The sequence below is a fragment of the Heterocephalus glaber genome, unplaced genomic scaffold (assembly GCF_053883595.1).
Source record: "Heterocephalus glaber isolate CG9 unplaced genomic scaffold, H.glaber_assembly_v1.0 deba00001610, whole genome shotgun sequence".
Classification (NCBI taxonomy): Eukaryota; Metazoa; Chordata; class Mammalia; order Rodentia; family Bathyergidae; genus Heterocephalus; species Heterocephalus glaber.
The window spans coordinates 13,366,785-13,652,322 of record NW_028258381.1 but is presented as its reverse complement, the minus strand read 5'-3'; the positions used below and the strand labels follow the sequence as shown (position 1 = coordinate 13,652,322).

The window sequence follows — 285,538 nt, the reverse complement described above, 5'->3', positions numbered from 1 at the left end:
GGCCCACCTGGCTGGACCTTGCTGGACCAATACCTACCATGAATGACACTGCCTAATAGCCCATGTCTTGGTCACCATGGGTTCACATATTTTGCCAGGTTTGTTGCTGTTGTTCCAGGCAAGAGTCAACCCCACTCCTCATGACTTGATCTTGGCCCCAAGTAGAATTGCATAAATGCTCACTACCATTCAAACTTTAATTTTTAGAAAAATTTTAAACATACATTTAACATACTTTGTCTAGTGATCTTTGTGAGAACATTATTTCTTAAAAGTGTGATTGATTTTATCCATGGTGTCAAACAGTGGCCAAAAGTTCTATATAAAATACTATAATATATGGGCTGGGGATTTAGCTCAGGGGTTCCGCCACTTGCCTCACAAGCACAAGGACCCAAGTTCGATCCCCGGTACCAAAAATAAATAAATAAATAAAATAAAATACTATGATATATATGTATGTATATGCACCCTGTATGATTGTTAGTCTATTTGATATATATGATCTATTAGGTACAGTCTTGAATGTGTATAATATATACTAAGTACAACTTATACTATATTAAATATAAATATGTTTGTGAAATGATATGACAGAAGATATAAACATAAAACATAACAAAGATATTGAAAAACAAAATAAGAGAGAAAGCAAACAATGGTCACTAAGAGACAGGCAGACATTTAAGGAAAGATTGGTAATAGTGTGAGAAACAATATCTTATTTGGATAAAAGGCATCGCTCCTGGGCCTAGTGGTCTGGACAGCGTGATACGGGTGTGCACCAAGCGTGAACAGATGGCCCAGACAGACAGAAACACTGCTAACTTCAGAGATTTCAGAGAGATCAGCATGCGACACACTCGAAACTGAGCCACGTGTCTGGAGTGAGAAGATCTGGGCACCTGGCGACTGTCACCAAGCACCATCAGGAAGGCTCCGAGATCAAGACCCTGGCAAACAGAAACAAGGCTGCCACTATTCAGCATAATGAGAGTAATGAGTCCAAGCCAAGTGTGACTCACTGTACATGTCCTTGGTTCCCTAAATCAAGGTTCTTTAGCAAGAAGAGAGGGGCTGTTGGGAAGGCAGTGACCTGTGTGCCACCAAAGCCAAGTCCTCCGTGTCCCTGCAGCACAGTGGAGGAGACAGAGGAGTTCGCCTGCCCTCTCCAAACTTCCCCTGTGTAAGAGGACACAGAAACGTGCAGTATCCATCTTTTGAGCATTCTTATTTCAGTTTTCCTCACGTTGCACCTGCACACCCTCCACAGTCTTTGAGTCTGAGTGTCACATGGTCAACCTGGCAGGTAGCTTCCCTCAGTGGGCTTGAGTCTGGCTCGTTTTCCCCCTGAGAACCAACAGTCCTGCAGCACTGAGCTTGTTTTAAAAGCTTCTTCTTTTTGGAAGCTCCTTGACACCTTGCACGGTGACTCATCCAGTAATGTAAGCTAACTCAAGCTTGCTGGAGTTTATAGAGCACCAACTTTAAGTCTGCAAACTGAGTTTGAGCCTTGCTTATATTTTTCTCCTACAAATAAGCTGTCAAGTCTTTAGTTCCCTAACATACAAACTGAGACAATAATATTTTTCTTTCAGAATTACCTGATGCATTGGACAAATATATAAATGGGGTGATTGTTTTAAAAAATGTAAATGTTGACCTGACTTCAGTGCCTGTGTCCTATCCACAAAACAGTCTCTCATCGTATTTCTTAATTTTTATAATGGCTTGTTTTAGAACATACTCAAATTGGATGCTTTTTCAAGTATTTGTATTTTGCCCACCAGTGGAGGACAAAATAAAAAAAACTAGAATGATATTCATTGAAAAATCTGTCAAGAGGAATTTCAAAATTGGAATGTTAATATTTTCATTAAAATTCCCATCAAAGGAAAAAACTCCAATGATAAGATTACTGTTTAGGGCCAGGATTTAGCTCAGTGGTGCCACCGCTTGCCTCACAAGTGCAAGGACCTGAGTTCGATCCTTGGTACCAAAAAAAAAAAGATCAGTGTTTAAAAGTACCAAAAGATTATGCATGGGAGAAGAAAGCTTTTTTTAGGAAATAATACAGTGTCAAGTGGAATAAGTGAATGCAAGTTATCACAGTCTCTGGGTTTTTCTTAAATCTTCCTTTATATCAAATCGAGTGTTGTTTATTTCCTTGCAAATGCATCCAGTGATGTGACAAATAAAGAAAATTCGGAGGCTTTTATCCCCCTGGTATGTTTGGAGTCATTGCCAGTGGTAAATACCACTGTCACAGGAAATATCCATAAAAGAGCTAGGGAGATGAAGTTCTGACCAGGTTTCCATTACAAACAGTTGAAGCAAGAAAAGTGTTCCCATTATTCCATTTGTTTTCCATTAACTCTATGCTATCTGTCTTAATCATTCCCAGTTTTACAGCTCTAAGATAACAAGTAAGATTTACTCTGTGCATCCTAGCAGGGAAGCACACTGTTATTCCTTGTACGTATTTTGTTCTTACTGCTTTCTTGAAACTCTGGTTTAAAATTCACCAGAGTCTAGCATTAGAATTATGACTCCCATTTTACAGATGGCTAAACCAAAGACCTCAAATCTCACAGCCTTCCCTGGTACGAACCAGGTATTAAGAGAGGGGGCTCTGGGTCAGGCATGTTTCATGAATTATTCTCCCTCTCTATTCCAATACCCCTGTAGTGTACCAAAGCCTGAGTCTATTTCACCTTATACTGGATGATCCGTTGAATTATGTCCCTAACTAAAATTCATTTTAGTACATTTCAAACCACCGGGATCCCAGAACATTATTTTATTTGTAGATCGGGTCTTTAAAGAGGAAGTCAAGTTAAAAGGAGATCATTAGGATGAATCTTAATCTGTTCTGATTAGTGTCCTTGGAATATGAGGAAATGTATTTATGTTTTAGAATATATATTTTTATAAAATGAACTGTGACAAAGACATTTGTAGTGGAGAAAAGGCTGGCAAAAATGCTCACACACTCCTGCACTCGAGGTGAAAAATAATTACACTTGTGGCCTTTGCATCTGGCTCAGCTCCAGAACTTGGTATATTCACATCACTGTAAAATGAGGAAATCCAGATGCTTACACCTCGAGGGAAGAGCGAGGAGACGCAGGGGAAGATAGTGATCAAAGCCAAGGAGAAAGATCCCTGAAGGAGCCAGTCCCGCCACGCCCTGGCCATGGAATTCTGCCTCCCAGACCGTGAGCAATACTGTTTGTTGTGTAAGTCGCACAGGCTTTGGTGCTTCAGCAGCATCACTAGGGGACTAAGACACTGTCATGTCTTCCACCACACTGGCTACAGCCTGTGCACCTTTCCTGGAGCCAATGGTTGAAAGGTACTGCACAGCAGGGTGGGAGCGAGCCCGGAGCCTCTCCCCAGATGCCCAGCCACGAAGCCGACAGAGACCCACAGCTGAAGGTCTCCCCAGAGCAGCACATGCTCACCCACATTCTGTCACCTTGGCCAGTTCCTCCCTGGGTTTGGGAGTCCAGCCTGTGCATTCCTTCTTCACACAGTGTAGGTCCCTGAGGGTAAGAGGACCACACTTTCTTACTTCCATCCTTCAGCAGGCATTTGGTGCAGTGTGGCAGTGCGCAGACCCGGGACTGTCCTAAAGCCAACTCACACTCTCCGTGTGTCAGGCAGAAGGAATCCTTACAGTGATCTGCTTTGAGGTTGCAAAGTGGGGGCACCATGGCATGAACTGACACACTTCTTCAGCTACTGGCAGAGGTAAGTGCGGCCCTCAGAAAGCAACTTCAAGTTTCTTCTTAACTCCTAGTGTGTTTCTCTCAAACTTAGCATATTTCTTTGTAGTTGGATCTTGTTACCTTGGTCTTGTGAATTTGTTGGGCCATGTATTCATTTAGGGATGATAAGATTCTCTTTTCTTCCCCTTTGCCAGTCCTTGTGAGTTATTTTTAAACCTGGAATGCAATAATGGAAATTCCTTGGGAAATAACTCTTCAGAAACCTGGCTCTAATTATTTCTATTTAGAATTCTATTGACAACTCTAATCCCCGTGATTGTGCTTAAAAATGCACTGTATTAAAAAAGTACCCCCTTTCACATAACAGCAGTAAGGAACATTAGTTTTGTCATTCTCTGTAAGTTCCCTTTAGCATTCACATTATCCAGTGGGGTTCCCTGTTTTCCCCCCACAAGAACAGCTGAAAAATATCATGAAAAAGTGTTATTTAAGAAAGTGGTTTTGCAATTCCAGGAATTGCCAAATGTCCCAAATCAGCATATTAAATGGACTCAGACCGCAGTGCTGGGTCCCAGTATTTCTTCAGTACCCAGTCTACTGTGTTAGGTCAACAACGGTGCATTGGATTCAAGCAAGCAGGAAATGGAGGGAAAGGAAATGGTATTTCCAGTCAAAGGAGCAATGCGAGCATTGGAACAGGAGGCAAAGCTCCACATATGTTAGATAACTGAGCAGGAGGGCAGCTTGGGTACTGTAAAGAAGTGCTCTGAAAAGTGCCTCAGTTGGGCACAGTGGCACACACCTGCCATCCCAGCACTCTGGGAGGCTGAGGCAGAAGGATCTCAGGAGGTTCATGTCCCAGCCTGGGCAATGCAGCAACCTAACAAGACTCTGTCTCCAAATAAAAAAAATAGAACATGAGCCAGGGATATAGCTCAATACAAGCCCCCTGGGTTCAGCTGCCAGAGGTATCTTGCTGGAGTCTAGGTCATGTATTACAGGAAGTAGGGAGCCAGGAAAGTGACATAATCAATAGTTTGTGAAAGATCCTGGGGCAGTCGAGCTACTCATTTGAGGAGGTAGTGTGGCAAAGCACCGAAAAGAAAGCAAAGACTTTAGCAGTGATCAGCTGAAAACAGATAGTATTATAGATAGGGCAGTGGTAAGGAGCAAGGAAATAGATAAAACTAGACAGGTCAGGCTATAAGGAGTCAGAGTTGGTGAAGAGAGGGATCGGGAGGGGCGGCTGTGTGGAGGCTGAAAGGTGTTCTCAGCAGCTGCTGGCTCGGGCCGGGGAGACGAGTGGCTGAGGCTGTGACCGCAGAAGAAAGCAGGACGTATGCAGGGAGGGTTGAGAGCCTGTTCTGAGCTGTCCCCGTTATGTTGTCCCAAAGTTCCAACCTCAGATTTGGGCGACCTGTGTATTCGTCAGTTCTGAAGATGGAAGCTAATGTCTGGAGAGAGCTGAAGTAACCTGGAGAGGATGTGCAGTGTGGGCAGGGAGGAAGTCTGCAGCCTGAATCCACAGATAGTGTCACCTCTGGGCTGTGCAGAAGAAAGAAACAACAGGAGAGAAGGAGGAGCAGTGGTAACAACTGTGGAGTTTCACATGCCGAGCAAAAGAGTTTCATGAAGGAAAGTCAGAATGGGAAAATGACCCATGAAGGTGATTGCGAGAAAGAAGGAGTTGTGAAATCCTCAGGTCATTGGTTACCTTGGAGGGAGTGTTCACAACCACATGGATCTGTACAGAGTGCAGAGGTCAGAAATGGCACAGCCTGTGGCCCTGTTGGGTGGAAAAGGAAGTGAGTTCACTGAGGGCGTGTCTTGAAAGGGAATGATGGGACCTCATATCTCCTCTCTCTCTCTCTCTCTCTCTCTCTCTCTCTCTCTCCCTTTTTCCCTCTCCTACTCCTTCCCCCTTCCTTCCTGGCCACCATGAGATGAAGAGTCTTCCTCCACCTCAAGTTTCCACCATGATATGTGAGGTTACCTCAGGGCCAAAGCTACAGAGCCAAGTGACCATGAACTGAAGCACTGAAATTGTGAGCCAAAACAAATCTTTGTTCTTCATAAGCTGATTACCTTGGATATTTTGTCACAGTGATAGAAAACTAACTAACACTCTTCCAGAAGTTTAGTAAAAACTGAGATGACAGCAGGTTGGAAAGAAGTGCAGTCAATGTAGGAAGACAAAAAGCAAATACAGATATCACAAGGAGTGAGTGGTGGCATCCCACGATGGGCCCAAGCCAAACTTGGAGCACTTTCTTACTCTTTTGATAAATTCTCCCAGATTATTCTACCATTAAAGGTTTGTTATAATTCCAGGAGTTCTTCAGCCATCCAGTGGCATTTTCTTTTCCTTTTTTTCACTAAGGGATCTATCACACTTGGTCATGGTATGTGATCTTTTAATATGCTGATTTTTTTCACTCAGTAGAACTTACTATTTTTATTTTTTTAATGTATTGCTTTTTAAACTGACAGTATTGTCTATGTTTATGGGGTAGAATGACTTGTTTTAATATATGTTTAATCGGTGGCATTTTATATTTGCTAGTAACATTTTAGGACATTTAGGATTTGTTTATAGAAGTGATATTCTTCACGATGGTGTAGCTCATTCTGGTTCCTCTTGCTTGTCCTTTTGCTACCCCAAAAAAATACTCTGTGGAGAGTCACTTTTTGCTTACTCGGGACCCTGAGATTTTCCTCCAAGTTCTTCTGTGTACTGAGAGTCTGCAAACAAGTGTGACCAACTCCCAGAGAAGCCCCAGGTGTCTGCAGAAGGAGTGAGACTCCGGTCAGGCTACTGGTGACCAGCCAGATGGTACCACCATGTTAGCTCTTAGGATGAGGCCTCTGCCTGAATGATGAGGGGTCTTAGAGCTGTGGTCAAACTTTCTCCATAAACTTGAGCTGAGACCACAAACTATTAAGTGCAACATGTAGGTTAATAATTACTTAATGTTCAGTGCCGAGAAAGTACTCCTCGCAATGAGAGGCCTTGAAACGAGAACCATGATGTTCAGAGACTAAGCCACGTGCAAAGTCTCTGTGTATGTACAGTTTTGCTTGGCCGAGATCAACTCAGTATAAGATGAAGACTTTGTCTTTCTTACTTCTCTCAAGTCAAATTCCTGTTTTATGAAAGCAAGTAAGGGGAGCTACAGAAAAGATGAATGCCTTTTTGTTATTAAAAATGACTGGCTGGGGATTTAGCTCAGTGGTTTTGCCACCTGCTGCGCAAGTGCAAGGACTCGAGTTCAATCCCCAGTACCAAAAAAAAAAAAATTAAAGAATAGTTTAAAAAAAACAAAAAAGAATGACTGTTTCTTTCTATTTAGCTGTACTTGTATTTTATATCACATACATTTTTAAATTTTGAAATCACAGAATAGTGCTTGCTTCAGCAGCACATATGCTAAACTTGAAATCACAGAATAGATTACACCTAATGCAATATATACATCGAAATTACTCAAAATCCTACCACCAGATACGCACATTTTAAACACTGTGTACTTTATCTTGATACACAGGAAAACATATGTAAAGGCATAAAACATAAGATTTCCATAGAAATTATTTCATGGTTGCACAGAATTTCATTGTTCAGATGCTCCATACATTATTTTAGTAATTAACTACTGCTGGATATTGAGGTTGGATACGGTTTGTTACTATTTTCAGTAATATTGAGAATAATTTTACATGTACAAAAACATATTATCACCCAAAGGACTGGCAATATTTCAAATCAGATAGTAAGAATATTTGTATAAGGCACAACTCTTAAGCAGTAGTTTCAGTTTCAAAGTAGAAACATTTTTCAATGACTCAATATTCATTTTAAAAACTGAAAATAGGGCCAGGGATTTAGCTCAGTGGCACTGCCCCTGCCTCGAAACCACAAGGTCCTGAGTTTGATCCCCAGCACCAAAAAAATAGAGTGAAAAACTTATGACAACATTTTACATATTCCTTTTTATTCTGCTAATCTAATTTGGTGGTCTCCAGTTTACAGGCAATCTGGGGCTGTTCAGGAGGCCTTCGACTTGGGCTTCTTTCTTAGGGAACCATTGTCTCCCCTCTCACATTTTAAGTTCTATTTGCAAGGTGCAATATAACACAGAGGTTTGTCCAGAGGGAGTCCCTGCTCAGGTGCAATGGTTTGCTAGGATGGAAAGCAGTGACTGAAGGGCATCCACTGCCACAAGTCTTCCTTCCCAGAACAATTCACTCCCATGGGGCAGACAGATAAGAAAGAATTCAGGATGCATCTATGAATTATGTGCATGTTTTCCTTCTTTAGTAAAAGGACAGAATCCGTGAGCAGACCATGTTGACATCCCAGCAGGCTCCTAGAGCTGAGTATTTGCTTCCTGTGACCTTATGCTATCTGGCTAGAGTGATGACCTTGTGCTATTGAGAAAGGGAAGTGCCATCCTTGCCCTTTGCCAAGACAATGGAAGACAGAATGCAGTGAGGATGCCTAACCTAAGAAGAAGGGGACACCATTTCCTTATTCCTGTAAGAAGGAATAGAGGATTCTCTCAGGCTGGAAGAGAAGAGATATACAGACCAGAGCCAGGAAACAGTTGCTTATCAGACACACAAACAAATTAAATCCAAGTCAGTGCTAAGGCTTCAGGTCAGATCACAGAGAGGGATGTTAGAAGGAAAAGGTGCTGGGGTCCTGGCCCTGGATGTTGGGCACAGAGGAGATTTGTGGTACACGTAGCAGTCAGGCCCTCTCTCCAATCAGAAGTGCCCTGAGAGTCCCCCATGGTGGTGACATACACATCCAAGTATGATAAAGCTGGGATTATCCATGGCCTCTGCTCTTGCATGCCTGGTATTTTGGGCTGAGAAGGAGGTATGGAGGAGACATGAGCTGAGTCAGAGGAGTTCATGTCTATTTAATCAGCATTGATTTCAGGCTATGCAGCATGTATAGTCCTCCTTCTCTGCCCCTTTCTCTGTCTTATGTTTGTCACTCATTCAGAAAGAATTTAAATGGACCATAACTTCAAACTGACGGGTTGCAACCAGTGGAAAAACACGTTGCTATTGGAGCAGCATACAGGAGTGTGTAAGGGTTGCACAAGCTGACATGTAACAAACAGGCAAAGCACCCCAACAGCATACGACAGCAAGAATTTGACAGCAAGGTTCACTAGCACCTGAGCTGGGCCAGGGGCTCACTCCTAGGTCAGCTGTGGATTGACTGGAGCCCAGCTCTGTGGCTTTGTTTATCTGGAGTCCAAGAAAGCATGTAGAACAGAAGCTACTTTTACAATTAATCTAAAACCCCATGAAACATCCTGGGCAGATCTGCAGGAGGAAAGGCTATATGAGCCAACTTCACTTTACTGCTAAAAAATACTCGAGGCAACTGACTTATAGAGAGAAAATGTTCACTTCACTCACAGTATTGGAGTAACAGAGGCAGGGTGCCTGCATCAACTCAGCTCTGGTGGTGGTGGTGAGTGGATGCACATCATGGCAGCAGAGCATGTAGAAGGAAAATGGAGCCAGCAAGCAGAGAAAGGGAAAGAGAGACTAGGGTCCCACACTCCCCTTTGAGAAGACACCCAAAATGGCCAGAGGGGCCCCCATCTAGGTCTTACCTCCTAAGAGGTTCCAATAGCACCAGACTCAAAGCCAGACCTTCAACACATCAGCCTTGGGGTCATTCAACGGCCAGACTACAGAACACCAGTTGTCTACATTGAGGCCACTTTAGATGAGCAACACCCAGCCTGCCTCCAGGCATCCATGAGATCCACAATGGCAGAAAACCACCCTGCTGAGCCAACCCCAGATTAGCAAACTAGCAGACATATGAGTAATGTGTGGGTCACCAGTGCACACTCTAAGTGACTCAGTGAGGCCTAGGAATCTAAGTCTTCTCCCCAGTCGAATGTTCCCAACTTGAACAATGCTCTCCTCAGTAATATTTGTTGAACATGTTAAGCAATGAAAGATCAGTTGAACCAATATGAATCATTAAGATCAAATTCTAAAGCAGTGATCTGTTATTATAGTTTCCCCTAATCCCCACCAGGATGGGTACTGTATGGGGCAAAGACTTCACCTGCCTGCCGTCACCTTCTAATGAAGTAATGGTCATTCAGTCCATATTTGTGAGCATGTTTATGTTGCCATTTATCATGGGTAAAATTCTTTCAAAACACATTTTCTTTAATTTATTCAAAGTAGAGTCAGATTATATTTCTCCCTCATGGAGACTGGGGTGGAGAACCCAGGTGGTGGAAAGAATGCTCCTCAAGGCCTCCTAAATTCCCAGACCCACCTTCCCCATTGTATCAGAAAGGTTTGCCCCAAATGGACCCAGAATGTGGAGAAGGGGCCCAGGAAAGTCAGGTTCGCTGACAAAGCTGCCATCTCTTGATCCCCATTGTAATAAGAAAAACATGAATTTGATAGCTCAGCTATAAATGCTAATAGTAAAAATTATAGCCATTACTGCACCCTACAATGCATGATGGATTATTTGCTTACTAAAAACTGCTCCTTGAACCTATTCATTAAAAAAGGGAGATCCAGAAAGATGCTTGTTGAAGTACTCAGTGTTTTGACAGTTGTTATTTATTGAAAGTTCATAAATATTAAATAAGTAGCAAAAGTATTCTAGGGCCAGGTATTTAGCTCAGTGGTTTCACCACCTGCTGTGCAAGTGCAAGGAACCGAGTTTGATCCCTGGTACCAAAAAGAAAAAGTATTCTAGCATATGGGTCTTTTAAAAATTAATATTATATTTCCCTTACTATTCCCCAGAGACCAGTAATTTTTCATCAGTCTTACTCATTGGTAATGTAGAAAAAAATAAGAAAGAGTGAGATTTAGTTTTAGATGCCAGTTTTGCTAGCTTTTTGTTTTATGTATAGTAATAAAATTGTTTTCAACCCCCATGACAAAAATGTCCAAATTTCTTTCATTGCCAAACACACACACACATACACACACACACTTGGAAAATGGAAATAGCAAGTTTAAACATGTAAAGTGAAATGAGTCTGACAATGAACTACTTAATGGCACAGTATTATTCCTTGTAAGATACTCTGATGATTGATCTAGAGTTTCACAGCAACATGAGTCATTATGCAGCCATCCATTGCTCCAACAAGGACTGGATATCAGTCAGCTAACAGAGGGACCATAAGCCTTGGCTCACAGTTTGGCAGTTTTTGTGCATGACCAGTTGGTGGCACATCCTTGTGGGAGCAGGTAGCTCCGTGGCCGTGAACAAAGTAGAGAGGAAGTGGAAGGGTTGGGGTCCCATGGTCCCTCTGAAGGCACCCCTAGGCACCTAAAGACCCTCTAGTAAGCCCACCTCGGAGTTTCCACCACCTCCCAACAGGGTGGCGTACTGGGCCCTTAGGGGACATTTAAGATTTACACCATAGCAGTGCATTTCAGAAGCATAGTTTTCAAATAATTAAAGTCGACAGCTGAGACAAAGCAATGGAACAGCTATAGCAGAACAGTAAGAGTTTGACAACGGCAGCATTTAAAGGGCACCAATACCCCAGGCCAGGCTCACTCTCCTCTGCCCTCTGCTCCATGAGTCCCGAGGCCACACAGACACCGCCTGGGCCAGAGTTCTTGGGCCTGAGATGAGAGAACAACGGACCCTCACACCCGGCTCCAAGTAGTTCTACTTCCTCCAGGGGAGCTCATTTGGAAAATGATCAATGATATTAAACTAGGAGCATAATCTCAGGTTGTCTAGTTAATTGTCTTTTTTTTTTTTGGTACTGGGGATTGAACTCAAGAACTTGAGCTTGCGAGGCAGGCAACTGAACCACTGAGCTAATTGTCTTTATTTTTTAACTGACCAGAAAATTAACCATTTCAAAATAAAAATGACATGGCTCAGAATTTACAGTGAATCCAGGTGCCCCAAGGTGAAAACAATGTTTCTCAAACTCACTTTCCTATACACACTCTTTCTTCAATTTTATAAGTTCTAACTATAATTCTGCTCAATATTTTTTTTAATTTCATGTTCTGAGAGTAAAAAGGAGGGAAATATATACAAGCTTAATAGAGTTAGAAGGCATAAATTTGAAATAATAGCATAATACTGATTTTTCTGTCCCCTGGTCCCATCCTTTATATGTGAGCACCTAGTAATAAACACATGGGATATTTGGACACAGAAATCACACAGCAGCTATTAAAGTAATTGAGAATATTCCAAATGCTACATATCCCCACTCTCATCCCAGCAGCAGTAAAGTTCTTGGAACTGTACAATTTTGATCTGTTTCCTAATAGCTCGTCGGAAACAAGATGAAATACAGCAGTTAAGGGATGCTGATTTGTCTGGGGACTGAAAGAATTCTCCCCTCAGGAACTGAGAAGCTCTAACTCCAATTCTGTAAAATGGTTAATTAAAAATAAAACTCACAAGACAGAAGTGTAAAAGTAACAGCTCTCCTCCTCAGAACACTTCCCACCTGAGTCCCTACGTCGTCCTGCAAGGTCTAAGCATAGTTCCTATGCTGTGTCTGCTGCTGGAAAGCCAGGCACACTCTACAAAAAGGTTGAGACCCCAGGTCCAACTACACGGGCACTACATGGCGATCACTCTATTCCAGTTCCACCCCAGGACTGTCCTAAGCACCTCCACAGCCATGACTCCTGGGGACACTGCGGGCCCGGGGTCACAGGGACTCAGGCTGAAGGCAGATGGATACCCCCTGCTCTGGAAGCTTTGCTTGTTTGCTTAGCCTCTCTCATGTGAGGAAGAATAGGCACACTAACCTATGGGAGGCCCTTGGCCAGGTGAGACAGGACAAAGCTTCAGTGTGTATTATTTTTATCATCCCTACAGGGAGAGCCAGAAAGTACCTGGGCCATTCTAGGTCCATAGGAAGCAAATCCCTTATTATTTTAGCCATTTTCCTGCCCATGGCTTGTCCCCCATCTTCACCACCCTGGTTGAGTGATTTCTCAAGTCTCAACTTTACCCCATCATTTTAATAAGAGTGTAAACATGTCTCAGGACTTTCTGTGGCCCCCCCTTTCTGGGACCTTTCTGTCTCCACCTCAGCTATGAAAATGATGAATTATTAAAAATTTTCAAAAACATCATTGATTTCTCCATGCATGATTACACTGGGCCTTCTATATCCTTTGTTTGCAGAGTTGCATGGTATGCCAGGCATTTTTATACCTTAGTCATTAGAACTGCTGCCACCTACTTGAATTTGGCTTTGTCCTATTAATAGAAGCATATTTTGGTCCTGATGTTTCCTCATAACCTCTTTTGGTTGTGAGGAAGTTAGAAGGTGACATATTTTTGTCTCCAGGGAGAGTTTTGATAGGAGCACACAGAACACCAAAAAGGGAGTTCCTGGAGTTTACATCTCAACACACGTGGTCAGCCCTTGTGTCTACGGGCCCCGAATCTAAGGATTCAAACAACCACAGATCAAAAACTGTGTCTGCACTGAATATACAGACATTTTTTCTTCTCATTATTACCTCAGAAATCTAGTATAACAACCATTTCCCCAGGATTTGCACTGTATTAGGAATTATAAGTCATTTAGGCATGATTTAAAGTACAGAGCAGGACATGTGTGGATATTCACAAAGACTATGAGGGTTTAAGTAGGGATGTCAACATCTGTGCGATTTGGTATCCACCAAGTGTCTTAAAACACATCCTTAAGGATCCCCAGGAATACCTAGGTGTGACAGAAACTAACTTATCCAAATTATGAGAGGCAGGAAGGACGAAAGAAGCCCAGGAAGCTTGAATCTCTGACCTGGGGGCCAAGCATTTTGTGAGTTCCAGGGAAGCTGTGGTGTGAGAAAGAGAATCCAGCACTGGAACAGCCTGAGACTTCAGAGAACTGCTGACAGCTAGAGTCAGTTGCGGAAAAGTGACAGTTTCCTGTCTGCTTCCAAATAGCATGAAAACATAAAGACATTTAGCCAGATGCAGAAGTTCAAAACTGGAGAACAGAAAAGGGTCAGGGACATGGATAGACATAATTGTGACTCTATGTGCCAATGTCTAAAGAACAGGCAGTATTAAGGATGCCCGAGTGAATTTCAGGGAAAATAACCACTGCTAAATCACACAACCTTAGACCTGAGGCATCCTCTGGCAACAGGCAGACAGGGTGGGGTACAGAGAGAACCTAAATTGTCAAGCGGTGCGTTCCATAATTTAAGGGACTCAAAATTGTGTTCAGGTATCCAAAAATAATGTTACCTTTCATTTTGCACACCCAAATTTGGGGGTTGAAATTCAGATATGCCACATAAACAGATGTTTCCTTAAATGCTAGGATAACAAACAAGCAGTCATTTCTACATACAATCATTTCATCATTTGGGTTCACAAGTTTGAAAAACCTGGGAGCACAGTTAGGGTAGGATGCGCGGGAGGATGCCAGCTTGTGGCCATCTGACCTGATGGTTTTCTGGCTCCTTGTCGTTTTCCACCTAACATCACCATCAGAATTGGTCTTTTCTGACTAGTCTGCCTTTGTCAGACCTAACGTGCTAAGAATGCATCTTGACCTAACAGCAGACTCCAGCCTTCATAACTGTCTTTGGGTCATCCAGTGTCTCTTGTTGGGCTTTCAACAACAAAATTACAAAGTGTGATAAAGGCAAGGAGGAACACGTTTGAAGAGATAAAGGAAGCATTAGAACTAGGCCCAAGAAGCCACAGCTTTGGGAATTATCAGACAGGAAATTTAAAATAACTATGATTAATAAATAGGGTAAGACCTTGGATGGAAAAAGTAGACAATGTGGAATGGGTGACTAATGGAAGGAGAAAGAAAATATAAGAAAGTATTAAAGTGCTTCAAATTAAGAGCATTATGATAAATTAAAAATGATTATAAATTAAAATGATGCACTCATGAGAAGACTGGACTTAACCAAAAACCTATGAGTTTAAGAACAGCTCAAAAGAAACATCCTGAGCTGAAAGGCAAAGAGAAAACTGGATTGGCTAGAAAAAGATAAGACATTCAAGAATAAAGGTATAAAACATGCATAGTGGAAAGGAAAATGAATAGGAAAAAGAGAATGAATCAGAAAAAACTTTCAAGTAATAATGGCTGAGGATTTTCTGAAATTAACAACAGAGACCAAACCCATAGATCAAGGAAGATCAGACAATGATGAGCAGAAACAGTATTCAAAAAAATCTAAATCTCATTGTGTCATATTTAAACTGCTGAACACCAAAGACTAAAAGAAAAATTCTGAAATCAGGGTGGTAGGAGGTGACATCTTACCTGTAGAGGAAAAAATAAGAATCTGGTAGACTTCTTTGCAGAAACTATGCAAACAATATGCAAATGAAATGAAATACTTAAAATGTTGTAAGGAAAACATCAAGCTATAGAATTCTAGGTGGGAGAAATTACAATTCAAAAAGGAAAAAGGAGTAAAGGCTTTCTCAGACAAGCAAAAACCAAAGGAATTCATTGCTAGCAGATCCTCCATGCAAGGAATGTTTTAGAAAGTTATTCGGGCAGAAAGATAATGAAACACAAACTCACATAAAGGAAGGAAGTGCATTATAGGAGAAAACAAAGCAATTTGGTTTCCTTAACCTAAACTGATGAAAAGATAACTGTTTGCAGGCTGAGGATGTAGCTCAGTGGCAGAGCACCTGCTCAGCATACACAAGTCCCTGGGTATAATCCCCAAGATGACAAAAAATAAAAATGAAGAAAACTGCTTGTTTAAAGTAGTAAGGGTAGCAATGTACATGGTGATTATACCATACAGAAAAACGAAATCCACCACAACAATGTCATAAGGGTGAGGGGGCATGGGAATCACAAATTCTTTTCAGTAAGTACCTGCCATGCATGAGAAACGTTTCAGGGTTATTCAAAGGATGACTTAGATTAGTCTAAAATGCATATTGCCTAAGGAGTTTGTTTTAATTTTCTTTTAATTTCTTCACTGATCTATTGGCTGCTTCAGAGTATGTTGTTTAATTTTCATGTATTTGCAAATTTTCCAAAGTTTTTCTTGTAATTGATTTCTAGTTTTATTTCATTGAGGACAGAAAAGATATTTGATATGATCTTAATTTTTTAATGCTTTCAGGCTTGTTTTGTGTCTTGCCATTTTATCTATCCTTGAGAATGGTTCATGTGCAGCTGAGAAAATATGTACCCTGCAGCTGTTGGATGAGAAGTTCTACAAATGTCTGGTAAGCAGTTTATACTCAACATTTCTTTGCTGATTTTCTCTCTGGATGATCTGTCCTTTTCAGAAAGTTGGATGTTGTTCTATTACCATCTGTTATCACTTCTATTCAGCATAGTACTAGAATTCTGAGCCCAAGCAATTAGGCAAGAGAAAAAAATAAAGGCATCTTCTCTCTCTGGTTACCTTTGCTGGCTTGGGCACACTATGTTGTTTCTCCACTGTGATCCTTGTTTGCCATCCCAGCCTCTGAGCCAGCAGATTATGGACTGAAACCTCTATAAACTGTAAGCCAAATAAACTTTTCCCCTCAAAAAATAAAAAAGGCATCTAAATTGGAGAGAACTAAATCAAATGGTGCCTGTTTACAGACAACATAATCTTACATATAGAAAACCCTAATGACTCCACCAAGAAACTATTCAAACTAACAAATGAATTCAGTAAAGTTACAGGATATGAAATCAACATACAAAAATCAATATTTCTATGCACTAATAGAGAACCTGAAAAGGAACAGTGCCATTCACTGCCACCACAAGAACAGAGTACTTAGAAGTAAATTTAATGAAGAAAAGATCTTTACAATAAAAACTATAAAACTTTGATAAAAGAATTTGAAGTGAATACAAATAAATGGAAAGACATCCCATAATCATGAACTAGAAGAATTAATATTGTCAAAATGTCCATACTGTCCCAAAAGATCAAAGATTCAATACTATCCCCACCAAAACATCAATGGTATTCTTTTACAGAATAGAAAAGTAATCCTAACACTCATATATAATCAGAAAGAGACCTCAAGTCATAAAAGAAATCTTAGGAGCAACCACAAAGTTAAAAACATCACAATATCAAACTTGAAAGTACGCTGCAAAGCTCTCATAACCAAAACAGCATGGAACTGGCACAAAAATAAAGTCATGGCCCAAGGCAGCCAAACAGCGAAATAAGTCCATACACTTACAGTAAAATGATCTTTATGAAAGTTCCTAAAATACACATTAGAGAAGAGGCAGTCTCTTCAATAAATGGTGCTGAGAAAAATGGATATCCACATCCAGAAGAATAAAATTAGACCTTCATTTCTCAATGTATATACAAGAGCAAACTCAGAATGGATCAACAACTTAAATATATAAGACCCAAAACTCTACAGCTGCTAAAAAATCACACAGAGAAAGCTGCATTCCAGCAGATTAAGCAAGGGTTTTTCTGGATAAGACTCCAAAAGCAAACATAGACCAATGGGACTAAGGAGCTTCTGTTGTCCAAAGAAAGCAATCAACAGAGTGCAGAGACACCCTGCAGGATGGGAGGTTAGGGTCCAGGGTGATGATGCAATGTGCTTCTCACTGTCTTACTTAGACTGCCAGTCTTTCACATCTGACGATCCAAAGTGCTGTGCTCCACTGCAGCCCCAGTGGCAATTCTCAATGCCAATAGTGGACAAGTGCGCTACCTGCCTTTGCCAGCTGTCCTTGCACCCATCCGCATCTCCCTGGTGGGTGGAGGGCTTTCCCTAGACACACACTCTGGCTAGGGTGACCATCAGACCCAGCTATGATCACTTTCAACTGGACATATCTCTGTTTGTCTCCTCCCCCTTCACCAAAGTGGGGACCTAAAAGGTACAAAATAATTTAATTGTCTTAATATGTTATGATCATGCCAATCTAAGTCATCTTGAAACACACGTGGACGATACCCATGGAAATGTAGCCTATATTTGATTATTTATAATAGAAAAATTAGGAATATTTAATGCATAAGAAAAAAGACAGCTTAAAATAGGATTGTGAGATAATAGGTGGATTGATGTCACATGTGAAGTTATCTTGGAGGGAAATGTTTGATAACCTAGAAAACCAATGGTGTGGAAAGTGCCTGTGTCCCCGAAATGCAATGGTGATGCCTGCATTGCCGCAGCCTTTTACCATATCCTCTGCTACAGCTCTTTCTAGGGCATCTTTAAAACTCGTCTTATGTTTGGAGCCCTCTCAGGCCTTCCAGGAAAACTTACACCCCTACCTCTGTGCACCCGAATCTCCACTCTGGGAAGCAACTTGCCAGCTCTCAAGAGCTGGGTTGGATGTTGATGCATCTGTGTCCCCCTGCAGCTGGGAGCTCCCCAGGGAGCTCCAAAAGCATCTTTGCACCCTGCAGGTGTTCAGTGTGGAGGGGGAGAAGGAGGGAAGAAAAAAGAAAGACAGAAGGAAGAGAACAGAGATGGAATTTAGGAGAAAAAGAGCTACATGTCCTTGTGGTCAGAAGAAATAGCACGAAATGGACTTTTAGCCTTCGAGTACTTGGATGAGACTGAGCCTGGCTAGAAGGAACAAAGAGCACGCAGATGTGGGACACTGTCTCCGTGTGAACCGTGTCTCACAGAACTGAGCCAAGCGCTCGCTGAGGCAGACGGAAGGTCTGCTGTGATGACTGGAAGCTGGAGGCAGCTCTGCCCTCCCATGGGGCAACAGGTCCCCCACCACCACCAGGCCCACATCCACTGGGCGGCACAGTCTGAGCCCTCTCCTGGTGTCTCTTCAGTCTTCCTCTCTGTAGGACCCAGTCACATGAGAATGGGGCCCACCCGGGGCCTTCACCCTGAGCTACATCCTCGGTGCTTTTTACTTTTTTATTTTGCAGCAGGGTCTCCCTACAGCACTAAGTTCCCTGGGCTGTGCTCAAGTTTGCAGTCCTCCTGCCTCAGCCTCCCAGAGTGCTGGGATTCCAGGAATGCACTGGCAGAGTCTTGGAGACCACTTCTCCTCCCTCTAAGAAGAATGCCTGGAGAGTTGAGAGAGGAGCAAGTCTGAGTGAGTCAGAGCACTGTATGTAAGAGCCTAAGGCTGGGGCAGCTGAAGGGAGAGAGGAGGAGGAGGAGAGGAGGGAAGGAGGAGGGGCGGCCACCACACCCAGATAGAAACTCTGAGAGAGTGTGGTGAGTGAGAATGCAAGAGAAAAGGACAGAAGGGTGTGGAGGAGAGAGGGGAGTGAGCCACAGGACCTGCAGAGCAGCCCCACCTCTGGCTTCTCCTGCACCCCCCAGGTCCCCACCCCCTCCTCGGATTTTCCAGGACAGCTGGATGCAAACTCACCATTATGCTGGCTCCCTCCCCACCTGGCCCACCGGGTCACAGCTGTCCTGGTGGTTTTTCCAAGAAAATGACAAGATGAATGGGGGAAGACGCCTCTCCCAGAGAACCACAGAGAAAGGCTTCCTGGAGTTGATTGTCTGTGCCCTGGAGTTATGCAAGGGGAAACTGGAGGCGCTAGAGCTCCGAGGGGACTGTGGACGGGACATTCTGCAGAAATGCAAGCGAGCCCGCATTGTTTGACAGCGTTTCCTGGTTGAGACCCAAGGCCTCTGCAGAGATTCCTGCACTACAGGGCTCATTTGGGTTTCCTTGGACAAAGCCTCTCTACAGGACAACGGGCCCCCACGGTGGCTTGGCTGTGAATTTTCTGGTCCCATGCCGCCACCTGCTGGTCAGAAGCTGCCAGCCCTGCTGTTTTCTATTTTGATTTATTTGGGGTTCTGAGTTCTAGGAGCTATGGGTTCTGATCACAGCTCCAGATGCTGTCCTGGCCTTGACTGACAAGGACACAGATGTGTAATGAATCAGTGGTGCCTTTTTGCTCCCCCTGTGAGGCCTTGCTGGATTGAGTCACCTCACGTGACAGACTAGGAAATGAAGGCACGGGGAGGCTAAACCACAGATGCAAGGTGCCCAGGGAATAAGCAGCCTGATTAGGACCAGGTCAGTGAATTATTCAGTCCCAAGCTGGTGGTGGTGGTAGGGGGTCACCCTACACTGGTCACAGGTCCTCAGCGGGAGAGCTCACAGGCTCTTAGCAGAGGAGACCTGAGACTTCCCGAAGCACCCCCTGCAGCGCCCCGGGGACATTCAAGATCCACAGAGCACGGGGGGCACAGGGTCCAGTGGCCAGAACACCCCTGCCGCTTAAAGACAGAAACTACTGCTCTCTGCATTAACTGCGCGCGAGACATGGCTGGGAGTGGGCAGAGCCACAAAGAGCTGAGCCTCGGTTTCCCCGTGTCTGATTTAAAGGGTCGCCCAGAGGGGCGGCTTCCAGTTCGGCTCAATCCGGCTTCCATGCTTGCCGGGGCCTGCCCAGCCCCTCCAGGCCCGTGGGAGGGCGGATGCAGGGAAACACGCGTGCACTTTCCCTGCCAGCCACTGCCACGCGTGACTGACGGGGGTCCCCGGAGGGCCCCATCCGCCCTCCCGCAGGCCTCCCTCTCCACGGAAGGTTAGGGCCACCTGCGGGAAGAGCACACAGTGTCCACGCTCACGTGGCCAGTCCCACAGGACGCTATTTATAGCTCCAGACACTGGCACTGCAGCGCTTCTCGCCTGCCAGGTACTTTCTGAACTCAGAACAGCTGCCTGCCTCTCCCCCTCCCCCTTCCCCTCCCCCTCCCCCTCCCCCTCCTGGCCTGGCAACATTCCATATTGGAAGGAGACGCCATCCAGGGAGAATGAGGGAGAAATGCTTCGGGGAAAGTATTTCACTGTTGCCAACAAAGTTCCGCTGCAGCATCTGCAAGGCCCTACAGGGAAGAAACAGCCCTTACATAAAGTACTCTGGGCGAGAACATGTCAGGCCCACTGTGCAGGTGTTGGGATGTGATCCAAAGAATAAAAACACTTCAGTGAGTCCTTCGCTTCATTTCCACTAAGGCATACATGGCATTTGTGTGCAAGACACACCAGTGGATGTGTGCTCAGATTTTCACACACTTCAGTGAACCCCACCCAGGGAGGGGACTGCAGCGCCAGGCACAGCATCAGAAATCATGCTTGTGTGCATGTTTAATGCCAGAGTGTGAACTTCAGGAGCTGCTCTTCTATCCATCCTACATCTCCAGTGCTTCGAAGCGTCATCAGCCATCAATATTTGCTGAATAAAGTGTGGCCTTGGTTTATCCTGGCCACAGTCCACCCTACCTTATCTGCATGCTCAGCTTCAACCAACTGCAGATGGAAAATATTTGGTAAAAAAAAAATTGCTTCCGTGCTAACCACTCATAGATTTTGTTCTTGTCATTACTCCCCCAAAACATGCAGTGTAACAACTACTTCCATGGCATTTGCTTTGCATTATGCGGTAAAAGTTATCTACAGATGATTTGAAGTGTAAGAGTGGAAGATGCAGGGAGAGGTGACCAGGACGCTAAGTTCCAGTTGGACAGGACCAAGGAGTTCCAAGTGACTTCTGAGGGTCCTGGGTCCGGTCCTCTAGGAGCACCCAGGGACAGCTGTACTGTTTATGCAGCTCCTATTGTGTGTGAGCTCTCGGACCTCATCAGGAGCTCCCGGACAGCTCTATGAGACGAGAACCTCCCAGCTGACGTCCATCCAGCTGGAACATTACCACTACCAGCTGCAAACTCAGCAGAGGTAACTGTAAAGAAGGTAACATGGGGTCAAGAAGCAAGGAGAGGGATGAACCTGGCCATCCAAAGAGGAGGTTACAGTTGCATGGCTCGAGCTGTGGTTTAGATCTAGGTGTCTCTCAAAGCCTGTGTGCTCAGAGGAGAGTTTTTGCAAAGTGACAGGATTATGGGGCATGAGAGCTGGCTTGCTGTTAGGAGGTGGGCCTGGCTGGAGGTGGTCACCAGAGTCATGACCTGGAAGGGTCTCTCTCCCTCCCCTGCTCCTCCCTTCTCTCTCTGATTCCTGGTCATCCTGCTGTGAGCAGCTCCCCTCCACCACACATTCCTATTTCTGCCTTAGAGCTGGCCACCCATGGACTAAATCCACTGAAACCGTGAGCCAAAATAAACCTCCCTTCCTGTAAGTAGTGGGTGCTGGGTATTTTGTGAGAGCAATGAGAAAGTAACTAAAGCAGCTTGGTCCTTTCCCATTCAGCCATCTGTGCCTTGAGAATCTGCCCCACTACTGAGGCTCCAGGTCTGTCCCAGGCCAGGGCCTGCACACCTCCAGCATTGGCCTGGATGGATTGCTAGGGTCAGAGGAGGGCCCTGCAGGAAAACAAGACAGGAGAGTCTTCCTGGGGGAAATCTCAGCCCCCATGCTTCCCAAATGGTCATGGAAAATTTCTGGAGAATAGGGCACTAAAGAGATGCCAGTCTAGAAGCCGGACTTGGAATGGACATAAACACAATTACAACAGCAGGAAGTTTGTGGCTGGGACCAGCCTGCAGCCAGGAGCTACTGCTCCCTGCCACCTCCTCCTCCTTCCACTGTACAGCATTTGCTCAATGTCTGCCCAGCAACCTTTCTAGGGGCCACTTAGTACCTAGGGAAACACACAGCAAAACTGCAGTCCAGTGCCATCTAACAGTCAAACCGGCAAGGCAGTCACAGCCTGAGAATTCTGGGAGTGGTGAGATGTGGGTAGGTGGAGAGGCCCTTTCTCCTCTGCCTGAAGGCTGCCTTGGTCCAACCATTTGGGAAACCAAGGAATTTGAGGTACCCATGGACAGAACTCCACATCCGGGGAGGAGAGCTAACCTAGAGCCATCTGCAGTGCCCTGAGTCTGCGTGCACAATGAGTAGGAAGCTCTGATCATCTCTGTGTGTTTCCAAGGTCAGAGTAACACTTTCCTTCTGCATATTTAAAGTGTGATTAGCTGGGAGGTAAAGCTCTGTGCCAAGCAGAGGTGATTGCAGTCTTAGAGACCAAGCTACGAACACGATTGTGTGTGCATTCTGCACTGACTTAGCATTTGTCCACCAAGCCAGAGGGGCTGCGTCCTATTCTTGTAAAACTCACTCCCCACAGGAAAGCCAAAAAATGATATTTGGCTTGTGACTTCTTCTCACTTGTGTGCCCAGAAAAAGGGAGAAAGGCTTTTGCAACTGATCTTTCTGCTGAACAGGTGTGGCAGGTCTCTAAATCCACATGTTAGCCACATAGAGTCCCGAGAGCTTCCTGGGAAGGATGGGAGAGGGCAGATGTCTCACATTGTGGGCTGGATTTCAGTCACTGAGCCTGGAGACCGCAGAGTTGGTGGCAGTGTCCTCCAAAGGGCTCAGGACCTTTCCGGGGTTGTCTGTGACATCCGGGGCTCCTGACAGAGGTCGGCTAGTGCCAACTGTGGGGACTGACACTCCGAGCAGTAAGAGGGCTTTGCGCTGAGCTGAGGGCAGAGGTGTGAGTCTGGCAGAGGCACAAGCCTGCCTGGAAGGCAGTAAAATCAGACATTGAAAACGAGCCCAGGTCCCCTCACAGGGTAGCACAGGGCAGCACAGGGCCCCTCTTGGGCCAGTCTCTGGTGCCAGGCAAGTCACACATGCCCCTTCCTCCTGCAGACAACTGAGATGGACGAGCACTAGGAAACATGAAGATGCTCCGCGACTGTCATTCCCCCAACCTGCAACCTTCTGCAACATGAACATGGAGCTGACAGACCAGAAACGATGCCCATACTTTAAGTTTGCACTCTTCCTGATGTACGAGGGTTTATTTTTCTCTTCCACTGCAGCATATGTGCCATGTTCCAGGCCTGGGGTTAGGGATTTTCCATGCGTTACTTCCTAAATCCACAAAACTTTGAAAAAGTGTGTTTATTGTCCTTGTTTCCAAGATGAGAAATATGAAGCTCCAAGTGTTGTAACTGTCTTCGCTGTTTACTGTTGCTACAACAGAGCGGGTGATTTATCGAGAATAGAGGTGCTTTTAACTCAGGGTTCTGAATTATTAAAGCACATTCCATTAGTACTTTTCATTAGTATTTTACACTTCATTAGTACATTTGAGAAAAATGTTACTATTTCTCAGACACACAGGTACTCCAAGGGCATTAAAGAGCTGGCACCTGTTGAGGGCCGTCCAGCCACACCCCAACATGGCAGAGGGCCTCTCTTCCTCTTCTGATAAGGCCACCAACACTGCCTCAGAGGTGCCACTGCACGACCTCATATAACCCTAATTATCCCCCAAAGCCCACCTCCAAACACAGCCCAGGGCACCAAGAATTTGGGTATCAAGCTTCCCACAGTGAACTTCCCCGGCAGTCACACACGGTCAGGGTACAGCATGGCTGGCATGGAGGGAATGAGCCCCTGTAAGAGCGGAGAACGACAAGAATACCACACCACCACTGCGACCACCACAGACGTGGGAGGACTGGAGTCACACAGTCACTGGGCCCACTGGTGGCTGCGGTCACTTGTTCATTTATTGTACAAACAGTTGTTGTCTTTTCCAGGAATGAAATAACAAAAGAGACACGGTGTCTGGCCCCAAGGAGCTCAGAGTAGAGAAAGGCGAGGAGCCTTGGGACATGAGGACAGTGTGACACCCCCGCCACAGGGACCACTGAGGCAAAACTTTGTCGTTAATTCCATAGAGAAGTTCTCCTATCGTAAGTTGCCTAATGCTGTGTTTCTTCATTTTCTTCTCATTTTAGGCCCTGATTTTGAGCACTGTTAGTAGGAGGGAACTCAAGCACTAGGTTCCAGTTTATCATTTGTAGGAGCTGATCTGCACCTTTGCAGTTGCAGAAGGAACTTCTGGGAGGGGAGAATTGCCAGGAAGCTCTCCCACAGGAATCCGAGTCACCTCAGGGATGGATGGGAGGGAGGGGGGCCACCTTTGCCCAGCAAATGTCTGGAGGAATTCAAATAAAATGAGAACTGTCTAGCTGTTGTGGTCTTCAAAGCTTTCACTAGCAGGTGACAGTCAAAAGTCCCCAAGTGACAAACAGGGGTCCTGAAAAAGTTACTCAGAATCCAAAGCTCTCCAAGAAGGTCTACAAGCTGCACCTCTCTAGTTTTACACACAAAAATGGACCAACAGGAGAGCTCTGACAGATTCCTCCAGAGTTCAGGCTCTTTGCTGTTTCAGTCAGGCTCTGAGCTCCCACGCCCATCAATTCTGAGCAGCCTAGAATTGTCTCCAGTTAAAGGTGAAAACCACCTCTCAGCTCTCCTGCATCATTTTCTAGAGACAATGAAGTGATAAAAGCACAATGGGTAAAAACAGATGCATCTCCATATTGGAAAGGAGGCCACCTGACTTTGCAGCTGGGGATTCCGACCCGCAGCCATTCACGTTGAGTGTTTAAATTTTATTAAGACCTCAGACAGTGAAGAGGAAGTCCTCTTGAAAGTTTCCCTCCTGTTTGAATTATCAGGGCACATTGCATTAGTATTAGACATTGAAAAATGTTATTTGTCAAACACACAGGTACTGCAAGCTGGTTGCACTGTGCTGTGATTTTACACTGCTGAGTCCATTCCCAGAAATCTGTGAAATTCACATTGTGAGGCTCCTGTGCCCCACCACAAGTCCCAGGTGTTGAACTCAGCATAAAATAAACCTTCAGGGGATAAATGACCTATGATGACAATGAGCAGAGGGATGCAAACTCAGTTTTGTGTAAATAATTTCTTTTAAATTCATGGGAGGAGGGGGTGTGGTGGCCCATGCCTGTAATCCTAGCACCCTGGGAGGCTGAGGCAGGAGGTTTGCAGCTCCAGCCTCGGCAACTTAGCAACTGACCAAAACCCTATCTAAAACATAATAATAAAATAAAATAAAATAGTATTGATCCCATGACCAGAGCTCCACCTCAGGACAGTATCTAAAACTAATCACCTACAAAGGTCCCCCATCTAATACCATCCCATTGAGGGTTAGAACCTAAACATATAAACTCTGGGGGGACACAAACATTCATGTTGTCATCAACACTATGTGCTACCTTAAGAAACTGTCGTAATTAGTGGCCTCCATAATAATTCTATCACCTGTCTATCCATTGACCTGTTAGACAAATCCAGAGCAACTCTATATGGTGAAACAGCATCAAAAAGAAAAATGGCATATCAGTCTATTTTGTAATACTGTAATGCAATACCTGAGGCTGGGTAATGTTTTAAAGACAAGAGGTTTGTTTGGACTCTGGAGATTCTGCAGTGAAGGGCCACACCTATGAATGCTCAGGCAGTGCATTGTGCCTCGTGGCAAGAGACAGGGAGCTCGCAGGTGAGTGTGTCTTTTGGTGTCCCTCTTCTTAGGAAGCCACCAGACTCCAATCATGGGCTCCACCCTAATGACCTTACCTAACCTAATTACTCCACCTCCAGGAACCATGGTTGGATGAAGTTTCTAACCTCAGACTACCTCACAGTTGGGGAATAAATCCCCACCTATGAGTGCTAGGAGACACTCTCAATTAATGTCAATTCCGAACCATCAAATAGACACAGTGCACTGGTCCTGGATGCTGGGAATGGAGCAAAGCTTTGAGCTCCTGTGTGCAGTCACCACTCCCACCAATGCAGATGATGCCTTGGGATTTATCTGTTTGGAGCCTTCTTCTCTCCGTGCAACAGCTTCCTCTGTTATGGACAGCAGCCCATTTTCTTTGACACACTAGACTGTTGTATGAGGCACAGTCGTGTCACTGAGACAATGTCCAGGAGGAGAGGTTTATTTGGGCTCACAGTTTCTAGTGGGTTTAGTCCATGGTATGATGGCAGGAACATCATGGTGGAAGGGCCTGGTGGAGGAAAGATGCTTGCCCCATGGTGGCCAGGAAGTAGATCAAGAAAAGGAAGGAGTCAAGGATAAAAATACACCCTTCTGCATCATGCCCTCTGACCAGGCCCCAGAACCTCCAAACAGCAAAATTAAGGGGGACATTTTAGATCTGAACTATAATAACTATGATGGATAGAATGTGTCTTTTCTACACTTTGGGGACACATGTGTTTCTCCTTGCTGTGTTCACTCAGCCTTTCCTTCAAAGCCACAGCATTAAACTCTAGAGCCCTAGTGTTGGGCAGAAGGCCAGGGACAGAGTGTGGCTCACGAGGCCTGCTTTCAGCTTCTACTCTGCCCAGCAGTGGGGTTCCTGGGCTCCGGAAGCTCACAGAGTCCAAACCAGAGAGCTGCATTAGGACAACCGGCTGAGGCCCAGGGAGTACTCCCAAAGAACACATGTGCCTGTGCCTGTCCTCACAGCAAACACCAGCCCTGGACAGCTGAGGGACGGAAGGTGGAAATTCAAAACAGCAAAGCCATCTCTAGTCATGAAATGAAAATCCTGAGGACTTTGGTTGTCAGAGCTGTGAATCAGCAACACAAAAGCCCATCCTCCGGCAAAGATCTGGATGCCATTCTGGAGGCACTGCCAGGCTCCTGGAAATGTCCCTGACCCAGAGCAGCTTTGCAGGCTGTCCTCTGACACTGCCTCTTCAGCCCCAGCTCTGCCAGCCTGCACCTCAGCCAGGGAGGGCTCTCAAGTCTCCTGACTCTGCCTCTCAGTGTCCCTGACTGTGGCTTCCTATTGCTTGGCTTTTCCACCAGACCAAACTGTTCCCCTTTCCATGAGAAGGCTCTGCTTTCCATTAAGTCCACCAGACTCTTCTTGAGAGGAGCATGACATATTTCCCATCCTGTTCAGCCAAATAAAAAGTGTGTGGGGACAAAACAAAACTGAAATATTGCGCTGTGTTAGCTACTTTTCTCTCATTGCTGAGACAAAATACCTGGCACCAAAATTAAAGGGGAAGCAGTTTATTTGGCTTACAGTTTGTAGAGGTTTTGGTCATAATTGGCTGGCTCCCAGGCTGAGATGGCAAACAAGCATCACAGAACAGAAACAACATGTCACACACAAGGCAGCAAAGGTAACAAGAGTTACCAGCATCTTTCTGCCCCTTTTAGCTTATCAGACTACTGGGACTAGGGTGGTGCCAAACTAATCCCTCACATGTAGTGGTTTAATAATCACACACCCTTAACCCCAGCATCACACATTCCAGATTAAACTACCTCTGGAAAAGAAAGTCCTACCTCCTAGGCATGAGGCCTTGGGGGGACATCTAAACACAAACCATAACACTCTGCCCCTGGTCCCCCAAAGACTCATGCAAATCCCTTTATGCAAAAAAGCATTTAGTCCATCTCTAAGAGTTGCCAAAGCCCTCATAGTTTCAGCATTGCTGAAAAATCCGAATCCAAAGTCTTCTCTGAGATTTAAAACAAACTCTTAGCTGTAGGCCACTGTACAAATGAAAATAAACTCAAACATTTCCAACATTCAATGGCACAAGATAGACATTACTATTCCAAAAGTACAAGTAGAAGGATACAAAAGAATGGGACCAAAGTAAGTCCAAAATCCAGTAGGGCAAACATTAAATCTCACAGTTCCATTTCCAGTATCCCCAGCAATCTGTGGGAAGTTGTGAACTCCAAAAGGCTTGGGTGGCTCTGCCCCTACACCACTTCTGGTGGTTGTAGCTCCTATGGCTTCTCTCTTGGGACAGCTCTGGTCCCTCCTTGCAGCTTTCCTCAGATGATCCATGCTCCTGGCTTCTCCAAAATTCTGGGGTCTCCAGTGAACCTTTGGCTTCACACTCACAGCTTCGCACATTGCCCTCTCAGGGACACACTGCCTGGCCTCCCAGGCCTTCTTCTGAAATCTGTGTGGAAGTCTTCCTGACCCTACAGCTCTTGCATTCTGCATGCACTTAAACCAGCACTGCATGGATGATGCCAAGGTCTGCTGCCAGCTGGAGTAGTAGCCAGGCTTCCTTCTCTCTTGGCTGTAGGTATCGAGTACCTGGACAGCTGAGCACTCTGAACCCAATCTCAAGGAACAAATTCTCTAGGCCACCATTTTGGAACAACTTCCCTAGGTCACCACCATTCTGGAACATAGTACTCTAGGGATTTCTTCTCAAAGCAAAATCTTTCGCCTTTACACCTCTAAAACTGCAAAGGGTGGGGTCCTGCTGCTTCCTTTGATGCCCTCAGGCCATCTTTTCATTCTCCTGTTCCTTCTCAACAATCAAGATCTCTGCTCTGTCTTTGCAGTCCACAGCTTTACTGGGGCTTCCTTTCTGGCCAAACTCAAAATGTTTTAAATCATTCTACTGGGCTTTTTGCTCTTGATTCTCAAGATATATCTGGCTAAAAGCCCCCAACAGTAGCCATGCCACCGCCTTAATATTCAACTGCTTTGAAATTTCTTCTGAAAGATTAATTCGTCTACTGCCCCTAATCTCAGTAGCAGGCAAAGTCTTTGGACACGAACAAAATGCAGACAAACTCTCTGCCAAACATGCATCATCTGGAGTCCAATAGCCAATGCATTCCTTCTTACCAGCAGAAACCTCCTGAGCCTGGCCTTTACCAGCCTTCTGGTCTTCTGAGCTCTGACCAGAATCTCCCATACAAAATAGCCTAAGGCATTCCAGCTCTCCTTCTGTAGGCAATGTCTCTGGATCTTTCCTAACTCTTCCACTTCCCACAAGCCAGTTCCAAAGGCTTTTGAGCCACATAGCCGGGTAATGTCACAGCAACGACCCCACTCCAGGAACCAAATTTCTGTGCAAACATGCACCTACTTGGAAAGCTGTATTGAACTACTTTCATATGGTCCATCTTGTGGCTTATCATTACCTACTTGTGCAGTGAGAAGTTCATCCATGCAAGACTCCTGGCAAGGCCAAGTTCAAGGTCATGTGCAGATACAAGGTGGCCTCCACCCACTCACATCCAACACCATCAGTGATCATGTCCCTGCTGGCTCCAGGACTGAACAGATTACATCACGTAACAGAATGGATGTCAATAAACAGAAAGGGGAAAATGAGAATTCTGAAATCATTTCTTCTGGTGTCCGTGTGGAAATACAGAATAAATATTTCAAGGAGCACAGCATAAAGAGATTAGCAGCACCTAATATTTCCAATCTACTCAGTCTTTCCAGATACTGTAGCTTGTCAAGTCCCCACTCTGCCTGGCATTTGCTGCAGGAATGAGATGATAGGTCTAGTTTCTTTTACATAGCATTGGTTTGGTTTGGTTTGGTTTTTTGATACAGGAGATCGAACTCAGGACCTTGTGCTTGTGAGGCAGGCACTGGAACCACTGGGCTAAACCCCCAGCCCTACGTAGCATTGTTTTAATAGGGAAGAAATCAACCTGGATCCTGGCCACACAGAGGAAAAGCATTCTCCAGTTTCTCCATCTTCCTCCTACTTCTTCTCTTCCTTCCTTTTCCCTCTCTCCCCCTTCCTCCTCAATCCTTCCTTCTTTCTCTACTTTTCTCTCTCATTTTACTTTTTATAGAGGTTGAACACAAAGTGCATAAAGCAAACTAATCTTAGTGCAGCTTGGTGCCTTTTCCATACACAAATGTGTATCCATCCATGCTAACCAAAATTTAGGACAGCACCTCAGAAATTTCCACATGACTCTTCCCAGTCACCAGACCTCCCTAACGAGGGGAACCAGTATTCTCCTACTTCACATCATCATTTAGTTTTTGTCTTCTATGGACTTCATATCAATTAAATCATGCAACCCATTCATTTTTCTGTTGGCTCATTTCAATCAACATAAAGACTGTAAGATCCTTCCCCCGTTATTACATGTATTAGTAATAAATAGCACCATTTATTGATTGACTTTGATAGATATTTGTATTGTTTCCAGTTTCAAGCTATCATAAATAATATATATAAGAATCTTTGTCCATAACTTTGGCAGACAATAGTAATTTTTGGATATGTACATTGTCATGAAATCTCCAATCCCTTCCAAGACAGCAAATTGGAAGCAATGTTGCCAAAACTCCCTTTCACTTCCCGTAGGGAGTGGCAGCGATTGATGTCACTGACAAACACTTGTATGGTGACACCTACCACACCCCACTGAACTCAGCCTGCAGCCAAGCCTGGAAGTCCTGTGCCTCTGGAGAATGGCTGTAGATTCTTGACCCAGCGGGGCTTCCAGTTGGAGCTGCTGTACCACAGCCACTAGAGCTCCCTGCTCTCTCGGTCCTCAGAGGTCGGGGTCTCCTTGACTTCCCACTGGACAGCGCACAGGCCCCTTCCGAGGTGACTCTTGCTGTCTGGAAGAAGAAGAAGAAGAAGCATGTGCTTAGGAAAGGACACTGAATGCTGGGGGACATGCCTGTCACATGTGGTGGTGAGGCTTGGACCCAGTGACCAACTGGGCTGGAGGTCCACATCTTTGGTCAGAAATGGAAAAGATAGGAGCCCGCAGTGTGGCTGTCCTGATGAGCTCCGTGACCCAAGAGATCTAAGGATCTTACCACACACCTGGGCAAAGTGGACCTCCACAGCCACCAGTCAGCTTGTGGATACAGTGGACGGACACAGCCGCCACGCAGCCTGCAGTGCCTGATGTTGCTAGCAGACTCCATGCAGCAGCACTGTGAACCTTCTCTCTCAGCACGGCCCAACACCCAACCTCACAGGCTCCGAAACAGGTTGCAGCCCTTTGGGGACGTCAAAATTTCATAAACTATATCTCTGACTGCCAATGAATTTATCTAACAGAAAGATTTACAGAATAATGGCAAATCACTGGAAATAAACCAACAAACTTTGAACTATCTGGAGGTCAAAGAAGAAGTCATACTGTAAAACATTTTCAACTCATAGTTATTATGAACACAATATTTTACAACATGAGTGGGTGGTAGGACTAAAGCAGTTTTAGTGAGAAGCTTATAACATTAAACGTGTTATATTAAAAAGAAGAATGGCTTCAGAACATTCATCTAAGCTTCTAACATTTTCTTTTGCTTTGTTTTGTTTTTGAGATAGGGTCTTGCTTTGTAGCCCAGGCTGACCTCAAATTCGTGGCAATCCTCCTGCCTCAGCCTGCTGAGCACTCAGATTACAGGCACACAGCACTACATCCAGCTAAACTTCTAAAGTAAGCCACTCAGAAAAGAACAAATTGAGTCCCAAACAAATAGGCAGGAGGAAATAATAAAGAGAATATCAGTAGTTACCAAAGTAGAAAATCGACATGCAAAAGAGGAAATGAAGGAACTAGAACTGGTAGAAGAAAGTAAATCAATAAACTGATAAGCTTCTAGCCAGATTGATTAGGAAAAAATAATAATAGAAGATGCAAATTACCAGAATAAGAAATTGAAAAGTGTGAACTTCACTATTGTACAGACACTAAAAAGGTAAAGAAATGTTATAAATGACTTTTGGCAAAATTCTGAGCAACTGAGATGAAATGAAAAATTTGCTTAAAAGATACAGCTACTAACTATCAACCTAGAAAAACAGATAAATTTAATAACCCTATACCTTTAAGAGAAATTAATATTGTAGTTGAAAGCTTTTATACACAAGAAACTCGAGATCTGCATGGCTTCCATACATGGTGAATTCCTCCAAATATTTAAGGAAAGAATAATGCCAATTTAGCACAAATCCTTCCAGATAAAAATAGAAAAGAAAATAGTTTCTCCTTCATTTTTGAAACCAGTATTATTCAGATAACAATGCCAATCAAATGTATTAAAAGGTTCTCTTTAAATTATAATTGATAGTCTTATTAATCAATTTGAGAAATATATAAAAAAGGATGATACTTCTTGACTGAACTGGGCTTGTCCCAGGAAAATTAGCCCAATGGAAGATCTGAAAATCAATTGCTGCAAAAAGCAGTGAAGCCATTTGACAAAATTCAACATCCATGTGAGCCAGAAACTCCAAGGCAATGGGGAATGGAAGAGAATTTCTTACACTGAGAAACCAGATTACCAGAAGTCTAGAGGCAGCCTCACAGCCAGGGCAACCTGGGGAGGTGGCCCTCACCTGTGGGCTCCCTTCGGGGTTCAGCCAACCAGGGATGGAAACAGCTGGGGAAAAAATTCTGTCCATGCTGAACGCACCCAAGCAGTGCCTTAGTTCACAAACTTGACTCATTCCACGATTCTGGGGAAGACGGCAGCCTTCCTGTTCATGCAGAGAAGAAGCCATGGTGGCGTTTGTCACTCGATACGGAGTTTGTGAACAGAAGCAAAATTCTGCCCAGCTGTTCAGGAACCCAGCTGTTCCTGAACAGAAGCACTGGTGAGCAGAGGTACTGCTGCATAGACTTCTTTCTTTCTGTTTTGCTAAGCAACACAGCATAGCAACTGTTTCCATCGCATTTGCATCACATTACATGTTACAAGTCAGCTAGACAGGAATTAAAGCACACAGGAGGAAGTGTGCAGGCTGGATGTGAATAACCTCATTCTAGGTAAAAGGCCAGAGGACCCCAAAGCTTCCCTTGGTGGTCCCAGCACTGGATGACTGTGTTTTCTCCTCACCATGGGGATTGACTCTGAGATTCCCTCTCCCACCACTTTTAAGTAACATTGCACAGAAAGACCTGGCCAGAAAAACCCAGGGGCAAAAGAGAGGAAGAAGGCAAGGGAGGGAGGGAAGAAAAAGAGAGAAAGTGAAAGAAGAGTGAGATATAATGTTTGCAATGAAAGAAATCATGACTGCACAGAAAATCCCAAAATATCTATAAGAAAAACTACCAGAACTGAAAATGAAGTTACCTAGTTCAGTCAAATAACATGCACAAATTATTTATATTTCTATATGCTAATAAAAAGTACTAAAATTTATAAAGCAGTATCATTTACAACAACATAAGTGAATCCTAAAAGGTAAATTGAATTAAATCTGCACAAGCCTGTATACTAAAAACTACAGACATTCGTGGCATTTTTTAAACCCGTAAATAAATTTGGAAATTAGAAGACTATATTGCTAACATACCAATTCTTCCAAATATATCTGTAAATTTACACAACCCCAAGGAATACGATAGAAGGAATATCTGGTTTTTATTGGTATATGTTTACTATATATACTAATTACAGTCATCCTAGGGAACTGGTACATATTTTAGAGATCACGAAAATGATTCCAAAATATGTAAGCAAATGCAATAAACAGAATAATCAAACAGTTTTTTAAACACAAAGTTGGGGGACTTATGCTTTCTGATTTAAACAATATATAAGTAGATTAATGAAGAAAGCGCGGCATTGGTCTGGGGTGAGATATCCAACTTGAGTGAACATCGGTGGAAACCCAAGGGTGGGGGTGGAGGGAAAGCTGGAGAAGACACTCAGAGTGCCAAGCTCCACTTATCCTGCAAGTGCCTTGGCCCTTCCCGCCTTCCCACCCTGCTTGTCACATGGTCTCGAGATAGCTATCAACAGGCACTTGCTTTGTCCATCACTTTCCTCCTCACATGCAAAAGGAAACCTCTCCCCGTGCCCCACAGAGTGTCCTTCCTTCCTTTCTTTTTGACCAGGCTGGCTTAAGACATGGCATTACCCTGAGCCTGCGCCATTTCCAAGGGAAGCCAGGAGGGAATTGAATAACATCCACACCTGAGGGAACTGGCTCAACTTCTGCAGATCAGGATTGCCCTGGAGGAGCCCATAGAGCTGCCAAGGAGGACAAAGAAGGAGTTCTTGCTGGATAGGCAGAGCACCGTGTCCAACAGCAATAGCAGGAAGGGAGTCACTGTTATGAAAAAAGGTACTAGGAAAGCAATTGCAAATGGCAGCTGTATGAGAAGCAGGCAGAGCTGGTGGGTAAGCTGGGGACTTCCAGAGAAAAAGAATAATAGTGTGTGTGTCTGTGTGTGTCTGTGTGTGTGTGTGTGTGTGTGTGTGTGTGTGTGTGTGAAAGAGAGGGTTTGTTCTGAGAAGCTGGTTTCCTCTTTTCCACCATGATATCTGTAGGGCAGGCCAGCAGACCAGACATTCTGGGAAGAGTTGCTGGTATGATTTTGAGTCCAAATTCTGCAGAGGAACATTCTGGAAACTCAGACAAGATTTCTCTGTTGCCACCTGGAGACAGAATCCCTTCTTCCTGTGGGTACCACAGCCTTTTCCACTAAGGCCTTCTACTGACTGGATGAGGATCACACGCACTATGGAGGGTCATCCCTTTTACTCAAGGTGAACTGATTGAAATGCTACTCTCTTGCCTTAGTCACTTTCTCGTTGCTGAGAAACAATTGACAATCACCAGTCAAAGAGAAGATGTTTATTTCAGCTCAAGTTTTCAATCCACGGTTGGCTGGCTCCATGACAGAAACAATATGGTGGAAGGGCCTGGGTGGAGGAAAGCTGCTCACATTATGGTGGCCAGGAAATAGAGAGAGAGGGAGGTGTTGGGGAGGGAGAGGAACCCTTCTGGGTTACACCCCAGTGACCCAACACTCTGACCAGAATGATCCCACCTCCTAACACCAAGTCAACCATAGCACTCTGTGTCCCAGTCACTTTCCAAAACCCTTGCCTCTGAGCACATGAGGCTTTGGGGAACATTCCAGATCTGAACCCCAACGTTCACAAATGTTTCAAACAACTGGGCATCAAATCCTTGTCAAAATTAACTCATACAGCCAGGTGTGGTGGGATCCTGTAATCCCAGCACTTGGGAGGCTGAGGCAGGAGGATTGTTCTGATTTAGGCCAGTCTAGGCCACATAATGAGTTCAAGGCTAGCCTGGACTACACAGTGAGATGGTGTCTCAAAGAAACAAACAAAAAAAATTAACTCATATAATTAACTATGGCTGTCAATAGCAGTAATATGGATAATGGCAAATATAATTCTGTTTGAGCATATAAGCATTTGTGAAAAATGGTGAGAATCAAAGCACTGGGCCAGTTTTTTGAATTTACAATCACCGTATCAATATTAGCTTCTGCTATTTGATCAGCTTTTATGATGAGTAAGGAAAACTTCAAGGATAAGAAGCAAGCTCGGTCAATCATGGTGGCCCACATCTGTAATCTCCACACTTGGGAGGCTGAGGCAAGAGGATCACAGTGAGTTTAAAGCCAGCCTGGACTACAGGCAAGACTTTCATTTAAAAAAAGAGAAAGAAGAATGAGAGAGAAAGGAAAGAAAGGGAAGTAAGTTAGTTCAACAGTCTTCCATTCCTGGTTGTCTCCTTTGAGGGTGATTGGAGGCAGTGTTGACTTGTGCCAACAACTGGCCATAGCTGGGGCCATCTACACGGGGTGAAGACAGCATCACTGATGAAACAGTCCTGAAGTTTCCACTCTCTAAATCCCAGGCATCCACTGGGCATTGTCTAAGTTATTTGGCCATATTTCATGACTGCCTTGTAAAGTAAGTAGTCTTATCCTCTCGATACAATCAAGAAAGCTGAGGCTGAAGGGAGGGTAAGAGCTCAGGGTTAGAGAATGGCTGAGTAAGCCCTTGACTGGCCCCACCCAGGCAGTGTCACGTGGAAGGCAGCGCGTCCTCAAGGAGACCCCAGGAGGACAGGGCTCTGAGAAAGACGCTGCCACTAGAGGGCAGGAGCGTCTCCAGCCAACAACCATTCATCTCTCTCCACTAGGACAGAATCAGAGAGACTAAAGCTCCCTGCTGATGTGAGTAGCAGCCAGTGTCCAACCCTACTCTAGAAGGCCAGAGGAAAAGGCCCTTACCCCCCTGGTCACGTCCTTCCAGAAACAATCACACATATGGCGAGTCCACCCTGAGAAGAAAATGCTGCCCGTCTCTCCCAGAGCTGGGCAATTGGAGAAGAGAGACACAGGAAGTAGCTCTGGTTTCCAAACTGCTTGTACTCCTCTGGAAATAAGCACTCCAGAGTCAAATATATTAGGTATATCAACCACTCACAATTGTATGAATGAGCCAGGACACCACCGTGGCATGTAATCTTTACAAGAGCACCATGAGGTTGCTGCTATTTTTCCATTCTGTGGGGTAAAGTACTGAGGTCCATGGAAGCTAGCTCATGCAAGGTTGTGCAACCAAGCTTGGTTTCCATCCACTAAGACTTAACTCCAACATCTAACTTGACTTCCTTAAGGGCAGGAAGCATATCTAAGAAGGGTGGCTACCATGACTATCATCATTCTGCAGCTTACCAAACATTTAGGGAAAGAAAATCTGGAAGCTCAACAGTCCTTGAATGCCTCGTGAGCCAGGCCCAGTGCTATCTGCATCTGCATTCCTAATGTGACAGTTCATCGTGATATGCCAATGTGGCTGGATTAACAGACACCTGGCAGACGAGGAAAGCACAGTTCTAGCTGTGTCTGTGGGTGGTTTCAGAGATGATGGGGATGTGGGCCAGCCACCTGAGCAGGTGGCCTCACACTGACTGTGGAAGGCACCAACCAATGGGCTTGCAGACTGGGTTGAAGGAAAGAGGAAGAACGAGGAAATCCGCTGCCATTTGGAAGCTCCATTCTGCTTGAGCAAGTACATCTTAGCTACAGCCATCACCTGTGAATGTAAGTACAGTTTCTCATCTTTCCAACACAGACCTCTCATACCAATGACTCTGCAGGGAGCTTCCAGGCCTTCAGTCTCAGGCTGGGGCTGCATCCTCGATCCTCTTGTTCGGTGGCTTCCAGCTTCTTGGACTGAGGAGCTCCTGGATCCTTCAGCTCTTCGCTGTGCAGGCAGTCACTATGGTCTCTCCTGCTGCTGATCCTGTAAGTTTACCTAGCAAATCCTCATAGGCAGGGCTCACTGCAGAGTAGAAAGGAGAACCACACTACCACCAGTCACCAAATTCTAAGTCCTATTACAAGCTGAACAAAGACATTGGGCAGAGGAGAAAAATCAGGATGAAGGTCACAGCACTGACAAGTAAAATGTTTAGGTAAAGGTGAGTGGTGGTGGAGAAATGTGGTGTTGCAAGTGACAAACAGAAAAGTAGTTTGAGAACGAAGTTCAAAATGCCTTGAATGTCTTATTGAGGAAGGTATTTAATAAAGAAGAGGTAGAAAATAAGGAAGGTGGATAGACTGTTTGATTAAGTAGCTAGTGCTGTTGGTCACATACAACTCTAACATTTCATCAAACTTGTATTAGTCAGGATAGGCTGGCTTGTGCTTGATAATAAATAAGCCCCAGTGTTTCTGTGGCTTAATAAACAAAAATTCACTCGTTGCCTCCATAAAAATGTAGGTGCATCTCAATGGCACTGACATGTAGCTGCTTCAGAGCAGCGGCTCTGATATCCAGGTGGCTTCCAAAGGGTAAATCTGTCTCCCTATCCCATGACTTCCACAGCTGTTAGGAGAGCTCTTCACCACCACAGGCCACTATGACCCCGTCACCCCTCCCACCACCTTGGGGAGTCTCTCGTGCCAGCAAAGAGTGCCTCAAGGGGTACCAGAGGCACAGCATCCCTAACCACAAGCACGAAGGTGTTAAATCTTCACTTGGCTCAGTCATTGCTGACACCAGTGTGCCTTGGTGTCACACACATCACTCACACTTCTTCCCGTATAATTTTAATTTGTGGTTTTGAATTTCAGAACCATTCCTGCTTTTCACATATTTTGCAACCTAACTTTTTGGGTTACAGAGTTGGCCTTTTTTTTAAGTGTTCACTTGGAAGAAAAGAGATATTTTTAAATAGTCATTATATTGATTTAGTAGCCACACTGTTAAATAAAGTTCTGGGAAAAAAATCTGGCCATGGAGTTGCCAATGGCAAATTCCAGCCTTCTAGAACACAGAGTGTTCGACTCCCAGCATCGTGGCCTCCACCTCCACCTGGCCTCCCAGGTGACCTGCAGAGGCCCTGCTGTCCTCCCTCTGCAGCCTCATTGCTGTCCTGTGCAGCCCGCCTGAGGCTCAGTCACTGAGTGTCCATGCTGCCTCTCCACTCTTCCTACACTTCCCAAGTTTGGAAGGCTCTGCCTTTCCCCCAGGATTCTACCCCAATCTCTTCTCTTGATCCCCAAAATGAATGCTCTTAGAGCCCCTTGTACCCACATCCCTCAACCATCTCAAGATCAGGGAGGGTAATTGATACTGACATCAGTCAAAGGGCAAGAACATGAAGTTCACATCCAATGATAAGGGCGGGGGATGTCCACCCGCCCATGCACTCCTCACTGCTATGATTCTGAAAGATCCAGGACTGACTAGGTCTTAAATCCGCAGGGGAACCCTAGACGCCAAGAGACCCAGGCACGGTCTTTATCTTGCGGTCTTGATGCATACTTTCCTCTTGTCCAGGAAACTCCAGTCTTGGCTCTGGGGACCTTCACCTGATTAGACAAGGCCCCCCCAGTAACAGAGGCCTGGCTGCTTCACACTCAGTCAACTGAGTGCAAGGGTTAATCACATCTACAAAACACCTCCACAGAAATTTCTAAATGGGGTTCCCTGGCCTGGCTGAACTGACAGAGAAAAGTGGCCATCACCGTTTATATGCTGACAGGGTGGTGCAAAAATGGCGTGGAAAGTGCTTGTCTGCTCAGGATGGCTTCCCAGGCCGAGCTCGGGGTAGGGGCTGGTGCCAGCCCGGGCCCCTCTCGGACAGGCTGTCCCAGCTGTGGCTGTCTTCCACTTGCTGGCTTCCAACTTGGCTTTTCTCTTGCAGTTTGTTTGTTTTCGTTTCCTAATCTTTGAGGATGTGTTTATTCTGTTTTAAGAACACTTGAGTCTTCGTGATTCTGCCATGTTCTGGTATGTTTTGCGGTCACGATTTATGCTCTTTGTAATTATTTTCCCTTTTGCCTTCTTATCCTTTTAGCATCCATCTTGCTAATCTTCGAGCTGATGCCTTTTCTTTTCCCACGTTTTCCCTATCTCTTCACATTTATTACCCCTCATTTATCATGTTTTATATTCACTTAGCTCCTTTTCAACTTCACAGGTATTTTTCTTCCTTCTGTCCTTTAAGTCTATTTCTTTCGTGATTTGTGTCTGGTCCAATTTTCTGTCTTATTAGCTTTCCTCACCTATCCCAGCTTTGGGGGAGATGTTTATAGATCTCATTATTTTTAATTTGTTATGTACATAGACCCATCTTGTATCATTTATTTCTGTGTTTTTATGTTGCTGTAGTTTGGATCTGAAATGTCCCCCAGTGCCCCAAGTGTTAAATAAAGACTTGGTCCCCAGCTTAGTGACACTGGGAAGTCATGGAACTTTTAAGAGATGCCTAGGAGTGATATTCTGGCCTCTTTCTCCCATGGTGTGTGACCCACCACAATCGCAGTGAGTCTGTCTGACCATGGACTGCAATCTCCCAAACTGTAAGCCCAAATTAACCTTCCTTTTTTATAAGTGGATCGTGTCAGTTACTTTGTTATACAACAGAAGGACGACTAACACAGAAAATTGTTATCTGTGGTAGGATCATTTTGATGTTAACTATTCCTGAGACAATGTGGAGAAACTTTTGGAATTGGTTCACAAGAGGAGTTTGGAAAAATCTAGGGAAAGCCTGGAATGCTAAAAAAAGCCTAGCAGGCTATAAATAAAACATAATATTCAATTGTAGTGAGGCCTCAGAAGACCAGAATGCTGGTAGGATGCAGACAGCAGAGAGGATCACAGCTACTGGGATGGGCTAGAGGCCACCCATCTCACACCGTGACAAGCAATCTGGGCGCATTTTGTCCCAGCCCTCAGGCTTTGTGGGAAACTGAGTTTAAAGCTGCCAGACTGGTTTTTCTGGGGAAGGAAATGAGAAGGTAGCACAGTACTCTAGCAGCAGCATGGTTACTGCTGGCTGTCTTTAGTCAAAGTTATAGCGAGAATCAAGAGCAAAGAGAAACACAGCAGGAACATTTGGACAACTTGTGGCTCCGTAAGAGAGTAAACGCAAGGACACAGTCAAAGAGAGTCAAAGACTGGCATCATTAGAAAGAAGCCAAGTACATTGCACAAGGACAGTAGGAAAGATGCCTGAAGGGAATCTCAGAAATCAGCATCACATGTGTCCTGGAGAATTTGCAAGGCAGAGTCTTGAGAAAGAGCCCAGGGTACCCTGCTCACCCAAGACTGACCAAGCTAGCAAAGTACTCAGAAGCCACTGTGTCTTAGTTCTATCAGCCCCAGGTCACACTGGCTGCAGACCCCAGCAACTCTACATGATGTTGGCTTCATGGGCACACAGAATGCAAGAGTTATAGGGTCTCTGGGGCAGCCTTCTGTTTGCAAAGGAGGTCCAGGAATGCCAAGCAATTTGTGGCAGGGTCTGAGTCCTTACAAGCAGCTCCTGATGGAGTGATGCGTACAGCTGGGAAAGTGAGGTTGAAGTTGCAGTGGACACCACAGGAAGGAAGAGATGCCAGGAAGCTGCAGGCACCAAGTAGAGCCAGCCCAAGAGGGTGGCCAGGTGGACTGGAACTGGCTGAGCATGGGAGAGCAGCTGTTCAGGGCTCTGGAGCTCACATCCAGCCACAGTGTGACCCGGATGCTGCAGGATTTATTGTCTGCCCTGCTGGGTTTCACTCTTGCTTAGAAGCATGTGTTCCATGCCCAAAATCCAGTGTGTAACTTGGTTTTTACAGGAGCTCACAGCCCAGTGTGCCTTGAGTCTCCAAGGAGACCTTGAACTTGGACATATGAGGAATGCTGGAACAGTTACGACTTTGGGGACACTTGGAAATAGACTGAACACATTTTTCATGGTGAGATGGATATGAGCCTGGGGAACAAGGGGCAGAAAGCTAGGGTTTGGATCAAAAATGTCCACAAAGGCGCATGTGCTAAATAAAGGCTTACTCCAAGCTTGACACTATTGGGAGTGATAGAAGTTTTAAGAGGTGGGCCCCAGTGTGGGGGCTTAGGTCACTGGACTCATGTTTTCTTGGGGTTGGGGGACCTGGGTTGCTTCTTCTTTCTCTCTGTCAGTCTGGCTGCCATGAGGTGAGCAGCTTTGCCCCGCTGTGCACTTACACATGATGCTGGCATCATGCTGGCATCATCTCACTACAAGTCCACCTGATCATGGACTGGCATTTCCCAAACTGTGAGCCAGAGTAAACCTCTCCTCTTTTTAAGTGTTTGAGTGCCTCTATTTTGTCACAGTAATGGAAAGCTAACTGACACATTCTCTTCTACCCAATTTTAAAAGCACTTTTGCTTTCATGATTTCCCCATCTTCTATTATTTTATTAATGTTCATTTTTACTATTTATTTTCATTACGTCTATCTTTCTCCTTCCCCGGAAAGGAGGACTGAAGTTTGTAGACAAGCTAGGGGAAGGATTTGGGCACCTGTGCTAACAGCAGGAGCGACATTCCAATTTTGAACCCACATTGTCTCCTTACATCACAGAGATACAGCATCATGGAGGCCGGGGTCTCCTGGGAAGGCCTTTGCCCACCATTACTGCTCCACCCTCCTGGCCTCCTGCAGGGAAATCTTTGACATTCCCTCAGTGAGAACAGGACATAGCACCATGCAGGTGTCTGACTCCTGGCACCATGCTGCTTCTCACACAGGTGTCTCTGGTCTGAAGTCCCGCCCCAGAAAGGCGAGTATCCAGCACCCACCCTCAGTGCTCACAGGGCAGAAGCGGCTCAGTCCCCACCGTGGAGGTGACAGAGGCCCCGAGCACCTTCCTCCACAGCTTCCCAGCTAAGCACTGCACCATGTGACCTTGCCCAGCAGGGTCAGGGTGGAGGGGCCACGACCTGAAGCCACAAAGGCCCTGGAACCCACCACAGACCCCGGGCAGCTGAGGCCTGCAGACTATTACTGCTTTCTGAGCAGACCCTGCAGCAATGGGCAGTGATGTGGGACGTCCTCGCAGCTCTCAGCCCCATCCCAAGATCAGATCTGGATTGGGTGCCTAAGGAGGAGCTGAATGATACCAAAAATGAGGCAGTAATGTACGATTTGATTACGAGGGAAGAGAAAAGACAAGATACCCAGCAGGCGACTTCTCCCACTCCACTTTGACCTTAACAAACAGTGACAAGGTGAGAATTATTGTCCAAACACGCCTCTCCCCATCCTCTTTCAAAGTGGATTGCGAGAATAATGCATGATCTTCTATCACTGTGTGCTGTGACCAAGCACCACAGACCTGGGAGCTTAAACAACAGAATGTGTCTCTCATAGTCCTGGAGGCAGGAGGTCAGGGACCAAGGTTGGGCAGGCTTGGTTTGGCCTCGCTCTGGCTTCTGGACTGTGTCTCCCCTGGGTCCTCACATAAGTTGTCCCTCTGAACGCCTGTATGTCTGTATCCTAACTTCCTCCTTGTTTTTCTTTTCTTCTTTTTTCTTTTTTTCTTCAGTACTGGGGATGGAACCCAGGGCCTTTGCACAGAGCTATATTTTTAAAATTTTTTTTGGTTCTAGGGATCGAACTCGGGACCTTACGCTTTCCAGGCAGGCACCGGAACCACTGAGCTAAATCCCCGACCTGCGCTACATATTTTTGAGACAAGTTCTCACTAAGTTGCAAAGTTGCCCAGGCCAGGTTTAATCTTGAGCTCCTCCTGCCTCAGCCTCCCAGAGTGCTCTGATTGTAGGTTCACAATTCTTCTTAGAAAGACATAGTGCTATGGGGTTAGGATCCACCCTAAGCAACCACATTAGCCTAATTCCCATTGAAGGGTACCTTTTCTAAATGCAGTCGCTTCCTGAGAGCCGGGGTTGGAGCTCCCATGTCTGCATTCTGGGAGGGACACAACTCAGCCTCCCCAGTGCCAAGAGCAGAGTCATGGTTTTCCCTGTCCGCCAGCTCAGCCTGATCCAGTTCCACAAACGCTTCAGAACCTCTGTGGGGTGGGCGCCCACAGGTCAGGGAGAAGCTCTTAAAATCCCACCCACCACCTCCAGCTGAGGGTTTCTTGGGCCTCTGTCGCCCCCTAGTTCCAAACTGCTGGGCCCTCCAGATCCCGCCCCAGCCCTCCTTGTTTCCTCTGAGATTATCTCTCAGAAGTGTTTGTTTCAGTTTTCGTGTTTGCTTTAGTCTTCTGTTAGAAATCTCCAAACTAAGAAGCTAAAAACCTAAATGACCAAGCCACTAGCCCTAGCCCCACTGAACCCTGACCTGAAAAATTGTTAGTCAAGGGGAGCTTCTCCATTTGCATTTCTCCTCTGTGGATATGAATGGAAATAAAAGAAAACGACACTGTCCTTTCTCCCAAAGGAAGGCATCACTTTTGGATCAGAAAAAGCACCCCCCAAAAGACCCTTTGAGATGCATTCAGCTAAACCCACAGCTTTTTTATGGACCAACTCAACAGCAAGCCAACTGTGATCCTGAGATGTTGTTGCAAGGGTGCCTGGAAATTTTATTTCTCCCAAAGAGCAAGAAGCAAGGGTGGTGTTGTCCGGGCGGCACCTCACCCTGGAGCTTGTTTGCAGGGCCCCGCAGAGCCGGGCCCAGAGAGGGAGGCATCTGCCATCACCACTGCCACTTCGTGTGCTGACCAGAGATGAGGTGACCACAGGTGCTCAGAGGGACCAGGGCCAGTGAGAGTGAAGGGCAAGGCTCTGATGTGTGTGCGGTCACCAAGAATGCCGAGCACAATGACAGAGACCCCCGGCTGTGCAGGGGCTCCTTCTCGGGGGCATCCGGGGTAACCCAACGGCAGCAGAGCCCAGACCAGCCCAGTCAGTCGAGCTAAGTCTCACCCCAGCCTGGCAGCAGCGGCCTTCACCTCACTCCCTCCTGTGTGGCCAGGCTAGCTCCCCGGTCTGAGCCTCGGTTTCCCCAACCATAATGTGTTCACAACAACCCAAGCCTCATGCAGCCTCGGGGAGACAGGGGCTGGGATCACAGCCTGTGGGCTGCATCCCCCCCAGAATCTGGTGCTCAGTGTCTCTGCCAGCTCCAAAAGGGACAAGCTCTGGACTGGCTTTCTGCTGGGCTTGATCTCTAACTGGGCCAGCCTCCTCCTTCCTCCCCACTCTGTCCCTGTTTCTGCAGAGCTGCCAATGCTCTGGCATGCCCAGTGCCAGGCCCAACACCATGCCCCACCCCGTTGGCACACAGCTGCCCAAGGGAACATCGCCCCCACCCACACTTGGTGCCAGCTCTTCTGCCATAGGAAAGCTCCACGAAGCACCTCCTCTGGACTCCTCGGCTCACTGCTCTGCACCCTGACATCTGGGGCCACAGGCAGCTGTGACACTTCACAAGTATTTGCAGCAAGGGCACCGATTTCTAGGAACCTCAGTCCCGATTCCAGGAACCATGCCAATGCCACATTGCTGGGAGTTGCGTGCCTTGCCTGGACTCCCAGCCCACAGGTTTCTGCATGCTGTCCCTACTCACCCAAGCCCTTTCTAGCATTTGACAAATTATTTTTAGGAAGAGTCTCAGAGCTGGCTGTCTCTGGAAAAACACTCTCTAATGTTGGCTCTCTCTCCAGCATAAGCCTGAAGTTGGGGACAAAAACTGATCTGAGGTTCCCCCGCCTCACCTAATTTGGGGTCTCTCCTTAAGAAAGACAGATTGTCCAGGAATGGGAACCTGGGTCTGCATTGGCGGGGAATGGGGTCATTTTTATATAAAGGAAGGAGTGGTCACGTCTCACTTACAGGGTGTTATGGTTTAGATACAGATGTTCCCCCAAAGGCCCCATGTGTTCAGTTGTGGCTCCTTGGAAGGAGATTGGATCATGGGGGTCACTAGAGCTGACCTGTTTCTGGGAGGTGAGGCTGGCAGGAAGTGGTGGGTTACTGGGGGCATGACCCAGAAGGTTATATCCCCCTTCTCTCTCTGCTTCCTGGCCGCCATTATGTGAGCAGCTGTCCTCTGACAGACCCATCCACCTTGCCTTTTCTGTCCTTGAGTGTGCCCAACATGGACTGAATCTTCTGAAATGTGAGCCAAAATAAACCTCTCCTCCTTTAAGCAGTAGGTGCCTGGTGTTTTGTCCCAGTGACAAAAAAGTGATTACAATACTGTATTGCTTTCACATCTCACTTACAGGGCTTTCTTAGACTCACACTGCAATGACTCTTCCAGCCTCCCTTGTGAAGAGATCTAAATATGTACAACTACTGTGTATCAATAAAACTTTTAAAGCAAAATATTTTTTAAAAGCAAACCAGAGAGAAAACTCAGACTCTTTCTCTGTTCTGGTCTATTTTAATAGAACAGAATAGAGTAAGGGGCACAGAGTAAACCATGTGTGTGTATCTCAAACAAAATCTAATAGACTCTAATACCCAAAACACACATACACACATGGGTTAGATATAAACAGTCAAGAAAGGAAGAAATACGAAGATAACAAAAACCTGGGGGAAACTGTATCATAACTCTTCTCACATGGACACTGTGCTCTTCCTTCGCCGCTAAAGTTCCATGCAACTTCAAAGACTTTGTGAAAGTCTTCCTCCTCCTCCATGAAGATCTGGACTCCCAGAGCATTATGAACACTACTGCTTGGTCATGGTCAGCCTTTTAGCAAAGACTTGCTGAAGATGTACTGCCTGATGCTCTTTTAGGCACAAGGCTTGCACAGCAAATCAGAGAGAGACTCACCCTTTCATGGGACACACTTTTCATTAAAATAAGAGCATGCGTGTAGGTCTGGACGGAAGCCTTTGAGGACCTGGTCATTGTCTTCTGCCTGTGTTTCTAAACAGAAATATAAACTGAGATTCAGTTTGTTGCAGTATATTAATAACAGCAAAAAAATAGCAACAAACTAAATCACACAGCAGTGTCCCAAGACAATCCCCACTGAGCCACGTACCTCTTGCCATATTTGTACCTGCTTATGATGATCTCCCAAGTGGGTCTCAGCCAGGCCTGGGGAGCCAAGAGCGGGGTTGAAATGATTGGTGCAACTTCCAAGGCTAAGTCATGGAGGAAACCGGAGCTTATGCTTTAGTCTTAGAGAAGCTGGACTCCAGGAGAATCCAGCTCCCACATACGACAACTGATTATCCTGAGATCTCCACAAGGTAGGGGAGCCCAGGAGGACATGTGAAAGGCCAGAGGGCCAGTGTTCTGCAATGCATGTGTTTTTCTTTCCAAGAGGGCATGGGTTGGAAGCTTGGTCCACTGCAGCAGTGCTGAGCCATGGTGGGACTTTAAGAGGTGGGCCTGGTGGGACATCACAGGGACTTGGAAGAGATTATGGTCTTTCTCATGGGACCCTGAGTTAGCTCTCACAGAGAAAATTTTAAAAAGAAAACGGAGGTCCTCTTGCTCTGGCTTCCTGTCTGGCCCTGTGATGTCTTCCTCTCACGAGCCCTCCCACCATTACACTGCCATCCTCCATGAGGGCTTCCTGAACCTGAGCTGGTGGCAATTCTTGGCCCCTGATCCTCCAGAACTGGGAGTTAAATAAACTTCTTTCCTGCATAAAGCCTTGGCTATTTTGTTATGGTAACAAAAGACGAAGAAACCAAGAAGCAATGTTGCCTGGCCATCCTTCACAAGCCACTTCCACTGAGGCACCAGCCCAGGACCTTCGGAGGACGTAGCCCCTGCCACCATCTCATGTCCATACGAAAGATCTTGAGCAAGACCCCCCAGCTGAAGCAATCACCCACAAAATGCAGACATAACTTTTTCTATTGAGCTATTATATTTAGTGAGGCTTCTGATGTGACAATAGACAGTCAGAACAACATCCACACACCATGGAGCAGAGCATGCAGCCCTTCAAATAACAGTCCCAAGTTTTAAATGCTTAGAAAAGACGTTTAGAGCACTATTGAGCTAAGTAAGCAGAACACTGAATGGTGTTCAATGTGACCTCAACTATGCAATGAAAGAAGGAATGAAAAATGTTGAGCAGAGATTTTCCAGTATACTAACAGTGATTGTCTCAGGCTAGGGAAATTAGTAGTGATTTGTACTCTACTTATTTTATATTTTGTGTTTTTTAACTTTCTACAATTACAGGAGGGGAAACACACACAGAAAATAGCTTTGTTTCCAATGTGGAACACATGACCCACAAAATACTCCAGGCTTTGTGTCTTTCTGTGCTAAATAACACAGAAATGCCTGGTCTCTTTCTAAAAATAGTGACAGAGGAGAGCTCTGTCCCTTTCCCTGTCATAAGGGGCAGCACAGGGCTTGGTTGTACAGCTGTTCTGTCATTTTCTGAAAGCCACATCCCGTTTATTCCTTTTGTTCTGTACGAATCAGACTAGATTTTCCAACCCCAATCAGATAAGACTTCGGCTGAAGTTTAACTTCTGAATCTTTCCTCAAAGCATCTCCAGCTTCCTCTCCTCCTCACTCTTCCTTTAAGGGAATATAAGTCACATACTATAAAATTCACCCTCTTAAGTGCACAGTCTCATGATTTACTGCACTCACAAGATGTACAGCCACAGTCACTAGCTCCAGAACATTTTTATCACATCAAAACAAAGGTGTTCTCAGCAGTCACCCTCTGCCACGACCTCTCCCCTTCCCTTGCAAGCCACTGTGATTTTTCTCTGTATGGATTTGCCCAATCTGAATGTTCCATATAGATGAGATCACACAAGACAAAGCCTGCGCCTGGCTTCTTTCACTCTGCAGAGCACTTTCAAGGTTCATCTCTGTTGGAGCGTTTGTCAGTATTTCATTCCTTTCCATGATTTAGTAATATTCCACTTTATGGCTCTACTACTCTTTTATCCATTCATCAATGAATAAAAATTCAGGTTGTTTTCATGTTGGGCTGTGAAGAACAATACTGCTATGAGCATTTGTGTACAAGATTTTGCATGGATTTTTCAGTTCTTTTTCATCCACACCAAGTGTTATGGCCACATCTAGATGTCCCCCCCAAAGCCTCATGCAGTCATAGGTCAGACTTTTTCAGAGGTGACTGGGTCTAGAGTGTGTGATGCTGAGATTGATTCATGGTGCAGAGCTGGGATCAAGGGCACTGGGATTAAGGGTGTGAGTGCTGCTCACCCACACTAGCCTGGATAAGATATAAAGGACAGAAAAGACCTATGGTTGTCCCTTGTTGCTTTGCTGCCTTCTGCCTGCCGTGAACTGTTTCTCCTCTGCCATGCCACCCTGCCTTGGAGCCGGCCAATTATGGACTGAAACTTCTACAAGCTGTGAGCTAAATAAACTTTTCCTCTTTTTTTTTTTTTTTGTACCTGGGATCAAACTCGGGTCCTTGAGCTTGCAAGGCAGGCGGCAGAAACACCGAGCTAAATCCCTGGCCCTTAAACCGTTCCTCCTTTAACTTTGGGTGTTGGGTATTTTGTCTCAGCAACAAGAAAGGTAACTAAAACACCAAGAAGTGGAATTTCTGGGTCATATGGTAAAAAGATAGTTAATATTTTGAGGAGTGCAGGATTATTTCCCAAGGTTGCAACCCTTTTATATTCCTACTAACAAGGAATGACAGCCCCAATCTCTTCAATATTAGTTGAAATTCTCATCAACACTAGTAATTCTTTACAACACTAGCAATTGACTTTTTTTGTCATGCCCATCCTGAGACCAATGAGGTGTCATCTCATTGTAGGTCAGATTGACATTTCCTCAGTGACCAAAGATACTGAATCTTTCGTGTGCTAATTAGCATGTGTCTATTCAAACACTTCACCCCTGTCTAATTCAGCAGTTTTCTGTTTTTGCTGCTGCTACTGCTGAGTTGTAAGAATTATTTTTTTACAGTACTGGGGATTGAACCTGGAGTCCTCACACTGAGCTACACATCCACAGCCCTTTATTTTATGTTCTATTTTGTGACAGAGTCTTACTAAGTCACTAAGTTGCCCAGGCTGGGTTCAAACTTGTGATTCTCCTGCCTCAGCCTTCCAGCATGCTGGGATTATAGGTGTGTGCCACCATGCCCAGCTGAGTTTTAAGAATTCATTATATTCTGATTACTTGGCCCTTAGATGTATGCCTGCAAATATTTTCTCCCATTTTGTGCGTTGTCTTTTTACCTTCTTGATAGTATTCTTTGAAATTAAAAAGGATTTAATGTTGATGAATCCAATTAATCTTTTTTTTTTTTGGTTGTTGCTTGAATTTTGGTGTCCTATCTCAGAAACTATTTCCCAATCCAAAGAAGAGAACATAGGCATTTTTCTTCTAAGATTCTTCTAAGTTTTATAGCTTTGCTTCTTACTTTTACTTCTTAGATCCATTTTGAGTTGATTTTGTACATGAGGCAAAAGCTCAATTAGTTATTTGTATGTAATATCCAGTTCTTCCAGCAGCATTTGATACAAATACCATTTTTCTTCTCCACTAAATTATATTGCTGAAAATCAATATTTTTTTCTGGAATCTCAACCCCACCCCACTGGCCTACATGTTTCCTCTGTGGCAGTACTGTACTCATTTTTTTTTTTTTTTGGTACCAGGATCAAACTCAGGACCTTGCGCTTGCAAGGCAGGCAGCGGCACCACTGAGCTACATCCCTGGCCCAGTACCGATCTCTTGGTCACTGTGCCTTAGAAGTTTTAAAGTTGGAATGTGCGAGTTCTCCAACTTTATTCTTCCTTTTCAGGATTGTTTTGACTATTCTGAGTTCCTTGTATTTATAAATTTTAGGATCATATTGTCAATTTCTGAGGGGGAAAGGGGCCCCTGGGTTTTTGACAGGGATTTTGTAGATCAATTTGGGATGCTTCACAGCCTTAGCACTCCCAAGCCTTCCAATCCATGAACATAGGCTACCTTTCCACCACTGTGGTCTTCTTCAACATCTCTCTGTGATGCTTTGCGATGATCAGTGCATAAGTCTTCCACTTTTTTATTGTATTTATTAACATGCACTTTGTACCTTTCTTACATTAATTTTCAATCTTTCTTTTTCTTTCTTTTTTTCTTTTTTCTTTTTTCTTTTTTTTGATACTAGAGTTTGAAATTGGGGCCTTGTACTTTTGAGGCAGGCACCAGCACCATTGAACTAAATCCCTGGCTCCCCTTTTTTACATTATTACAAGTGGAATTTGCTTAATTCTAATTTTGGATTCTTCACTGATGCTCATAGAAATATAATATATTTTGTTTATTTATTTCCTATCCTACAGCCTTTATGAACTCCTTTATCACCTCTAAATAATTTTTGTCTTCAGATTTTCCCACATAGGAGATCATGTCATCTAAAACCCGGTCATTTTTCTTCTCCTTTTCCAACCTGGTTGCCTTTTGTTTCTCCCTATTTTCAAAACTGAGTTTCGTTTGGTGCTTTAGTCATTCCTGATTGAAACCTGAAGAGCACAATCCAAATCTGAAGACTGGGAGTAAAAGCCATGTTCCTCTCAGGCAAGCTGGATCAAATCACAACATCTTTGCTGAAAGCATAGACCCTGCATCAAGGTACACTCATCCCCACCCCAACCCCCCTTGTTCTCCAGCTGACTTCTTGCAAAGGACTGGGCTTCTAAGCTGGTCCTCAGCCCTGTCTGACCCCATCTTCCCTTCTGCCACCTCAGACCTCAGGTGGCATCTTCATCTTGCAGATCAGCAGATGCAGGGTCTCAGCCCCTGGGGGCAAAAGTACAGAGGCTGCAGATGCCACATTGTCTCTGCATCAGTTGAGGGGTCCCTCTATGGGTCAGATATCAAAGGCTCAGACTTGAACCCAATCATTCTGGTGCCATAAACACAACTCCTCCCCAGGCTACTTCCTCTCCCTTGGGGCTATCTTCTTGGGACAGGATGCCCAAACTTCTGAGGACCATCCCAGGATGAGAAAGAGAGAGAGGAGTTGAAGAGAAATTCCAAAGCTCAAAGACTATCTCAAGAAGAGTGCAGAGAAAAGGCAAAAAGATCCAAAAGTTATTGAATTTCTATTTAGAACACATGATTTGATTTTTCACACTTTAATCTCATGTGATGAAGACACAGGAAGTACAAAGTATATTCTTTTTATGGGCAAAGTAACTGAAGTTGATAGTTTTAAGTAACTTGCACATAGTCCTAGATCCAGATTTAAAATAAATTCTATGTCCATGTCCACCAGACACCAGCACCGAGGTTTCTCACTGAGCCCCAAGCAGCCACATATCCCAGATAAGTGACAGTAACAGATGTGCTTCCAGGTGTTAATTAGTAGGGTTTGGTGTGAGTTGTTCTGCACTTGGAACAATGAGGCATCCCTGGTAGGTCCCAAAGCTAGGCAAGGGGTCACTTCATGACTTCCCGTTACCAGGAATGGAGCCTATGCTCCCAGGAACTTGGGAAAGGGTGTGACCCAGAGCCGCTTATTGTGAGGACACTACCTGCAAACACAGCTAAGTCACTTCCCTGGGTTCTATCTCCCCATCTGCACAGCAAGCAAAGGAAGACCTGCTTGGCTGGTTTGTGGGGGGGATAACCCACATTCCCCAGGCCCCCGATCTGAGAAAATTTAACAGATCTATACCAGTATATGACCAACATGTGCTATGCCTGCCCCTGGTCCACAAGATAGCCACCTCCTCCAGCTACATATCTCTTGGCACCCAGGGTGGGTGCCCAGCATTGGTCTTCACACACTCATAAGCTACCCAGGACTCCTTCATGGAATCCCCAGCAGTGCCCAGAGCTCTGATGCTTCCTTTTGGGCACATCCCAGGCAGCCTCGGGCTCCCTCCTTTTGACCTTCCCCATCCCACCAGGCATTTCTGCCTCCCTAGGCCAGAAGACACAAGACCCAGCTGCTGCCCTCCCCACAACCCAGCTGCACCGCTGGTCTCAACCCAGGTCTTTCTCCTTGAAGGGGAGAAGATGCTGGGTCACCTATGGGTGACTGTGAGCTATGAGCACAGCACTTGTTTCTCCTCTCAGCCCTCCCATTGCTGGAATCCTGACAGGATCCTCAGGACCGGGATGGGGAACAAGGTCCAGTGGCTGACACCACGCTGAGCTCAGAAGCACCCGGCACCCAGGCCCATCCCCATGAGAGTGGCCCAGGCTGGGATGGAGGTAGCAGAGGAGCAGGGAACCAGCAGGGCCACAGGCCACCACCATTGCTCAACTGACACAGAATAAATAGCCCAACCTCAATTGTCCCCTTGCCCACTCCCCAGCAACAGATGCTGACATTCCTGGCAGGGATGCCAGGTGCCACCAGAGAGGCTATCTCCAGGGAAACACTGGGCAGGGCTTTTCCAGGACCTGAGGGAGGGTGACTCATTACCACTGGGGAGGGTGAGATATAAAACAGGGCCTCAAAAGTCAGCTGTCACCGGCTGGAACTGAGTCACCCGGAGCCCAAGCACCGGGGTGGGGGGGGGCTCCCTAGGGCCCTGGCGCCTGCTGGCCTTTGTCAGGGCAGAGCAGGTGGGAGTGTTGGATAAACCATAGCACAAAGGGTCTTTTTTTTCCTCCTTCGGTGCCCTGCACCACTGAGCCACATCCCCCGGCCCCTGGACATTGCTTTCTATTCCTTTTTCTTTTCCTTCCCTTTACTTTTTCACTTGAGTTTCTTTCCAGCATTCCAAAGGATGGGTTGGAAATAGGCCAAGTCAACTTAAAAACAACTTAACAAAGTTATAACAAATGCTGGGCTGGGGATTTACCTTAATGGTTCTGGCACCTGCCTCACAAGCACAAGGTCCCCAGTTTGATCCCCGGTACAAAAAAAAAAAAATTTAGGGTCTACAAAGTTATAACAAATGCATAGCAAAAGTTATCAGAAAAAAAGTTATAACCCAGTTATAACTAATAATATACAGTAGAAAAAGTAAACACATTACAGGAAAATATAATATAGGGGGAATGAGCCAAAGATTTTTTTAATACCTGAGACTGTGGAATAGTATTCAGCCTTAAAAAGAAATTCTGACCTGGGAGACAACATGAGGAACTTAGAGGACATCTCACTAATGAAATGAGCCCCTCTGGAGAGGACGAATGCCGTGTGACCCTGGGTCTGAGGTCCCTGGAGCACTCAAGACCAGAGGCACAGGAAGAGAGGGGTGGCCGGGGGCTGCAGAGGGGCTGCCCTCAGGGCTTCAGAGGGGCCGTTTGTGCTGTGCTAGGTGGCCATGAAGCACTGATCGTGGGACACCGAGCGGCTGCCCGCAATGCGAGTGAGCTCAGTGTCGCCGAGCTATACCGTCAAACAGGTAAAATGGGAAGTGCCTGTGTGTCACTACAGTTTTCAAAGCATCTTTGCAAAGACTGAGAAAAATAAATCATAACAAGGAAAAATAAGCACATTGCATATATAGCAAATGTTAATGATATTTTCTGGTTAGTGGACTTACAGGAAAGCTTTATATGTTTGTTTTCTATGAGTTTTTCACTTGTATGTATTACCTTGATTATGGAAATGATAACTTTATCAGAGAAACACTGCCCTTCATACTGCACAGGATGGTGGGAGGTGGGAATCGGCACACTCACCACATGGGTCACTGCTAGGTGCTAAGAGGCCTCCTCCACCTAGCAGCCCTCTTTGCCAACCTTCAGGCTGTCACTACCTGCAGCCCCACCTACTTCCTCCCCAAGCCCCTCCTACTTCCTCCCAAGCCCCACCTACTTCCTACCCAAGCCTCACTTTCTCCTCCTGTATCCCTCCTGTATCTCTCCCCTCCCACCCCTCCTGTGCTTTCTTCCGTCCTAGGTATGTTGTAGGCAAGACTCCTGTCCCACACAGGGAGCTTCAGGTGTTTTATCTCCTCCCCTCTTGGGTTTGAACCTGGGGCGAGGGTCACAGCCTCAGACTCTGCTCCCCCCACCTCGCCTCCTCCCTTCCCTCTTGTGCAGAGCATGGCCTCTTCCTAACTTCCTCTGCTGGCATCATGAGAGCAGCCTGGCTGTACCCTGGACAAGGACAGGCACAGTGACAGCCAGGTGCAGGCAACCTGACAGCACTCCCGGGAAGCAGCAGCACAGAGCCTCCTGGGCTTCCACCTTGGCCAGCTGCTGGCTGGCCAGGTTCTTCTCCCCCTCATTCTCCTCTGACTCAGCCTTGCAAACCGACAAGCAGAAGAGAAGAAAGACTCAGACACACAAGAATCACAAATAAGAATGCCATGCTTCCCCTCCAAGTGCCCTTGCTCAGCTTGCACCTGTGAGCGTGGGCTGGACCTAGGGATCCAACACTAATGGAGTGGGAAAGAGAAAGTGGAAAATTTGTGGGGAAAGGCACAAATGCACCTTAACCAAGGTCACCTGCCCAGATTGGTGCTGTATCAGGCACTCTTGACACAACGAGAGGAAAAGGACACCTCATGTCCAATATGTTCCTTCCAAACACCTTGACCTCACTAATCCTAACAAAATGTCAGACGAGCTCAGCTGGAGGGACACTGTAAAAAGCCCCTGACCAGTACTCAAAACTGTCACATGCTGGAGATGTGATGATGAAATATAAACCAGATCCTAGAAACAGAAAAAAGCAGTTCTGGTCTTTTAAAAAATGGTAGAATGAAATAAAGATTATAGGTAAGATTGTTTTTTATTTTTTTGAAAAGCATGGAAATTGGAAATGCAGGAGTAAAGCTATCTCCATTTGCAGATTTGCAGATGACAGAACTGCCTATGTAGAAGTCCTTCAAGAATTTACAAAACACACAAAATATCCTCCTCATGTGAATTTACACAGAAGCAGGATGCAAGGTAAGTATATAAAGCTTGTATGTTAATGATGTAGTTATATGTTCAACTTACAGTTTGTGAGGTTTCAGTCCATAGTAGCCTGGACCCAAGGCAGGACAGCATGGCAGAGGAGAAACAGTCCATGGCATGGTAGCAAGGAATCAAGGGAGGAGGAGGGCGATAGACCCTTCCAGGCCACACCTACAGTGACCCACCTCTTCCCACCAGGCTTCACCTCACAACATCACATACAGGAATAAACCCATCAGTGTACTAACTCATGTCAAGTCACCACCCAAAAGCCTGCCCTATGAACTCATGAGGCTTTAGTGCCACATCTAGATATAAGCCATAACAGAAGAGTTCACAAGACAGTTCAGAGGACAGTTTATAGTCCCATGGAGGAGATGACAACATTACCTGGGACATCACCATGGGCTTCCTAATTCAGAAGGTGGAGAGGGGAAGATTGAAGTTTTGGAGAGTCTGGCACATAAGAAAAAGGAATAGTAAAGAAAAAGACTTAGAAAAAAAAGATTCACATCATTAGATGTCTCCTTTTATTGTTTCATCTTCTGCCAATTTTTATTGCCTCAGACTTAGAATCTTTTCTCCCTGGGCTATGTGTCAGTGACTTATTTAAAGATATTTAAAAATAAATAAATAAATAAATAAATATTTAAAAAATAAAGATATCTAGATCTAGGGCCAGGGATTTAGCTCAGTGTTTCCGCCACCTGCCTCGCAAGGGTAATTTCCTGAGTTTGATCCCTGGTACAAAAAAATTTTTTTAAAAGATATCTAGATATAAATGTTCAAAGATATGTATTTCTTAAAGACAGATATACATATAGATATATAGATATATTTGTAAAGATTTATAACTAATGTAAAATGGTCAGGAAAAGCATCAAAATAATCAAGAAAGCCAGTGAACTCCATCTCAGGTGCTGTATCCAGATGCTGACCAGACTGGCTACTGGAAGGGACCAAGGTGACCTCTGGCACCTGTATTAAGAAGTATCTGTCTCTCTTCTTTGGGCACCACAGGCCTGGTGGCTCTCTTGAGGTTTCTCTTTGTCACATGAAAGCCACTTACATGTTTGCTGAGGTTGGTGAACTGCAGTCTCACTTCTCTAAATTCCCCACTTCTTACTGTGCACCCCATACTCCTACTTCCCTGAGAGTTTCTCACCAAGACCTGCTGGCAGAAGCAAACCAGAAGGCCATGACTGGAGCCTGCCCTCCTAGGTCATGTCGCTTCTGCACTCTCCTCCTCCCAGGCCAGAGACTCTGTCCTGGACTTGTCACTGTTACAGACCCTTCTCAGATCCATCAGTCCACACATCTAATCTCTGGGTGTTTAGCGATTAAACAAATGAGCTGTCGTTATGTAGAAGGAATTGGCAGATTTCAAATGCTGTAAGGATTTCATGGGAAATGTTTGCAGTCATCCTTGCAGCGTTGCTGCAAAGTGGAGCAGCTCTGTGTTATACCCAAGCATTACAGCTCAGTGTCTCAGCCAGGTGCCACAGCTATGAGGCACAGCTGAGCTTTACAGCTCAGTGTGGCAGCTCTGGGTCTCAGCTCTCACAATTTGAAGACTCCAGAATGCAGAGGTCACTCAAAGAGGTGGAGAAAAATCTTTATTACGGCAGCAGGCTCAGAGGAGTTTGTACTCTGAAATCTGAGTGTTCTACCAAAAATGAGAGCCTCCTTCCTTATATAGGGATCTACGGGGTAGGGGAGCATGCTCACTGAAGCAGAGGGGTGGAGTTACAGAACATTCCTGAAACACATGCTGTGTGACCATGCTCACTGAAGCAGAGGGGCAGTTACAGAAGTACAAGAAGAAGAAGAAACAAGGAGGAGGAAGAAGAGGAGGGAAAAAAGGAAGGAGTAGAGGAAGAAGAGCAGCCAGAGGAGGGAAGAGAAGAACACTAATGACTAATCCCATCACTCCATTATGAACTCATAACTTTAGTTGCTTCCTTCGAGTTTCCTCTCCAAATGCACCCAGGCTGGGCAGACAACCTCTGTTCACAACTTTCCATAAAGACAGAAATGATGACGTGTTTTGCTCCAGGTTTTGTCCCCAGTATCCAGCAGAGTATGTAGTGCTAGGTTATTAGTGAACATGTTGGATAAACAATGAATGAAGAAATGATTTGAGTTCCCAGCACCCCGCAGGTACAAGGCTACGGTATATAAGGATGGAGTACAGATTAGATAATACTGAAATTCTCTGACCTGTTAAACCTGACATGGGGGAAAACCCAGGAATCTTATTTAATGTTAAAGACAGCACTCTGAATTCAGAGCAGGGTCTTCCTGGAGTCCCTCTATGCATTGGGATGTGCTAAGGGATTGTATTCTTCAGTAGAAAAAGGGAATTTTCTCTCTTTCTTTCTTTTGTGCATGGTACTGGGATGTAGCACACTGAGTTACATCCCCAGCCCTTTTCTCAATTTTTTATTTTGTGAAAGGCTCACTAAGTCATTTAATTGCACACATTGAGTTTGAACTTGCAGTCCTCCTGCCTCAGCCTCTCAGAGTGCTGGGATTACAGGTATGCACCACCATGCCTGCCTGAAAAGACATTATAATAAGAGGTTTAGATAAAAAGATGGAGGGAAGGGGAGGGAAGAGAGGAAAAGGCATGAAAAAAGGAATTAAGATGTATTATATGCATATACCAATTCCCCACAAGGAATGTAAACATTATGTACTGCAAACATGTACTAGTAACAAATAAATAAGAAAAAGAATTCTTTTGAGCTAAGCATTGCTGCACTGTACCAATATTAATTCTGATATGAATAAAATTTCCCAAATTTCATGAAGCCAGCATGTCTCCTGCTTGCCTACGCATACACCACTGTCATTACTATTTAATATTGGGATAGGTTACAGAGCAGGGTCAGGGGATTAGCAGCAGGCTTACCCAGTGGCCACAACTTTAAGATGCAAAATGTCTAAAAATTGTATTCACATTGATGAGGCAGAAGATTGATCTGGTCTTGACTTATCCACAAACAAGCTTGGAAAGGATGTGCACAACATGTCACCTTTTGATCCAGCTCCAATCTTTTATAAATGTATTATTTTGTTCCTGTCTTGCATTTATACGGGTGTGTCAGAGTATCACATTTATTCTCTAGAGAATAAAGCCACACAGTGATGCAGTGATCAAATGTCAGGAAGAGCTCGGCCGTAAAGAGAGCTAGACATTACTAGAAGGCAGACTAACGAGTGATGATTAGGCTGCAGTAATGAAAATCCCTCTCCACCCTCTCTGTCCAGCCCACTCAAGAAGGTCAGAGGTCCTTCCAGCAGGATGCTGGGAAGTCAAGAAAAGCTCAGATTGGTCCTTTGACCTCTGTTCTCAGCTCAATGGATAAATCATTATCCACAAGTCCAAAGAACCAAGCAAGAGCTATCAGGGGAGTTGACAACTCCCCAGTTTTATTTTTCCACAAACCAAGTGATGGCTGTTATCTGAGGTGTTGAAATGCCATGAGCAGCCATGCTGGTGGGATATCCCTCTGGAATAGCCAGTGCCAGGGCTCTTGAGAAAGACTATTCTGATCTACACAAAGTCTGAAGTACGTGGGTGAATTAGATTGATTCTAGGTACAACATTCTTCTGTGGCCAGTCAGATATTCTTGCAGTTTCTCTCATCATGTGGACCACAGAATTCCCCACAGAAGTTTTTCTCATACCTTTGGATCTATTTATATCGAAGGCAATGACTAAAAACAAGAAGCAAATGTACTGATCACAAGAGCTCACCAGAAACAAACAAGGCTGTCAGGTGCCGTGAAGAAATGAAATGAAATATATATTTTTAGCTCTTATTATGTCCCAAATGAATGGTGCCTGCTGCTTTCACACACATCGTCTAATTTAACATTCATGGTGGCCCAGTGAGGTAAGGATGCCATTTCATCCCACAGGGCAGGAACCAGAGGCTCCAAGGACACCTGTTGGCTCAGAAGTCACTTCCCATATTCAGGTGCCTCTGGGCGGGTTTACGTCAAGTCACCTGCAGCTCACAGAGCAGTCTCCAATACAGAAGAACTAAGAATTTGTCACCAGAAATTTGTTCCAGAGAAATACTAAAGAAAGTTCTTCATGCTGAATGGGAATGATGGCAGAGGGAAAGGCCGGATTTAAGGAAGAAAAGCAGAAGTCAGAAATATCTGAGGAAATTTAAGACTATGTTTAGGTCAGGCTTGGTAGCACACATCTGTAATCCTAGCACTCTGAGAGGCTGAGACTGGAGAATTACAAGTTTGAACCCAGCCTGGGCAACTTAGTGACTTAGTGAAACCTTGTCTCAAAATTTAAAAGGGCTGAGGATATAGCTTAGTCCCAAGGTCCTGGGTTCACTCTCCAGTACTAAATAAATAAATAAATGAACAAATACATAAATGGCTATATTTCTTTTTATGTTCTTTTTACTTGATGATCATAGACTGCAAAAATTAGAACACTGTTATTTGACCACCACGTAACCTCGTGTGGAGAGGGTAAAGGAGCCTATATTATTATACAACTTGCAGATTTTACTCTAAGTGGTAAAATACTAAGCCTAAATTGATAGAAGTTAAACATATATTTTATCCATGGAGTAACCACTAGAAAAAAAAATAAAAGATGTAGCACAAAAGCCAACAGCTAAATTTAAAAGGCATATTAAATTTTTTTTGAAGTGATCTAAAAGAAGTCTGGAAAGGAGAAAATGGCCAACCATCACAATCAAATTCAGAGGAAAAACACAGAAAAGTACAATGATAAATATAAATCTCAGTGATTTCATTTACTGCTAGTTATGGAAGTGTGTCAATGAGAAGACAGAGATTACCTGGCCCAGTTCGGTGTTGTCTATAAGAAACTCACTTTATGGAAGGCAGCTGTGAGGTGATGGATATGTTAATTAGTGTGACCATGGTAATTATTTCGTGATGTACATGTACATCAAAAAATCACATTGAAGGGCCAGGGATGTAGCTCAGTGTCGCCGTGCCTGCCTCACAAGCGCAAGGTCCTGAGTTCGATCCCCGGTACTTGGGGGAAAAAAAATCACATTGAACACCTTCAGTATACACGTTTCTACTTCTTGATTATACCTGAATAAATCTGAAAGAAAAAAGAAATCCATTTTAAGTGTAATGATGTAAAATACACTATGCAGAAGTCTAGAACCTATCACCACAGATTAATCATGAGAAAAATATCAGACAAATTAAAATTAAGGGACAGTCTACAAAATTCCTTACTAGTAGTCCTCGAACTGTCAATGTCTCCCAAAAGGAAGACAGGACGTTGTCACAGACCACAGCCAGCTCTGGAGAAGTGAGCACCCGTAGCTTTGCGGAGCCTTCCACTCGATCACGAAGCAACGGAAAGGGACACCAGCAGTAAAACTGGTGGGATTTAAATAACTTGTCTGCAAAAGAAAAAAAAAAAGAGAGGGAAAAAAATAAAATAAATGACTTGTCTGATGATCTCAAATTATTCCAAAGTAAAATATTTGATTTAAAATACTGAATGCTGAACAGACTATATTTATATTAGGCAAGTCGATTACAGTCCAAGAAAAATTTCAAGGGATAAATTTGGAGATGGCGTAATGATAAAGGATGAATTCTCTAAAGAGATATAATAACCCTAAATGCAGATGTACCTCACAATAGGCTCAAATACATGAAGTGAAAAGTGATAGAACTGAAAAAAAGAAATAAACAGATCCACAATTAAACCTTGAGACTTCAACATTGTTTTCTTAGTTATCAGTGAAAACATGAGGGGGGAAAACAGCAAGGAATAAAAGATTTGAAAAACATTATCCATAAACTTGATTTAACTGACATTTATAGGACAATTTGCTTTGGAATAGCAGGATATTTTTTTCCAGGAGCCCTTGGAATATTCACTATTACAGAACTTATCCAGCCCTATAAAACAAACATTACCAAGTGTGATAGATTTGAATCATACAAATTGTGTTCCCTAACAAAACAAAATCAATCTAGAAATCAAAAACAAAGAGAACCTGAAAAAAAATCCCCAAATATTTAGAAATTAGACAACACACTTCCAAATAATGCAGTGGTCGAAACAGAAGTCTCCAAGGAAATTAGAAAGGGTTTTTAATTGAATTAAAATGAAAATACAACATATAAATAGTTGTTATATACTACAGAAATACTGCCTAGAAAGAAATTTGTAGTGGTAAATGCTTATATAGAAAAACAAGAATAGTATCAAAGATGTAATTTTAGCCTCTACCTTAAAAATCTAGAAAAGGAAAAATAAAAATAATACCAAATCAAACACAGGGAAGGAAATAAGAGCATGATTGTGAAATTAAAACCAATAAACATTAGGAAGCCAATTAAACTAAATAAAGCTGATTCTTTGAAAAGGTCAATAAAATTTAAGAAGACCAAAGAAGTAAAGGCACACATTATCAATATCATAAATGAAGGAGAAGATCACCTCGCCAGAAAAAGACTAATCATGGAATAGGAAGGTAAGTTCCTTGCCTATGTATTTATCAAATACATGTAGATAAAATGCAAGACACTGATTTCTTGAATAACATACACTACCAAAACCTACTCAATAAGAAATAACCTGAGTAATACATTTATTAAAGAAATTAATTCTTGTAAAATCTTTCCAAACATGTAACAATAGCCTAAGAAGTTTATAAAAAAAGTTTTTTTAACTGCTACTTTAAACTAGCTTACCAAGGTTACAGGATGCAAGATCAATATTAAAAAGTCAATTTATTTATATGCTAACAATAAGTAGTCTGAAAATGAAATTAATAATTGCAACCAGGGCCAGGAATTTGGCTCAGTGGTGCCACCACCTGCTTTGTTAAGTGCAAGGTCCTGAGTTCAATGCCCCATACCAAAAAACCCCAATAATAATAATAATAATAATAATAATAATAATTCCATCCAAAAGAATAATACACTTAGGAATAAATTTAACACTGTACATTGAAAACTACAAAATATTGTTAAAAGAAATGAAATACTTAAATTAATAGAAAGACATCCAATGTTCATGGAAGACTGAATATTAATAGATGACAGTACTCAATAACTTGATCTATAGATTTAATCTACTTCCCGTCAAACTCTAGAAGACTCTTCTATGGCAAGTGAAAAAGTGATCCAAATGTGTGCAGACATAACCAATGCTCCCCTTGGCCCCAGAAGTCGGTCTACTTATACAAGGGAAGGAGTGTGCTGTCCCTCCTGAAGATCGACCATTCAGAAACAATCTCAAACCTCCTCCAGGGAAGTGCACTCTCCTCTGGGGCACAGAGCAGGGTGCCTCTCAGAAACTGAGGAGAAGGACAGCCAGCAATGAGACAAGGCTTAAAGAATAAACGAGGTGACCATGCAGTGGAAGCTGCCATGTGAGGAAAGGATCACGTGTGGCCAGGCATCAGAAATGACAACACAAAGCACTGTGCATTGGGCTGTAAGGAATTCAGCCTGATTTGATCCCAGTCCAGAGAGAGATGGAGGAGTCCAGGAAGGCACCCAAGGGCAAATGTGGAGATCCCTTGTGTCAATCAGCTTTGCCATCATTAGGACACAATGCCTGACACCCACAATTTAAAGGAGAGGTTTAATTTGGCTCACAGTTTCGGGACATTCACTCCATGGCTGGCTGGCTCCAAGCAGAACCATCATGGCAGAAGGCCATGGGGGAACAAAGATACTTGGTTCGTGGTGGCCAGGAAGCAGAGCAGAGGAACAGCACCAGAGAAGTGCTCAGGGACCAGACATGGTACTCAGGGTCACACTTCCATGACCATGCAGACACCCAGAAGTGTGGTTCACCATCCCAAGCCCATCCACTGGACACCCCACCTTAGCCACACACACTCATGGCCTTGCCTAAAGTGGCACGAAGTCGCCAGGACTGTGAGCAGGGTGGCATCTGAGTTCTGGCTGCAGGTCCTCCCCACCCCGACACAGCTCCAGTCCTGTGGAGCTGGGACAGTGCTCTTTGTCCCGTGCACTGGGCGGTGGCCAGGAGAGGGGCTCCAGGCCCCAGACTCTAACCATCCACACTCACTTCCCTGGGACCCTCTCTCTGCACCATGCCTCCCCTTCTCTTCATGGAGGGTTTTCAATCTGGCAGACTTTTTATCCTTCTCTTCATTTATGATCCTGAGGCTCAGGATTTTTCTACACAACAAACCTGAGCCATGGAAGCCAAAGTGAGTTAGGAGTCTCCATGAGCCCAGGGAACAGGGATGGCCAGAGAGCAAGGCCTGGCCCTCCCAACCAGCACCCAGCCTGCAGCAGGTGACCCCAAGAGTGCCTGGTGTTCAAGGTCAGGGAGACACCGACCTGTCTGCCCACCAGAAGCCCCCACCTCCCACTTGCAGGCTCGCTCTCCACCCGCGCAGACCAGATCATGGTCCCCCATCCTTGGAGGGATAAGGAGGAGGAGAGGCAGAGAGCTGTGATGGTCAGGGCACAGCCAGGAAGACCCCTCGGTCAGCACTGTGCCTCTGTCCCTGTGCTTGTGCTATTTCAAGGGGCAACTTCATGACTTAGAGAGACCCTGTCTTAAAATAAAAAGTAGAAAAGGGGCTGGGCTGTAGCTCAGAATGAAGGCCCTGGGTTCAATCCCCAGTGAGAGACTGAGATTCCAAAGTACACCCTGAGATGGGGAGGTAGGGGTTCCTGGGCTTCCTTCTCTGCAGTTCTAGGATGCAGAACCCCTCGGGGTTGTTTCAGAGCTTGAAGAGATGATGTTGGGTAGACCAGATGGCCACAAATCTTCCTGTCTCTGAAGAATTCTGCAATTGGACACAGCTATATTTTTATATTTATTCATCAGTCACTTTTTAAAATAATCCTGATGCAGATGCACTTCTCCTATCCATCACCTCCAGATGTTTTCCTTTGTTTGGTTTCTAATAGATATTCTGAAAACGTTCCTGCAATTGACCTCTTTGTGTTGATTTTTGAAGGATCTTTATTTCAAAAGAAAAAGTAAAGACAGTCTAGGAAAATTGCATGTGTTCCAAACTAAGATGTTCTGTTATTTCCAAATTTCTTATTTGTAAATGTGGGTTTTTTCTTCTCTAAGCTTTTCCCAAGGGGCTATATTATTCCAGATCTCTCCAACATTTGGAATAGACTTGAGTTACACTCTTAACATTCTTCTTTAATTATGAGGTTGAAATAAACACTCGCAGCTGCCAGATCTGATTGTGGATGGGACAAAAGGACAGGGCCAACAGCAAGGGGAGGCACTTCCTTCCATGCCGCTCACCCTATGAAATAAAAATGACCGATGGTCCCCTTTGAAACAAGGACGGCCGTTTGGTGATTTCTTTGTTTACAAAAATAAAAAGAAGAAAGAAGGCAGGTGGGAGAAGCCGGGGGACAGGACAGAAGCCACAGGACGACACACTGGGCTGTGCAGCCTCCTTACAGAGCTGCAGGAACCGGGGTGTCAGGCGGGGCACTGCCCGCCACATACCCAGAAGCTCAGGTGTGGAGAGTGGCTGCTCTGTCACACTCTGCTGCATCTCTTCCTAGGTCACCACCCTCGCCCAGTCCCCAGGTGCCCCAGTGGACTTCCGGGCCCACCCACTCCCCAGCATCCTCCCAGCCCAGCTACTGCCCTGTAGCTGGAGCTCCTCTGCTGACTCAGTCTCCCTTTTGTCCCATGCACCACTCTGGCTGCCTTTGAGTCACCTGGTCCTCACCTCACCTGGACCCCCATCTCCCTGGCCCAGCAGGTTCCCACTGCTTGCTAACCACGAGGCCTGGAGTTCTGTCCCCAGAGCACACAGACAGAAGCCCCAACCCTCCTGGACCATGCAGCAGGCTGGACTTTGCAGATGAACGAAGGGCAGAGGAGATCCAGGCTGTGACCCCCGCGTCTGCCATGGGAGCCGCCAGCTGCAGGCTCTGCCAGGCAGCCCTCCCTGCTGGTGCCACAGCTGTCTCTCTTGCCGGCACCTCGGCCTCCCATTGTCACAAACAGGAGTCATTTGAAGTCACCTGTGCAGCACTGGGTCCTCGAGAATCCGTCACCCACAGGCAGGGGTGAGGAAGGGCACACAGCAGAGGCTGCCCTCGCCTCCCTCCTGGCCATTGCCGCCCGGGAGAAGACCAGACCCTCTTTCTCTCCAGGGTGAGCGCATCCCGAGAACCGGAGCAGGGTTGAGCTGGTAGGAAGGTCCCGGAATGAGCACCTGCCGCCACCTAGCAGGCAATCAACAAACCCGTCCTGACTGGAAGCTGGCACCACCGCCAGCCGCCCTAACAGACGACCAAAGAGCTGGGTGAGACTGTCCTGGACTGGGTTCCTGTGACCCAAATGCCAGCCAGGGCGGAGCAGACCCACCTTGAGCAGGAGCAGCTGTGGGGAGTTGACCTTCCTCTCGGGGCGACAGACAGAAACCTAGGAACCAAAGGAGCACAAGCAGGCGAGCGTCGTGGATCCGCACCAGGAAGAAAAGTGAAGCAGGCTGCGGCACTGCCGAAGGGCTTTTTGGTTTTCAGTAGTAAAGACTGAACCCAGGGCCTTTGCACTGTGATACATCCTCAGCCTTTTTAAGTTATTTATTTACTTTTTGAGATAGGGTCTCGCTAAGTTGCCCAGGCTGGGCTCTGACTTGGGATCCTCCTGCCTCAGCCTCTCAGAGTGCTGGGATTACTAGTGAGCATCACCACGCCTGGCTGTTAAATGCATTTGCTCCTCTGGTGCTTGCCATGTCCCTGGGAATCACACCGGGTGCTGGGAAACCGAGGCACAAGGGAACCAGCGTCTCTTTCAAGGACAGAAGCCGCAATTTCTGCCCCTGGTCCTGCTCGCCCCAGGGCTCCGGACACAGCCGCCCCCAGAGCCCCGTCTGAGGCCCCTCTCCACATTCACAAGCTGTGATGAGGCAGACCACATCCATGAGCTCAACTTTATTTTCCTTTTCCCTTTTCATCCTCCACAGTTGAAATGTTAATGGAGCAGCCTCAGAACTCTATTCTATGGCAACTTCCTGGTCGGAGGACTCATGAGATTGGGAGAAAACATCAGTTCCTGCGCAAGTGTTTCCTACAGGAAGGATGGATTGCTGCCAGAGAATCCTTCCTATCCTCCAAGACATTGGCTCTTTTTTTTTAACTGTTTCTTTGTGTAAAGGTACAGGACTAACTTCAAAAGACGTCTTGTGGGTGGACACAAGCCAGTTCTCAAAGTGGTCGGCGCATTTCTTTTGGCTTTCAAAATATTTTCAGATGAACATGTGCACTTCTTTATGAGCGCGGGCCCCTGACAGTCCCTGCAGCAGCCCCTTGCTCTGAGCTCTGCCACCTTCTGAGGGAGGGCACAGGAAATGAAGACGCATGGAAAGGACACAAGGAAACTCAACTTTTTGTTGTACTTCCTTAAAACCAGGACAGACCTCTGCTCAGCTCTGCACAAGATGTGCATTGTTTAGAAGAGGCTTATGGGCCCTAAGTGTATCTAATCCATCTCATTCCCCTGCAAGACTGAGGATACTAAGGCAAGAGTAACCTAAGCAGGCATGGTACCAGAACTCTGGGAGACTGAGGCAGGAGGATCCCAAGTTCCAACCCAGCCTGGGCAACTCCATGACTTAGCAAGATTCTGCCTTAGAATAAAAAATTTTAAAAGCCTGGGGATGTAGTTCAGCACAAAGATCTTGGGTTTCATCCCTGGTACCAAAAAAAGCAAGCCCTGCAGACCACACATGATGAGATCCCTTCACCCAAGCAGGCAAGGAACCGAGCAAGGGCAGACAGGTCATGGGACCAAGTCTCCCTCCAGCCTTAAGGATTCTTCTGGCCTGGGATCACCATCTCTCTCTTTATCCCCCTCTCTCCCTCTCTCCCCATTCATTTACTTCCAATCCCTCCAGCAGGATGCAGGTGAAGGAGGTGGATGCCAGGTTTCCTGTGGCGGTTTCTGCTGCTCTCGCTCCTGCGGGATGCAGCCTGCATGGTTGCTTCCAGAGGCAAAGGACCTCGATGACACTCACTGAGGAGAGGACCAGGGGGTGGCAGGTGCTACAAAGGTGTGGGCTGCGTGACGAGAATGCACTCAGTGAGCTTCAGGGAAAGAGTTGCTGCTGTGCGGCACCGCAGCATCCTGCCGGGTTCCCGGATGGGCTGTGGCCTTCCACCCCGGACATAGGCCCAGCTGTCCTTGCTCTCAGACCTCTAGCATGACCTGGACCTGGAGGGCCCGTCTCCTCATTTCCTTGCATTTTCTCTGTTTTTAATCAACCGCACTCATCTGGGTTCTCTGCCAGGGGCCCTGCTAGCATGTTCCCAGGCTGGGGTCCTCTTGGGCTCCTGATGCCCTAGACAAAGAACTGAGCAGGACCCCAAGGGTGGCCACAGGAACAGGGATCTGTCTGCAGAGCATGGAGTGTTGCTCCAGGGCGGGCGGCGGGAGAAGAGCTCATGGCTGGCCTCGGCCCTTCTGTGGGTGGCGGTGCTTTTGACCCTGTTGGCCCGGGAGGAACGTCAGGGTGCCCAGAGCCCGGGATCGAATCTGCACAATGCTACGGTGACTAAGGCTGGGGTCACTAAGGGCTGCAGAAGAGCATCAGACACTGGCCTGGGGACTTACTGTGCAGAAGCCACGTTACCTGGTTCTTTTCCCGGCGTGTGTAGGCTCTCACCATATGACCTGCTGTGACCACTGGGACACGAGAAGATGGGATGCCAGAGGCATTTATCAGGAGGTCCTAATGCTTCTGATGGGAACAAAATGTCCCATACCAGAGAGGCCCATTGTCCTCAATTTAGAATGAAGACACGTGGACTAAGCTGCTGTCCTGGCTGCTACAGGGGACAGGACACCTTGGCGAGACACACACCTCTATAGTGCAGTGGTGCTGGCTTCTGTTACAGCAGCCAATGACAGCTGACATTAGGACAGAACCCATCCAGCCCCAGGATCAGACTCTGCTTTCACAGGACAGGTTGACCTAGGGATCTCGGGGGACCATGCTGAGAAAGCCCTGAGCTGTTCCCTGGATTCCTCTTCTTGGCAGATGCAGCCTTTGGGATGGACTTCGCTGGCTGCATTAGCAATCAACACTTTCCAGAAACACGTCGTAAAAAACACAGATGAATCCCGTCCAGCCTTTTTCCTCAGTCCTTCCAACTCCATGTTTTGAGCAATGACAGAAAGTCCTACCATCTTAAAATGTGTGCTGACTCTAGAAACAGAGGGGCTTTTGAGAAATAGCTGATTCGTGAGGAAGAGGAGAGGGGCTAAGGGACAAGAAGAGCCCACCACTGAAGCTTCAGGATAAGGAAGAAGAAATCTCTTCTTGGAGAAGCACGAGCCAAGCCACCATGCTGAGCAGGGTGTGGTTCACAGGCCTGGTCCCTGGGCACAGGCAGAGAGTCCATCCTAACATGGGAAGACGCAGGTTCATCTATGCACCTCTTCCAGCCTCAGGGTCCCTCTGTGCTGAGTGAAACAGTAGAAAACATATGGATGAGTATGCAAGGGGGTTTATTAGGTGGACTTACAGCAACAGGAGTGGGGTATCCACCACATCGACCTGCACGCTGGAGAACCGGAGGGTCCAGTAGTTGCTCAGCCCAAGAAGATGGAAGCCACAGAGCAAGAGGGAATCAAAGATGCAGCATCAGTCTAAGGGTGAAGTTCTGGAAGCTCCCTGGAGGTCACTGGTGCGAGTCTGCACTGTAAGGTTGAACAAACTGCAGGCCACGGTGAAGACTGGACCACTCCCAAAATGGAAGCATTTCCTTCTTCTTTGCCTTTTTAGTCCATCCAGGCTGCAAGCCTATTGGTTGGTGTCACCCACATCTGGGGTGTGTCTCCCCCCCCCCCCCGCTCAGTTTGCTGGTCTGCATGTCAATCATCCAGAGACATGCCCAGACCTGTGCTGTACTAACCTGCTAGGTGCTTTCACCCCATTTGAGCCAGCCTGTCATGGTTAAGGGCCACACACAGCCTGTCCCACCGCCCCTCCCTGGAGGCAGGGCTCCTGTAGGGGCCCAGGGGTTGGATCCCCTGTGCGACCCATTGGGTGAAATATACGGCCCCCAAGGCTTTCTCCAGGCCAGCAACATTCAACCCACTTCTAACGGACAGTGACGAAAATAATGTCCTGTCCATACTCTGGGTCGGAGGTCACAGGTCTCCTCCCGCAGGCAAGGTCAGCACGGAGCATCAAAAGGGTGCCTTGTACACCTGTACCTGGTCCTTTCACCTGGGGTTCTTCCAGGGAGCTCTGTGATTCTCCGTGGAATAGCATTTAAAATATTTAAAATTTTATAAGTAGGTCGGGAATGGTGGTGCACACCACATTCCAAACCAACCTTGGCAACTTAGCAAAACCTGTCTCAAAATAAAAAATGAAAAAGGGCTGGGGATGTAGCTCAGTGCAGACTCTAGGTTCAATTCCCAGTAGTAAAAAAAGGCTTCATTGACAGTCACCCATTCATGCCTTGTTTTGTGGTTAAATATGCATAACATAAAACTAATGGTTTTAGCCATTTTTCAAGTATACAATCCAGTGGCATTTAGTGCGATTGTCACCTCTGTCTTTTCTAACCTCAGACCTACTAGGAAGTCACTATTTCTGCCTCTCTCCAGCTTCTTCCGGAAGCCACAGCTGCACTTGGTCTCTGGGGATCCCTGAGTCTGCCCATTTGCTCTTCGTGGGATCCTGATGTGGTCTCTGCATCCAGCTCCTTTCACTGGCATGTTTTCTAGCTTGTCTACACTGTTGTGTATCTGTGTTGTGTTCCTTTTAACAGCTGCATAATATTCCATGGTACTTGTCCACCCATCAGCCAATGGACACAGTGCTGCCCCCTTCTGGCTGCAGTGAGCAGTGCTGCTGTGGGCAGTGAGACGCAGGATTTTATTTAAATGCTTGTTTCCAGATGACTGGGATGTGCATATCTGAGAGGCATTGCCGCATCTGATAGTCACTCTGTGGCCCCCAGGGTCCCCCAGGTCTCTCCCCTAGCACCAGCCTCACGTATGTCCCATGGGCGTCGGCACAGGTTCCAACTTTAGCCTCTCTGGCTCTTGCTAGTCTCCATTTTGGGGAGATATTCGCTTTTTTTCTCTCTTTATTTGCAGACTAGAGATCCGACCTAGGCCTGCGCTATCCCTGAGCTACATCCCAACCCTTTTTCATTTTTATTTTGAGACAGTTAAGTTGCTAAGTTACCCTGGCAGGGCTCCAGTGTGGGACTGTCCTGTCTCAGCCTCCCAAGGGCCAGATTCCAGGCATGTAAAGACTAGTGGCACTGAGCACATTTTTGTACACACGTTGTCCATTCGCGCATCTGTTTCCAAGGAAGGAGGGTTCAAGCCCCACGTCTGCTTTTGGACCAGACAAAGTGGTTGTCTTTTCCCACTGAGGTGTAGGAGCCCCTTACCTGTTCTCCCCACCATGGTCTGGGACAGACAGAAACCTTCAGTTTTGATGAGGTTTCATTTAGTTTGCAGCCTGTGCTTTTGATGTTATCTCTAAGCAAACATTCAGTGGATTTTTAACAAAAATGTCAAATAATTCAATAGGAAAATAACATTCTTTTCCAAAAATACTAGGGGAAGTTCTGGATATCCATATTTTCAAAAGTGAAATGCCCGGGATTTAGCTCAGTGGTGCCACCGCCTGCCTCGCAATCCGAAGGTCCTGAGTTCCATCCCCGGTATGAAAAAAAAAAATGAACTTAGAGTTTTCTTTTTCATCAAACATAAAAATAATTCAAAATGGGTCATGTCATAGACTCAGCTGTAAAATGCAAAACTAAAAAACTTCTAGAAAAAAAAAAGGTTTTTTAGTCTTAGGTTAGTCAAAGATTTCCGAGGCGTAGAACCAAGTGCACACTCAAAACATAAAAATCAACCCAGGTGCGCTGGTGCATGCCTATAACTACAGGGCTCTGGGAGGCTGAGACATGGCAGTCACAAGTTCGATCCCAGCCTAGGCCACTTAGCAATTTAGCGAGACTGTTTCAAAATAAAAAATAAAAAAGGAATGGGGATGCAGCTCAGTGCAAAGGCCCTGGGTTCAATCCCCAGTGCTGCAAAGAAAAAAAAATAATAAAAGAACTGATTCCGATTCTTCTATGAAAAGTACGTTTCCAGCTCCCAAGCGAGGCGACCCCAGCAAGGAACCGGGGCCCCACGGCTGTCCCGCACGTCTCACGCACAATAGGGGCCGGGTCTTCGCGTCCCGCAACCGCGACCCGGAGTGGGCGGAAGCAGAAGCTGGCACGTGACTCACGCTGGGTCCCTCTCCGGCAGGTTCCTGAGCAGAGCCACCTCCTGCGAAGGACGCTGTCCGGGTCGCCCCCAGGTCAGCGAAGACCGGTGCCCCCCCAGCTCGGTGGCCTGCCTCAGGTGAGTACCTCCTGGTAGGGCAGAGAGGTGGCACCCTAGGCCTTCCTGCGCCCCCAGCCCTGGGCTGAGGACCTCTTTCTCACGCAGTCTCCAACCTGGGCAACAGGCCATGGGGCACAAGCCACGGTGAGCTGAGCCTTTGCACAGAGCAGTCCCATCCAGGTCACAGCGCATTAACTGCTGACCACGCTTCCCCTCTATGCATGTATTTAACACCCACCACTTCTCAAGAATTGCTTTTCCCCCTACTAACTGAGGACTGAGCCCAGGGCCTTCATCCCCAGCCCCCTCCAGTTCCTTTCTAATTTGAGACAGGGTCTTGCTAAGTTGCCCAGGATGGTCTCAATTCGAGAGCCTCCTGCCTCAGCCTCCCAGAGGGATGGCTCACAGGCGTGCGCTACTCGGGCAGACAGGAATTGCTTTTCTTACTTCCCCTCTGAAGCTGGGGAGCCCAGTCCCCCAGAACCCGCAGGCGGGTGCGGGAGATGAGTTTGGAGCCAGAGCAGACAGCGTGAAGGGCGCGCGCGCCCCCTGCCGCCCACGCGAGGCGCTGCAGCGGGGGCCTTTTCCCGGGAAGCGGGGGGGGGGGGGGGGGGCGTATTTTATTATTACATTTTGTTTTATGTATTTTACCTTACGTATTTTATTTTTTATTTCCTTTTATTTTCCACTGCTAAGGATTAAACCCAGGGCCTTCACACTGAGCTACATCCAGCCTTGTTTGTTTGTTTGTTTGTTTTATTTTCAGATAGGGTCTCACTGTCACCAAGCGGTCCAGGCTGCTCTCGAACTTGCCATCTTCCTGCCTCAGCCTCCCAGAGTGCTGGGATGACCGGCATGCACCACCACGCCCGGCTACAAGTAGCTTCAGGGTTGTGCCGGGCCAGGAGAGTGCAGGGTGCTCTCCCCCTGACGGGGTTCGAGACCGCCCAGTGGGGAGACCCGGGCCCCAGCACTCCGAGGTCACCTGCTCCCAACGCCGGAGAACGTCCCGGAGAGCCGGGGACCTGGCTCCCCCACGGGAGCGGTCGCCTGCCCCCTTCGGACACGGAGAATGGGAGGCGCCCTGTGCAGGCTCAGGGAGCTGTGGCCTCGGTTCCTTATTCCAGACTGGAGGGGGGATCGCACCCCGGCCCGGCCCGGCCTCTCTTCTGGGCCAGAGGCTCCCAGCGACCCCGCTTCCAGCCCCCCGAGGGCAGAGGCACAAGGGCTCCGGAGATCCAGAGGGTGGGGGAGGAGGAGGGGAGGAGGAAATTAAAAGAATGGGTTCGGGTTCGGCCCCCACCACAAGGAGTGTGATCATTGTGCAGACAGGTACTGATAGCGTTTATAGTTTTTACTGTTTTGGTGTCTTTGAAGCAGGTTCTCTCTATGTAGTTCAGGCTGGCCTTGAACTCACTATGGAGCCCGGGCTGGCCCAGATTCACAGCGATCCTCCTGCCTCAGCCTCCGAGTGCCGGAATTACAGGTTTATGTGCCACGCCCTGCAAAAATTTTTTGAAAAAGTCTTTTTTTTAATGCAAACACCATTGAAATGTCTTCCTTTCCTTCAACTGCTCCCCAGTAAGTTTTGACAACTGCACTTTGCCTAGGGCCGCCTCCTTTACCCCTCCAAGGACTGGGCCTCGGTGTCACACACTCTGTGTCCCTCGGGAGACGAAGCGGGAGAGGCGGAAGAGAGGATCCTCGAGGTGGGGGCAGGAGGGCCTCGCTTCGGGGGAGCCGGCGGGGCTTCCGGCCCCGCCCCCTGCATTCTGCGCAGAGCCCGCTCGCCTATTTTGTATTCATTCATTCACTCTTTTTATTTCCATTACCGATGATTGACCCCAGGCCCCTCACACGGAGCCACGTCTCCAGCCCTTCTGTGATTTCCACTCTGAGACAGGGTCTCACTAAATTGCTAAGCTGCCCAGGCTAGGCTCGAGCTTGGGATTCTCCTGCCTCAGCCTCCCAGAGTGCTGGGATGACGGGCGCGCCCCACCTCGGCGTCCGGCTGTGCATTCTTCCTACTTCTTACATTTGGCCCGGCAGACTAGTGTGTGTGTGGTGGGGAAAGTTCGTCCCTAGGCAGCTCGCGAGCGCTGGTCTGGGCCCGAGTCCCCCCAGCTGTGTCCCCAGCCGCCTGCCTGCAGGGCTGCTCGGCGCTGTCCCTCCCCAAGGCCTCTCCAGGCCCAGCTCAGCCCCTGCCACAGCCACTGGCGTCTCCGCTTGAAGCGCGTTTCCATGGCATCAGCACCTTCCTTGCCGCGCCACTGCCACCTTGTGTCCCCGCCCACAGGGGGCGCGTCTCCTGCGCGGGCTCCTGGGATCTGAGGAGACCGGAAACAGGAAGCTTCCTGTGGCGACTTCCGGGCCTCCCACGTGCTCCTCTGTCCGCCCTCGGGGGCTGCAGAGCCAAGCAGCTGTCCCTGTGAGGCGGAGCCAGCCGGTCCAGACCCTCCTGACTCACCCATCGCCCCTCCCAGGAGTCGCTGGCCGCCCGCTGTCCTGAGTGACCATGGTCACTGCTTGTGACCCAGGTCTCAGGTTTTCTGAGCTTGACACATGGAGCTTTTACAAATACAGTGCTGTCGAGGACCTCATGGGACTGCAGCCTGTCCTGCTACTCTTTTCTGAAAGATGAGCATGCAGAGAGATTACGAAGGAGCCCACGTAGGCACCATGCCTGGAATCCCAGGACCGAGGGAGGCTGAGGCAGGAAGATCCCAAGTTCATCTCAGAAGAAAAAAATAAAAATAAGCAAGGCTGGGGATGTAGCTCAGTGCAAAGGTTATGGGTTCAGTTCAGAGAGAGAGAGGTCAGTGGGTCACTTAAGGATCGTTTCGTTCTCAGACTTCCTCAGGCTCCTGTCCCACTCTGGTCCCGCCCCGCGCGGGGTTAGACACACGGCAGCAGGGCAGGGCGAGTGCGGACTGCATCCAGACGGGGCTCCGGGCCAGGGCCAGGCCGAGGCGTCCTGGTGGCACCCCTGAGCAACGTCCCGGTCCTGGGCTGAGCCGTGGCCGCTCCCCTGCTGCGTGGTCGGGGCCTGGGCACAAAATCACACAGAAGAGCGGGAAGCCGAGCCGCGGCTCCACTTCAGTCCGTGCTCTTCCCACCCTCCACCGTCTCTAAACCAGGCAAGGCCCAGGGTTCAAGCCCCAGTACTGGAAAGAGAAAAGGAAAGCTTGGGGATTGCAGACAGAAGAAGGGCATGCACGTAAGTGAGAAGCTCAGCGAGCTCCCACAGGCAGCTCAGCCTCCCGCCCTCCTGCCCAGACCACATCTGGGGGTACTGGGTTCCCCGACTCCTGTCCCTGAGATGATATTGTCACAAGGCTACTGCAGGCAGGTGGCTGTTTCAACCACTCTACCTGTGGCTGGCACAAAATACCCAATCCCTGCAGCTCCAGAGTGAGGACAGTAACTCTGGAGCACGTTCCAGTCCCTGGTGGTGGCTCTAAGGCAGGGGCCTGGCAGAGGACAGCTGCTCCCCTCACTGAGGCCCGAGAGGGACCACCTCTTCCGGTGAAAGGGAACTGGACTCCCAGCTCTCAGCTGTCAGGCTTTGCCTTCTGTGCCTCGCATGTTGCATGAGCACTCAGCACCTGCCAGACGCCCTCTTCCTTGAACAGTGGCGCTGATTCTGGTCACTCCCTTGTCCAAATGGACAGGAACATGACTTCTGCATTTTGATTCTTCCTGTGCCTCATTTCCCACCTGCCCAGGTCACTGAATCCGACGTTTCTGTAAACTGCAGGTGAGTGGGTCACGTTTTCCCCTCTGCCACTCTGTCTTTTGACAGGTGTAGTTTGACCATTTGCATTTTTTTTTTTTTTTTTTTTGGTACCGGAGATTGAACTCGGGTCCTTGCGCTTGCGCAGCAGGCGGCAAAACCACTGAGCTAAATCATAATTAGTGTGATATTAAGGCAAAGGTGTGCCATTTTATTGATGTTTTGGTGCGTCCCATTTGTGTTTTTCTATCACCTTGCTTTTCTGTGGGTCGCTAGAACCTTTTTTTAAAGATCCCATCTTGATTTATTTAGTGCAGCTGAGCTTACCTTTTATGCTGTAGCAGCCGGTCCAGCTATTACAATATGCAGTTTATCACATCTTCTGGTATCAATATTGTTTGCTTGTTTTAAAACAGGGTCTCACTATGCAGCCCTGGCTGGCCTTGAACTTGCAGGGATCCTCCTCCCTCGGCCTCCCAAGTACTAAGATTATAGGTGTGCACCACCATACCTGGCTTGGTGTCAATATTTGACAACTTGAGTTGATAACTGGTGCCCTCCCTGACACAACCCAGCACTGCCCCTGGTTGCCTCTGAGACTTTACCTTTAGTTTTCAGTTTATCTTTGTTATGATTTTTTTTTATTGTTTTTCCTGTCTGGAGTTTAAGCTTCTCGAATCTAAAGGTCTGTATCATTTGCCAAATTCGGGGAGTGCTTAGCCATTACTTCAACTGCTTTTTAGCAGCTCTCTCTTCCTCCCCTCCTGCTACTCCAATGACGAGACTGCTGTCTTTTGTTACTGTCCCGCAGGTCCCTGTGGTTGCTCATTTTTTAAAAGTTGATTTTTGGTACAGCGTGGTGTTGCACGCCTATAATCCCACCACTCTGGGAGGCCGAAGCAGGAAGACTGCCGTGTTTGAGCCTCGACTGAGAAAATCAGCCAGACCCTGTCTCAAAATAAAAAACAAAAAAGAGCTGGGCATGTAGTTCAGTGAGACAGCTCTGGGTTCAAGCGACAGGACCAAAAAAAAAAAAAAAGTTGATTTTTCTGTGTGGCTTCTTCCTGAATGTAACTTTTCAAAGTTCTCACGACAGTGATCTTTAAAAAAATAATTACATATATTCCCCAGTACTGGAGATTGAACCCAGGGCCCTCACACTACGCTACATCCCCAGTTCTTTTTTTTATTTTTTGAGACAGGGTTTCACTAAGTAGCTAAATTGCCCAGCGTGGCTTGAACTTTCGATCTTCCTGCCTCAGCCTCCCAGAGCACTATTGTGCCTGGCTCTTAAGTTTACCCTGAAAACAACGCGTGAACCGATGAGTGAACCCACTGACCTACGAGGACCCAGGCACACACACGACCTGTGTACACGCACACACAGGCGCACGCATGCCCCTGAGGACGCGGCGGACACAACACCTGCCTCCCGGAGCCTTACCAAGCTCGTCATTTTTATTATACTCTGAATAGAGATGATATTTAAAGGGCAGAGAAAATTGACTATACAGCGGCTTGGGCGCACATTCATTTACATACTGGATATATTCTTCACAACATCAAGGAGTAGCATGTTAGGAAGTAAGGCAGACACGGAGACGTCCGCGGTCGCGCACGCTGGGCGGAAGGAGGCTCAGCGTGGCTCTTCCGCGGTCACAGCCCACACTGCAGGAACGCGGCGCCTCGTGACCGGCAGGGCGGCGCTCACCGCTGCTCCCAGGACGCGTGCAGGCCCGGGGACCGGCATGCGAGGCATTGCATCGTACCAGCTCGGGCCACGGGGGGCTTCCGTGTTGCTGGTTGCTGATTCCCCACACCCTCACTTCTTTGACCTTCAGGGAGGATCCACAGGTCCATCCGCTTAGACAGCAGGCCTGCGGGGTCCCCAGCACCCCAGGCCCCGGCGCCCCTCCCGGGTGCCCGCTGCAGGTGAGCAGCCAGACACTGGCCGCTGGGGGCAGCAGCCAGGACATCAGGAGGATGCGGAGACCAGGGCAGGCGTTTGGCACAGAAACGAGGCACTTGTATCTGGTGCATAGGAGCTAGAAAGTGGGGTCCACAGCTTACACACACATGCACACACACCTGCACACACACACTCGTACACATGCACGCGCACGCGCGCGCGCACACACACACACACACACACACACACACATAACGTCCACCCCGGCCTGCCTGGTCCCAAGTTGCCCGTGGCAATGTTGTCTTCACTGCTCTTTTTAGGAGAGGCCCAGCCGCACTGCCCAAGGGTCTTCGAGGGGGACTACACTTCCGGGATCGGAGCCGGGGCCCCAGGCGGCTCACAAGGGGACAAGCGGCCACGCAGGGATGACACCAGGCAGATTCTCCCACTCCACTCCTTGTCCTCTGTCCTCACCCAGGCCTGAGCAGGGGCTGCTGCTTCCCACCCTCCTCGGGGGAAGACAACGGCCACTGGCTGGGTGGGGAAACCCTCCTTGGGCCACCCTGGTCCAAGGCCCCCTGCACTTTGGGGGCCCAGAGCCTGCAGGGCATCCCGCAGACCACCGCAGGGCCACTGCAGCATTCGACACTGGAACAGTATAGCTATGGCAAAGGTTATAAATAATTTGGCATATGTAAAATATAAATTACAGAGAAACGGCATTTTTTGCTCCCATCTTCTCCTTTTTCCTCTCAGGGTCCTCCTGGGTGCTGCCCCAGCCTGGCTTGTGGAATGTGAGTGGGAGCACGGAGCCATGGCACATGCAGAAGGGGCCTCTGACATCGCACCCTCCTCCATAACACAAAAAGGCTGCCACTGCCCCAGTTCTCACAGCCCACACCACTGTGCACATGTTCATGTCGTCACTGTTTCAGAGGGGCCTGACCCGCACAGACCTTTATCAGTCACGCCACCCCTTCTGTCCCGTCCGCGCTGCTGGGGGAGTGGCCAGTCCTGGTGCTGCAGGACAGGGCTGCTTCTGCCAAAGGAGGTGGCGGTTTCCTTAGTGCCCTCAGATGCCGGTCTGTGGAGACTGCTCTGTCCCCTCCCTGCACGTCCTGCCCTGGAGACCCTGGCCGAGGAGAAGCAATGCCCATGGCCCCACCGCTGCCCCGCCGGGCTCCCGGGCCTCAGATCCTCCTGGGGGAGCCAATCATGACCTTGGACACGAAGTTCACGATGGCGCTGGCAGGCTGCTCGGGGTCGTGCTCCGCGAACAGGTGGCACACGTTGTCGGTGGCGCTGCCCTGCTTCCGGGCCACAAACCCGAAGACTCTGTGGGGGAGAGGTCGGGTCAGAGCACCAGGCCCCAGAGGGCGAGGTCACAGCCGGGCTGTCCTGCGTCCCCCACACTCAGCTTGGCCCCACTGCCCCGGGCAGAGGAGGCCCTTGAGAGGCCAGGACCCCGGCACCGTCCAGGCCAACTCCTGAGAGGACGCCCCACACCCTCAGCCTAGCCTGGGTGGCCGGCTATGTCCAGGCAGGAAGCAGTGGAAAGGGACAGGGCATCCAGGCATGGTGGTACACATCTGTGATCCCAGCACTCGGGGGCTGAGGCAGGAGGGTCCAAAGTTTGAGTGCGGCCTGGGCAGCCTTTTGTTTATTTAAAGACATGATCTCACTGTGTAGTCCAGGCTGGCCTTGAACTCATGGGATCCTCCTGCCTCAGCCTCCCAAGTGCTGGGATTACAGCCATAGGCCACCACACCTGGCAACCTGGGCAACTTAGGAAGACTGTCTCAAAATTTTAAAAAATGGTCTGGGCTGGAGGACTGAGTAGGTAGGTCAGTGTGAAGGCCCTGGGTTCAATCCCCACTACCACAAAATCAATCAATCAATTTTACAGAACGTCTCATTATTTTTTTAAGAACCAAAGCCAGGGCCTTAACAGGCTTTTCTGAGTCCACAACTCGACACAGCGCCAGCCATTCTGCACCGCTCCAGCTCTGGCTGAGGACACTCTTCTCTTTCTTAGAAAAATGAAGGCCCTTTTGTTCCAGCTCAGCTGCTTCCACACCAAGGAGAAGGCACCAGCCAGTGACACCAAGTAACCCGACAGAGATGCGCATGTAAGCGGTCAGGGGGCAGCACTTGCACAGAGCCCAGTCCAGACGGGGCCTGGGAACCCGAAAGCCCTGCCCAGCTCCCGGGAGGGGCTGTGAGCTCTCCGGAGACCAGGACTCGGATGCTTCTCAAAAACAAGTGAGCAGTTCCCTGGCAGGCCAAGTCGCCAGTGTGGATTCTGCCGGGATCCCACTTTGGCCTAAGATTATGCACAGAGCTGGCGACTCACCTGCAGGAGGGGCCTTCTTTGATCCACCTTGGGAATTAAAGAGAAAAGAGTTAATTTTGTAAATTACAGTCCAGTGCAAATGCTCAAGGAAAGTGCAGATTTCTTACTTCCTGTCCTGAGGGTCCAAGGCACAGAAAATCACACTGCTCACGGGGTAATGCCTCCGGAAGAAGAGCCTGTGGACACGGGGAGAGCAGGGGTTACCAGAGCTGGAGGCTGGGTGCCCTGGGCTGGACCCGTCCCCCCGTGAAGCCTCATAGAATAAAAAGCTGCTGACCCCGTCCTTCAGAAAGCAGATACCAAGCGGACAGGACTGTCCTAGGAAATGAGCTCTCAGCCCCGGGAAGGTGGGATGGGCTCTAGGAGCCCTAAGGGGCCAGGCACGGTGATGCAGGCCAGTAAGCCCAGCACTCTGGGAGGCTGAGGCAGGAGGATCGCAAGTTTGGCCCCCGGCCTGGGAAACTTAAGAGAAGATTTTTGTCTCAAAATGAAAAGGGCTGGGGATGTAGCTAGCTCAGTGCAAAGGCCTTGGTACTCAATCCCCAGTACCGAAAAAGAAAAACAGAAGGCTCCCCAAGGGCCTGGCGGGTGGCGTGGAGGCCTCTGATGCCACAAGCTGCAGTCCCCGCGCCGGCCTGAGGAAGGCGCCGTGGGACCCACCGCCCACCACACTGGTGCTGGAGGATTCTGAGGATCACGGGACCCCAGGCGAGCCGCACACTCACTTCCTCTGATTGTCCGTCAGTGTGATGCCGTGGGCCGACACCTTGAAGTGGACCACAGTGGACAGGGGTGGGGGCTCCTGCAGCAGCGTCAGGCTCAGCGCCTTCTGCACCGCCTGGTGGCCGGTCAGTGACTCCATCTCCACGGAGTTGAGGTACCACACGTTGCAGGCTGAGGGCAGCAAGGATGCAGTCAGCCACCGTTGGACGCAGCTCTGCCTGCCCGCGCGCTCGTTTTCTTGCTTGTCTGAGACAGCATCTTGCTATGTAGCCCAGGCTGGCCTCAAACTTGCAGTGATCATCCTGCCTCAGCCTCCCGAGTGCTATTTGTAAAGTCTAAGATGTTCTGGGGGTCTGGAAACCTACTCTTCAGGGAGCTCGAGAGTAACCAGGCTGGGGAAGAAAGACAGGGACGAGGGAGGGCTGCATCCCTGAGTTAACCAGAAAAACCCCTGATCTGGGTCGGCGAGAGGCAGGATGAAATCCTGAACTCGCAATGGACACAGGGTTTCACCTGGTGTTCGGACTTCCTTCCACAAACTTCAGCTGACTTGACTTTTACTCTCATGAAAAGGAGCTTGATATTTCATCCTATAAGTACTGAAATAGAGCTGGGCGTGGTGGCGCACGCCTGCCATCCCAGCACTGGGGAGGCTGAGGCAGGAGGATCACTCTGTGTTTGGGGCCAGCCTGGGCCACATAGTTCAAGGCCAGCCTGAACTACACAACAAGACCCTGTTTCAGAAGACAGAACAGAACAGTCTGAAAAAGCTGCAAGTAACCTAGAGGCCCCACTTCTGAGGAGACTCAAGGGCAGCTCCCAGAACCACGCGGAGAAGCGACCTACAGCGGACGAAGTCGCGCCACATGCAGGTGACAGTGGGGGATGCTGGATGGAGAGAGTGTTCAGAGACAAGGGAAGGGTTAATTACATCTCCTTGGCGAAAGCCAAGCAACCGGCCAACGGCAATCAGGAAAATTACATAGTACACGGGAAACGGTTAGCAGGTAGTTGGTGTGCAGAGTGGGAGCCGTCCGCGCTACGATGAGAAGGGTAATAAAAAGCATGTGGGCCTCTGCCCAGGAGCAGGAGATGCTGGGCAAGAGCGAGACTCACAGGAGGTGACGGGCCCACCTCTGGCTCCCTCGGGCCGTCACGAAGCGGGAATGGGAGGGGAATCCCAAGGCCGGCTCCACCTGGGTGGGGTCCCAGGGCACCGAAGGCTGCTGCACCCAGCACGCACCTCTGCAGGGCCCACAAGGCTCCAAGACGAGGCCCAGCTCCCGGGCCCAGCAGGAAGCTGGTGCGTGGGGACCATCTCCCAGCACAGGACCTGCGGCTGCCCCTCTGGGCCTGGCCAGAACCTTCCGGTGCCACCCGCAGCTGCTCCGTGGGTGCTGAAGAGGGAGAGGGGCCCGTCCAGCCCAGGGCCACACCAGGAGACCAACTTCACACTCGGACAGCGTCTCAGGCCACAGACACTAGCCCTGCAGTGTCACTTCCGGGAACTCCTCCTCTGGCAACAAAGCACCCGGCACTCAGGGAAAAGAAATCAAATCCTCCAACCAGGGCTTGGTATTGGAAAATCAGAGGCAGGCCAGACAGACAGCCGTAAAGTCTTGAAACACACCAGGACCTCTATGAAGTCACAGAAAACCACAGCCTGCGGTGTGTTCGTAAAAACACAGGCAAACTCATTATGCAAAGTGTATAAAGGGAGCACAAGAGAATCACATGTGTGGCGGGACCCCAAGTCTTCGGGGAGGTGACGCCCCAATCTGGCTGGGGTCAGGAGCTGCCTTTGGCCAGGGACACCCCACCTCCATCTCCCCTTCCCAACGGGCAGCAGTGGTATAGGGTAATCCATCCATGAGAAACTCATTTTTCTTTTCTGTGTTTCCCTTTTTTAAATTTAAATAACATATGCACCTTTTATGGAGAAATCGTACTTAAAGAAGGGTAAGATTAAAAACACAACCGTGCTATTTATAAGAAACAGAGACCTCTGGGAAATCCGTTTTTCCCGGGATTACCCCACATTCCTCCACCAAGACCAGGAACGATTAAGAAGGGAGGCTTAAGCATAAGCAGAGATTGTTTTAGAGACTAGAACAAAATCACAAAGGCCTCTGTATCACACAAAAGGGATGAAGCTGCACACAATTAGAAGTTTATTCCCACCACTGTGAGCTTCCACCTCTGCTATCTTTGAGTCTCAGAATCCGCATCAGTGACCAAACTGCACACGACGATCGCCAAGGACCTCTGTCCAGGTGTCTGGGATTTGAGTGAAACTCAGTTTAGGAACCAAGACCCACTTTCGGTCGTTGGTGATCAGAACAGCTCTGCCGCCCGGACACCCGCAGTTTTGCTCCCATTTTACACAACCACAGCTCACAGCCCGGACAGGCACGGGGTGCCCACGTCCTCAGCTGGGACCGCCGTCCTGGGTTCCTGCTGAGGCTGGTGGCACTGCGTGGACAGAGGTCTTGCAGGTCGAAGCAGTTACCACGTACACCTCCTACCTGAGTGACGGGCAAAGGTCCTTACATAAGACCACACACGGGTAGGTTCTCAACAAAGTCTTAGTTCTGAGAAGCCTCATCTTTAAAAAATAAATAAATAAAACTTTTAAACTGGATGTGGTGGTACAATCCCAGCCCTCTGGAAGACAAGGCAGGAGGGTTGCAAGTTTGAGCCCAGCCTGGGCAACTTGGCAACTTAGTGAAAAGGGCTCAGGATGTAGCTCACTGCAGAGGCCCTGGGTTCAATCCCCAGTACTGAAAAAAAATTAATACTCACGCGCTATTTAAGAAGACAGAAAAGTGTCCCTGACAATGAAGCAGCAGAATAGAAGAGAGAAAGATTTAATCTTGAAAATCGAGGCCATCGCAGTACTTACGATTGACTACTTCACTTACTCACTTAGTAACTCCACATTTATTGGATGAATGCTAGGCAAGAAGGAGCTTAAGTAGAAATGTAAGCCGCTGCCTGTGATGAGTGATATTAAACCGAAACAGCAGCCGGCAGAGGGAGGTGGCTCTGGCGCTGGCCCGGGGAACTTCGTGGCAGAGCCGGGTCCCCAGGTTCAGGCACCTGGAGAGAACAGCAAGGCCTGGGTTGGCTCTGCCTCTCAGGAGCAGAGCAGCCACTTTGCAGGGTGCTAGGGAGGAGAGGGCCCCCCTCGGGTGCCTGGGAGGGAGGCAGTCCCGGGCCCTGGCAGGTACTCTGGGAGTGTCCCCAAGTCCTGCCCTGTAGTGTTCCGCCTGAATGATGCTGACACAGGAGGCCCACTTTCTAGCCAACAATGACAGGCTTTTAAAATCACACACACAGCTTCAAAGCTGGCTGTGACTCCCAGGCCACCTCCTTGGCCAGGTGTGTGTGTGAGCCGCTCCCCGGGAGCCTGGACACCTCCCTGAGCCGAGGAGCAGCCTGGAACCCAGCAATGGGCAGCGGCACGGGCATGCATACCACACACTCTGTCCTCTCACTTTAGCCACAGACGGCGACCCTTGGAGCAGAGACTAAGACAAGCCAACCCCCGAATACCCACCTGAAACCAAAGTGATTCTACTGCAGCAGGATGATGTAGGGAAAAACTGCGTAGAACAATACAAATTGTATAGGAGAAAGATCAAGAAAAAAGAAAACCTCTACATATTTCATTCGCCTTCGTGGTAGATTATAGCTATGAAGTACTTTATAGAACCAAAAGGGAGTATTTCTCATCCAAACTCCACCAGAACCAGAAATTCCCTCTCCGACATTTCTGACAGTAGAAATCTGCCTTGTATGAAAGACCTTCAATGGAAATAAATTGGGGTTTCAAAATCAGAAAGACCCAATGTCTGCTCCAGCCGTGTCCTGACCCAGTGTCTCCTGGACCCAGTCACCCAGTTTGTTCACAACTCTCTAAAACTGGGGCCGCTGGATCGCCACCGGCCTGGAAGAACTGATACTTGCAAGGTTGCTGGATACAATGTTAATACACAGAAAGCAATTGTTTTAACAAGGAGGACTTGAAAGTAAAACACAGTATCACTTACGTTAGCATCCCCCAAATGACTTAGGTGTAAGCATAACACACGGCATGTGTCTATGTGCGGAAAACCACAAACCTCAGATGAAAGATCTCAAAGAGCTAAGCAAAGGGAGGTGTAAGTGAAGTGTGTGGACAGGAAGAAGATGCAGTATTGTCTGGATGTCTGCTTTTCCCAGTCTCCTGTGCAGGCTCAGTGCAATCCTACTCAAAATCTGAGCAAGTTGTGTTTTGTTTTGAGACAAAGTTTTCACTGTACAGTCCCGGGTGTCCTTGAACTCACTATGCAGCCCAGGCTGGCCTCCAACTCAGCGATCCTCCTGCCTCAGCCTCTTGGAAGCTGGGATTACAGGTGTGCACCACCACCTATGGCTAAAATCTTAGCAAGTTATTTGACAGATGCTGACAAACTGATTCTAAACTGTACATGGAAAAGCAAAAGACCCAACACAAAACTGACAACAGCTGTAGAAGAGATACAACCACCTAACTTCAAGATTTACCATGAAGTTACAGTAACAAGACAGTGTGATACTTATGAAGAAAAAAACAAATATCAATGGAACAAAGTATAGCGCCCCAAAATCAACTCACATTAACAGAGTCAACTACTCCTTGATAAAGAACAAAAACAATCCACTGCAGAAAGTATAGTTTTTTCAATAAACTGCTAGAATAACTGGCAACTGGATCACCACTTGAAAAAAGAAAGAAAGAATAGAAGAGAAGAAAAGAACCTAAACCCAGACCTAATATCCTTCAGAAAAACTAACTGAAAATGGACCAGAGGATTACATGTAGAATGTAAAACTATAAAGTCCTTGAAGAAAACAAAAAGGAAAATCTGGATGAACTTGGGTCTGGTGATGACATTTTAGATGAGAAAATAAAGCTGGGTTTTATTAAAATTTAAAAATTCCTGCTCTTCCCAGAGACACCATCAAAGAATGAAAAGATAAGCTGCAGACCGGGAGTGAATTTTTGCAAAACACAAATCATTTAAAAGAATGTTTTCCCAAATATGCAATGAGAGTTTAAAAATCAATGATAAGAAAACTACTGGATAAAAAGATGGGACACAAGCCATCACACCTCACCAGGAAGACACCAGACGGCGCCGAAGTTGCCCTGGAAACGCCAGGGAAACCACAGAGGGAGCAGGGCACCCTGCTAGGGCGACCCCAGTCCTCAAGGGAGACAGCACCAGGTGCTGCAAGCTGGTGGGGTGGCAGCCGCTCCTGATAGGGCAGCCACTTGCAAAGAAGACGGTTTTGTGGCTTCTTACACAACTAAACCTACTCCTGCCTCCCAACACAGCCGTCATGCTCCCCCATGTCTACCCAGAGGACCTGGGACCTTCTGTCTGCAGAAAGCCTGCCTGCTGCCTGCGTGTGGCTCTTCATGGCAGCGTAACTCCCAGGAGTCAGGCTTGGGAGCAGCTGCGAAGTCCTTCTGTTGGTGCATGGATAAATCAATCCTGACCACCGAGTGCTGTCCTGTGCTGAAAAGAAACGAGCCAGCAAAACTGGAAAAGGAGTGGAGGACATGTCAGTGCGTATTACTCAGCCAAAGAAGCCCATGTGAAGGTGGGGCACAGCGTGTGACTGCCGTGAGACCTTCTGCAGCAGACAGAACTAGAGACAGAGTAAAAGGCACACAGTCACTGCCGGGGCTTGAACAGGGGAGGGCGGAGCGGAGCAGGGGAGCTACAGGGCTGGGAAAATGTTCTTCATGATGTGGTAATGGGGATACTGCCACACACGCTTCCCCCAAACCACAGAGGGTGGAACCATGCCTGGACCCTAACCCACACTATGCACTCTGGTTAGCCCCGTGTCAGGTGGCTCAGGAGCTGTACAAATGTCCTCACTGGGGGCCCGATGCATCCACATGGAAGTCTCCTGACCTCCCTCTCAGACTTGCTGTGCATCTGTCACCTCTAAAGCAGAGTCTTAATAAAACATTCCGCACCTTGGCCTAGTCTTAGGACCACGGGCTTGGGGGCCACTGTGGGTCCACATGCTGATTCATGTCGGGCAGTGACTGAGTCACATCTGCAGCTGGCGAGGCGGGTCACCCACATCCTGTTTCACTCACTTGCCCCCAAACGCAATGCAGGACTTGGCATTTATTCCACTGACTTTGGTCGTGTTCGAGTCAGGCCAGTATTTCCAGCCTGTGATGGATGCCCCGGTCCTGGCACTGGCAGCTGCACCCCACCCAACTCTGCATGCGTTCATAAAAGGCAGCTTCCTTCCCAGACCGAGCAAGAGAAGGAAGCTGGAGGAACGGAAGTGCAGGAGGACTTGGGGCACCAAGCACCTCCCTGTCCCAAGCCCGCAGTGAGGGACTAACCTGCACCCTGCTTCAGCAGCTCGGCGGCAGAGTTGGCAGCCGTCTGGGGAGAGGTTTCTGCTATTTCCTCCAGTGGATCTGCAGGAAGGGGTGAGAAAGCACGGGATGAATGCTTTTCCTGACAAGGCAGGCAGTTTGAGGACAGAATTCTCAGGAGGTGACTCGCGGCTGTCGTGCAGAGTTGAGAGCTTCTCTTGAGGACAACAACCAGCCCACTGGAACTGCCACACCCCAATGTCAGGGATGGCACAGCCCAGTGAATATCGTTCTGACCCCTGAGTTCATTCATATGAAAAATTCAAAGTGAAACGGTACATCCCAGCTGGTTGCATTTTTTTGAGACACCCTTCTAGGAAAAGCATCTCTGGATAATTGAGACTGCGCAAGAAAGCCGGGACTGAGGATCAGTTTGTTCTGATATTCTGCAGCTGTCACCTTTTAAACAGACTCAAACAAACATAACACTTGGGAAATGGTTCCTCCATCATCTCAATTCACCAGTATCGATATTTTGCCCATTTTATAGAGTCATAAAACTATAGGGAAACAGCCTTGACCACTGTGTATTTCTTAGCTGCAGGTCTTTGCTTTCCCTGGGCCACAGCAGGCAGATGCCAAGGAGCTTCTGGCTGCAGCCGGGCCTAGGCCCCTCTGCGACCGAGCAGAGCTCTTCAGCCTCCCTGTCTCTGTCCAGAGTGCACCCTGGAGAAGGAGCCCCTGTGTGAGCACCCGGCCCCGCCCAGCCTGTACCTTTCTCTGGAATGAGCAGCTTGCAGGGCAAGGCCAGGGGCGTAATGGAGTGCTGGCACACCAGGGCGGTCAGGCTCCCTGCAGGGACAGAAGCCAGTGAGCACCAACGGCCTGTGCCCCGCTGCGCCGCTGAAACGAATCGCTGCCAGGGCTGAGTCCTTCACCCTCAGCCCCTTGCATGGTCTGGGACATGGCCCAGAACCTCAAAGATGAGACAGGTTCTATAAGACAGCTAAGCAGGCTGCGTGGGGAGGCACACACCTGTCATCCCAGCACTCTGGGAGGCTGAGGCAGGAGGATTGTCAGTTTGAGCTCAGCATGGACAACATAGTGACGTAGCCACAGCTTGTCTCAAAATTAAAAAGACTGGGGCTGTAGCTCAGCGAGAAGGCTCTGGGCTCAATCCTCGGTAATGCAAAAGAAAAGGAGAAAAGACCACTAAGGGGTAGGTAAGTGGTAGGAACTGCAATGGACTACTAGCACGAACACGTCACTACCAAAGGGCAAAGAAGAAACCGAGCACATTTGCTGGACCTAAAACCGGGGGCTGAGATCAAGGCAACCCCAGTTTTCCCACCCACGCCACCCACCTGCAGGAACCTGACAGGCCAGGGTGGCGGTTACCCTGCACCTACTCTGCAGCCCCGGGCAGGGTAGGGTCTCCCTGGGGTGCAGCCTCGCAGACTCCCCCTGACGAGCAGGACAGCGCCCCACTGACAGCCACAGTGCCTGTCATGCGTTGCCTGTACCCAGCTTTGAAGAATCACCGCACAACTACTCTGGCCTAGAGACAAGACCTCACAGCAAGGAATCTTAGACCTGAAATGTGAGCCGACCACTGGGACAGCAAGGTCTCTGATCTCAGGACTGCTGCAGAGGGAATCTGGGGGCCCAGAATCAGGTCAGGAGGGGCCTGCCATGGACTCACCGAAATACGGTTCATTGGAGCACCCTTTCAACCGGACGCCCTTTGGGGTGCACTCGATGAGGAAGTGCCGGACGAGCTCATTGGACAGATCCCCTGGTGAAGTAAGGAGTAACAAAAAGGAAGAAAAACCAGCTTTTAAAAATGGGAGCAAACACCAGGCACGGTGGTATATGCCTGTAATCCCAGCATTCGGGAGGCTGAGGCAGGAGGATCATCACGAGTTCAAGGCCAGCCCGAGCTTCATAGAGTTCAAGGCCAGCCTGAACTACATAGTGAGACCCTGTCCCCAAAAACAAACAGAAGGCATAAAATGGCCTTCGGGCCATGTGTACAAAGTGTGCATGAAACATGAATGAGCCCCGAGTTTAGACTCGGGTCCCACCCCCAACAGATGTCATTGTTTACCTACAAAGAGTCCAAAATTTGAAAGAAAAAATCCAAAATCTGAAACATCTGCAGTCCCGAGCACCTTGAATGAAGGACACTCAGTCTGTAGTGGTTCCCAGATGATGTTTGTCAACAGGGACAAACGTGAATAAAATAGCAGCGTTGGCTACTGCCGAGGCGGAAGGCTCGCTGCACAGGAAACCGTCAGATCCCATGAGGCTGAGTCAGAGGAAGTGGGGGACACTTCCTTCCTTCCAGGAAGGTTCTGTGCCACCCATGGGCGGCGGCCAGGGGAGACCACCCGGCCGGGCTTTCTGGAGAGCAGTGCCTGTCACGGCAGTGGGTGTCTCAGGGTGGCCCCGAGCTGGTACGGTGACTCGCTCACTGTGAGTGAGTCACTACTCTGGCCAACTCTCCCCTCAAGACTTTTCCTTGGACCGTGAAACCCAGAGGCTGGGTGAAGACAGAGCGCCCGGATGTTATTTGCCCCTGGGACACGCCCAGTGTGGGACTTCCTGACATCTGCTGCTCTCGCACCCAAGCGGGGAGCAGAACGCGGAGCAGCTGCACCCATGCCAGCCCGGCCGCATCACCCTCCTATCTGCCGCTTGCCAGATGTTCTTGTCCTGAGACGTCCTCCCGCTGTAGTCTGTTTCCAGAGGAAGCTGGATGTCCTCACAACTCTGCATTCACTGCCGGGCTATGGGAAGGGGACTGGGTCCCGGGGCACGGTACTAATCAGTGGATTCATCCACGGATGAGTTCATGGCTGAATGTGCTGTTAGGAGGTGAGGCCTCATTATGGCGGGGTCTAGGTGTCCTCTCCAAGCCTCATGTGGTCACAGGAGGGGCTGTTTCAGAGGTGGCTGGGTCTAGAGTGTGTGACGCTGGGATTGATTCATAGTGTGATGCTAGGCTCAAGGGCACTAGGATGGAGGGTGTGAGTGCTGCCCACCCTAAGAAGTCTGGGTAAAATGCAAGGGGCAGGAAGATGCTGCTCAGGTCCCTTGTTGCTTTTGCTATCTTCTGCCCACCACAGACTATTTCTCCCCTTCAAGGGCCATCTGCCACACCACACTGCCTTGGAGCCAGTCAATTATGGACTGAAACCTCTACAAACTGTGAGCTGAATAAACCTTTCCTACTTTAACTTTGGGTGTCGGGTATTTTGTCTCAGCAACGAGAAAAGTAACTAAGACAGGCCTGGGTGGAGGTGGCTCCTGGGATGTAACCTGGAACGGTGTCTTTTTGTCCCAGCTCCTCTGCTCTTTCTGTTTCCCAGTTGCCACGGGGTGAGCAGCTCTCCTCCATCTGGCCCTTCTGCCTCAAGGTTTCTGCCTTGGAGCCAGCCAACCATGGACTGAACCCACTGGAAACGTGAGCCAAACGCACCTCTCCTCCCTTAAGTTGCAGGTGTCGGTATTTTGTTCCAGCAACAGGAAAGGGCTAAGACAGCTAGCTTTCGATCTGGAACTTGGGATGCTCTAGGAGCCCCCTTTCCAATCTCTCATGTTGCACAAACCTCTGCCTCCCTCCCTTGAGGAACTCTCTGTGCCCATGGGTCTAGGCTGTGCTGATGGAGACCCAGGTGCCCTCCCCAGCCCGCTCCATCTCTTCCTCTCACATCACTTCCTTTGCCAAGAGAAGACCATTGCATTGCCTGGGGACACCTCAGCCGTGCCTGGGGCTGGCCCTCTTGCCACCAAACCTTAGGACTCCAGGTCTACTTTCTCCAGGAAGCTTGAAGCAGAGGTTTCATCCTCTCCGGTAGACATGGGGCATTGAGATGCAAGCAAGGGTCTCGTATTTCTTTAAATACGGGGATTTCAAAATCTGCGCTTATTCTGATCTCTCCCCATCTGCTACTGTTTGGATCTAAAACATCCCCAAAGGCACCCTATGTGATGGTCAAGTCCTTAGCTTGGCGCTCTTGGGAGGTGATGAAACTTCAGGAGGTAAGGCCTAGTAGAGCATTTTGGTCAAGGTAGGTTCACCCTTGAAGGGAACAGTGGAACCCCAGCTCCTTTCTCTTCCTCTGTGCTTCACTTTGCAGCCACAAGGTGAACCCTTTGCTCTACCTACCCACCACGTTGTGCGGCTTGCCACTGGCCCCCAAGCAATGGAGCCAAGGTCCATGGACTGAACTCTTAGAAACCATGAGTTAAAATAAACCTTCTCTCTTCATAAGCTCATCATTTCTGCTCTTTGAGTTCAATCTCCAGTACCAAAAAAAACAAAAACAAAAAAGGAATAGTGTATGTAAAATGCCATTTCTGATGTAAGAAAAAGGGAAAATGCACATGTGTCTGCACTCGGGCACACAGTTAATGCAGACACATGAATGTGTGTTGTATATGGTTACTGAAAGGAGAGTGGGTAGCAAGGTGGGTGGGACTGAAAACAGAAGAAAGGTGGATCCCTGCTGGATCCCTTCTTTCATCTTTTTTACTTCTACACAGTAGAATAATGGCCTATGTGTGAAAGTGAAGTTTGATTCTGCCAACTTGATTGGCTTTGGCATCTGCCCAGAGAATAGTCAGAGCCAGCCTTGGGGCGTGTCTGGGTGTCTCACGTAGGTGTGACCATGGGGGTCTACATCTGTCCCTGGCTGCTTCCTCTCTGGTGCTGTCTCCCTGCGCTCCTTCCCAGCCATGCTCTTCTGCCATTATGGTCCTGCCTTGGAGCCAGCTGACCATGGACTGAATCTCCAAAAAAAGCGAGCCACATTAAACCTCCCCTCCTCTAAGGGACAGGTGTCAGGGACCATGTCTCAGCAACACAAAAGCTGACCGATGCACTATTCAAATTTCAGAAAATAAAATTCATAAATAATTAATGTTCTTTCTTGAACAAGATGAGCACTTAGAAAAATATTCCTGAGATAATAAATACCAAGAAGAAAACCCATGAGAACTGCCATAAGCACCTACCATCTTCTTTGCATCAACATAAACCCGCAGGCCCTCCACAGGCAAGCAGAAGGGACGGACTCCAGGGACCTCACCTTTCTTGTTCAGCTGCAGGACAGAAGGAGGAGGGGTGGCAACCTTCATGGCCAGGCCGTAGGCACCCCGGAAGGAGTGACTGTCCCGCACGATGAAGGACCCGGGCTCTTTGTCTTTCAGCATGGCGATGGCTGGAGGACAGGAGGAGAAAGGCGTGAGCTACTATTACTCATGACCTTGCCAGGAGTTAATTACGGTTCGTCCCAAACTCATGCTGAAATCCGAGATGGGATCAGGCACTTTGCACGGGAATTATTTTAAATCCAGGTCCCCCTTCCTGTGCTCAACTTCTGCTTCCCACCAGGACTGCAAGCAGCGGGGAACTCATCCTATCCTCATGCTCTTGGACCCTCCAGGACCTGGCATCAAATAAGCATCTGTTCTTTACATATCACACACCTCAGTATTAGGGTACCGAGGCAGAACACGGAGCGAGCCGCCCTCTTCTCCAGGCCCCTTTGCAAAAGGGGTGAGGCGGGGAGGCATGGCCAGAAAGAGGACAGGAGATTGCGGGTGCTCACTGTGCGCCGCTGGCACTGCCACCCGGGTGCCGACTGTTTTTCAAGGGGCACGGGGTGCTGAGGTAGCCATGGTCCCCCAGAGGGGTGGTAACCTCGGGGTCAGGGCTGATGGGAGGCCTGCAGGTCACTGGGGTGGAGCCAGAAGGAAGGGGCCTCTGGGTCCCAGACTGAGCTCCCTCAGCCCGTGCATCCCCACCTGGGGCCTAAAGCCCGGGCCAACCTCCTTTCGGACTTGAATCTCTGGAACCACGAGCCAAAATAAACCCTTCTTCTTTGAGGTAAATGGCTCCAGTATTTCATGACAGTGAGGAAAGTGGACAGGCACAGAGGGCAACTGCCCCCAGCCCCCGCTCCAGGCTCTGCCGCCCCGCAAGCGCGCCCTGCCGTCTCCTCACCCTGGCTGGTGGAATGGGCCCCTGGCCCCTGGGCCCCTGGTGCCTGCAGACACAGCAAGCAGCTTCCCACAAAGCCCAATTCAGGGAGATGCGAGCCCTCCCAGGCCATGGGATTTTAATTTCCTTTCCCTTCTCTCCCATTTAAAATGACAATGGTGTCATTGAGCCCCTGAAAGAAATGCACATTCTTGCAATTTCTGTTCTCCACATAACCAAATGGCAGAATTTCAACGAGGGAACGGGCAAGGGCACTGCCCGGCCACCCCCTATTCATCTCTGGGTGTTCTTGGGACATGAGGCAAGGACAGAGGCTGGCTCTCTCCCAAGGGTCACACGACTAAGCCAGCTTCCCGGGACCTGGGACACTCGCCCCTCTCCCGTTTTACACCACCAGCTCCGGCTCTCCCCACAGTGGCCTGGGGTCATTTCATTTCCTAGGGATCCTGACCCCGTTCCCTGTCCCTCCCACATCAACCCCACCCAGGAACGCCAAGGGGCTTCCAGGTCCACACTGCCAGAGTGAGACTTCCAGGGCAGGGGACGGACACAGGCTCCTGAGGGCATCACTGGGAAGGACGTCCACCCACGCACCGGTGACAGGGCACATTGCTGGGTGAGGCAGTGGGCGCATACCTGTGACCCTCTGGGAGACTGAGCCAGGAGGCTGGTGAGCCCTGCATGGCCCCTGTGAGACTCAGTCTCAGAGTAAAGACTAAAAAGGGCAGGGATCCAGCCCAGTGGCAAGGCCCTGGGTCCATCTCTAGTATGGGACGGGGCACAACAAAAGCTGCTTGAACATATGGGTGATTTCATGATGTTTAGTAAAAAGGAAAAACCACCCCAGTTGGGCCATGACACCTGCAGACAAGCATGACGTTGCCATGTTGCCCCTGTACATATGAACTATTATTACGTAGTAATTTTTTAAAGAGCAACAAAGAGAAATAGTAAAAACAAATGATTTAAAACTCCTAAACACCTGGCAGGGGGCCCAGTGGGTTGCACTCCCCAGCCGCCTGGAGGCCCCTGGTTCTGTCCACACCGCAGCCGGACACTGGGCGCCTGCCCTGGCACCGAACCTGGCAGCCAGCACGGCCTTGCTCCCTCACCCCCTCATCCTCGGTGGCCCAGGCCCCTGATCCTCCACGGCAGCCTCACTGGGGCTGCGGAGCCACTCGCACCCCAGAAAGCTCACCAGGTACCCCTACTTCTCACCCCCCACTCCAGGCTTTTCCTACAGGAACTAGAGGCCTGGTGTCTCCACGGCAGGCGTGGGGTGCACAGTGGCGTGGCCCGGTAATGTCCCCACCGCAGGTCCCCTCCTGCCCAGGCCCCGGGCCCGGAAGGGGACAGATGCCCCGGGACGCCCTCATCCTCCCACGTACCTTGGTCTCTCGAGATATCCGGCTTGTACCAGAACTTGGAAGTGTCCTGAACAAATTTGACGATCACTAGTTTGTCGTTTGGACTATCTGCAAAGCCAAACAGAGAGGCAGTGACTCTTACTGCAGGCTCTTGGTGCAATGTCCCTGCACCTCAAGATCCTATGCCAGGGACGAGGGGCCAGGACATAGGCACTGCCCTACGGGGAAGAGAGCCACATCTGCAATGATCGAGTGGGAGAAGAAAGCTCCTGTTCCATCCCACAAGACAGCAGGAGCCCCGATGGGGACTCTTCGGGGCGTATTTGAAACACATAAAAAAATGGGGCACGGTGTCACACTCCTGTAATCCCAGTACTCGGGAAGCTGAGGCAGGAGGAGCTACATAATGAGTTCGAGGCCAACCTGGGCTACATAGGGAGACTTTGTCTCAATAAATGAACAAACACATAAATCAATAAATAGGAAACAAACAGCAAGATCAGTGTTGTACTCTTTCTTATACACTTGAAATTTTTCATAATTAAATTCTAGGGCCGAGGATTTAGCTCAGTGGTTTCGACACCTGCTGCACAAGCACAAGGACCTGAGTTCGATCCCCGGTACCAAAAAAAAAAGTAAATTTTGGGTGAATTCATTTCAATTAGAAAAAGATTAACTTTCCAGGAGGGAGGTTCTAGGACTAAAAGGGAAAACGGAGCCACAGCAAACACCTGCGCCTTCCACCCCCGATGAAGGGAGCGGAGGAAAAACGAAGAAGGTGAGCAGCATCAGGGGACGCCTGGGTGGGATCCGGGCCTGAGCGGGCCGTGTGACAGCATGAACCCGGATCTCCCTCCCCAGGTGCGGCAGCGGGGCACCTACCTGGCAGGGGCGAGGCGGCCTCCGCAGGCCGGGAGAAGTCAGGCAGGACGCTGGGGAAGGGGATGCTGATGGTGCTGCCGCTGTGCGGGCTGGAGAAGCCGCTGGATGAGGGGGACACGGAGCCCAGGGACCGGTCCCCCTCCGAGGCCCGCTTCTTCTCTGGCAGTGGCGGCTGCCCGGGCAGGCTCGCCCCCTGGCCCTGCAGGCTGGGGCTGTGGCAGCCGCTGTGTCCAGGCACAACAGTGAGGAAGTTGTGGGACAGGAAGCCATTGCTGGCGGCAGCTGGTGCGGTCAGGGCCCCGCCGGGGGTCGGGGGCACTCCGTGGGCAGTGGGCAGCAGGGAGCCCGGATCCTCACCAGGCGCAAGGCCACCTCCCACTGGGGCCACGGTGCTGAAGCCCAGGAAGGCCTGGCTGCCCGGGGCGGACAGAGAGCCCGGCGGCCCTGCCAGGGTCAGCTCGTGGCCATGGAAAGAGGCCTGCAGGTCTGAGGCTGGAAAGCAGGGCGGCCCTGGGGCATCCTTGCCCAGGCCTGAGAACTCGCTAGCACCCAGGGGACTTCCAGAGGGCCGGCTGCTGCCCCACAGGGTCAGAGTGGACTTGGGGCTGCTCTCCAGCCACTGGCGCTCTGTGGAGGGCAGGCTGTTCACAAACAACAGAAAAGGAAGTGAGTAAATAAAAAGCCATCCTGTAATCCCAGCACTCAGGAGGCTGAGGCGGGAGGATCATCCTGAGTTCAAGGCCAGCCTGGGCTGGGTGCCCCTCGGACCCTCAGCCTCCCCCCGGCTTCCCACTTAGCACTGTGCTGCACCAGGGCTTCCCGAGTGGAGCTTCGTCTCTGCCCATCCTCCTACCTCTCTCGGCGCTGGCCTGGGCAGTGGCTGGACACCATGCAGGAAGCGGTGAACGCCTGTGGGAAGGTGGGCGTCTCAGCCACATCAGCCCGGAGCATCGCAGGTTTGGGTCCCAGAGGGCTCTCTGACATCCCCGAGGCGTGGCTGGGGACCTCGGAGCAGCTGTGTGGATCTGCAGTGGAGAGAAAGTGGGGCCTTGACCACCCAAGTCCCAGCCTCCCTCCTCTGCAGGTTCGCCAAGGAGCCGGGCTGATTTCTCCCTCGTCCTGCTGCCCTGGGCCTCTGGTGCCCACCTCAGGATGATGGAGGGTGCTGGGTGCCACCAGGTGCAGGAGCCCTGTTGGGGGTCCCTGTGAGCTCGCTCAGGCCCCATGCCCTTGCACTGCTGTGTGGAGAGACACACATGGGTCCCCGGGGCCAGTCCTGCCGGCCAGCACCACACAACAGTCTACAGCCTCCGCCCCACACGCTGTACCTTTCTGACACAAATCAAATATGGAATAAACAAAATTGGTGAGCTGCCAGGAGTCTCAGCAAGTGCGACCCCCAGGGGGCCAACCAAAACCAGAAAAACTCACTAGAGATACAAAATCGGAGTTAAGAGACAGACAGGAAAATAACTAATATTTGAGAAACAAAAGAGAAGAAAGAGTGATTCCCATTTGTATCTGTGACCAAAAGTCTTAAGAATAATCAAATGGGGGACCTAGAAGAGAAGACAGGAAAGCAGCATGCAGGCAGGGACTGTACCCCAAGATTAGACACAGGAGGGGTGCTGAGGACGGCAGAGGAGGGGAGCAGCCTGAACCCCGGGGCAGCAGGTGGGCTACAGAGGAGGCCCAGAAACTGCACCTCCCCAGAAACTCTGTATCAAAATCTCCCCAAATACACTAAAGAAATCAGAGCTGGGCATGGTGATACAGGCCTGTCCTCCCAGCACTGGGAGGCTGAGATACAAAGATCACAAATTCAAGCCAGCCTGGGCACCTCAGTGAGGCCTTGTCTCAAAATAAACAGCAAAAAGGGCTGGGGATTAGCTTAGTGTGAAGGGTTAGGGTTAATCTGTGGTGGCGCAATTTTAAAAAAAAGGCAAGAAATCAAGCCACAAGTCTAAAAAATCCATGATCCCTAAGCCAGAAAAATTAAAAGAAATCTACACATAAATACTTAGAAGTACAAAACTCGTAACAATCAAGGAAAAAGTCTTGAACACAGAGACCTGCCATTTGGCGATCAAAGACAGACACTGGTTTTGGTGTTCATTTCAGTGTTAGAGCTTTCACCACAGAAAAGTGGGGAAGGTGGGGTTCTGATGGCCCAAATGAGCTCTGCAGGCTCAAAGAGCGCCCCAAGGTCAGCCCTGGCCTTCAGTACTTGGATCCAGCACTGAGGTGGGCTCTAGGGGCTTCAGGCCATTACGTGATGAATGAGTGAGTGAATGAATGACTAGTAAACGAGAAGTGAATGAATGACCAAAGAACAAATGAGTGAATGAGCGAAAGAGCGAGCCAGTGAGTGAGTGAATCCGCAAAGGTATAGGGAGGAGAGAAGTTCCAGCTTGACAGGAAGCCCTGCCTGGCTCAGAGCAGAGGGTGGAAAGTGGCGAGGATTAAATCAGCTCCAGGACCCTACGTGAGCTCAGCACCTCCTCCCCCATCTGACCCTGCCCTTCAAGGTCACCGCTCAGCACAGGGGCGCCCCGCTGTCCCTGGCTCTGAGTGCCAGCCCCCACAAGGATCTGGGGACCCATGCCAAGATTCAGAAGCCCCAAACCCACCCGGTGGCGCCAGAGGCAGGAGGAAAGTAAACACCCACCCGCTGTCCCCGGGGCTGGCCCAGAAAAGGCGGGCACAGCATTTCCCATGAAAGTGGCTTTGTTCCTGGGCTGCTGGCGGCTGCTGAGGCTGCGCAGCGCCCTCCCTCACATGGGCCCTGGCCGCTGCAGGGGACAGGATTTAACCCTTTCTTGGGGCTCTAGCTTTCAGGGGCCTTCTGCACGGAGCCCAGTTCCCGGAGATGAAGGTCAGCCAAGGTGACAGTGGTACGACCAAGTCCGGGACGAAGACTGGGGCAGGATGGGGCGCTGGCACACTCGGCCTCAGCTGTGTAAGACGCTGGAACCTGCTGCGGTCTCCCTCCCCGAGGGCTGCAGGACCCCCAGGGCCCCTTGCGAATCTGCAGCACGGAGCAGAAGCACCCCGAAAATCTCACCCCGGGTACAGATGAGCAAAACACAGACCACAAACCCTTCAGCCAGAGCCAGGCTGGTTCCTAGAAATCAACCCAGGTTAACAGGGCATGGTGGCGCAGGCTCGTACTCTTAGCACTTGGGAGGCTGAGGCAGGAGGGTTGCTGCAAATGTGAGGCAGCCTGGGCTACGCAGTGAGTTCAAGGCCAGCCTGGACTATGCTGTTTCAAACACCAAAAGAGCAAGGTTTTCTTCCTGCTGGACAGAACCCAGGCCTCCTTGGGCCCCCTGGGCCAGTGCCCCCCAGGGAGCCACACCCCAGCCCTGAAGGTCACAGTGGCGTGGTGGGTGACACTGAGCTTGTCCTGGGGCCTCGAGCTCCTGGGCCTCACTCTGCACCCAGCAGCCCCAGACTGGGGGCGGGGACCACGGGGACGTGGAGGGGACGAGACCTCTGCCACGTGGTGGGGGTCGGGGCAGGTTAACTCTTGCCACCTCCGGCTGGGAAGGACAGCAAGGGTTCCCCTGAACACCGCCGCAGTGAGGACGAGGGTTTCTTATGCCCCTTGCTGGGGCCAGGCAGCCCTCGCCTGTACCTGTAGCACTGTGAGAGGCTGAGGCAGGAGGACTGCAAGTTCAAGCTCAGCCGGGGGAACTTAGCAACACAGTGAGACCCAGCTACTGAGGGCATCCACAGGCAGGCAGCGTCCCGCTGTCCCAGTCTCTGTCCCAGTCCGACCGACCGTGGGCCCTGGATAGAGGCCTCTCTCAGCACCCCCAGCCTCTTCCCCAACCTGGGCCGTTCCTGCTTAGGAACCCAGTCCCCAGTCCCCTGGGGGGTGTGGTGCCGCTGGCCACCACTGTCCCCAGCTGGGCCATCCCCGGGGAGCTCAAGAATGTTTGCCTCTCCTCTGCTTCCTCTTCCACCACCTCCCGCACCCAGGGCCGGGTGAGCGGGGCTCTGGCTCCTCTCCAAAGTGTCTATTTTTATACTTTCTCCAGGGCTGCGGTGGGAGGGTCCGTGGGAAGCTGCACACCCCTCACTTGCTGCTCCCGACACGACGAGGGCTTCACAGGAAGAAAGGACCCTTCGCTCCCAGCCAGCGACACCGGCTCGCTCTCCCGCAGGGCTTGCCCAGGACAAGGACAAGGACATCTGTCTGCTGTCTGTCTTCCTGCGCACTGTCTTCCACCTACCAGTCCTCTACTGTCTCTCCCCTACCGCTCATCTCCCCGGCCATCTCCCTGCCTCCGGGGCTACACCCAGGACTGGCCTGCAGCTAACAGGAACTCTTGAGAGCCCTAAAAGATGGAACACAGGAACCTCCCGCCCCTTTTCCGAGATGTTTCTGGGTGTGGAACCCGGGGCTGCTAGGGAGGCTGAGGGCGCCATCTCAGGGGCCTGATGCGGGCACACGGGCACCCCTGGGCCTCTGGTTCTTCACCCACGAAATCCCATCGCCTGACCAGAGATGAGGGAAAACTTAGGCTCCATTCAACCCAGAAATTTGTACTTTCTGGTTTTGCAAAACTCAAGGCTTTAAAAACAGCAAAATGTTGTACGAGAGCTTTGATGGTAAGGATTTTTGTTTTGTTTATTGACACAGGGTCTCACTATGTAGCTCAGGCTGGCCTCAAGCTCATGGCGATCCTCCTGCCTCAGCCTTCCGAGTGCTGGGATCACAGGCATGTGCTGCCACCCCCAGCTAGTAGTGGAATTTTTAAGAAAAGTACCCTGATCTTATAATTCTTATCTATGAATAGCAGGCCATTTAACCAACCTTCCACAGGCCGGGGACCCTTCAGGGGCACTCTCACCCCACGTGGATTCACCTCCTTCCAGAAACACCACGCCAGTCTCACTGTGAAGCGGTGACCCAGGACCCAGAAAATGCGGTTCAGACGGCTCACCGCAGCCCGGCCCCATTTTCTGCTCCTCTCTGTTCTCTTTTTTTTGGTACCGGGGATCGAACTCGGTACCTTGTGCTTGCTAGGAAGGCGGGGAGCCATTGAGCTACGACCCATTTATATTTAGAGGTTTGGATCCAAGCAAACCAAGAGGAAAGCTCATGCCCTGCTTCCTCCGTGCAGTGCGGAGAATTCCAATGGCGACAGAGAAAACAGCTTGCTTCTGTGCCTGCATTTCCAAGGCTGCTTTCACACTGGGGACGCCCTGGGCCTCTGCAGCCAACGAGGCCCCTGAGCAACTTCCGGGAACGGCCTACATCTGTGCTAGGGTCTGAGTCCTTGGGAGAACAGGCTTGTTGATTGCTGGCCTAAAAGTGACCCTGGGGCAGAGCCACGAAGGCCACAGTCAGAGGACAACACAGAGCTGAGAGACAGGGTAAAGGGGAGGGGAAGGAGAGATTCTCACAAAGCCAAATCGAAAGAGCATCCACACTCATTCAGGGCTGTCCACCACCCATCTGCAGAGCTTTCTCGCCCTGCAAAGCCAAAACCTGCCCCCAGGAAACGACCTTCCAGCCCCTGGCAGTTCACACTGTGCTTTGGGTCTCCGCAAATCCTGCCCTTCTCCTGGCACGGTGCCCCCAGGCCCGGCCACACAGCTGTGTGTGGCAGCTTCCTCCCTCCTGAGATTGAACCCTGTTCCTATGACAGGGACCTCCGAGGACACCAGGTGGCTTCCCCTGAGGACACCTGGGATCAGCTACACCTTCCAGTCTTCTTCCTTTGGCCTGTGTGAGTGGAACAGGAAGTGGCCTCCATGATGAAGACACTGCCCCTGGGTGTGGAACTGGCCCTGGCAGCCGGGCTTCGATGAGGGTGGGCAGAGGGACCCTGGGGAAAAGAAAGCAGCACAAATGCCTCGGGGACCCTGCCTGTGCTGAGCACAGACCCCCAAACCAGAAGGAGTGTTCTCCAGCATCCACCTCTGTCACTCCAGGGACCACGGGGCTGACGCTGGCGATGTAGCCCAGTCCCCTGAGCAGCTCTGTCCCCAGGCCAGAAGCCTCAGCGCCTTCTGTCTTGGGGCTGAATTCCAGAGAAGCTGCTTTCCTCCAGAAGCAGGACAGGCGACACAGGCTGACCCTGGCCACGCCCTCTAAGGAGAGGCCCTTGTAGCCCAGCCTAGCTCCTGCAGTGAGGCACCCTGAGGTTTGAATCTCCTGCCCTCAGCGTGCGGGCGCAGGAAGCGCCTGGCTCCTCAGAAGTCCCTGGCTGTGATGGGGAAGCCATAGGTGCTGTGCTGCGGGAGGGCTGAAGGTACTCGAGGAAGGCATCTCAGACCAGCTTCATGCCCCAAAACCCCGGGCACCTGGGGTCTGCACCTCCTCACGCCCAGCCCTCGGGTGCCTGGACCTGGGGCTCACAGGTCCTCTGCAGCTCCAGAAGCCTGCACGCAGCTTCCTAGAAAACACAGATGCCCCTTGGCCAGGTCCCCAGAGCACAGTGGCACCTCTGCTAGCTCCTCCCCACCACACTCCACTGCAGGGCAACCAAGGCCGCTTCAGCAGGGTCCTTGCTGAGCAGACCCAGACACACTCATCTTTCTTCGGGAAAGTTCCTAAGTGATCAGTGCCTCACTAATAATCACTACCTGCCTAGTACCGGAAAGATCACCTGCCCCCAGAACTACTCAAAAGACACATGCATCACTTGCTGCCCCTGGAGGGACACCCACACGCAGTCCGAGGGCCGGATCTGAACACGGTTCTTGGCTTTCCTCCCACTCTTCAGCAAAGCCTTCCTCCTGCCACTGAGTCCTAGTGCCCAAGTCTTGGGGTCTCAGCCAAGCGGGCTCCGACCCAGTCCACAGGGTGGGTGCTGACATGGTGTACTTCCTCCTCTGTGGGTCCTGGGGTGACGTCATGGTTGGGTTTCTCCCGAGGCCTCGATCCCCGTGTCCTCGTGTGGCCACCTTCTATGTGTGTGGTGTCCAAATTCCTCCTCTTATAGGGACACATCTAACCCAACCCCCTCTGTGAAGTCCCAGAGGAGCCTGGAACTTGGTCATTCCTGAGGCGCAGTTGGGGCACAGGTCTGGGGAGAGGTGGCCCAGTGGGTGGCAGAGCAATGACCAGACCACACCAGGGCGGCTGGGTAACTGTGACCCCGGGCAGAGGACTCGCCGAGCACGTGTGAGGCCCTGGGTCTCATCCAAGTTACACGGGGGACCCAGCACCCAGCAAATTCTCCAAAGCCGGGCACAAGGACCGAGAAAGAAGGCAGGCATTATGCCCAAGATGGACAGCGGCTTCCCAGGCCCCTGCCCAACATGTGGAGAGCAGTGACTCTCACCAGGCTGGGCAGACTTCAGGGGCCAGCGATGCCAGGAAGTCTGTGACCCGGGCCGGAGCCCCAGGAGGAGGGGAGCAGCTCCCCAGCCCCTCCCTCCCGTCCACTCCAGCCCCAGGCTTAGCGGCACTGGGGAGGCCCAGAGCCGGGCATCAGCTCCCCCAGCCTGGCAGCTGACGTGTTTGGCCTTCCCAGTCCTGTCTCCCGCCCCAGGGTCTCCAGCCCAGCCCCGAGCTGACTGCCACCGTCTCCACTTCGGCCCTTGACTTCCTGTGCCTCCCTGTCCTCGGCCCGGCGTTATTTCCCTTGCACATGGCGCCTGGCCAAGGCCGAACAGGTATCCCGACCCCCAGGATGCTGCTGCCTTGGGGCTCTGTGGTGCTGCCCACTACCCGAGATAGCAGGTCCAAACCTCCCCACTGTGAGCCCACCGGCACCTCTGGACCAGCAGCAGCCCAAGTGGTGGGCATTGGCTGGGCTCCCGGAGGGGCTCTAGCGTGCTAAGCTGCCACATGAATAAGGTTCCTCACTCAGCATCCTACGGCTCCGCCCAGGCCCCTCTAAAGGCGGGAGGGGGTGCGAGGCCGGGACAAGGCCTGCAGGACCCCGACGTCCAGCAGCTCCTGCTCCGTGTGACCCATCCCACAGGCGCTGAGCTCCAGAGATACCTGGGTGCTTTGAGGCAGCCCAGCCCCGGGTGATGAAAGCCAGCATAAACACCTCCTGGTCCACAGCCCCCAGCAGTCTGACCAGCAGTTCCGGGCAGCTAACCCCTGGGGACACCTCCAGCCCATCCACCTCTTTGACGATCACCATACATCTCAGATGGGAGATTTCGGCTGAAAGACAACCCAGGTGTCCCAGCCCAGCACCAGGGACATCGCGCAGCTACACTGGGGAGGAGGGCAGCAATCAGCAGTGAAACGGAAATTCAAAGGCCCTCTCCAGGAATGGAAAGGAGAAGGCGGAGGGAGAGGAGCTGGGTAGGGGAAGGGTCTGCTAAAGTCTAGCTGAGATCAGCACCAAAGGCAAGGCCGTGGCTCAGCATTCGAAGTAGTCAGTGAGCGTTTACTGGCAGGCGAGGGTCGAGCCAGAGGTACTGGGGGCCCCAGAGTCCAGGCAGCCCGCTGGAGGAGGAGGACCGGGCCCCTGCAGCCAGGGTCCTGAGGTCTGGGCTGACATTCTCAGCCTCACCACCAGGTCTCCTGGTACCGTCCCTCCCTTACAGGTCGCTAAGGTGTGGTTTGCCTGTCGGTACACGTGTCTCTCGCGGTTCAAACGACACTCAAAACCAAGAGGCCAGAGAGAGACCCAGTGGCAGTGACTTCCATACACGTGAAAATACTCTTCCGGAGGAAGAGAGGATAAGGGCCGTCAGAGAGGAGGGCAATGGGCCGAGTCACCGGCATACCAACAGGAACGGCTGAAGGAAACGCAGCAACAGGAAAGGGGAACACAGCAAGGGCACCAGGACGGCAAGCGTGCCTCTGTCCTCTGTCCAGGAGTCCCTCAGTCCCTTCTGACGGTTAAGGCAAAAGCCCACCACCGCCACAGGAACACGGTATAAACACACGGACCACTTCCATGAGCAGGGATTGCAATAAGGTGTCTGCACTTCATTCTGACCCCTGTGGATGGCGTAAGTTCCGTTCGAGCACCGTGGGCCTGGTGGTGCCGAGAGCAACCTCAGAGGAGCTTCTGGGGGTCCGCTCAGTGCCACCTGCGACATCCCGAGAGCTCACCGGCAGCTCCTGAGCCCCCTTGGTCCTCGGTGGCAGTGGCTGCTCAGGGCCTTTACCACATGTATTCTGACTCAATTTATCAAGCTCCACCCAGACACAAGAAAATGTTGTTTTTCTTGGAACTGAAAGAAATGGGTGGATGAAATGAGGGAAGTCTGGTACCTCAAAGACAGGGTCCTGCTATGCCCAGGCCTGGGCTTCCTGGTCAGGTATCTATCATGTCTAAATGCCTCTCATGGGTAAGCTTTGAAATAATTCCCTGTTAAGAAAAAGCAGCACCATTTCCGGCTCCCTTACTGCCACCACATTGCTGCCGACTGGACCTCCCCCAGCCCAAGTGACACCCAGGGCCGTGGGGCCGGCAGCCACATGTGAGCACCCGTTCCCCTGGCCCCATCTCAACCCCCGGCCCTGTGCCACTGCTGTTATGGTTACTAACATTTGACAATACTGGACAATGCACCCAGGGCCTCTGCACTGAGCTACCTACATCCCCAGCTCCGTTTGTTTCTGGTACCGGGGATCGAACTCGGGTCCTTGTGCTTGCACAGCAGGGGGCGAAACCACTGAGCTAAATCCCTGGGCCCCCAGCTCTATTTTTAAATTATTTCTTAAAATTTTGAGACAGGGTCTTGCTAAGTCACGAAGTTGGCCCACGTGGGTCTCGAAGTTGTCGTCCTCCTGCCTCAGCCTCCCAAAGGTTGTTTTTTAATACATGGAGGGGGAGAGGGATAAGAAGGGAGAGAAGAGGACAGCAGTGAACAAACTGTCCTCGCCGCGTCCAGGCTTCCCCAGGACTTGGAGTGATCGGCACTGCCAGACTCATGAACCTCAGCGAACACCAACAGCTTTCCAGTCACAGCCTCCTCAGAACAACCGAGGAACCCTGGTGCAATAACCCTATCTGTGGCCCTCCTCGCAGACAAGAGCTGCAAGGAGAAAGCACCCGCTTCTCTGGGCCAGGATGTGTTCGGCCACCTGCAGGTGCCGAGCGACTGAGCGATCTCCAAGTGCGAATTCTTGCTCCTCTCTGGACCTCGGGGGAGCAGAGTGAAAGGCACACATGGGTGACCGCAGCAGGCTGGGCAGGAACACGACTTCTGTCGAGGCAGAGGGAGCCAGGGTCTTTCATTTCCCTGCCAAGCAGCTGGCTCCTAAAGGATCGCTGCACACGTGGAGCTCATGCAGAGCGGCGCAGCTGTATGAAAATCGCATCACAGGAGCCGTCCCTGTCCCTGCCCCTGCGGGGAGTCTGCCCCTGTGAGGGACGCTCGCAGGACGTCCAGGCTGGGGAGAGGGCCGCCCCTGTGCCCTGCGACGGTCCCTGCCAGCACGGGAGTTGTGGGTTTTCTGCTCCTCTTGCCTGCCGTCTGGCACAGACGGGGCTGCGGCCACACGCAGGGGAGGAGGCCACGGGGTCCCCACCCTGCAACACTCAGAGCCCTGACACTCCGGCCGCAGCTCCGAGGCAGCCCTGCCAGCCGGGAGGGCAGGTGAGAAGCCGCTAACAGGACCCGCGCAGGTTGCTTGGCCACTCAGCAGCACGCCCCTCGGAGGCGCCCCACACAGGGGGACCATGGTCCTCTCACTTTACAGCCGCGTCCGCCCCCAGGCGGACTGAACTCAGCCTCCCTGGGAGCCAGGAAGGGCTCAGGCCTGGGAGCTGGCCCTGGCAGCGGGTGGGAGGGGAGGGGAGGGACGCCGATGGCAGGAAGAGTGTGTGCCGGCTCCGGAAAAGCCCCCATCTGTAGCCCAGGCTTGGTTCCGAACCGACAAAGTGGCCGTCCGGCAGGAGAAGCCCTCCGGGCTGGGCTGCGATCGCCTCCCAGAGCCGGACCGGGCCAGTCCCGTCCAGACGGACCTGGGCCCCAGCCCTCCCCTCCCCGACCCGGATCGGGTTGCAGCATATGGGGGCTGAGGCGGGGGAGCCCCGAGCCCCGCTTACCTGGGCGCGGGCGGCTCACGGAGGGCGCCGGCTGCTCTGTCCAGGGCCCCTCCGACGAGCTCAGTCCCGCCCCACCCTCCCCGGCGGGCTCTGGGTTCCGGCGGCCGCGTCCCCGGGGAGCCGGGAGGCGGGGCGGCCACCTCCAGAGAGGCCCATTCAGAGGGCGGCGGGAAGAATCCCGGGATTGTCGCTGCGGGCGGGCAGGCGGCCCAGTCGGCCCAGTCGGCCCAGCCTCACCCCTCCTCCCCGGCTCCGCCTTCCCTCGAAGCCCCGCGGCCCGCAGCCTCGGCCTCGGTAGGGCCCGGGTCCTTGTCACGGCGACAGCAGCAGGAAGGCGCCCGGGACGGGCCTCTGCGGGCCCCAGGCCGAGGGGGCGCGCGCCCCTCTCCTGCCCTCCGGCCCCTGGCCCGCAGCGCACCTATGCCCAGTCCCTGAAAGCTCCACCTCTAAGACCTCACGACCTCAGCCTGTGGGCTGCAGGCAGGGCCCCACCCTGCGTCCCTTTTTTCCTCCTCTGTCAGGCCAACCTTGGGTCACAAGCCAGCTGATGAGCTCCTACACATTCTGCAGAGCCCATTGCAAATGACCTCACTTTTTTTTACAGGGTTTGGGGTCCTCTCTCCCAGTCCAGTGAAACCAAGTGCTCCGTTCCTGAGGCCCGAGGTCTGACACAGGGGTCTCAAGCTCTGGCCTCGGGTACACGGTGCATCCTGAGGCGGCAGAGGGCGCACCCAGCCCGCTGCGTCTCATGGGTCCCGAAAGTCCACTCATTCTTCAAATCCTACACTACGTCAGCTCCAGGTTGCTCTCCCTGAAGAGCAGTCCCACACTCTCCCTGGGACACCTCCTTCCCCGCCCAGCAGTGGTCTCTGCCCACTTTATTTTATTTTATTTTCTATGATACAGAGGACGGGCCTTCCCACGGAGCTACATCTGCAGCCCCTTTTTAATTTTTTATTTTGAGACAAGGTGTCACTAAATCGCTAAATTGCCCAGGCTGAGATCAAACTTGGAGACCCTCCTGTCTCACCCTCCCAGAGTGCTGGGACATCAGGATGCAGGACCACACTGGCGGGCCACTGCCTCTAGGTTGTCACCAGGAGCTCTGCACGTGCACGCTGAGCCTCGACCTGCCCAGCCAGCCAGCCTGTGGGGCTCTCAGCAGCCTCCCCAGAAAAGACTCTCCCAGGCCCGGGCCATGTGTCCAAGGCATGGCCAGGAAGACCCCAGCCCTGCTCTGGTGCTGTGCTTCCTCCCGCTTGTTTATATGACTGTGGGGAGGGGTCCTGCGAAGGCCTCGGAAATGCCTGACCCCACAAGGAGCAGACCAGGGGACGGATGGGCTGGAGGGACCAGCCTTGTTGGGCAGCCTTGTTGGGTGGAGGGCCAGGGACCCAAGGCCCAGGAAGGGCGGCTGGGCCCACGGATGCCAGGCGGGCAGGGTGGAGCAAAGCCCAGGAAGGAGAGGGAGAAGGAGGGGGAGGAAAGGAGGAGAAAGAGGAGGGTGCCTTGGCAGGACATCTCAAAGTAAAGAAATAAAGGGCCGGGGCTCTGAGCTGCACACAGGCAGCCCAATACCCCCCTCGTCCAGCCAAGCAAAATGATCATTTATGCTGAGACAGGGGATTAAAACCAAGGTTAACAAAACCCCCAGTCCTCCAACACCGCTGCCTAGGGCCTCAGCCACACGGGGTCATGCACCCCGGAAAGACCAACTTCTCCCCAGAGCCACGTGAGATCCAGGGGCACCAGACTCAGGTGCCCGGATGCCGGGGCGGGTCCCAGAGCACCAGAAATGCTTGTTTCTTCTGAACACAGGGATTCTCACTCCGCCGCCTTTGCTTTGCTCTGAGCTGCCCACCTGCCCCTCGGCTACATACGCAGACCTACAAGTCCATGGCTCGAAGAGGTGTTCACACTGGGCATGTGCCTGAAATCCCACCGCTCTGGTGGGCTGAGGCAGGGAGGACCATGACCCCAGCATGGGCACCTCAGGAACTTAGCAAGACCTTGTCTCAAAATACAAATAGAGGGGATGGGGACGTGGCTTGGGGGGGTCGGGTCCAGTCCCCAGCACTGCTCAGGACACAGGAGCAGCCATCCCCAAACATAACCTGGAGTGTGGGCACGCACCACACACGCAGGAGGAGCTGTGGGTCCCTCACACACACGATGCCAGGTTCCACAAGGCACAGGGTGCCTCAGGGCATCGTGGACCCCCACAAGCACTGAGGGATGACTGTACCCCAAAAGTGACAGGATTGAGACAAAGACGGGTGCTTCTTTTCCCAGTCAGAGTGCTCAGGCCAGCGCCTCCCTCTCGGGAGGAGGCACCTATCCGGGGGCTCCGTGGGCGACACCCCAAGGCTCTGCCCTGGCAGGTCCCAGCCAGTGGGACACGCTGAGGGGCAAGCTGAACGTTTGGGTCCCTGGGTCTCTCGCTGGCCCAGGACACACTGCCCTTCTTTACAGCTCCTGCTCCCAAAGCCTGTGTCCTGCGCCTCCGGGCACAGGGCCAGCACTGCCACCTTCAGGGGCCACAGCAGCAGCCGGTGCCCCAGAGATGGTTCAGAGCTTCTGACAGCCCAAGCCTGGCTGGCAGCGCCGTGGGGCACAGGGGGACAGGGATGGCCTTGAGGGCCGGGCTTGGGGACACCCAGGCAGCAGTGAGAAGCCTCCCATGGGGACTCCTGACCAGAGTCCACATGGGCTCCACGCGCATCCCCAAGGCCACTCCGCCCAGAGGCTCCCTCCTACCTGGGCTCTGCCTGTCCGCACACAGGCAGTGGTGATGGCTTCCGGCTCCCCAGGCCACAGTGTGGGGGGCTCTAGACTGTGTGACACCCCAAGGCCAGGAGCACCATAGCCGCAGGCTGGGAAAGAGCAGCCTCAGATGCTAAAGGACCCGGGCTCCCCAAGCGCTGCCACCAGGAACAGCACTGAAGGCCAAATCCCGAGCCAGACCTGCGGCGTTGATAATGAGGCAGCCGAAACCCACCCACACGTCTCACCCTGCACCCCCAAGCCACGCACCCTGCGCGCTGCCTTCCTGCTGAAGTCTAAGGACATTGCGTGACGCGGGCAGGACAGCAGAGGGCACGGCCGTGCCTCCAAGCCCAGGGCCTCGCCCAGGGAACCTCAGAGATAAGAGCCCGCTCCTGCCTGCTGGCGGCTCCTCTGGCTGACTTCCGCTGACATTCCGGCAGGGCTCACTGACGGGCTGGGAGGGAGCTGGACACAGACTCCGACAGGCCCAGAGCAGGCCGGTCAGGACACCTCCGGTGCCTCAGCGAGGCCACTCAGGGTGAGGTCGCCACAGCAAGCCAGGGCCTGGTCTCTGAGCTTCCTTCCCCACAGCAAATCCGAGTTCGATCCCAGTGGGCTCCCAGGACACTGCAGCAGGCCAGCAGCCCCCTTGGACCTGCAGGGCCCCAGGCCCAACATCTGCTTCCCACCCCTCACAACAGTGCCCTTCCTCCACCCCACTCTCCAACCCGGGAATCTGCTGGTCCTCGTGCCTTACTTGGGACCACTGTTACTGGGGATTAAACCCCAGGCCTTTGCCCTGAGCTATGCCTCTCAGATGGAAGGAAAAAAAACAGGCAGGCAGGAGCCGAGGTAAATCCTAATTTTTACATTCTACTTTTTTGACAAACTGCGGCCTCAGGACACAAACTCAGGTCAAATCCCAAGGGCCTGGAAGACCTCAAGGCTGCAAATGTGCTCCTTCTGCGGGACCCATCCTCAGCCAGCGCTGGCCACGCACCCTGCAACACACGCTAGTTGCCCCCAACTCCTGGGGCAGCCACAGGCTCGCCAACTTCCACCACAGACCAGGATTTGCAAGGAAGAGGCACACAGAGGTTTCATAGGCAGAATTTAGAACTGTGTACTCAAAGAGACCAGGTGTGAGGGCCTGCAAAGGGAGGGAGTTGGATTTCCCCAGCCCCACTGTGAGGACCACCTCAGAGCCTACCTGGTGAGACCTCCAGCCCTTTGCAACCTATTTTTAAAATTTTGAGACAGGCTCTGGTTGAGTCACTAAGCCCAAGCTGGGCCTAAACTTTCGATCCTCCTGCCTCAGCCTCCCAGAGTGGTAGGACTGGTCCACATTCTTTGGCACAAACCAGAAGGCAAAGTGCATCAGGGGTGTGCACACACATGTATGTTCCTATGCACATGTACATGCATGTGCACCAGGCAGCTGCTATGCATGTTTCTCAGGATCAGTGAGCTCCTGCGCATCCAGACTCCACTAATGTCAAAGTTCACAGCAGCGCACGGTTTTATCCCACCACACACTTCCCTTTCTAAGTCCATGAAAATTCAGAAGAAAAAGGAGTCAGGTACCAGAAGGGAAGGGAAACACTTGTATAATCTGACAAGTGCTGAAGGATGCCAACTTTTGAAAACAAAAATAAAGCCTTGCTTCGAAATCATCTCTGTCTCCCTCTCTCCTTCCATCTCATGCACAAATCCCAGCACTTGGGAGGCTGAGGCAGGAGGATCACCACACATTCCAGACCAGCCTGGGCTACACAATGAGTTCAAAGCCAGCCTGAACTACATAGTGAGAGCTTTTCTCAAACCACAAAACCAGTCAAAAGTAGCACTACAAACCGTGACCCCACCTGGGGCCCTGATGCGACCTCAGTGTTCGCAATCCCATGACGCCCCATGAAATTGACCTGGGCCCTCCCGGGCCTTGGGGACCCCAGACCCAGAGAGGAGACATCAAGTGTGATGGGAACATGCCCTGCCCTGCCGAGACCCTGCACTCCTCCCCAGAGCAAAACGGAAGTCGCAGAACACAAAGGGCTTCTCCTGCAGTGTAGGAACACTCGCTGTCGGTCCCTCTGGTGAAGCGGAGCCGTCCGGCATTTCCTCACCGCCAGGAGCGAAGCTGTCACACCGACCTGGCCAAGATGCCCGGGAACACCTCACTCTAAACTGCTTCATTTTATATGATGTGAACTTTACCTCCACTCCAAAAAAAAAAAAAAAAGCAGCTATTTTGGAACAATTTGGAAGCTGAAGCAGCAGAAATGTTAGCCTTTTGTCATGAAACATTTTCTCACCTGTTTTTTTTTTTTTTTTTACTTATTTTGAAAACTTTAGATGTGAAACAAAAGAATTACGTATTTCTTAAACTTTGTGATTTCCTCGATCTTGCTTACGTGAAGGCAAAGGAGAGAAAATTATAAAAATTGAGATGAAATGACTCCTTGACTGAAGTCCTTAAAATGCTTTCACTTCTGAGAAAAGCATTCCCCTTGGGGCTGGCAGGGGGACTGGGGCTGTGAAGGGCTCTGTCCGAGCACGCACATCCCGGGTGCGGTGAAGTTTAAAGTATTCTTTGAATTATTACAGTAAGAGACGCATCACCAGGGATCCCCTCCCGCTTCCAGCACACGCATCTCCTCATCCTCGCCACTCCCTGCGGCAGCTCCGGGGCCCTTGCGCCTGAGGGTGTCCAGTTGCGCTGTCCTGGCTGCCTCGATGTCCTGAGTCGATTCAAATGTTTCCTTTCGTGTCATTTTAACTTCACGGAAGAGCCAGGAGCCACACAGCACCCCATCTGGAGAGTAAAGTGGTCAGGACACAGCATCGAGATGGCCACACGCGCTCTGAGGGGACGTCGCCCATCGTCGCTGTCCCTGGTGAGGCTTCCCGAGCCCAGCGGGCCCGAGCCAGGCCCCACGGTCCACCCCAGAGCCAAGCGGTGGAGCACGCCCAGCTGCAGTGGGGAGGCCTGAGTGGCACCCACACTCACCCCCAGCAGGTAGCCAGGCCCAGACAGGGGCACAGGTGTGCAACCACTGCTGCTCCTCATGCCTGATTAGGCCTTGGGAGGCTGAGGCAGGAGGGCCACCAGGAGCTCAAGGCCAGCCTGAACTACGCAGTGAGAAAAACAAGATTCTACTGTTCTGGGCGACAGGGAGGCTTGGGTCCAGAGGAGGGGACAGAGGCCACATCTGTCAGCACTGTGCTGTGAAAACTGTCACCCTGGAAGAGCTCCAGCTCCCCGGTGACTTCGCCTAGCTCACAGAGTCCCTCCCGCCCGGTAGGTGGCCCAGGTACTGCAGGGCTGGCATCTGTCCCCTTCCCCCTGAGTGTCTAGGATTCAAAACTGCTTCTCTCATCCACTGAGCTATTAATAAATCGGGAGGACGCTTCAGTTTGCTTTGTTTGCTCTGTCTGTTTATTTGAAGGCCGCATGTTTCCGGGACTGCAGGGTGCCAGGTGCCTGTGAAGGGGACCCTGGGCCCTAGAGCTCTGTGGTCCTCAGCTGGAGGACCCAGGGGCGCAGAAGCCTCAAGGTGTTGGCTGCTCTCAGGGTCACCTGTGCGGGACCCAGGCACCCAACCCCACATCAGCCAACGTCCTTGGAACTGTCTCCCTGCCGGACCTCAGCCCCAACCCAACTCCCACTTCTTCTGTCTCTGTGGAAACCACTCCAGTCCACACTGCTGTGCTGGCCACACGGCGCCTCTGCACACAGCAGACACAGGGATGGTGGGCACATATCTGAGCCGTCATCGGCCCGGCCCCACTCCAGGACCAGGGCAGCTCCTCGGACAACTTCCAGGCCACATTCTGGGTGGGAGAGCTCAGAACAAAGACTCCGCAGAGCCCCATGCAGCCAGCTCAGGAAGTCCCCGCGTCTCAGCGTGGCTGCTCTGGCGTGAGCAGTCACCTGGTCTTTTTGGAGCTTCTTTCCACACAAGCAAACCCATGTTTCCATCTCATGAGCTCCTGGAGACGCAGACCCACAGGGACCCGTGCTGTTGTCTGCTTTATACCTGTAGAAAGGCGGCTTCCTGCTCCTCCCTGTTCTCCATGGGACATTTGCTAATCCTCACTCCCAGGATTTTTAGGCACACTGTACATATTCTCACTGCACTTAAGTTTAAAAGATGCTCAAAGGGGTCATGCAACTTGTGCAGGCTTGCAGAGGACCCGGCGGCCTCACTCCAAACCCCCAACCCCCATGACACTAAAGGCCCCAGTGCTGTACCGGTCAATTTTCCTTCTGTTTCTGGTCAATTTTCCTTCTGTTTCCTTCCTGTTAGTATGACAGATTCAACAGACAGATTTTCAAATGTTGACCCAGCCTTGTGCCCTAGAATAAACTCCGCTGGGCCCTGCTGCAGGATCTCTCTTCATACTGTGGATCCCATTGCTTATATCTGAGAATGAGCTCCTTGTCTGTCCCCGAGGGATACCGGTCTGTTATTTTCTTCTTTCTTGGGTGCGAGGACAGAGCCCAGAGGCCAACGCGTGCTTGCAGTGTGCTGTTAGGCCCCGAGTTCTCTGTTTCCGGGCATCTGTGTCTGTTTTTGGTATCAGGGTGATGCTAACCTCCTAACATGAATTAAGACGTGCTCCTTTCCATTTCTGGAAGGGATTGTGTCACATTAATGTGAGTTCTTTAAATGTCTGGTGGAATTTTCCAGGGGAACCAGCTGGGCCTGGAGATCCGGGAAACTCGTTAATCGTGACACAGGGTCCCCAGACCCAAAGCCCCGGGCACCTCCATTCCCTGACCCCGAGCATTCTCACACTTGCTTCACACACATCCAGGACTTTTTAGCTGTACTTTCTGGAAGAGACGGGGAAGAGTAAGCCAAAGAAATATGGAAAAGAAAGGCTACTCTGCCCTCCAGGAAGCCAGACCCCTCTCCAGAGTGCCGCATGCCAGGGGGTTCATCTCCTGGCTCTTGGCAGTGCTGGGATGGCGCCCCTGTGGGGCATGCTAGGCCAGGTCTCCCTGTGAGCCACACTGCTGCATGAGGGGCTACACGGTGGCATTTCAATCAGGGACACGACTACCTGCGTCCGTGACGGTGGCCCCACAAGCTTATGCTGACCTCAGTCACTGGGCATGCACGCGACGAGGCTTGTACAGCACAACACCTAAGACACACTCCTCACACGAGATCCTGTCACCAGCCGACGTCAGACGGCTACGTCACGCACGTGTGGGTGTGCGAGCCCCTGGATAGCAAACACACTGAAGGGCACACGGGTGGCCATGCGGGTGTGAGGCACCAGGACACGGCAGGAATCCACACTACTCCACAAGGAAAGCTCAACAACCTCACAGAGAAGAGCGGCAACATTCCGTGCATTTTTTCTTATCTTAAATTTCAGCCCCACCCGCAGCTGCATTGCTAAACACTGGATAAAAGGAGAGGCACTGGCCCCCCCTCAAACAACAAAGGAAAGTTCAAGAGCAAGTGGGCAGCTCAGGCCCAAGCAGGACACGGAGCCAGTGTCCTGGGCCAACCGCTCCTGGCAGGGGCTGGATGGAGGTACAACTCAGAGGAAATCTCTGGAAATCCCAGGAAATGCACCTAACAGCCATGAACCGGGTCCCTCAGGCAGGTCCCCTCACTGGGACAGACAAGCAGCCGTGGAGGACTAAAAGCAGAGAGAAGGGCGATTTTGAAAACACATGCAGGGCTCTAGGCGACATCTTCTCTCCCGCCTGCCTGGGCTTGGCCTCGACCACGCGGCATGGGTAGGTGTCTGGGCCTCACCACGGTGTCACATGGACAAGAACCAAGCCCTGCGGGTAGGGGCAGCTAGTGCATGGGGCGGAGAACTCACTCTCTGCCAGGAGTTGCTCCGCCCTGCCCGCCTGGCACTGACGCCCCGGGGACAAAGCACCTGTGATGAGGCTCCAGGGGCGCAGGATGCCTGAAGCAACTCAAGGTCCCAGGACCCCACCCCTCCACTGCATTCACAGCCTCCATCCAGCGTCTTGCCGTAGACCCATCCTACCCGGGGACTCGAGATGCAGCCCGAAGGGAAATCTGTCTGCAGAAGAGCGCGGCTCCATGGGACTGGCAGACAGCAAGTGGAGACCGCACTGCCTCCTCCGAGCCACGCAGGGCCTTTCTTACCGTGTCCACCTCTGGGTGCACCAGCTGGGCTGCTCATCGGGGCCTCAGGCGGGCTGAACGCAGGGTAGTAGGGCGGGGTCTTCACTGGAAAAGAGCACAGCACGGCTGTCACTTTCCTCCTGGCAGTGGCAAGCTCACACGGCTAGTTGTGTGTGTCCACCTAGCCCCCAAATGGGATGAACCCTGGGCCCCCCACGGAGCTACATGCCCAGCCCTTTTTCATTTTTTAGTTTCAGCTAGGGTCTTGCTAAGTCACTAAGTTCCCTAGGAGGGGCCCCAGCTTGGGATCCTCCTGTCTCAGCCTCCCGGAGTGCTGGGATGACAGGTGTGCACCCCCACGCCTGGCTCAGCATGCCCCCGCGAAGTTAGACTTCTTTCTTACCGTACGGAGTCTCTGGAGAGACAGGAAAGGCTGGCGTCGAACACACTGGCTCCTTGTTATTGAGCACCCTGCCATCGATCCCGTGGAGGTCTGAGGGGTACGCGGGGATCACCCTCTGAAAAGCACGGGTGGATGGAAGGAGTCAGGGACTCCCCCACTCAGCTGCACCCCAGGATGCTCCAGGGAGCTGGGAGCCCATCTGGAAGTGGGGACCACCAGCCCCTGCTCTTCCAGCCAGGAACTGCAAAGAGCTTTACCGTCAACAGCCAAGGAAGGGAGAGGCCGCTGGGCCGGCTGTCAGCACCAGGCTAACAGGGTGGGGCTCAGGAGTGTGAAACCTGTGGTTTGCTCACAAATACGGAACATCACACGAGTCGCATGCACAGCACCCCAAACACCAGCAGCAGCTTTGTCTGTGAGCTACAGCCCCAAGGGACCCGACCTTCCCGTCTAGGCTCCAACTTCTCCCATTTGTGGAGAGGGGAGGGGAGGGGAAGTAAAAGGGACCAAGATGGGATGCGGGTGTACACACGCGCACCCGTGAGGACTGCGTACCAATAAGCAAAGAGGAAACAAAAATCCTAAGTTGACCTCTCGAGGCACGGAGCCTGCTAACCCCACTCCGCTGCGGGAAGCCGGGAGCCCAGTACACAGGAGCCCCGTCTGTGGCCTCCTCACCCCCAGGTCCCATGTGACCTGGCTGGAGGATGCTGCGTGTCCTCCCGGTCCCTCCCACTTCCGGGCCTGCTTGACCCCTGCCTCTCGCAGCCCCGGGGGCTCCACGCTGCACCCACCTCCTTGGTGTCCCCGGGAGAGGGGAAAGGTTCCCGGCTTGGGGCTGAATCCACGCTGGCCTTCGCCCAGGCACACTTGGAGAAGGGCAGCTGAGCCCCGGAGTCGTTGTCATACTGTCCCAGGCTCATCTTCCGGAGCCTTCCACCCAGGGGCTCGTCGCCAGAGGGGCCTGTGTGAGAGACAGGTGTGGGCTGCAGGGTGAGGAGACCCTGGATTAAAACCCCCGCTGTGAAGAGGATGTGGTGGTGAATGCCGGCAATTCCGCAACTCCGGGAGGCTGAGGTGGGCAGATCTCAAGTTAGAGCCCAGCTTGGGCAAGTAAGTGAGACCTCATCTCTAAATAAAAGATTTTAAAAGTGCTGGGTTCAAAGCCTAGTTACATATACACACCCCTAGTGTGAAATTCCTCCAAGGCAGGCTGCACCTCATCACTAGTGGGCTGTGCCCAGAGCCTGGGCAGAAGGTGGCCCACGTGGACAGCTTAAACCCTACCCAGGAGGACCGGGGGTCAGAACACAAGTCCAAGCGGAGGCGATGAACACTCAGTGTCCTGAACAGTGCAAGTGCTTATTCCTGAATCCGGCACCACGGTCCCTGCTCATGTTGGGGATCCTGGCTGGAGTCCATTACTTCTTAAAAAGCTCTTTTAACTGGGGAGCTGGGGAGGCCTGTAGCGAGCTATTAAATGCTTCAAATTGGGATGCACCCTAGAGGCTGAAGCAGGAGGATCTTGAGTTCCAGCCCAGCCAGGGCAGCTCAGCGACTTAGCAAGACCCTGACTCAAAATAAAAAACAGAAGAGGACTGGGGTGCAGTCCAGTTCGAAGAGCCTGGGTTCAATCCCAGGACCACAAAATAAAAGGACAAAAGGACGCTGTAGTCTGGAGACTCGAGCCCAACTCCCACCTCCCCTGCAGCGAGCTCTAAGTGAGGGTCACAGGGCCGTTGCTGCGGGGCCAGGTCTACAGTGACACAGCGCGACGTCCCAGGGCGGCAAGGTCTGACCACTGACCCGGCAGTGTGCGGCTCACTCTGAGGGACGGTGCTTACTGCTGAGGCCAGGCCGCCTGCAGGGACACAGCCTGGCCGTGGCGTCCTTCACCGAGGGCCCGCACGGGGCTGCAGCCCCAACCTGCTTCTCTCCTCCCCACCCAGACCCAAGCCGCTCTGCCAAAGGATTCCTGCGCCCCGGGAGGAGCTGGGTCTTGGGGGGCTCCAGTCTCAGTCTGCACAGCCAGGCCCTCCTGGGATCCAGGCCGGCGCCGAGGCCGGGCTTCCTGTTCTGGGATGGCTGCTTGGTGCCACTAGGCTGAGTGACATCCGTCCAGCTCCCTCCCATCCCAGGGCAGGGGTCAGGGTTCAGCACAAGGCCAGCATGTGGCCACCTGAGCCTGGGGCCACCCGCAGAAGGTTCTGCCGCCGCTCACTGAGCATGCTGTCTCGGCTGCAGCAAGGCTGACGCATCACAGCCAGGTTTGGGGGACTCCAGGCAGACGTCAAGTTCGAAACCCAGCAACACCCAAAGAGGAGCAGCTTCGGCCACCAAGGGTGAGAGGTTACAGGTCTACGGGTCTCCTCTGTCTGGGGAAGACGTCAAACTACAGGGGCAGGGAGCCCTGGGCCAACGTGCAGGTGTGCGATTTCACCTGGACACAGAACATCAGAAACTCCCGTGTGAGCCTGGACGGTGCTCCATCCCCACACTCGACGCTTGGCTCCATCCTTCCACATTTCCACTAATAATCCCATTTTCATTCTCCAACGCTAGAAGACCTCGAGAAAGGCTACACGTGGGCACAGCAAAGCGTCTACTGTATGGAGTGCTCTGCTTCCAACTCCCAATGCTTCCCTGATTGTGTACCAGCGTGCACTGCTGTTCACACTCACAGACCCTGCGTGTGACAACTGAGTTTGGAGTTCGCTGCGCAGGCACCGCACCTCTCCCGGAAGTGTGCAGTGGGGATCCGGGCAGGTCCATGGCTCCAAGGCACTGGCTCCCGGACCCGGAAACAGCTGGGACACAAAGCGCAGTCCCCGACCGACCAGGACATCCCACAACTCTGCCGCAGGGGTCACAGGGACACCCAGGGGATCCAAGCCGCAGCCTCCAGAAATGGCTCCTGTTCCTGAGGAGTACCCCTCCCCTGTGCCTGCTGCACACCTGCATCCAGCTCACTTCCCAGACAGGAAAAGACACCGGAGACCCCCCTGCCCCGGTGGTGACAATGTGCAGGAAGCGCAGCCTCTTCGGTGACTGCCACCTGCAGTCCCTTCCAGGGATGCCAATGGGGACGACCCTATGCCGGCTGTGCACAGGATGAGGCCACTGGGCTGCGGGCACCCTCAGCAATGCCACCAGTGCCACAGTGGGGAGGGCAGGGCAGGACATCCTCGGGCTCCTTGTCTGGGGACCCTGGGAGGGGACACTAGGCCCATGGAGACCTGGAGAACCAGTACCCAGGCCCAGACAGAGCTAAGAGCTCACGGGCAGGACCGAGGTCGGCATTGCGAGGGGAAGTGTGAGAGGGACTTGTTCGGGGACACGCTCCCTGAGCCAGAAACTGTCGGGCTCCTAACACACTGAAGTCCTGTTCTGGGAGCTGATCGGGCCATTTGGATGTTTTGAGCACAGGTGGACGCCGGCTCCCAGGCCCTGAGGTCTGGGGAGGCAGGAAGAGGAAGGAAGTGAGGTAGGAACAAGCACTGAGCAGCCCATGGCGACACTGTCACCAGATCCTTTCCACTGCAGTTAACACGGCCCACTCGCACTGTGAACTAAAGTCTGCATCACAGGGAAGGACAGACCATTGACTGCCCCTACATCCTGGGCAGACCCAAGTTCTGGTCCATCCGAACTGCCCAGGGAAACCTTCCAGCCTCCCCGAGCCGTGGGCTGGCCCCTAGGTGACTGGGACACAGCCACAGAATCACACCCGTGGCTCTGGAAGGAGCTGTCCACTGGGATCTCCAGTGGTTCCAGCAGCTGGGTCTCGCCCCGCCCCGCCGCTTCCCCAGAAGTCCAGACCTAGGGCAGGAGCCTCACGTAGGGTCAGCGTGGCATAAGTCCCCAGCGCTTCTGACTCCCAGGCCCCGCCACACTAATTCCCTCTGCCACCCTCTGAAGCAGCTCTGGAGTCCTCTTTTCTGAGAATCTTTACGAGACTTGATCAAAAGTATGGTGAACGCTGCCGCCACCTGCCATCCAGTGGAAAGCAGGCTTGTAAAAACATGACGCTGTGTCCTCATGACCTTATTCACCAGGTCTGCACTGTGAGGCTCCTGGCTCCTCCACAAAGTCAAAATGACCATGATAGGTGAATATTCTACATCGATTCAGAACATGAGGCAGCCAGGACAGCACAACTAACGGCACTGAGGAAAGAGGACTCCAGAGCTGCTGTGGAAAGTGGCAAGAGGGGAGGGGCATGCTCAGAGGGGTGAATGATAATGCGCCTCCCATGTGTCTCACTGTGTTTACTGACCACACCCTGCAAGTTCATGGTTAGATACTTAGGCCAACATGCCCGGAACAGCACTGTGTGTAAACGGGGCCTGTGGCCATGCCTGCATGACGAATACTGACCAGGCAGGGCAGCCAGTGCCAGCCCAGGCCCTGTCAGCATGCAGATGCGGCCGATGGAGTGGAATAAAATATTCTGACAGCATGAAGCCCTTGGGGTGCAGAGAAGCAGAGGCAGCTCTGCCATCCATGCAGCCAGTCACAGGCTGTCACCTGGGTGTCGGGGGTCCCATCTCCCCACCCAGAGGCTGTGGAACCCACCCATGTGCAGGCTGGAGAAGGCCAAGGAGTCCCGGGGAGAGGTGAGCAGTGGCCCCTCAGGGAATGGCACTTGGTGGGAACTGATGTCGCCCAGCCAACCCCCGAACCTCTCGTCACTTTGCAAGGGTATAACACTGCGCACCTGGTCCTGGGGCGGAGAGGGCGCCCTGCTGTCCTGGGCTGAACTCTCCTCAGGCGCACCCAGCAGAGCTACCCGGATCTTCCTGCGGGGGGATGGGGGCTGCACTGTCTCCTGTGCCTGCCCCTCCTTCCTCAGTATCCAGCATGCACCACACGCCAGGAGACAGGCGAGAGTCATGGTGCTGCCCCAGAGAGGTTTGCTGGTTGGTGGAAGAAGGGAGTGTATTGCGTTGAGGGTACTGATACGGGGTGCAGGGTCAGACGGGTGGGGCTCAGTCACAAGTCCTGGAGGGATGGAAGGTGGCTGGGGCAGCGCAAGTGCTCAGACCAGCAACTCCTATGGCATCGCCATGACCATCACCACCACCATCACCATATTGTATTGATCAGTTTCCCGTCACTGCAGCAAATACCTAAGACAGCCAACTTACAAAGAAAAGACATTTCTTTAGGCTCACGGTTTCAGAGGTTTCAGGCCCTGATCATCCTATTCCTCTGGTCCAGCAACCAAGCGCTCATCTTGGTGGCAGGGTGTAGCAGAGCAAAACATGCCCACCATGGCCACGGGGCAAAAGAGAGAGGAGGAAGAATGGACAGGGATCCCAACATGGGTACACCCATTAAATGACCTAAATGACACACCTACACTGACTGACTGATTTCCTCCTAGTCCCCACCTCTTAAAGGTTCTACTACCTTCCAATAGCACCTTCCTGGCAAGCAAGCCACATGGACTTTTGGCAAGGGGACACTTGGATGGAAACTACTGGAATCTTCACCACCATCATCTCAAGTATGCATCACCTTCCTGATTGTCACATCACCACCATCATAACCACCATCAGAGCATCAGCATCACCATGTCCCTCACCCTCACCACCACCATCATTGGAGTCATGAGAGCCATCCCCAACACCACCATAGCCAGGATCATCGCCATCTGCACCACGATCACATCCTCATGAAATCGCCCAGACCCCATCATCCAGCTCCATCGCCACCACCACTGCCATCAGCACCAGCAGCCCCTGCAGCACCAGTCTTATCACTTTGCGGCATGAAACATCCTCGGGAAAGGCTCAGCCTTTAACTTCCATCTCAGGCCCATGGTGAAATGCCGATGCCCGCAGAGCTGGAGAGACATCAACACCCTCAGCAGTCCTCAGGGGAAGACTGGGCAGCACAATTCCCGAGTCGCTACCACAGTGGGGCCTCTGTTGTATTCGGGACACTATTTGCAGAGACAGATTTGACTAACTTCAGAGTGCTGAGGCCATGCCTTCATCTACAGCCAGAATCAAGACAGCTGAGCAGCAGTCAGCTTCCAGGGCCGACAGAGAAGGCAGGCCAGGGGCTCGCAGAGAACACACCGCTCTGGGAACTGCACAAGACTCAGGTGGGCGTGGCTGGGCCCTGCTGTGCTGTCAAGGGGACTGGGACCTGGTGGGGCTCATGCAATGGTGATGTACTGATGTCCCAGGTCCTGGAGCTGACAGCCACATGTGCAGGACCCCAGCTCTGCAGCCCTCACCTCCACAGAGACAGACAGAACGGACATGGAGCTGGGAACCTGAAGAGTACAGGGTTTTTACGCCCCACCCTCTGAAGATGTACCAGGGTCTGGAAACCAGTTGGTTCGCCACCACACTTTTAAGGGCTTTCCTGCTAGTGTCTAGGGATTTTTGTTTGCAGTTGCTCATCAACCTAGCCTTTTCTAATTGAGACATAAACACAGGTACTGAAATGTCAATTTTAAAATCAAGAGGGTTCTAGCATTCTCTCTACCTGCCAGAGTAGAACACTCCCAGCCCAGCTGCAGGGGGTTACGGATGTAAAGCTTCTGATGATTTCTGGCGATACAAGGTGTCCCGGAGGGAGAGCTAATGGCTGGCTGAGCACAGCGTCTTCACAACCTGGCCTTCTTACACTAACGTAGTCCCAGCCTCAGGGCTCACCCCATCGTCCTGCTGGGTGTGTACCTAAAACAAGAGGCCCATCCCAGAAGATGGCACCAGCTGGAGAAGGACATGGCTCTGCCCCGTCCCCAACACCAATGTTCCTCTGCTATTGCTGCTCTGCAACAGGCTTCCTACAAGAAGGTCACTGTCAAACTTCAAGATCACAGAAGACTGACATCTAGCTTGCTTATACCTTACTTATCTGCTATCCCTGCAAGTCTAAAGGTAGGAAAAGAATTGACAAATGTCCCAAAGCACCTGTCGAACATAAACAGACTAATAAACACTTACAATTTCTACAACCTCTGACCAAATGTGCACTGGATTTTGCTAGCTGTTGTTGAAATATGAAAGCTCTTTACTTGCAAAATCATAATTATTTCATAATAAAACTAAAGGGGTCTAAGGTTAAAATCTTAGTTATCAAAGTGATGAGTTTATCAAGTAATTTTAAAATGGGAACGTGAGGGTGGAAAATATGAGGTGATGTCCTGACATCCCAGACTTCATAGCAGGAACGGGCCAGGGATGTAGCTCAGTGGTGCCCGCTCCTGCCTCACAAGCACAAGGCCCTGAGTTCAATCCCTGGTACAAAAAAAAAGAAAGATGCTTATAGCAGGAATAAGGAATCCTTGTCGACTGAATTCAGTCCACCAGAGAACACAGTAACCATCCAGGGCCATGGCACCAGGGAGATCTGGTCCCGAAGTCCCTTCTTTTCCCCAGGACACTCAGATGCTTGCAAACCCCTCTAATCTCAGGAGAGACTCCAATCCCAGAGAAGACACTGCTGACTTTAATTTTTCCAAGCAATTTCTTTTAAGAAGTTGTGCTGAGGTAAGCCAGGTCCAATAATGCACATAGTTTTCTTCCCATGTGAAGCCTTTTCTTAAACCCAGAATTTCCTGAATATAATGGATTAAATGAGTGAATAAATGTTTTAACCTGGACTGAGCGCTTGCTGACTGCCACTCTGCTGGTGGGCGTGCTTGGTACACGGCTGAATTGCAGTCTGAGAACCTACTCCAGGGAGACGCCACCAGCTGCCTCTGTCTCTCTCTCTCTCTCTCTCTCTCAGGTGTTTGATATACACAGCCTGCAGTGGTGGGGCATGGCACTTGGGAGGCAGGTTGGCTTGACTGACTTTAAGATCCACATGGGTTATCGTGGAGCACACTGCTGGTTGTGTCTGGGTGGGTTATGGAGCTGTAGCCTTGGGGTCTATATCTAGTCCCTCTCCCCTTCCTGTCTGGGCCTGTTCCCTGCTCTGCTATCTGCCTGCCATGAACTAAGCATCTTTGATCCTTTACACCCTTCCGCCATTATGTTCCTTCCTCAGAGCCAGCCGATCATGGACTGAATCCCCTGATACCGTGAGCCACATTAAACCCATTCAAGCTGTGGGTGTTGGTTGTTGTGTCCAACAATGCGAATGCTGCCTGACACATCAGGGAAGCTGAAATGACCTGCTGTTCACCCACTGATGACTCCAGTACTTGAAGGTGACTTGGCCAGTCAGCTCCACGCTCTCCATCATTAGTACCTGATACAGGGCTTCCTTTTCACAGATGGCACTAGCAGAAATTCACAGAAACTCAGTCCTTTGGCCCAGCTTGGTCCCTGAGACCCTCCGACTGCTGACTCCCCTCCTAGGCCCAGGTGACCCAGCTGTCCAGGACCTCCGGCCTTTGTGGCTGCTGGCCCCTTAAGCATATGAGTGACCTGATCCCAGCGTGGGATGAGAAGGTCCTGCTCCAGCCCTGTCTCCCTGCAGCCAACCGGCCCCTCCTGCTCCAGGGGTGGACACAGGCAGCCCCACACCTGGCCGATCACCCCTGCAGTGCCTGGTTGGCAGCCTTGGTTCTCAAACTTGAGATCCTGCTGCCTCAGCCTCCCAAACAGCTAGGATTACAAATGCTCACCACCCTCTCATTCACCACCCTCTCATCACAGATGAGCACCCCCTGAACACCGCTCACCTGGATTCCTGGAGGGGCTCCTGCTGGGGCTCTCCATGGGGCCGGGCAGCCTGCTGCTGGCCCGAAGGCCACCTCCCGTGCTGTCAGGACACGAGGAGACATTGGCCGGGCCTCCCAGGCAGTTCATGTGGGTGGGGAGGGGCTCGAAGGTGGGGTCCAGCTCCAGGATCAGCCTGTTGAGCTGCTCGATAGACTGGTCGATGTCCAGCGTGGGGGAGCCGGGGGCAGGGCCTGAACTGGGCTCCTCGCCGGCTCCATTCAGCACCTTCTGGTCTGAAAGCCTGGGCTGGAAGGCTCTGCCGGGGCAGGGCTGTTGGGCATCAGGTGCGTCTGCCCCATGGCCAATGCCCCGCTGCACGGCCACTCTGCTGCTGGCCCCTCGGGCGGGGGTGACCGGGAGCCGAGGCGGGGCCTGCACCAGGCCAGATCCGTCGGCCAGGTCATGGCTACCCAGCCTGGCGTCCCTGTCAGGCACAAAGCTGTACTGCTGGGCAGCCACCATCTGCTGCTGCTGCACCCAGCTCTGGGTTGGGTAGCCGCTCTGCCCGTAGGCTGGCATGGGCATGGGCGCCGATGGCTTCCTCAGCACCGGCTGCAGCTGCTTGTGCTCCCGGCCACCCGCAAACGTCCGCTCCCGCTCATAGAGGGCGTCCACACCAAGGCCCAGGCTGGGGGGCCCATCCTCCCCAACCGGGCAGCTGAAGGCGTCGGACAACAGAGAGTGCTGGCTGCTCTGGTGGCAGGCGAAGGGGCCCAGGTGGGCGGACGGCTGCCCCTCCAACGAGGACAGGGTGCCCAGGCTGTCCGTGCTGTGTGGGTCCAGGTGTGGCATCTCGTCGTCCAGGATGTCCGTCTCCCGGTCCTTCGGGGCAGCGTCGCCGTTCACATGCACTTGCGCAGGCACCACGTGGCGCGTCCCCCCAAACTTGCTGTGCACGTCCGTCATGTCCTTGAAGCCACCCCCTGCGTCCTCCAGGCCAAAGCCACTGAGCAGCTGGTCCAACTCGGCCTTCTCCTGCGGGCTCAAGCCCCTGGGCGGCCCCGGGGCCAGCCGCTCCTCAGTCTTATCTGTCCTGGCGGAGGCGGTAGAGTGGCCCGAGTCGCTGCTGACCGACAAGGTGTGGTCGCTGTGGTCCGGGCTGCCAGTGGCCGGCAGGGCCTGGGGGCTGCAGGGGTCAGGGGAGCTCTTCTTCCGCACCTTGGCATAGAGGCTGCCGTCTACCGGGCCTTGTGTGTGCAGCACTGCAGGGAGAGGAGACAGATATGGTGAGCAGGCGAGGAAAGGGAGGGCCACCCCTCACATGGGTGCCCGAACGCGCCACACACACACACACACACACACACACACACACACACACACACACACGGGCACTCGAGACACAGTTTACAGTAAACAGCCACAGCTGGGCATGGCAGTGCATGCCTGTGATCCCAGCACTGGGGAGGCTGAGGCAGGAGCATGGTGGTGAGTTCGAGGCCACCCTGGGCTCCAGAGTGAGTTGAAGGCCAGTCTGAACTACAAAGTGAGACCTTGGCTCAAAAAACCAAGCAGGAGACCAGGGATGTAGCTCAGTGGTGCCACTGCCTACCTCACAAGCCAAGGTCCTGAGTTTGATCCCAGTACCAAAAAAAAAAAAAAAACCCAAGCGGGGACAAAGAGCAGACAGCATCCCAGAGTTCCAGTGCAAAGGCGTTCAAAGATGCACACCTCAGCAGGTGCTGGAATCATTTCTAGTTTCCTATGCAAACCCGGCTCCTCTCCATTGGCCCCGTCTCGCCGGGGGCTCCTGGTCAGTGGGGTTCCTGTCTGGTGGAGCCAACTTGGCTCACAGATCCCCAGCAGTCCTCGGTGGCTGAAGCCAAGTGTTAGTAAACTGACTAAGCAGTGCCTCCATGATTCCAACAGGCTCGAGGAGCACAAAGACAACGAGTATCCCACAGACGGCCTGGACAGAGGCGTAGCGTCATCTCTAGGCCACCAACGGCACAGGTCCTGGCTGCGGGTCGAGGGCAGGAGAGTTTCTGCAGCGAGTACTAAACGTGCCAAGTCGCAAAGCTGGCAAGTGTTGAGGTGTGACTCCCCACAAACCCAGTGTCTTCTCTGCTCAAACCTCAGTATGCAACTTGGCGAGAAGGGACCCTGGGCTTCCCGGGCAGTCCCACATCTCTGGGCCACTGAGGCACCTGTTCAGCACCAAGACTGCCCAGCCCTCGAGCAGCTGCGATGTCAGGAAGAGGGAAATCAGGCCTGTGGTGTGGGCAGGAGGAGTGGATTCCTGCAATGCTATTGTATATTTATTTGTTTTGTTTTGTTTTTTTTCTTTCTGGTACCAGGGATCGAATTTGGGACCTTGTGCTTGCAAGGCAGGTGGTGGAACCACTAAGCTAAATCCCCCGCCCTGTTTTGGTTTTTTTGAGACAGAGTCTCAGCTATGTAGTTCAGGCTGGCCTTGAACCCATATAGCCCAGGCTGGCCTTGAACTCCTGGCGATTCTCCTGTCTCAGCCTACTGAGTGTTGGGATTAGAGGCGTGTGCCACCATGCCTGCATTGCTGCTATTATTAATCAGACCCTGGGGGCGGCACTCAGAGTCCTGAGCCTCCCCATCTGCTCACTGGCAGCCATGAGTCACCCGGGCCACACGTGGGGCATCCGCAAGAGCCTCCTAAGAAAGCTGCGTGTGTGGCTGCATGTGCCACCCTGCGAGCTGGAGCTTCACACGCAGAAACTCGAGCACCCAGGACACCCAGATTTGACAGGTGTGAGCCACACCTCCTGTAAGAACAGAGGACCAGAAGCTCCCCTCCCCCACAGGGTGGCAGCCTGGGCGCACAGCCAGGGAGCATGAACAATCAAGGACGGGCTCCCACTGGGGGCCCCGTGCTGTGCAGGAGCTCGCCCTGCCCCTGAGAACACACCCAGCCCAGGGTTCCTTCTCTTCCCCATACCCAGGGGCAAGGGGCAGGGAAGCCCCAGTCCACGTCCAGATGCAGAGCTCAGGAGAGGGCTGAGGGAGGGAACTGGGCACCCAGCGCTGCACGGGATCCAAGACCTTGGGACAGGGTGCCCAGGGACCGGAGCAGAGCTGATCGGCCACGGGACTCATCGGGACAAGAGGACCAACGTCACTGCCATGCACTGCAGCTGTCCCAGGGCCAGCACAGGCACATTCCCTCTCATTCCTCACCTGACCTAACCAGGGAACTTGATGTGCCACTTCCTGTCTACCCAGAAAGAACAGGCTCCAGGAGACAGACAAGCTGCCTAAGGTTAGGCGGCTACCAGGAGGCAGAAGGGAGCCCAGCTTCAGCTGTCCACATCGCCTACCCTCAAGGCCAATCTCCAGGCGGCTGTGCCCAGCAATCAGCCAGGCCCAGGGCTGGGCTGCAGAACCCCCAGCACCCAAAACACCCGCTGGGCCAGCTCTGTGCGAGTCATGCAGGGACTCCTGCAGAGATGACCCTCGGTTACAAGTCCCTGCGAATGTCACCTCTGCCAGCCCTGAAGTGTACGGCCCGGCACGCCGCCTTGCATCCTGCACAGCGTGAGAAGCAGAGAGGAGGGGCCTGATACACGGTTTCCGACAGGGAGGCGGGGGTGACAGTGACCGCCAAGGGATGGTGCTGGTGATGGACAGGTGACGGTGATGCCTGACTCGGTGCTATGGACTTGCCATGGTGATGACTCCGACAGTGGCGGGAACGTGGTGATAATGAAGACGGTGATGGCGGTGGTGGTCGTGGTGGTACTGAGTCCAGCATTTGTCTCTTAAGTGCCACCAACAGGCCGCATGGTTTGGCCCCCAGGACAGTGCTACTGAGAGGTACCAGAAGCCATCAGAGCTGGGACTGTGGAAGGTCGTGGGTCACTGGGGCACATCTTTCTGCTTGGTAAGCATAGCGGACCCTCGCCAAATAGGACACCGGTCCCCTGCGCAGAGAGGCAGCCGCTGGGCCACCCAGACGGCTGGTAACAGGAAGAGCTGCAGGTTGCCTGCCAAGGCTGGACATTCACGCCTTTCACCACATCATACATGTGATGTCCCCTAAATTAGCTGGCACACGCAGGGTCAGAGGAGACTACGGACTGATCACTGGGCTTCAGCTATGAGCTTGGAATTCTTGTAACATAGAACTTTAGAAGTTGTGAAACGTATTTAAAACTGAATTCTGTAAATAGCTTTTTTTTCCACAGTTCCAAATGAGTTCATAAAGATTGTTGATGGGATCCACAACCACAAAAAGTAAAAAGCTAGAAAAGTTAGCTGGCACAATGACCTTTTGAAAAGGAACCCAGGAATGAGCTGTAAATATATTCTGCTAATTTAAACTGGAATACAGCCAAAAGGCAGCTGCCAGTCATGGTGAGGCGAAGTGGACCCTTGGTCGTCCCAAACTAAGAACAGCACATGGAGGGGGAGGCAGTGTAGACGGGTAAATGGCAGGAGGTTCGCATGGCCGGGAGAACGTGGGTCATCTTGCTGCTGCTTGCTTCTGGGTACTGAGGACTGAACCCAGGGCCTTTGCACTGACCTTCACCTCCAGCCAGGCTTTATTTCTTATCTTGAGACAGGGTCTCACTAAGTTGCCCAGCTGAGGCTCGAACTTGGGAATGCCCACCTCAGCCTCCCACTGTGCTGGGATCACAGGCAGATGCCCCCACACTCGGCACCTACTGCTCTTCATTAGTAACAGAAATGTTGAAATGCGACGGATGCATCACAAACACCTGCCTTTCCCTGCAAGGACTGCGTGCAGCTCAGTCCCAGGCTGGACCTGAGCCTCAGTCTCGCGGACCTCGGCAGCCCAGCTGGCCATGTAGCTGTGTCCCTACCTCGAGTTCAGCCACAGGACAGAGGAGAAATCTTGCCCCATCCAGGGCCGGAGACCTGGCAAGCTTTTCCGCTGCACCCTGCCGGCCCCAACCTCAGCACAGGCCAGTGAACCCAAATCTGCAGGAAAGGCTGAAACGTACTGTGGGAAGCCCCAAGTAGCTGTGCAGGGGCAGAGGCCCTGCACAAGGGAGAGCTGGAGGCTTCCTGGGTCTCCACACCACTCAGGCTCAGGGGAGGATGGAGGAATGTAAGGCACTCGGCTCACAGGCCCTCAGCAGGGCGCCCTGAGCCCTGTCCCAGGCTCTCTCAGCGGTGGACGAGCACGGTCCCCTCCCCGCCCACCCTGCGCTGTCCCAGGGCCTTTGCTCTGGCCGCCCTCAGCCCCCAGACCCTGCCCCACTGCCCCTCCTTGCTCTGTTTTTACCCACAATGCACACACCTACCAGACCGGGGGTTGCACACTCCCTGTGTGTTTTGTGCGGCCGTCTGCCCCACCGGAACAGCAGCCCCCCCAGGGCAGGGGCTGTGCTCTGCTTTGGCGCCTCTCATAGCCCAGCACGGGAATGTGGTCCTGGCACCCAGTGGCCATTGACTGAGTCACTAAGAGACAAAGTGTCCCGGCTTGTTCTCACACGACAAAACCCCAGGCACTGTTTCCAAAAGGAGCTCAGGGCCTCAGCAAACAAATAAGAAATCTAGCAAACAACCTTGACCCAAAACAAACCACCCAAAGGGATGGCGGGAAGGCAGGGGTGCCTGGGTCCCGCACTCCAGGCGGCCAAACACCCTCTTCCTGGCAGCACTGGGCATGCTGTCCACGCCGGCCAGAGCGGGAGTGGCTGTCACTCCTCAGTCACCTGGCTGGACTCCAGAACACAAACCCAAGTGGAAAAGTACCTGCAGTCACCGGGTCCAGGATTGCAAGATTGCAGGGAACGTAAGTCATGACCCCAAGGCGGAGGTACTGTGGCCGTGAAACAGGAAGCAGGGCGCAGAGGCCAGCTGTGTGAACCCGACCGGGACCCAGTGCGCACCAGGCCAGGGCATGGCACACAGAGCACACAGTGCCACATAGCAATCCTGACAGCACCCGTCTCCCGCATCTTCCTGTCATCTGCCGGAACCAGCCCTGGGGCCACACATGTCTTGTCACCTGCAGGCCTGAGTCACGCGCACTGTGAGGGAAGCATGGGCCCGCCTTGGGGAAACATTCCTGCTATTTTGATAAGGCCTGATGCAAAGGCTTCTGGAAAAGACGGCAATGCACAGGGCCTGGTGACCGGAAGTGGAAGGCAAGTGGGGTGTGGGGCAGATGGTCACCACAGCTGATGGTGACCTCTCCACTGGAAAGGAAACCAGAGCCCAGGACCTGGTCGCTGGAGGCTCTTAGGCCCCAGCTGACCACCAAAGGACGCTTTCCCTCCCTGCCAGTAGGTGGCTCCGTATGACACCATTCTGCTTTGAAAATGGTGCAGTTGTTTTCTGCATCAGGCTCAGTCGAAGGCCCATGTGTCCCTGGGAACAGCTGTGCCTGAGGTCCCAGCTGTTCCAAGCCTAGGGAGGCTGCAGAGCACGAGTCCTGTCTGTCTCTGACCCCAATGCGGAGTGCAGCTGCAGGCCTGCGGGCCAGGCAGAGGTCCCGGGCGGTCCAGTCCTGGGTAGTCCTAGCCTGGCATCATCTTTCTGTATCAGTTGCGCCATGGGATCCATGGGAGTGGATTCTGAGACCACCCATGGGTGCCAAATGTGTGGACACTCCAGTCCCTCATTCACATGAAAAGTAGGGTGAATGCTTAAGTTTTTATGATTTATTAAAGTCAAAGACACATGCCACAAACCCCCCTGAAAATCTTCTTCACTTTAAACACCTCTCCCATTATTTTTGTCACTTTATAAACTACAGTAAATATTTAAATTTTAGGGGCAGTTTTCTTTTCTTTTTTTTTTTGGTACCGGGGATCAAACTCGGGACCTTGCGCTTGCAAAAGCAGGTGCCGGCACCACTGAGCTAAATCCCCGGCCTTAGTAAATATTTAAATTTAAAAGCACTGATTACAGTAAGTGACACATTGCCATGGGTCCCCTCCCCCAAAATACCTGGAATTCACATCTTTGCCAGTTTCTGAAGTGGCTCTCTGTCTTTAGGGGCACTATTCTGGCTGCCTTGATGTCCTGAACTGACTCAAAATACTGATGTTTCAGGCTCATTTCAGGCTCATTTGACTTTGGGGAGGAGGAGTCACATGGCGCCAGCTCAGATAATAGACGGGACACAGCGGAAGGTTTTACGAACCTGCCCTCGGCAGGATGGCACTCAGCAGCAACATTCACTGTATTTTTGATCCCACCTCCTAAAGACACGCATGAGAGAGGACTCCAGAGCTGGTTCAGAAAGCGTCAAAAACAACTGGATCAGTGTGTTGGAAGCAATGCCTTTTACTGTAATAAATTTTTTTTTAATTTAAACACTCACTGTGTACTTTGTTCACACCTCGTAAAGTGGTATAATATTTTTGTACAACCTGCGCACATCCTATGCTATACTTTAATTATTTTTAGATGACTTAGAATACCTGATGCAATGTAAACACTGTGAAAATAGTTGTCTTGCTATACTGTTCAGGGAATGAGAAAAGGTCTGCATATGTTGGTACAGATCTAGTTTTGGGGGATATTTTCAGTCCTCTGGTGGCTGGGTCCTCAGATGCAGGACCTGGAGCACGGTCTGACTGTACTCGAAGGACATGTTTCCAACCCTTGTCCCAGCTCAAAGTGAGCTCAGCACCATCTGCATCCACCCCATTCTGAAGGTGGAGGCCCACTGCCCAGGGAACCACAGCTTTTCCCAGGACCAGAACTTTCCCAGGGGCACTGCTCCCTCCTGTGACCCCTGTCCTATGCGCTGCCACCACCCAGTCACCCAGGGAAGGGGCCTCGCTGGCTAAGGCAGGCAGCTTGTGCACTGCCAGGAATGGCTTCCTGAGCCAGCGCCTGACTAAAAATTAAACAAACCTCAATACGGCGGGGCTGAGGGCTTCCGGCACCAGACACACCGGTGAGGCTGAGGGTTTGGAACAAAACCGGAGGGAGAAGCCACACAGGGGCCTCACTTTACCAGCCGTCTGCACCCCAGAGACCCTGGAAGCCAGGGTAAGCCGCAGGTTGAAGGAGTTTCCCCAGAGCGCTGTCTCTGCCCTGAGCTGAGCAAGTGGATCCCACCTTACAGTTTGCTTCAAAAGCAATTTTTCATCTCAAAAGCCAAACAGAATCCGCACACTGTCTGCAGAGGTCAGACCCTTCCCCTCCGTGAGCCTCCAGGGGGGCTGAGCACTTGACCCAGCCCTGCCTGGTGAGCCAGGCAGCACCCGGCCCCAGGGAGTTGGGACAGAAGGGGCCGGGCACACAGGTGAAGCACAGCAAGAGCCGGGCCTGGGGATGGCACCTCCATGGGCAGAGCAGAGACAGGACACCCAGGCACCCTCTCTCCTGCACTCACAGGCATTCAAAGAGCAGCTGCAGGAGCTGTGCTGTGTGCGGCACGTGTGCGGTGCCCCTGAGTCTCACCCAAACCCCAAGCAACCTGCAGAGTGGCAGGTGGAAAGCCCATTTACAGACAAGGAAACTGAGGCCCAGGGAGCTGGGCTGACACTCGAGTCTGAAGACTACTGAGGGGGCACTGGGAAGCCACACCCACCACGCCCAGCTCCAAGGCCCATTCTTCAGTGCATTCGAAACCCAGCCAGACATGCAGAGGTAAAACCAGCTGCTTAACTTTGGAACAGGATGTTCTCTCTGTAACTCCCACAGAGAGGAAATCTAAAGCAGCCGGGCACAGAACCGCACATTCGTAATCCCAGCACTCAGGGAGGCTGAGGCAGGAGAATTCCAACTTCAAGCCCAGCCTGGGCAACAGAGGGACTTACCAAGTCCCTGTCTCCAATTAAAAACTAAAAGGGCTGGGGTTGTAGCTTAGTGCAGTTGCCCTGAGTTCAATACCCAGTACCATTAAAAGCAAGGAAAAAAAACCTAAGGCAAGTTGCACACCTGCATGTGCAGGAGTGCGTGTGCGTGTGCACACACACACACACACACTCACACGCAGTCTTAAAGACCACAAGCACTTCCTCCCTGCCCGGAAGTGGTTCTCAATCCCAGAGGAACCCAGCATCTTAGATGTGGCTGTGCTTGTGGCAGAGCTCTCTGTTCCCAGTCAGTGGGCCCAGCAGGCCCCTCACCCCTGGGGCCTAGGGTGCTCAGGGTGCTCAGGGTGCACCGAGGCCTCCGACCGGGCCCCAGGGGACAGCCTGCTTCTCCTAAGTGGCTATCCACCATCCTAGTGACTCACTCAGAGCCGACCAGCGGAGTCAACTCACCTTGGCCTTGCAGAGCGGAAAGTGGACGCTGATGCGGACCACAGCCCCCAGACTGCACTGCGTGTCCAGTGCACCTCAGTTCGGAAAAGATCACGAGGCCAAGCACAGAATGAGCTTCCTCCTCCCTTCCTCCTCCTCCGCCTCCCTTCCCGCTTCCCATGTCCCTGGGCTGAAAGTGCTCTTCTCAGGAGACACAGCCGGCGGCTCGGCTCCCGAAAGCCCTGCTGGTGATGCGGAGCCCCATCCCGTGCTGTCACTGGCGTGGCCCGTGCCCCACCTCACCCGCTTCTGGCTCTCTTGGAGCCCTGGCTCGGCCTGGCGGTGTGGCCTCAGTGGCCCTGTTCCTGGTCCACAGAGAGGCCGCCCAGAGAAGGGCGCCTTGGATGGGGGCTCCCGGGGTCGTGCGGACTCGGGAACACCAGGGTGGGCGGTGAGTGTGCACCCACTCCCTCTGCAGCCGGGCCGGGGTGGGAAGCAGCACTCCATGCCTGCCTAAAGATGAGGCCGGACGCTCGGGTCTGCAGGCCCCAGGCTCGGGGTCACATGGTGAATTGCTCTCCAACCCAGCTCTACTGGAAGACGGACTTATGTCCTCCACATATTCACAAGCCCCAAGAGTCCTCACAACATGACACCCGCTGTCCCTGGTGGCCACCTTTCCATCTACACGCACAGTTTCACACCCAAGCCCTTCGCGGCTGGAACCACTCAGATCAGGCCCAGCTCTCAGCATGACTGGGGCAGCATGGCTCCGTGCGCCCGGCACTCCAAGCCACTGGGGCCTCAGCAGGGCTCACGAGCAGCCCTGACCTTTGCTGTCCCTGCAAGGACATGGACTCCGACAGGCTGGAGCCGCCCAGGTGACCTAGTGGCATTGGGGTAGACGCCCGGGCTCCCCTGTGCACCGCCAGTGCTGGCAGCTGAGTCACTCTGTCCCTCCTGGACTTGCCGCTCCAGCTGACAGCCGAGCCACAGCCCTGCAACGGGCCCTGTGTTTCCTCAGGACCATACAACCAAGGGTCCTGGAAGCACAGGACTGGGAGAAGCCAGAGGCAGCCTTAGCCCTGGTCAGATGTGCACCAATGGAGCGAGCTGCAAGGGTCCACTGGGCAGCAAGCCGGGTGGGCTGCAAACTGGGCCAGAGCACCAGGCAGCGAGCAAGGAGCTTCCGGACCCACAGCCAAGCAGGGGGAAGCAGGTGGCTCTGCTCACACCCTGGGGTCCCTGCTCCCTCGGGCCGGCAGGAGCCGCGGTCCTGTCCTGTCCTTCCTGTGGGGGGCCTGGGTGGAACGTCCCTCCTGCAGGAGCGGCCTTACCTCGCTGCTCACGAACGCAGACATCTCTGTGTCTGCACGTGGACATGTACAATGAGGCATTTATAACCCTGCACTAGAACAAGGCCGGCTTTTATTTTATTGCAATAGAACTTTGGCTCTGTGCTAAAGATTTCCTGAGTTCATACTGAACCAGTTTCCATTCCAGAGAAAATTAAGACCTGAGACTCCTCCATATGGCCTTCAACCTACAAAACCAGGGGCTCTGACATACTCCGGGAGGAATGAAGTGTGCCCTTTTCCTCTATTTTCTCTTTTAGCACCAGGATAGTAATAAACTTTTCCTCTGGAGAAGGCAGCCTCTATTTCTCACACCAGGCAGAGCTCCAGAAATAACTCCACGCTAAGCCACGGTCCGCAAACACAGAAGGACGCTGTGCAGGGGGCGCCTGCAGGTGGGTGAGGGGACTCCTGGCAAACTGTCCAGGGGAGGCTGGGAAATCCCGCCAGGCATCGAGGCTGGGCTCAGCACCAAAATTGGGGCAGGCCGAGGATTCTTGGAAACCCAGAGAGCAGGGGAAATGACTGAAGGCAAGGATGGAGCCACAGGGACACACCCGTCCGCGCCCCATGCAGGCTTCAGCCAGGAGCCTCGGATTCCAGGCGCTCTGACCCGACCCGGGGCAGGGCCCGGAATGTGGCAATAAGGAAGGGCTGGGTGCGCAGTGGGGCTGGGACAGGTAGGCCCCAAATGCAGCCAGGTACCCCAGGGACACATGGGGGAGACCCCACAAGTCCAAGCCCCTGCAGCCAGCTCCCTGTGGACACGGAGCTCCCCACCAGACCCCCAGACCGGCTCTCCCAGGAAGAAGCAGAACTGAGGACCCCTCCAGCCTGTGGGCAGCAAAGGCACGGGGCACCATCCTGCAGGGCGAGCCCTGTCCCCCACTTCAGACCCCTGGCCACACCATCACCTTCCCTCTGGAAGTCTGAGTGCGTGACCCAGTCCCAGGCATCTGGAGCTGCACGCGCACACACGCGCGGTGGCCTTTACCTTCCTCCCGAAGTTCCGCAGTCTCTGATCTCAGGCAGCATCAGCTTCCCTCCCAGGGACCCAGCTCCCCTCCAGCTGGGGAAGAAGGTGGAAGATCCCCCAAGGCTGTGCACGGACTTGGGTTTTGCCAAAAGCCCAGGGCCTTGTCAACAGGAGGGTGGGGCGAGGTGCAATCAGGATTAGTGAAATCTGAACTCTGGAAGCCAGGGGCGGGGCAAGGACTCCCGGAGGAGCCTTCCAGGGACCCGGGGAGCCCCGTCCCTGGAAAACCAACACCTCTGCCTCCCTTCTCTTGCTCCGAGGTTCCAGCCAGAAAGTCTCTGCCACCCGCGTCCTGCTCCCAGGAGCCCCCAGGCCACTGCCCTGCTAACTGCACACAGTGCATTTTCTGCAGCCTCTCAGGTCCGTCCGCTCTCCACCTCATTGCCTTCTGCTGAGGTGGGCTTCGTCCATCCCGGCCCTGACACACGCACGCACACGGCACTCGGCCAGGGAGGGACACGGGGCCCCGGGCTGTGAGCCAGGTAGACGGTGACGCAAGGGCAATAAGCCACAGCAACCTCTGCAGAGACACCCGTCCTGCCTCACAGGATACGGAGACAGACTCGGTGCACCTGAGAGAGGAGCGCTGCTGTCACAGGACACAGCGCAGGGCTCGCAGGACTGCTTCTACCAAACCCGGGCTCCAGCCCACCCACTGCTCTCGAAAAGAAAACAGCGTCCGGGTTCCAGATCTGCAGACAGCCGGGTCCCTGTCACCACGGAAGGGACCGACTTAGCAGATCCAATTTTCACTTCAAAGAACTTGCACGAAAGGAGCAGGAGCAAGCCGGGGACTAGGGACTGGACTAGCTGAGGGCTGAAGCGCGCATCCACGGAGCTCGAGGGCAGACCCAGGCAGCTAAGCTAAGGTGCTGCCAACGGTAAGTGGGCAGACGTCTCCTTGCCGGACAGCGGGTCCCCTCTCCCCATTTCTGGCGGAAGCAGATGAAGTGCTGGGAAGACTGTTTAAAGAAGCGCCTGCTCTGGGGGTGCTCTGCACCTGCTTTCTGTGAGGGTCTGGGTTTGTCCCCATTTTCCTCCTCCAGCGGCTGGCAGTGCCTTTTCTTCCTATTGAGCAGAGCTTTGGATGTGAGCTACGGACAGTCTTCACCAGTCACAGGGCAACCAGCACCTCCAGGCCTCGGGTCTGCTGTTTATGCTGCCGGAGGCCCTGCAACAGGCCCGGCAGAATGTAGCCTTCTCCTCCTGGGCTTTGGTGAGCAGCACCTGGCTCAGGTTGCGAGCATTAACCTCTCACAAGCGATGCAAGATTTGAGGCCTCACTAAATACGGCGAAAGGCAGCTTCACAGCTCAGTGGGTTAAGAAAGGTGCAAACCTTTTAACCCTGAAACTTTGCAATTGTATAAGCTGAGAGTGGTGGTGCACACCTGTAATCCCAGCACTCGGGAGGCTGAGGCAGGAAGACTGCTGCAGGTTCGAGGCCAGAGGCCAGTCTGGGCTACACAGTGAGTTCAAGGCCAGCCTGAGCAACAATAGCAAGACTGTGTCTCAGAACACCAAAAAAAAAAAAAGTTGCAGGGCTGGGGATTTAGCTCAGTGATTTGGCCACCTGCCTTGCAAGTGCAAGGTCCCGAATTCGATCCCCAGTACCAAAAAAAAAAAAAAAAGTTGCTATTCTGTGTACATGGGATTCTGTATCCAGTGCAGAAAGACCAGAATGGGTCTCCCAAGTATCTCTGAAGTCCCCCAAGGGGGACGGGATGAGAATGTCTAGCGTGAGTCATGTTAGGACTCCTTCAAGACAAAAAGAAATGCACAAAGTGAAACCAATGGGGAAAAAAATGGTAAAAACATGCAGGAGCCAGGTGTGGTGGTACACACTTGGAATCCTAATACTTTTGAGAGACTGAGGCAGGAGGACTGCGAGCTCAAGCCCAGCCTGGATGATTTAGCAAGTATAAAAGAGGCTGGGAATGTAACTCGGTGTTAAGCCCCTGGATTCAATGCCCGGGTTTTTTTTTTTAAAGTGGAATTTCAAAAACTAGTGGAGGGCTGGGGATCTAGCTCAGTGGTTTCGCTGCCTGCTGTGCAAGCACAAGGACCCAAGTTCAATCCCCGGAACCAAAAAAAAAAACAAAAAACTAGTGGAAAAGAGCCAGGTGGACGTGGTGGCGCATGCCTGTCATCCCAGAACTCAGGAGGCTGAGACAGGAGGACTACCAAGAGTTGGAGGCCAGCCTGGGCTACACAGTGAGTTCAGGGCCAGCCGGAACTACAAAGGGAGACCCTGTCTCAAAAAAAAAATGTGGAAAAGATGAGAGGTATTTATACCTAAGGGTAAAATGTACAGAAAAATGTTTCTTAGCAGCATTCTTCAGGTGAGCCAGCAGGGGCTGTAACAGACGCACATCACTGGTCACAGATAAGCACAATGCAGTCCCCCACACACAGACGCTACAGAGCCATCGGAAGGGCAGAGGGTGCTGCTCGGTGCAACTTGAAAATCTACAGCAAGTGGATCACGAAGAGCAAACAGCCTGGCCACACTTCTGTGTAACATCCAGACGGGAACACAGAGAGCAGGAAGCCGAGGAACAGCTGCTGGCGGAAACCTCCTCGCAGGTAACAGGAACTGCTGCTCCATCTGGGAATGGGCTGGAAACAAGCACCCTGCCCACTTGGGAGGGGCTTAAAGAGCAAGAAGGACAAGTTCCTGTTACGTGGGTTTGATCTCAATAAAAATAAATAAATAAATAGCCAGGTATGGTGCCACATCTCTGTCATCCCAGCACTCGGGAGGCTGAGGCAGGAGGATCACTGTGAGTTTGAGGCCAGCCTGAACGACGTAGCAACACCCCGTCTCAAAAACTCAAAACTAACTAAATAAATAATAAAAAATAAATAAAAGGACGCAGATCCTCAGGCTGAGAGCCACATGGTAACGAGGGTATTTTTAGAAAAATGAGGACAAGAGTCTCAAGTGTTTCATGGCAAGCGTTGTGGTGTGGGGAGGGGACAGGCACGAGGGCTCTGACCTGGGCACCCAGCATCTGAGGGGGAGAAGCACCCTGTCTGAGCACTGGGCAGTGACTCGGGTGGCAGAGCGAGAAGAGATCAGCCCTCAGGCAGGAGCAGGGTGTGGCTTCCGGACACCATGGCCTGGGGGGGGGGGGCAGGGAGCCCTGGCCTCAGGGGTGAAGGCGCCAAATCCCAGCAGCATCTCGACTAGCGAGTCTGCTGGTAGCAGTTGGGACCTGCAGGATGCCCGGCCCCTGACCCTCCTCGAATCCTGAATTATCCTGGTTTTTCTGGATTAAGGCCCAAAGGTCACAGCCGCAGGGAAACCTGTCCCCACGTCCCTCGTCTCTGGCTCGGGATGTGGAAGGAACTTCCTGAGGACCAGTGTCCACCCCGTCCGGAGCTGGCAAGCAGACGGAGCCCACTGGGCCCAAGGACAGCCAGGCCGTGGCAAGGACGCGCATCTGCTGCCCACACACAGCTCCCAGCACCTCCGGCCATTCTGTCCCCAGCTCAGCGTCTCCTCCTGACCACTCCATTCACACCCGGCCCCTCCAGGCTGCTCCACCACCTCCTTGCCAGGCCACTGGGAAGCACGAGACTTCAGGGGACACCAGGGTCTCTCGGCTTTGTCTCCCCTAGCACCGCACTGACTCGGAGAAGGAGCAGGGTTGGCAGACCCAGCTTCCGCCCTCGAAGGCGTCGCGTGGTAAACTGAGCCTTAAGATTGCTTGAAGCTCACTTGACTTACACTGCCATTTAAGTGGCTCTGACTGCCAAAGTCCAGATGGTCGCTTACAGCACACCCTCTGCCATCCTGAGTAACACAGAGAAGGAACACTCGCAGACGGGCCTCCTGCTCTCACAGAGAACTGCAACAATGTGAAACTACCATGCTTCCTTCCCTCTGTCCTTGCACTGGGAGAAAAGGGGATCCATGCAACCCTGCACGTCAGCATCAGAGACTCCATTGCACACAGTGAGAGCACGATTTATGCAGAGTCCCAGGAACAACCACACACACCGTGGTTTCCAACTTCCCACGACTGCCAGGTGTTCCCCCAAAAGCTTTTTACGCTAGACCCCAAAACAGAACAGCAGCAGGGAAAGGAGGGGAGGGGACCGAGCGGGTCACCCCCTACCTTAACCTGGAATCCTACAGCTGCAGAAGGAGAGCTTGGAAGCTGCGACCCTGGAAATAGCAGGACCCCAGGACAGCACCCAGTTATAAATGGCAGAACATCTCCTTAAAGGGGCAGCGCCTCCCAGCAGAGGCCTGCATGCGGCCAGAGTCAGGCAGGAGTGAGCATCCCTGGGTATGGGATGCCTGTTACCATGGAAATGGAAGGACCTAAGTCAAAGGGATCCCCCCGGCTGTGCCTGCTTACAAATCCTTCCTTTTCCTCATAACAGATCGGCAACCTTCCCTTCCTCATAGGATCCCAGCTTCTCCTTGTTTTGTTTTTTCCTTTTGGTGGTACTGGGAATTGAACCTACAGCCTTCACACTGAGCTACATTCCCATCCCTTTTGATTTGAGACAGGATTTCATTAAGTCACTAGGTTGCCCAGGCTTGGCTAGAACTTGTAATCCTCCCGTCTCAGCCTCCCAGAGTGCTGGGATGACAGGTTAGCACTGGTGCTCCTGGCTTGTGTTTAGCAGCACTTTCCAAAAAAAGAAGTGTAAGGGCTGGGGATTTAGCTCAGCAGCACCATACCTGCCTCGCAAGCACAAGGTCCTGAGTTTGATCCTCGGTACCAGAAAAAAAAAAAGGGACCAAAGAAAGAAGTGTGTAATGCAGGACCTGAAAGGCCTCCCCGGGCACTTCTCCAAGCCTGAAAGACAGACATGGAGTGGGAGAGGCGGAGAAGGCCAGCCAGGATCCTCCCAGGAGGTGGGGACACCCCAGCTCAGTGTGTGAACAAAAGGGTGCCAGCTTTTCTTTAACCCCAGCCCCATCTTGCTCATGCTTCGGGTTCCGTTTATCTGATCTTTAAATCAGAAGCCAGAGTGGCAACCACAGGCCCCGCAGAGGGGACACGGAGCACAGCGGAAACCGGGCAGGTGTGACCCGGCCAGGCATCATCACGCTGAAGCTTGTGCCTGCCCACACCCAGGGGGGGACAGAGGGGAGCTGCTGCGGCCAGGTGAGGGGCCCCCTCGGGCCCTGAGGCGACCACACCCGCCCTGTGCCACCCAGAGAGGGACACTGTGCAATGTGGTCCCGTGGGACTGAGCTCCCGCCGGGCTGTGGCTAAGCTGAGCCGCTGGCTCCACAGTGTGCACCAGGGTCCAAAGATCAGGATGCCGGGCGGCACTGAGTCACTGTCCTCATGGTGGTGAAGTGGGCATGGCCACTAAAGAGATCACAAATGCAGAGAAGCAGGGAAAGGAGCTACAGGACACGCTCCAGCTATTGTCCAGCCATTACACACACGGTTCAAATCCTGCCTGGGTCGCTGCTGAGCGCCAGGGCCGTGGCGGGGCCACCGGAGCAGGCTCATAACAGGCTGAGCCTCACGTAACGCAACTTCCCCAACAGCACTCTGCCAGAGGCCTAAGGGAGCCTCGGTGAGACAACAGCTGGGATCACAGCGAGAGGCCCAGGACTCTGACCTGCCCGTCCTTTAAAAAGCAACACCCTTGCGCACTCAGAGACGGGGTTCAGGCAAGGTGACTGAATCAGGGAACTTTCAGCTGACTTGCTCTTGGGAAGAGGGGGTCACTGTGGGTTTGACCCGGAAGAGCTTGCCTCCCCCCAGCTCCTGCCTTCTCTCTGCTTCCTGTCTGCCAGGAGGTGAGCAGCTGCCCGCTCAGGGCTCCATGGGGGTGACAGCGACTCCCACCTGGCCCAGCTGCTCCATCTGCCCCAGGGAGAAATCTGCCAGCCCCTTCTGCTGTGACAAGACCACAAGACACTGGTGACACCAGGCAGCAGGGACAGCATCAGAGCTCTGTCTGGTGTGACGTGAAAATAAGACAGCAGGACAGGACTGGGAGGCTCTGGGAGCCTCCGGCTCCGAGCTCTGGTCTCTCCTGACCCAGCTCCCTTTCATTCTCAACTGGGACTTGCCCTGGGCTCCCTGCAGGCTGCCACACTGCGTGCCCAGCCTGGTCCCGGTCCTGAAGAGCCCTGCACACATGCACACAGCCCCGTGGATTTGACCCGGCCGGGAGCACAGGGCCACGGGACAGGAGGAGCCAGGACGTGGCGTGCGTCTCCTGGCTGAGCCAGGGGCCTAGACCTTGACCACACCACTGCTTTCCCATGCAGAAAGCAGAGCGGGGCCTCCACAGAGAAGGCAGCTTCCTAACAAAGGCCTGGGCCAGTCCAGGCATCTGAAGAAAGGCAGCTGCATCACACATTGGGGTTTTCTTTAACCAGGAGGTGGGCGGGGTAGAAATGGCCAGAGCCCAGGTTCTGGGGCTGCCAGGACCAGGGCAGCATGGGGCTTTGGCCCTGTACCAGCTACAGCTAAGGTGCTGCTTCCAGCTCAGAGATCACCCGCTTTCCAGGCTCAGGAGGCACCTTGTGGAAACACTCCACAGGGAGTGCCACTTGTCACGTCCGCAGGCTGGAAACGCGAAGTTTAACTTGTTTCTCTGATCATTCATTCGGCAAATGCAAACGCGCACTGACGCACTGAACGTCTGCTCTGGCGTGAATACCCTTCCCTCCCACACTTGTGCTGTAACCTGAGCCGGGGGGGGGTGCAGAATAGGAGGCAGAGCCTGGAGGGGACAATCCGTCAGGATTAGTGGGGGCCTATAAAAGAGGCCGGGCTCTCCACCCTCCTTCTGCCCTGCAGGACACAGCAAGAAAGGAAAGAAGGGCACCGCACCCAGGAAAGGGCTCTGACAGTTTAGACCTGAAGTGGCCGCACGCCTCCTGGTGTGGAGGTGATGGATCCCGGGCGCTGCCCCCTCACTGGGTTCACTGTGGATGAGTTCAGGGCTAAGTGAGCCATCAGGGGCGGGGCCTGGCTGGAGGGGTCCCTGGGGTGACTTGGGAGGCTGTGCTCCTGTCCCCGGCTCCTCCCTTCTCCCCCTGCTTCCCGGTCCAACAGCTTCTCCAATCCTCTGTGCCGTGGAGCAGACGACCCTGGACAAAGCTGTCCAAGTGGACCCCTCCTCCCTGAAGCTGTGGGTGTTGGGCATTCTGTCCAGCAAAGGGAAGGGACAAGCACAAGGGGCCTCACCAGGACACAGCCTGATCCTGGACTTCCTGAGCAAGGCAGTGGAAACAAGGCCACCAGTCCCTCGCCCATGCAGGGACACCATCGGCCGATGCCGTGACCACCATGTGGCACCCAAAGGCACAGGAGATGGCAACACACAGGCAGCTCCGGGCTCCTGGGGGTGTGACCTCGCCAACCAGCCTGCTATCCACTACAGCTTTGAAAAAGCGCTGATTTAAATCTACCAAGCCAGGCTGGGCACGGCGATGCACACCTGTAACCCAGCACTCTGGGAGGCTGAGGCAGGAGGATCGAAGGTTTGAACCCAGCCTGGGCAGCTTGGTGACTTGGCCAGATCCTGCCGGGAACACGCACCTTCACCGTCGGCACTCAGGTTCTCATAGGAATCCCAGCAGATGAGGGGGTCTGCCGTGTTGAAGTCCACAAGGATGCGGTGGTCGTTGTACAGGTGCTCAGAGCCTGGGGACACAGTGGGCGTCAGTCCCGGCAGAGCCCTGTGCCCATCCTCAGGGCTAAGCTGAGGCCATGTTTTACAAGGAAGGAGAAAGTGCTTCGCACACAGCTATCTGCAGTACCCTGGGCTTGGAGTCCCCTCCGACACTGCACAGTGTTATTTGTCGATGAGAGAAATAAACAAGTAGCACAAATGCCCAGGAGACAGAGGCTGAGGCTCGAGGACGCTAAAAGGACACTGACACTGGCCTGGGCCAGCCGAGCCACCCCTGCGGCTGGTTTTTGTTTCATTTTGTTTGAGGTACAGCTCAAACTTGGGAGCCTCCTGCCTCAGCCTCCCGGAGTGCACCGCCACGCCTGGCTACCTCTAGGAATGCACCACCCAGCACAGGTCACATCTCCGAGCCACCTGCTCCCTGCTGCCCCAAGTCCTCTAATCACGGGAGTCCCCAGGGTGCTTGGGGGTGGGAGACTGCACCACAAGTCCAGGCCCCCAGCACCATCTTCAGCCAGCACCATGGTCCGTGCAGCCACCGGCACCCACCTTGGATCTTCTCCGGCGTGGCCGAGAACAGCAACTCCACCTTCCCGTAGTCAGGGAAGCGGTCATCTGAAAGAGAAAGCAGGCTGCAACGGGCTCGGCCTCTGCAGGGATCTGCACAGCACCCAAAGGTCCCAGGTTCAGGCTTCCTCCCGGCCGGCGGCCAGAGCCCCTGGCTGCGTCTGGGGTCAGGGCAGGGATGTGAGCGACATCGCCCCTCACCGCCACAGGCGCCGTCCAGCTCCTCCTTCCCCAGCACCAGCGAGTGGCCCCGCACCGCACCCGTGTGGAACTGCAGCCGGAAGACCACGTCGCGCGTGGCAGAGTGGTGCTTCTTGTGGTAGCACTTCACCTGCGGGCAGGGGGGGAGGGACAGCTGAGAGGGGCGCAGGGGCCGGCCAGGGGCAGGCGGCGCTAACAGGGGCGGCGACCTTGGACACAGTGGGTGCAGGCACCCTGTGGGGGATGACAGTTTCCGAGCACCGTGGGCCCCGGATGGTTGCCCCGAACCCTTCCAGACCCCGGCTGGGCCCTTTGGGAAGAAAGACAGCTGAAGAAAGAAATCCCGGGGCCTCTCGCCTAGACTCAAAACCTGACTGTGATAAAGAGGGTCTTTGGGGTCTAAACTCTCGTGTTTCAACTCAGTCATTCAGTTTGCACAAAAAGGAAGTGGCCAATTGTGACACAGAGGGACAGAGGGAGGGAGGCAGGGGACAGGGCCAGAGGCCAGGCCGAGAAAGGCTTGGACAGACAGAGGCACGAGGCCCAGCACCCGCCGTCAGATGCCCACGAGGCAGCGGTTGTAAGGGAAGCCTTCCCAGCAGGGCCACTGGGATTCAGACTCAGGCTGTAAGGAGCTGGGGTCCTGGGGTTTGCGGGGTACAGCACCAGTTGCCTGGTGAAGGGACCATCTCGGGTACCAGACAGAGGGGGCCGAGGCCTTGCTAGGCCCTCTGGTCACAGGTGCCCTGGGACCAAGGCAGGCAGGACGGCCACTCTCCGAAGGGAGGCTTCTCGAGACGCCAGACGGCCTTAACTACCTCGCACAGCCGGGTGCAGTGGTGCACACCTACAAACCCAGCACTCAGGGCAGCTGAGGCACAAGGGTCACGAGTTCAAGCCCAGCCTGAGCAACTTAGCAAGACCCTGTCTCCAAAAGAAAAATTTTAAAACAAAACAAAAGGGGGCTGGGGAAGGAGCTCAGTGCAAAGGCCCTGGGTTCGATCCCCAGAACCTCAAAAATCACACGCTTCCTAATCTATGAGGAGCAGTAGCAGGGCAGGTGCGACGCTGACGGGCGACACAGGGCGGGGTGAGCTGATGCCTCCGTCTCCCATGCAGCACAGAATCCTTGCTGCAGACACCAGAGAAAGAGAAATCCACACCCAGAACCTTCCACAGGAGCCGCTGGATGCCAGGATGGCTGAGCACTTCACACCCTCTGAGGGCCATGGGCTCCTGGAGCACAGACACAGCCCGGGATGCACACAGTCCAGGGCTTTGCAGGACCCATGAGGCGGGGAAGCCCACGCCCTCCTACCAGGCTCACTAATCCCCCAGACCACAGGTACCCCAGGCCTCCTGCTCCGAGATGCCCCAGGCCACCGTGCAGGGAGGCAGGCAGCAGTGATCCAGCTGCAGGCGGCATCCGCAGGTAGGTCACGCTCCCCACTGCCCAGCAGACCTCATGCTCCCCGGAAAGACAGAAGCCGCAGGATTTTCCCCAGCCTGGGCCTCCTGGCTGGGCAGACCCTGAGGGGAAACCAGTCCCAAGCAGGACGCTGGCCTGGCAACCTCTGGTGCCCGAGGGATGGAGACCAGCACTGCCCTGGTAACACTGGGCTGCAGGGCAGGGCAGCACCTCCAAGACATGCAGGGTCTCACAAGAGCTCTGGGGCTCCCTGTCAGCACCGGGCATGGCTCCGTCTACCTGGCCTCCCTCCGATGTCCTAGAACCAGGAGTCCTCGGCCTGGCAGCTCCAAGGCAGGCAGGAAGGAGGCCCCTCCGACCCCTCTCCCCATGGAGTCTGTCCACGCCCGACACCTTCCACAGCGTGACCACGAGGGTGGCCAGGATGAACCCCGCTCCCCGGGGGCTTGGATGTTTAGGATTTCACACCTGAGTGCAACACAGGGAGGAACGGAACGGTATGTCACTGTTTTGTTGAACAGATATAACGAGTGCTACAGATTAACCCAGCACAGAGCCAGCTGTAGCTACCTGCAGTGAGTTGTCTCCACCTGCAGCTCGAGCGCTGCACCTGCCCAAGCCATATCCTGATCAGCCAAGATAAAAAGTATTCAAGATGATGCAGCATCTGTGTGAAACATTAAGGACTTTTTTCCTTTCTGTTCTTCTCTAAACATAGGGTACAACACATAGGTTTTTTTTAGTTCTTGTTTTTAGCAGTTCTGGGGATCCATCCCAGGGCCTTTGCACTGAGCCACATCCCCTGCTTTTTTTAGTTTTTTATTTTGAGACAGGGTCTTGCTGGCTCACTAAGTTACCCAGACTGGCCTCACATTTGCGGTCCTCCTGCCTCAGCCTCCCAGAGTACTGGATAATAACTATTTGCACCACACTGGGTATTACACATAACCTAGGGAGGTTGGAAAGTCTGGGGAGGGTGCACGCACACAGGCTCTGTGCCAATGCAAGATCATTTTATACACGACTCAAGACCCCTGCACGGCTGCTGGAACCGTGTTCTGTGGACCTGGAGAGGCAGCTGTGTCTGTCACTAAGGGGGTGCTGCTACGGAAAACGTCCTTGGGGCTAAAAAGCACGGCAGGAACACATACACCCAGGAGAAGGTCTGGCGTACCATGCTCCCTTCCTGTTGATGAGAAACTGGGAACCCAGCCTGGCCTTATTTTCTAGCGGTGGCCTGAAGCTAAGCCGATGCCCCTCGGGACTCTGTGACCACGAGGACCAGGCGCCAGGCCCTGCTCTGGCCGTGCTCAACCTCAGGTGTGCCAAGTTCTCAGGCCACATGGGTGTCCTATACTGCGAACCCCATCAGCAGGGAGTCGACCATCTTAGACCCAGGTTCACCCCAAGAACCCTCACCCCTCTTCCAGCACTCAGCCCAGTGCAGCCAGCTCCGCACTCCTCGCCAAGCAGGCCACTGTCCAGGCCCTGCCCGACCTCCCTGCAATGTCCTAAGCCAGGCGCCCCTCACAGCAACGGAAACCAGGCTCTCTTCCAACACGAGCAGGATGGTCTCAGCGTCCGGGGATCTGGCCTGGGAACGAGTGGAACCACAGGGCTGGAGGTCAAGGACAGCTGAGCCATGTCAGCCCCAGGCCCTGCACCGCAGGACCAGCTCACACACGCTCTCCATCGGGCTGACTGGCGTCACACGGTGATGCTGTGACTCGTGGACAGGGAGCCGGGTCTCACCCGGCCTGCAGAACCAGAAGGGGGCCTGGTCCAGGTCATCGCCAGGGGGCACAGGGCCACGTCCCCTGGTCTAACACAAGCACCCACTTTGAGAAACAGCACGGCGCCATCTGCCCAGAGCTCACAGATCCCGAGGCCTGGCCTGTGCTTACAGCTCCCGGAGCCCGCCAGTGTGAAGACAAAACCCACGTGGTCCTGCATCTGCCCAGGCAGGGACAGCAAAACAGGGGGCACGGAGCTCATGACCCCGGCCCGCACTGCAACCCAGGGCTGAGCTGGGTCAGGATGACAACACGGCTCCTGGGACCCAGGGTCCTGCCCTGGGAGCAGAGGACTAAGAACTCTGAGCTTCCAGGAAACGCAGGCTGCAGACAGGTGGGTGCCAGTAACAGTACCAGGTCAGAGGAGAGCAGAGCCTGCCCTCGGGGGTCACCCCAACCAGTCCTGGGGACACTGGCCCTTCCTGCTGTGCGCTGGACCCCCACCGCCTCCAACCCCATGAAAAGACCTGCAAATCTCTACGCAGAGCAGACATCGCCAGCATCAGCGAGGATGGATGGATAGAGGAGGACAGGGCACCTTGAGGAAGAAGCAAGGAGGGGAATTTCCAGCTCACGGCAGCCTGGGCCTCGGGGTGGGTCCGGACTACATAGCCTTCCCAAGCCACGGCTATGGCCAAAGCCTTCCTGGGAAGTGAAGCCGCTGGCGCCCTCAACTCTGCCCAGGGGCCTGAGACCCTCCTTCCCCAGCAGCCTGGGGCCGAGACCTGCAGGTGCAGGTGGAGCAGGCCTGGACCAAAGGGTGGGGCAGGCGGGGGCATAGGGCACCCCGGTGGCTGTCCGGGTTCAGCTGGAGGAGGAGAAACCTGTGACACTCTGCATTTTCAAACCTCAGGACCCCATCACGGCCCCGGGAGGGGCATGGCGGCCTCGTCCCTCGGGGAGCCCTGCAACCAGGGACATGCTGGGTTCCACGTCTGCCCGCACCAACCCGAGGTCGAGTTCAGGGCAAAGCAGCAGCACTGGAGGACTCAGCTTTCGCACAACGAGGACTCCTGGGCTGAGATAGGCCTGTGAGCCGGGACACTGGGCTTCCGCCCCGGCCACCACTGCCACAGCTCTGCCAGGAGGCTGCTGCCACTGCCTGCCACACAGGCCGACTCCCACCCGGCTGGACTGCGAGTGTGACATTCACTGCCTCCTCACAGGCAACCAGACCCAAGCACAGCCTATGTTCATGCTCCACGTCACCCTTCCAGGCCACACCGGTGCGGCAGCGGCTCCCCTGGTGAGCAAACAGAGCCAAAGCCTGGCTCTGGGTTCAGTTCCCAGCAGGACAAAAGGCAGACTTTAAAAGAGCAGGCCGATCAGATGCACTCCAGACTGGGTCCTTCGAAGAAGAGCTTCGATCTGACGGAGAAGGAAAACTCGTGACCAAGCCAGGCGGGCAGTGGCCCAGAGAAAGCAACGCCACTCACACCTGAACCTTGGGCCTCTGGTCTTCGGGACTGCGAGAGAAAAGAACCCTGTTTCCCACGGCACTGGTCTGTGGTGCCTCGCTGGGGTCAGGCGCCCTTGTGGGCTTCGAATAGGCAAACTGCTTAGCTCATCACCTCTGCGGCCAGGGCAGGATGGAGAATCACCTCCCACCTCCCATCTGATAATGCTGCAGATAAACACAGAGCGGAGCGCACAGAAAACCACTGCAGACACAGGAAGCATCGGGCAAGGCGAAGGCTCCTGAAGGCTCCTGAACTGCTCTGCTCGGGACAAGGAAGGGAATGGGAAGGAAGGGTCTTATCAGCAAGTGTCTCCTTGAAGGGCAAGGCTCTCTGCTGGCAGGACTCGAAGGAAGAAATCCTCTGGGACAAGGGGCCCCGTGGCAGGAAGCAGGCTCCCTGGAGACCCAGCTAAACCCCACACCCATGCCAGACTGCTCAGCCTCCAGTTCTTTTTTTGGTACCGGGAATAGAAATCAGGACGTTGTGCTTGCAGGTAGGCATGTCACCACTGAGCTAAATCCCCAGCCTTCCAGTTCTTTCCTCTTTCTTTGCTTTTGCAATCCAGGGCATTGGACCCAGGGCTACAGCCCTCCCCCCACCCCCCCACCCCCGCCCATTTTCATCTTTACTTTGATAGTGTCTTTCTGAGTTGCTAATTTGCTTGAACTTGGGATCTTCCAGCCTTAGCCTCTCCAAATGCTGGGACTGCAGGTGTGCACCACCATGTCTGGCTGCTCCCCTGTCCTGCCTCATCGGTAGCTCAGTGTGAAGGTCCCAGGTTTAACCCTCAGCACCAGAAATACATAAATGAATGAATAAATAAATAAAGTCTGAATCAGAAACAAAGCAAATATGCCGTGCTGAGAGCCAGTAAGGGGTCCGGGAAGCCGGGGCGGGGGGGGGGGGGTGCACAACAGCCTGGAGGGGACCAGCGAGAGGAGGAGCCCAGCCAGGCAAGGACAAGGCCACTCTGGCCACCAGAGAGGCGGGGAAAGGGCGCCACCACTGAGCCAAGAGCAGGCGGGGCAGAACCGGGGCAAGCTGCCCTTTCCTGAGACACGGATAAGGAAGAGCGAGGGGAAGGAGGAGCTGCCGGAAGGGCGTCTGTCAGGATAGGGGAGGGACTCAGGGCTGGGCTTCGGGCGGGGCCTGGGGCCCCATGACAGGAGCCAGAGCTGCTGTGGGCCATGCCTCTTGGGAATGGGAGAGCTGGGCCTCACCCGTACCCAGCCTGGACCCTGGGCTTCTGGCCTCCAGGTCCACGAGAAATGAGCTCTGCCCGGTCCAGTGTTCTGAGAAGTGGCCTCCGCGCACTAAGCCAGCCTCCACCGGCCGACCATGGACCGAGTGCCCTGAAACCATGAGCCAAGCTCAATCACTTTCTCCTTTCAGTCCTGAGCACTGGGTACTGAGTCCCAGGGATGCCAAAGCCAGCCAACACCGCACCCTTCCGGAAGACACCCACCCCTCCAGGCCGGGTCTCCCCACGCCCACCCACGGGCCTCACAGTGCTCCAGCGGCGACAGGTAGGACCAGGTCTCCTGCTCCTGCCCCCTAGCACTGCTCGGGCTGCTGCTGTCCCCACCCTCCACCGCCTCCACATCAGCAGGGAGCCGCACACAGAGCCCCAGGACCTCACACCCCAGGCCAGGCCCCCCCAAGCTGCAGGTGCTGGAAGAGGGGCCCACGTGGAGACCCAGTGCCAGCAGCCACTCTCTGGCAGGCCAGGGGCCGACCCCAGCCTGTGTCGCTCTCCACACTGCAGACCTCTGTCGGCCACCAAAGCACAGACCCCTCCCCCGAGCCCGAGAGCCACCCCCTGGCACCCCCAGCACTGGTGGCTCAAAGTCACGGCCCCTTTGCCACATGACCCGGGGGTCTGGAGACCCAGCCTGCACCACCCTCAGGCAGAGCAGAGCAGCTGGGCCAGGCTGTCCCCTCTCATCCACTCTCCGCCCACCTCACTGCCATGTGATGCCCACCAGCCCGGCTTTCCCGGCCAGGAGAAGAGAGTGTGGGGCATGAAGCCTGGCAGAGCAGGGCCCTCAGGCAGCAGCCTTCACTGTCCTCCCAGCCCTGGGCCTTCTCTTCTGCACCATTTGCCACTGGAACAGGACCCAGGACCCCTAAGCTCCAGCCCCGGCCCTTTTCATTTTTTGAAACAGGTCCTTGAGTCACTGAGTTGCCAGGCTGAGCATGAACTTGGGATCCTCCTGCCTCAGCCTCCCAGAGTACTGGGATTACAAGAGTGCACCACCAGGCCCGGCTTTAGTGTTGTTCTTTGATTGAACTTTTTCAGTCAGATGACTAACCAAATGCTATACAGACAAAGCTAGTTTTCATTTTTCCTACAGTTCTTTTTTCCCCGCCAGGGGTGTTGTTTTAAGATGGAGTCATTTTTCCCTTTGGACCATTTTTACTGGGACAGCAGGCACAGTGGCTGCAAGGGTGCCAGCACTCACCATGACGTCCCCCTTCAGCAGCTGGGCCGGCTCTATGGCAATGCAGATCCTGCTCGGGCTCTCAGGGCCAATGTTGCTTTGGGATAAGCAAAAGGGAGATCGTTATGTGGTGTCATGCCGTCACAGAGTACATATTAAAACACACACACACAAATAGAAAACTCAAATTACACAGGAAAGTCCGGTAGCCCAGAGACCAAAGCCCCCCCCCGCCAGGAGCCGAGGCTCGGCTGGGCCACTTACTAGATCCCCGATGTGTACAAGGGCTGCATGGCCTGGTAGACCTTCAGGAAGGGCCGGCAGGCTGCAAGAGACAGGGCCTTGTGAGGACGGGCTTAGGGCACACGGGCTGCGGCGAGCTTCAGGAGTCTCAGCCGGGCCTTGCCCAGGGGCCCAGGCTCTGAGTGGGGCCGGGGGACCAGCACCAGTGCGCGGTCAGCAAGGGGCCCTGTAGCTTTTTATTCTAAATTTATTTATGCATTCACTCGTAGTGGTCCAGGGTTTGAGCCCAGGGCCCTCCCACTCAGCTACATCCCCAGTCCTTTATCTTTTATTTTGAGACAGGGTCTCCCTAAACTCCCTCAGTTGGGCTTGAACTTGGTGATCCTCCTGCCTCAGCCTCTCAGAGTGCTGCAATGACTATGCCAGCAGGATCATCTCAAAGAGCAGGAGCAGCTGGGACCCTGGGACCAGCAGAGGAGGCTCCCATGCTGGCTCTGAGTTCAAGTGCACAGCTGAACACAGGGCTGCAGGCCCAAGGGGACACGGGGTATCTGTGACGCCCCACTGGCCACTGTCCCTGCCCTGGTCAGTGGTGTGGCCTGAACCACACAGCTGGGGCTCTGAGTATGCATGGGGGCGGTGACTGCAACCCTGGGGCCGAGGTGCAGATCTGGGCATTGTCAGAGGACAGCAGAGAGGCGCGGACAGGGACGGGGACGGGATAGGGGTGTCGCGCCCAGGACAGCAGGACCAGCCCGAGCCTCACCTCCGCCAGTGTCGAAGTTGGGGGTGCCGTGCAGCACGACACAGTGCAGGAAGAGGGGCGTGCCGTTCATCTTCACGGAGCCCGACAGCAGCCCGCTGAGGAACTGCACGTACCTGCGGAGGAGGAGGAGGCTCAGAGCCCAGCCTGCTTGGCCTCAGCGGGCTGCCCCTCCTGGGACCCTGGGGAGACCCGCCCTGCCACACGGGCCCATGCCCCAGGGCCTGCGGGCGTGCCCTCCACACAGACCAGGGGTAGGGATGCTAGGGACACAGGCACCAGCACCGGGCACAGGTGCCCGACCCTGCTCCCAGGGCCTCGCATGAGGCGGGACCAGCACACGGCCAGCAGCTGGCCACGCTCCCTCCTGCGCCTTGCCACTGCCCCATCACAGAAGTGGGACCTCGGAGCCCCTGGCCGGCTCTGCCCCCGAGTCTCCTTCTGGCCTGCCCAGCCCCAAGGCGAGGCCCAGCTGTCCACAGGCGGGGCACACGTGTGCAGGAGGGGACTCTCCAAGGCAGGAGTGCACGCTCGCCGGAGTCCTCAGGGGCACGATGCCCAGCAGGGCCCGGAACGAGCACCGGACCCTGGTACCGCCTGCTCTCCTGAGGCTCAGGCCTCCAGCCCTGTGCCTGCCTGGAGCCCGGAGCTGGCACCGCCCTGCTTCCCCCTTGGTGGCCCCTGCAGCCCAAACCACCTCTCTGTGAATCCACCTGCCTCCTCCTCTGCCTCCACTGCAGCCTGCAACCAACGTCGGGGGCAGACCACACCCCTAGGGCCCCACCAGCCGACCACCTTCGAGAGGCAGGAGGTGACGTCTCCAGCACAGGGTCCTCACATCTGCCTCAAAGCCCCAAGGGGACCAAAAACCACCTCACGCCAGAAGGAGTCAGGAGGCCCAAACTCAGGTGAGACAAATCACCAGGTACACTGAGATTCAGCCCCGCCCACAAAGTGGCTGAATTTGCAAACTGAACAAGTGGAAACTTCTCAGGCACATTAAAAAAATATATAAATAAAACCCTACTTGGAGCCCATGCTCTGGGAAAAGCTTCAAAAACAGCCCTGGCTTTGTCGTCGGAGCAGCTCAGTGAGGGGCGCAGTTTGGGTCTCCATCCACCTGGTGGCAGATTGGGGAGGAGCTTCACAAAAGCCAGAGACCTGGTGTCCCGAGGCTGAGACCCAGGCTCCAGGGACTCCCGTGGGGCCCGGCTCCGACCCACAGTCCCGGCCCAGGTCCCTGGAGCCCTGCGACACCAGCAGCTGCTCCTCGTCTGCCACAGTGCTGGGCAGCAGCCAGGAGGGATCAGACTCGAATCCAAAGGGTCAGATGGCAGCTTCCTCTCTCCAAGACAGAAGGCCATCCTGCAATCTCCCTGGCTCTTCCTGGAAAAATCTCCATGGCCTGGCTTAGGATAAAACTGCAAAGCTGCTCGGTGACAGGCCCCATGCGGGAACTGCAGAGGATGCACACAGATGGCTGCATCTCTTCAACACTCTCCCCCTGCTCAAGGCCCTCCAGACCTCAGCCTGTGGGGCAGGTGGAGAAAGTCAGGCTCCCTCTAGCAGTACAACACTTCAGGGTCCCCAACTTCTCTCCGGCTTCAGGAAACTGCAGATGTAAGACAGGAGTCGCCTTAGGGTGACCCGTGGCCCTGTCTGTGTCGATAAAGTTTTATTAGGACACAGCTACATTTTGCTCCCTTCCTGCAGCCTACAGCACTGTAGTAAGAACAGTGGGGACCTCAGAGCTTCAAAGCCAGAAGCAACGTCCTCAGCCCTTAGGTCCAGTTCACCAAGCCCCAGCCCAGCAGACAGAAACAAGTCCCAGACCTGCAGGGTGGTCCCAGCTCTGGGGGCCAAGAAGGGGTGCTGGGTCTGCAGTGTGGGCTCCCACAGACACGAGGGATGCTCTGTTCCGCCCTCACAGTCCAGGGCATGACCCGAGGGTGCTGTTCAGGGTGTCACAGGGGACAGAGGCGGTGCCTTGCTTCCCTCATCTGCTCAGAGGTAAAATCCTACTCGCCTCTTCCCTCCATGCTGGGGTGAAGACCTACCGCTTCTGCGAAGGCTGCATCAACGCTGAGACTTTGTCATCATAAAACTTCTTCATGGCAAACCTGTCCAGGGCCTGGTCAGCACTGGGGAACAGAGAGAGAAAGGGGGGCTCAGCACTGCGGAGCTCCTGCCCCACGGCGAGGTGGCCAGGACCTTCATCCTGCAGCTGCCCCTCCCCACCACCAGGAGCGCCATTCTTCTGCAGCAGCGGTGCACATTCATCCAACTTCCTGTCCCTGCCGGATCAAAGCGGTAGTGGGATCTGGGAGTGCACACCAGTCATCCCAGCACTCTGGGAGGCTGAAGCAGGAGGATCCCAAGTTGGAGCCCAGCCCCAGGGAATTTAATGACTTAGCAAGACCGTGTCTCAAAAAATAAAAAGGGCTGGGCATGTAGCTCAGTGGGATGGTCCTGGGTTCAGTCCCCAGCATCAATCAATCAATAGAAAATGGCGCCACACCTCCAGGGTCTGAACTCACATGTGAAATCCCACCTCACCCACCGGAGACCCTGAGAGGGGCTCCACATGCAGCTGTGACTGAGACAACAGCGAACCCAGCCTCCGGCCTGGAGCAGACTTGGGACGTGTCCCCAGCAAGCACTCATGAGGCCTCAAGAGACGAGTATGGGGTGCTCCGCAAGTGACCCCACTTCTAGGGCGGGGGTGGACGACAGCTCGGGAAGGGGCAGCCTGGGTGGACAGGAAGTGTGAGGCGCCCCAGGCTGCACAACTCCACTTGAGACGGCAGAGCAGCCCTGAGCCCCAGCTCCAGGGTCCCACGCGGGGTTCTCAGAACTTCCCGAGCCCCCACTAGGGGCACTCCGGGCCTCAGCCCAGTGAGAATCTTAGAGTGGATCACAGTGAGACGTCACTACAGGAGGCGAGTGAGCCAAGAGCTGCCCGGAAAAATCGGGCAGAAACATGGGCCTCTGCTTAGAAAAACGAGCAGGCGACCCTGCAGAGAAAATGCTGGATCCAGGATTTGCAGACACTCGGGGAAAAAAAGCAGCCAGATGGGCAGCAGGACAAAGAAAATATACCCAAAGGGAGTTCAGTGGGACTGACTCCCTAACACTGCGAGGCGGCTGCTTCTGTCTGCGTATGCAAGGCCAGCTGCGGTACAGTCACTGGGAGCCCCAGGTTCGCCTGGAACACTCCCAGGCTTCGTGGCCAAAGTCATGCAACTACAAACCATGCAGGGCTGGTAGACATGCACTGTTCTGGAATTCAGTTGCTTAATTAAATGCTGAGAACACCTCTGAGGCAATGTTAATGTCCAGCGACAACAGCACTGTTAGTGCCAGTAATGCCAGCCCTGGCCCTGTCTTTGAGCTGTTCTTACAGCACCGACACAAGAACACTCTCCCTTGTGACCTGAGTCTGTTTCCTGCTGTTCCAAGCCCGTAATGGGGGCCTCAAGCGCGTGAGTCAAGCTGAGGGGGCCACGTAGAGCAAGAGCGCGTCCACTGCTGAGCCACGCGAGCCCCAGCCCACGAGTACGTCCTAAACTGGACTTGGCTGGCATGGACGCACTGTCAGGAGGGACCACACCTGGACAAGGCCGAGCACGCGGGACTCCCCACAGTCTCTGTCCCCCCAGACCTGGCCCAGGCCTGGCTTCCCACTTGGGGAGTGAGATGGAGAGCGAGTGGCCCAGCGACTCCGGGCCTCAGCTTCCTCATTCGACAATGGGAAGATAACTGCCACCTGGGGGTTCATCGGGAGGAGTCAGGGGAAAGGAAACTTCTGGCGTGCTTCCTGCAGCCAGGCAGGTGAGCAGGAGGCCGCCCCATCGATCCCCACAGGGTAAGAACCAACCCTGCATCTGCCAAGGACACTGCCCTGTGCTACCGGACAAAGACGGGCTCACTGCCCTGCACGCCTCTGGGATGCCATTTCCGCCCACCCATCCAGCACTCAGCACCCCAAACAGGAAACATCTTTTGCAGGAGTCGGAACCTCCTGCGGAAGCTGGGCTCAGGGACGCCCAGCAGGGCCCACCTGCACCGGCCCGGCCCTGCCCGGCCCGTCCTACCTGGCCGAGACGTTGGTGAAGTGCATGTAGGACGAGATGACCACTCCAATGCGTCCTTTCCCGCCCTGCAGGGACAAGAGAAGAGCAGATGTTCTCCAGGACCCCACAGCAGAGGCGCCAGGCAACTGGAGGACACTCAGCCGGGGTCAGAATGCAGGGCATGCTCTGGAGATGCTGGCGGGAGCCCCTCTACCTCCTGCCCCTCACCTGGGGCCACAGTGAGAGTCGGAGGGCCCCGAGGACAGGTCCACACGGCCACCACGCCGGGGCTGCAGCAATGAGCCTGACTGCATTGTCCAGGTGAGGCCAGAGGGGGCACTGCAGGCGGCAGCCACAGCGCAGAGCTGGGACCACAGTCTCAGAGAGCAAGGGGCGTCCCAGGCCGGCATTCAATGCCCCCAAGCATCCAGGCTCTGCCAGCAGCCTCCCTCCTTCGCAGAGAGGAACAGGCATTGCCCACACATGGCCGGGGACACGCACGGCCCAGCACAGGGGGAGCTATGGAGAGAGGGGACCCAGCGACGGCCACCTAAGATGCTTCCTCCCTGGGTGCTGATAGAACCTGCGTCACTCAGGCATGGAACTGTGGGCCGCTGTATGTGTCCTTTCCACATGACACGCGCTCCCCAGCTACTGCTGAATAGGAAGGGACAAGCAAATTCTGATCCACCCACAGTCACATGCGGATGTCATTGTGAGGGGCCTCTGTCCTGGGAAAGCCAAGGGTGCCCAGGGGATTTCAGGTCCTTTGCACTGAGCCTGGCACATGCAGATTGCAGCTAATTGTAGAGCTCTCCGTGTTTCTGGAGTAAAATGATACTTCTTTTAAGAACAGAAGTTCACCAATGAGAAGAGAGCCCCAAACAGACAGATACAGGGTAGCATTCCCTGCTGGTATCTTCAGTCAATTATTTTTGTAGCTTTATCTAGTTATAGATAAAGAAAATGTTAAGAGAGTCTAGAGAAGGGAGAGCAACAGAGTAATAGTGGGGCCTTCAATACCTCACTTTCACCAGTGGACAAAACGTCTAGACACAAAATCAGTTACAAGGAAAAACCACCCAACTCGAACTGCACCCCGGGCCCCTCCGACACGCTCAGGACGCACACGCCTCTCACGGATCACGGAAGACGGCAGCCTGGACCCGGGGCTGGGCCGCGAAGCAAGTCCCAACAGAGCTGAGGAGACTGAAATCCCAGCAAGGCTCTCTGCCAACTGCCCTGGTAGGAGACCATAAATCAGTAACGGGAGGAATCTTGGAAATATCACAAATATGTGGAAGCTAAACAAGTTCATGAGCAACAACTGGGTCAAAGAAGAAATTAAAATGAGAATTTAAAAATATCTGGAGACAAACACAACTGTAATGCGATATACTAAAATTTATGGGAGCAGAAGCACTTCCAAGAGGGAAGTTTACAGCAATAGCATCCATAGCCAAAAAGAGGAGATATCGCAAATAAACAGCCTGACCTTATACCTCGAGGAACTAAAAACACACCAAACTCAACAAAAGAGAGTAGAATTAAAGAACTAGCAAAGCTCACAGCAGAACAAAACAGGGACTCGGAAAGCAACAGAAAAGATCAATGAAACTGACAGTTGTTTCTTTAAACATGGTAAACAAAGTTGATGAAGCTTTGGTGAGAGCAGCTAAGGGAAAACTCAGCTCAACAGAGACTAACAGAGTGGACAGAAGCGTGCAGGGTCACCAGAGACGGCTGCAGACACCTGCACCCCAGCAAGTGGAGTGGCCCAGCAGAGAGGGCCACTTCCTGGACACTCACAGGCTGGCAAGGCGCGAGGGAGAAGAGAAAGAAACCACGCCACTGAGAAAGGAAGGAGATGAGCTGAGTAATAAAGTCCCCCCTGGAAGAAAAGCCGGGCCAGGCATCTCCAGGGTAAATTCTAACACTTAAAACAGTGGTATGGATCCTTCTCAGGCGTTTCCAAAAATCCGGAAGGGAAAATTTCCAAGCTCTTTTTACAAGGCCTGCATTACCCTGAGGGGTGCTTTTGCTTTTTTATTTTCTGAATTTTCTTTTTATCAGTCCATGTTTGTGGGACATGATAGCACTCATTATGGGGAGCTGGTACATGTACACATCTTGGTTCCCTTTACGTCCCCTTCCCCTCTGATGTTTTTCCTCGAGAGCCAGATGGTAATATTTTAGGGTTCGCAGCCCTGGGGCTCTTGCTGCAAGCCCTCAGACCTGCGAGGCTGTACATGAAGAACGGGTGGCCGCATGCCCATCAGACTCTATGAAATCTGAACTTCATAAAACTCTGACGTAGCCAGATGTAGCACGCCTGTGATCCCAGCATTCTGGAGGTTGAGGTAGGACTATCACACTGAGTTCAAGGCCAGCTTGGACTATACAGCAAGACCCTGCCTCAAAAAACCAAAAACCGTTTTTCACATAACAAGCTCTTGGGTTGTAGGGCAATGGGTGGCAGCATCAGTTCTTGTCTACGGTCTGTTCCCGCAGGCAACAACCTTTAGGCCTGGACGCTCTGGTTTGATCTTAGCAAAGCCGCAGAATCGCTGACCCCACAGGTCCTGAGTATTCACCACCACGATGCCCAGTCGAAGGGATGAAATCTCCCAAAGCAGTGCCAAGAGGGAGGCAGAACACCCCACCCCGATCGAGACCCCCGTCAGACAGGAGAGGGACGTGGCGACCCGACCTGCCCTGCCCCTGCCCGTCCAAGCCCAGCTATGTGGGTCTGTCCCTGGCATGCAGAGGGAGGGCCGGCATTCTGCAAAGCTGGTGCATTCCGCCCACGATCGTCCACCTTAGCAATTCCAGTGAGAGGGCCCTGCTCGAGGCTCGGTTCACACAGGAGCCTGGGGCTGTCGCTGGCCTGCAGTCTCAGTGTGGTTGGAATGAAGTCCACGGGCACAGAGTTGCTTAAGAAAAGGACACACTGTCGAAATCTTTGGGTGGCAATTTCATACCCGGGGACCCACATGCTTTGAATAAAATTAAAATCCATCACTTAGAAAAGGGAGAAACTGAGGGGGAGAAAGAGTAGGAAAAATGACCAAGATATGATATGTCCATGTAACAATTCCCCAAGATGAACGGAACTACTATGTACGGTAATATACACAATGGAGTACTACTCAGCCATCAAGAAGAAAAATTTGAGTCATATGCAGGAAAATGGATGCCCCTTGAGACCATAATGCTAAGTGAAATAAATCAGACAGAAGGTTAATTGTTGCATGGTTGATTTTACATGAGAAGCCCAAAGCATAAATAACTTAAAGAGCAAAATACAAGATAAATGATAGAAAACAGGGCAATGGACCTTTGGAGATGAGAGTGGGATATGGGACAGCGGGAGACAAAGGGAAAGGAGAGGAAGGAGAAGGAGAAAGGATGAAGATCCGATATTGTACGTGCTGCTTCCCCAAGGTGAATATGTTCATCATGTACTGCAAATCTGTGCTAATAAAACAAAATGGAGACAGAAAAACTTCATATGCACAGAAACCAGCATTTAAACAAGGGACCACTACGTATTAAAATTATGCTTTTGTAAAAAAACTGCAGCCAGATCCAGCAACATGACAGCTAGGCACACATTAAAGAAACTGGCACACACGCGTGTCATGGCAGCTCCATTCCTAACAGCAGAGTGAAATCCACCCAGGGCCATCCTGAAGGGCAGAAAGGGAAAACTAGCAGGAAGGAGTTTTACTCAGCATCAGTGCAGGAGGAAATCCTTCCCTCCAGAGGACACAATGTTAAAAAGCATTGCAACCTTGTTGGTTTCTTTAGGACCAGCAGGAAAACCAGCCCTGGGGCCCACGGCACCCTCAAACCTGCAGGCCGGGGACAGGGCGGGCTCACCCTGCAGTGGATCACCACCACGTGCTGCGGGTCGCTGTTCAGCCAGGACTCCTGCGCCTTGCATATCGTGCACATCTTGTCCAGGGGCGGCGCGTGCAGCTCCGGCCAGCCCACATCCATGATCTGCAAGGACAAACAAGAGCTGCCTCAGTTTCCCTCTCCTGAAGCCTGCGGAGCCCCTGCAGGACGGCTTCTTTCCTTTACCGATGTAACTGTCTGGGAGCACAGGATGACGCCGTGACGCTATTACAGACAGCTAAGTTAACTAGAAACCCTGTAAGCAGGCGGACAGGGCTGGGCCTCAAAGAAGTCAGGCCAGAGGGCAGCTGTGGTGAGGCGCACGAAGGCCAGGCCTCAAGACAAAGATGTGGACCACACCCACATACTTCCCCAGGGATGCACAGCAGTGACTGATACTCTCAATAGGAATTGTTCAGTCCACTGTGCTTGCTGCGTGACCTGCTTCCCATTGGATCCCTATTTGATCAATATTACCTAAGCGACTACACTTGTAATCTTATTGGTTGACCATAGTTTTGTCCCACCTTATACCTGCCTCACTGCATGGTTTGCTCTATAAATCTCCCTTGAGGGCTGGAGATTTAGCTCAGAGGCGCCACTCCTGCCTCACAAGCGCAAGGTCCTGAGTTTGAACTCCAGTACCAAAAGAAAAAAACTCCCTTGAGAAGCGGGGTCTGTGGACAACCCACCTTCCAGGGCCCCTTTGGTCTCTCTGAGAAGCTGTCTTCCTCCCAATCAATTCTGCCTACTCTGAACCTCCGGTGTTTCTAGAATTAGCGGACAAACGGCAGGTTGGGAGTATTTCAGGGTCTATGTATCATCCCTCCATCACACCCCCTGCATCAACTCCAGGCCCCTTCCCCGTTGCATCCCTGGTTTCTCAGAAGCAGGAGGCAGGGCTGTCTCAGTGAGAAGCACCAGAAATGGCTCAAAGCAGCTTGGATGCTTCCAGAAACTGAAGCCGGGAGGCTGGAGAAGTCATACCCAAGGTTGCCACTGAGAGCCAGGAGACCATTTCCACACCTCCGTGGGATCTGCGGAGAGGGCGTTGGACACAACTCCCTCTGCTGCCGAGGAGTGTGCATGCAGGCCACTGAGCACGCTGCCTGGGGGAGGTTTCTATTCTAACGCTGGGGACCAAAACTGTTTCAGATCTCGGGGTTTTGGGGATTTTGGAGGACTGGCATAGACTCTTCTCCCTCAGCATCCCTAATCCAAACCCTGAAATTAAATACAAAACAAAACAGGTGTGGTGGTGCATGCCTCTATTCCCAGCACTCAGGCTGAAGTGGGAGGGCTGCCTTGAGTTCAAGATCAGCTCAAACTACATAACAAGATCCTGTCTCAAAACAGCATAAAAAAAAATCTGAAATTGGAAACACTCCAAAAGCTAAAACTTTCTAGCTGGGCTTGGTGGCACACATCTGTAATCCCAGCACTCAGGAGGCTGAGGCCTGTCTCAAAAAAAAAAGAAAAATCTAAAATTTTTGAACATCAGTGCAGTGCTCCAAAATTTCAGATTTCAGAGAACAGTGGACACTCCAACTGTAGGTTTTTTATTCCAATGGCTGCAAAATATTTCCAAAATATGTCCTATGTCTCCACGTATATAATATGGTGTGTGTGTGGGTGGGTGTGTGTGTGTGTGTGTGTGTATGTGTGTGTGTGTGTGTGTACCACAAGTCATACTTACACCATCTGGAAAATTTTCCCTAAATCTTTCTACTGAAAATATTACGGGTGGAAGCCCCACCATGGTGGGAGGAGAGTTGTGCAGTGTAGGAGACACCTTCCCAGCACAGAGACATTCTCTATCTGGTTGTGGCGGTTACACAAATCTGTACACAAGAGAAAGTGCCAGAGAGGGCGTGTGTGTGCACACACACACAGAGGGAGAAGCGCACCTGACACTGAGCCGGCCAGGGCTGTGGGCACCAGGGTAACGTAACACACCTGCAGCCCGAGGGTTTGGACTTCAGGGTGTTTATACGCACACAGCAGGTGTCTTAGGGATGTGACTCGAGAACACACGTGAATCTCACTCATGTCACACTCGGCATCCAGATGACCTCACGGTTAACTCCTGACAAGACTTAATAATCTTGCGCATGAAACAAAGTGTCACGGTGTGGAACTTTCCGCCGTGACACTGTGCCGGGACTCAAAGTTCAGCGTTTGAAGCACTTTGTATATGCACTGCCGAAGCAAGCACATTTGAAGCATTCTGAATTTCAGATTTTCTGATGAAGGCTGTTCAGCCTATATTCATATTCAAGTCTCCACCTCTGGAGGAGACCAGGCTGGGAGTCCACGAGACCTCTCTCTACTATCACTGCACCTTCTTACAGAGCTATAATTCTTTCAAACTAAAAATTGTATTAATTTTTAAACTCCCAGCTGGGTGTGGTGGTGCACGCCTGTCATTCCAGCACTCTGGGAGGCTGAGGCAGGAGAATGGTCGCTTGAGCCCAGCCTGGGCATCCTAGAGAAAACCTGCCTCAAGAAAATAAAGAAGGCAGGGGTTCAATCCCCAGCACCACACACACACACAAACACACACATAATACCCCACTATCAAGTTCCCGATGCCCCATATCAAGTAACAGTCCCCCAAAACCTGTAACAAATTCCTGTGCATGGCAGAACAAGCACTGGTTACACTTCACACATCTCAGAGTCCACAGGAATGAAGCCCATACCTTTGGGTTAAGCTTTGCGAGGTCAAATCTCTTCTCCGAAAGGTTTAATACCTGTGAAGAAGAGATCAGATAAATATCAACTCAAGATGAAAAAACCAGAGCTGCATTGAACTGGAGTGTACAGATGTGCACCTCCTCGAAGACTGAGAAGCAAGGCCAGGAGGACCCACCCAGACCCTCATAAACCCCGCCTACTGCTAATTCTACTTTTGTTAGCTAAGCCTAAAGCAGGCAATTTACTATGTTACTGTGTCTCTCACTCTACTGGCTACAAAGTATTCCGCAACACAGCAGCTCTGTAGATCTACAAGTACAGAGCCGGGTTCTCCAGGTCCTGCTCAGGAAGTAGGAGGCAAATTCCCGGAGGGCAGCCTCTCTGAAAATATCAGCTTGTTGGTACACGTTTGTAATCCTAGCACTCAGGAGGCTGAGGCGGGAGGATCACTGTGAGTTCAAGCCCAACCTGAACTACATAGATCTCAAAAGACAAAACAAAGCAAAAAAATTCATACAGTAAAAGACACATCACTGTGAACACATCTCAAAATCTCCCTCATTTCAACACACTCATCCCCTCTTCCTCACCACCTTTTGCAGCAGCTCTGGAGTCCTCTTTCCTGAGGGTCTTTAGTTGTGCTGTTCTGATTGTCTCGATGTCCTAATTCAAAACATCTCCTTTCAGTGGTCATTTGGACAAAGCCACACAGCGCCAGCTCTGGTGCATAAGGTAGATGAGGACAGTGTCATGTTCTTTGGAGCTGCCTTTCTGCTGCATGGCGCTCAGTGACTTTCATCACACATCATAAGACCCTCAGGAAAGAGGAGTCCAGAGCTGCTTCAGAAAGTGGCCAGAATGATGGGACAAGTGTGTCTGAAGCAAGGCTGAGCATTTTGAGGAGGTTCGTGGCAATGTGTGTTTTACTGTAACAGATTTTTTGAGACAGGGTCTTGCTACATAGCCCAGGCTGGACTCAAACTCAAAGCATTCCTCCTGCCTCAGCCTCCCCAGTACTGGGATAACAGGCCTGAAGAGAGGGCAGAGAGAGGGCGGCCGGTGGGGGGCGGCTTCCCATGGAGCGGCCAATGGCGGGTTTAGATCCAGTGTCCCCGAAGTGTCTGTGTGGAAGGTGCTCACCAGTGGACCCATCCACGGGCGAGGTCATGGCTGAGTGCAGTTAGGAGGCGGGGCCTGGTGGGACACGGTCACTGGGGAGAGACCTCAAGGCTGCCTTCTCCTCCCCGGCTCCTCCCTGCTCTGCTTCCCGGCTGCCACTGGTTAAGCGTCTTTCCCTCTGCCAGGCCCCTCTGCCTTGGGACCAGCCGACCATGGACTGAATTCCACAAAACTGTGAGCCAAAATGAACCTCTCCTCCCTTCCGTTCAGTGTTGGGCACTGTATGCCAGGGGAGGGCAAGTGACTGTCACAGTCCCTCTGTGACAGGTCCTGCAGTGCAGGAGGCCGGGCCACCCCTTCCTGTCCACGCAGGTCAGGGCCACAGGGGCTGCAGGGCAGAAGGGGCAGAGCCGGAGGCTGGAGTCCATGCGGGACCCAGGCCAGGGCCCTGCAGCTGGACACAGGCACCCTAACCCTGTACACGCGGCACTTCAGGCAGGAGAAGGTGACAACAGCCTCCCTGTTGCTGCCAGGGCAAGGGAAGGGCGAGAGGGCTGGAGGGAGCCACAGGACCCAACAGCAGGAAGCTGAAGTGAGGCTCTGTGGGCACAGGAAGCCTGTCCTGCAGTCCTGGTGTGGGGAGGGAGCCACCTTCCTGCCCGGGAGGCTGTGTGTCCCTGGACCGCCCTCCCTCGTCCCCAGCCAGGCCAGGAGGCCATGTGGGGTATCCCCAGCTGACCTGGCACCCAGGTGAGGGAGCCGCAGTGCCGCCCACCACTCACCAGGTAGTTGTCCCCGTGCTTGGACTTGAGCATGCGTGTGACGGCCTGCAGGCTGTGCAGGTAGGACTCCTCGGAGCAGCCGGCGGGGAAGGACATGGCGATGATGCGCTCTGTGATGTAGGTGAGGTCCAGCTGGTGGCCGTCTGCCATGGTGGGGCTCAGGGCCGAGGGCCTGCGGGAGAGGAGGGGCCCAGCAGCCAAGGGGAAAAGGGAAAGAAGACTGTCATCCACCACCATGTGAGGACCTGAGAGAGAGCACCCAGGTCACTGACCACAGCACATCTGCTACCCTGTCCACTCCCAGGGGTCAAAGATCCGAACTCTCACGGGGATCAACAGGTCCAAACGGCTGCTGGCCATGAGCAGCTGGGGTCAAACCCGTCACCACCAAAACACTTTGGCTGACTTTACTTATTTATTTATTTATTTATTTATTTATTTATTGGGTTTTGTTTTTGTTTTTGAGGCAGGGTCTCACTATGGACCCCAGGCTGGCCCTGAACTCTCGGCGATCCTCCTGCCTCAGCCTCCTGAGTGTTGGGATCATAGGTGTGCGCCACTGAGCTTCCTCGCTCACTTTAATCTCAGATATTCTTTCACTGAAAAGCCCATATGACAGCTTCTAAAAGCTGCGGGCCCTTGTCTGGGGACAGGACGAGGCCATGTCTAAGGAAGGCATCGTGAATCAGGCACCCGAGGCTGAAAGGTTTCCACCCGCGTCCCAGTGAGGGTCTACACTTTTCCCTAAGCTCTTGCTTTCTCCACCTTATTCGCTGATGTGAACATGAAAAGGTCCTGGTTATTTCTAAAGTCATAGCTGCTTTTGAAAGCACTACTGCATAAACCAGGGTCTTCCCACGCCATGGCCCCGGCAGGCCTCTTCCGAACCCCCATGACCCCCATGGGCACCAGAGCCTCACGCGAGTTCTCCCTGTGCCCTCAGCCCGCGAGAGCCATCACCCAGGAGACACCCAGGAGCATCACGGGCCTCTCACGCACCCGCACTCAGGTGCAGGACAAGGGCACTGGGCTGGGCCGGTTCCAATGGGAACAGCGAGAGAGCACCCGCCCAGTCTCGGCTCTGGAGATCGACCCACAGCCGGGCAACCAGGGGACACTCACCGAGCAGGCTGGTCACAGCACACAGGAGCAGGCGGCACAGAACGGGCTGGAGCCTGTGAGGGACAAGACAGTCTGGAGCTGGCTGCTGTGCCAGTCCTCAAGGGCCTGTCACTGTGGGAGGGGACCACAGACAGAGGGGCCACAGGCAGGGTCTTCACGGCAAACCCAGCATGGCCACGGCCTCCGCCGACTCCTCTCTGCCCAGGGACTGAGCTCCATGGCCTAGCAGGGCAGGGCTGGCCCAGGGCAGGCAGGGGACACCCGCCACCACGCAGGCCAGCTCCGCTCCTGGCTGCTCTGGCCGATCACTGCCTGACATCCCGGACGCCCGCCTCAGCTCCCACTCCCCAGTGCCAGCAGCGCAGAGCAAGCCTCGCCGCAACCCAGTCACAGCCCACAGGAGCCCAGACGGCGCTGCATCACACACCCAGGCCACACGCACTGCCCCAGGGGCCAGCAACTCTGCAAGTGACAGGGAACCCTGCCTCCAAAGTGAGCCGCCCATGCCTGGGGACCCTGGGGACACAGCCCCGGACACCAGCCTCCCACTTCAGGCTCCATCTGCTGACCGCGGCCTGCGGACAGCTCCGGAGCTTCGTGCACCCCTAACACACACCTGGTGCCCCCACTGAGGGTGAAGGACAGGGTGGAAAATGAACCCCGGGGGCAGCATGGGACCAACAGGACAGCGTCCCCAAGTCACCGAGGTGAACCATGTGCCAGCTCCTAACCCCAGAGGGGCACCTGGGCCTCCACGGGAGTCAGCACTCACTCCCGCCGGCTGGGGTCCTGGGCTCGGTGGCCTCCCGGCCTGCTATAGTCCACCCACTCCTCCTGAGGGCCTGGGGACATGGCCTGCACTGGCAATGGTGCCCAGCCTGCCTGCTGGGCTCTGGGGACTGACTTCCTGCGCACCTGAGGGGTCCAGCAGCCTGTCCACTGCCCCTGCCCGCAGCACTGGCTCCTGCCTGAGTCAGGGATGGTGGGGCCTTCATCACACCTCCATCCACAGGGGTGGAGCGAGCAGAGGGCCCGGGAGGGGCCGACCCAGGTGAAGGCCAAGCCCGCAGGGTCCAGCAGCGCTGGCCCCCTAGTCTCCCCACTGGGAGCTCCTCTGGCCCCAACCCAGCGATCCTGCGGCCCAGGGATGGGCCCAGCTCCCTCTCCTGATGAAACCACATCTGTGGGCCAGGCCAGGAGGCCGCCAGCAAACAGGAGGTGGCCACGAAAGGGCAGATGACCCAGCTGCCCAGCGGCTCTCCCCTCAGGGACTGGTGCAGCAATGGCTGAAGTTAAGGACATGCGCTTTTTTTGCTAAAGTTGCTAATTTTTTTTTGAAGCTGGCATAGCAGTGGCAGTTCTGCATCAAGGGGGCTGAAAACCCAGGGGCCAGGAAGGCCTGGGCTTGCAGGCCCTGCGCCTTCGGGACAGGAGAGGATGCAGAGCAGGTGCCTGGGTCCTGGCAACCGGGCGGAGAGGGAGGACGACGTCACTGTCTGAGCTGAGAGAAGCTCACCCAGCAGCTGAGGTCCAGGACAAGCTGGCCAGGCACTGAGCTCTGCCACTGACCCAGTTTCCTTCTCCCCCAGGCTATGCTGACCAATCAGCTTCCTGAGCCCCCAGGGCAGACTGGGCAGAGCCAGGGCCCCAGATTCATAGGCCTCAGTGGGCACATAGAAGAGGGGACCGTGATGTGCCCTTGGGCGGTGGACGCATGAAGACAGTGTGTCCAGGGCCTCACGTGGGGACGCACAGCTGCTGCCCTGCCTCTGTGGGTGTCCCTGTGAGTGTCCCGTGAACCCCCACCTCGCCATTCTTCCCGGGGTCGCTGCTCGGTGCTTAGCAATGGCCTCACTGAGCAAAGCGGAAGATGCCACAGGCCAGCACCACATACAGGTCCTAAGAGTTCAGTGGCCTGTGACAGCCACGGCCTGGAAGCCTCACATGGAAAATTCCAGGTACAAACAACCCCAGGGCCACGTCACAGGGCCTGTCACTCGGCTCCGGACTGCACCCCAGGAACCAGGGTTCCCCACATGATCAGGAGCAGCAGGCCAAGCCCAGAGGACGGGACAGTGTATGGCCATGATATGTGTTCTTGCTGGGGCTCTTATCAGTGGTCATATTTTTTCAGTACTGCGGTCTGATCTCAAGGTCTTCCCACGAAGCTGCATCCTGAGCCCTTTTTTGAGACAGGGTCTCACTAAGTCGCTCAGGTTGGACTGGAATTTGAGATCCTCCTGCCTCTGCCTTCCAGTGCTGGGATGACAAGTGTGCACAGCCACACCAGCTTACTGTTAACTCCCACTCTGTCCACTTTAAGGGTTAAACTTCATCTGAGGTCTGTACAGGTAGGCACAACGTAGTATTGCGGGGTTTCACACTGCAGCTGTGCACACTGTCTGGAGGCCTGGGGACACACGGGACAACCAGACCACCCTGGGCCAGTGTGCTGCCAATACCCTAAGGGCCAGCACCTGGGCCGAGAAGGAGGCACTGGCCCAAGTCTCCGAGGACACCCTGGTTTCCAGCAGCTGTCCACAAGTGTTGCCTCCTCCTGTCTGGTAGGCAACTGGGAAAAGTGTATGTACTTCAAAGACCACCCAAGCGTGGGTGGAGCAGGTCTGTCTGTAATCCCAGCACCAGGGAGGCTGAGGCAGGAGGATCCCCACAAGTTCCAGGTCAACCTGGGCAACTCAGTGATTTAGTGAGACCCTGTCTCAAAATAAGACATACAAAGCCGGGGATGCAGCTCAGTGTGAAGGCCCTGGGTTCCATTCCCCAGTCTTGGAAAAATAATAAAAATGAAGGCTGCCACCAGCCACGTGCAGGTGACAAACCCAGGGGCTTTGCTCATTCCCACCTCACCGCTGGCGTGGGGACAAGCGCCATCCCTGGAATCCCAGCAGCTGCCAGCAAAGCCAGCTGCACACTGGCCCCCAGCATGGCTGGGGGACCTGGAAGGAAGCTCAGAGACAGGCCCCAGGCCGCATAAACACGAGCTCCTCGTGTGGCCAGGGCACTCACGTGCTGGTGCCAGACCCTGAGACACCAACCCCGATCCCGGGGGCTCCCTGGGGTCAGCACCCACAGGACAGAGGCAGGATGAGCTCAGAGAGGCCAGGCGAGGGCTCAGCAGTCACACAGCCAGGGGACCCCACTCCCCCCACACACACTCCAGAGACAAGAAACCAACCAATTAGCTAGCAGGAGCGCCGGTTCCATCTGCTTTCCTCACAGCCCCGGATGTGAGCGGCGAGCGCAGGAACAGCCAGTGGGACCCCCACACCCAACTGCTGAAGCCACCTGGCTCTGAGGAGCTCGCGCCAGGATTATCTGGAACGCTGGGGTGGGCTCCTCCCTGGCCGCCGGGCAGGCTGTTCCGCGCCATATGGAAGGAGGGGACCGGGGGACGAAGCTGCAGGAGGCGGGTGCTGGCCAGGGGCGGGGAGCTGGGCACAGCAAGCGCACGGCCAGGGAGCCTGAGCTCCGGGACAGGAGCGGTGGGCAGGTAAGGAAGGCCAGGAGGGGACTCACCAAGCTCCAGGTGGCCGCAGCTCCTCCTCCTCCCACCTCCACCTGCAAGGCGAGCCGCGGAACACGTGCAACGGGAGGAGGCCACAGGGCAGGTGGGGTCGGGGTGTGCAGGGACCCAGGACAGCCGGGAGGGCAGCTGAGCAGGAACTACAGCCGCCCGCCTCGGCCGCCAGAACCAGACAGCCCAACCGGGGCACCCTGGCTGTGTGCTTCCTGGGGCCTGGGCTCTGGGGCCGCACCGTGGACGCAGGCGCAGCTGGTGGAGTTTCCCAGCAGAAGCCTCGTGAGGTCCCGGGGCTGAGGTCCGGGCGGCACACACCTGCCTCCCCGCCCCCACCCTCTCCTCCCTCCTTCCCTCATTTGTTTTTCCTTCACCTCATTCCAAACAGAATTTGAAAGGATCATCAAGGACTCTGATACAATTTGTCAAATTTTTAAAATGAAACCATACCGCGCAGCTGGATGTGGTGGTGCACACATCTGTAATCCCAGCACTCTGGGAGGCTGAGGCAGGAGGATAGAAGGCAGAAGCACAGCCTCGACAATTTAGTAACTGAGCAAGACCTTATCTCAAAAGCAGAAATAAAAAGGGCTGGGGATGGAGCTCAGTGCAAAGGTTCTAGGTTAGATCCCCAGAGCTGCAAAAACAAAAACAAGCAAAGGACAAAACACACAAACACAGGGTGAAAGACGAGGTGAGGAGCCCAGAGAGAGAAGGCCGATCCGCCAGCCTGGCAGTGCTCGACCGGTTCTGAGTTTCCTGGAGGCCGGACACAGGGCAGGGCTGGGGACAGCGGGGCCTCCAAGGCCGCCTGGCAGGTCTGACTCGTCTTGGTCACTTCACACTCAGAGTGACAGGAAGGGCGCCTGCCCCAGCAGCTGTCTGAGCAGCACCTGCGCGTGACTGAGCTCGCGGGTCCCCTGAGGGACAGCAGAGGGACAGCAGACGCGTGCTCACTTTGCAGCTTTGCAGCCGGGCATGACACAAAGCTCCTGTATTGTCATCGGCTGCTGCATGAGGAAGACACTGCTTCGTGCAGAAAGAGGACCGTGGGGAAGACGGGAGGGACCCTCACCTGGCACTGGGGCGTCAGCACCCAGGGAGCAGGGGCCCCCTAGGCCTGTGTCCCAGACCACCACGGAGCAGGAAGCCGAGCACTGGGGAACAGGGTCTAATGAGGATCCTCAAATGCTGTCTTTGTTTTCATTTTTGAGACAGGGTCTCACTGTGTAGCCCAGGCTGGCCTCAAACTCACAGCAGTCTTCCTGCCTCAGCCTCCCAGGAGTCGGGATCACAGGCATGCACCACCATGCCTGGTCCAAATGCCATCTTGTCTCCAATTTTCCACTCTTATATGTGGCGCTAAGGTGAGGGTTGCCTTCTGAGGTTCGAAACGCCCCATGTCCTGCGGCTGTCCACCTGACCCTGGGGACCCCAGAAGACAGCGAGCGCAGGGTGGTGCGGGGCTCATGCCCCTCCCACAGGGACCTGAGTCCCTCCAGCACAGGGGCTGCAAGGCTCGGTGGCTATGAAACCAGCACCCGGGCAAGGGGCCAGGACCGCTCCATGTAGGCCCAGACCGGGGAGCCGGCCTGGTCTCCTGGGCGGGGCTTCCTGGTGAGAACCGGGTCCCAGGAGCAGGACTTCCTGTCCCTGAGGCCACAGGCTGACTGTGCCCCAAGACAGTCCCGTCTGGGGGACCCAAGCCCGGGTCCCGGAGGGGGCATCTTTGAGGGCCTTTGAGGCGGTAACAGAATTCCAACGGGACCCGGGGTGGGCGCTAATCTAACCTGCCCAGTGTCCGCAGGGAGAGATGGGGACACAGCCACACCCGGGTGGGGGCAGAGGGCACCGTCCACAAGCCCGGGGCAGGGACTGTCCAGGACCAGGGCTGGCGGAGCACAGAAGCTGCTGTCCCTGCCGCCCCGTTAGGGTCCTGTCTGATGCTGCCACGCGCACCGGGCCACTCCAGGCTCACACTGGGAGCCCCGGCCTGGAACATCTGTGCCTCCATGTGGCTTACATGAGTGACTCTGTCCCTGCCAGCAACACTGGCCCCACAGCGTCCCCACAGTTGTCGCCCCAGGAATGACCACTGCCAGCTTTGACCTGAATGCCACCCATGTCAGGGAGCTCTTTGTCCCACATTAAGTCCAAATTTGTTTTTAACTGCACTTAATTTTCCACAGTGCTTCATCTGTGGAGTCACAACCTGCTCCTCCTGACTTCTGCACCTTGGCCCATTTCCTTCTTGAGCCTGGAACTCGGGTCACAGGTGGCAGGCCCGGGGGCTGGGTGCGAGGGGCAGGGGATGTCTTTGCAGGGCAGTCACAGCCAAGCTGAGAGCTCCGCCCGAGTGCTCATCTGACGCAGTGGGCCCCACCTCCGCCCTGCAGGACACCCCAGGACCCGGCACGCACCCCAGGAGCCAACTCCACCCCACGAGTTACATCTGCACCCGGGGACAGCTGGCTGCCAACCCCAGCACATCACTTTGTCCCAGAAGACCTGTCAGAGCCACAGGGGAGACAGCTGTAAGCCCAGCACACTGGGAGGCTGAGGCAGGAGGGGCAAGCCTGGGCATCTTAGCAACTTACTGAGCCCTCGCCTCACATTTTGAGGAAAAGCGCTGGGGTGTAGCTCAGTGTGAAGCTCAGTGTGAAGTGGGTTTAATCCTCAGTACTACCAAAGGAAACAGAGAGAGAAAAAGAGAGGGGGAGGGAGGGAGGGACTCAGTCGGCACCCTTAAAAGGCAAAAATGTTTGGGGCCAGGATTTAGCTCAGTGGCACCACACCTGCCTGGCAAGCGCAAGGTCCTGAGTTCCATCCCTGGTACCAGAAAAAAAGATAAAAAATTTTTTTAAAAAATAGAACCACAGGGCCGGGGATTTAGCTTAGTGGTTCTGCCACCTGCCACCTGCCACCTGCCTCACAAGCACAAGGTCCCAAGTTCGATCCCCGGTACCAAAAAAAAAAAAAATAGAGCCACAAAGTACCAGTACTGTGAACAGGAATTCCTTGACAATGGAAAGTATCTATTCAATGTTCAAACTTCTCGAACACGTGTTGTTTTTCTACAGTCTGTTCTTAAGTAAGGACCCCAATAAACCTTGTGTTTACTCCATCTGTCTCTGTTCCTTTAACAAGATAGGCTCTTCCTCCTCTTTCTTTTCTTTTTTGAGACAGGGTCTCAGTACATAGCTCAGGCTGGGCTCGAACTCATGGTAATGCTCCTGCCTCAGCCTCTTGAGGGCTGGAATCACAGGCATGGGCCACCACTCCCGGCTCTTCCTCCTCTTTGAGCAACTCATGTTAAAAAGTCCTGGTCATCTTGTCCGGGAGAATGCTCCACTTGAGACCCTGCCAATTACTGGTCCTACTTCACAGACTGCTCCGGCCCCAACTTCCTGTCGGTGTGGACCGGTCCCGGCTTGGGCTGATTCTGATCTGGCTTCTGCCTCGGAAGTGCAGCCAGGGCATCCTACGCCTCCTCAGGAGCGGTGTGGCCCTGGACCCACTTCCTTCTGGGTCAGCGAGGCCGTGCGGGGCCTGCAGTCAGCCAAGCTCTGTGGAGGGCGGGCTGCTGCAGCGCCATCCTTACTGCCCCTGCTCCTCCATCTGGAAGCCCCGTGCATTCCCAGAAGAGAGGGCTGGCTGGGGGCAGCAGGCACTAGGCCAGTGGGGAAAGGGAGGTTCCCGCTCCAAGTTTCAGAATGAGCTGCTTCCCTAGCATTCCCACAAGTATCGAAGGAGTGTTTGGGGTTTACACCCAAGGCCTCCCCACTGAGCCCCATCCCCAGCCCTTTTATTTTTATTTTGAGGCAGCGTCTCGCTAAGTCACTCAGTTGCCCAGGCCAGGCTCTTACTGGCCATCCTCCCGCCTCAGCCTCCCAGGGTGCAGGGAACACAGACACAGTGGCTTTGTTATCTTAAGCACCACTTGTTAAGATCCCAGGACAGATCAAAACCAGATCCCAGTCCGAAGTAACAAAGCTGCCAGCTGCTCTGCCCAGCCCTGGCCCTGGCCCCGCCCTCTACATCCCTAATAAGCGCCAGTCAAAGTAACAACAGTGAACAGAGAGGCCTATAATCCCAGCTCTCTGGGCTACACACTGAGTTTAAGGGCAGCCTGGACTACGTGAATCAATGAATGAATGAAGGGATGGATGGATGGATGGATGGATGGATGGATGGATGGATGCTGGGCCAAGCCAGTGCCTTCCCTACTGCCGGCTCTGCCACTCTACCCCGACATGGCTCCAATTCAGGACATTACTACTACTAATAATAATGACCACTTACTTGACCTCCCTTCAGTGGGTACTGCTCCCCCGCCCCGTCATGTGGCCACCACCTCCCAGAGCCCCCACATTAAAACTCCAGACTGCTGCAGAATCCTGTGGCGACGGAAGGGTTTCCTGTCTACTGCAACTTCTGGCCGTCAGCTTGGAGGACAGCACTGGACCAAACAGTGCTGGTCACAGGGTCTGTCTTTTAGGAGATGCCAAAAGGTAAAGAACAGAGTTAGGATGACGGGAAACAGAGATGGGTGTCGTGCAGCAGGCGAGAGGGGGCAGGGGACACAAGAAGAAGGAAGATGCCCTCCCGCCCACTCCCGCCCGGCAGGCAACCACAGAACAGACGTGGACTGACACAAAATAAAAATGGAGCCAGGCGTGGTGGCCACACCTGTCATCCCAGCACTGGGGAAGCTAAGGCAGGAGGATCACTGCAAGGACAGCCTGAGTTACCTATTGTGAGTTCAAGACCAGCCTGCACTGCAAAGCGAGACTGTCTCAAATAAGAAAAACAGTGGTTAAAAAGTAAGCTTGATCTGTCCAAACATATTTACCAGGAAGCATAAAATAAATGAAATGATACAGTGATTTTGTTTTTGGTACGGGAATTCAAACCTGGGACCTTGCCCTTTCGAGGCAGGCGGCAGAACCACTGAGCTAAATCCCCGGCCCGATACAGTGATTTTTTAAAAGCACTGCTCCAGGCCCCTGAGCCTTCGGGTCGGCCTGGGAGAGGCCAGGCGGGCAGGTGCGGGGCAGGGCAGGGACGCCAGCCTCTCCCTCAGGACGGGGCTGGGACCCAGGCAGGTGCGCAGGCCAGCAGCCAGGGGTGTAATCATTAGCCAGCCGGCTGAGCTGGTGGCAGTAAGTGGGCACCTCGGGGGAGCTCCCGCTCCCAGCAAGGTCCCTGCGCCTGCAGCAGGGACAGGGTAGGAGGGGTGAGCTGGGCAGCCCAGGGGCTGAGGTGGGGCCACACTCTGCTCAGCGGGGGCTTCCAGCTCTGGGTACCCCGGGGACCTGGGACCCAGAGGCTCTGGGCGGGGTGACCGGGGTGACGGGAACCCCCTCCCCACGTGCCCTCTTCCCAGAACCCAGCCCCCGCCTCCCCACTGGAAAGAGCCACAGGCAGGTGTTGTTTTAGGGGTGGGAGGAGCCGGCAAAATCAAAGCTCGGCGGGATCAAAGTGTCCCCTGTGGCTGGAGCCTGGAGCGCAGCCAGGGCAGCCCAGGCGCTCTGGCCCCGTGTGGGCCAGGTTCCTCTGCAGCCCACGGAGATCATCTGGACACAGAAGCGGGGCTGAGGTCTTCCAAACAGGCACCGCATGAGACCTTCTGAGGGGACAGAGCGGGGCAGCCTGGGCTCCCTTCCCAAACCCGGGCACCCACAACCAAGGCTCCTCCTGCAGTGGTTTCCAAAGCCCCTGCAGCTCTGAGAAGAGTCCCAGCTCCTCCCTCTCTGACCTAGGGCAGTGCTGCCCTCTCTTGGGCTGGGTCACCACCCTGCGCTGGGCAGCAGCTGGGACAGCTTCCTGTGAGTCTGTGGGCCCAGAGGGTCCAAAAGTGCCAGGGGACCTGCCGGGTGGTGGGGCCTGTGGGGGGCCCCCTCTGTCTGCTTCCTCAGCTGGGCTAGGAGTCTCTCAGATCTGGGGCTGGAAACCAAAATCAAAGCGCAGGCAGGAGGCACCCCATGAGCTCTGGGAACCCTCCTGCCTCCTCACCTGTGCCAGTCTTGGCTTCTCCAACTGTGGGCACAGTGCTCCAGTCTCTGCCTCCGTGGGTGTGCTCTCTCTCTCTCTCTCTCTCTCTCTCTCTTTCTAAGTTGCTAAATTGTCCAGGCTGGGCTGGACCTTGTGGTCCTCCTGCCTCAGCTTCCTAGAGTGCTGGGATCGCAGGTGTGCACCACCACACCCTCTTTTTATAAGGCCACAATCCTTGGATTGAGGCCCTCCTAGCCCCGGTATCCTCATCTCCACATTATGCAAAACAAGGTCACACTGTGAGGTTGCAGGTGGAGGTGGATCTTAGGGACACAACTAACCCCACTCCACACAGGGTGCCCTGGGGCCCAGGAGAAGCGCCCTCAGCAGTTTGTGTCCAAGACTAAGGTTCTTCTCACTAAATAGAGCCTAGGATGTGTCTGCTCCCCAACCCCATCAGACTAGGGGTGGCAGCCAGGACTCCACACCTCTCCCTGAGGGAACGTGGCCTCAAGCCCCCCCAACATCCGGAGCAAGGACAGGGCCAGGGCTGCTGCTGAGCATGGCCAGCCTCCCCCTCACACGTTCCTGCTGCTCCTCCTCCCACTGCCCCGACACCCCAGCATCACAGCTCAGGAACCTGCAGCACCTCGCTGGGGCAGCCAAGTGTCCAGGTGAGACCAGTCTGGTTTTTATTCCTGGTTCTTGCCTGGCTTTTGCCAAAACTACAATGCGGAGTTTGGTTCTCTTGGCCGAAGGTGCCTGGGCTTGGGCCAAGGGGCGGCTGGAGTCCCTGCTCTCTGCTTCTGGGAGATCAGCAGGGAGGGATGCAGAATCGGGCGAGCAAGTGCTCATGAGTGTGTGTTTCACAGGGCCTGGCAAACTTGTGTGTGAACGCATGTTTGTCTAGGACGTGCATGCACACATGTGCATGTGCAAGACCAGGCAAGCATGTGGCGCACACGTGTGTGAATAGGTGATTTTTCCAGAGACCACTGAACAGCTGGGAGCTTCCCGGGGTGTGCAGGCCCCTCCCTCCTCGTTTCTGAAGTTCGTTGGGGGTGGAAACTCTGCCAGCGGGAAATCGTTACTGCGAAACCAAACACCTAGACCTCGGGCCATGGAGGGGTAGGAGGAGCAGAGACCTCTCTGGACCAGGGCCACCAGAGGAGACCCGGCCTGAGAGCAAAGCCATCCAGAGGACTGGAGGCTGTGTCCTGCCTCACGGAGCCCCCAGCCCAGTCCCCGGTGGGGGAAGCAGGGCTCTGCTGAAATCTGCAGTTGCTTCACGCCCAGTAACACGAAGGGTAGGGTGAGTTCCTTCACCATTTGAAGCCCCTCGTCTGGGCGGGCGCTCACTCTGTGGGTGCAGCGCCTCAGGAAGAATCAGCCAGGAAGCTCCTGAGCTGGCTGTAACGTCACCTCGTCCTGGTGACCCTGTCGCTCGCTCAGGGGCCTGCCCTGTGGTTCTGAGTTCAAGCAAAGTTTACTGAACAAAGGCCAACATGCACAGACTACAAACACACATACCACACACATACCAAACGTGCACACACAACACAGACAGGTGTGCACACCCATGCATGCACACAATGCGACACAAGCACAGATACATCCACACCACTTATGCATGCACACACACCACACACCCACACACAGCACAACATGGACATGCACACAAACCCCACGCATGCACACACAGCACAAAGACATCCACCCTGTGGATGCACACACACACACACACACACACACACACACACACACACCCCACAGACACGCACACAAGTCCAGGCCTGCAGCTGCTAGAATCCAGCTTGTGAATGCCAGCCTCAGACCTGTAACCTGACTCCTGAGGTCACCTTTGACTGACACAGCTGCTGGCTGAGCTTCAATTACACAAAGAGAAGGAAACCACTCTGAACCAGAAATGATTCTCCCACTGCCTCCCCAGGGCAGAGAAGGCAGCACAGCCCAGGCCCTCCAGGTCCGCATGGGCGCGGGAGGGCTCCACACCTGCTCCCAGAGGACCGGCGCGCTGTCCTCAGTGCTGCCCACACGTGGCCACCAGAAGGCGGAGCCTCCTTCAAGGACCCAGCCACGCTGCTAACAGTGCTGCCCTTTATGGGGCTGGCCGGGCCGCTCCCCGGAACAGGCACCTGGCTGCCCAGGAGTGCTGGCAGGGCCTGAGTCTCCCACAGAAGGCGTGACCACACCAGGACCAACTCCCGCAGGTACACAGAGGTGAAGGTGAGAAGGGCATGGAAACCCCATGGGCCGCAGTCAGAGCAGTCTGAGGGAGAGGAGCCTGCGAACCTGCAGCCCCCGGGACACCAGTGCTGCACCCGAAGCCCTGCGCTCACCTCACCGCCCTCCCCCGGGCTTCCCATCCTCATCTCCAAGCGGGAGCACAGGACCCAGGTGCTGCAAGCGCCCAGCCCCACACCGCGTCCTCAGGAGGTGAAGGACAAAGGCCCAGGTCCACAGCCCATCAGACCGGGTCCCTGCACCCATGGGTGGCAGGAGAACCAGACAAACACAAGCCGAGGCTCCAGGCTCCGAGGCCATTCATTGTGGATTCCGAGGGTGTCAGACCAGGTGTCAGAGCAGCGCTGGGAACCTGAACGCGACGCTGAACTCCGTGCTCACAGCGGCCCCTCGAGGTGGGGAGGCGCCCCTGAGGCAGAGGAGCTCGGCAGAACCCACACAGAGAGGCCACACGGCTCCCGGCCTGACTGGCACTCCCACGCTGTGTACCATTCCACCCACACGTGTGCACACGCAGCCACAGGCGTGTACACGTGCATAGACCTACAGAGGAGCTGGGTCACAGCCATGCCTCAGCACTGTGGATTCCAGGACAACACACCGGGACACAGCGGGACACGGGCAGACGATGAAGCCTCCCCTGTCTGGTCACAGACAGCCGAAGGCCCTGAGGAGGTCACACTGCGACAGCTCGTTCTAAAACAATCACCAGGCTGGGGATTTAGCTCAGTGGTTTCGCCGCCTGCTGCACAAGCGCAAGGACTGGAATTCGACCCCCGGTACCAAAAACATAAAAAATAAAAATAAAACAATCACCGTTCTGCACCTGCGAAGTACCAGGGTCCTGTGACCTGGGCTGGCTGAGGACAGCTCCCCAGCACACGCCGTCCTCCGCGATGCCCCATGATTCTCTGCTGATTCCTGGTTTTCTGGCCTGCGGCTTCTGGTGCCCACCACAGTGATGGATGCTTATAGTCCATGCACTGTTTAAATGCATGTTGCACTTATGTAAGCTACAGCATGCACAGCAGGCTGTGCTGCAGAAAAGACAGAGAAAAGCAGGCGTCTCATGGAACAACCACAGGATCAGCCGGGCCTGGGTGAACACACCTGTGATCCCAGCACTCTGGGAGGCTGAGGCAGGAGGATCACAACATCAAGCCTACCCTGGGCAACAGGGCAACCTAGCAAGAGCCTGTCTCAAAATAAAAAATAAGAAATGGGCTGGGGACACACCTCAATGTGAAGGTCTTAGGTTCAATCCTAGTACTGAAAAAGCAAAAAACCAGCAACTGCACGGATAGAGACTAGCCGTAGCAAAGGCTTCCGCCTGCTTATGTCCTAACCGCCCCTAGGAGGCCAGGAACACTTCTGTGTCCCCACAGACAACTGAGCCAAGCAGGCGTGACGTCAAGGAGACGATGCTCCACAGTTAGCCATGGGCTGTCATCAGCTCCAGCAGCATGGCCGTGGTGGCTTCCATCTGTAAACTACGCGAAGGATGCAGTCACAGCCCAGCCTGCACTGCTCCAGGACTCCAGCAGAGGGGCTCTCGGGCTGACCCTGGAGTGAAGCCCGCGGGGCTCAGAGGCGCACACAGGGACCTCAGACCACGGGGAGGATCGGGAGGCCTCAGAGCCGACCACCAGCCACAGCCACCTAGGAGCAGCGGAAAGGCGAGTGGCCACCTGCTCCCAACCCCAGAGAGTCACGGGCGAGAATGAGAGTCCCCAGGACTCCCGACAACACAGGGGAGCAGAGGGGGCCCTGGGAGACCCCGGAAGGGTGCAGTGCGTCAGCTCGGGCCAGGGCTGGGAGTCAGCGCGAGGGCTCCGCTACTCCATTCAGCCACAGTGGCCAGGGGCCCCCATCCTCCTTCACTGCACGGGCACTGAAGGACCCTGGTTTCCTCCGACTTTTACTACCAGAAGGGAAGTTTTCCCCCCAACTCAACTCATCCCGATTTACCCTCATCTGGCTCACCCCAAAGGCAGCAGTCCCAGTGAGTGCGGCAGGAGCTCAGCCACAGGCCTGCAATGGCCTCTCAGGTTGCAATGGCCTTGACCTTGGGGAGTCGCCTCGCTTTCCTGAGCTCGGAGAAGACCTCAGCATGCGATACCAAGCAGGTACATAGCCAAGGAGTGGCTCACAGGAAACAAGCTGCCTTCAAGGGGCCCGGCTGGGAGCCCACCAGCCCACGGTTCCCAAGGCAACACACAGGGACCCCAAAGTACATCTGTGCCAATCCCAAGTGCCGGGCCCCGGGCCAGGACACTGCTGGGCCGTGCAGGACCAGCAGAGAGAAAAGGACGCCCTTCTCTGTCCTGAGAATGACACCCTGGGCAACAAAGCCTCTTGTCCAGAGGCACTGTCTACTCTACAGCCCCAGCACAGGGGCGGGAGAGGACTCACACCTGGCGCACTGCTCCCGAGGGTTTCTTCAGACACTATTATGGCGCCCCTCCCGGAGCTCCGGCTGCAGGGGGTCTGCTGGCCTGGGCCACATGGAAAGGAAAGGGTCACGGGTCACGGTTCACAGGGAGCACGGGAGGATCTGTGCACGGGGAACTCGGGGAGACACACGTGGACACAGTCACAGGCGGCCCACAGATACTTCAGAGGCCGCAGCTTCCCCCTAAGATCCTGGCACCTGGTGGTGATGCCCCTGTCCTGACACAGTCTCAAAAAAAAACCAAAGAGGGCCAGGGATTTAGCTCAGTGGCACCACACCTGCTCGAAAGCACAAAGTCCTGAGTTTGATGCCCGGCACCAAAAAAAAACCCCAAAAAACAAAAAACAACCAAAAGAAATAAGTAAATAAAACTCAAAAGAAATTTGTATTTACTTAATGACAAACCAAAGAGAAAGTGCTCCCACATGCTTGTCCTCAAAAGGCATTTGTCAGAGCCGAACACTCCCAAATCCACACAGCCTACGCCCCACACAGCCACCCTGTCAGTGCTCACGTTTTCACCCCAGGGCAGCCCGGTACATGAAGCCCCTGAGTTCCGGTTTACTGATCGTGAAGGCGGTTCGTACAAAGGATGCTCTCCTCTCAAGGAAAACAAGCAGCCTGGCAGAGAGGACAAAGGTGGCTGCAGAGCTCAGCACCAAAACACCCCAAAGAGGACTCCCAGACACGGTCCTAGCAGATGCCACCATCCCCAGCAAATGCAAGACTCACCTGCTCCTGGGGGGCTTCCACGCCACAGGGCACCACCACCTGGGGAGGAGAAGAAACAGGTGAGCCACGGTTCCTCCCGAGCTCAAGCTGCCCCCACCACGGCCACAGTCAGAGTTGCAGCATCTCCAGATGGACAAGACTCGCAGTTCATACAGTCCAGTTTTTGTTAGCTTTTGCAAAGTCCAGGTCTTTTTTAGAATTTAATAAAAACCATGGAGCCTCGTCCCAGTAAAAATGCACGTCATTCACAGACACAGAATTTCACCTCAACTTCGAAGAACTGATGGGCTCCAAGATAGGAACTGAGTCTCTAAGTCCTCCCTTACTGGCGAGGGGGAGTTGGGACCAGGGAAAGTGGGGGACTCTGCAGAGCGGTATTCAAGCTACCCCTGCTTCTTGTACCCACACCCTGGAGCATGGTTTGAATGGCCTGTCTTTTCCAGAACTATTTCTACAAGTGGATCTGAAAACAATCTAAATCTGTTTATTGCACTCAGCACATGAGACAGTGGAAAGGCGTTTCCTTTGTATCACGGTCTTCTGAAGAAGAGACTGCTCATTAAGAAAGACATATACAACAAATTCCCAATGATTAATGTCATCATACTGTATACCTAAAATGTATCAATAAACTTCATGAATAAAAAGAAAGAAAGACATATGCAGCTGAGTATGGCGCCACACACCTATAACATCAGAACTTGGGAAGCTGAGCCCAGGCAACTTGGCAAGACCCTGTCTCAAAATTTTAAAAAATATATATTTTTGGGGGCCGGGGATTTAGCTCAGTGGTTCCACAGCCTGCCTTGCAAGCGTAAGGTCCTGAATTTGATCCCCAGTACCAAGGCCGGAGATATAACTCAGTGGGTAAGTTTCCGGAGTCACAGTAGTAAGAACACAACTAAAACCCAAGCCAGATAGGTAAAGGTATCAGGAATGACTGACCCAATGGAGAAAAGGAGCCCACCTTGGCTGTTCAGTCTAGGTCAGATCTCTGCCTCCACACTTACCAGCCTTTAACTTCTCTGGCCTCAGTTTCCCCATCTGAAACTAAAGGTAGTAGCAGCACCTTCCTCGCAGGCCAGTTGTGAGGTCTAGGAGACAGTGTCTGAGGCGCTCAAAAGAGAGCTGGCACAGAGCAGGGTCTGTCCACAGGAACACAGCTCTCCCTGAGCAGATGGAGTCATGTGTACTGAGGGCCTCACACTTGCTTTCTGCTACTCTGGGAGGCTGACCAGGACCTGCTTCCAGCAAATAGGACTTCATTCCCCATGAGCTGCCTCACACTCCACTTCCTCCTGGCTCTCCCACCTCCAGATCCCTGGCACACCTCCAATCTGAGGGCCTCTGAACATGGAAAGGAAAGAGAAGCCAGCATCTGACTAATTGTCCTTGTAGTTCGGAGTGGGTGTCCGTGTGACTTTGGTTCTTGCTATGGCAACTATTTATAGCTCTTGCTTATCTTAGTTAAGTTCCTCAGAGAAGATGAGACACAGGGCTACTCATGCATCTGGGACTCGTCATTACTCCGCCACAGCTCTGAGTCATGCCCTGTCGCAGTCAGGGGTCCTCTGTAAGGGCACCTGCCTGCCCTCTCGATGGCTCCCCCTTCTGCACACACAGCAGCTGGCTCACAGGCACGCTTCCTTTTCATCCGCGTGCTCTCCACTCATTACAGCTGGATGGATGGACGAGAGAAGAGATAAATAAATGGAATACGAACACTAACACACAGCTTTGGAAACACAGAAAGTTACAGCTTCTCATAGGATGCCAGTGGCCTTGAACAAGGAGACCGCGGTTAATGGAGCATTGTGGTCAATGCCACCCCAAGCGCTGCGTCCCCTGGTGCCTCCGCGCAACACGCCGGCGAGAGACATGCAAAGAGCAGAGTGCCCGCCTTGAAAGCATTATGTGTGCCCCACACAGCACTGTGTGATTGAGGGACAGAAAGAAATGGGTCATTAAGGGAGGGAAAGACACAAGAGCCGCGTACTGCTAAGTGGAGGAGGGTGACCTGAAAAGGCTGCTTGCCAACCACTCCAACTGCAGGACTTTCTGGAAAGGCAACTGGAGATGGTAAACAGAAAGCAGCAGTTACCAGGAGCGAGGAGGGAGGAATATGTGAAGCCCAAATAGTTCTTAGGGCAGTGAAACTATCCCACAGGGTGCAACAGCGGCGGCTGCCTGTCATTAACATTTGTGCAAATTCGGGGCATGAACAATTCAGCAGGAAGCATGACCAGGTGTCCACACCAGGATGGGTTCTAGGCTGCAGCTGAGCCAGGCTGCAGGACGGGAGCCCCCGGGACAGAGACTGCGGATCAGGAGGGCCAAGGGCACCATGAGGACGTGGATGGGCTGCAGGTGCAGGACGCACACTTCTGATCTCAGCGAGTCTGCCGAGAGGGGACGGGACTGGGTGCAAGGCCTCCTGTTGCTGGGCCGCGCCTGCTGCACAGCTGGGTGCTGCCTCCAGTCCCACTCCCGGGTCTGCAGGCCACCACCACCTGCTGGCACCCAGGGCTGGGACAGGGCCAGGCTCACACTCAGGGGAGCTGTCAGGGCCACTGCACCAGGCACACTCCCCCAAAGCAGCCCCTGTGCCCCAGTGATGGAGCCGGCAGGAGAAACTGAGGCTCAGCAGGGGCCTCGGGCAGGGCTCACAGATGGGAAATGACACCAGCTGCCCCAGGCGCTAGGCTGTCCTGCAGGAAGCCACCTCCTCCCTCATCACGGGAGTCAGGTGCAAAGGGGCCAGGAGCACAGGGAGGCTGGGAGCTCGGCAGGGAGGGCTGCGGGTGGGACCAAGGCCAGGGCCCCAGTGACAGCGCTTTATGGCCTCCTCTCTGGCTCCGAGGCCCAATCTCTGCAGTTACCAAGGACGACCACAAACAAACAGGCCGAGCCCAGCCTGCACCTGGCTGCGTGGGCGCCAAAGGAGCCCAAGGGTCCATGGGACCCGGGCAGGAGGGGCCACCTGCACCCCACCAGACGGCCCTGGGCGTGGCCACGGGTGTATGGGGCATGCCGGGTTTGAGTGCGTTACAGGGCAGGAGTCTGTGTGTGAGAGTGCCGGCTATGTGCTCACACCATGGGAGATAAGTGCATTCTGCAGTTGTGTTTGTGTGTGAGTAGCTGTGCGTGGCCATGCATGTATTGTGTGTGCACTGGGCTTGGCAGAGTGTGCCTATCTGCAGTTGTGAGTGTGCACATACACACAAGCTCAGACCCGCTGTTGCATCCCCAGTGAACAACAGGCTGTGGCGACAGGCGCAGCCCAGGCCCTCGGAGAGCTTGAGTGCCGGGGAAGACTCTGCTGCCCAGCCACCTCCCGCTCCCCAGGTCGGGGCCCTGGCCTCTGCCCACCCTGTCTGCCTTCTGATGAGTGTAGCTGTGCAGCACACTCGGCTTCTCTGTTGCTATTTCCCGGGAAATGTGACTTCGCGCAGAGCCATACCGAGGGGGACGTTTTCCTACCGGTTTCTCTATGAATGCCTGGGCAGTGCGGCTGCACGACCTCTCCCTGAAGCAGCAGACCATGGGTAAACCGGGGTTCAGCTTGTGTGAATCACGGACAGTTCCCCTGGCATTGACTCCTGGGAAGGAGCCCGCAGAATCTGGAACACATTCACTTCCGGTGGGTTTTCCAGGTTCCAACAGGAGCCCGGGCCTGCTCCTCCAAGGCCCACTTCTCCTGCCTGCTCCCCATGTCATGCTGCCCATGGGGGATGCCCCTTACCGGCATCCAGCAGGCTCGGGGAAACCTTGTGGGTGCTGGAGTTCTGGGTAACCAGCTCCATCGCATCAACCGAAGGGAAATTCAGATGCACTCGGGAAATGCAAACACGGACCAAAACTAGGCCACCGACCAGCACCCAGACAAAAAGTGAGCAATTGGGGTGGAGAGAGCAGAGCCTTGCAGAGGGAAGGGAACAAGGTCAAGCCGAGGACAGAGGCAGCTGTGCATGCACAAGGTCTGTGGCTGCGTAAAATTACTCCTCATGGCATGGATTCTAAGAGAAGCTGCACAAAACTCTAAGTCCCCCCTTTGTTTCACCTGTAGGAGGAAATCGACTCACAAGCCAGGATGGGCCATGCTCTCTCCAAGTGCATAAAAGCAGTCACCACCCACAGGGACTACAGCATCACAGGTCGCCCCCTCCTCTCTACACCAAGTAGCAAGCAGTCTGGGTGGACAGAGGACAGGGGCTTTTTGAAGGGCACTGTTATTATCTTAGCACTTTTATAATTCATGTTGAATGTCACTGACCAATAGAAAGCAAGATATTTTTATTGGCCCATTATATAGGAGTAAGAAAGGTAAATTAATTGCTCAATTGTTTTTGCTTTTTTTTTTCTTTGGAGACAGAGTCTCATTACGTGTTACAGGCTGGCCTTGAACTGGCAGCAATTCTCCAGCCTCAGCCTCCTCAGTGCTGGGATTGCAAGTGTGCACCACCACAACCGGCTTGTTATCGTTATCATTTAGTACAAATGGTGGCCACAGAGTAATGAGGAAAGCCCCTCTTCCTCACTGCCAACATCTGAGACCCTGCAGCTTGGAGGAGAGGAACCTATTCCCCATCCTGGTCCTGGAGGTAGAACTCCCAGGTCCGGGCCCTGGGGGGGGGCGTTACCTTCCTTCGACCTCACCGGGTCCCCTGCTCTGTGCCTGTGTCCTAACCTCCTCTTTTAAGGATGACGTCAATCTTAGGCTTCAAACCCACGCTGCTGACTTCACTTTAACTAGACAGTCTCTCCAAGGCCCTCTCCAAACACGGTGCTGAGCTGGGGTCCAGGGTTAGGACTGAAACTTACGAACCAAGGGGACATCGCTCGCCCCTCGTGGCAGCCAGCAGTGTGGGAGGACAGCAGAGATGGCAGTAGGCAGGCACAGAGCTCTGGCCAGACCCAGAGCGCAGCCCTGTTGCGGTCGCCGGGTCAGGGCTGGGGACGGCAGACAGGGCCAGCACCAAGGACACGCGCTGGAGGCTTTGCAGACTTCCACCAGAGCTCTCCCCACCTCAGCTTCTGTGTCCCCTTTGTTGGCAGACCCCAGAGCCCCTAATTAGGTTCGCATTCCTCAGGAACTTCATGAGCCACGGAGAGTGGAGCCGACAGAGCAGCCTGGGTGGAAACGGCTGGGATCGAGTGAGTCTTCTGGTTCTCCTGAGCACTCACACACAGGCGGAGAAGGAAAAAGACCCAGCACCCCCAGTTCCTGCCTCCCCTGGGCTCCTGGAGCCTCAGTTTCCCCCTGAATCCAGCTCTGTGGTCCCAGTAATGATTTTAGGGAAAGAAAAGAACCAGGCACCACCCAGGCAGAATGAGAGGGCTTCAGCCGGCCCTCTTTGCACAGGTGCAGGCTTGGCCCCCTTGAGCACCTGAGGCAGGGCCCCGGGGCAGGCTGGGAAACACCCCCACCCCCGCTTCAGGCAGAGGAGACAGGGCTCATAGGGAGGGAACAGGACAGAAACAAAACCCAAAGTTCTGGCTCTGCCTTATGCGCCCAACATCTGCCCCCACCAGAAATGGAATGTGAGGAGCCAGCCTGGGGGGGTTCTGGTCAGAACAGCTGCAAACCACACCCTGAGGACCCTGCCCACGGGACCAAAGCCTCACCTAGGCCCCAAGAAGGGCAGCCTTCTCAGTGACTGGCCACACTCCTGTGGCTAAGGCTGTGTCAAAAGCCTGGGCACAGCCAGGTGCTGGGACACAATGATAATCCCAGCTTCTCAGGAGGCTGAGGCAGGAGGACTGCAAGTTCAAAGGCCACCTGGACAACTTAGCAAGACCATATTTCGAGAGAAACTAACAGAAAGAAAAGGCTGGGGATGTAGCTCAGCATGAAGGCTATGGCTAAAAACTAAACTAAACGAGGCCAAGCAGGGCAGGGAAGGGTGATCAAGACCCAGGTCACCAGGCTGGGCCACAGCTGGGATCTCCAGATCTCCGACCAACAGTGAGCAGAGAACCCAGGATCCACAGTGGTGACGGATAAAGCACTATGGTTCGCTAGGCAATCAGAAGAAAACCTCATAAACATGGAGTACTGCAAAGATTACAGACTAACATCTGATTTCAGTCCTTTCAGAGTCTGCTGCACCACGCCTGCCCAATGGCGCTCTTTGGAAGGTGGTTGGCTCCAGGCATTGAGCAGGTTGCTGCGAGGGGGCGTGGCCCTGTGGGGGCGGGTCTCTGGGGGCGTGGCCTAGACTCTATCCCCTCCTTGGCTCCTCCTCTCTCTCTGCTTCCGGGATGCCAGGCAGGGAGCACCTCCCCTCCCCGCTCTGCCCAGGCGCCCCGCATAGGAGCCCTGGGACCCTGGACTGTAACCTCCAGCCAAAATAAACCTCTCAAGTCGTGGGCGTCGGGTATTGTATCCCAGCAACAAGGCAAGCGACTGACACAACATTTAAAATGCCAAAGGTCAGCGGTAAGTGTTAGAACGTGACTAGATCCATTTCCAGGAGGAAAATCCAGGTCTCAATCTTACCGGCTACGACCAGAAACGCGGCACCAGCAGCCCGCAATTCCCACCCGAGATCCAAGAGCAGCACTGTAACTGACACATGCGCTCATCAGCATTGAGTGAGTGCTCTGCCACCCCATCCACCTGCAGAGTCTGTCCCCTCCTCCTGAACCGGGTGCTCGTGACCTGCTGTCACCGATGGACACAGGACGCTCGGCCTTGAGGAGCCGCACAGGGCGCCGAGATGTCCCGGTGCCTGCTCAGTGGCAGGCGGGGACCCAGGCCGGCCTGTGAAGCCCTCCTGCCTGGTGTCACCCCTCTCATCTCCTCTCCTGCCTCCGTGTAGCAAGTCCCAGAGGGAGAGCCCTGCGGGTGCCAGAGGCAGGGATGGGAGGGTGCCCTCAGCCTCCCACAGACCAGCTGACATGCTGGGCCACACAGGACTAAATAAACACAGCTGAGGGCGGTGACAGACAGTGGGGAGGAGGTGAGGAGAGACAGCTCCCAACTCCGGGACACCCGCGGATGAGGACACCACTCCCACCCCTGACTTCCAACGCTGGCCGTCGCTCTTCACAAGCAAAGCTGCAGGAAGGCAGTCACTGCAGACCGAAGCCGGTTCCCGGGGCACGGGGGCTGCTGCATGGAGCCCAGAGCTCCAGGCACAGGCACCCGGTCACGGGCCTGATCCCACGGGCCCAGTGGCCAATGGTGACGGGTAGGAAGTGGTCATGTCTGAATGCCCACGGACACGCAGCCAGTCCACACCGCCACCTAAAGCCAGCCTTCCACACAGTCCTGCCCACAGCCCGAGACCACCAGAGGTCCCACCTCACCCACGTGACTGGCAGGTGAGACCTGTCCATCCTCCCGCAAGGGACCGGAAGTCCCTTCTGGCCCATCACAGGCTATCCTGGGCCCTCACTGGGCAGCGCTAAGCTTTCCATCAGGACTCCAAGGGGGCCACCTATTCCCCCCAGATGCTTTTTAAAGGTAAAAGGAAGAAATCTCAAAAAGCAAAACGGTTTTCGATCAAGATTCTGAACTCAGTATTTCTGATTTTACAGGATGTTTTATGCATTCAGCCCTTCTGTCTTCCCATCCTGCCCCCCCTCCAAAGACATCAGCTGTTTGTTATTCCTAAGATCCATGCACGGGGAAGTGTCCAGTGTGAGGAGAACTAACAGTCCACATCCTCACCCACAGCTCCACCAAGATCTGAGGCAGGAGGATCACAATTCTAGCCCAGCCTGGGCAATCTAGTGACTTACGGAGACCCTGTCTCAAAGGAAAAAATTAAAAAGGGCTGGGGTGGGGAGCTCAGGAGGAAGCCTGTGGGTTCAGTCCTTGTACCCCACATGAGTACAGAGCCCAGGCCCACACTCGCGAGAAGGCTGGAGTCACAGGAGATTGCAGACAAGCACAGAAGCCAGGGCCACAGCTGCGCGGGGCGGGCAGGGAGGGGGCACCCCGAGAGCTATTTCTGGGCTCAGCGGAAAACGAGGGTGGGCGCTTCCTGAATCCCAGCCTAAAATTAATAGCTTTACAGACAGGGGGAGGAGTCCCTGGCAAAACAGAAGTTTCATGGCCGGTGTGACCCCTGCAGGATTCCCAGGCTTGGAACATCAGGCTGGCAGCTGGAAGGAGCCCTCGCGGTGGGGTCAGTGGAGCTCTGCACTAAGCAGGACCAGGGCAGTGGGCGCCAGGGCATTGGGAAGTGGAGCTGCACTCAGCAGGATGCTGGGAAATGGTGACACCGAGCAGCCGGTAGGCTGTGCTGGGGCTCCAGGCTCCGACACCACAGCCCGATGTTCAGTCAACGGCACAGACAGCCCGGTCCTGCCGGCCTGGCCACGAGTCACAGCCCTCTGAGTCCCACACCCGCTCTCTTCCCTCAATGTGACTGTGAACACGCAACTGTTCTAAAAATAACCTCAATTAATTTTTAAAGGAATTTGAAAGGTCAGGACAAACATGAAGAGCAAATACGTGGAGAGCCACCCTCACCCAGCAAAGCAGGCTCCTGCTATGTCCTGGGTCTGCAGGGCAGACGCTTCCTGAGGACAGCAAGCCGCACCGGGGCCCAGCTCCAGGCCCACCCACAGCAGCACCCAGGAAATGCGGGTTCAATGGGCTGGCTTAAAAGTCAACTGCCTGGCCAGACCTGGTGGCATGCCCTGTCATCCCAGCACTCTGGGAGGCTGAGGCAGGAGGCTCTCAAGTTCGAGCCCAACCTGGGCAACTCAGCAAGACACAAGAAATAAGAAAGGGCTGGGGATGTAGATCGCTGTGGAGGCCCCGGGTTCATTTAAAAAAAAAAAAAAGTCCTCCATCCTTAGAGCAAGGTGGGGACTGGGAGGAGGATGCCAGACAAACCCTGGCCGAGTGGGCAGCCTGGACCGGTCTTCTCCACGATGGCAGGGGCCCCCGGGGCGAGGTTGCAGGGAAACGGCAGACAAACAGCCCTGGCCGCATCTGAGGTGCCTGTCCCTGTGCGGGGTCACCATGAAAACACCCTGAGGGCACCCACTGACTGACTGCCCAGCCCCTGGGGTGACGCAACCAAGCCTCGGGGTGAACTGCACCGCCTGAGGCTGAGATGGCTCGGACCAAGCATGGCCTGAGTATGGACCGATGATGGGTTCAAATATGGACCAACCGCAGGCCTGCAGCGGCCACATAAGCAGCACTCCCATCACACCTCAGGTTGGTCCGGGAGGACGCTGTGCTGTGCTGGTCTCACCGGGACTTCTTACCCCTGAATCAGCCCAGAGCCTAATGGCAGAGGTCAGTAGCTGATGAGGACCATCTGCTGTACCCTAACCAGCGATCCGGGACCGGCTGGCAGCATCTGACGGGGCAGCAGTGGCCAGCAGTGGTGGCAGCACATGACAATGGCGGGGGCCAGTGGCACCGGAGGGCGCTGCGCTGTCACACCAAGTTGGGGTCCACTGACATCCCCCAGCTGCACACAATGCACAGCGACTGCTGTCACCCTCACCGACTGCAGACAGCCACAGACACGCGTGGGGACCAGGAGAGCAAGAAACAGAGCAGAGCAGCCTGCTGGTGCGCAGGGCAGGGTTTCTGGGAAAACACCAGCATGTGGGGCACACTTGGTCAGTTTTGGGTCCGGATGGCGAAAGCCCACCACTTCCACACCAGGCGGGGGGCAGGCTCCCGCCCTGAGCATCCAGTTAATCCTCCCGGCACAGCTGCTCTGCCACAGCAGTGCTGAAAGGGTGGCAGCCACACAGGGCCAGCTCCAAAGCCACAGGACCCAGTAGAACGAGCTGGCAGGAGGCACTGTGGGGCTCTGGGGCCTGGGGAATGGTGATTCTGGACACAAGCAACAGGGTCCTCGAGGGCAGGACGTCACAGTGGAGAAGCTGCCACTGATGTCAGAGGTGCGGGCCGGGCCTCAAGGGCCACAGATGGGCCAGGGCAGCAAGGGCCCTGGTGCCCAGGCACCTGGAGTGGCAGCTTCCTGAGCCCTCAAGGGCACCAAGGCCAACACCTGGCTGTGTGCTCGGGCTCCGCTGGGTCTCGTTGTGCGGAGCCTTCTGCTGGGGGGGGGGGGGTGTCTGGGTTGCATTTGCCGGCACTGAGCTCAAAGCCGAAGTGGAAGTGGAAGAAGCCAGTGCCCGGGGCCAGGGGCTGCAAGGACCAGGGGTTCCCAGGTCACAGGGCCCCCATTCGCTCCCTCTCCGCAGCACGGCATCCAGCCTCCTTCCCCTTTCTCCTCACCAGCATCTGCCTCCTAACACTGCTGTTTCTCCTACTTCTCCTTCCCCATGCCAGTGAGTCAAAGGCAGGAAACACCAAGTCACGAGGCCCACACAGCTCACGAGGCTCGAAGGGCCAGTGCAGCATCCAGAGCAAGGTGCTGGGACCTGAGCCCCCAGGCTTTGCATGGACACCTAGCTCCACAGAACGTGTGACATTACAGAGGATACAGCTAAGATGTGTCCTCTCCTTCCCCCAGTCCTGAGGACGGAAGCCAGGGTATCCACACTGAGCTACTGCCCAGCCTTTATCTATTTTATTTTGAGACAGGGTGTCACTAAGTTGCTAAGTCACTTAGGCTGGGCTGGAACTTTCCATCCTCCTGTCTCAGTCTCCCAGAGTAAAAGAGGGCCTTTTTTTTTTCTTTTGGTACTGGGGATCGAACTCGGGTCCTTGCGCTTGCACAGCAGGCGGTGAAACCACTGAGCTAAATCCCTGGCCCTGGGGGCCATTTTTTATGACAGGGAAGAATCATTCCCTTACTCACACAGGGAGCCCGAGGCTCTCGAGGGCTGCCTTGACCAAACACTTCTGCCCGCAAGGCTTCGGCGCAGTGACCGATTCCCATCTCCACAGGCCAAGTCTGTCACCAAGCACCTACAGACTCGCTGTAGCTGAGGACCTGCTTACGGGTCCGCGCAGTCCCTTTGCAGTGAGGGCTCCACTTGCTTGGCCTGATCCCCAACAGGGACCCCCCCACCCGACAGTGCCACACTGGGGACCTGAGGTCCACCGCACACTGGGAAGGACGCAGGAGCTCTGGTCTCCACAGGGGCCGAGCCCGGTCCCCGCCTGTCTGCCCTTGGAGGTGTGTGGCGGCCCCCACCAGTGGCCCAGGGAGACGGTGACCTGGACCAGGGGCTGCCACTGCCTCAGCTGTGACTCTTTCCCTGCCAATCCCCCCACCAATCACCTGTCCCCAGGGCCACCAAAGGCCTCACACAGCACAGACCAGTGACCGCACCGGTCACCTCCACCCATGCTGGCAGGGGCCCACGAGGGGGGCACAGAGCTGGGCCATCACCTGCCAGCAGAGGCCCCTGGGTGCCCGAGACCCCAGCCCACATTCCCACCAATGCCTCACAACTGCCCAAGAGCCTGTGCCTCAGGAGCCTGCTGTGTGGACACGTGCGCACACGCACGTACACACACATACACGGTGACCCCAGACCCAAAGCCCACACATGATGTACATACACAGCATCCTAAAGAGCCCCAAACCCTCGGTGCCAGTGTGGGAGGAACTGCACCCCACTTGGCCCCTGGAGGACCAGCCCTGCCCCGAGGGCACCACCTGGAACCTCGGACCTGGAGCCCACACAGTGCCACAGGGTGTTTTAGGAATGACAAGGTGCTTTGTTATTGCCAGCGCTTTCTCTCCTGCCACTCCAAGCTATCAAAAAGCAAGAATGCGATACCTTTCCCTGCCTGCATCTGATAGGAATTTATAAGTTTACCCCTCAGCACCCAGCCAACCTCTGCGGGGAGAAATGCAGCCGTTCAGGCTTTGGGAACATCCTTGGAACACAAAAATTCAGCCCCCAACTGGCCAGAGGGGCAGGGACAAGGGCAAGCTGTTTCTGCAAGTCAGGGGACACGGGGGACACAGGACAGGAGGACGGCGGCTGACCCCTTCTCCCAGCTGCATCAGTGACAGGGAACAAGCCTCAGGACAGGGCCGCCACCAGGACACCAAGGGCAAGTGAGGGGCAGCGCTGGACCCTCCAGGGAAGGGGACCTGCAGGTCTGAGCTGCACCCCAAGGCGGGGTGGCTCCTACTCACCACCACATTGGAAGCCCCACATGGACACAACCTCTTAGAATAACGGGGTGCAGCACCCAGAGAGGAGCCCATCTGTGGGCACAAAGCCCTGAAATAAACCTCGCCGGGTACCAGACCTGCCTGCTGTGTGGAAGATTTGCCTACTGGAAAGGGGAAGCCTGCTCCAAGAGGGTGCGGAAAGGGAGGCAGAACTGCTCCCTCAGCCCACGGAGCCTGGGGAGGTGGCCACGTGACCTCCAGGAAGGGAGGGGTGGGGAGGACACGGCCGGGGACAGCTGCAGCTGGGAAGTCCCGGTGAAGAGGCAGGGCTATCTGGGTCTGGAGAGCCGGGCCAGGCCCATCTGCTTCTTCCGTCTGTGTGGGCCTGCGTGTGTGGGTATGAGAGGCATGAGTATATATGTGTGCGTGCGTGTATGTACGTTTGCATGTGTGGGTGCACTGTGGATGTGTGTGCACGTGTGTTTGTGTGTGCAGATGATAGACAGAGTGGAGGAAACCAGCGCTCTGGTTCCCACGTGCAAACATGCACACACACGCAACCTGGAGTCTGTCGCCAGCACAGCCTCAGCCTGGAGAACGAGGTCAGGGTGGGACACTCAGGCTCCTGAGGTCCACAGCAGCTGCAAAACCCCAACTCTCCAACACCCCAAGTCCCTGGGCCACAGCCACAGGTTACACCTCAGCCCACCTCACTGCAGATCCACAGCAGATGCAGTGTGATCAAAAGCAACATATGTGTTTAAATTCTTGTTTTTTTGATCACCCACTGTATCTGGGAAACTAGGAGAATAGGGCGAACCACAACCTCTTCCCCAGGGTCCCCTAAACCCCATTCTTCAGAATCTAAACCCAGAAAAGCCCAGCACAGCCTGGAACCCTTGGGGAATCACGCTGGAACTGACACTCACAGGGACAAGCAAACCACGTCACCACCTCTGCTCCACAGTTCCCTCGTTCTCAGCAGCGCCACCCCTGGGCCACCGTGCTGGCTCCCACACCATGAGCCAGGGATGCCCTGAAGGCCCGGCCTGCACCCCACGCCCCTCCATCCCCACCCAGCACCCCGAGGAGCGGCTGCCTGGCAAGGAGAAAGCGGGACCACTGGTCACTGAGAAGCAGCCCAGGAAAGGGATCGAAATCTTATCTGAAATCAAATTCTTGAGGACTGTTTGCTATAATGAAGGCGCGGATTTCAGAGCTCGTGGGTTTACTCCCGGCTTTCTGTGGCTGCCGTCCAAAGGCCCCCCTGCTCCAAGTACCACTCAGCAGCAGCTAGCTCGCTGCACAAGTCCCCCAGGAAGCGCGGAATGCTCACCTGGGCTTCACATTTCTTGTGGCAGGAATACTTGCAGGCTGGACGAAAAGAAAAGACAATGTGAGTGGGTCGGCAGCCTCAACAACGATACCTTTCTTTTTCTCTTTTGCTGCCCTGAGGATTGAACCCAGGGCCTTTGCCCTGAGCTCCATTCCCAGCCCTTTTTTGTTTTTTACTTTGAGCCAGGGTCTCTCTAAGAAACTAAGTTGCCAAATTGCTCTCAAACCTGCCATCTTCTAGCTTCAGCCTCCCAGAGTCAGCAATGCTTTCTGCATCTCCAGACTCCCTGCCTCCTAGAGAAACCCCAGTGTAAAGAGCCCATGGGCAGCCCGTCCCCCACAAAAGCAATTCTGCACTTGGGACACAAGACAGAGCGGGGACAGAAGATGGAGGGACAGAAACTCCCATGGGAGCTTTTGGGCATGAGAGTCCTGAGTTCAGATCCTGCCCTGAGTCCATTTCTTTCAGGACAAACTGAATGTCTGTGTGACTGTCCACCTCGGCCCCCATGTGAACTGCACACTCCTGTGTCCTCGTGGCTCTGACAGTGTAGGCAGAGGGCTGGGACCACGTGGATGTCACCAGCCTGGCATCCATGAGGCACAGTGAGCTGGCCCTCCCCTAGCAAGGAGGATGGAACAGGGGACACCCGGAAATGAGCCCACAGCAGGGACAATCCCAGCACAGCCTCCACGGGAGCTGTGGGGCCATGGGGTACCGTCCCTGGCCACCCCAAGTGTGCCAGCCCACCCAGGGCTCTGCCTGTCTGACTGGGCGGCCCCAGGCAGGTCCAGGACTTCTCTGGGCCTATGCTCTGCTCAGAGCTACCCTGGTGTCACAGGGGGCCCTACTTTGAACCTACAAAGTTGTTTCCATAGGCAAAAGTATACAGCACTTCCGGGGGCCACAAGCCCCCTTCTGTCACTTATGGGCCCCGGGGATGGAAGCAACTTTGCCTTTGTCCCAGAGACCAGCTGCTACGGAACCCTGCGATCAGGAAGGGTCGGCAGAGTGAGGGGCCCAGGGCCTGGTGGTCAGTACACTCGGCTGTTACTGTCTTCACATCTTTGCAGGATCTGGTTTTTGCACTGTCGTTCTGGGCCTCTGAGGCCTGAAATTATGCAGCACAACAAGCATTCATTCTTCATCTTCTGGGGTCCAGCACACAGACGTGATGGGCAACTTCCAAACCAAGGGAGCCTGAGACCCAGCAAAGCCGGACCCTGACTGGACCAGGCCAGGCAGGCCTCAGAGGAGGGCTAGGGCAGGCACAGCCACAGGGCTGCAGCTGGGCCGGAACTGGCAGGGGACACGCGTGCACAAGCACGCACAAGCACGCATGGTCCAGGCAACACATGGCTGGACTGGGGAGGCACCCGAGAGAGGGCGGAAACCCCACCACCACCACCAGAGCACCCTGGGGCATACAGAGCACAGACACAAACGCACAGCAGGTTCACGGTGTCCCTGGCGCCCGGCAGCCTGGCGGGCTCTGATTTATGTGCGGGAATGACTCGGAGGGAGGACAGGGAGAATCCTCTTGAGAAAGTGCCGTGGCCCCAGGAGCAGAATCCACGTGGGCTCTGAACACACTGGGAAGCCCTGGTCTCCGGGCTGACCCGAGCCCGCTGCTCTGCTCCACACCTCATGGTGGGGTCAAAGTCACACGGCGTGCAGTGCGTGTGTCTCAGGAACAGAGGCACTCACTCCCGCAGCTCCTCATCCCCTCCCTCCTCTGTGGGCCAGGAGTCCTGTTTGTCCCAAGACAGATACAGGCTGAGAGTCCCTCATCCTAAATGCCTGCGACCCAAGTGGCTCTGATTTCCAACTTTTTCCAATTTGGGAATACTGATGGAGACTTTACTGACTATCTTTAATCCTAAAATTCAAAATCTAAAATGCTCCAAAATCTGAAATTTTTCGAGCATCTAAGTTTCAGATCTTGGAGCAGCTTGGATGGTGGAGTCTCAGATTAGGGATGCAAATCTGTAAGTCACTTTGAATTTTAAAGGAAGAGGGGACTTCCGTTCCTCATTCCCCACTCAGGTCCTGACCACCGTGTCCCCCAGCTTGAGGACACAGCGCCCACACTCCGGGGCTGTAAGTTCCTTGGGTGTAAGAGGTCCTGAGGGACCCACTGGGTGCCTGCAACCTGCACAAAACAGAGCTGGACGCACCAGAGCACACCTCTAAAACCAAGAGGCTGGGGCAGGAAGATGCAAGGTCAAGGCCAGCTTGGACAACTTAACAAGACCCTGGCTCAAAATAAATACAAAGGGGCTGGGAGTGTAGCTCAGTGTGAAGGCCCTGGATTCAATCCCCAGTGCCGGAGAAACACACGCAGCGCTGGACAGGCACAGTGCTCCATCAGTGCTGTAACCAGCAGCCCAGGGCTGCAGTGGCCACTGACACGGGCCGAGACCTGACCGTGCTCCTCCTGCTTCTCTCTGTCACCACCTCCTGAGGCCGAGCACCAAAACCTCTGGCCCTGGCTCCCCGCCCCACGCCAGCCTCACGCACTCTGGAAGGCTCTTTCGGCCTCCCCAGCTCCCCTGTGCCCGGCGCCCCAAGCTGTCCTCCCGCACCAGCCCCAGCCGCCTCTCCCGTGTCCACTGGTCAGCTCAGCCACCTGTGATGAGCAGCCGCTCCAGTGCAACCATGTCCACAGCTGCACTAGGTCAGCCCTCTGTCTACTCCCTCGCGGGCACTGAGTCTGAGGGCCACCCTGATGACACAGCAGGAATCATGCATTTTAGACCCAAGTGGACACCTCGTCCCATGCTGGACCAGGGGACCGCCTGGCACTTCCTGCACTGGGCCATGTGCTTCTGTGACAGCTGCGGGACAGCGTTTTCACGCTTATTCACGATTCCTGACCAGCGAGCAGTGTCGGTCTCTCAGAAATGGTCACAGCAAGCTGTCACTGCCCAGATTTGAGGTTTCCCGAGGAAATGAGACTGGAAGACCTGGGTCCCTCACCAGGAGCACGACGACCTTCCTGAGAAACCCCTAGTGCCCTGAGCAGATGTGGGGGTTCCTGGCGACGGTGTGCGACGGGCCCCAACATCTGGCAATCTGAGCTGCGTCATGGGCCAGGAATTTCCTAACGACCAGTGAGCAGCATTAACCACTGCGTAAAGAAACCCACTAGAGGCGAAAGACAAGCTGACGGGCCCTAATAAAAAAAACAGAAAGGAAGCCAGGCGGCCGCACACCTTCGAGCCCAGGGCTCTGCACAATGCCCTGGAAGCAGAGACCTGAGCTGGGGCCCGGGCACCACCTCTGCACCACCACCAGCACTCAAGAGGTACAGCCCTACCCCAGGAGCTGCGTCTGCACCCGTTCCCTCCGGGGGGGGGGGGGGTGCCCTACAGCCAAACCCAGCCAACCTTGTCCATAAAGATCTGTCACAGACAGGCATGGTGGACACAGCTTCATCCCAGCACTCAGGAGGCTGAGGCAGAAGGATCTCCGCAAGTCCAAGGCCAGCCTGAGCTACACAGTGAGTTCAAGGCCAACCTGAACTACATAGCGAGACCCTGTCTCAAGAACTGAAAAAAATTTTTTAATTTAAAAATTTTTAAAAATAAAAAATAAGAGGGCCAGGGATTTAGCTCAGTGGTTCCGTTGCTTGCCTTGCAAGTGCAAGGACCTGAGTTCAATCCCTGGTACCAAAAAAATAAAAATAAAAAATAAAAAATAAGAAGGACTGAATTTGTAGCTCAGAGCAAAGGCCCTGGGTCCAATCCCCAGGGAAAAGAGAGAGGAAGGGAGGGAAGGAGAGGGAGAAAAAAGGAGAAAGAGCTGCAGGATGAGCTACTGATAATCACTCGGCGTGGCCTCTAGTCACAGGACGGCCACCCAGCTCCCACAGTGAGGCACCCACGAGCCCAGTCCCCTCCCCAAGCGCCTCTGTCTGCATCCACCCTGCGGCAGAGGTCAAGACTGGGACCCCCTGGCCTATAACTCACTTCCCAACAAGGCAGAACAGTAAAGTCCGGGGGACTCAGGAGAATGGGCAGCCCGGGATGGCCACACGCCCAGCACGGGGCACCTGGCACACGGATCCCGGCACACCACGTCACGCTCCAGAGCAGGGAGATGGCAGCGATGTCAACACCCACAGAGCCCAAGGACGGCCAGGCCCCTGCAGGCCGGGTCCTGTGGGCGGCACTGTGGGGGAGTGCAGAGCCCATGGTCCTGTTATCCAGTCACCCAGAGCGGAGCAGCCACTGCTCAGTCTCCAGACAGCGAGATAAACCGACGACAGGACACCTCGTCCCCAGCAGCAGGAGCTCGTCCACTCCCCCTCTTCTCCTCCAGGAACAAAAGCCCCTCCACCCTTCGCCTTCCCAGTCTCCTCTCCTTCCAGATAAGATAATGGCACCTCCAGAGCAGCTGCTGAGCACTGCAAGGGCCAGAGCACAAGCAACATTCGCACTTGCGTCCCTGCAGCACGTAGCACCCCTCGAGGTTCTGGGTCACCGATGTCCCCCTGGGGGCTGACTCAGCCACAGACCCAGGTCCTGGACCAGGGGTCGTCCCAGGAGTTCCTGCTGGGACTCAGCCCCGAATGCTCTGAAGGGGCCGCTCTCCCCTCGAGGTCACCACTGCCACTGCTCCTGGGTCCCTGTCCTCCCAAGGCCACCCTGCCCAGCTCGGCTCCTCCCTTCCTTCTCTGGGTGGGCTGGGGGGGCCCACCTGCACCCCAGTGCACACAGCAGGGCCTGCAGCTGGCCTGTGTCCCCACTCCGCCATCGGTGCCCTAGGGAGGCCCTGGCACCAGGGGGCTGCTCCACACACAGACAGGAAGCCGACCTCAGCCATGGCCCTTGTGCAGCCTCCCGCAGCAGGGATGTGTCCAGGACAAGGGCCTCATGGGCCCCGGAGGCCACGCTGAGACAGGAGGAGGAGGGTGGCACGCTACACTGGGGCTCCAGTAGGAGAGAGCAACCTCCAGGCCTAGGGCGGGCACCGGGGATTCAGGAGAGGTATGGTGGACGCCAACCCCTGGGCACAGCCGGGGCCCTGAGTGTAGATGGAGGCATCAGAGGCACGGGGCCGCCTCCCCACCTTGGCAAGGGCTTTCTGCCTTTGAAAGGATGCCGGACACACTCACAGGAGCCTGTCCCGCATTAGCACCCTCTCCTCTCCTGAGGGACTTTCTGCCAGGTGGCACCACAAGATTCTGCACATTTCCCACAAGAAGCTGGGTGTGGCGGTGCACACCTGTGATCCCAGCACCTGGAGGCTGAGGCAGGAGGATCACCTCCAGTTCAAGGCCAGCCTGAACTACATAGCGAGATTCATTCTCAAAAACCTAAAACAAACAAAAAAAGGGGAGTCCAGCCACTGCAGGAACCCAGGAACGCGGGGTGGCCGTCCCCTCCGGCACCCTTTCCCTGCGAGCTCACAGCCCATGATTGTGGCAGGCCAAGGACAGTGGGGTGAAAGAGGCGAAAGAGGGAAATTCCGAGGTTTAACTCGGAAACTCCCCTGAGCGTGTTCTCACTCCCTGCGGGCCGGGCTGCCAGGGGAATCACACGCTTACCTCGGCACGAAACCCCCTGGCCGCTGATGATTTCTTTGCAAACTCCGCAGGCTTTGGGTTTTTTAAAAGTCTTTTTCTTAAAACTGTGCAGACTCACGGTGAATTCTTCTGGCTGAAAAGAGAAAGGGAGAAACTGTCAGCGCGTCAGCTCCCCGTCTGCTGCTTCTCTCTTCTGCGGCTCAGGAGCTCATAAATCCAGCCGAGTCTGCAAGAAACTCACACAGGGCTTTGCAGAGCAAACAGAGCGAGAAGCCAGCCCGGCAACACGACGTTCCCCAGGCGGTGACCCCGGGACTGAGCACGCGGTCACCAGAGCGGCAGCAGGGATGGCCATGCCCCGCCCTCCCCTCTGAACCCCAGCTCCTGCTGCCCACTCAGTGTCACGAAACCCGGGCGCCTCCAGAGACTCAGTGTGCCTGCTCTAGAGGACACCGTCAGCGAGCAGCAGCACACAATGCCCAGTGACCGGCCTCGCTGAGGCGCCACGGAATCTCCACTCGGTTCCGGGGCAGTCTGGGCCCAGACACATGGGAAGAGCAGCCCGAGATGTGCGTGGTTCCTCCTTACACCTGGGCTCTTCGTGGGTGCCAGGCAAAATAACTGTCACCCCTGAGTTCGAGTTCAGAGAGACCAGGTTCATGCCCTACCCTCTGAGCCCAGAGAATTCGATCCCAACGCCATCCTCCGAGTGTGACTAATGTCCACGTGGGAGCAGCACGAAGGGTCAAGCTGGGGGACTGGACGGAGTCAGTCACAGCTGGGCCAGTGGCACGAGCCTGTCATCCCAGCACTCTGGGCGGCTGAGACAGGAAGGTCACTAGCTTGAGCACAGCCTGGGCAACTGAACAAGACCTGGTCTCAAAACTTAAAAAAGGAAGGAGCAGGCCATGGTGGTGCATGCACATAATCCCGGTGCTGAGGAGGCTGAAGCAGGAGGATCACTGGGAGTCTGAGGCCAGCCTGGGCTACATACTGAGTTTAAGGCCAGCCTGAAATACAGAGTGAGACCCTGTCTCAAAAAAACTTAAATAAAAAATAAATAAGGAAAGAAGGGAGAGAGATCAGACACAGAATTCTCAAAAGTGGGTCTACTTCTAGGATGTTGCTTGATGGGCATTTAAAGAGAGAAGAATCACGCCTGCAATGAGAATGACCAGCAGAAACTAAAGCCGGGATGGCCCGAGGTGCCTGAATAGGCAGCGAGGACACGGGGTCACTGACTGCCTCACGCACGTGCAAGAGACCGAGACCCAGAAAACAGTCTGGAAGCAAATGCCCGGAGGAGGCATAGAACTCAAGTGAAGAACCCCCGGGGGCTCCTGAGGACCGGACACTGCAGAAGCAGAGGACTGAGCAGGCAGAACTGGAGCAGCAAAGGCGAGGAGGGGCCATGGCATCTGCAGAAATAATGGCTAAAACTGTCCCAAAATAAGAAGAAAACTGCAAACCCGCAGAGCCAAGGAGCTAAACAAACCTCTGGCACAAGGTGCCAGGAGCTTCATCCGGGCCCATGACAATTAAACTGTGCAGGCCCAGTGAAGAAAGCCTTCAACTGGGTGTGGTGGCGCTCCCCTGTAATCCCAGCTACCCAGGAGGCTGAGGCAGGAGGAGTCCAAGTGGGAGACCAGCCTGGGCAGCTCAGCAAGATTGTCTTAAAATAAAAATAAAGAGAGGCTGGGGAAGCAGCTGAGTGGCAGAGTGCTGACCTATCATGCATGAGGCCCCGCGTTCAATCCTGAAAATCACAGAAAATGAGGAAAGCTCAAATGGAGCAGAGGGAAGAAAAAGACACGCCACATGTGGAGGGACAACAGAGTTTCTCACTGGACCAAAACTGTCGGCTGTGTCGGCACATGGCCACAATCCCAGCGATTGGGAGGCTGAAGCAGGGGGATCGCAGTGAATTCAAGGCCAGGCTGAACTACACAGGGCCCGGGGCCCCAGAGGACTCGGGAGAAGAGGGGTCTGCAGGTGAGGGATGGGCCTGGGAAGAAACCAGCCCAGCCCTGAGCTCGGGCTTTCTCTCAGGGAGAAAGAATTTCTACTCCCCCGCCCCCGACGATGGACCTAGAAGACAAGAAGACCACCACACCCCTCTCTCATACTCTACAGACCGAGGAAGCAAGAAGCGAAAGACCTGAACAGTGTCAAACAGCTTCACCTGGACGGAGCCCTGGACTTGGAGCTGGAGAGGGCTCTTTCTTTGCAAGTGTGTCTGGGGGCCCAGTAAGGTGATATTCAGGGACATAGCACAAGTCTAAATAAACCCATAGCGCTCAAATCCTGCGAACAGTCTACTCTGACCCCAAACAGAAACCTCTGGGAAATCCCCAAATGTTTTGCAAACTAAATGGCACACTTGTAAACAACCCGTGGGTTATCCATCACAATCCAGGGCATAGCACATCCCGGCAACCTGGGCTTAGCCTGGGAATGCAAGCTTGGGTAAAGTGTTCAAAAACCAACCAGTAAAATGAAAAGGATAACTGTTCTTGATCAATACAGAAACACCCCCAACAAAATCCAACCTCTCTTTCCTCATTAGAATTCACAGCCCACCTGGCACGATGGTGCACCCTGTAATCCCAGAACTCTATGAGGCTGAGGCAGGAGGACTGCAAGTGTAAGCCCAGCCTGGAAAATCAGCAACTTGGTGAGACTCTATCTCAGAAAAAAAAAAAAAAAAGACCTGGGGATGTAGCTCAGTGTGAAAGTCCCGGGTTCAATCCCCAGTATTGTTTAAAAAAATTCAGAGATAAGTAGGAATAGAAAGGAACTTCCTCAACCTGATAAAAAAAAAAAAAAACCTATGAGAAAGCTACAGCAAACATTATACTCCAAGATAAAGGACAATACTTTCCTTTTAGGGTCTGGATCAAGCAAAGATCCTGCAATCAACGCCTCTAGTTAACATTGCTGTAGTTTCTGAATAGTGCCCTGCGACAAGAAAGGGAAATAAAACAGGAAAGGAAGTAAAACCGGCCTTTTCTGGACAAGATGATCATCTGCAAAGACAAACCTGATGAGATCGACAGAAAGCTTCCAGAACTAAGCTAAGAGTGTGGCAAAGTTGAACAGGTCAAGATCCGCATTCAAATTCACCCATATTCCTGTATGTCCCCTTTAAATGGCCTAAAAAATATTAAATATTCAGGGATAAATTAACAAAAGATGAAGAGGACCTATAAACTAAAAACTATAATGGTGATAATTTTTTTTTTGGTACTGGGGATCGAACTCGGGACCTTGCGCGCTCGCAAGGCATGCAGCGGAAACACTGAGCTAAATCCCCAGCCCTAAACTAAAAACCATAAAACGCTCCCGAAAGAAACTGAAGACCTAAACAACAGAAGAGATATGGGCAATCAAACAGATGTGGAAACTCAGTAAAATTACGATGGAGTTTCCCCCAATAACCTATAGATTCAGTATAATCTCAGACAAAATTCCAGCAGTTTTTTTCCCCAGTACTGAGGATTGAACCCTCGGAGCCTTCACACTGACCTACATCCCAGCCCTTTTTATTCTTCATTCTGAGACAGTGACCCACCAAGTGGCCAAGTTGTCCAGGCTGGGCCGAAACTTTGAACCATCCTGCCTCAGCCTCCCCGAACGCTGGGGTTACAGATGTGTACCACCAAGTCCTGCACCAGCACGGTTTTTAATTGCCAAGCTGACTGTGCACAGCATGTATAAAATGCACAGCACTTGGCAGTGCCAAAACAAGTACTGCACACACTTATGGGGACAGTTAGATCATTTCTGTACCGTTTTGAAAACAGGTCTTCAGATTAAAAATCCTAAATGGGGTTTCAATTAAAATGCACTCTTGGGGTCATGAGAAACTAATATAGGGCTTTGAATGAACACCTTGATTTCTCATTTTCAACAGACCAAATTCTCCCGAGAGCTGATTACCATCTCTCACAAGGCAAGTGCACAGGGGCTCACAACCACAGCGGAGGTCCCAGCTCCCAGAGCCAGCATGAAGCCCCCTCCTCTCCGGTAGGGCAGGCGCCTGCAGTTTCCCACGGCGACGGTGATGGATTCTACAGCCCGCCCGAAAGTCCTTTCGCTGGGCCTTGGCACTGTGACCCTCAACGGCGATGTCTGTGTGTTCAAGGCGACACACAAGGCTGTCACCAGCAGGAGGTGGCTGAAGCTCGCAGGAGCCCTGCTCCGACTCTGCCTTCCGCCTGGCTCGCACCAGCTGCTCTATAAACCCACAGACACCTGCACCCGCAATGGAACAAGCGGCCAGCTCAGCCTGGGCTCCACCCAACCGATCAAACCTGTGCCCCGGAGGGGGTGGAGCCCAAACACCTGATGTTTTCAAGTTTACCTGCCCTGCTGCCTCTACTGCCCTGCCGAGAACCAGCGCAGTACAGCCAGCGGCTGTGCTGTATGGAGGGCGCTCACTGCCGGCTGTTCCTACGTCTGCACTTCAAGCACTGGCCTTGTGCTCCCATTAAGCTCAGATGTTTCATTTTTATGCTTATTCCAACACGTTTGCTGTATATAATGACTGCATTCAGCATGGGGAGTTGGTGCCAAACATACCACATCTAGCTTTTTTACTTCCACTTGCCCTCCTTAACAGTCCCTTTTTTTAAGCAGGGTGCGGTGGTGCACGCTTGTAATCCCAGCACTTGGGAGGCTAAAAGAGTAGGCTTGTTGTGAGTTCCAGGCCAGCCTGAGCTACACAGCCAGACCCTGTCTCAGAAAACAGAGAGCTCTAGAGAGGGAGAGAGGGAGAGAGGGAAGGAGGGGGGGACAGAGAGAGCACCAGTCTTTCTGGCAGCAAATGCCATGCATTCAGTGCCTTACAAAAGCAAAATAACAGTACTGTTAGTGACCAGGGGCCTTTGCAGGGCTCTGTGCCACCCCATAATTCCCACTCTCACAGGAGGAGGACGGGAAATGCAGCCCAGGGGCAAGGTCCAGGGCATGCACTGCTCCACTGTGCTGGCCGCACCTCCCCAGGGTCCCCTCTGTCCTGTCTGCCCCACCACGCTGCCTCAACTGATGTCTGTGCCACATGAACTGCCCAGTCTGCAGGCCAAGAAGGGATACTGCGACCGTTCATCCTAGGCAGATACCTTTATTACAAGCTGGGAGAAAGAGGCACTGTTTCCCTGCAGCTTTCTGGACCACTGGCCCTGACAGAAGCCTCAAGGGACAGCAGCGGCCCTGTGCCGTTAGGTTGTTAGGTTCCGCTGGGCCAGGCAGGGTCAGAACATCTGCCAAGCATCTGCACATAACGTCTCTATTGTGAGGGAGCCAGGCGGGTAGACAGCCTTGTCTTCACCTGATACGAGCTCCATTCCTCCTGCAGGGTGGGGAGGACCCCTGCGGGGCTGGCGCTTGGGAGCGGGGCTGGCGCTTGGGAGCGGGGCTCAGTGCAGGAATCTAAATTGCATTTAATTGTCAGGAGTCCAGCTTTGCAGGAGCAGCCAGGGGGTGGCAAGGCTGCTGGTTCTAAGGGCTCCCAGGGGGTCGCAGCAGTGGGCGCTTGGCTGGAGGGCCAGGGCCCTGGAGAAAGAAACAGCTCTGCAAAATTAGGCTCCACACACATGATCCACTCGCGGGAATGCAAAACTGTGCAAGGGCCTCTCCCTCAGGGTCCCCCGGGCAAGAGCAGCCACACAAGCCCCAGCAACCCTTTCCGGAAATACCCAGCCCTGCCCTAGGAAGGGGATCTGATGCGCATTCTGGGGAGGCAGACGCTGATCCACACACGGCCCCGCCCGGATCCTAAGCTGAAAGGAAACGGACCGAACACCGCCCACCTGGCAGATCTGACCCAGGCCCCGGGAGGCCTTACGCAGGGGCCGAGGCCTGGGGCTGGAGGGCGCCTCCCCTGCCACCCACAGCACACACTTCCCGCTCCAGCCCGGCGTTTGGCTGCTGAACCCCAAACTAGAATGCGGCCCCCCGAAGATCCAGTACCTGGCTGACACGGACAAGTTCGCACTCTTCCAAACTTTGTTAAGTTTCCAGGAAAACAAACGCTGTGAGCTACACGCCTGCTTGTTAGGCGTGGGCGGACCTGGGAGGGGGGCTGCACCCCTCTGATCCAAACACCAGGAACCCGTTCCTGTGGGCCACGGGTTGCCAGGTGCACCCACGCCGGCGGGAACCTCGGATTGCCCGCACATCAGCACTGCCCTGGCGCCTTCGCTCCTGCAGGAGCGTGCGGGCGGGAATCTGAGCAGTGGTCAGGTATCCCACTCCATCCCGCCTAGAGGAAAGCGACGAGGGGCGCCCCCCGCCCCGCCCCAAGGCCGCGCCCGCATGACCTTGACACACTCTGCACGGGGCGCCCCCGCCCCGCACCCGGGCCCCGCCCCCACCCCACTCACCTGGTGCCGGCGTCCGTGCCCCCCGGCCTCGCAGGCGGGCCCGGCCGGCGGCCCCGGGGTCAGGGCGCGCAGCCTCATGGCCACTGGGACGCGGGGCGGCGGGGACCAGGGAGCTGGGAGACCGAGCCGGCCCGCTCCACGGCCGGGAACAAAGCCGAGCTCGGAGCCGGCCCGCGCGGCTCCGCATCTGACACGAATTAGCAGCGCGGCCGGCGCCGGACGTGGGTGCAGGACCGCCCTCCGGCGGGGGGGCCGCGTCTCCCGACCGAGCGAGCCGGGCCTGGGAGGGGCTCGCCTGGCGCCCAGGCCTCTCCAGCACCCGCCCAGGGCCCCCAGACGGGCTCGGAGCCTCTGGCAGTTTGCGCATCCCGACTGTTACCCTTACCCGTGAACCCGCATCACGGGCGGGGCCAGGAGTGCAGGCAGGCACGCGGAAGGAAAGAAGAAAAATGCTAAGCCGGAAAGTTACTATTTTTCCAATCTTTTCCAATCTGCCTCTTCTAGTAAGAAAATCAAGGGGCCTGACCTCGCTGGAGGAGGGAGGAGGATTCCACGCACAACTGAAAGGGCTGCGGCCTGGGCACGGGCTGCCCCTCGCCCTCCAGTGCCAAGTCCGGACCCATCACAGAAAAGGGATTTTGGGGGGAAACTGGACCCTAGGATGCAGGGGGAGAAGATGCCAGGGCAGGAGGAAGAGGGCTGGAACCCGGAAACGAGGGTGTGCCTTAGCCAGGACGTGGGGTGCCCAGGACCGCCATGCTGCCGAAGTTCCCCTCCAGCGCCTGCTGTGCATGAAGCAGCAGAGCCTGGCTCCTGAAAAGCTCGAGACAAGCCTGGCATCTGAGAAAATCAAAGGGCCGCCCCAAGGAGGCGCCAGTTCCAGCTGAAGCTGCGAATCCCTGGCTCTGGGGGTAGCAGGCGGGGACCCCCGCTGGGAGTGTGGCTGCGGCTGGGCTCCCAAGGCCTGGCTCTCCGCCCGCCTGGCCCAGCCCGTGTGCAGCTCTGATGACAGCCACGGCCCAGCCCCTGCACCTCTGCCTGTGCCCAGGCCCGCCATGCAGAGCCCTCTGGGTGGGCTGCCGGGCCTTTATGGCTACCACATGTTGCGGATTCCAGGACCAGCCTCCATCTTCCCCTTTCAGCCACTTGTCAGCTTTCAGGTACAAAACACCCAGAGAACCAAAAATGCCTCCCCAGCCACTCTGGGTTCGGACTCCTCACAGGATTGATTGTCACGAGCAAGGTGAGAGCCTCCCCCCCCAAATCCTGGTTGCTCCTCACTCCTGCTCTGCACTCATTCATCACGATGCATTTTTTTGCTATAGTTTATTCAAACTTTCACTTTTGCACACTTCTCATCTGGTCTTTACCCACACATCGCTGCGCCCGGCACGAGGGCCCCTGAGTCTGCACTGCACCGACCTCAGATTCCCACCTCTAACCAAGCCGGGGTGCTGAGCTCAGAGCGCCTCACTCCCCGTCATCCCCCGTGCCTGCCACAGAGCTTCCCCTGCCCCTCCCCATCCCTGCATCTCCAGCTTGTGCCACCGCGGGGCCAGGACACCCCCTAGCCCCCCACAGTGCTGGGCCACGGGGACAGAGCGGAATGGCCAGGATGCGGTTCCCAGTCCCCCATCCTCAGGCAGGACACAGGCCAGTCCAACCCAGGGACAATGAGGCCCTGCGGGGAGGCAGAAGGGGGAAAGACGCTGCTTGTCGGGAGCTCAGGCCCGCGGCCCGGACCCCAATTCTCCTGGGAGGAGGCCAGGAGCCCTGGGTCACCAGGGCACCATGACAGGCTACAGAGCAGGGCGGCCCCGAAGCCAGACCCGAGCGGCCGTGCTCTGTGACAGTCGAATTGAGGGGCTTCCTGGGGGGCGGGGGCGTGGCTTCTGCCCCTCACCCCCTCCCACTCTGCTTCAAGGCCACAGGCTTGTCGCTGGAGTCCAGTTTCCTCTGAATGTGGGGAAGTAAGAGTAACTGCTCACCCTGCAAAACCTGCCCGCCTCAGCTGATTCCCTCCCTGTCCAAAACCATGGCTGCTCTCAGGGACAGGCTAGTGCCCCGCCCCGGCCCCCATCGGCCATCGGAGGAGGGGAAGGAGGGGCTGCAGGACAGAGGCATCTGGGAGATGCCAGCCCCTTGGGGGCACAGTGGATGTTGGGGTCCTGCAGCCTCAGGGACCCAGCATCCTGCCCAAGGGGACATGGAGACGCTGAGGCCTGCATGTTCTAGGACACCAGGGAAAAACCAGACAGACACTGAGGCCCAGCAGTGGCCCCAACCTCGGGGAGCCCAGAAAGCCCCACGCAGGGGCAGGACTGTCTTCATCCGCCACAGAGCCTCAGTGTCTCTAACCAGAGCCAAGGACCTGGAGACCTCAGGAAGCGTAACCACCACTCAGTCTTCAAGTCGGGGCCACTGACCCAGAGACGGAATTAACAAAGGCGTCCACCGGCGAATGACCAGGTAAGGAAAATGCAGTGTGTCCTCCCCAGCACCACACTCGTGTGGATCACTCCGTGCTTATACAATCAATTATACACCAGTATGGACAATTCCTATATGTGAATCAAAATAAAATAATAATTAGGCTGGGCGTGGTGCCGCATGCCTGGCATTCCAGCATTCAGAAGGCTGAGGCAGGAGGATTGCAAAAATTCAAGGCCAGCCTGGGCTACCCAGCAATACTCTATCTCAAAAAACCAAAAAATTTTTTTTTTACTTTAGACAGAAATCAAACCTAACCAAAAGGGGGAAGGTAGAGCAGTAGACTGCTGCCCCAGGCCAGGTGCTGTGGGTGGGGACCAGGTGCGGCTCCCAAAGTTCCCTGACAGGGCCGCAAGGTCTGTCCCAGCATCCCCTAGGTGAGCCCCAGGGCCCCAGTCCCCAGTCCACCTCGGCAGAGACAGCATGGGAGGACAGCCAGGCCAGTCGGGGCCGGAGGACAGAGCTCTGGGCCCCACCTGGCCCCACTGCACCTGCGTCACCTGTGCATGTCCACAGCTGGGACCAGGACTGGGGGACGGGGCACGGGGGGTCTGGGGGAGGAGGAGAGACAGAGGGACCCAGGGACCCCAGCCCCACTCCCTGGGTGCTGTGTCCGCAGGTTTCCTCTCCACCTCTCTGGGCCCATTGCTTCCCCTGTTAACCAGGATGACGAGACCATAGCAGCCCCCGAGCCTTCTGGAGAGGCTTTGTGCGATGGGGGACACCGTGTCCCTCACTGTCCCTGTCCTCGCAAATACAGGGCCAGAGCTGGGGGCCAGGCAGAGATGGCACAGAAGCTGCGACTGCTTCTGGCGGAATCGGCCAATTCCATCAACAGGGCCAGGTGTAGCGACTGAATTCCTTTGTTTAGCTTGTGGTGGTCCTGGGGCCGGAACCTGAGCATGGCAACTGAGCTGCTGGCCGGCCCTCTTTTGTTTAATTTCAAGACGAGGGCTCCTATGTCACAAACCTGCCCTGGCTGGGCTGGCACTTGGGATACTCCTGCTGCTAAAAAGCCAGTGTTGCTGGGTGGGCTGAGGCGGCAGGGCCCAGGGGGCTGTGGGGTGACCTGCCATCCCCGACACCGAGGCTGTGGAAATCTCACTGCCTGGCCAGAAATGGACAGCTGGTCAGCAGCCACGCTCCCAAACACATAGACCCGGCCGGGGACACAGCCTCCCTGTATGGCTATCAGTGCCAAACAGAGCCCCCATCCACCTCGCTCGCAGGCCATGGCCACGCTGTGGACAGAGCCACCTGTCCACCATGGACAGAGACCTGCCTGTCAGGCCGAAGCCGTGGGCTTTCTGGACCCAGCACAGACGCTGTCAGGCACAAGGAGGCCGCAGCCCACTATGCCCGGGCGTTCACAGGCCCCGACCGGGGACCCCGGGTCCGGTCCACAGCACTGAAGGGTTCAGTCCCCATCGGGGGTGCAGGACCCGGCCTCAGAACCGAAGCACCCGTGGGCGCCCCTGGGACAGGGGGCCCCCCCGCACACACCCGCCACTGCCACCCAGACCCGGCCTGAGCTGGGAGAGAAGCCACCCCATCCCCTTCCACAGGCACCTCCCCTGTGCTGTCCACTCGGGGGCCTGGGAAGCCCTGATGATGATCCAGGACCCCAGACCCCGGGAGTGCATTTGTAGCTCCCCAAGGTCGTGTGGCTCTGTCACTGGACAGTCACCAGGCACAAATGCAGAGCCCCCCTCCCCCTCCCCCCAGCAGTCACGGAGTCCCCAAAAACCAGCCCCAGCCCTGCTCACCACCGAGGCTCCTCCTCTGCATGCCCAGTGAACGGCCATGCTGTCCCCACTGCCTGTCGCCTGCTGCCACCCTCCTGTGTCCCCGAGACACACGTGCACAGGACAGGGTCCCATGACTCAGCGCATGCAGCAGCACAGCAGCAGCAGAGGCCAGGCTAGGTGACACACCCCCGGCCCCACCCTGGGCCTGGCCTGTGGAATCCGAGGCCGCCTCCTAACTGCTGCTCTTTGAGTCTCAGATTAGACATTTCCGTCACCCTGCATCCCAGCCTTGCCGGGAGGGGCAGAGAGGAGATAAGCTAAGGCTGGCCGGTGGGGGGGGGGGGCCTTCCGGGAGGAGGAGGAAGAGAACAGGAAGGGAGAAAAAGAGGGAGGATTCCCCACCTGCCTCTAAAGCGCAAGGACCCGAGTTCGATCGGCTACCGAAAACAAAAAAAAAGAGGTGGGAGAGGACAGAACGAAGGCGGAGGATGAGGGCAGGAAGCAGGCCCCGGGGCTGGAGGCCGAGAGGAGCAGGCTGAGCCCAGGCAGAGGGCAGGCCAGGGGGGCCCCAGGCCCAGGCGAAGAGGGGTACAGGCCTATGGCAGGAGGGCTGGGGAGTGAGGCGGCTGGGGGCCCAGGGCTGCCCCCTCCACCTCCTGTCCACCTGCTGGGCCCGGGCCCGGGGCCTCCTCCACCCACAGCCAGGCCCGCAGAGCAGGGCACAAGGCCTCCCGGCCCCCATTCCGGATGCTCCAGAGCCGCAGAGCCCTGCCGCCCTCCCCCACCCCCCCAGCTGCCCAAGGTGCCTTTCCCATCCTGGCTGCTCCATGGCCACGAGGGATGCCTCGTGCTGGGAACCTGGGGCCCTAGGAGACCCTTGACACCAGTCACCAAGCTCCCACCTCCTGTCCCATCTGCGGCACCTGTACTTTTCCACGACCGGAGCTCTGTCCCACCACCTGCACGCCCCCTGCCAGTTGTCACCTTCCAGCCTGCACACTGGCCCGACAGCCCCCCAAGTCCCAGCCCCTCCTACCGCCTCAACACAGGGCGCCTGGGGAGCTCAAGACCCATTCAGGGAGGGGCGGCATTCCAGCAGCCTCCTCACCTTGAATCTACACCCTAAACACAGGCCCATGACCTAGCCCTTCCCCTCCGGCCTGTTCTCCGAACTGCTACCTGCCTGTGGCCACAGGACATTTGCACGGAAGGTCACATTCCTGCAGCTGCATGCTCTCTTCCTTCCAGCTCCTCAGGGCCCCACATCTCACCCTGTGAGAGACCACCGATCTGTTCGGCCCACCCCGCCAGTCCTCACCTCCACCCTCCCTCAGCCTCGGTTCACTCCTCTGTCCTTGGGCCCTTCACGACCAGCGACCCCGCCCACCGGCTCACACAGGCCCAGAGCAGGCTCAGGACGCAGGAGAGGGGCCCAGGCCAGGGTCCACGCCGTCCATCTGTCCATCCTGCGTGCTGACCACAGAGGAGAGCACCGCGGACAGACACTGCCGACCCCCCACGGCCGGCGATGCCACCGAGCTCCCCACCCGCCGAGCCGGCAGGAAGCTGAGCCCAGGGACGGCGAGGAGAGGATTGCGCAGGGGTGTCTCCACACAGAACCACGCAGCCGGCCCAGCGGCCGCACTGACACGCGCTGGGGAGCCGCAGCTTCGCTATCCTCGCCCAGCCGGGCTCGGCTCATGACGAAGCCCCGTGAGCATCGGGCTCCGTGAGGGACCGGACACGGCGAGGGCTTGGGGAGACTGCGCTGAGCCACGGCGCCCGATGCTGCAGCGCCACTGAAAGTATCAGGGAGCTTCCGGCCACCAGGGGAGGGGTGCGGGGCAGGGCGGGGCCGGGGCTGTGCGGGGGCCAGGACCCCAGCCCCTTCGGCAGGGCGGCAGCGGGGTCTGTGCCCGTCCTCATGTCCCCTGAGCAACTAGGGTGCAGGAGGCCCGGAGACACCCGGGGTCCGCAGGCGGGACTGAGACGGGCTGGAAGCTGCACCTCTGCTCCTGGCGTTTGCAGAGGCGAGGCCAGCCTGGGCAGCAACACTGTCCGAGTGCAGACCCCGGGGATGGCCCGGCCTCCAGCGAGCCCCGTGCTGTCAGCATCAGTGTTTTCCTACGGAGAGGGAAACCCCCGACAGGCCTTGGGGAGCAGCCGGTGTTACCCCCGCGTTTACTTGCGCACGCCACCTCCCCGTTCTCCCGCCCACCTAATTCGCTCCTCCTGTTTCTCCTGAGGCTTTTTCGCTTGGACGGCTCTAACAACATAACGGGGATCTGACAAACACAAGGAATTCCGAGGGAAGGCCGAGGTCCCGGCAGTCCCACCCTGTCTAGCGTTCAGCACGGAAACCAGGTGGGAAACGATTTGCCTGCAGAAAGGAGAAGAAAAAAAAATGAAAAACCACTGTGGAGACCCAGCACTCTGGGAGGCCGAGCCGGGAGGGTAGGTAGTTCCAGCCCAGCCTGGGCAACTTAGTAACAAGCAAGACGCGTCGCAAAATGAAAAAAGGCTGGGCAGTAGCTCAGTGCTGTTGTCCCTCGGGTTGCCCAGGACACACCCGGGACACGTCCTGCGGCCAGGAAGAGGAGGCCGAGTCAGAGCGTGGGCCTGGCTGCTCGGGGGGCTCGGGAATACCTGCGGGGGGGGGGGGGGCCCAGCCGCAGCAAGCCAGGTGCGCGGATCAAAGCCACCGCCCCCAACCGCAGCGCGGGCTCCTCCCAAGCATTGTTTCCACTCGCTCCCCCACCGGCAGGGGGCCCCGCTCCACCCAGGTCCAGTCCTTTGCTCCACCAACACCAGCACCGACTTCAAAGCGCCCACCCAGAGCCCCGCAGCTGGGCACGAGTAGGGACCAGAAGGGGCCCCTCCGCCTAGGCCTCCAGCACATTCCCCAGGCTGGGCTCTCACTGAACATCTGGGGGCAGGCCAGGAGGCTGAGGCAGAAGGCTCGCAACTCCACGGGCAGCGTCTCACTAATATATATAAATATACATAAAGAAGGTGTGGATGTAGCTCCATGTGAAGGTCCTGGGTTCGGTCACCAGTAGTGCAACTAATACTAGTTCTAGTAAGATGAATAAGTACCTAACGAGACAGACGCCAGCTTCCTTGAGCGGGTCAGCATGCCCAGGGTGAGGACGGGATGGCTGGACACAGCAGCGTGCCCGGCCGCCCCAGGCCACCCACAGGGACCCAGCTCTCAGCACTGGCCAAGCCCAGGTGAGAGGAAGGTGCGCTGAGCCTCCTCCGTGCCCCCGGGGGACCCCCTCCCAAGACTGGCCTGGGGACGCTTCCCAGGGCAACCTCCCAGGCAGCACCATCCCCGGCAGGCAGAGGCCGAGAGGGACGAGAAGGGTGGGCCCAGACTCCATCTCCTGGAACCCACCTGTAAGACACACTCAGAGACAGACATGGGGCGGAGGCTCCAGGAGGGAGCCCCATCCCGGGACACGGCCGGGGACCCCAGGACTGTCCCTCTCCGTGCCTCACTGCACGTACCCCCACGGAGAGCACGGGGCAGGGACGGGTGGACAGCAGCCCTGGAGGTCCTCGCCCGCCCCACCCGCCTCTGCCTCCTGTCGCTCCCGTAGGCCACAGCCCAGGGTCCCCCGATGCGGCCACCCTGTTATCTCAGGCTTCTCAGCCCAAACCAAGCCCTTTGCTGCAAGGCAGCGCAGCCTGAGAGGGGCCTGGAGACCTTCATAGCGAAGACGCGAAGAGGAGTGTGCAGAGCAGAGCAGAGTGGCCCCGCGTGGACACAGGCCCTGGCGTCCGCTGCCTCCCTCTGGGGCCATCATAGCCATGCTGCAGTGCCCTGGTCCTCTGGGACCAGGGGACCCTGGGGACCAGAGGTGTCACTATGGGCCACCGTCACCGTGCCTTTCAGGGCCTCTTACCTGAGGACTCTGCAGGAGGCCTGTGTATGGCCCCACTGCCTTCCGCCCAGTCTGGTTTTGGGTTTTGGAGACAGGGTCTGGCGATGTAGTTCAGTTGGCCTTGAACTCACCATGTAGCCCAGGCTGGCCTCCTCCTGCCTCAGCCTCCCAAGTGCTGGGATGACAGGTGTGCCCCACCACACCGGGCTGTCTACCTTCTTCCAAGTATGCTGACTCCAGAGCCCATTGCCCCAGCCAGTAGAACCGCCGGCAACCCTTCCACACCTGCTTCCCACGAGGCTTACATCTCCTCTCCCCCTCCAATCACTCCAGCCTGGGCCCAAGCAGCAAGTGCAGCATATGTGTGCATGTGGCCTAGGGCTTTTGTAAAATGCCACTGTTGTGGGTTGAGGACATAGATCAGTGCTGGGGCAGTTGCCCAGCATGCCCAGGGCCCTGGGTTCAATCCCCAGCACTGCATAGAGAGCAGACACTCCATCTCAGGAAGTAAGCACCCATGGGGAGTCAGCAGCCATCTTGTAGTCACGAGGAAGATGGAGGCGACCACTCGAAAGGTAGGGAAGAGAGAGGTTTATGGGTGGTCACAGGGAGGGGTTGCTTGATCAAACCAAGCCTGACACCCATATTACTTTAGATGTTCTAATTACATAAAGCCAGTGACCGCCCATTGGGCCCAAAGAACCCTTACCACTTAAGATAATAAGTGGCAAGGCCATGACGCCTTGCTGGGATGGTTCATGTTATACATTCTCCCAGCCAGGCCAGGGGCCCAGATGCTCAAACATCCTTCCAGATGTTGCTGGGAAGGTATTTTTTAGATACGATTAACATTTAAATCAGGAAACTTTGACCCTACGCAACGGGGGTGGGCCTCGTCCAGTCAGGCGAAGGTCTGACAAGGAAAGCCAGCATTTCCAGGAGGAAGGCAGCTAGACCCTCCAGCCTGCCCTGAGACCCCAGACTGGCCAGACCCCCAGTCACGTGAGCCCATCCACTTCACACCCAATGCACCGGCAGCCCCAATGCACGACAGTTCGCGCAGGAGTTCTGGCTTCACAGAAGCAGTCCACACCAAGTAGAAGGCACCCTTGGGGCCAAGGGTGTCAGCTCCTGAGTTAGGGACATGGTTCAGGAATCTCTCCTAACCCAGCCACGAGGGCACCGGAGAAGCCGTCAACAACCGACACCCCGTTACCTGTTGTGGTCCCTGGGAGCCGGCATAGTAAACAGTCTTTTCTCTTTTGATTGAAGCCAGGGCCTTTGCATTTAGCCCCATCCCTTATTTATTTCTTATTTTAAGATAAAAGTCTTGCTAAGTGCTAAATTGCCCAGGCTGGATCTTGCAATCCTCCTGTGTCAGCCTCCCAGAGTTCTAGGATTACATGCAGGAACCGCCATGCCCAGCTTCAACATATTCTTGACCTACAGTATTTTCAATGCACAACAGGTCCATGGGGCAGGCACATCATGAAGTCAAGGAACATCTGGCTATGAATATCTGCCAAGGGTCCATTTCTCTGCTGAACCCTGACTAATCACACACCTGCTTTAAAAATTTAGTTATTTATTTATTTACTTATTTCTTCTTGAGACAAGGTCTTGCTGTGTCATTTAGGCTGCCCTTGACTCACTATGTAGCCAAGGCTTGCCTCACATTCGCACTTACCCTCCTGCCTCAGCCTCCGAGTGCTGAGATTACAGGCATGCTCCACCAAGCCTGCCTGGCTCACATACCTTCCTTTAACGCTGTCCAGGCGCCTCCCTCACCCCAGATTCCTCCCACACCACAGCCCCACCTTCTGCTCTAGCCACGCCCCCTACTAGAGTCCAGCCACGCCCCCTACTACAGTCAGGCCCCACCTGAGCTGCAAGCACCTGGACTCTGTAGAAGACAACAACAAAGCAGCACATAGTCTCCTATAAGAAGAAACTCAGTCTCCCTCTGTTCGGTGACGAATGGAACCAAAGCCTCAGCCAGTGGAGCCAGCTCCCAAGGCTGCGACCTCCAGAAATGCTGCAGCAAGCTGGTGGGCAGGGGATGCCTCGGAACATGGACAAGTGCAGAAAATACACACTCGTTCTCCCTCCCTGGCTGGCACCATCGCACTTTCCAGTCCCGCACTCTGAAATTCAGAGTGGGGCTTTGGGCCCTCAGCGGAGCTTCCCCTAGCTATGAGCAGTATCAACACCGCTCTTTGCCCCGGGTCCGAGGCCTGGGAACTGCAGCCTCTGACAGCCAGGAGACTGCGTGCAGATTACTGCAAAGCCACCTGCCTTGGAGCAGCCTTCGGAACAGCTGGCCACACCCTGGAGAAAGATGAACCCCAGCCAGGTTCTGAGCCCCCGGGACAGCCTCCAGCCGGATCTGGGCAGGCTGGGCCCCACTTTGAGAAGCGTTGAGACAGACACAACCCAGCCCCAGGCACACACTCTCTTGGCACAGCCAGGACTCTGTGCCCCTGGTGATGTCTGCTCCCTAGCCCCAGCAGAAGCCTCTCCCGGGCCTGTGGAGACACAGAGGGTCCCATGACGCACTTCACTGCACAGCGCCTGTGTGAAGAAAGGTGAACTGAAAGGAATTTTTCTTTTGCAAGGTTTGCAAATCATCCAAGGAATAATCTGCCTTTTATACCAAGAGCTTTCTGCTCCAGTAAAAGGGATTGGTAAGCAAAAGTGGACTGCAAGGTAAGTGTTTCTAAAGTGCTTGGAAACAGTGCGAGGCTTCCACTTCCTAATCCCCAACATAATGACTGACGCAGTGGAGATCACCCGTGGATGTGAAAGCCTTTGAGTAAAAGCTGTTAGAAAGCACAAGACAGTCCCACAAAATGCACAGGTAAAAATGAGCCTGGAACATTGAGAAATCTGGGAGTCTTAACCAGGTGGTCAAACTCGCTGACCAAGAGTGGGACAAAGGGACATTGCACTCTTGGTGCAAGGCAAGCGGAGGTGGTTCACACAAATTAAATCATTCTGAAAAGTCTGCTTACCCTGATCTAATGACAAGACACACATCACACAAATCAAAATTATGGGACTGTTACTAGAGAACTGGCCTGAGTCTTTCAGAAAGTCAACATTAAGGAAGAAATAAAACTGCTCCTATATCCAGATGACATGAGTATCCTCATGGATCCCAGGACATCCACAAAACAAAACTCCTAGACACAATAAGTAAATGTAGCAAGGTCACAGGAAAGAAGATAAGCATACAAAACTCAGTGTCCATCTATTAGCCATGAAACATGGATGCAAAATTTAAAATACAATAATGTTTATAATCTCTCACATGTACACACACACACAAAGAAACACTTGGTGAAAATCTTAACAAAATAGACACAAGATTCATAGGCCGAGAACTATACAATCTTATTAAAGACATCAGAGACAATCTAACAGGGGAGGTATACCATGTTCATGGACTGGGAGACATAGCATAGCAAAGATTCCTTTCAACAGCTGAGTGGCTAAAGAAACTGTGGTACTGCCACACCAGGGCATGCTGGACTGTGCCCATGTCAACATATTGGCTATGGCACTGTACTGGAAGTTTCCAAGATGTTACCTTTAGAAGAAAACAGGCAAAGGAGACATAAGATCCCTCTGTATTACTTCTTACAACTCTCTACAAACTTTCTACAAATAAAAATTTCAAGTCCTCATCCTGAAAATAAGCCAGGTGTGGTGGTGGTGGTGCATGCCTGTAATCCCAGCTACTGCAGAGGCTGAGACAGGAGGATTGCAAGTTGAGGGCCATCCCAGACAACTTAGTAAGACCCCATCTCAGAGTTAATGACGTAGTAGCAAATAGTAGTATTAAAATAAAGCAGGAGTTAATTGTCAGCTTGGGGGAAGGAGGTGGAGCCAAGGAGTCTCTGGAAGCCCCACTGAGTGGGTCCTCACGGAAATGCGGGTGAGCTGCAAGCACGTTGGGGCTTTTTGGTTTGGTTTGGCTTGGTACTAGAGATTGAATCCAGGGCCTTTGGGCTGAGCTCCATCCCCAGCCCTTTTTCACTTTTCACTTTGAGTCTGGGCCTCGCTAAGTGACTAAGTTGCCCAGGATGGGGCGGAACTAGTGATCCTCCTTCCTCCGGGCTCTTCCAGCCTCAGTTTCTCCATCACTTGCAGAGCTCAGCATCCCTGGGACACTGCTGCGTGTGTGAACCAGGAGGGGATGTATGGACAAAGGCAGGAAGCAAGGGAGTCTCGGCCCAGGGCCTCATGCGAGGCCAATAGTCCATGCAGCTGCTGCACCATGGGATGCAAACCTCCTACCCAGGGCCTCAGCCCCAAACTCAGGAACTGCACTCGGCACTGGGTCAGCAGCTTCGAGCAGAGCAGCATGCTAGGGACACCAGGCAGGGGGCAATGGGGCTGCTGCACTTGACACTGTCCTGCACATGGCCCAGCAAAGGCCAGTGCGGCTGAAGGGACCGTGCCCTGGGAGCAAGGGCAGAGGGATGGAGAGCAGGCAGTGACATCGCCCCAAACCTGCGGGTCCTCGAGTGTCGTCCCTGACAGAGCACGGCCCAGCGAGGCTCAGCAGAGAGCAGCTGACTCCATCCCAAGCCGGGCGTGCGGGAGGCACCAAGGAGCTTGGCGGGGCAGACAGCCCCAGGGTCCTCTCTGGCCAAGCCCTGTGCTGGGCTGGGTTCAGGGGCTCCACCTTGCATGCCCTGCCTGGGACCGGGGGCAGCCCGGTGTCCTGGCTCTCAATGGGGACACGCAGGGCGTCCTCTCAGGGCTGTGCTGTTCACTTGCCTTCGCTGACACTTGACGGACACCTGCAGCCAGGGAAGTGACACCAGGCCACCGTGGCCAACCTGGGAGAGGTGCCTGTGGCTCTGCAGGAAGTTAGAGGTGTTTGCTGCAAGCAAGGCTCCAAGAAAGAAATGGTGGCCCCGAAACTGCAAAGCCCTAGAAAATGTAGAAGCATCTCTTTCTCTCTCCTTTAGTAAAGACCAGCTTCTGGAATATTCCCTCATTTCTCTCCTTCAGGAAAGACTCTAGATTCTAGAACGCTCCTGGCCGGCATAGAACTGTCTCCCTGTCTGCGGCAACAGGCCTTGCACAGGAGGCGACCTGTGCCCATCCAGCAGATGGGACGGGAGCAGTGCCTTCCCCAAGGACAAAGCTATCACACATCTCTCCCAAAACGATGACCCTGCTGGAGAACCAGAAGCCACCGGCTTGCTCTTGTCCTTGGGGCATCTCCATAGTGGGGAGCAGCAAGACACAGCTGGGCCCCAGGGGTGAGTGGACGGGCAGGGCTGTGAGCCTGAGGGTCAGTGTCCACTCCACGACCATCTGGGGCGGCCACGGGGACCTGGGCCTGTCTGCCCCAGGCTTCCTTTGGGTCCAGTGCTCCTGCAGAATGGGGGTGACACAGACAGGAGAAAAGCAGCAGCCATGACCCAGTTTCACACCGGCCGCCCATGGGTACAAGGCCACAGGCACCCCAGCAGCCCAGTGAGGTCACACGGAGCCAGGACCACTGGCTGGGGCCTCCTGGTCCTGCAGGGCCGTCGCCCTCACTCCACCAGGGCAGCGGGCAGGACATCTGCCTCAGAGCTACTGGCGGCCTCGGAGCTGGAGAGCTCAGCAGAAACAGGCGGCTCACACAAGCCAGAGCCGGGGCGCAGGGCAGTGGGGCCTGTGCTCAGCCAAAGCCAGGGTCAGCTCTTGTCCACCAGCCAGCCCGGCTCCTCCTGGCACGGAGACCGGAAGCCTGGCCGCCCTGGAGCTGTGCCCAGCACCTCAGCGCTGAGCGGAATCCCACAGGCACCTTCAGAGCTGGCAAGTCTTCGCACCATGCTCGGGGATCTAGGAAGTCCTCAGAGCCACTAGGGACACAGCAGGAAACCCAGGGAGCCCCAAGACCGGTCAGCAAGACAGACAGACACATTGGCTGCTAATCCCGAGCTTTGCCAACAGGGAGCAGGACACAACCGCATGCTTGGATACAGTGCAACAGTAGTGAGCCTCTTGTTTTTGCTTTGTTTAGCTTTGTTTTTTGAGACAGGGTGTCACTGCGGAGAACACTTTGAAATAAGATGGCATTGTATAACCCTAAGTGTGCTGTAACCCTAAAGTGTGCTGGGACTTTAAGAGTGCTATAACCTAAGTATGACATAATCATAAGAGTGATGTGTAACCATAAGATATGAAAGTAGAACCTTAAGCGGTATGGAACTGATAAGGGTGTGCCCTGAACTGGACAAGGCGTACCCCCGAACTGGACAGGGTGTGCTCCAAAATGGGCAGGGTGTGCCCCGAAATGGACAGTGTGCTAAGTCTGAACCAATACCACAAACGCCCAGTTAGAATAGTATAAAAGGAGCTGAAGACCCCAAGCAAGTCGACGATCCGTCCACCGACCAGTCAACCAGTCCATCTGTTGATCTGACTACTGACCGAGACATCTGCACACCTGATCCCACTGGAAGGAGCATCACCGCTGACCAGACGAGACCAGAGGACGAGGCAAGTGGAGAGACGGATGGCCTAGCGCCGACTCGACGCCCTTCATCTACGGATCGGACCCTCTGACCCTACGGGAGGAAACGTCGCGCTCCCATAAGGACTTGCGGAGTACAGGTACAGGGACGTGGTAATTGGCAGACTTAATATTGTGTGATAAGTGTATTGAAGTGAATTATGATAATATAAGTGTGTGAACTGCCATCCGAGTCTGAGTCCTCTTTACCCACGGTACCTGCTCACAACAGCCACATAGTTCAAGCTGGCCTCAAACTCTCTGCAGTCCTCCTGCCTCAGCCTCCCAGAGTGCTGAGGTAACAGGTATGCGGCACCACTCTCGGCTTCACTCAAAATTGTCACAGCGGAATCTGGCTGAAATCACAGCCTGCTGGGGGAAGTGAGGAAAGTCCCGGGAGTGGCCCCCGCGGAGCAGTCCAGACCTGGGAACCACCTCTGGCTTCCTGCTCTTCCATGTGGTCTCTTCCTCCCCGGGGCCCCACCAGCGCCAACGAGTCCACCAGATCGCAGGCTCTGGGGGCTCAGTAAACCTCTCTTCTGCTCCAGGTATTCCCTCACAGGAACGCAGACGTAACACACCCACCTCCCCTTCCCCAGGTATGCTCCCCACTCTGCCATGCCGCTCCCAGCACTGCCTCTGCCCAGGCAGCCCACTGTTGGGGCCCTGGAGACCTTGGGTCCTTGGGAACAGGGCAGGGACCGCCCACCCTGCCCCTCCGCTCCACAATTCAGCACGTGAACGAGCCTGCCTACTGCCTGTGGCAGTCAGCATGCTTGCAACTTCCGCCCCAGGCTTTGCCCCTCGCTCTCCCACCAGCTGCCCATTAGCAGCAGGCGGCTGAGATCTGCACTGATGGACCACCAGCAAGGGTGGTCCCGGGCCATGCCTCGGTTTCCCCAGTTTTAAAGCTCAGCAGGCGACATCTGCCCTCCCTCTCTCACCATGTGCAGATCCCCTCTGCAAGCCAGGGACCTCGCCTCCTCCCCACCCTCGGGAGGAAGCCCGGCGGCCCCGCCCCCTTCCCAACTGCAGACACCCGGGACGCCGCGACGGGCTCCCTCCCCCTCTCCCCCAAAGCTCACCCCAGTGCCCAGCTCTGAGAGGGCAGCAGTTCTGGTCCGACGCGTTCCAAGGGGAAAGCAGGGCCCGTCTGTTGACATTCCTGACTTGGAACTGCGGACCTCGCATTCTTGGAGGTAAAAATTAACCCGCGGAGGCCTCGGGCTGCACAGCGCCGCCCGGAGAGCCTCAGCTGAGCACAGCGGCCGCCTCGCCGGCTCAGCTCAGGCCCAGCACCACCTAGCAGCCCCGCGCAGAGCGGACCGGGCCGCCCCGCCAGCAGCGCCCAGGGGACCCCGCGTAATTGTGCTCATAGATCGCAGCGCTGGCTCGCGTTTCCCAGACGGAAACATTTATCTAAATTAAAACCATTCTCCAGAAACAAAATCAGACGCTTTTAATTGAAAATAAAACCAAGCAGCCCGAAGGCTTTTTTTCTTTTAAATGAAAGACATTCTTCCTGCTTTCTCATCCCATTAATCACCCAGTTTACACAGGCTGTCAGGAGGGCTGGGAGGGAGGCCGTCTGTGAGCCGCCTGAGGACAGCGGGTGACACAGTGAGGACCCTGGGCAGTCTCGGCTGCATCTGAACACGTCAGCAACTCCCACAAGCTGGTGGTCACTTCTGGACCCACCCAGGACACGAGGCAGGGACGCACACACCCTACCCGAGTTTACACCCACCACCCAAAGCGAGAGGCAGCCCAAGTGTCCACCAGCTGAAGAATGGATCCACAAAATGTGGCATGTCCATACAAGAGAATAGTATTCAGCCTTGAAAAGGGAGACAGGAGCTGGTGGCCTGTGCCTGGAAACCCCAGCACTGTGGGAGGCTGAGGCAGGATGATCATCCAGAGTCATCAGTGCCACACACACAGGAAGCAGAATGGGGGTCCCTGGGCCTGGGGAGGGGCCTGGAGAGTTCTCATTTCACAGGGACAGAGATGAAATGGGTTCCAGAAATGACACAAGATGAATCTCTAGAGGACCCCAAATGCCAGCCTGAAAATGGTCCAAATGTTAAATTTTACGTTATGCATATTTTACAATAAAAAGTGTTTATGTTCCTTGATCCCAACCCACCAGAAATCTGCCCAAAGATAGCCCTGCAATCACAGGCAGATGCAGACAGAGTGGAAGGCCAGCTGGCCTCACCCGGCCACGCCCTGGCCACAGGGCCCTGGAGACAGATCAGGGCCAGCAAGGAGCTCACCCGGCCTTAAACGTCCACCCAGAGCCAAGGAGGGGTGGTGTGGAGGAGGTGAGGTTGCTGGGGTCGCCTCCTACACACACCTTGAAGCAGGCCCAAGTCCCCTGCTCCTCCGTCAAAGCTGCCCAGCTTGGGTATTCTGTCACAGCTAGGAAAAGCTGACTGATGGGTGACACCGGGACACCGCTGGAGCCTCCTCAGCCTTTTTCTACCTCCTCCAAGTCGGAACTAAGCCCCTGGTACTATTTTGTAGGAAAGCAACCCACCAGCAAATTAGGAAGCAAAGACACAGCTGTCACTCGGAGGCCCTGCTGCCCCTCGCTGCACATGCAGCAGCAGTGCTGGCTCCACCCGCGGGACGAGGGACACGCACACTGCAGACACTCACCGTGACGAGGACCCCTCTCCACCCTGGCCATGCCCAGGGAAGAACCGGACACCCGAAGCCCTGTCCCATGCTTGGGACCCAAGGCGTCAGGCCAGGCCCCCGCCGTCACCCTCCATTCCTGGCCAGAATCCGGCCCCTCCGGGCACAGGATGGCTTCCCAGGGGCGGGTGGGCGGGCAGATGCAGTTCCAGTCCCTGAGGCCACAGGAAGTGGGCAGGACCACATGAGGAGGCTGCAGGGACCCCAGACCTCCCCAGGGACCAAAGCCTTCGTCCTCACCCTGCCCTGGGGACAAAGGGCAGCTTTCCCAGGTTACAGGGACCCGAGGGCACACACTGTGGCACTCCCTCTGTGCCTGGCAGGCACCGGGGAGGACCAGGAGCCTGAGGATGATGAGGCGGACAGGAACGTGGGCCTTTGTTCTGGAAGGAATGCACACAGACCAGGCGGGCTGGCTCCCGGCCCAGCTTGGCCCCAGGCTGCCCAAGCCACCAGATGTGCCCTGGGCCAATTATGATGCAGCCCACGGGAGCGAAATGCTGCACCCACAGCTGTGCCCGGAGGTCTGGGAGCTTGGATTCCAGATCCCTCGGTGGGGTGGGCGGGCGGGTGGGAATCAGTGCCTTGAGCCCGGGCTGGACGGGGCGCCTGCAAGAGGAAAAGGGGCCCTGCCCGTGGACTCCAGAACGTTGCTCTCACTCCTGCCCCCTGCCTCCTGGTGTGTTCAAAACAGCAAATGCTGGCTCCGGCTCTCAGGGTGACTACAGAATCCACACCCAAGAGGCACCAGGTCACAGGGCGCAAGGACAAGGAGGTGACAGCCTCTGAGCCACCTGGAAGCGTCCCCGGGGCCAGGGGAGTGGCCTGGCTGGGCGAGTGCAGTAATCACAGCCAGACCAACCTCCTCCAAGCTTCCTGGTGCAGGTCAGGTGTGGTGGTGCAGGCCTGCAACTCCGGCATGGTGGGAGGTTGAAGCAGGAGGGTTTCAAGTTGAGCCCACCCCGGCAACTCAGTGACCCAGCAAGACCCTGTCTCAAACTAAAATTAAAACTAAAAGGGGCTGGTAGTACTGTTCCGTGCATAGGCTCTAGGTCCACCCTCCAGTACTGCAAAACAAAACAAAAGCCTTCCTGGGTGCCACTTGGGCGAGCACCATCGGGATGTCCAGCCTCCTCCTGCAACATCTTAGGAACATCAGGGAGGATGAGAATGCGATTATCTCTCCCCAAAGAAGAGGAAGCGGAAGAACCGGCAGGACCTCAGCTCTGCTAGAATTAGAGCGAGCGAGGAAGGAAGAGGAGAGGTGAAGGCCGGCAGCCGGGGCCTGCAGGAAGCAGCTGTGCTGGAGCCGGGCTGAGGGACTATGTGTCTCCAGTCACCAGGTGCCCCTCGGCCTGGCGCGGGGCCGGGGATCGGAGCGGAACCGAAGCCTGACCCAGGCCACGGGCAGTACCCCTGCTCTCGGGAGCCTCAGTGCCCTTTCCAGACAAGGGGCCCAACCAGGCTGGGTCTCCCTGCCAGCCACAGGGGACAGGGACAGGGACCCCCAGGCTGCCTCTCCAAAGAGCTCCTCTGGGCCAGCCACAGGAGAAGCCTCCAGATCGGCTTACTCGGGACCAGGCACATTAATGCCCGATATTAACACTACGCTGCGCCTCCCAAGTCCTGGCTAACAGAGGCCCCCATCCTGGCACAGCATAATGCTTTTGAAGAGTGTACCGACCTCCCAGAATTGTCCCCTCTGCCAGACGCGGGCACCCTGGGAGGCTGAGACAGGAAGATCACACGTTTAGGCCCAACCTGGATAACTTGGGAGACACGGACTCAAAATGAAAAATTAAGAAGGGGCTGGGGAAGCAGCTCGGTGAGGTCTTGGGTTTAATCCCCAGCCGTGCAGAAATAAAGACAGAGCCGGGCCCCAACATGCTCCATCCTTGCTCCAAGTGACGGCACTGTCACTGGTCAACAACCCCCTCTGGAGTCCGGGCCACCAGCTGAGGGCCAGGGTCCGATGAGGCCAGGGCTGGCACATAGTGGGGGCCTGGAGGCTCCCCACAAACAAGAGAGCAGGGCATGGAGGACGGGGCGGGGGTCTCAGATCAGCCCAGGGCCATGCTACAGCCTCGGTGCCATACAGAAAACCCAGGACACACACAGGTCCTCTCTTCCTGCATTAACAAGAAACAGACGTCCAGAACCTCACTGCACCCACCCTGAGCTGCCCCCAAAGTACTGCTCATGGGAACCGGCCGGGATGAGGACAGGAAGGAGAAGGAATCAGAGTGCGACAGCTCCCAGGGGAGCAATTTGTATCATCTCCGGGGAAGTTTTGTTTCTCTGGTTGTGCAAGGGAACAAATTCAGGTCCCCCGTTCATGCTAGGCAATGTCTACTCCCCTATTCCACCCCCAACCCTCAGCATTTTAAATCTAGTACACAGAGCCAGGTGTGGTGGTACAGGCCTGTCATCCCAACACTCTGGGAGGCTGAGGCAGGAGGATCACCAAGTTAGAGCCCAGCCTGGACAATTTAGGGAAACCCCATCTCAAAATAAGAAGGGCCAGGCCCTGGGTTCAACTGCCAGTATCGCAAAAATGAAACAGTTACATGGAGTACGCACCCGTGCATTTGGATCAGATCAGAGGACAAATGCAGATCCCATGTGGAGACAGGAAGATGCGGACAGTTCCCTCCTCCCTCTGCCCTGACCACGCCAGTTACAAGAAACAACTGTGTGGATTGTTTTCAGCGCTCTTCATTAACCAAATGCCTCCTTAACCAACTAACCAGCTCCCCTGACAACTGCAGAACAGTGGCGGCCACAGAGGACTCTGAACCAACAGCCGGCTCTGCACTCTGCCGCTCACGGACTGCAGGGTCCAGGCAGCCGATGCCCATGCCCAGGGCTTACCGGGATCCTTCGGAAGGGGTCAGGGTTCCCGGCATCCTCCACCTCCTGGACAACTTCAGCCCAGACCCCGCCCCACCACCCCAGCTCCCAGGGTGTGGTGCAGACCCACCAGACACCCCCCTGAAACACGAGTCTCCTCCGGGAGATGTTCATGTTCCAGGGTCCCGTAAGGACCTCCGAAGCCCTGGGGTGCAACAGAGAACGTCAGGTAGCAGAGGTCTCTAAGCACCTGGGGGTGGCAGAGACTGAAGGTCGCTGGGCGCCTCCCACGCACATTCAGCCACCAGACTTGGTGTGTGGTGGAGGACGCCTGTAGTACCAGCACTCAGGAGGCTGAGGCAGGAAGATCGAACACGAGTTCAAGGCCAGCCTGGGCTACATAGTGAGACCCTGTCTCAAAAAAACGAAACAAAGCATTCAGCATCAGGAGAGCCAGAGGCTTCCCCCAGTCATCAAGGCACTTTGGACATCCGCACTGCACCTTCCTGGCCCAGAGAATAGGTCCATGAGTGCAGAGTGGGGCAGATGGCCCAGGAGCCCAGAAGTCCAGGCTGACCCCAGCCCTCCAGCTCTGGGCTCCCATCTGCAAGCAGCTCCATTTCAGAACTGGAGGTGTGCTGGAGTGACACTTTGTAAAAAGCCAATTTGCACTGGGGAGCATGTAGTGCCCGGAAGCTACTATTTTTCTATCTGCTTGGTGGTTTTTAAAGAAATCACTCAACTGCCACTGATAGCTTCGGCAGCGGCAGCCTGAGGCTGAGGAACTGCTGTTCAGACTCAAAGGAGAATCCAACTGTCAGGCGTGGGCTGTGGGCATCCCGGCCTGGGGTCAGAGCCCAGTGCTCTGGGGTTCCGAGCTCTGTTCATCCCCTTGAACATCTGTAAAATGGTGCTATTATTTGAGTGAAATAAATACATGCATGCACTTAGCACGTGCAAACAATGGGCACTCCGTTGCCCTTCTGTCACCCAGGGGTCACTGAGACTTTGAGGTCCCCAGGCCCCACTGGGCTCTGGGCCCCGTGGTCCTCCCCACCCTCCAGCTGCAGTGGCTCCCCACCCCCTCCTGGCCTTCAAGCCCTCTGCACAAAAAAGTCTTTCTCAACACTTGTTGGTTGATTTGCAAATACAACTTTCCCAGGCCCCAGAAAGGGAAGCACCAAACCCCAAGGACGGCACCCCGCATTTCAAAGGAAAGAAACAAGGCACTTTTTTAAAGCATTAATAAGCACAGACTAAAAGCCCAGGAAGGACTCTGCAAGTCATGTGATATTTCTGCATTCATGCTTTTTTTTTTTGGCACCGGGGATCGAACTGGGGCCCTTGCACTTGCAAGGCAGGGGGTGGAACCACTGAACTAAATCCCCGGCCATGCATTCATGCTATTTAAGAATCTATGTTACGGGCCCTCTGTGACCATGCTTTCAAGCAGGGAAAAAACTGGGGAGACTCAGACCGTCTCAGAGGACACAGGGTGCTGGGGAGCACGCTCCTCAGTGGCTGCCGGCCTCACCCCGGAAGGCGCTTTTTGATCCCCTCTGCAGAGTCCCTGGCACCTGCTGGCACCGGGGGGGTCAGTGCCGGGGGCGTGGGGCCCTCCCCAGGCCGACCAGGTGGCCCGGGACCCCCGACGCACGTGCCACAGGTGTCCGGCCGCGCCGCCCTCCGCAGCCCGCTCCTGGGGAGGCAGGGAGGGTGCCGAGACCCGGCCTCCGGGCCCCGGAGCGCAAGGAGCGGGCGCCTGGAAGCCGAGGTCCCTAGCTGGGCGCTGCGCGGCAACCCCGAGAAGTCCCGCCCGGCTCGTGGCGCCCGGCCGATGTGTCCCGGGCGGGGTCCCGGGCCGCGGCCGCGTAGCGCGCTCAGCCCCGGCCGCCGAGCAGTGCCCGGCTGCGCCCCGACCCGGGCTCTGCACCCTGCGCCTCCGGCCCGACCCCGGCCCTGGCCCAGGGACAAAGCGCGGGCCCGGCCCGGGCGGTTCCTACCTGGCGAGCGGCGCGGTCCGGCGGGGCGATGGCCGCGGAGAGGCGGCGCGGCCTGGCTCCCCCAGGCCCCCTCGAGGCGGCGCGGGCAATCGCGCGGCCCGGCTCCCCCTCTGCCTGCTGGGCGATGCGGCGCGCGTCCAGGCGGGTGCGCTCTGGGCCCTGCCCTCCCCCGAAGGGCCGGATAGGGCTCGGGAGGCGCCGGGGGCGGTGGAAAGGCCCTGGGGAGGCCCGCGGATCACGCTCGCCCTGCCCAGAGCGAGGCCTACCCCGCCCTTTGGTACAGCACAGCCCAGACTGGTCTGCGGGCCCCAGGCGGCACTGAACCGGGGAAGCCCCTGCAAGGAGAGGCCCAAGGTAGACCTCAGGTCACAGGACTTCTTAGGATGGGCCCGGACAAGGAGGCAGAGTCAGGCAGGCGGGGCCACGGGAGAAAGATGGTCCCCTAGTCCAGGATGGGGACCTGGGCCTGTAATCCCTGCAATCGGAAGGCTGAGGCAGGAGGATTACCATGAATGCAAGATCAGCCTGTGCTACACATCGAGACCCTGTCTCAAAGAAAAGAAAGTGCCCAGCGAAGGGTCAGAAGACCCCAGGCCTGTAGGCTGGCCGTCCCCAAGATGCAGCTGGCCAGACTCAGCCTCTCAGCCCTAGTTTCCCCATTTGTGAAATCTGGGGAACGAAGGTTTCAGTGTAGTGTGCTGTTCTGAGGAACTCAGAAGCGCTGCTCCCCAGGGGTCACGGACGTTTCAGCAGTGTGGCTTCCAGCGGCCACTGCAGCCCCTGCACCTGGGAGACAGCCCAGCAAGATCCCTTGCCAGCCCCACCACCGCCTGGGGCAGCGCAGAGGCGAGGCCCAACTGTCTGGGATTGGGACAAAGACCCCTAACCCTCCTCCAGACCCTGCAGGGACACAAGAAGAACCCAGCTTTCAGGGATGATGAAGAGGCAAACAAGAAGTCATCCTCGGTAGCCGTGTAATCCCAGCACCTGGGAGGCTGAGGCAGGAGGATCGACGCAAGTTCAAAACCAGCCTGGACTACAAAGTTAAGTTCAAGGTCAGCCTGGACCAACTATATAGCAAGGCCCTGTCTCAAAAAACCAAAAATAAGATACCTAAAAATGAAATAAAACAAGAAGTCGTCCATGTCAGGCTGTTTTACAGGCAGGTGTCAGAAATGCCGGGTCCAAGGTCAGCAGACTAGGGAGGGGACTCAGAAGGGGACACACAGCTTGGGGCCGGGCCATTCCAGGCTTGCTCTCGGAGCCATGAACAGGCCCTGGAGCTCCTGCTGGTGAGGTTTCTCCTCCTCTGGAGGATGCCGGGAGCCAGGCCTTCCTGGGCCCTGAGCCCCTGGCCAGTTCCTGCCTTGAGCCCGGGAAGCCCTGTGCTGACGCAGGGGCTGCTGGGAAAGAAGCCATGCCAGGGCAGGGCAAGGTATCAACCACGTGACCTGGAAACCAGGCGGGCGGGAAGCGTTGCCGTGCTCTGGAGCTGTTATCCCCGTGGACCTACCCAGGGTCACCCGAGGCCGGGGCTGGCAGGACAAGGCCCGAGACAATCGGCCTCCCCTCCCCCCTCCCTGGACTCCACCTGCCCACGTCCCAGCTGGCTGGCGGGCCTCAGGAATTTATTTTTTTCAGTGCCAGACATGAAACCCAGGTCCTTCACCCTAAGCTATGTCCTTGGCCCCTTTTTTACTTTTCATCTTGAGACACGATCTGGCAAAGTCACTAGGTTGCCCAGGCTGGGCTCAATCTTGAGATTCTCCCGCCTCAGCTTCCCAGAGTGCTGGAGATATGGGCTTTAGCCACCTCTCCCGGCTGCCCACAGGAGTCTGGGCTTGATAGGATGTGTGTGGGCCGGAGCTGAGGTTACCTCTGGGGAGCTCTGGGGCACTCACGCAGCGCCTGTCCTTACATTCCCTGTTGGAGTCCCCGAAACTGGGGCGCACAGGGCACCCCAGCCACACCTGGGTCCCGCCCCTCCCCAGCTGGTCTCCACAGCACCGTCTCGGGTCTAAGGCCCCCCACTTTACAGGCACAACTCTGAGTTTCCAGGAACTTAAACAAAAACAGGGCACAGGCAATTATCTGAAAAAGAGATCATGCATTTTTCCATCCTTAGCCTCCAAAAACGTCTCACCCTCGAAAACAAGTGTCAAACCAATTTAGCTGAAGAAAAAAATCCCGGCCTCCAAGAGCGGCCCCTCCTGCCAACCCCCAGCCCCCAGCCCCCAGCCGCTGCCCGCTCCCTCAGACTGTGCCCCCCTCCGGCCCTGCCCTGCCTCGCCCCGGTGTGGGTTTGGGGGCTTCCAGAGAGGACCCTGGGAAATTTCTCGGCTCCATCTTGTTACACAGGTTTGCTCCCCCTTTGCAAAGTCTGATAGCATCAGCAGCTTGGACACTACTTACTCCTTATTTCCTTTCACTGGAAGTTACTATTTTCCGAAGCCGGGCTTGGTGGCACACGCCTGTCATCCCAGCACTCGTGAGGCTGAGGCAGGAGGACCACTGGCAGACTCCATGCATCACCTTGGTGGGGCTGAGCGTGGCCCAGATCTCACATCCAGGCATCTGGGAAGGCCTATCGGATGGGAGGCAGAGAGAAGCTGGTGTTGCCTTTGCCTGCAGTGGCAGGGCCCAGTCCATCCAGGGAGGGCTCGTTTTCCCCCACGCTGGACACTGTCCTGCTCCTGGACCTGTGCTGACCCAGGATGAACAGCCCGGCCGTCCTGGTCCCACTCTGTCCCCACAGGTGGTGGGGCCAGTGGCCCTGACCATGTGAGCACCCCGTGGATCCGCCTGCTCCTCCCCCTGTCGCGCTGTAGGCCCCGTGCAGACGCATACCATCAGCTGCAGCCCCGCGGCCCACACAGTGGGCTCTGAAACCTGTGAATTCCATGCCAGTGGCACAGTGGACAGGTGCCAGGCCCACCTGGAGCTGCATGGAGATCTTAGGCCCTTGGTGGCTGGTGGAGCCGGGCTGAGGAGGCCCCGGCCCTTGGGCACAGCCCGGAGCAGCAGCCCCTGCCTGGGCACTTGTGGTTCCACTTTCCTTACTTTCTGCATTTGAACGACTCCGACTGAGAGCCGGGCACTCGGCCCATCTCCATCACACTCCCTGGGTGGCGAACCCCAGGGTCCCACTGCAGGGCAAAGCCAGCTCAGCCGCCCTGCTCCTCCTCCTTGAGGTGCCCTCCAGGAGGGGCTGCTTCATTAGGGGCTCCCCAGCCTCACCCTGCGAGCCCCTCCAGGTGTAGCTGCCTCAGCTCGGCTGTCACCTGCTCGGCCCCGCACACTCCCCCTCCTGCCTCTCATGCTCAGTCCTTCAGAGTAAACCACAGACCACTGCGGTCAGTGAAAATCATTTGGCCACAAACCCACATCCCCGGCCCTTTTTTAGTTTTTATCTGAGACAGGGCCTCGATAAGCTGCCCAGGCTGGCCTCCAGGGTTTGACCTTCCTGCCTCAGCCTTCGGAGCGCCGGGATGACAGACCTGTGTCACCAGGGTGGGGAGAGTCTTCAGTCAGAGGAAGTGGGGTTGCTCAGCTCTCTGGGCCCCTGACCTCCTCAGGGCAGCTTCTCCTGACTTCTCCCCAAGCCCAGACCTGTCAGTGATGAGGGGCCCCCAGGCCTCAGGAGACCCAGCCAGTGCGGCCACGGAGCCCGTGGCCCTGTGGTGGCTGCCCCAGCCTCAGGCACCAGCCTGGCACTGCTTTGGGTCCTGAGATCCAGGACCTTCCGGGCCCAGGCAGGGGCAGGGGCAGCGCACCTGTGGGCACCTTCGTCCCGAGGCTGCGGGGTGTGGGCCAGCTCAATCTTAGCCTCCCCCCACTGGCCACAGCCCTGGGAGGAAGCCATGGTGGCCCGGAAGACAAGCAGACCCAGTGAGCCCGCCAAGCTGGGCACCCTGGCATGCACCAGTCAGGGAAGCACTTGGAAGCTGAGGCAGGAGGATTGCTGTGAGTTCAAGACTCTACGTACAGATCTCAAGGCCAGCCTGACCTATGTGTAGTTAGTAAGGTCAGGTCTCAGCTCAAAATCTAAATGATAGATAACTGCATCAGCGCCGACAACCTGCAGCATTCACTGAGTGCCGGCCCTTGGGAGGCCATCCTGCCCTCCTCGACCCCCAGGTGTGTGGCCCTCACTGTGAGCCCAAGGCCACCCAGGTCTATGGAGGGAAAGCGAACGCAGAGCGGTGTCCCCGCCAGTGAGCCTGCCTGCACTCCTCAAAGACCTTCGCCTCCCCCACTCCTCCCAAAGCCAAAGAAAAAGAAGCAAGACAAACCGGTCCTGGCTCAGGCGGCTTCGGAGGCAGCAGCAGCCCTCTGGGGTGGGAGGGTTAAATACCAGGAGTCAGGGAATGTATGCACCCTGGAAAGTTGGGGCAGCCACAGCCGCACTGACCAGGGGTCGCCTCCCCCTGCGCCCCCGCCCCACCCTGCACTGTCTCGGTGGACCTCTGAGCCAAAGGACCAAACATGGCGACCCCCAAGGGTGCCGGGCAGCTCCCGGGAAACCCCGCGCCCCGAAGCAGACTCACATTGCTGCACATTAATTATCACTGGGGATTCAGCCCAGGGGCCCTGGCCCCCGTTGCTTTTCATTTTTGAGAGTTTTGCTAAGTCACTAAGTTGCCCAGGGCTGGGGAGGATCTTGAGATCCTCCTGCTTCAGCCTCCCAGAGATGCTTGGATTATGGGCAGGCACCGCCAATGTCCGCTGGGGTTCCTGACTGTATTAGTTTGATCAACTAAGAAGTCCCATATTTCAGGTATGAACTGTAGGTGAGAAAACAGCCCTGAGAGGTGACCTGCCAGAGGGGGCTCCAATTCCTTGTCCAGGGCCAGCAGCTGCCCCAGCCCTGGGCTGTGCTTTACAACAGCAGCTCCCCACTTAGAAGTGCCAGGGCCGCACTCCGAGCAGCCCCTCAGCACAGGAAACCCTGCGGCCTGGGTGGGGCCAGAGGAGAAGCAGGAGAGAAAGGTGAAGGTGGGACGGTGACCAGTGGGTGGGGCTCGGGCTGACTTCCCCTCGGCAAGGGCAGGTGATGGCCAGGGTTCCTCCTTGCAGTTTCTCTGTATCCCAGACTAGTGGTGCATGCTTGTAATCCCAGCACACAGGAGGCTGAGGCAGGAGGGTCATGGGGTATTTACACACGATGGAGGACTATGCTGCCATAAAAAAGGATAAACCTGAGCCATGTGTAGGACAATGGATGCGAAGACCTTGAGACCGTGATGTTAAGTGAAACAAATCAGAACACAAGCTTAAATATCACATGGTTTTTCTTATATGAGAGACCCAAAAGACAGATAAAGAGCAAAATAAAAGGAGGACAATTGGAAGTAGAAAGATCTTTCTCAAATAGGAAAAGGGTCAAGAAATGGAGGGAAAGGAGGCAAAGTCAATGGAAAAAGGACTAAGATGCGTTGTGTGCTTCTTAGGAAGGACTGTGATCATTACTCACTAAAAACATGTTCTGGTGAAATAAATACCTAAAGAAATGAGGGTCATGAGTTCGAAGCCATCCTGGGTTGCATTGTGAGACAGAGAAAGAAAGAAAGAAAGAAAGAAAGAAAGAAAGAAACAAAGAAAGAAACAAAGAAAGAAACAAAGAAAGAAAGAGGGAGGGAGGGAGGGAAAGAAAGAAAGAAAGAAGAGGAGAGAAGAAGAGAAGAGAAAAGAAAAGAAAAGAAAAGAAAAAGTAGGAAAGAGAAAAAGAGCCAGGTGTGGTGCCGCACCCAGGAGGCTGAGGCAGGAGAATCATCTTGAGTTTGAGACCAGCCTGGGCTACATAGCACGACCCTGTCTCAAAAAAAGAGCTGTAGTTCAGTGGGATCACCTGAGTTCCAGTTCCATAAACAAAACAAAGCAAATAACAGAAACCAAAAAACCCTACAACACGGATTTGCTGTGAAATGTACTTCCTAAGCCCCCTCAGGTTTCGGATTTCTTTTAGAATAGCTTTTTCCCAAGTGGAGAATTACTGGCAAAAAACTTTTTACTTGTGAAAACCTGGAAAAACCCTTTAGGAGATGGAGTCTTTTCTTTTTCTTTTTTTTGGTACCGGGATTGAACTTAGGACCTTGTGCTTAGAAGTGGGCGCAGTGCCCCTGAGCTCCATGCCCCCCCAAGACATGGAGTCCCTCTCCTCACAGGTCTGCTGTCCCTGTCACTGTCCTGCAGACAGCCCCATGCCTGCCGCCTCTGCTGCCTTCGAGGCTGGGCACCCAGGTGAGAATGTGGGCAATGCTGAATGAAATCCACTTCCTCCTGCCTGGCTGCCTCCTCCCTCTGCCCCTGTCTCCCTCCCTCCTTTCCTTCCTCCCTTCCCTACTGGGAATTGAGCCCAGGGCCTTTGCACTGAGCTACATCTCTAGACCTTTTATATTTTTTATTTTGAGACAGGGTCTCCCTAAGTTGCACAGGCTGGGCTCAAACTTTTGATCCTCCTGCATCAGCCTCTCAGAGTGCTGGGGTCACAGGCTTATAACAGCAAGCCTCCCCTCCCACCCCCTCCCATTCTTTTCCCTCCCTCCCCCGCTCCCTCCCAGCCTCTCCTTTTCTCTCTTTATCTCTCAGTCCAAACACACCCAGCTCAGCGATGAACACACAAGGACGGCATCACGCCTGTAACTCTCTGCAGAGCTGCGCAGGTGTCAGCCCAAGACCCTTCGGATCTCTCTCAAGCTTGGCGGGTTTCAACTCCACCTGGTTCTTCCTGGATGGAGTCTGGAGACGCCCGAAGCCTGCCTTGCTCTTCACCCTCTGGGGAGGGAAGGGCAGCCACTCTGGGCCATGGAGGGGCCAGGCTGAGCCCCTGCCCTGACAGCCAGTGCATCTGGGTCCCAGGGGCTTCTGGGAAGGCATTGCTGCCCAGGGGCTGAGTCCCCAACAGCTCTGAAGGCCATGGTCTCAACGGTCAGTTTAGAGCCGAGGCTGCCTTAAGCTTTTCACTTTGTGGGCTGGGGATTTAGCTCAGTGGTTCTGCCGCCTGCCTTGCAAGCGCAAGGTCCCGAGTTCAATCCCCCATACACACACAAAAAGCTTTTCATTTTGCTGGGCTCGGTGGTCCACACCAGTCTTCTGACCCCCTGAGAGACTGAGGCAGGAGAGTCACAAGTTTGAGCCCAGCCCAAGCAACTTAGCAAGATGCTCTTTCAAAAGAAAAAATTATCTATCCATCTATCTATCTATCATCTATCATCTATCTATCAAAATAAAAAGGCCTGTGCGTGTAGCTCAGTGCTAAGGCAGTGGTTCAATCCCCAGTACTATTTAAAAAGAGAAAAAGAAGTTGTTTGTGTTTTGTGGTTGTCCGAGAAGAGCACGCAACCCATGAAAACCCAAATATGAAGGAATGCAGTCGTTTCCCTGACTCCTCCCAAATTCCCAGTCTGTTTCCCCTAGCCTTTGGGTGCCCCTGGAGTCCTTCTAGAGCTGAGTGTGCACATTCAGCATCTGGGTGTGTGTGTGCGCGTGTGCACACGGGGCATGGGTGTAGACGTCTGTCCTCTCTCAGCATTTTCGCCAGTTCCAGCCATGTGGGTGTACGGCCCGAGGCGGGGGTCAGATTTCTCCTCTCCCTGTGCATCTCACTCTGTGATTTTGTTTATTTACTTATTTGCAGCACTGGTGATTGAACCCAGGGCCTTTGCACTGAGCTACCTCCCCAGCCCTTTTTTGGTTTTTAATTTCGAGAGACTCTTGTCATATCACTAAGTTCTCCAGGCTGGGCTTGAACTTGTTTTGAGACAAGCTCTCGCTGTGTAGCCCAGGCTGGCTTCCAACTCATGGCAATCCTCCTGCCTCAGCCTCCCAGAGTGCAGGCATCACAGATATGTGCCACCACACCCGGCTTCCTTAGCTGTTTCCAACCTGAACCTCCGCCTGGTCCCAGCAGCATCTGCTGTCACTGAGGCACCTGCAGGATGGAGGGTGGTCCCTGAGGTCATGCAGAGCTGGGAGGAAGAGAGAAGCCATGCAGGGCCCGGCCACACCTGTCAGGGGCAAAGGTCTCTCAGAGGAGCAGAGGCTGCGCTCAGGAAGACGGCATGTTTCTTCCGCACAGGAGAAGGTGTCCAGAGTCAGGCATGTCACAGACACTGGCCCTGTGTGTCCCATGAGTCCTTCCCTGCCCGCTGGGCTTGGGTGTTCGCTTGGCTGGCCCCACAGTGAGGCTCCCTGGGACGTCCCCTGGCCCTGCTCCTCCCTGCGGCACAGGCTCAGCAGTCTGGAAGCAGGAAAACATGCAGACAGCCCATGCATCCCAGCGCCAGCCAGGGCAGGCGCCACATGCAGGACAGAGGCGAGCACCTGCCACTCATGCATATTCATGAGGGGGTGGAACCTCAGCCTCCAACCCTGGTGTCCTGCACCTGGAAGCAGTGCAGTGTCACCGAACATCCTGGACTGCAGAAGGTTTGAGCTCCCCAACACCATTGCCAACAGTTGACACAGCCAGCTGCTGGTCACTGCTGCTGCTGGCCACCACTGTCCAGTGCCAGCTTGTGCTGGACACCATAGGTTGATTCCACCTGGTGCTGTGTCTCTGCTGCTGGTCCTGACCCTTCAGGGCTAACAGCTCTGAGTGCTTATTTGCCCTGCCTCGATACCCAGGATAGAACCCTAAGCAGACTGGCACACAGGACGAGCCTCCTAGACTATACCCTGGGAGCCTAGAAGTGCTACTTAGGTACCAGCTACAGCCCTGTTTCAGTGAGGGTGAAGGCTGAAGCCAGGGAATCTTCAGGAAGGCCCCTGTGAATGCTGGATATGCAAATAAGAGATCCAGGTCCCTCCCTTCCTGATCTCAGCCACTCCCAGTGCCCTCTCCATTCTCAAAAAGGCCACAGTAAGGAGGGAAATGGCGAGTGGGGTGGGGCTCACAAGGCCTGGATGGTTGTACTCATGTTGGCGTGGAGAATGTCGGTTTGATAACCAGGGCAGATCCTGAAGCAAACTGTCCCAGTCCACTGGGGTGCAGGGGGAGCAAAGGGAGGGGCATGAGCTGCTGGCCAAGTCACAAGGCACCTGCAGGGCTGAGGCATGAATGCTTGCACAGGGAGCTGTGTTGTCTGAGCCCAGCCACGAGTGACACCCTGCCTGTTGCTAGTCACATGCTCCAGGGGAGAGGGACACTGCCCAACCGCCCTTTGTCCTTTGGAGAAGCCAGCTGGGAGCCACAGAGACAGTGTCCATCTGTGGCAGAAACATTGCTCTGGGCAGTTAGGTGCCAGCCCAGCCTACTCACTGTGTCAGGGAGCCACTGAAGCACTCCCTGGGAGAATTAGCAGAGAGGCTGAGACCCTGGCAAGATGTGCACTTTGGAAAGCCCAAGACCTCAGAGCTGCCAGTAAACCCAGGGGGAGCTCAGTGAGGGAGTTGGACACACCCCACTGTCCCTCAGTCTGGGGACCTGGGGTGGTGGCTTGTTCTCCTGCAACTGTGAACTCTGTGTTAATAACTGACACAATGAAGGACACCAGGAAAATGAAGTGCTAGGTATGGAAAGAAGGGGTAGTCCAGCACCGAGTCTGACTTAGTTGCTTTCTTGTTGCTCACACAAAATACCAACATCCACAACTCTAAGGAGAGATGTTTATTTCAGCTCAGTTTGTAGAAATTTCAGTCCATAGTTGGCTGGCTCCAAGGCAGGGCAGCATTGCAGAGAAGAAACAGTTCATGGCAGGGCAAGCAGGAAGCAGCAAGACTTCCTCCTTCTTTCCCTTTTTTTTTTTTTTTTTGGTACTGGGGATTGAACTTGGGTCCTTGTGCTTGCACAGCAGGCAGCAAAACCACTGAGCTAAATCCCCGGCCCACTTCTTTCCCTTTTTATCCTACCCAAGCTGCAAGTCTATTGGTTGGTGCCACCCACATCCAACCTGGGCCTTCCCTCCTCAGTAGGTCCATCATTCAGATACAGAACTGTGCCAAACCAACCAGTGGACAACCCAGTGTTACACACTAGGTGTTCAGGGGGACACCTAGATTCCTAGTGAACCACAACAGTCCAAGCCCCTCCCCCAGAAACGGGCAGGCGTGTGTGTTTGTGAGTCTGTGTGTGTGTGCATACACAGGTGTATGTTCTGAGCATGTGTGAATGTTGTGTGTGTGCATGTGTGAGCTGTTGAGTGTGTGTGAGTGCTGGCTCACACTGGTCATCTGGAGTCATGCTGGCCCAGCTCGAGGCCTGCACCTCCCCTCCTTCTAAGGCCCCCAGATGGGAGAGCCCCCCTCCAGCTGCACCCTGAGCACCCCGTGGAATCCGGCCATCCATCAGGACCTCAGGGATACAACCAGTCCTCTTTACTTTGGCTGCCTCTCTCTCTTTCCTTCTCTCTCTGTATTTTTTTTTTTTTTTTTGAGACTTGCAGCCATCCTCCTGCCTCAGCCTTCCTAGTCCTGGGATGACAGGTGTGTGCCACCACATCAAGTAGCAGCAAAAAAAAAAATGTGGTATGGGACAAGCTGGAGACCCCACTTCTCTCAACAGCTACCACCTGAATTCAGCCTGGCCTTTCAAGTAAAAGAAGACATTTTCCAGTGGGTTCTGCAGGACAGGAGGTGGCAGGGCCTCTGGACCCTTCCGTGTGCAGAGCCAGGCCAGGAGGCCAGGTGTGCAGGCTCCCGGGTGTCCTGCTGACTGCAGGAGGTGGCCCTGTGAGTGACCTGCAAGGCCTCATCCCCCTCAGGACTCTGCCCTTGACTCTGCTTCCTGGACACTGCACTGTGAGCAGCTGCCCTCTGCCCAACCAGTGTTGAGTCCCAGTGGCTAGAAAAGTGGCAAAGAAAGTACAAATGCAGACTTCCCCATGGCACCCCTCAATTGCACCAGGCTGGGGGCCCCACACTCCTGACTGGCCTGAGCTGAGTGACAAACACTCCGGGTCGGCTCTGCACCAAGGGACTCTGAAGAAGGGTGTCACCATGTGATGTCTTCCACAGAGCAGGAAAGGGGCTCCAGGGAATGTGGTCGGGCTGGGGGCTCTGTCCTCTCCTCCGTGCTGCCCATGCAGATCGCCTTTACCAGCTGGCGGCTTCAAAACAAGGTGTCCATGTCTTCGTTCAAGACCTTGCTGGTGTGTGTGGGATTCCAGGTTTGTGCTGTTTGTGGTGGAAGTGAGTCCGTCACACCTCAGGTCTCAGCAGATTCCCATGGCAATTTACCAGGTGAGGCTAGGGGTTGTGCATGGTTAGTCCTTGCTTCAGCAGCAAGTGCCAGGCACGCACTCTGTCGTTAGCTCTGTGCAGGACAAAACCAGAGCCGCCATGTTGTCCTGCCCAGAAGCAGCTCCTGGCCAGACCCCACTCCTGACTTCCTTTCCAGAGACAGCTGCTACTTGGGGCCTTCTCCACCTTGTGAGCAAGAACCCCTGGAGCCTGTCCTTTGCTTGCTTCCAAGCGAAGCTGCTCCTTATCTCCTCCCTTACCCGGGTTGGCCAGGGCCCTGGGAAACACTGGGGAGGGAGACGGAGGCGGAGAGGACACCCTGCCCCACCGCCTTCCACTGGGCTATTTTAGTCCCCAAACTGTGTCCGCCCTACCGAAGCTCTGTGATTAGAGGGTCCCCAACGGCTCCATCCGGCCCTCTGGACCACAATACCACAGGGGTGTTGACTGACCAGGAAGCAACAAGGAGCCAGCAACATAGGACAACAAGCCACTGGCAAAAGGAGCAACGGCAACTCGCATTTCCCAGGCCAGTCCATCGGAGAGGCTGGGCCTCCGAGCCCCGCCGGATGTGTGGGCTCGGTCACTGTGATGTCCTCAAACCCCACTGCGGGAGACTGCCCCTCCCTGTGCGGTTGTCACTGCTCAGAAGGTTGAACTGATGTTTTACAATATTCCCGTATCTGTATCCAAACGTTATCAGTTAAAAAAGAAGTACAAGCAAGGAGTGTGAGAGGGTGAGGGAAGTGGGTTTTGAGAGAAATCAGCAAAGGCTCTGCCTCCTGAGAAGCAGCAGCTTCAGAAGCTTTCTGTGGCTCGAGGCAGAAAACTTTGAGCTCAAGGAAGGCCAGGTGGGTCGCTGGGCTGGGCAGGGCCAGGAGGCGGCTTCCTGCTGTTCCCCATCTGGAGGCTTGGGTGGCCCTGTGGGCATCTCTACAGCAGGTCGGAGGCCTGGTCTCCTGCCTCGGGGAGCAGCCCACTGGGTCAGAATCAAAGGCTTCTACCATCTTGGGAACACTTTCGCGGGGACCAATCTCATTTATTGTGCTTTTTAAAAAATTTATTTTTCAGTACTGGGGGTTAAACCCAGAGCCTCTGCACTGAGCTGCATCCACAGCCCCCTCTTCTTTGTATTTTTATTCTGAGACAGGCTCTCACTAAGTTGCTAAATTTCCCAGGCTGGGCTCAAAAGTGCGATCCTCCTGCTTCAGCTTCCCAGAGTGCTGGGTTTACAGGCTGAACCAATCTTGCTTTGACCTCTCAAAAACCTCATGGCAAAGGTGGGGCAGAGAGATCTAATGGATCAGAAACTGAGACTCAGAAACACCAGTACATGGTCACATAGCCCCAAGGGGCCAGGCCACAAGACACAACCTGTGGGCCTCTCTCTGTCCCTGGCCTCCTCCCAGGCCCTTAGAACAACCGTGCTACCTTCGCCAGCACCCTAAGATGCCCCTAAGACAGCAGGCTCCAGGACATCACATCTAAACATTCACAACTGTCCTTGGGAGAATTTCAGTTACTGTACAATCGTTTCAACACAAAACCTCAAAATACGCCCAGGAGATCTGTGGCCTAAACACCCCGTTCATGAAAATGTGGGGAAATAAACCATGAGTCATGTCAAGTATTTCATGCCCCTGTGGGGCAGATCTGAACAGGACATCCAGCTCTATTTCCAGAGCCTCGGTGCCCAGGGAGTCTTCAGGGGAAAGTTTGGGATATAAACTTCAAGATGTGGATCAGCCAGGCACAAGGGAGCACACCTGAAATCCTGGTACTCTGGGAGGCTGAGGCAGGAAGATTGAAAGTTTGAGACCAGCCTGGGCAATTTAGCGAGACCCTGTCTCAAAAACTAAATAAATAAAAGAGGTCTGGGGATGCAGCCTCAGCACAAAGGCCCTGCATCCATCCCCAGTACCCCCCAAAAAACAAAAAAGACCCAGCCAAGTGCAGAGCCTAGCCCTGGCAGAGCTCTCGCCTGGCACACACAGTACAGTGTAAATAAGTAAAAGTTAGAGCACACAGGAGGTGAGCCACTCCCAGCCCACAAGAGGAGATTTCCAGGTCACCGTACGACCCCTGCCAACACACAGGAGGTGAGCCGCATGGGCACCAGCAGCACACCCCACCCCCGTGTAAACAAGTCTCAAAACCAGACTTCCAGATCACCTACAGCAACCCCAAAGGGAAGCGAGATGGAACACTGATACTCAACCACCTGGACTCCCTGAACTGGCAACAAAAGAGGATCTGGAAAAAATGAAATCAGAAATAATTTCTCAGATAACAGCAAAGATCGTGCCCATAGTGCAAGACATGATTAATAAATCTAGAGAGGAGCTGAGGAACATGATGGAATCCCAACATAAGGAGACAAATGGAATCTATAAAACAGATGCAAACAGATTTTCAGGAGATTAAAAACTCCACTGAATGTCTGCACAGCAGAATGAACCAATATGAGGACAGAATTTCAGATATAGAAGATAAGATTGCAATTAGTGACCAGGAAAAGAAAAATTGCTTTAAAATTGTAAGTGACCATGAGAAATCAATCCAGCAGCTGCTAGATGATGCAAAGAAGAATAACATAAGACTGATCAGAGTCAATGAAGAAACAAGAGAGAGTGCAGATGACATAAAAAAAAACTGTTCACAGAAGGGATGGCAGAAAACTTCCCAAATAGGGGGAAAGAACTTGACATACAGATAAGTGAGGCATATAGGACTCCAAATAGCCTTGATCCAAAAAAAAAAAATCTACACATAGGCATATAATTGTTAAGATTCCAGAAAGCCAACAGACAGAAGAACAAAGTTCTACAAGCAGTTAGAGAAAAGAAACAAATCACACACAAAGGAAAGCCCATCAGAATCACAGCAGACTTCGCAATGCAACCCCCAAGGCAAGAAGAGCTTGGAGTGATGTATTTCAAGCCCTAACAAAAAACAGCCTCCAACCCAGATTGATGTACCCTGCAAAATTAGCTTTCAAAATTGATGGAGAAATAAGATACTTTCATGACAAAGAGCACCTTAAGAACTTCATGAATACCAAGCCAGCACTCCAAAAAATTTTAGACAATATCCTAGGAACAGACAATGAGGATCACAACCCCAGGAAGCCCAGCAGAATGAATCCACTGGGTGCAACAAGAAATTAAATGCAAAGGGGGAGAACCCAACAAAAAGAAAAAATCATGACAATAAGTCAGTATGTGTGAGTTATAACCATCAATGTTAATGGTCTCAATTCACCAAAAGAAATAGACTGGCAGAATGGGTCAAGAAGCAAGATCCAACAATAAGCTGCATACAATGCTGAAACACATTTAATTCAAAAAGAAACTCATAGTCTGAAAGTTAAAGGGTGGAAAACAATACTCCATGTGAAGGACACCCCACTGCCCCAAAAAATCAGGAGTAGCTATCCTCTTTGCAGATCAAGTGGATTTCAAATGAAAATCTAAAACACTCTGGTCCCAAGAATTTCAGATAAGGGACAGTCAACTTGTATGTACAAATCTATTGTGAACATGTGTTTTCATTCTTCTCAAGTAAAAACTTGAGAACAGGACTGTTGGTTCTTAACAGTAATACAAGAAATTTCTATATTGTTTTCTAAATGGTTTTATCATTTTACATTCACATTAGCAGTATTAGAACGTTCTAACCGGTTCACACCTAAGCTGACATTTGTTCTTTTAAAACTTTTAACTTCATTGCCGGGGATTTAGCTCAGTGGTTCCTCTGCCTGCCTTGCAAGCACAAGGTCCCGAGTTCAATCCCAGGTACCAAAATAAATAAATAAATAAATAAGGAGAAAACTTTTAACTTCATTTCCCTAATGAGTGTATAATTCGATCTTGTTATTGTACTGATTAGTATTTTTCTGATTCTAGAGTTGCACACCATTCCTTGTGCTGTACTGGCTATTTATCATCTTCTTGTGTCTACTTTTTATTTGGGTTGTCTATTAATGAGCTGTAAGAGTTCTTTATATATTCTGGTCATAGGTTATATGCGTTGTAAATATAGGCTGTTTAAGGACTACTTTTCATTTTCTTAACGACGTCATTTAAAGTCTAAATTTTGATGGAATCTCATTTATCAATTTTTATCTTTTAATTTTATTTTTATTTATTTATATTTTTGAGTACCGGGGATCGAACTCAGGTCCTTGTGCTTGCAAGGCAGGCAGTGGAACCACTGAGCTAAACCTCCAGCCCCAATTTTTATCTTTTATACATCATGTTTTTTATATCCTAGGAAATTCTTGCCTACCCTAAATTCATAAACTTTTTCACTTATAATTTCTTCTTAAAGTTTTATAGTTTTGGTCTTTCATATTTAGGTTCATAGATCCTTTCAAGTTATTTTTATGTATGGAAATAAAGGGTTGAGGTTTATTTTTTATATAAGGATACCAGGTGTTCTAGTGCCATTTGCTGAAAACACTACCTTTTCCTCTGCTCTGGAATTGAGTTTATGTTCTATAAAATATTAATGTTAAATAATCTTTCAAAACTCAGTGGACCATATACATGTGGTACTATTTCTAGATTCTCTGTTTCATTCCAATGATCTATATGTCTTTCCTTACAACAACACTGCTTTGATTACTGTAGCTTTAGAGGAAGTCTTAAAAATTAGGTACTAAATGTCTTCCAACACTTTTTCTTCTTTTTACTTTTCTTTTTTTTTTTTTGGTACCGGAGATCGAACTCGGGTCCTTGCGCTTGCACAGCAGGTGGCTAAACCATCTTTTTACTTTTCTAGGTAGGTCCTTTCTACTCCTACATAAATTTTAAATTTCAATATCCAATTCTTCATTTATAGCAAGTGTACATAGACCTGAATTTTTATATATACCTTGCTTTTTCTAATCCTGATAAATTCAAATACAAGTTCTAGGGGCTTCTAGAGATTTCTTAGTATTTTCTCTATAGATGATCATTTCATCTACATATAAAGATTTTGCTTCTACCTTGCCAATCCTATGCTATTTGTTTCTTTTTATTGCCAGACTATTTTGGTTTGGGCCTATGTTTCAAAGTTTAATGGACAGATGAAGAGTAGGCATATCTGCCCTCGTTCCCCACCTTAGGGAGAAAGCATTTATCTCCTCCATTCATATCAGGCATTTTTGCTGGAAGTATGGAGTACATGTCTTTAATCTGTTGAGAAGGTTCTGTTCTACTTCTAGTCTCCTGATAGCTTTTACCATGAACAGTTGTAGAAATTAGTCCAATACTTTTTCTGCAACTACTGACAGGATCATATGGCTTTTTCCTTTCCTCTGTTAAAATGATGACTTTTGGGGATGGATCTTCCAATGTTGAACCAACACTGCCATCCCTATAACAAAACCACTTTCTACATCCTGCCAGATCTAATAGTTTATTTTGTTAAACAAATTTCTATCTATGCTCACACTTCTTTTCTTCTATTATCTTTATCCAGTTTTAGTATTAGCACAATGTTGATTTCCTAAAATGAAGGGAGAAGTGTTCCTTCTTTTTTCTGCTTTAAATATTTTTATGTTTGTTTGTTTGTTTTTGGTACTGGGGATTGAACTCAGGTCCTTGCACTTGGGAGACAAGCAGCATAACCACAGAGCTAAATCCCTGGCCCTTTTAAATGTTTGATATAATTTATTAGTTAAAATGTATATGAGCCTGAAAAAAAAAATGTGTACAAGCCTGCTATTGTCATATAGGTAGGTTTTCAAGCTAGGAATATACTTTCTTTAATAGGTGGTATTCAAATTTTATATTTCCTCCAGAGTTAGTTTCATTAATTTGTCTTCCAAGGTACTTCTTAGAAGTTGTGAATTTTATTTCAAAACAGATTTTTGTAATATGCTTTCTATATCCTTTTAAATTCTGTAAAATCTGTGGTAATATCTCCTAGATCTTGATATTGTAATTTTAAAAATGTATAATTGATATTGTGTAATAGGAAGAAAAGGTCTCAGGGGAAGTGGGAGGGGTAGGAGAAAGGAAAGAAGGGGAAAGGAAAAACATGAGAAAAGGAAAAAAATGGAAACAAAGTCTTTGCAAATGGGGAAGGGTGTAGGGGGTGAAGGGAAGGCAGGGGAAGGGGAAAAAATAAGAACCAAGATACATCATATAAAGGTATAAGATCCCAATGATGAATGTAACTGTATTTTATACCTAAAATGTACCAATAAACTTAATGGGGAAAAAAAAAAAAGAAAAATAAATAAATAAATAAATAAATAAATAAAAGTTAGAATAAGCCATGGCCCAGAGGTCCCATGAGCCGCCCGGCCTGAGGCCTGGAGCTCTCGAGGCAGGTGGAACCTTGGGTCCCTAAAATACACTGGGCCACCAATGATGGGGCTGTGGGAGCCCCGGGCCCCACCACCCCGCCTTGCTCCCTGCCTCAGGGGCTCCGGCTCCCTCCATCCTGCCCTTGGCCCAGACTCTGGCAGTGCTGGAAGCAGGACCAAGCCCACTGGGCCCTGGGGACAGTGGCCTGAGCCCACGAAGGGCATCTAGGGGTCTGGGCAGCCAGGAGGAGGAGCTGGGGTCAGGACTGGCCCGGGACCCAGCTCCGCCTGGTGTGGGCTGGGCAGGGTGGGCTGGCTGTCCGATGTGGATGCACCCACTAAGCAGCACCATGGCCCAGCGTGAGGACAGAGGTGGCTTGGGCGGCCCTGGCCGGAGGACGCAGGTGTGTTCCCTCCTGCACAACTGGTGACTTGTCAGGTTTAGACCCTCTCCCAGGCCTCGGCCAGGCTGAATTTCCTGCCAGCCTCCAGGGAGGGGTTGGAGCTGTGTCGTGGGGTGTGGGCAAAAACATGGTGAATGTTTACAATTTAAAATTTTATCACAGTAAAAAACACGCTGGCATTAACGCCCTTCAACATCCTCCTCCGACTTCTAACCACTTCTCATTCTTCTCGCTTTTTGAAGGAGGTCTGGAGCTCTCTCCAGAGAGTCTCTCAGATGTTACTAAAGATACAGTGACTGGCGCGGTGGTGCACGCCTGTCATCCCAGCACCTGAAAGGCTGAGACAGGAGGATCACTGCAAGGTCGAGCCGAGTCTGGGCTACATAGTGAGTTCTGGTGTCTTCACCTTCGCACTCTACTGCCCAGAGCCCAAGCCCCGGGGGAGCTGACCCTGGAGTCCCCAGGGCGGAGGGGTCCCCTGCCCCCTTTCGGCTAGAGGGTGACCAGTGGGCTGCTCCCTCCTGCAGTCACTGAGGGTCGCAAGGGCAGAGCACCTGGGACTGCAGGCCATGACCCAGGGCCGTGGTGCCCAAGCAGAGCCCCCAGGGCAGGACTGGAGCACGGACATAGCCCCTTGGCTCTGCCCCTGGGGCCGGCGCGGGTGACCCTACGCACGATGGCCTTCCAGGGCCGAGCGGTGGCAGGTGCAAGTCTGAGGTCCAGGGTGGGGAAGCTCTGACGGAAGAAGCGCTCAGAAGCAGCTGACTGTGGTGAGGCTTAAGGAAAATCCCCACCTGCCTACCCAGCCGTTCTGTGGCACACGGGGCAGGAGGCCACGCTGCTTTCCTGCCACGGCAGGGCAGGCAGTTCAGCTGACCCCTGCCTGGAAGCACCGGACAGCTCAAAAGGCTGGGGGTCTGCAGGAGACACTCCACCTCGCTGCCACTGGAAGGGGACTTGGCTCTGTCTGCCCAGCGGCTCTGGGCAGGCGCACTACACGTCCACCTGTCACAGTTTCATTAAGGCTAGAACTTCTCCTTAGGTGGAATTCACAGTCACTTCCTTTTCCCATTGTGTGCACCCTTTTGTTTTTTGTCCTGTACCAAGGATTGAACCCAGAGCCTTTGCACTGACCTATATCCTCAGCTCTATTTTTATTTTTTTCTTTTGAGACAGAGGCTCACTAAATTACTAAGTTGCCCAGGCTGGGCTGGAACTTGTGATCCTCCTGCCTCAGCCTCTAGAGTGCTGGGCTGACAGGCCTGCACCAGCACACCTATTTTAACCATTTTCTTTGTCCCAGAGTTTGGGGGCACAGGAACCATCAGATGGGTGCCCGGAACTTGTGAAGTGAGTGGGGAAGAAAGCTTTTCCTTTCTGCCAGGGCGCCAGGCCAGGGAGGAGAGGTGGCAGGGCCCTGGGGACAGAGACAGAGGACCGGAGTCCGCCAGAGTGAGGCTGGGAGTGTGGCAATGGCAAGGGTGAGTAGCTTAGCGCTGGCGCTGGTGAGCAGTAGGGACCCCGGGTGGGCGCAGAGCCCAGGGCACTGGTGAGCAGTAGGGACCCTGGGTGGGTGCAGAGCCCGGGACGCTGGTGAGCAATGTGGACCCCGGGTGGGTGCAGAGCCTAGGGCGCCGCCTGGCTTAGAGGGGCCTGGGGTCCCGAGAGGTGGCTGGGAGCCCTGGGCTGTGCCGATCCCGGTCTCACTGAGTGACGGTGCCCCAGGACCCTGGCCAGGGCGGAGAGGGTCAGAGCCTGATCCAGGGTTTGGGGAGAGGGGTCTGAGAAGAGCAGGCAGTGGCAGCAGGGAGGGCGCCCTCCTCAGTGCGGGACCTGTCCTGTCCCAACCGCACGCCCACAATGGCCGGGGCCAGAGCCGGGGACAGCGACCACTGTGCAGACGGACCACACGTGCTTGGGACCTTGCCGCTCTCAGTGCATCGATTCCCGTGGGTCCCTAGTGATCTCCAAATAAAAGCTAAGAAGAAAACTCAGCCTGGCTGTGGAAGGACCGTAAAACTCTCGGTACTTTTCCCCCAGCCCTGGGATTGATTATTTGCCGGTCTTCCTGTAGCCAAACCGTACCCTCTGACATTCGGGTTCTAATTGTTTCTCCAAGAAAATACTCAGCTCATCCCGTGCAAGACAAAGGTCCCATTGGCCCAGGATCTCACGGAGGGAAACTGGATACCAATCCCACCTGGGGACAGAAACGCAGGCGGCAGCGGACGCCCCACTGGTGCTGAGTGACATGTGACAGCTCTCTTCAGGAGCAGCAATACCCGCTGATTATCAGGGTCTGACAGGTCCGCTCAGCATTTGGCTTGAAAGACCTGGGCCACCCGGCTGGTCCTATGGGCCTCTGGGGGCGGTGTTCAAACAAACAAGGCAGCATGCATCAAAAGAGCGCCCGCCCTCGGAGGCCCAGGACCCCAGAGAGACCTGGCGGTGGCCGCCTCTCACCGGAAAAGCAGAGTGAAGGGGGGCGAGAGGGTGAAGGAGACCTCACCGCCCGTCTGTCACTCCCAGCAGGAGTAGGGGGTGGGCGTGGACCGGGACTGCGCTGAGGGACAGCAAGGTGTGGAGGCCGTGCCCGTTCCTCCCTCCCCCAGCACCTCCACGCTTCCTCTTAGCACTTCGGTGGTGGAGTCCGTCCGTGCAGTCTCTTCGCTCCCGGCACTTCCTGAGGGCCCAGAGTTCCACCCTGTTACAGTGCGACTCCTTCCTGCAGTTCTAGGGCCTGGGGTCCAAGGGGAGGCCTGGAGGTTGCAGGAGGACGAGAAAGGAGGCCCCAGTGGCCCAGAGGCTGCTCCCCAGGCCGACCCGGGGGACAGGCAGATACCCGAGGGGTCCGCAGCTGGCCCAGAAGCTTGTACTCCAGATGTGGGGGAGGGAGGCCGGCTGTCCACTCCGAGAGAGACACCACACAACTGCAGGGAGTGCAGAGCTGAAAGCAGGGCATGATGGGTGGCACACCTCTGTAAACCTAGCCCTGTGGGAGGCTGAGGCAGGGGGATCGTAAGCTCAGGCCCAGCCGACACTACTTAGCAACTTAGGGGGAGGAAGAGTCCTTTCTCTGGACTGGCATCGCCTTCTCCTGCCCTGAGGTATCCGTGCCCAGTCTCAGGGCCTTTGGACTGGGACGGAACCATGCAGCCACTTTCCGGCACACAGTCTCAGGTCCTGGGACTTTGGCCCCTGATCTCATACACCAGACCTGTGTGTCTCTCCCTCCTGTCAGTCCACATCTGCAGAGCTGGGGCCGTTGCGCTTGTCCTTGTAGAATTAATAATTAAACAGCAGTTTAAAACTCTAATATGCTCCAACCTCTGTGTTTGTTGTGATACAGGGTCTCACATGTAGCCCAGGCTGGCCTCAAACTCGCAGCGACCCTCCTGCCTCAGCCTCCTGAGTGCTGGGATGACAGGCAGGGGCCACCACACCTGGCTGCTTCCACCTCTTTGGAGCTCCACATTACTCTCATTCCCCTGTTGGCGTCAGGCCCAGGGCTGCATGCTCATTACCCTAGAAACCATGGTCCATTTACTGACTCCGTGGTTCTGCCTTTCTCAGAAGGGCCTGTAGTCAGGACCACACATAGCAGCTTTGGGATCGGCGTCCCTCGTTCAGCGATGAGAACTGACTCCTGCCTCCTCTCACCCCAGCACTGTGAGCACCAGTGACTGCTTTTCGCTGTCCTAGCAGGAGTGCAGGAGTCACATTGCTGTTTTAACTTACCAGCCCCTGATGACTTAGGGTGGTCAGCTTTTTTTCTCTACTTACCGAGATTGCATCTCTTCCCGGGGAGGTGCCTGCCTGTGCAGAGCTTTGGCCTGACCACCGTTTGTTTTCTTTTCCTTCTTTTCTTTTGTTTTTCTGAGGATTTTTTTTTTTTTTTCTATTCTGGGGATAAAACCCAGGGCCTTGTACATGTTTGGCAAACTCAACTGCTGAGCTACCTCCTAACTCTTCTTATTTTCTGTTTTGAGACAGAATCATGCTAAGCTGACCAGACTGGCCTTGAACTTGCAATCCTGCCTCAGCCTCCTGTGGAGCTGAGATTATAAGCATTTACCACTCTACTGGGCATTTTTTCCCCTGGTACTGGGGATCAAACTCAGGACCTTACGCTTGCCAGGCAGGTGTGGCACCACTGAGCTACAAACCCTGCAACTGGGCGTTTTTTTGCTCATTTTAATTGGGTTATTGTTTTCTTATTGTTGAATTTTAAGAATTCTCTGTCTATTATGCCTATCAGTCCTTTGTCAGATATGTGTTTTTACAAATATTTTCTTCCAGCAGGGTATGATGGTGCACTCCTGTAATCCCAGCACCTGGGAGGCCAAGGCAGGAGGATCACCAAGAGTTTGAGGCCAGTCTGGACTACACAGTAAGTTCAAGGCCAGCTGGAACTACAAAGCAAGACTCTGTCTCAAAAAAACAGAAAACAAAACAAAACGCCAAATATTTCCTTCCAGTCTGTCTTTTCATTCACTTTGCTGTGTCTTTTACAGAGCAGAACTTTTAATAATTATATTGTATTTTAATAATTAATGTCTAAATTATCATTTCTTTCTTCTCATGGATCATGGATGGTTTTGCATCTAAAAAGTCATCCTAATAACAAGGGTCATCTAATTTCCCCCTGTCACTTTCCAAGAGGTTATTTTGTTTTTGCTTTTGCTTCTTGAGACAGGGTCTCACTATGTAGATCAGGCTGGCCTCAAACTCTTGATAATCCTCCTGCCTCAGCCTCCCCAGTGCTGGGAGGACAGGCGTGCACCACCATGCCCACTCCACTCTGAGCTCTTAATGGTCTTCGACTCAGAACGCATTTCCTTTTTGATTTCTTCTTGACCCTACGGGTCATTGGAAAATATTTAGGACGTGTTGCACGTCCGCAGACTCCAGCCAAAGCACACAGTGCCCCAGAATTTTATGATTCCGTGTGGAAATCAGTGCCATCCTCTGGCTGTCGGTGTGTGACTCAGAGCGCTTAGCAGAGGCTGCTACTCAGCAGGTCTTAACCCATGGCTTCCATTGCGAAACGTGTGGTTCGTTGCTCCCCAGTCTATGAGACTTATTACCAGGATGATTAAATCACAATTTTAAGAATCTAGTGTCAGAGGCTTAGTTTTTGATGTTACTGTTTTAAAAAATTTTTTTTCTTTTCTTTTTTGGCTCTGGGAATCAAACCTAGAGCCTTTGCACATCCTCAAACCTTTTATTATTATTCTTTTATTAAATCCAAGACAGGGTCTTGCTAAATTGCTAAGTTGCCCAAGCTGGGCTCCAAATTGCAATCCTCCTGCCTCAGCTTCCCAAGTGCTGGGATTCCGTGCGTGCATACACCACTCTGCCCCACTAATGCTGCTCTTAGAAGCTTCCGTTTGCTGTGGAGAAAAGCTGGGCCTCAGTGTCTCATCTTCCATCCTCCTTGCCTGGGACCTAAGCCTGGTGGTGGCCCTCGGCGTGGCCCAGGCATCCCCGGATGTCACAGCAGGCGGAAGCTTCTACTCACACCATGTCCACGTTTGTGAGCTGGGAGAAGGAAGGGACGCGTCTCAGGGACCCCTGGAAGCTGGGGCTGGGTCAGGCGCCATCCTGCAAGGATTCCACACAACCAGAAAGGGGGCTCGAGGAGAAGCAGAGGGGGCTGCATTCTGCAGCCCCAGGACGTCCAGGGCAGTGCCTGGCTGGGCTGTGAAAACCCGGAGGACATTCCCAAGCCGCCCCACATGGAGGCCTCCAGGAGAAGACGCTAGGTGGTTGCAGGCTGTTAGTCTGGCCCAAGTGATAAATCCTGGCCTGGAATGCTGGCTCCCCTCCCAGCCTCCTCCGAGACAACCCAGCCCGGGACTCACACTGCGGCGACTCTTCAGTTCACTGCGTATAAAGTGTTTACTGTGGAAGCTCAGAAACTCCAAAATCAGGAAGGGAAAGTGGAAATCCCACATAAGAGCTCCGTCCACAGACAACCACAGGACGGTAGGTGCATGTGTGTGTGTACGTGTGTGTACGTGTGGGGGTGACTGCTTTGTCAGGCGTTTATTGTGAAACAACGCCCCACAGTGCAGACACACAAGACCTGCAGTTCATCCAGGAAGCCCTCAAAACATTTCTTCTCAGCATCGCCCCCCAACTCTGCCCAGCAGCAACCTCTGCTCGGATTTGGGGGATACACTCTTGTGTGTGCGTGTTTTGTGGTTTGCTGTCTTCTCATGTGTCCTTGCATAGTTAAGCTTTAGCTTATTGGGGAATTGTGTGTGACAAGCACATTCTTAGTTATGAGGTGTGATCAAAATACACAGTGAATGTTTAAATGAAAAAGAACTTATTACAGTAAAAGACAAATCCTCCCCCATTACTCTTGCCACTTTCTGAAGCAGCTGTGGAGTCCTCTTTCCTGAGTGTCTTTACGATGTGTGATCATAAATACGGCAAATGGTGCTGTCCAGCGCCATCCAATGGAAAGGCAGCTCATAAAAACACGCCACTGAGTCCTCATCCACCTAATTCACCGGAGCTGGCACCATTCGACTCCTGGCTCCTCCCCACAGTCAACATGACCCTAAAGAAGAGACATTTTGGATCAACTCAGGACATCCAGGCAGCCACAACAGTGCAACTAAAGACCCTCAGGAAAGGGCACTCCAGAGCTGCTGCAGAGAGTGGTGAGGATGAGGGGATGAGTGTGCTCAAAGTGAGGCAGGGGATTTTGAGGGGGATTCACGGCAATGTGTCTTTTACTGTAATAAGTGTTTAAAAACTTTTAAACACTGGCCACAGCTTTTGATCACACCTTGTACACACTGTCGTTTCTGGTGTCTTTTGCACACTGCTCTTTGGAGGCCGAATGCCCCCGCCTCTTTGTACATGGTTCATCCCTGCTCCTGGCTGGACACTATACCTTTCACGCCTCTGTGCTCTCAGTTTACCCATTTGCTGCTGATGGACAGTTGTATCTTTCCCACGCTGCACTTGGGAGGCGATGCAGATCTGGCTCCAAGGACCAGTTGTCCAGCCTTGGACAGGATGGGCCGTAGCCTGGGGTTTTGTCTCAGTCATTTTCCTTGTTGCTGGTACATCATACCCGACACCCACAACTTAGAGGAGGTTCACAGTTGCAGAAGTTTCAGCGAGTGATTGGGGCTCACACACAGAAATGGCACAATGGAAGGGCCTGCCATGGGGAGGGCTGCCCAGGCCATGGGGTCAGCAAGCAGAGAGAGGAGGGAGAAGCAGACAGAGACACATGTCCAGGCCACACCCCTGGGTTCCCAAGGAGGCCCCACTTCCAACAGCGGGTCAGCTGCGTCATCCAGTCACCTTCCAAAGCCCCGCCGTTGACACAGGCCCATGGAGGACGTCTAGATCCAAGCTACACCAGGTCCCCAAAGAGGACAATGCTGTTTGTCCACTGGTTGCACCAAGTTATCTTCCAACTGCTGCCCCTCCCAAGACTTGTGCTGCCGATATCCAGTAATCTTCCAACTCATCCATCCTTCTCAGAGCTGAGGAGTGGTGCTGTATGTGGTGTGTCGTACTGTTTGTCAAGTAAGTGTTCACATAAAAGCAGTTAGACCAGGTGATTGCTAAGGTGTGTTGTAGCTCTATTGTGAATATAATTAGCTTTATAATTGCTGATACCATATGTAAATATTTATATCATTATAGTACAGCTATGTATTGGCAACTCTGTACTATTACTAATACAGTCCTATTTGTTATTAGTTACATATTAGTTCATCGTCATATATGCCTATTAGCTATACATTTAATTTGTTTGTTTTTTGGTTTTTTTGAGACAGTCTGGCTTTATAGTTCAGGCTGGCCCTGAACTCACTACTAGCCCAGGCTGGCCTTGAACTTGCAGTGATTCTCCTGCCTCTGCCTCCTGAGTGCTGGGATTACAGGCGCGTGACACCACACCTGGCTTTACATTTAATTATTTTAGGTAAATAAAGTATTTTAGTTAATGTAAACAGCCTACTTTGACTCTCTATCCATTGTTTTTCATTTGTAATATGAGGATAAAAATCCCTGCTTTATAAAAGTATTGTAAGAGTTACATGAGCAAGCAGACAGGTTTCTGGTTCATAGAGAGAATTTTAATGAATGTTCATGTCTTTCCCACAGGTTGTCCTTGTACTGCACTACTGAAAAGTCCCTTTATCTGTGTTTTCTGATTATTTAAATTTGAGATAAGGACATTCCTTGTTTCACGCATCTGCTTCCAATCGCTGTAATGGAGGGGGACTGTATAACCTAATTGAAATCCTATTTGCATTTAGGAAAACATCAGCTTCTCTTTGTGTTCCTCTATCTTCAAAACCGCTTATTCTTTTGATGTGCTACCAAAAATCTCATAAATCACTCACTATTCCTTGCGTGGGACATTTTCAGGGACACCCAGAAGGGCTGGTGGCCAGGCTGGGCCCAGTGTGGCTGCGGCAGGCCAGGCCTGCAGGCCAGATGCAAAGAGCTGCTGTGTGCTATTTACACATTCCCCGAAAATGCCTGAAGATGAACTGGGTTTTCCTTGAATCTAATTTAGTTTACACAGAGCTACTCAATGTGAAATATTTTTAAGACAAATGATAGGCTAATTTACTTACATCTCTGCTGTGCAGCTTTGGGTCGTTAAATATGACCTTGGATCTTACAGTAGAAAGTACACTGGTTTATTATATTAGAGGCAAGTCGAAAACTCATCTTTTTCCAAGAGCAACGCATGATTTTTAGTCATATTTTATTCATATTAAACATGTGGTTATTGCATTATGAAAATATAGCAAAGCAAATTGTGACTGCTGGAGAATCCACAATTCTGGTCCTTATTTAAAAAACAAACTAGGGAGAGGATTGGAATCTCTTTCCTAGAGAATTTTCTCTGGATATTTTTAGTGTGTCCCTTTACAGAAAGCTCATAAATAGAAAAACAAAATTTTATCATCTGAGTTTGAGGACATGATTTCCCCCTTCATTTCAAATTTCAAAGATTTTAACACCCTATTATTTCTTTTTAAGTGAAATCATAAAAAAATGTAGCCATTAGAATATTTTTATTTTCTTTTGTTTTGTTTTCTGCAGCGCTGGGATGGAACTCAGGCTGTCGGTGTGCTAGGCAAGTAAGTGCTCTACCCCAGCTCTACCCCAGCCCGAGAATGTTTTTCATGAGCCATTTCAAAGAACGAATGAATTAGTATCACTTCCTGCTTTTCAAAATATTTGGTGCAGTGAGTCCTTGGAGGATGGAAAGGCTGCATGGGCAGGCTGGGAGAGGGGAGGTGTGGGGTTCTGGACGATGTGGCGGGGATCCCCTGTTTCCAGAAGGCCCAGAGGCCCAGTCAGCTGCCATGCAATGCCACAAGCCTTGCTCCATCTAGATCTGGTAACAGGTCTGTCTGTCTCGCCTTGGGGGATGTGTTTTCGTCACCTTCCTTGTCGCTGAGACACAGTACCCGACACCCAGAACTCAAAGGAGGAGAGGTTTATTCAGCTCACAGTGTGTGGAGGGTTGAGTCCATGGTCGGTGGCTCCAAGGCAGGGTGGGGGGCAGAGGGACTGGCGGAAGAGAGGAGCTCACCACATGGTGGACAGGAAGCAGAGAAGGGAGGAGCTGGACGGGGGTGACCCATCCAGGCCACACCCCAGTGGCCCCCTCCTCCCACCAGGCTGTGCTTCCTCACAGCAGCCAGCTGACAGCCCCGTCCACTCTCCCCGCAGAGCCCCGCCTATGAGCACGTGAGACTTCGAGGGACCTGGCATATAAACCCTAAGAGGACACCCCCACTTTCCGGTCCTGGCCTGAGCCGCCTGGAGCTTGCTCCCTGCTCCCGACTCAGGTCTTCCTTGACCTGGGGACCCCAGCCTTGGCAGGGCTCCCCAGTTGGCTCTTACTTCCCCAGGGCTGGGCCCAGGGTGCCCACTCACCTCACTCTTCAGGGGTGTCTGGGGAGGCTCAGTCTAGCACAGCAGCTGTCACCCCGCAGCCATCAGCCAGCCCCAGGCCGAGTCCGGGCCTCGGGCGGGTGCACCTGCTCCCCACCCCTCCCGATGAACAGCCTTCAACTCGCTCCTCTGCATGGACCGCACCCCGACCCTTCCCTAGCCGCCCCTCCCTGCCCTGGGACCTGACTTCCCATCCTGCTCCAGCCTCCGTACCTCTCCGCCCTCCCCAGGCCCTGGCCATGCTGTCCTCTTGGTGGCTTGCCTCTTCTCTAATGAACGTGGTTCCGTGGCTTCCACTGCCTTAGAAAAAGCTCAGCTTCTCCACGCAGTGAACGAGGCACGCCTTGGAGCAGACGTGGGCTGTCCCACCTGGGTAGGAGTGGGGTGCACGGGGACCGTCCTTCCTGGCCCTCGAGACATCACGGAGCCGAGACGCCCACCCAGGACCCCATGGAGCAGAGCTCCTGGCGGATCCCCTGCACATACGGGGCTCTGTGCTCAGAACTTCAATAATATTTCATGTAAAACTGGAGTGGAATTTATTGTCTACTACAAGGAGCCGCGCTATAAATTCCTCTGTGAGTTCCGTTTCAGGAAATATGTGGTCTCTGCACTTGGAGGCATCTGTTCTCTGTTGTCAAAAATCTAAATCTCCATAACCCGGGGTCTCCTCTGGCTTTACGAGCCAGAAAACTTGGAGCCAGATCCCTCAGCTGAGAACTGTAAAGAGCTTCTCCCGGCCGCCTGAGACCAGGGGCCCAGCCTCCCTCACGGTCCTGTCCTTAACCCCTACGAGCCATTTCCCCTCTTTATCTTCTAATCACGTGGAAGAACCAACGGAAAGGCTTCACCAGAGAGGCTTTTCATATTGTATTACCTTCCATTTCTCTTCGTAGATATTTTACGAAGTTGTGATTTTTTCACGTACGGCAGGGAGGGCCGTGAAATTCCACCCTCTTGCCATTCTCCTTGGCCGCTTCTTGCTCTGTCCTGTGGTCCACTCTCATGACTTCCTGCCAGGGTGACTGCAGTCGTCCTGTCTGGGTCCTTGGCACCAGAGTCCTCTCCTGCCAACCCAGAGCCATCGTTTTAGACTCCGAGAGGTGGGTCGCAGACATAGGAGAGGGTTTTACATTTCGTGCCTATGAGAACCCTGTGATGCTTCGGGAGTTTGCACGCTGGAGTTGATGATAGAGATGGTCTCCCGGAAGCCTCATCTGTTTGGAGCTGGGGCTTCTGTAAGGTGATTGAATCACGGGGTGCCATACTCACCCTGCAGATTCACGCATCGATGAGCCCACAGTGGACTTGCTGTGAGGAGGCGGGGCCTGGCCGGAAGAGGCGGTCACTGGGGCGCAGCCTGGCTCTTCCTTTTCAGCCCGTCCCCAGCTCTTCCTTTTTCTCTCTTCCTGGTCGCCTTGAGGTGAGCAGCTCCCTCCACCCCCGCGCCGGGCCCTTCTGCCATTCCCTTTCTGCCTTGGAGCCAACTGACTGTGGGCTGAATCCCCTAAAAGCTATGAACCAGAACAAACCTCTCCTCATTTGAGTCATGGGTTTGGGGTACTTTGTCCCAGTGCCAAGAAAATGAGTAAGACAGTAGGATTCAGACCGAATGTGTTCAAAGATTCTAGAAGCCCCCTGGAGGAGACTGGTTGGACCCCTGTTGCTGACCTTTGGAGTACAGGAGGACATTGAGAGAGAGACCTCGACACCCCAGCGGAGACCTCAAGCTGAGGGCCCTACCCTGGGAGTCTCCGCATCTTCCTCTAGCACGGAGGAGAAGGCAGCCGGCCCTGGGGGGCCTTCCTGGAAGCGTGCTGGTGGGCAAGGACCCCACTGTCTACATGTCCAGTTACACTGGTCACCGTGGTCTGAAAATATTTAGTGGAATATCGAGAAAGAGGGAGAGGCAGAGAGGCCACACCCACTCAACTTTGATCACAGTATATCATTATAATTGTTCCCTATTTTATTATTAGTTGTTGTTAATCTCTTGCTGTGCCTAATTTGTACATTAAACTTTACCATAGGTTTGTACTGGGTGATCGAAAGTACAGTGAAGGATGTTGCCAAGCGCCCCCCAACAGAAAGGCAGCTCGTGAAAATGGGATGCTGTGTCCTTGTCCTCTTCACCACGTTGTAATCATAAAACTCCCCTAGCCCCAACTGTGACTGAATGTGAGTAAATAAATAAAGATGCTTGTTAGCTCCAGGACACTAGATAGGATCTATATCAGCCATAAGGTCCCAAAGTAAATTACTCAACTCTTTGTTCAAAAACTGATGTTTATAGAACAATCTACAAACATCTGCTGACCATCAGTACATGTCAGCTGACCACTAACCTTTGTTCCTCTTCTGTAAATTTCACCTGTTAACTTCCCCTGCAACCCCCTATAAAAGAGCCTCGGACTCTGGCCCAGTCGCCTCTCTAAGCTACTTTGCTTAGGGAGTGCCATCTGGCCAGACTAAGGTCTGTTTTACTTTCCAACTTGTCCGGTGTGTTCCTTCCCAGGTGTTCTTCGCTGCAGTCAGCTCCTTGGAGCGTTTGGTAAGGCCCTTGGTCTTACAACGTGACTTCTGCTCTTCCTCAAAGTCACCGTGACCGTGAAAGGGAAACGTTTTGAGTCAGTTGAGACAGCTGTGACCATGCAACTAAAGACACTCAGGAAAGAGGACTTGAGACCTGCTTCCGAAAGTGGTAAGGATGATGAGGTGGATGTGTTCGAAGGCTGGGGAGGAGTTAGAAGGGTTCATGGCAATGTGTCTTTTCCTGTAATACTTTTTTTTTTTTGGTACCGGGGATTGAATCCAGGACCTTCTGCTTGCGAGGCAGGTGGTGGCACCACTGAGCTAAATACATTTTAAGATTTAAACACACGGCCCATTTTTTGATCACACCTTGCATGTATAGAATAAAAGCCGCACATATGTAGGGCTTGGTGCTATCTGCGGGGCTGGGATGTGTCCCGGAGTTGGGGAAGATGTGTGTACAGTGGATTCGTCTTCTTCCCTAGGGAGGTGATTAGTCCTTCTGCACCACCTCAGCCCACAGCCAAGGCCCGGGCCAGACAGCTGCACAGGGAGCTCAGTGAGTAGCGCAGCCGAAGTCCCATCCTGGTCCTCATGAGGCAGGCAAGCAGGTAGTGCAGGCGGGCAGTAGAACGGAGCAGGAGACCACTGCTTCCGGGAACACAGGGGCAGAGGTGCACATTTCTGCAGTGAGTGCAGTCAGCGGGATCACCTGCTGGGGGGCGGCATTCACCACCTTCTCTCCTCCTGGTTCAGGGAGGTCACTCTCAGTCCACTTCACTGGAGGTCAGATGTTGCCTCCACTTACCTGTCCTGACCTTAAAAAGCTGGGCAGAAATGGTGTGGGTTGCTTCTGGGTAGAAGTTTTAAGAGCTAATGAGTGGTTTGGTATTTCCTCTCTCCATCACCACTACCACCATCAGCACCACGGCCTCACCAGCAACCATCACCAACACCTGGAATACCCAGGCGCTGCTTCAGGTGTCCCCATGTGGAAGCCTAACTAACTGGTACACAACACTTTGTAGTGTGATTTCAGAACAATGCGAGTGAGCCAAAGGTGGTAAAATCTTCCAGGGAGAGAAAAGTCACTCATAATTATGAAGAACATTACTACCACCAGATGGGCAGTGTCAGTTTTCATGATAGAAGGCAAGGAACAAAACCTCGAACATTGTCAGGCAAAATCCTTTTGAAGTCTGCCCTCAGAGAAACTGCAGGCACAAGAGATCCCTGAGGCACTGAAGGCCTCCCGCAGGCCTGGAGGGAAGCCCCTCCCTGGGATATTTTCGGAAACGGAAGAAGAGGGGCTGGGTCCAGGAAGTTAGGGACCAGGGGCCTCCGGCTCTTGCAGTGTGGTCTGGGGTCAGAGGGCCCCAGAGGATCGAGGTGGACCCTCAGGTTGGAAGAACGTGAAAACACTACAAAGGTGTAAAGGGGAAGAAAAAGACAGTAAAATAAAAGGCCGAAGAGACAGCATGAACCTGTGCATAGCAGCCTGAAGCCATGGCCTCTTGGGCGGACAGCAGGTTCCCCACAGTGAGGAGGAAGCAATCGGAATGTGGCGAAGAATAGGAAAAAGAACAGGGGAAGGTGGGCTGCAGTAGAGCCAGGCGTCGCCTCCCACCCCAGTGTAGCTGTCCCAGAGCCGGGGGTTCTTATCTCAGCCTCAGCAGCGCCCCGGTGCTGGGGACCCTACAATGCGACAACTGCAGGCAAGAATCCCTGTGAACGCACCGCGGACGGAGAGGAGCACGGCGGCCTCAGTTACGGAGCAGGGGCTGAGAACACAGGGAGGAGAGACACAGGCTCGGGTGGAAGGCCGGTGACCATGGCCCAGAAAGCTCCCTGGTGCAGAGGTGGGTTTCAGTAACGCCAGTGAGACGCGCAGAGTAGGGAGCTGTCCTCAGCCCAAGGCTGTTCAGGCTGCTCCGGCTCTACTCAGTGGGGTTTTCTTCCTGTCTTGCAGGCAGGTGTGCCGAGGATGTGCGGGCGCGGCCTCCTCTTCCACTGGAGCTCGCCAGGCTGCCAGCCCTGGCCTGAGGCTCTGGCCCCGTGTTGATGGGGCAGTGTCTGGAGCGGGGCTTCACGTGGGGCTGCCACTCTCCAGGCTCAGTGCTCAGTGGGGGCCACACACAAAGACTGGGGGAGGGCAGGACAGGGTGCTGACATCCAGGGCTGGGAGGGCTTCACATGCAGCCCCGGGACCCCAGGGGCACCCTTGCTCATGCTGCGCTCCTGTGACGATGATGAATCCATCTTCCGTGCCTCAGTTTCCTCTCCGTGGGATGGGAATATCAGTAAAAGTCTCTCACGGGTGTCTGTGACGACTCCTTGTGCCCTCACTGGGTGCTGTTGGCCGAGACTCTGAGGAGAGACACCCAGAGCCCCTTTCCCGGCTTCCATGCAATTCAGCTCAGAGAAACAAACCCGAGAGAAAACAGCTGCGCCAACCACCTGACTGCTAAGATCCTCCCCTCAGCTTGCCGCCAGGGGCTGACACTTCCCGGGGTGCAGGACCGTGAGGTTTCTGGCCATAGCCTCACAATTTACAATCGGTTTGATGCATCCAGGGCACGTGAGGTGTTCTGGGCAGCAGAACTCCGACTTGAAGTTACCGCCAGGCACCCATTCGTTCGGCCTGGTCAAGTGAGAGTGGAATGAGGAGCAGAACCATTCCTGTCACCCGAGGGTTCCTGTTAAGGCAGCCTTCGGGTGATGCATTTAAAGTTGAGCCAGGCTTCAGATCGGCTTGGGCTTTTTTGGTGAGGCGGGGGTGGTTTGAGACAGGGTCTCCCTATGTAACCCAGGCTGGCCTCAAACTCATGGCGATTCTCCTGCCTCAGCCTCCCGGGAACATTGCTTGGGAGACCCTAACTTCAGTGATGTTCATAAACTTCACAGCCTCTAAACTACAACTCCGCATCTCGGCTAAATTAAAATCCTGAAGGAGCATCCTTTAAGCCTAGTAAGATTGTCTTGAAATAGCACACGCCCGCATTGTGAGTACAGAGCATCCCTTTCCCCTGAAAAAGAATCCAATCCCCAAGTCCTGTTGATGGACTTGAGAGCAGGAATTTACCCAACCGCAGTGTTTCAGGGCGCGGCCTTTGGAGGGGACCAACTTCAGGTGAGGATGTGGGGGACCCCACGATGGAATTCTGGAGCTTTGTGAGAAGAGCGATGGAGGTCAGTGACACGCATAGACGCACTCACTCTCCATCCCAGGCCCTGCCTGGGACCTGGCAGCAAGAAAGCCTGGGTCCCAGCAGTGGTGATGGCGGCTCTGTGCCCTTGGACCTCAAGGACGCTGAGCTAAAGAACCTCTCTTCATTAGGAAGCTGGCCTGACCCAGGTACTTAGTTACAGTAATGAAAATGTGACTAAGAGCAAAAGAACAAAGCCATGTGAGGCTGAGAAGCCCCCCGGATGGATGCGACAGCAGATGCTGACAAGCAGGCCCTAGCACTCTTTCTCAGTGCTTCTACCCCCTGGGTGCTGTGGTGCAGACCCGTAATTCCAGCTACCAGGGAGGCTGAGGCAGGAGGATCACTTGAAACTAAGAGTTCAAAATCAGCTTGGGGAACTGAGCAAAGACACTACTGCCTGTAAACAGACAAACAAAAATAAAGCTCCGCTTCAACATCGATAAAGAGAGGTGCAAAGTATATAGCCTGATAATTCCAAAAAAGAAAAAAGAATTTCACCTCATAATTATCAAAGAAGTTCTCTTTGAAAGATTTCAAAAGATTACTTCAACAGTTGTTCTTCCTCCTCCTCCTCCTGTCCCTAGCTGTCCTCCTTTTCCTCCTTCTTCTTCCTTTTCCTCCTCCCTCTTCTTCCTCTTCCTTTTCTGTGCTGGGATCAAACCAGAATCCACAGTATTAGGCAAACAGTCTATCCCTGAACTACATTCCCCACCCTAATTCAATAATTTTAAAGCAATATCTTCAATTCTGGTGGTAGTGTCAGGTGGTCATCCTCATGAGTGGCATATCACGGTGGCGTTTTAGAGTGTAAAGTGACAGTAGGTGTCCCAAGCCATAAATGTACTCCATACTTTTTGGCCCTGTAATTCAAATTTCAATAATTTATCCTCAGGAAATATTCCAAAAGAGATGATAATTTAGAAGAAGCATAATGCTTATTATAGCTTTTTATGCCAGAGGAAAAAGATAGTCATTTGTAGCAGGGGTTGGCAAACTGTCCCTCAGCCAGACTGGCCCTCTGAGTGTTGGAACACAGTCTCGCCCTTTCATTCCAACGTGTAGCTCTGGCTGTGCTCATATTGTAAAGGCACAGACCTTGGCTCATAAAACTGAAAAATCTTTACTGTTGGCTCATTCTGTAGTGTTGACTTTTCAAAATCCTGGATTATGATATCACTGACCTATTCATCAAAGTATTTACTTTATATCCTTCTGTAAATCGTAGGTCTAAGTGTAGGTGTTTTATGCTTTTTTACAGTTATAGATAAGAGTACTTTTTAAAACTGATGTTCTCTTGTTAATGATGGCTGATGTAGCAAAAGCTTTGGATTTCCAAATATTTATGTTGTAACCAACCACACTGAATTCTCTTAGTCAGTTAACCTTTACTAGATCTTCTTAAAGCTTTTGAGCAGACATAGTATGTGGCAGTGTTAAAATAATATTTTGTGCCCTCGTTTCCAATATTTGTCTTTTTTTTCCTTGGCGGCCGGAATCAGCTGGTATTTCTAGGACAGCCTGTGCTGCTGGTGAGCACATGTCATTTTTCCACTGCTGTGACAAACGACTTGGGCAAATCAACTTAAATGAGGAGAGGTTCCTGTTGGCCCATGGCTTCAGTCCATGGACCCCTGGCTCCACTGCTTCAGGGCCTGAGGTGAGACAGAAAGGCATGTCAGGGGGCGGAGGGAAGAGCGAGGTCACACATGTCATGGTGGCCAGGAAGCAAAGAGAGAGGGGAAGGGGCATGGATTGAATATGCCCTCAAGGCCAGCCCCCAGTGACCAACTTCCTCCCGATAGGTCCCACCTCCGTATGGCTCCACAGCCTCCCAACAGCCCACTAAGTCACGAATCCACCAATGGGGGAACCCGTTGGTGAGGTCAGAGCCTACGTGATCCAGTCCTCTTCCTGAGACCCCCTCGCCCAACACCACTGCATGGGAGACCAAGCCTGCAGCATGTGAGCTTCTGGAGGACACTAAAGACCCAGACTGTACCATGGATCAGTCTCTCAAGTCCGCATGGCCTTGACCTGGCTACTCAGAGTCCACGAGCTTCTGCTAGTTCTAAAAACCCTAACCACCAAGCGCTTTCAGTCCCGAAATGACCCCCTTCAGTGGCCTGTACAGAAGACAACTGCAGGAGGGCCCTGCCCTCTGGCCTCTCTTTGCCTGGCGTGGGATGGCTGGGGAAAAACCACCACTCATCCACACTCCTGAGCCATTGTGGAGTTCTGGGTGTGTAGAGGGCCCATCCAGGCACACAGACAGTGTGAGGGACACAGATTTCGGAAGCTAAATAAACAAGTGAAAGTTCTCTCAATCAAAGAGGTAACCACACACAGTGCTAAAGATGGAACAGCAGGGCTCGGTAGGCAGGTACAAGCTCTGTCCAGCCTCCTCGAGATTCTGTGAGTCTCAGTTCCCTTGAGTGTAAGATGGGAAGTCATACCGGAAGTGTGGAGTGGTGAGGAGGAGAAATAATTCCCTTGCATGGTGAGAGACATCAAATAAATCCTCACAGACAGCCTCGACAGCCACCAGCCCTTCCCTGGCCTTTGGAGGAGACTCTGTGCAGGGCTCCGGGCATGACACATGGACTGACCAGGGGACAGATTGTGGTCCTGGATGGTGGGCATCTGGTGTCTTCTCTTCTAGAATTATTCTCTTACTGCCATGCAAACCGACATGCGGGGTCTTTAGGGGAGACACGATCTCAGGTCTTTGGCTACAGCAAGTTCCCCTCCACTGCACAACGGTCTAGTCTTTCCACTCATTTAAACCCCCACCACAAAGGAAGCAGAGTCCCAAGTACCCCGTGACAGTCTTCACAGTAACTGGAGGTCACTGAATTCAGTGGTGTCTTGAGGACCGCATGTGGCCATCTGGATACACAAAGAGCCACACAGGGCTGGGCTGGTTTGTGTCAGTATGCATCGTTGAAAAGTGCTTGATCCTGTGTTGACCTAAGCATCCCTGGCGCCTCCTGTTACCCCACTGGCTGTACTCTCTTTTCAGCATGCTGCATTACCCGACTCTCTACCTGCACCTGGGCGGGTCACCAGCCTCCTTGTCTCAGCTGTCTAACCTGAGACAAGGAAGGGTATGCCAGTTATTACCCTTTGTGTGGAAAACAAAGTTTCTAAATTTCTTTGCAAGGGCTTTCTCCATTAATGTTGGACTAGATTATGTATCTTTCATACGTTAAATTTCTTTTATTGTAAAACCTCTAATATATTAATAGCACTAAAGAACAAATGATATATTAATAATGGTTCTTACCAGATGTGGTCGCACACGCCTTTAATCCTTAGCACTCCAGAAGGCTGAGGCAGAAAGCCTGCAAGTTTAAGCCCCACCTGGGCTACTTACTTAGCAAGACCCTGTCTCAAAATAAAAAATAAAAAAGGTCTGGGAAGGTGGCTCATTGTGAAGGGCCTGCGTTCATTCATTCTCTAGCTTCACACACACACACACACACACACACACACACACCACAAAGGAAAGAAAAAAAATGAAAGAAAGTAAAGAAGGAAATGTGGACACAGGCCACACTGTGGCTGAGCTTTGGGGACATTATAATAAGCTGAGTGAGCGAGGGCAGGTGGTGTTCAGTAGGGAATTTCAGTTCTACCATGAGAAGTTGGGGTGGCTACTGGTGACCGCATTTAAAAGCCACTGAACCATATTGAACACTTGAAATGGTAACTGTGAGGCTATGTGGCTCAGCACATTTTTTCCCTCATCAATAGTATTTATTATTTATGCGAACAGTTTTACAAAAATGGTATCCTTCAATTTGCTCAGCATATACTCATTTACAGCTAATACTGAATAGCATGCTGTTACATATTTTAAGTGATGTGCATTCCATGGTCATCACTTTTTTTCCTAAAGGAGAAGGTACAGGAGTGTCGCCAGCTCGGCTTTCTACCACGGGACCCCCTCAGACCAGTGGCAAGGCCCCTGGGACACCGGGCCTTCTTCTCCCCAGTGCTGGCAGCTCTGATGGCCACGGCCATCTCCCTGAGGCCTTGTGACCGGTCCTTGAACTCGCTGCTGGCTTCGAGGGACTGTGCCGCCCCCATGGCTGTCATAAATAACCGCTCTGGTGACAGTGAGAGGGGGTCAGGATGCGGCGGGGGCTCTGCAGACAGCTGGGGGCTGGGGACGAAGGAATGTCCTGTCCTGCGACTGCTTTATGTGCTTGCCGGTGATAAATCCTAATAATTAAATACAGGTCCACATCATGTGAAATGCACTTCTCTCGCTCCAGGCGGGGCTGCAGGAGATGAAGGGAACGGCCGACCATGTCCCCACCCTTCACGTCCCGAGCCTGGGCCCTGCCTGCCTCCCACAGCCTGGCTCCCCGGCCAAGCCCATCTCTCTCCTCCCCACCAGAGGAAGGTGAGCAGCAGGCCCTGGTCCCTCAGCTCGGCCATCCACCCGACCTCCCTTTCACAGGTAAGGGGGCCTTGGGCCTGAGGCAGAGCCCTGTTCTGCTCCAGCGGTCCCTGTGTGGCCATCCGACCCAGCCACTGCTCCTGTCCTGGGCACGTGGGAAGCTGTCCTCATCCTCCCTATCACCAATGGGCACCGTGTGACTTCTAGCTCCTCCCCAAGATCAAAACGACCTGGAAAGGGACAGATTTTTCTTTTTTTTTCTTTTTTTTTTCCCCCCATTAAGTTTATTGGTACATTTTCGGAATACAATACAGTTACATTCAACATTGGGATCTTGTACCTTTACATGAGTCCCTTGGTTCTTATTTTTTCTCCCCTTCCCTTGCCCTCCCTTCACCCCCTCCACCCTTCCCTATTTCCAAAGACCTTGTTTCCATTTTTTTTCCTCTTCTCAGATTGTTTCCTTTCCCTTTTTCCCCTTCCCCTACCCCTCCCAATTCCCCTGCTCTTTTAGACCTTTTCTTCCTGTCACACAATATCAGTTACACATTTTTTAAATTACAATATCAAGATCTAGGAGACATTATCACAGATTTTTCAGAATTTAAAAGGATACAGAAAGCATATTACAAAAATCTTTTTTGAAATAAATTTGACAACTTCTAAGAAGTACCTTGGAAGACAAATTAATGAAACTAACTCTGGAGGATATATAAAATTTGAATAGCACCTATTAAAGAAAGTATATTCCGAGCTTGAAAACTTACCTATATGACAACAGCAGGCTCATAAACATTTTAACTGATAAATTATATCAAACAATTAAAGCAGAAAAAAGAAGGAACACTTCTCCCCTCATTTTAGGAACTCAACATTGTGCTAATCCTAAAACTGGTTAAAGATAATAGAAGAAAAAAGTATGAACATAGATAGAAATTTGTTTAACAAAACAAACTATTGGAAGTCAGATCTGGCAGGATGTAGAAAGTGGTTTTGTTATAGGGATGGCAGTGTTGGTTCAGCATTGGAAGATCCACCCCCAAAAGTCATCATTTTAACAGAGCAGAGGAAAAAGCCATATGATCCTGTCACTAGTTGGAGAAAAAATATTGGACTAAATTCTACAGCTGTTCATGGTAAAAGCTATCAGGAGACTAGAAGTAGAACAGAAACTTCTCAACAGATTAAAGACATGTACTCCATCCTTCCAGCGAGAATGCCTTATATAAATGGAGAAGATACAATGCTTTCTCCTTAAGGTGGGGAATAAGGGCAGATATGCTTACTCTTTATCTGTCCATTAAACTTTGAAACCTAGTCCCCACCAAAATAGTCTGGCAATAAAATGACACAACTAGGATAGGATTGGCATGGCAGAAGCAAAATCTTTATATGTAGATGAAATGATCATCTACAGAGAAAATACTAAGAAATCTCTAGGAGCCCCTAGAACTTGTACTTGAATTTAGCAGGATTAGAAAACACAAGCTATATATAAAAATTCAGGTCTGTGTATACTTGCTATAAATGAGGAATTGGATATTGAAATTTAAAAGTTATGTAGGAGTACAAAGGACCTAGAAAAGTTTGAAAAAAAAAAACAGTGTTGGAAGACGTTTAGTACCTAATTTTAAGACTTCTTCTAAAGCTACAGTAATCAAGGCAGTGTTGGTGTAAGGAAAGACATATAGATTATTTGAATAAAACAGAGAATCTAGAAATAGTACCACACATATATGGTCCACCGAGTTTTGAAAGATTATTTAACATTAGCATTTTATAGAATATAAACTCAATTCAAGAGCCAAGGAAGAGATAGTGTTTTCAGCAAATGGCACTAGAACACCTGGTATCCATATATAAAAAATTAACCTCAACCCTTTTTTTCCATACATGAAAATAACTTGAAGGGATCTATGAACCTAAATAAGAAAGCCTAAAAGTATAAACCTTTAAGAAGAAATTATAAGGGAAAATATTTATGAATTCAGGATAGGCAAGAACTACCCAGAATACAAAAAACATGATATAAAAGAAAAAAAAATTGATAAATGAGATTCCATCAAAATTTAGAACTTTAAATGACATCATTAAAATGAAAAGTAGTCCTTAAACAGACCATATTTACAATGCATATAACCTATGACCAGAATATATAAAGAATTCTTAGAGCTCATTAATAGACAACCCAATTAAAATATAGACATAAGAAGATGATAAATAGCCAGTATAGCACAAGGAATGGTGTGCAACTCTAGAATCAGAAAAATACTAATCAGTACAATAATAAGATTGAATTATACACTCATTAGGGAGATGAAGTTAAAAGTTTTAAAAGCCTTGTCATGACTTTTTCTTTTTGTTGGATTCTCCCCCTTTGCATTTAATTTGTCACACCCAATGGATTCATTCTGCTGGGTTTCCTGGGGTTGTGATCCTCATTGTCTTTTCCTAGTGTATTGTCTAAACTTTTTTGGAGTGCTGGTTTGGCATTCATGAAGTTCCTGAGGTGCTCTTTACCATGAAAGTATCTTATTTCTCCATCAATTTTGAAAGATAGTTTTGCAAGGTACATCAATCTGGGTTGGGGGCTGTTTTCTGTTAGGGCTTGAAATACATCACTCCAAGCTCTTCTTGCCTTGAGGGTTTGCATTGAGAAGTCTGCTGTGATTCTGATGGGCTTTCCTTTGTATGTGATTTGTTTCTTTTCTCTCCCTGCTTGTAGAATTTTGTTCTTCTGTTGGATTTCTGGAATCCTAGCTATTATATACCTATGTGTAGATTTTTTTTGATTAAGGCTAGCTGGAGTCCTATATGCCTCACTTATCTGTATGTCAAGTTCTTTTCCCCTCCTTGGGAAGTTTTCTGCCATCACTTCTGTGAACAGATTTTTTATATCATCTGCCCTCTCTCCTCTTTCTTCATTGACTCCAAACAGTCTTATGTTATTCTTCTTTGGATCATCTAGCAGCTGCTGGATTGATTTCTCATGTTCCCTTATAATTTTAAAGCAATTTTTCTTTTCCTGGTCACTAATTGCAATCTTATCTTCTGTATGTGAAATTCTATCCTCACATTGGTTCATTCTGCTGTGCAGACTTTCAACGGAGTTTTTAATCTCTTGGAAATCTGTTTGTATCTGTTTTATGGATTCCATTTGTTTCCTATGTTGGGATTCCATCATGTTCCTCAGATCCTCTATTTTTTTATCTGTGTCCTCTCTAGATTTATTAATCATGTCTTGCACCATGAGCAAAATCTTTGCTGTTATCTGAGTAATTATTTCTGATTTCATTTTTCCCAGATCCTCTTTTGTTGCCAGTTCAGAGAGTCCAGGTGGTTGAGTATCAGATTGTTCCATCTCATTTCCCTTTGGGGTTGCTGTAGGTGATCTGGAACTCTGTTTTTGAGGCTTGCTTATGTGTGTTCTCATTTCCACGGGGCGGCAGGGGGGGGGTTGCTTCTGGCACCCACAAGGCTCACCTTCCCTAGGGAGCTTCCTTCCGGGTACTAGGACCGGCTCACCTTCTCTGCCCTAGGAGCCTGGGATGGCAGCAGGGGAGCTTCCTTCTGGGTGCTGGGACCAGCTGAGCTTCTCTGCCCTAGGAGCCTGGGATGGAGGTGGGGACCTTCCTTCCGGGTTCTGGGACCGGCTGAGCTTCTCTGCCCTCTGGGCTGGGAGTGGCAGGACTCAGTACCTTGGTCTGGTGGTCCGGTGTCCTCTGCGTCTTTGTAATGTGGAACCAGGTGGCTGCCTGTCTGCAGTGGGCTGATTTGGCATGTTCTGCATGACTCGCAGGACCCGGAAAGGGAAGGATTTTTCATCGATTCAGGATTTTTAATCGAGGCAGCCAGGACACTGCAATTAAAGACACTCAGGAAAGAGGTCTCCAGAGCTGCTGCAGAAAGTGACAAGAACGTCGGGATCAGTGTGTTGGGAGTGATGGGGAGGTTGGAAGAGAGGGGAGTGGATTCTGAGGGGATTCACGGCACTGTGTCTTTTGCTGCAATAACAATTTTAATGTAAACACCCACTGTGTTTTGATCATGCGTTGTACCTGGGAGCGGTCCCACCCTGCCCTTCCCAAGCCCCATCTCTTCCCTTCCAAGGCGATGACAGCACCGCAGACCCTTTATCCTCCCTAGCCCTGAGCTGTGGGCTCCACCTTCTCCTTGGGCCTCTCTCCAGGGCCTGCAGATGAAGTTGTCCCTTGTCTGCACGTGAGAGTCCCTCTGAGTGTGTCAGTACCGGACCTGCTCTTCTACAAGGTCAGGTGCAAGAGGAAGGCTCGCTCTCCCCACTTCCTTTCACCCCACTTGTCTCTTTCCACATCCTATCTCCGAAGATGGCCTCATTCTCATTCTGAGCTTCTGGGGGCAGGATGTCAGCAGAGGGATTGGGGGGCAGTTAAGCCTGCATCACCCAGCACTGGGATGTGAACACTGAGCCAAGTGGTGGCTGCGTCAGCGCAGACCAGGATGTTGTGCTGACCCCACCCTCTTCAGGAGTCATGCCGCCCCGGCCCTGGCTTGCTGTCGCCTCTCCACACCCCCTCTCCCACCCACAGTCACCTTCCTACCAAGGGCTGGGTACATCTGAGTAGAGGGGCCGGGTCCACCAAGCCAAAGCCTAATGTTTTATTTCCCCCACTGTCATTCATTCCGGGCTGGGAGCTCAGGAGCATACAGAAGTTTCTCATAGACAGACACGAGGGCCAGTGACACCACAGGAGGACACAGAGAGCTGCCTGGCTGCCTAGGAATGGCAGGAGACCCACTGTGGCGACCGTAAGCCTGGCTACAGGGGAGTCAGATGCCACGTGCTGGGCCGCAGCGCCATCTTGGGTGTGGCGGCCACACATCTGCTCAGTGACCCTGGCTGGATCCCACACTCCATAGGACAAGGCTGCTAAGCTGTCAGCTGAGTGTGATGTGCCAGCCAAGACATCAGGGCCATTTCCTAACCAACACTGGACAAGTGGCAGCTTTTGAGAGAGGCTAGCCTGCAGGAAACCCTGGAGAAGCTGCCAGATCTTCCAGGAGGGGCGGTCTACCTTCCCACAGGGCTGCGTTTCTGCTTCCTAGGCACTACCCTCCCGGTCCTCACCCTTCTTCCACTGACCAGGTACGAGGTCATAGGACACGAGATGCTGATGCTGTTGGCTACAGCTCTGCACGGAGGGGACCTGGGGAGGAGAAGGGACCCGAGTTGGATGGGAGAGCCCAGGCAGGACACAGCCACATGTGGTCCACAGTGACCTGCTCCACTGCTGAGGGCCACACAGATCCACGCCGCACTCAGACCGGAATCCCAGGCAGCTGGCGAAGCCCGTGGAGGAAGTACGGCAGAGCCTGTCTGTTTGGAAAGCCCCAGTCTCCAGCGCTGGGGTGGCCCCGCCATGGTCCTTTTGAAGACTGCCATTCAAAGCATTTGGAGATGAAGTCATGGAATTCTTTCAGTACTGCTTAGATTTCTGGTAACCTGAAACTTTCACACAAGCTGGTCTCTGCCTACAGATTAGAAACACACAAAGCCAAACAGACCGCCTGCCCCTTCCCTTTGACCCAGTGACAGTGTCGCGTTTGCTCGTGAAAGCCCCAGACATGGGCTCCAGGTCTGCCTGGCTGTGTTGTGGAGCTGGCAGAGGAGAGGCAGATGGCAGTGCCCCCTGTGTCATGCGATGTTCGGGGACGGGACCTGACGATCCCCAAGCCACCTGCAGGAGCTGTGTGAACAAGGCTGTGTCCACAGAGCCCCAAGGCCCTGTCGAGCCCTCCAGGCCTGATCGCTTGGTGGGGTGCGTTTCGGTCTGACCAGGCTAGGCGAATCCTTCCCGGGAGCCCTGGCAGGTCCTGCTGTGAAGAGGAGTCCCCTGGCGCTGTGCCCCTGCCGCCTGGACACCACTGTGCCACGCTCAGTCAGCATCACAGCATCCTGTCTCAGAACCCTGTCCCCGGAACACGCCGGGCACCGGCTCCCTCCGGTTCTCAGCTGATGTTCTTCTAGGCTCACGACACTGAATTCCTGGAGGGGGATGCAGGGGTCCGTTCCCACCGAATAGACCACATTTCACCTCAGATGGAGGGGAGCTGGAAGCATATACTTCATTTTTCTAATATACATTTTTATTTTTATGAGTCCGTGCTTGCAGTACACACTATCACGCTCCTGGTGGGGAGCAGGCGCGTGCACGTAACACATCATTCTTTTTACGTCCCCGCCCCTTCCCGTGCCCCCCATCCCTTGGTCTCCTTGGAAACATGTTTCAATGGCATTACTTTAGCTCTGCCCCTGTACTGAATTCTACGTGAGCATTAGGACACATTGGCAACGTCAGATGTAATAATTAAGAATCACATTTTTTAAAAAAAGTTAAAATACAGACGGTGTTCGACTTCAGTGCCAGCCACAGCCTAGTATCTTTCAGTGTGTTGCTTAAGGTATCCGTACCTCAGTTTCCTCCCCTGAGAAATGCACTGTCGTCCCAGCTGCTTCTTAGGCTGGGTGGGACGATCGAGTGACCTTGGAGAAGGTAAATGCCCGCCCTGTGGGCCAGGTGACCGATGTAAACCCGCAGCCATCTGTCAGGTCCCTGGGGGGTCAGGGACCCCTCAGTGGGGCTGCACGAAGGGGACAAAAGGACTCTGACTCTCCCCAGCCAGACTAGCCGGCACCAAAACTGCTTCTTGTTCTGTTCTTTTTCGGTTTTGTTTTTAAAACCAAGAAGCCTGCCGCCCCCCCATAAAGTCAGCACACATTTTTCCGGCAGGGGCTTATCTTCCTTGGGCAATTTAGCATCCAGCCAGGCATGTCTGCAGCCCTGCGCCAACTGGGGGCGCCTGCCAGACTGTGCAGGGCTAAGCCGATTACCCCATGCACCGGTCCTCAGAGAGGCGCTGGGGCTGGGGCAGGACCTGCTGATTGAAAGCCTGGCTGTTCTGAACTCTCTGTAACCTGGTAAATTGTAAATGTCCTATTAGGAGGAAATGGAGGCTCTGCTGGACTAGTTATAGATTAGCAAAAGAAAATCTTATTATAAAATTTGTGCAAGGCAATTTCACATTTCCTCCATATGCAGAATAGCATCAGCCAGCCATGATCCGCACAGAAACCAGGCTTTTAGGGGCATAGTCATGGACTTGCTTTTCTGTTCTTAATGCAGCACACAACCTTCCTTTCTGGACAGGCTCAACTTTTCTTTGGCATAAAGGTGTGAAGAGGGACCAGCACACAGGATGAAGATGACCGGGTCAATGGTTCTCTAGAGTGAAAATCCATCTGTGACCCCTCATGACTGCCCGCTTATCTCTCTAGACATGTCATTTGTTATTATTTTTTTGCTTTTTATTTTTTTTTTTTTGGTACCGGGGATCGAACTCGGGTCCTTCTGCTTGTGAGGCAGGCAGCGGAACCACTGAGCTAAATCCCTGGCCCCTTGTTATAATTTTTTTGTGGAAATAGTTTTTGTTTTGTTTTTTGTTTTTGGTACCAGGGATCGAACTCAGGACCTTGCACTTGCAAGGCAGGCGCCAGAACCACTGAGCTAAATCCCCAGCTGGAAATAGTTTTTAAAACATTTCAGATGAGGAATTATCATGAGGTGATGGTTCATTAGTTGAGCAGTAACCCCAATGAGAGGCACTGGGAGCTCACTGTCTCTTGAGACAGGGTCTCGCTCTGCAGTCCAGTCTGGCCTTGCACTCACTATGCAGCCCAGGTTGGCCTTGAACTTGTGGTGACCTGAGTGTTGGCATCACAGGCACAACCCCACCAGGTCCATCTTGGAAACTCATTCTTGGGAGCAGCAGGGCAGAAGAGTTGAGAGGCAGGTGCCAAGGTAGCAGGCAGAAGAGCTACTTTCGAGTCAGCAGAATCCTCGAGGTGCCCAGTGAAGATTTCCGCCCCATTAGCCCAGGCACAGCAGCCTCCCTTGCGGTTGGTGGTGGCTGCTCATCCCGAGCTGGTACCAGGGTCGGGGATGGGTTCCTTCTTTCTGCTCTGGGTTTCTGCTGACACAGGTGCTGGATCCTTCCTTGGTCTTACAGGACCCCGAGTTTATTTTCTGGTTGTTGAGATCCCGTGATTCTTATTGTCCTGTTTCCAAGCTCACCATTCTCCTCTTGAACTCACCCATGGAATTAAAATTTTCTGCTTTTTTATCTCTTTGTTCTAAAATCTGTTTGTTCTTCTAGGTATCTTATTTTCCTCTGTGCCTTTCTGTTTTTTTCATTTCTTCCGGATATGTTCAGAATTGCCCGTGGAAACATTTAAATGACTGTGTTAAACACTGTGTGTTCCTGTCTCCATCATCTGCCCTATTCTGTACTTTGGCCACAGAGTGGGCTCTTTGGGGGGCATTTTCTTTCTGTGCCCTTTGACCTCTCCAGGCTATTGGCTTCTTCATCCCCCTCGCTCAGTCTGCCTTCTCTCCATGGAGTTTTCGTGTTGTGTTTTATGCAGAGGGGCCGGGCCGGGGAGCTATAGAAAGAGCAGGGAAAACCGTGCGTGCTTACCTTCCCATAGGCAGAAGTCTTCTGTTTTTTTAAAAATTAGTTGTTTATTATTATTAGTATTACTATTACTATTATTATTATTATTATTGGTACCGGGGATTGAACTCGGGTCCTTGTGCTTTCGAGGCAGGTGTTTTTAAAAAAATATACACGAGCGTATACATTTAGACAATGGATGTAGCCATTTGCACAGTGTAGGAATACACGCCTAGAGCAGATATGAACGTAACGTCACGTAGCATGACGTAATGGAGCGTGACATAACGGAGCGTGACGTAACGTACCACAAGAGAGCGCTGCATGATAGACTGGGGCGCAGTATTTCTTAGAAGCTGTGCACGGGCCTCAGATCAGGGAACTGAACTGTAACCGCATCATATCCACCTGTGGAACTGCTGTAGTCAAAGGAAAAAGAAATTTGGCTACACGAGGTGTTTGTTTTTTAAAATTTTTATTTATTTTTGGTACTGGGGATCGAACTTGGGACCTTGCACTTGCGCGGCAGGCGGCGGCGCCTCTGAACTACATCCCCGGCACAAGGTGTTGATATGGATAAAAGTACTGGTTCCTTCTAAGCTTCGTTTTCCGTGGAGAGGATTCCTGCAGGCGGGACGGTCGGAGAGGCAGCTCGCTGACTGGCGTGGAGGCCCTGTCTTCCAGCCGTGCAGTGAGAGCCGCGGGCCTTCATCCTGCCGCACGAGGACGCCAGGGAGACGCCTGGATGCCGGAGTCCGCCAGGCGGGAAGTGGGCATGCACACGGACTCGGTAGTGCACACATGCAAATTGAGCAGTAGCTAGGAAATCAAATCAGAAACCTGCAGGAGCTTTTGTTTAAAAAAAACCCATGATATGCTTTGCAAGGCCGAGGTGCTGAGTTAGATCCCTGGTACCAAAACTAAAAAATAAAAAATCAAGGAGCCTAAAAAACTGTGTTTGATAGCCCGGAGGTAATAATTTATTGGCTATGTCACCTTGGAGAGAAAGCCTTCGGAGCAGACAGGATGAATTCTCCCACTCATTCCAATCCTGTTCAGTTCTTACCTGTCGCCGTTGCTCTCTGAGCCTTCCATTTCTGTCTGTCTTTCTCACACACAGGAATTCACATACATACACCTACACAAAGCTAGACCTGCAGTTTAAACACACAAGCGTGTTAAATGCTATGGGAGTGGAGAATCGGTAAAGAGAACTGCAAGCCTCAAAACAAAACTAAATGTCCAGCTACATTGAGAATTTTTAAACCAACATCTTCTCTCCAAATGTAAAAGTCAATAAAGAGCTTCAATTCCATTCCTGGGAAATAAAGACATTTTAAAGACTTTTCTTTATAAAGGAATTGTTTATGATTCAAAGATCCAGATGTGCTCATGTTTAAAAAAAATTCTTTTAAGGGTAAAAATGACTACTCGAATGAAAGACTCATAATTTTCTGTTTAATGTGGTTGGAGTTTAGAAGAGAATCAGAGTATTTATAATCTAGATGGGTTTTCGTTCTGGAGATTAAGGGTAGATGCAAAGTTTTATAGAAGGAATGTTTGAAATCCAAGACAGTGGGGGTCTGCCAAGATTCTGCTGCATCCACATTGGAGCTGCTCACTGAGTACACTGTGGACTGTAGCTCTGAGCATTTCCTTAACTTTTTTGTCTTTTGTTTTTTCTGAGACAAGGTCTCACTCTGTAGTTCAGGTTGGCCCTGAACTCACTGTGTAGCCCAGGCTGGCCTTGAACTCATGGCGATCTTCCTGCCTCAGCCTCCCAAGTGCTGGGATCACAGGCATGTGCCACCACGCCCAGCTTAACTCTAAACTGAAATTCTAGTATAAGAATTGGACTTTAATAAACACACAGAAAGGTGTGCTTGCTGTATGTATACTGTTTGGTACCCTTGAGGTTTCTCTATGGGAATTACACACAAGGATGCCTTCTCTCCATGTCTCCCAGTGACCTGATGTTGGAGAGGTTTATGTGAGATGTTACGTGCAGTGCCAGCCTATAGGATTCTGTTCGTGGGGCAGGAGTCCAAGGCGTAGGTGCCCTCAACTTCTCCAACCTCTTCTCCTGGACACTGTGGGTTGCTTTTCTCCCCCCAGTTGTTGGTTTGGCCACTGCAAGAATTTTCTCATGTACATGTGCTTGCTTTGCTTTAGCCTGGATTTCTGTTCTTTTACCTAGGAATGGTTTCTGCATCAATGGATATGGGTAATGTTCAGATGTAGTACATGCCCCTTTCTTCTTTCTCTTTCTCTCTCTCTCTCTCTCTCTCTCTTTCTTTCGCCTTTTTTTTCTCTCTCTCTCCCTTCCTTCCCTCAACCTCTCTTCTTCTTCCTCTTCCTCCTCCTCCTTTTTCTTTGGTACTGGGGATTGAACCAAGGGGCTTAATACTAAGCTACCTTCCTAGTTCAAAGTTCTTATTTTGAGACATGATCTTACTAAGTTGCTATGTTGCCCATGCTGGGCTTGAACCTGTGATCTTCCTGCCTCAGTCCTCCAAAGCATTAGGTCCCCTTTCTTTCAGACACCTGGCATTGCCCCAGGCCCCCTTCCCAACCAGCCATGTCCCTTCCCTCATAGTAAAAGCTCCAGGGCAAAGGTGGGTGTCATTCTTCTGTATCTCCCACTTGCAACGCTGGCAATCCCACTTGACTAAACCATATAACTTCTGCACACTCATTTTCCCCTTGACCTTTCCTTTTATTTTATTAAGGTATAATTCGTATACATAAAGCTTACCATCTAATGCATATAGTCTTCATAAGGTCGTGCAACCATCGACGCTAATTGCAGAATATTTTCTCCCAGATATTGTGGCAGATACCCCACAGTTCACGTTTCCCCTGGTGACCACACTCAGCTTTCTGTGTCTATGGATTTCCCAGCCTGCGTGTTTGATGGGAACCGTCGTGTGGTGTGCAACTCTGTGTCCCTGGTTTCATCACTCAGCACAGCAGCTCCCAGGTTCATGCAAGCTGTTTTGTGTCTGTGCCTCCTGCCTTTCAGTGGCTGACCAGCATTCCCTGCCGTGGACAGGCGACTTCATGTCCCTTCTGTCAACAGGACCACTGGCCCCTGCATCTAAGTGCACAGGGCTGGGTGTGGACCGAGGGCTTCAGCCTCTCAGGCGTGACTGAGGGGCAGAGTTGCCAGACAGTGTGGTATCTCTGAAACACCGGCCTGCTTTCTAGAGTGAAGAACATCTTACATTTCACATTCACGGCAGTGTGTGAGTTTTCCAGTCCTGAGCCTCACCAACCTCAGCCTTTTAGGGGATTGTTACAGGGCCAGCCTAGTGGGTGCACATGCGGTTTTGCAAATGAATTGTCCTGGGTGGGTTTCCATAAACTTGGAATTGGGACCAGTTTCTTTTTATTTTCCTGCAGGGAAAGAGATGGAACACACTCCTGTTTAAAACAGAAATGCTCACAGGTGGAAACTTGACCTGTAAAAATGTCCCCCTGGGTCCTCATCTTGGCAGCAATCCTCCTGCCTCAGCCTCCCCAGGGCTGAGATCACAGGTGTGTGGCTCCACGCCTGGTGATATTTTCATTCCTGATACGCCTGGTGTCTATTCAGTGTCCCTGCTCATAATTCACAGAGATTGATTTCCTCCAAGGCCGGTTCCTGACACATTGTCTCCCATGTCCCTGCCTGGTCTGCTTTAGCAAGGGACCCAGCACCCTGGAGCCAGCAGGGCTGTGGGCAACTCAGGCCCTGGCCATAGCCTTCTTGGCCTGGTCCCCCCAGAGAGAGGCTCAGGGGATCTACAAACCCCTGTCTGCTTTGTGTTCCTACAGTAAAATAGCGGATGCTGGGTATTTTGCAGAGGTTTATGTAGCTCACTAGTCTGAAATGTCCACGCGACACGGTGCAGGTGTCCTGGCCAGGGCCCTGTCGGTGTCACCACAGGGCGGCTGGTGTCCCATGGCAGGCAAGTGGCTGTGAGTGCTCACGTGATGAGGGGCTGGGTGTAGGTGGGAGTGACAGCCCAGGGACCAATGACAGCCGGGCTCTGGGGGCTGCTGGTGCCTTACTGGGATGCTCAGTCCTTCCCTGCAGAGACCCCTCGGGGGTGAAATCACGTCCCCAAACGCACACTGATATTTGAAAGCCAATCTGTGGGTGCCAAAGAGGAGCCAGCATCTCAGACACTGGTGTGGCTGCCGTGCCTTTGGGATGCCCCCCAGTGTTGCTTGAAATATTTTGGCACTGTTGTTGATGTTTCTGCTCCATTCCAACTGGCCAGAACAACATCAGGAATGCGTCCTTACAAATGGGTGCCGAGGAACACAGGAAGTGATTTAGTATCGGTCTGTAGAGAACAACGATTGTGAAGGCAAATAGTTATGTCTGCATTTAAATATTGTAACTGGTCTCTCACCAAGCCCTTGGCCTGGGTCTTAAAGGACACGAGCTGCTGTTTCTCATACCCAGATCAGCATGATCATATTCATGGTGTGGAATCCTTCCTTCTGGTGAAACGTTGTGCTCCCACATGGGAAAGTGTTATCTTTTGCATGGTTTCTAACAGTGCAGAATAAAAGTTAATTCTGGGGTATAAAAGATACGGTGAATTGGTGGCCTCTCGCACCTGGGAATGTGATCCTCATGGAAACCGGGTCTTCTCTGGTGTGAAGTTGGGACGGGTCAGGAGTGTGGACCGGAGCCCTGTAGGACCGACATCTGCAGAACAGCAGGGAAATGACGGTGTGGAGACAGAAGCCGGGGAGCACTGGGAGCCACAAGAGACTAGGAAGGCAGGAAGGGTCCTCTGCCTCAGCAGCTGCACCCCGAGTGGCGGAGCCTGGAGGGGAAGGTCATGCTGTCCAAGACCTCGCTCATGGGACTTGGTGGTGGCTGCTCTGGAAAAGAGGGGCAGAAAGAGAGAGCAACTGGGCCTCAGATGGCTGGTCCCAGGCCGCACCTGCGCCGGCCCTGTCCCTGGGGCCTGTGCCTGTCCCCACTGCTGCCAGTCAGGTGCTCCAGGTTTGATTTGACAGCCTGAGGCCTGGGAGCTGCTCAGGGATAGAAGGCTTGGCTGGCAGGCCCTGGGGTTGATTCTCCGCACTGCAACATGAACGAATGAATGGATGAATGGATGAATGAACGAATGGGTGAATGAGTGAATGAGCAGCAAGCTAAGGCCTGACTGACACTGCAGGAGCTGGACTTTGTTGGAGCCTGCAGCAGATGCCCTGCCTGACAGCCCCCAGCCACAGCCTCACTTAGGGACCCAAGTGATCGCTCATGGGTTTTCTTTGTTTGGATTTTTTTCCCCCAGAGATCAAGCGGGATCTTCCTGGAGGAAGCTCTCAAAGTCCTCTCCTGACCCTACCATTTCCAGATTCCGCTGGCAATGGATGGCGCAGTTCCTGGGGAGATGCCGGCAGCTATGTTTTGCAAGGTGTCCTTCCCGCCTCTGCCCAGCTCCAAGCTTCTCCAGGCTTCACGGAGAAGGGGCCGATAGCCACACGCGCCTGTGGGGCCATCTCTGCTGCCCTCGGTGGTCGCAGAGGAGGAGCAAGAACACAGCGGGTCGGGGCCCTCGCCACGCACACAGGGCTGTCACCATTGACTGCATGGCTGGCCACTCTGTGCTGAGCCCTGCTGTCCCCAGCAGCTCCTGTGCAGACCGGAAGCTCTGAGGCCACCGTTCCTGGTACTTTCTTGGGGGCCTGTCCCTCCTAGCTCAGTACTGGATGGTCCTCCCCACTGTGCTGGCCCCTCCGAGGAGACAGGTTCTCCTCAGCAGAGTTTAATCCGACCTTACCAGTGAGGCCACCTTCAGCCACCAGCCCTGTGTGGGCGCTGGCCCCTGGCTGACCCCGTCCCACCTCGGGGAAGAGCAGCTCCCGGGCTTGCTCAGGCCTCCTGCTCTGGAAGTGCCCCGCAGGGCTGCTGCCGTCTGGGTCCCCGGCAGGGAGGCCCCGCTGCTTTCTGGGTGGCCTCATGGTGGGAGGAGGGCACGGTGACAGAGACAGAAGGCTGTCTACACTGCAGGCAGAAAGCGCTGCTCCATCCTACTCTCTGGGCCTCCGGGTGGTGACGGGCGCTGAGGGGACAGAGAGGCAGAGGACGCCCCGTCTCCAGGCTTCCGCCCACTTTGGACCTGGGGACGCAGACTCCAGGCTGCTAGCAGGGACAGCCACCAGCCGCAGGCCCTCCCTGTGCTTCCAGAGCTTCCTGGCTGAGGTCGCTGTTCCCGGCCCGGCCCCTCAGCGTCTTCCCCGAAGCCCCAGGGGCTTCTGGTGGAAACCACACAAACAGCCCTCTTGAGACAAGGAAACCTGGACCCAAAGAACAAGGCCCAGATCTTAGCTGGAGCGGTAAAGCGGGGTTCACTGACCTGGACAGTTTCCCTTGAGGCCACTCCACAGTGACGCCGGTTCCAGGTGCACCCCGCCAGTTAGAAGGGCAACTGCTGCAGTTAATAAAGAGCTCACAGCATCAAACAAGAGGAGAGCTGATTTTCTTTGTCATGGAAGTCAGTTTGGATCTAGGAGAGCTGGGGTGGCTTGAGGAGCACCCACAGCCCTGGGTCCTCTCCCCTTTGCTTTGCTGCCTTTAATGGACGAATCCCACTCTCACATGGGCTTACTTATGGATCAGGGTGTCTGCTGGGGATCCAGCTGTCAAACTCATATTCCAGGCTGACAGCAGGAAGTTGGAGAAATAGGCAAAAAGGACGTAGGCCAGTACTCTTTCCCTCTGTTGAACTATCCAGAAACCTCACCTGGCAGATGTCAACACGGCCCAGGCACCACAAGGCCCAGAACTTCCACTGCGCTCCGGGTTTATAGCATTTTCCTGGGACCATGGTCATGGACAGAATCTAATTAGAAATACCGCCAACACCTGCACAGCGAGCTCAGACTCTGGAAACGCAGGCAGGGGCCAGGAAGGGGTCCTCATCCTGCGGCCACAAGGGTAAGGAACTCATTCCTCGGAGGTCACGGAGCTGGAGCTCAGGCTGCCCTCAGGCTGACAGATGGCGAGGGTCATACGAAGGCCGAGCACTGCTTCGGGCCCTCTTTGTTTATTTTCCCATGAAGCACACTTGCATTAAAACACTTAGGAAGGCCAACACGGGAGGCAGTATAAAACCTGGAGGGGTCCAAGACGGGCACTGTGTTTGTCTTCTCTCCCTTCCATCTCCAGCTCTGGAAACCAAGGTTTGTAAAATGAAGATGTTTCTATGGAAACAATTGCAGGGGCTGCTCTATAATTTCACATTCTATCCTGAATTCCTCGCCAAGGAATTTAACATTCTCCGAAACCATTTGTAAAATGGTCTCAGACACCCCGAGGGTGTCTGGATTATTTCCAGGCATGCTGTGATGAATAGTTCTCTACGTGGAATTTTTTTTCCTGTGTTGTAGACTTGTTTCTTTGGGCCATTTTTAAAGACTGAAGGATTTTCCTTGATGAGATTCTGATACGAGTCACAGACCAAGGGTCTAAATGTCAGGTTAGAAGCTGAGGGGGGGGGGGTCTTGTGTTCCTCAAGCAGGGACAAGGCTTGGTGGGGACCAAAGTGCAAAAATGTCCTTTTGACCCCGGGCGTGCGCTTCGAGGATGTGGACGTTTCCCAGCTGCCGGCTGACAGTCAAGGTCCTAAGAAAGTCCAGGAGCCTGGGGATAGCGCCTAGCTCAGCTGGCTCATTTCTGGTCCCCCTCTGCCGAGACACGCTCTGTCCCTGCCCAGCGGCACCACATGCAACCCTGGGCCTCCCGCCTCTTTCTTCCGTCTGTTGGCAGAGTTTACCTTGGGCAGTGGCTCCTGGACCCCAGGACTCTGAGCCTTTTTGAGACAAAGCTGAGTTGCTTCCAGCAGAATTGGCCACAGCGAGCTAGCAATCGAAAGCGTAGACATGACAAGCGCTGGCGAGGATGTGGGGAGAAAGGAATCCTGCACGTGGGAACGTAAGTTAGCAAAACCATTGAGGATGACAGCATGGAGGGTCCTCAAAAAGTTAAAGATAGAACTACAGTACTGCATGATCCAGCAACCTCCCTGCTGGTTATATATCCAGAGGAAATGAAGTCAGCATGTCAAAGAGACTTCTGAACTTCTGCATTCATTGCAGCACTATTCATAAGAGCCAAGACATGAAACCAATTTAAATGTTTATCATCAGATGAATGGATAAGGAAAATGTAGTACCAAAACGGAATATTACACAGCCATGAAAAGGAATGGAACCTTGCTATTTTTGACAACATGGATGGAACTGGAGAGCATTATGTTATGTGGATTAAGTCAGGCACAGAAAGACAGGTACAGCCTGGTCTCACTCACAGAGATGGAGAGTAGAATGGCTGATACCAGAGGGGAGGTGGGAGGAGGCAGTGCTGATCAACAGGTACTAAGTTGCAGCCAGTTAAAAGCAAGAAGTTCTGGGGTGCTGTTGTGGCACAGTAGGGTGATGGTGGGTAGCATTCTGTGCTGTATATTTCAAAAAGCGAGAAGAAACGATGCTGCCAATTTTCACCAGGAAATGATAAATATTTGGAGAGATCAATATGTTTAACCTGGTTTAAACATTACCCAATGTACACTTGTGCTGGAACATCATGTGGAAACCCATGAATATGTGTTTTACTGCCTTCCTGTATTAAATAAAAAATAGATTTAAATGTAAAACATAAACTGCAAAAGATAGCTGCGTCAGTTTATCAATCTCGCAGTGTATGAATGGCTCCAGCTTCACAGCTTTACGTATTATCTTATTTAAAAGGTTTTGTGAATTTCGTGGACATTGAGATATCTCATTATTTCAGTGCTGCTTTCTTTACTTGTCAGTGGGGTTGAGCTTTTCCGCATATGTATGCTCCCCGGTGAATTCTCTGAATTTCTTGTTCACCTAGCTATAAAGATTTTCATTTTTTTGTATGTTGGTTTCTGAGTCAGGGCCTCACTTTGTAAGTTCAGGCCCGCCTTGAACTCACTATGCAGCCCAGGCTGGCCTCAGACTTGCAGCAATCCTCCACCTCAGCCTCCTGAGTGCTGAGATCACAGGTGTCACCACCACATCTGGTGATTTCTAATTTGTGTAACAACCCCCCCAGCATCCATGGCTCCCAGCCCGATGGCAGGCACACTGGTGAGCATGGATGGGTGCCTTTGACTCACTCCAGCCCTGCATGGCCGCAGCCCAGCCAGGAGGAGAATCCCGAGCTGGTCCCATCCTGCATCTCCTCCCTGAGCTGGCTTGCATTTATTTTACTTCCCAGTATGGCTTATTAAAAGAAGCGAGTCTGTGTTGTCGAGTGGATGCTTCCTTCCCCCTCTGCCCGGATGAGAGGTGTTTCCGGCACTGCAGAGAAGGACTGCGCCCAGCTCCCCCGACGGGCTCCTCCTTGGTCAGCCTCCTGTCGCAGTGTGGTCGGATCAGGCTGTGGGGTCAGGGAGGGGCCTGGACAGTGCCGGCCCAGGTAGGGTGGGCAGGCTGCCTGGCCCAGGAGGGGAGGATGCTGTGTTGCAGGTGCCCACAGCCTCCCGGGTGGCGGACAGCTGTGGAAAGCACCCGACAGCCTCCTTGAGCTGTGGGAATTGTCTGACCCTTTCTTTTGTTCTGGTACTGGGGACTGAACCCAGGGCCTTCACACTGAGTAACACCCAGCTCTTCTCTGGCTGATGAGCTGATTGATTGAGGAAGGGTCTTGAAAATCACGAAACTGCCCAGGCTGCTCAAACTTGCAATCCTTCTGCCTCAGCCTCCCAGTGTGCCAGGATTACAGGCCTGCACCACCCGGCCCGGCTGTGTTCCTAGCTTTTGGTGATTATGAATGAAGCTCCTACTGACACCTGTGTACTGGCTCGGCAGTGAATCCCTTTATTTCTCCAGGGCAGATCCCAGCAGTGCAGTTGCAGGGTCCTAGGGTGTGACCCTTCCCCTGAGTGGCCCAGCCAGGTCACATCCTGTCCAGCAGCACAGTACCGGCGCCCCACGCCCTCCACAGCCTTGATGCCACAGGTTTGTCCCCCAGGCATCAGACCCCTGTGCCTTGCGCTTCCTCCCTGGCCACATGTCCATGTGCCTAGGGCTAAGGGAAAAAGGCAACAGAGACTCTCATAATCTCAGAGTGGGGCAGGAGGTCAGCGCCTCAGCTCGGGAAAGACTGAGACGCTCCAGCTGGCCGCCACTCACTGGGTGGGTTCTCAGGGACAATCAGGTGTCTCACAGGGCAGCACCATCCTGAGTCCATGAGGACCTTGTGCTGATGTCATCTCGGCCTTGAGCGTAACAGCATCACGGGACCATGGGGGCCCAGACAGCCCCGATCATAACTTAATTATGACGTGATTTTTTTCCCTCAAATTGTATAGAACGGCTCCGGGCAGAAGAGATCTCTGTTGCTCTCAGCCAAGGGCGCTGCTTCGATGCGGGCATTTGGGGCCTGGGAAGAGAATGAGTTTGAAGTTTTTCAAAAACTGGTTGCATTCTTCTGCCTCCCCCACCTCTCCGCCCCTGTAGCCTTGGCTCCAGACAAGGAGAGATGCCTCATCTTCCCAGCCTCGGGCCCTAAATCCTGCTCTGGGAAAGGCCCTAGGGAGAGGCCAAGACCCCAGAACCCTGGTGCACAGTGAGCACTCCACCCAAGCTGTACTCAAAGAGCGGAACTCGAGTCACACTCTGGCTGGCTTCCTCTGTCCCCGCGTCATCACTGAGCTGCTGGCTGGAGCGCTCGGCTGTCATCTTCTGCAGTGCTGGGGATCGAATCCCGACTTCGTGGGTACCCGGTGGGTGCTGCAGCCTGCACCCAGAGCCTCGCCCGGTGCCCGCCGAGTCCCCTGTGCCCACAGGGTCAGCAGTGGGTACAGCCTCGAGTGTCACCAGGGATCAACGTGAAGCCACTGGATTGCAACGCTGCACTGCCTGGTCTCCCAGTGCCTCCCTGCCCAGCCATCACCCGCTGATGACTCGGTGCAAACTCCTCGATTGTTCTGGGGACCCTCCTTAGGACGGGGAAATTAAATTTACCGAGGAAAAGAAGAAGCAGTCGGATGAGAAGCGCGACATGTAATTGGATTGCCGGCCGCTGCCTACCCGTGACTCAGTGCCCACACGCAGACGTGAAATGAGACGAAGCCCAGTGCCCTGCA

At 53.2% G+C, this 285,538-nt stretch overlaps 1 protein-coding gene and 2 long non-coding RNA genes across 11 annotated transcripts; 2 read left to right on the top strand and 1 right to left on the bottom strand.

Moving 5' to 3' along the window:
* Positions 1 to 76,588: 76,588 nt before the first annotated feature.
* Positions 76,589 to 228,157, bottom strand: Tns3 (tensin 3). 8 transcript variants are annotated; one of them, XM_004839880.4, is made up of 31 exons: positions 227,943 to 228,157; positions 199,383 to 199,494; positions 193,832 to 193,869; positions 180,473 to 180,511; positions 165,492 to 165,544; positions 164,370 to 164,541; positions 162,474 to 162,524; positions 159,754 to 159,876; positions 155,893 to 155,957; positions 153,856 to 153,939; positions 151,802 to 151,914; positions 151,057 to 151,117; positions 150,814 to 150,889; positions 143,670 to 143,799; positions 143,451 to 143,516; positions 142,808 to 142,912; positions 123,698 to 124,939; positions 115,839 to 116,008; positions 115,045 to 115,159; positions 114,663 to 114,746; positions 95,622 to 95,793; positions 94,769 to 95,409; positions 93,908 to 93,994; positions 91,606 to 91,737; positions 88,215 to 88,307; positions 87,287 to 87,364; positions 86,537 to 86,614; positions 80,139 to 80,307; positions 79,521 to 79,589; positions 79,414 to 79,440; positions 76,589 to 78,395 (listed from the first exon to the last, which is right to left on the bottom strand). In XM_004839880.4, the coding sequence occupies exons 6-31, from the start codon at positions 164,517 to 164,519 to the stop codon at positions 78,251 to 78,253; spliced, it is 4,326 nt and encodes a 1,441-aa protein (XP_004839937.2). In that variant the 5' UTR covers positions 164,520 to 164,541; positions 165,492 to 165,544; positions 180,473 to 180,511; positions 193,832 to 193,869; positions 199,383 to 199,494; positions 227,943 to 228,157; the 3' UTR covers positions 76,589 to 78,250. The 8 variants fall into 8 exon arrangements, with proteins under 8 accessions (XP_004839937.2, XP_087052226.1, XP_021109913.2 ...); XM_087196100.1 differs by lacking the exon at positions 227,943 to 228,157 and adding an exon at positions 210,001 to 210,148; XM_021254254.2 differs by lacking the exon at positions 227,943 to 228,157 and adding an exon at positions 205,745 to 205,906.
* Positions 228,158 to 247,244: 19,087 nt separating this feature from the next.
* On the top strand, positions 247,245 to 256,286 carry LOC101706559 (uncharacterized). 2 transcript variants are annotated; one of them, XR_015445430.1, is made up of 5 exons: positions 247,245 to 247,847; positions 247,942 to 251,810; positions 253,634 to 253,779; positions 254,916 to 254,953; positions 255,552 to 256,286. It is a non-coding gene; the product is annotated as an uncharacterized LOC101706559 (long non-coding RNA). The 2 variants fall into 2 exon arrangements; XR_001183148.3 differs by lacking the exon at positions 253,634 to 253,779.
* A 1,771-nt stretch (positions 256,287 to 258,057) lies between these two features.
* On the top strand, positions 258,058 to 262,981 carry LOC101706318 (uncharacterized). Its single transcript, XR_015445429.1, has 4 exons — positions 258,058 to 258,477; positions 258,794 to 258,867; positions 259,232 to 260,167; positions 260,278 to 262,981. It is a non-coding gene; the product is annotated as an uncharacterized LOC101706318 (long non-coding RNA).
* The last annotated feature ends 22,557 nt before the right edge of the window (positions 262,982 to 285,538 follow it).

What these genes read in the sequence shown, in the direction of transcription:
- Tns3 (XM_087196100.1), bottom strand. Translation starts at nt 210,114, where the DNA reads ATGGGACCCTGTCCTGTGCACGTGTGTCTCGGGGACACAGGAGGGTGG. An exon ending in TGCTGTGACCAGCCTGCTCG is followed by an intron (nt 164,542 to 165,491) that starts GTGAGTGTCCCC and finishes CCTCTCCCGCAG; the next exon opens with GCCCTCGGCCCTGAGCCCCA. An exon ending in CACGCCGGAGAAGATCCAAG is followed by an intron (nt 142,913 to 143,450) that starts GTGGGTGCCGGT and finishes CTGTGTCCCCAG; the next exon opens with GCTCTGAGCACCTGTACAAC.